Here is a 288,358-nt window from a genome sequence, read left to right on the forward strand (position 1 = left end):
ATAACCAAACGCAGATACATGCAGCAGTATCATTTAATCAATTACATTACCCACTTTTATGATACACTTGTGAATTATGTTCTTTTTGCATGTATAATTAGAAGGCAGAACAGATGGTGAAAGCTTAGTTTAAAGGCCTTAGATAAAGTTTTAAAATAACCATTGCTGCCAAGTGTAACAGGATATATTTTTCTTTAAGCTATGATTTTGCCATGGTCCAATACACTAGACGGTAATGAGACTGTAAAAACATTACTCTCCAGGGTCTTACTCTACCAGAGTTCATGGTAATGGAATGTGAACGTGGAGTGGAAGATTGGGGGTGGCCCTAAGGTACATTACCATTGCTCATTTAAGTGTACTCTAAGGAATGATGACTGATTGTTGAGACATCATTCCTTACTTACATGTAATACTTGCACTTAATATGTGAGAATTAATGCTTTAGGCATGTTCCAAGCTCATATATGGACACTTATCAGCAATGTAGTGGTTTTTCATTAACAGCCCAGAAGCTTCATAGGTTATAATGAAGCAGGATCTTTCCAGCTGGTAACCTTTACTATCCCTCTTACAAAACCCACCTAGTGATCAAAGTCTAACAGATATCTTTGTGCTGTACCCCCAACATGCTTCTCACAGTGTTTCTCATTTCATAGTAATGCTGAAATTACAGATGTACCAGGTGTTCTTGGAAAATAATATGCTTTTTATAAAGGTTTTTAATAATAACAATCATTAAGTAGAAGGAAACAGAGAGAGTTGACATGTAGATATCTTCTGATACATTTTTAGCCCACGGGTGCATTACATTACTGTTGCAGTCCGGCTCTGGATTGACTTTTTGGAGCAGACTTCCTGATTATTCCTACTCACAGGGAGTGCAGGGGATGCACTCCAAAAAGATGGCAAATAAATCCTACCTGTTAATGCATGTTCAGTCTGAGGGAGCCAAGCAGGCATAGGAGTAATTTTCAAGTATATAAAGTATGTAAGAAAAGAAACAAAAAACAACTGGAAGGCACTTGCGGACTCCAACTGAAAACAATAGTTTACCATACTGAGACATTTCCCTGTGTTAAAATACAATCTACTTCATTCTTAAAGCCAGAAGCCATGATATTTCCTGTGACAACTAGAATGCCAAATAGCTCATAATAATTTAAATTTAACTACTGCTTATCATAAACACACAGTTTGTATATGTATGTAATTCTCTCACCACAATAGCACAGTTTCCACAAAATATCTCGGTAAACAGGAACTGATGTTCTAAAGTAACTGCTGTTCTGCTTCTGCCCCAGCTGAAAATTATATACTGTATTATTTATGTTACATTTTTAGCTTTAAAAGGTGTACAAACAAAAAGTAATCAACCTGCCATCTTTCACATTTAAAATATCCAACACTTTATTAGTACCATGATCTTCTGAAAAAAATAATAAAAATTTAAAAAAAAAAAAACAGGGAGGTAGCCAGCACTTGTGACTTTCCTGTTTGCTGTTGGTATGATACCAAGGAACAGAAACTGCTGCCACTTCTTTTTAATAAAAAAAAAACCTTTACAGACCTCAGAGAATAAACTTTTATGCATAAAATAAATAATACAGCATTTTCAAGTGCAGAATGTAACTAATATGAAAGCTACAGAAACTCCTCCTCCATAACTAGAGGCAAATTGCTTAAGGCTTATCAATTCCTTTGATCCCATTACAACTGCTGCATTTGTCTCTGCAATGGAGGGTTCTTAGGAGTCCTAGATCTTTGACTTTGCAATGTGACATTTTTATCTTGAAACAGATTGAGAAAATAGAAGACCTTTTGTGATCACATCGGAGAAGACATTGCAATCTGCACCATACCTAAATCTCATCCTGCACTGGTAAAGAACTCCTACACTAGCCTGCCTGTTGAAGCATTGCAAAATAGACAGGTTGACTGCGTGGTGATTTGAGATCTGGAGATTCACAGCCATTGCTTTTGACTCTTTATAAGCCTAACTTCACACTTTTATTTGTATTTAGCTTTATAGCAACTTGACCTCTTCAGGCCTTATTTATTAAAGCCTTATTTTAAAAACTTTCATTTCTCCAGTTCTTCTATGTCCATTTCCCACTGTTGCCAAACATAGACAGCCCTTCATCTTGGCCTGTCAACTGTCAGCACCTCCACTCTCTCCCCAGAAGGAGCAACTTTTTATGAATTCTATTATAGCTTCACTGCTCACATCCCCGTTGCTCCTTGAATTTGACTCCCTTGTCTGTTTTCTCATACTTTCCTCCTTCATTTTAAGGATTGTCAAACAAAATTTCTGACAAACTCCACAGATTCCCAGTGATCAAGTTGTATTTGGCACCTCCACAGCATCACCAACACCTACGATTCAACACACACTTATGCATTTCCTGCCAAGTGTAAAAACCTGTCTAAGAAGGTCTCAGGTTTAGAGAGTTCAACTTACATTAAGTAGGATTAAAAAAAACCCAGGCCATATAGCTACACTTTTATTTTGTTTCCTCAGGATGAAGTGTTGCCTTAATAATTTATAGACTTTACTGCTGATAATGTTTTTATACCTTTTAAATTTTTGTCAAATGTGCTGAGTGCCATTTTGCTTTAATTTACTGTTAGGACAATCACTCAATAAAAAGTCTCCTATATTTTATAAGCTTCCAATTAGTTGTCTTTTGTACCCAAAGGCTGTATTTCCTTTATGTATACCTACAATTATTTCAGAATTATGTAACTGAGCAAACATAAACATTTCAAGGTATTTCCAAATCTTTATGCATTTCTTTGTGTTCTTTCAGTTTACACTGTACCATGGGACTCTAATGAAGAGCTTTAAAGTATTGGTTTTTTCCTACACTGCCTTTATTAGTCTCATCAGCTGTAGTTTGGAGAGCAGTGGTCAGTTTTTGATCTTAGGCTGTTCTGAAATTTTAAATTTCTTACAAAGCATAAAGCTTAGCTCTGATGTCTCTCAGAGCATTCCTTTCTTGGCCCAGTACTGCTTCTAATCTTTATGCTGGCACTTAGAGGACAAAGTCTTTGGTAGTATTTGCATGTCCCTGCATGGATGCTGATATTCCACTTATCTTTCTTTAACACCTTCTATCCTGAGACATTTTCATCGTTCTTAGACCATTTGTCTGATCTCCACTACCAGACGCGTTGTAATATTTTCCATCTAAATTCAACCAAAAAAATGAAAGCAGGTTATTTTTACTGGCAAAGGTTGTTAAGCTGTTATTTTTCTCTTTAGTACATAAGCAATCCTCTATCTAACATTCAGTCCAAATGTGAAAAGAAGAGAGCTGCCAGTCTGGTTATTAATATTTAAAGCTTAGGTCCATTCGGTTAACTGATCTTTATTTCTGCTGTGATAGACCGCTCTTTTATTATCTTGATATTGATATCTTGGGCTGTGCTTTTATTTCTTGCAGCAAGATAGCTGTGAACCTGTCCATATTTCGAAATCTACCTTTTTTGACAAATTGGAACTCATTAAAAAGGATTGTTGCCTGTGTCTTCTCTGGAACATTTTAAACTACAGTTGAGTTAATCTCTGGTTGTACAGAGGAGACCTGAAAAAATACCTCCACCCCAATTTTTAAAAACAGGATATAGAATAGACCACAAGTCCTTAGAGAGTTTGACAGAAGCAAAACTTAAAGCTAGGTCTACTAAGACGAAACATATGGCTCACTTATGTCACGTGTAATGGGTTAAAATAAGACACTCTTGGATAGGTAGTACAGCTGGAGAAACCATATGCAGCCATTCAGTCCCTGCATTGATCCCTTTTAGTGCTTTGAATATCAATACACAGGATATTTTTCTTGCAATCTTTCACGAAGAGCTGCTACATCTACCCTTTTTAGTGCTTATTTTTGCAAAGGTTTTTCACTTTGCATTGGGTCATTCAGTTCTGTTGCAGACGACTAAACGTGTTAACATGAATAAAAAGATTTGTGAGGGTTGTGTCAGTTACCATTCTTATGGATAAAAAGCTCTCTGATAATGGATACACGGAGTGAAGGGTACCACAGGTGTTAGCAGTACCACAAAGAACAGGAGACTGATAAGTTTGATCCAAACGAGTTAAAATGTGTTTTGTCTGCAGCATTCTTCCATTGTTATCCGTGGCCTGAAAATGGATGAGAACATGCTGGAAAACTGAAGAAAAGGAACAATGGCATACAAGGACAGCACAGAGTAAAAAGTCAAAGAGATATTCTAAAGCAATGTAGAGACCAACAAGGAATGTTCTTGCAGAGAAGAATTACAGAAGCCCAAATCTTCTTGAGCAAGGGTTCTCTTTACTTTGGATTACTCCACAATGGAGGAACATCAGTGTTGTGGTAACCACAGGAGGGCTTATACTCCCTTGCAAATAAACACTGCATTTTAAGATGCTTAAACAAGCAGAACCTGCAAGCTATCACTAGCACAAATGTTATTTTGACTTGTTTAACAATAGATTATGATCATTTTCTTCTCACAATGTGAAGAAAAAAGGTTTAAACTGAAGTAGAAATCCTGACATTTTGAACAAGTTTTCTGACTTTTTAGATATATGGTCAAACATGCATTTCTGCATACCTAATACTTCATTAAATACGTGAAAACCTCTTTGAGCTTTCCATGGTCTGACAAGGAATGAAAGGCAAGTTGTCAAGGAAGTTCCTGCAGTACAGTACATTACATATGGATGCATTTCCCAGTGCCATTCCCAGACTTCTACTTTTGCCTCAGCACTCAGCTGTGGATGAAAAGAAAATTGCTTTGTCTAATTGCTTAAAATTTATTGAGAAAATGAATGTGAAAACAGGATACTCTAAATAAGGGAAAAAAATCCCATTAGAGCTTGATTTTATAAGTTTAGATTTGATCTTATAAGGGCTATCAATGGCACTTAGAACTCAAAAACTAGTGCCTCTTTTCCGTTTTTATATCAGTGCAGCACATTAAAAATTAAAAATACCATCAACACAAGATTATAACTATATTTTTAAAGATGCAAAATTCTTCTTTATCATTCATACATGTGAGTATACATTTTTCATGCTCATGATTTTCATCCTACAAGCCAGAAAATACAGCCAATTCCAACAAAGTCACAAATTGCAATGTCATCACCATCATGAAAATTCAAGCACAGAAACCTCTACTGTAGAGAAGTTTATTCATCTATGCTCATGCTGGCTTAAAGCATCTCATAACTGTTGATGATGATTGCAGCAGCCTGTCAGTGACTGGCTTCAGCAAAAGCCATCTGGATGGGACATGGCACAATAATTTCCTCCACCACCTCAAAACATACTTGCAGCTGAGCTTTTCCTCTTTTCAAGATAAGAAAGTAGTTGAATGCTTCTAACATAATAGATTGTCAAAGTCCAATTTATTTATTCCATACAGTATCTGAACATATTGCATACCACATAAGCTCCACAGTTTACATTTACCAGCAGATGTTTTTCTTTCTGGAGCAGATGGTATATTGAGTGTACTGTGATATAATTCACATTTGCATTATCAGTCATGAATGCTAATGCATTCCATAAACTGAGTTTTGTGTTTTGATAAGATATTTTTAATAACCATGGCATCTCTGTATAAATCAATTTTTGATAAGACAATAAAAAGACAAATTTCTCAGTGGCACAAAAAGATAAGATTTTTATTATTCAAAGGTAAAATTTAGAAAAACAAAAAACAAAAAAAAAAACCAAAAAACCAAATCAAAACAAAACAAAACAAGAATAACAAGAAAGGGTCCAGAAAGGTAACAATTTTTTATTACCTGTTTTTTATTATTTTCTGATCTGTGCATACTTATTCTGGGTTTGGTTGTTAAATATTAAACTTCAAAGTTAAATAATTCTTACTTTTGCAAGAATTCCAAATTTTTAAGCTGTAAGTTAATATTGAGTAATACATTCTTATGAACAAAACTAGATAAACTTACTTTATGAAATCATCACAGGCATTAATAAAGTGAAATAGCTGTAATTTGAAGAACAGGTTGCCAGATAATATCAGTAACTTCAGTATTCTTGGGCATGATGATGGTCTTGCTAAATTTTTTTAAAAAAATCCAAATTATTTTGGATTTTATTCTCAACTTACATTATTTTCCCCATTATTTTCTCTAATGTCACTAACAAGTATCTGGTATGCCCTGCCAAGTAACTTCCTAAAAGGAATAGAACAGATAAAATGTGCAGGTCCCAACAGTATCCTCTTTTACAGCATCCAAAGTATATTTTCACATAAATGAATTCTCTATTTGTTTACTTTCTGACTATGATTACAGATTTATCTTGATTCAAATAAACATTCTATTGTCAGATTAGTTTTTTCTCCCATGAGTTTCATCCCACACAGACATTGCAGGAACAAAGTAGTTCTTTCACTGGCATAAACAAGCCCAGCTTCCTTTAAGGGCAGGAGTTCTCATCAGTTTAAAATCAGCCCAATGTGGCTAAAATGGGTCTCCTGATTCAGAAGCCCAAAGTCTGGTTTGCACTGGGTGAGAGTAAACACCTCCTCATAAATGTAAATTAATAATTGATGAATACTGTGCTGCTGTTGGGTGACTTAATATTCCTTCTTGCAGTTTGCTTGGTTTTGCACAGAAATGCCTAAAATGTTTAATTGAACCCTTAGGGGCTAAGAAAGTGTTGTCCAAATTATGAAAAAACACCCAGATCAAAGAAAGGACATAGCAGTGAAAAGACCTCTGGTTGGATGAGGCATTGCAATTCCTAATAATGCTTTCTTAATTAGCTTTGTATGAGGATCAAAAGCTAAAATGCGACCTGTCCATTTTACAACCAGAAATCCATACAACAGCAAGAAAATTAATCACATATACAAAAAGCTAAGAATTTTAGGCTTAAAATTCTGTTCCCTTAGAGAGCCCTGTGGCATACTGTGATTGATATATCAGCATAATTTGAGATTGTTGTCTCTGTCTGCTTCTAGATGAATTATTTGCAGTAAAATTCAACTAGCTCTCAACATCATATGGCTGTTTCTGTGATCTTTTTGAAGAGCTAAAAAGGGAAAATGAACAGTTGTCCTGTTGCAATAACAGTAACTGTCAATCCACTTTGCTTCTTTTAAAAGGAATTGCTGAGATTACAGATTCTGCAAACTGGATACTTCTGACGATACTGTTCCCTGTTCCCAACCACAAGAAATCATTACCCCTAATAATGTTTTTTCACAACTAGACCATTGAGAGAGATGTTTCTCATACTATAAGTCATTTGTTTTTCTTGAACTCTACTCATTTAATGTAATATACCTCAGCTCTCAGGCAAGCCTCCATTATTGTTTTACAAGTACTATGACCTTATCTTAAACCTGTAACTCATAAGAGTTCATCACTATTCATTTTAGTTATTCTTTCCCATTTGTCTGTGGTTAATTTGTTCTACCTTGGGCATAAAAGTTTGTTTTTCAGGGATTTTTAAGGTGGGATTTTTAAGGTGGGATTTTTAAAGTGGGATTTTTTCCCCACCTTATCTGGCAGGAAAAGTATTTGTGTCTAGGGGGATTTAATACAACTGACTGAGTTTCTTCTTATGGACTGGAATAATTGTAATACTGAGTTCATCACTGATGGCTCTGATAATCTTCATATCTGTTCATCCCTCCCTTACATTAGAAAAATGTTTATTCTCTGCTCAGCTCTTCTTTTTATAAGCTTACAGTTCTTGATTTGCTGGTAATTTTGTATGATCATTAAACTTCAGTTCAAATGTTTCTTGGAGGTTCTTTTTTTTTGTCTTTTGAAAGCTTTAATGTATAGTCATTTGTCACCTAGTGTAGATTGTCTTAGCAACCATCTGTCACTAAATTTCAAAGTGGAGTGGCCCACCCATCTACAGTTTCTTTCTCACTTGGATGTTTATGAAAATCTTTCCTTGTATACACTCGTGTACCAGTGGGGCTTGCAGCACATTTTAAAAATACATAGTTCATTAGGCCCCTTTATTTGCATCTGATAGACATTTCCTTAAAGCTGTTCAGTGTCCAATTTCCTGGTCATTTGTGGTCAAAGGGAACCTCTGGGTCCTTCAGGTGAGTGAAAAAAAGGGATCATGATCCTTTTCAACAGGGAGGAGGAGAGCACTTGTTCTGTGGTTTACAGTGGAGCCCTTCAGATATGTGTCCCTGTCCCCTCATGAAATCAAATCTGAGGGTAAGGGATGAGATTAATGGGAGAAAAACACCCATATTCCTTCTGTGATTGTGATACAGTGTCTGAAAGGACACTGATATTTATGGTATTTGCCTTCTTTTTTAGTGTTGGTATTGTGAAGGGTTCAAATTAAATCATCAATCACTTGTCAAGAGCCCTGCAACAGCTACAGCCCTGCAACCAGTCTGTCAGGGTTTCCAAAACAACCACTTCCCACTCATAAAACGCCAACACAAAATACACATTCTAGCAGTCTTTAACAAATTCAAAAGCATACTGTAAAAGGACAAAAGGCAGAGAATTATGTCTCTGATATCTTAGTTTAGTTTCAAACACAGAAACCCAATTTGTATAACACAACACAGTTTAAAGTAGAACCAAAGGATTTCAGGATCACCGGAAGCAGTAGATCCCAGCTATCCTTCCAACACATTTTTATCTTTCGCTTGTCAGTGGAGTGCAAAGGCAAAATTTCCCCACCATTACATGTTGAAGTGTGGAATTTATAAAGTACACTTACGGAAACCACAGGCCCAAGTGGTCTTTCAACCCATCCTTAGGTTACTAAAAATGGAGCACTTTCAGACTTGTATCATCAGCAACACTTTCCAACTGCAGAAACACTCCTACCTAGTCACACAATTACATAACCTCCTTGAGCTCCATTTTTGAAGTTAGATCTACCCAGCTGTGAAGAAAATTCCAAAAAATTTCTCTTTCAGTGGTCAGAAAAATACAAAGATCGTTATTTTATTTTCAAAGTGTTGGGATATGATTTTTTATTATTGGCCTTTTTTCCCCCTATGTGTTGCAACCACAAGTTTCTAGAATATAATCTGCACATCCCCAGCAGAGAAATCATCAGGTTTTTTTAAATGGATATCTTTCTTGCTATTTTCTATTATATCTTAATGCATAGCTTCCTTGAGGGGAAAAGACACTGAAGCTGACAGAAGACTTAGAATAATTTGGACCTAGAATGTGTATATATAGCACCAAACACGTGGAATTATGCTACTCCCACTAGAAAGGCTTTATTTATTTAGTAGAAATGCATCTGAGTTGCTTTCATATAAATATTGTTCCCTTAAAACCTCGTAATGGTGGGAAAGGGTCTGGGGAGGTTTGCCATTTCCAAAAATCCCTTTGAATGAGCATGCTGATTTTGGCAAGAATGAAACACAAAAGGAGGTATACAAGGAATTATACCGTTTAGTATTACTTTTTGCTGAACAGACATGAAGGAACTGGAATCAAATGTCTGCAACCATTAAAAAAAGTAGCTCCATTTTCAGTAAGCGTGTTTATGTACTAAAACACAGAAAACTGGGAGACTTTGTACTTACCCAACACATGTTCTCTGTCCTTCTCTCCCCATGAACACTCACCACATGCAGAGAGGATTGATTCTCATCAGCCAAGTGATTTCCCTGAAGCGCCTGGGCTTCTGGGATGTGTAGTCCAGCATCACTCCCCACCCCACATGTGGAGTTTCTGTATCACCAGTAGTACTTGAGAATTGTATTTGTTTGGAGGCACCCAGTGAAAAATAGTGTTAGATTTTGTGTGTTGCCTATAATACACATTTATTGAAGGAGGCATTAAATAGCTTTCTAAGTACTCTGAATGGGTTTTAACAGCACCCATGGGGAAAAGCCTTTTCTGGTTATTGTTTGACATTGTGCAAGGTGACACCTTTGGTTGGCTTTAGCAGAGGGCCTTAGCTCAGGGTGACACAACATACATTTCCACAGTATTCCACATAATAGCTTCTGCTATCAAGGATGTCCAATAGTACACCTAAGGAGCCTCTTCAGCTAAAACAAATTACACTTGATGCATCCTGATTAAAGTAAAAGGCACTTTATGCATCTGCACAGCAAGGCTAAAAGACTGCTTGGCCTTCCACTTAAGCACTTCCAGAGCTCCCTGTCTTCATTTGCTTATGGGACTTCAATTAATCTGTTAGGGCCAGGACCTGGTTATTTTAATTGCAGTTGCCAAAGAAAACTGTATAATAGAAAGTAATAGCTGTTCAAAAAGTGAAAGAATATATTTCATACCAAGGAATAAGATGGTCTCACCTGAGAAAGCTAAACAATTCTGCCCATTAACTGTAGGAAGGTCATGTCATTTGGGGGTTATAACATTTGCAAATCTTTGGGTTTGGGTTTTTTTAACATTCTGGAGTTATTTAGGCAAAGTAGCAGCAGTTCTCAGGTTTTCAGTTATCTGCAGAAAGTCCATATGGCTTCAGTTGTATGATTATTTAGGTTGCCCAGATTTGCAATTTTGTAGAGCTGTGTAGATAGTATTAACTTTTCCTTCAGTACATTCGTCCTTTAAACATTAACTACATTACAACCCACCAAACCAAATACATCTCATTGCCTTTGCCTGAAGAGACTATTTGACAAATCATCTATTACTTCAAACCATGAAAAAAAACCAAAACCAGTGCTTTCTTCTACTTTTCCCTTTTTTTCCCAGAGATAGAATTACATACTAATTCTCAGAGAGTTAGTATGTAGATGCTTATTAAACCAGTGATCCTTCTCTACTCACTACTTGCCAAATTGCCTTGGTGTGGAAGCAGGGGAGGAGGGACAGACATTTTTAAAAACAGCCTCCAGGGACTTTACAACTGAATTAGTTTGACATGATTTGTCTCTGATGAACAAGTTACCAATAACGTATCAGTTTATTTTCCTCTAGGTGCATTGAAAATACAGTCTATTAATCATTCTACCAATTTAGGAGCTATTAAGTGCACTGATCTGAGATTCTCTCTTCCCTTCCTCCTGTTAAAAAGGTTGGTCTGTTCTTGTTACAAGTGTTTGCCCTTTCCAGGCCCTGAGGCCTCACCTGTCCTTCATGAGTTCAGAAGCTTCATTACCATGGACCCCAGCAGCTCCATCACACTGGAGGCACTTTTCACTAGCACATGGATCCAGAAATGCTCAGCTGATAAAGGCTTTATTTTCTTTCACCTGCTCCATCCAGCTCTCCTATATGACTTTTATCTTTTCTAGTCATAGTCTCAGCTGAGTGGTTTGTCCGGTGCTGTCAGGGATGATCCTGCACATGGTACCTGTGATAGTGACTGGGGCAGCTGTTTCTCCAGTGAGGGTGTGCACAAGGGAAGCCATCTTCTACGTGGTCAAACCATCCTGGTCATCTAAGCTGTTCTTCTCTTTGACACAACCCCTCATTTATCAGGTCCATATTTTTTTATAATAGTTGATTCAGTGAACAATCTGTAAGATGTATTCTAAATAAAATTCAGAAAAATTGAGGGAAATAAAAGAATAAAGTGGTATGCTGATTTCTTCTAGTCTTGGAGGAGCTGACAACTTGTGTTGGTATCTTTTCCCTCACAGGGGGCATAATTATAAGTGATGGATAGGCACCCAAGATGTGAGTTAGTTTTGTGGAATTCAGAATGTTTGGTATTTTCTGTGTGTCTTCAAGTTTTCAGAAACAGCACAACTGGAATGTGTAATTTCTGATAAATGTTCGCCAAGTAGAAAGAATATTCAGACAAAGTATCATAGCTTTTGTTTTCTTCCATTAGGACTGAAAAATGTCACTGCTACTTAAGTGTCAGCATCCTGATGCAAAACACAGAGAAGGTACTTCATACATCAGCACAATAAAGCAGGAAGCAGTGCCAGTGCTTTAGAGTTAGAGCAGTTTAGGAAGTAGCATTGTATTTTCAGCTCAGTTAGCAAAACTGCACTTAAATAGGGGGGGGTTTATTGACACAGGCAAGAAGCAAATTCCTGCCATTAAGACATTTTTCTACATCCCTGACTGAGGTTTTGGAATAGTTTACAATGCAGTCCTTTAAAAGTCTGTATCCCAGCTGAAAGCAATGAGTAACAAATGAACCATACTTTTTACTAATAGAAATACTGAATATGGGAAGCTTTTACTGTCAGTAATAACTGTTGTGCATTGCCATTCTTTCCTTATCATGTCAAGAGGTGTAGTCAGCCTCAACAGAAGAAAAAATTTTTAGGGATTTTTAAGGAAGAAAATCATTTCACCAGTCCTGGTGTTCTTAATCACCTTTATTCTCAAATGATGAATGATCACTAAATAGCTTCATTTCCTGAAGCACTGAATACCCCTGTTTACTAAAGGATAAAGGTATTACAAATTCTTCATTGTCATTATGGTCACAAGAGCTACCTGGACATTTTCTGAAACCAAAATATCTCATAGGGCTTTTATCAGAACACCCCTCACATCCTAGATGAATTTCTGACTAAAGAGAGGAAATACCACTCTATAGCAGCCAGTAGGCCAATAGCTCAAATAAAATCCCATTCCAAGGCATTCACACTTACTAATAAATAAATTTCCATCTATCTAAATTGAGAACAGATAATTAAAATCTTTTGTCTTGGAGCAGTTACCAGCCTGACAGTTAAAGCTATTGTTTTCATGCAGGTTATGATTCAAGTTCCTGATCGTGGACCATTACTCCACATAACCTGAATCGTCTTTAATCCAAATCAGTACTTTAAATTTATAGTACTTTTCTACACAATTGAAGATTGTTCCTTTGGAATCCCTTCCTGTGAAATGTTTCTTAACTCTCACTCAATTATCGACATGTTTATAGTTTTTGTAGAATGGTGCCCTACCTGGGAAAATATTACAACTGAAGCCTCAAGTTGCTGAGACTGCAAAGTAGTTACTGCTTAGGTCATTAAGTCTTATATACAGAGCAATTTTATACACGGATTCAGCAGAATATGTTAGAAATTCAGTTTAAAACCAGCATACATTTCAGTAATGTTTTGACTCAGCTCAAATGTTTTGAATTATTTATGCATTGTTGTAGCTAACTATTTTAAAAAACAAGTATTGTTCGTACTAATGTTAAATTCCTCTCATAAGCAAAAATCTCACCAGTTCCAAGTTTTCCCTCCAAAACAAGCACTGTCTTATCACTCCCACATAGAAACTTAAAAACCAGAAAAGACTGGAAAAGATTATGAAAAACATAAACTCCTATCTTCTAGGAACATTAGCGTATGAAAATGGCTACTAATACTTATTTGATTTTTTTTTTGGTGTCATAGAAACCCTTATTATATATGTATATAAAACTAAACCAGACTGCAAGGTGGGCAGAAAAGACCATTGCAGTCAACTGATGAAGGTACAGTGGTAAAGAATTTTAAGCATTCCTTTCCCATGGTTCGACATAATCCAAGCCAAGATGTGCAAAGATTTCTTCCTCACTTCCCGCTTTGAGAAAGATCCTCTGTGAAAAAAAAAATTTAAAAGAAAGTCAATAAGGGTGTTAGAAAGAAATTTCAATTGATGTTTTTTACTGTTGAAAAGGAGCTAATTTCTGACAGTTCTACCCATTGTATCCTCTATAGAATACACTGTCTTCATCAGTGTGCCTACCCTGAAATGTAAAAGCAAGTTAAAAAAGAATTTTAATGCTGCTTGATGTTTTCACTTTTAATGACCAGCTTACAATTTTGTTTTGATTTAGTTTTTCAAGACCCTCAAATCCAACTTATATTTCCCTTCCATGAGGGACTTCCTTCATAAAATCATAAATGTTTTAAAATTAATATACTAATGTTCTCTATAAGTGCATTCAAACTGATTTGATGGTGACACTAATTGTGCATAGCCAAGCATTAAAATCATCAAATAAAACCCAAGGGTTTTTTTTCTTTACACACATTCCTTCTGAATGTTTTACAGAAAAAAAGCAATTTTGTTTTTTCATACCTGCACTTCTGAAAATACAGGAGATTATTCATATACAGGAACATTCACAAGCCTACCCCCCGTATGATGGTTGATATAATAAAGTACATAGCCTTATGCATTCCTTTCATCACTAAAGTACAATAACAATTAAAAAACTGCCAAGGTGGGTGAATATTAAAACAGCAAAAACCTCATAATTTAGAGTTTGGAAGCAAGAAAGAATAGTTAATATTTCAGCAGTTCCTGAATCATTTGAAGTCTGTGTTCAACTCTGAATAATCAAACTCAATGTGTTGTGAAAACTTCAGGGTTGAGTTTCTAGATTTACTCCCTGTTGTGAAAGAGGAGATGCTATCTAGAGAACCAACCAATAAATTCCTTTGAGTAAGAGAATCTCTCTGCCACGACGTTTGGGAACATGTGTGCCTGCAGCTCTGCTCCCTCAGCCACCAAGCAGTGCCTCCAGGAGGGCTGTGCTGACCAGCACCCCCATGGGAATGGGTCAGGAAAAGGAGTCCATAATTAGATCAGAGTAAACCCATGATATGGTTGAACAACTTCTGGCACCAGACATTCACAACTGGGAACTGAGTGATTGAAGATATCTCTGCAATAGCAAAGACTGCTTGTAAATCATAGAAAAATAATATCCTCTTTTTCCTAGGAAGTTCAAATGTCAGATTCGGGAATAAAGGGAACCTACAAATAACACTAAACAGCAGAAATACTGATTTTTTTCCCATAGATAGAAGAAGAAAAAATGGTAGAAAATATAAATTGAACAGAATAAAAGAAAAAAAAGACATCAACAACTGCCCATTGAATAAAAATACTAAGGATATTTTGTTCCTCAAGTGTCTCCTGGGATGACAGGATTTTAGGGATTTTTTTGTTGTTTCTCTTTTTTTGGTTTTTTTGGTTTTTTGTTTTCTTTTAGTATTACTAAGAAGAAGAGGGCAATCCATACACTACTGCAAAAAAAGCAGTGTATTCCTACACTACTGCAAAAAAAAAAAAAAAAAAAAAAAAAAAAAAAAAGAATATAAGTAAAACAAGTAAAAAAACCTTACACTTGTAGACAGATGTTACAGACACGCTTTAATAGAAGCCCTTCATATCTCTGGGACCCCAAATTGCATTCCATTTCTTTTGTTCTGTCACTTTATGTTTTCCTGCAAGCTAAACTCATTTCATTTGCTTGACAGGGAAAATTTCTAATACAAAGTATTTGATGCTGAATACCATTCTCAGTAGCTACAAGCAATGTTTCTAAATGAATCCCTGGCTGATATCTGCCACCTGCTTTAGCAATATAAGTGTTATTAATGTTAATCATAACCTATGATTTTCCTTCTGTGTCAATCTATGCAGAGCTTATATAGTGGTGCAAATTTAATTATTGCACTCACTACCATTCTTTCTTGCTTTTTTCTTTTTGCTCAAGAGAAGTAATGAACTGCTAGTCTAGTCATGATTTTATTTCATCTTCTTACTAATATTCTGCAGATCAAAAACATGTCCTTCAACATCAATCAAATTTACAAAAAACAATGGTCTGGAGCTTCTGGTACACTTATCTTTTATCCCATGTAATCAATTCTGTCATTTCAATGGATGTAAATATTATGTTTGTGGTTGTAAACGTGACCATTAACTACACCTAATATAGAACAATTGCCATCCAAATGTTTTCTTATATGAATTGCTACCTCTTATTTTTCATTTTGGCATTAATGATCAATAATACATTTGATGAAAGAGAAGGCGGGAGTGAAGGCACAGAGCTAGCACAGCTTCATGATATCCTAACTATCATGGCTAAAGTTCATGTATGTTGTACTTCTACTGTCACTTGGTTTCATATCACATTTTAATACAGTGAATCCAGCAAAATGAAACCATTACTTAATAAAGCAGAATTCTAGTTTTAGTTAAATAAATCAGCATTAGCCAAGAGCATAGCCTTCTTGAAAGGCACACATTTAATTGTATTCCAAGCAGACTGATATCCTACTGTTTATTACCAAATTGCTTGGCAATAACAGTGTGTTGCCCAATACCAAAATAAATAATCTCTTACACTTGAGTAATGCTATTAATAAATCTTAGCCTGTCACTACAGCATTTCATTACTATTTCATCCATCTCAAGATGAACTTAGAAAATTAGTTTGAGGTGCCCAAAAATAGAAATCACTACCACATCTTATCATTGATGAACTGGGATTTGATGGTTCTGAACTAGCAGAATCTGCTGCAGAGTGAAGAGCTCCAGGTTTGTATGTACATGTGAAATGCACTATTCTGAAGATGAGACACGTGGTGAAAATCTAACTAATTTCCTTTTTTAAATCCTTCTAATCCTTGGTATTAGCTGAAGAACAAGAATTAAGTATGAATGTTCCTAATTGATTACTGCCATAATTCTGCTTTATAAACTATTTGAACATTTGTTCTTGAATAAGTCACAGCCAAATTGTGTCCTTAAAGATCAAGTAATTTTCTTCCATATCCCATTTTCCCTACTCTTTTCAGAGCCTTGACTTTAATATGCTTTACAGCTGTAATTCAGAAAGAATGCAGTCCTACTCTGGCAGATTTCACTATCTTTTTGAAAATTATAACATTGTGTATGAGGCACATACCTTCCTTTTGTAAAAGACCCTGAAGGACCATAAACAGTAAGGTCTGTCTGAACTCCTGACATACTATTGCATGAAATAAATTGGGGAGGGGAGGAAGGGCATGGAGATTATTGCCAACAGTATCTTGTTAACAATTTACAAAATACTCTTTGATACAACTTTGCTTCTAGACAAGCGCCTGGAATGGCATGAACATACACATTTATTCTAACCTTTTCTTTGTGTCCAGGATTATGTTGCATGCTTTAAAATGGCAAAATCTTAAACAAGATATTTAGGGATTTTAAATTTAATTTTTGTCTTCCATCACTGATTTTCTTATTGTTTAATGTGACACATATTCACATCAGTTTAATTACCTTAATATTTCCTTTTCTTTTAAAAATTATTGAAGTGGAGATATAATGACAATATGATCATACCTAGCTTTGTAGTTCCACCAGTACACTGAATGATAAATACCAAGCAGTCTTAACCCCCGTCACTTTACATCTCAAATTATCACAGTGGCCGTAAGCAAGACAATGATAAATGAACAACAGAAAAGAAGAGGACAGACTGTCATTTGCAAACTTGGAACTTAATTGTTCATTGTGCTTGGACAGAGTCCATTCTGAAAAAAATGATTTATGGGTAAAGTCAGTTGTAGATGAATGATGATAGCAACAGGACTTGCTTAATCAGCCATGGTTGAAGACACCACAATGCACCTTAAATTTCTTACACATGGATTTGTCACTTTAGTGACATCTTCACAAGTCATCTCTAATGTCAAGTCAGTTGAAGAGTTTTAATTAAAGATATTTGAGACAAATGAAAAGATGATGCTTCTTACATTCCTTGCAACAGCTTCTTTAGATATGAAAGGTCATTGCATTCCGTGAAGCAGTGCACTATAGTGACAGACCCACAGCTGATAGAATGCACCTCAATGGGTTATCAGACTAAAAGTACAAACGTATTAAATTGGTCACCCTCCCGTTTTCTCTGATCCCATTTACATAAACAGCATTTATATCCTTGAAAAAATAATTAACAGAAGGTGCTCACAGAAAGAATTGTGAAGGCAGACACATAAGTAATTCATCCTATCTTCCACATGATTGGTAGTGGGAAAGTTCTGTGTGTTTACCTGACCTGAGTGTTACCCCACCTGTTCTCTGCCCCTGGGCCAGTTCTCCAGCTCAGGTGTTGATGCACCACCAAGGCCCATGGGTCACACCAGCACTGCAGAAACGTTAGGAAGTTGTGTTTACTAAATCAGCCATTTGAAATGTATACCTGACAGTATGGCTATACACTTCGTTATTTCGTGACTTTTGGATCATTTTGACTTAAACTCCTGCATACCAAGCTGAAAATATTCAGCTTGTATGGTAGTCTGAGCACTGCATCAAGGAAGTCTGTACAATCACATATCCACAAAGCAATCCACTGAAGTATTTTTGTTTCAGTATTTCCTGCAATTCTTAGACTGGCTGTCTTCTATACTCAGTGGTCCTATTTTATTGAGTTCAGTACAAGGTTCTGACAATAAATGGATAGAGCACTAAATTAATTCTCATCTGTGAAAATGTTAAAATAACCATATACTGAAATAAAACCAACAAGTTAGAATAGGTGCAAACAACCAACACTTTCACGGGAGAATTTCTGTGAATGCTATAGCAGCAACTGTTAAATATTTTTAAACAAGTAGCTGTAGTACATACAATTTTTTCTTGGTACATGAATATTAAGTGTAATATGCGACAATAGCCCCAAGCAACTTCTTCTAATCCACAAAATACTGAGGAGAAAAGAGATAAGATGACATTTGGAAGGTTGAAGTAGTCATATTTTCATTTGTTGTATGATCGGAATTGCAAGAAAATTTCGGGACTTGCTCTAATTATTCTTTAAAAACAGAAATGAGGCCTGCCTGAAAGGTAAGAAAAGAAAGAAAAAAGAAAGAAAGAAAGAAAGAAAGAAAGAAAGAAAGAAAGAAAGAAAGAAAGAAAGAAAGAAAGAAAGAAAGAACAGACTAGAAAGAAAGAACAGACTAGAAAGCAAAAAAATATGCTGTTCCATCAGCTGTTCTAATTTTCCAATGCTAAAAATATGTAGGCACCCACTTGATGCTTTATACCTGTATAATTGCATTTGCTTGCTATTTTTGAGAGTCGAAGATGCCTGTGACTGACAGTACACAAATCCAGTGAGAAGAAAAGGAAGGTCTCAGTGCAAAATAAAAGGCATCCCAAAGGCTTTTCCATTTGACTACAGAGAGCTGCATGGATTTTTGGTGAACCTTAGCAAACAAGCTCTAGGAAACCATAAAGTTCAATGCTGTTTTCCACTGGGAAGCCTGAGCTGTTTCACGAGCCTGAATACCTCCATTAGCTCACAATAAAAAGTAAACTTGAAAACACAGAGGTCATAAAAAAGTAATCCCCTAGCAAAGGAAGCACAATTTTCGAACAAAAACTTGAGTTCCAAAGCCAACCATTGAATGTGCTGAATGCAGATGTCTAAGAATCCTTGGATTTGACAAGTACAAGGACCACTGTCAAAGCAACTGAGTCAGGAAAGCCCATGAGAAGACAAGACAAACAGGCAGAGCATATGTTTGCTTTAGCTTCACTCCCACGTCTGCTCCCAGAAAGGTCAATCAGAGAGAGGTAATCAAATTAAACAGACTGATTGATGAAACATTATCCAAATTCACTCCATGGCACAACTAATTGGACATTATATTTATTGACAATTAAGTTACTGCGAGTCCCAGAATAAACACTTTGAGTTGTATTTATGCTTGATCCCTATCAAATTCAATTAGGTTTATCCTGGAATCATAAATATGTAGATGCTACTAGAATTTTATAAAAATAAGTTTTAAAATTAAAAAAAAAAATGCAGGACAGAAGGACAGAAAGGAGAATGTAGAAACAGGGTAGAAAAAGACTAAACCCAAACCTGGATGGATGAGTTATTGAATGATTGACTTGACATTACTTCCTCATGGGCCTCCTGTGCTAACAGTTCCTACCATATTGAAGCATCCTGAACATGCTGATGAGCTTCTGCAGTTCAGCACCTCCATATGAAGAACGAGTCCAACACATAACAAGACAGGGAGGTAAAACTGAAGAAAGTAGGGAAGAGAAAAATTCAGTGGAATTTGAGTTCAGATGTTTCTGAATTGATTTTTTTCAGATTCATGCAAACTCAGACTTAAATATCTAATATAAGACTCAGAATATTTTACTCAAGCCAAAATTTACAGAACCAAACAAATTTACTCAACCACCAGCCAGTGAAAAAGCAAACAAGGACCCCTAGAATAGAGCAATAGTCCAGAAAAACTTATTAGTGTCTTAGTTAAGACTTATAGCAGGTTCAAGAAAAAGCTTAACCTGTTTTTGTCTCATCTGAATGGATATGTGGGTTAGTGGGTTGCTGAGAGGAAGGTGCAGGCAGTGCCTGGAAAGTGACAGCAAAAGGAGCCACTGCAAGGAAGGGAGAAAAAGGATGTTGCACACTTTGCGTGTTTCAGTTACTCCCTGTTCAGAAGTTGTTTATTTGCAAAAAGATATTCCCACCTTCCTCATTATCAAAAAGCAATCAGTTTCTGGAGTGAATTTTTGTGGACTGAATTTGTTGATAAACGGTACAGATAGAAGCTCTAAAAGGTATGAGCCACAAAGTCTGAGGAAGCTTATCAGAAAATGCATAAAAACTCTTCATAACAATAGCTAGGAACTGATTTCAAGGAAAATAAGCATTTTGCTGACATAATTATCGTGTTGTTTTGTCTATATTTGAGTTAACTAACCTAAAGACAAGCACCACTACTTGGTTTGTATTGATTTAATTGATTATTGTAAGGCATAATAATACAAGAAATGTGAGTGAAAGCTGGACCCTCCCAAGCACATTTCTTTAAAATCCTCCCTAAATACCTAGCTCCATGCTATTTTCTAGCCTTACCATGTGGAACTTGAGTCACTGAGCATCACCTTAAGCAGGAGAGTGGGCTGTGTTTTCTATGCTGTATGTCAAAAAGGAACACATAAGGTAACAGAGAGAGATTTTTACTAAAATTACTAAAATGAGCCCAGAGGCACCATAAACATTTAAAAATTATTGACATCAGTATCAGAATTTAGTGACATCAATGTTAAGCCACAGGGACTATGATTCCATTTCTTTTTAACAGATGAAGGTGCATCTCCTTGATCTATCCATAACCAGGCGCAGCCCATGCCCAAGGATATCCCTCTGTCATTCACATCTCTCATGTTGTTCCAGGCAGCCTTACCTTCAGCATCACAACCAGCTCCATCCTCTCTCTGAAGGAAAGGGGGATCAGCATCTCTCTCCCATCCCCTGCCATGACCAGGGTGAAAGCAGGCTCTGCAGGCACTGAGCACGAGCTAGCATTTTTCTCTTCCTTCTCTGTGTTACTGTTAACTTTACAAGAATGAATGTTGTACGTCTTGGGTGGAAAACATAAAACTGCTCTGAGTTTCAGCATAACAAATAGCTTTGCAATTTTACACCACTTACAGACCCAGAATTTTGTAAAGCAACTATAGAGAAAGCTCTATGGAAGATCCATAAACTCCTGCAGTGCACTGACTGATAGGAGTGCCTTCAATCGACAGTGAAATATGGGAATACAACGCAACACTGATGTGTAAAATAGTGGCTACTTCTCTGAAATCTCCAGCTGATCATCAGGTAGACAAGGTGCTAACAATTTTTACTGTGTTCAGTAACCTTCACAGCAAGAAAATTATTTTATGGAGAGGGTGAGGAGGAAACAGAAGAAGAAAAAAAGGCTAAGTAAAGCAATTTCCATATAAAAATGCATACAATCCTGTCATTATGCAAGAGCTTTCAAATAATTTTACGATGATTGTCTTGCATAGTACAAACACTGCCAGAAAGTACCATGGAAAAATGTAACTTCTTCATGGCCCTGATAGCCATACTGCTCTTCAGCCTGAGAGGGACAGCAGCTCATTCCACCAGTACTCTGACAGACAACATTCTCAACGTGAAACATTGCTTGATGAAAAAAACATTACAGAATTAAGGAACTGTGTAGTAAACCTAACCCCCAACAAGTAATTACCCATCAGAATTTAGCTTCATTATGGTCAACAAACATTGTTTATACTTTGTGGATAGTTATAACATCTGACAATCTGTTTTCTAGTACTTTCCTAAACAACATGACTAGCAACTTTCAGGTGTTTTTCCTTCTGTGCTTTTCCCAGTGCTTTTCATTTGTTTTCTTTTCTTTTAAGAGGTTTGTTTTTAAGACTGGCTATTGGTGATTTTGCTTTGCTTGTAATTAGACATCTTACTAAATAATTAAGCTATGTTTATGAATGAGACTATCAACAGCACAAACAAATTTATAATTACGGAACATAAATTCTGAAGTACTAATTGTGCTAGAAATGTGAACTATGGCAACAAATTCAATAATAATATCCCACAACATTTGCAGATATTGTGCATTTTTCATTTGACAGTATCATAACAGTTTTCATTAGCAATAATACGAAGTTTCTCTGACAATATATTATATCCATATATAATTTTAATGTTTAACTGGTATTTTCTGCAGTAATATTCACATCAGCATGCCCGCCTTAAAATAAAAACTAATCTGTTCCTAAGCCAGCTACAAATAAGATGATAAATCAGAGAGAAAAAAAATTACTTTTTGAAATGACAGTATAACAAACCATGATTGAAAAAGCAGTATTGCAAGCATTACCCATTGACTTGATACCCTCAGGCAAAATCATGTGTAATGGTACTGATGCAAAATAACGCAGTGGAATTTATTCTGATAATTCCGGGCATGAATAATTTTTGAATGTAATAGAAGCCATAATCATAAATTCTCATTTCATTTTACCACTGGACATGTCTTGTGCTTTTAATCAGAAATACCAGACTGGAATGTTTCTCTTAAATTCATCTCTGGCTCTTGTTACAGGTTTATTGATATTAAATTCTGAACAGTAACAAGTAAATTAATCAAGTAAAATAGAATAATCAGGCTAATATTAGAATATTCTAGGCACTTAACCAACCATATCATAACACAGTGTAACAAAATATTTTCATGTTTTCTACAGGCAATCAACTTACTCCAAGCAGTTTTGATGGGGAAAGAAAAAAAAACAGTGCTGAAGTACTGACAGTTTGAAAAATAAAATATTAAAAAACATTATCTATTGACTTAAGAGAACTTGCTAAAATTTAGTTTGTAAACAAGAACATGTTGTACATAAAATGGAACTACTGTCTGTTAAAAATGACAGATCTGTGGTAACTTTGTTGCAAAACACTACATTTTTATGCATCCAATCTCCCATTAGAATTTTAAAAATTAAAAACATTCCACAATACATTGCCATCCAGACTCAAATGTTTTCAGTTTGGGGCACACAAAGCGAAATGAAACTTGGAACTCCCTATCTGATAACACAGGCAAAATTTTTAACATATTAAGTAGCACACTGCTGTAAACAAAAGCAGATCAAAAATTTATTGTCCCCGCAGCTCTCTGACAACTTCAGTACTACCACAAAGTCCTTAAAAATAGTCTCAGGGATTATTTCCTTTTTCACTTTAGCTATACTCACATTTCACTCTAAGTCTGTGCTATTTACAGCAGCTTTGTCAAATACTGTTGGTTTTTTTATATTTTACCTTATAAAGCTTTGTAAGAGTGAATGAAATGAGAAAAATGCAGAATCCTGGATTTTATGAAACTCAGTTGTGAGTAATTCATATGGGATTACTATAAACAAACCACTTCAGAAGAACTTTATTGGGATTGCAAAATCGAAGACCTGCAATTTAAGAAATCCCAGAATGTGGTGGATTGAATTTTGACCTTAATTCAATTTTCCTATGTTTATGCATAGACACTTCATTTCTTCAAAGAAATGCTGCTTACTTCAAATCCTGTAAGATACTTAGGCTTTGTTCACTAGGCAGGAAATGTACTGTGCTACAGGGCTAACAAATATTTGCTGACAGCGCTGACACAATCTTGAGCTGCAGACCAATGTGGGATCAATCAGTCTTAGGAAACTGAGCTTTTATAATCTGTATCTGTTCTAGCTCCCTGTCTTTGCTGCTCCCCCATGCTAAGTTGATGTCTGATCTCAGATTTCTGATGTAACTCTAGGCTCCTCTCACACCATATCCAGAGTTAAGTAAGATTTGCATGGTTTACTTTGTTACTTGGGGCAGCGGAACATTTACCTACTTCTTGTTGCCAGCTTAGAGCATTAGCCTGATGAATTTAATTTATTTTTCAGTCCATCAAACTTCCACTTAGATCTCTTCCCTGTCATTCTATTTTTGTACCCCTTTTCAGTTGTCTCTTCAGCAAACCTAGATTCGTTTCCACAATGGAGCTGCTAATTAAATCTACCCTTTCCATTCCCCATTGCTTTTTCCAGCCACTCTGCATTTACTTATCAAATCTGTACATCCACCATCCCCTTCTGACTCCCACTTCTATGCCCTTTTCCTCTCTGGTCCTCAGCTGCTTCCTTTTCCAGTTTCCTCTCTACCTAGCTTCTTCTCAAATTAACTACTTCTTCCTTTTGTCAGAAAATATGAGACTCGGTAACTCCCCATTCGATAACTTATCCCAGCATACTGACTGAATAATTGCATATTTTTGGTTCTGTACTGCCCTAGAAATTAAAAGGAGTAAAAAGGTATAGTCAAAATATTCAGGATCTGCACCTACTTATACATTTTGAGAGATATCTTTTAATTAGCAATACAGGTTTCACTGAACTGCTCCGAAAACACACCGAGCATAAGAAATGACAATTACGTACTTTTATCTTTGTGTTAGATGTACAGCTTGGTATTGCAAAGAGATTAAGTGTAGCTAAAAATATTTATTAATTACATGCAAACTTTGTAAAAATGGCCAATCATATGCTGTATGAGAAAAATTTAAAATGCCAAGAGAACACTGAGGAGAAGCACAGTTTGTAAGAAAATCCATCATCATTTTTAACTTAGCAGGAGATAAGAAAAGTAGATTATTTTATTTCTTAATTTTTAAAAATAAACCAGGTGCAAAAAGAAAAAATCGCCCAAATCACATATGCAATTTCCACTTTCCTGAGAGAGAATGAGACATAAATGAAAGTATGTGCATCTGTTTACAGTGACTCAGTGTTTAATTTTAGTAATCTTAGAATCATGGAATCGATTATGTTGGAAAAGACCTCTGAGACCATCAAGTCCAGTCTATGACCCAATACCACCTTGTCAACCAGACCAAGGCACTGAGTGCCGCATCCAGTCTTTCCTAAAACACCTCCAGGGATGGTGACTCCATCACATGCAGCTCCTTCCAAAGCCCAATCACCCTTTCTGTGAAGAAATGCTTCCTGATGTCCAATCTAAACCACCTCTGATGTAGCTTGAGACTGTGTCCTCTTGTCCTGTCACTCTAACCTGGGAGAAGAGGCCAAGCCCCACATGGCTACAACTTCCTTTCAGGTAGTTGTAGAGAACACGGTGAAAATCAATATTATAAATTCTGGATCTTTATGTTTGCTGTAGCTTTAATCCAATCATTGTTGCAGATGTCTAAAGCAAACTCCGCAGCTGCAGCATGTTTAATTCATCAAGATGTTCTCAAGACTGATTATATCACCATTATAACTTTATAATTTTAGAGCAGCATCTGCCAAAATAAGACTATAACTTTCAATTTTTACAGAATCATAAAAAATGTCTCTAACTGTGCAAGTAAACTTCTGCAAGCATCTCTTTCAATGAATGGTAGCGTAGATTTTCTCAGATAATACCAAAAAACTGAGTTAGAGACTAACTACTGAATACACATTTAAACACTGTGAATATTACACAACTTTATGTAATAAAATGAGGTTATAAAATCATAGACAGCTCTTTCTGGTTATACAGGTTTTTTAGAAATAATGTGCTGGGCAGGGAAACGAAAGTACACCTGCTTGAAAAACAAAGTTGGCTTTTTATTAGGAGACATATTTGCTAAGTCCTGGCAGGGCAGCTAACCGCCCAGCCACCTGCAACCAGTCTGGCTTCAGAGCAGGTTCTGTCCTCTGAGCCAAGCCACCACAGGAACATATGAACATGACTTTTTGCACCAGCATGGCCACTGTCAGGTAAGTCATGTTTCAAAATAAAAGTCACAACACAGATGCAGACTCAGCCAGAGAAAATTTTGAATATTATGAGGGAGGCTAGAAGCTCAAGGATGTTGCCAGGCATGGCTGGATGGGCTGCCTGCTGCAGACATGGAGGCTGTCTGTGGAACAGCTACCTGGGCAAAAGATGAGCAGTAGCAGAATTCAGACACTCTGAAGCCAGCTCATCAGAGCATTACTGTCATAAAATAGTGATTTACTGGGGCTGTAATCACGACTTCATTTAGCTTTACAGATACATGCTAAGGCAGGCAGGACAAGCCCTGCCTGAAGAGTCAGTCAGGTTTCTGTAGGTTAGAATTCACTCTGCAGGTAAGTGGTGAAAGACTGTGCAATACTGATGGTGACAATTGAGTGCATGTGAGCTTCACAGTGTGAAAGGGATCCCAGGATAAATTTCCCCTTTCATGCTTACTATGGTTCCCCAAGAAAAAGTAAACTTTTTCCTTAAAGATTGTGATCACAGAGTCCTACTATATTCAGTGTAACTGTACAGCACTTAATGGCTTGCAAAGCTGGGCCCCATTATGAAATTTTCAGAGCATCTTGTGAGTTTGTTATTCCGAACAGTTATATAAACCACCTCTCTTGTTATTCAACAACTAAATAACATTGCATGCCATTCAAATTCATACAAGGTTTTTTAAATGCAAAACTGTCATCAATCATCAATCAGTCGTTTGTATGGTGTCATATTTTTTCCAATAATTCTCTAATAGAAAACATTAAGGGACCTATTTCCCATCTTAAATTTACATAGGACATAAAATTAATAACTGCTTTCTGCCTCAGTGACTCTTCAAAATAACACTGAGCTCATGATCCTTCTCTTACAAAAAAACCCAACCTACAATGTCAGTAGAACATTCTACTAACAGCAAAAAACATTCATATGCTAATATTGCTAATAATTCAATTAATCTATTATATCTTAAGAACTCCATCTATTCTTTCACCTTAAAAATCAATGCTGATTATTTACATCACTTAATTTTCCTGTCATGAACTGCATAAAATTATAATTGGACTTGAAAGGGATTCCTTGGAATATTGTGAAAATATATGGGTTTATAGAAGTTATAAATTAGAATTTACAAGACAAAATTAATCCTCTGATCTCACACCTGGTTTGAGAATTTCCACTGGTGAGTGGTATGTAAAATGGAGGAGAGAGACACTTTCGACACGGCCACAATCCAGCCATGAAACTGTTCCACATGCCATCCTTAGAAATCTCCTGACATGAAACAGGAATAGAGAAAAATACCTGCAGCATCCAGCCACCTCATCCCACCACTCGTTCAGCCCAACTCTCCCATCCTCCCTTCCATACCCAAAAGATAACAATTTGAGGAAATGTATCACTCAGAATTTCTAGCATGGAACAGTTGAAGTTAGTTTCTGTTTTGTGCAGGGCTGGTTCTGAGTAGCTGCTAAACAGCAAACAGCATCAAGAAAAGTAAATATACTCTGAATGAAAGGAAAGAGCAGTAGGGAACCCCACTGCAGCTGAAACTGTGTGACATACAGTGAGGAAGCTTTGAACCTCATTCTTTACTGTAACTCCAAGGAATAGTTTCGAAATAGTTACCAAAAGGTAAAAAGAAACAAAAAGATTTTTATTTTCCTATAGATTCTGAAGTATTTGGAAATAGTCCTAATTTTTAATAATTCAGATTTAATTATATCTGAATTATTAAGATAATTCAGATAAGGAAGTTTAGTTAGGAAGCAATAGTGAAAAATGTTGATAAATTCTCCATTTTAAAAAGTCATATTCATTCACAATGTAGGTAGGGCTGGGTTTTACACAGAACAGTAGATCTTTCAGAAGCTTTCTGTAGTTAAGTTTGGGATATCCTCACAGCAAGCTGTACTGAGAGAGATGATGTATGGATTTGGCTGGCTGAAAATCACTAGAATGCAACTTCCCAGGATTCCCAGAGAAGAGAGAGTTCTAGGGAACAGTATTCCTACGTAACACGTGTATAGTCGCGCAAAAACAATATCACATTGTCTTTTGAACAGATCTAATCAGCAAAACACTACTGAATTTGACTTAATTGGAATTTTCCTACTCACTTATCCTGGGTGTTCCATAAAAATGATGTAATTACCAAAATATTGTCCTGAAAAAAGTCCCAATCCAATAGAACCTAGCTTACCAGGCAATTTTAAAAAATCTAAGCCTATTTGAGCTCCTGCCATCTTGCACATCTTCTCATTAATCTGCCTGACAAGCTACTGGGAGCCTGAGTTCAAATAAGTCATTTTAAGTACTCCAGAGCCAGGGTCCCCAGGGTTCATTGGCTCCATGGGCCTGGAGCAGCCAGCCAAGAAAACCCCTCAGAGCTTGCAGCCCCAAGAGCTGTCTGAGCTTTGGAGATTTGGAACAGTCTGATCCATGGATTTTTTCCAAAGCTGAGAATCAGAAATTCCTTTAGGAGAAACTGCCAACATTTTGACTTCCCCTCTAGGAGACCAGGCAAATTTTGAATAATCAAAATTCTCCGCTAAACCTTTGTTCTCTCTTCTAGTTGTAGAGGAAGACAAAATAGTGGCTGATAAAAATTCTTCATTATGCTGAAATTTTTATTGTGGGTTAAGGGATAATTTCCTCCTAATCCAATACAGTGGAGTGTCAAAACAAGTGTCGATGTCCTGGTTTACAGACTAAGGACCGTGTTTTTTCTAAGGAAGAGCCTACTGTTCAGCTGACCTGACTTATGCTTCACAAAGAAAAATGAATTTTTTAAAAAATTTTTCTTTGCAAAACTATTTCTATTTTTTTAGAGAGCATATTGTTTATTCATGAACAGGGAAAGTTTTACAACGAGAATTTTATTCGCCCATTCATAAAAATTTCATGTCATTTGTAGCAGCAATAATACCATAAGACATGTGGAATGTACAACTTCTCTTTCTTCCTTGTGACTGGCTGATCAATGGAGTCCATTCTGTAAGAGTGGGGATGGATCATGGTAAGGTTTGACCTCCTGCTAGTGTAAATCACAGGAATTACATACCTCAGGTTGGTATATACAAATGCTGATTTCCATACCTTTAGTACACAGTTCTACAGACACACAGATTTGGTCATACACTCACCTTTTTATGTAAAAGAGGCTGACAGATAATTGGTGGCAAATTTTCATTTGTTTTGGTCACAATTTTCCTATGAAAGGAAGATCTACAAAATGCCCTTCTTATTACAGAACTGAAAAAATCATTAGTTTGATAACTGCACACTGTCTTCCAAAACCAGCAAATATATGAAAAAGATTCACACACAAAAAAAAAAAAAAAAAAAAAAAAAAAAAAAAAAAAAAAAAAAAAAAAAAAAATTAAGGCTGAGGAATAATTTCACAGTGTAACTTTGTAACAAGTCCCTGGAGAAAATTTCTCTTCCTTTTGTTCCCGTCTGCAAAGCTATGTAATTGATTCCTAACTGCTGTGTTAATGCTCCCAATTCCTGGCAGAATCCCTTTGGAAATACATTAAAGTAAGCAGGACTCTCTCCTGCTGCAACCCTTTGAACGCTGGAATTTGGGATTCTGTGACATGCATCACATTTCAAGCAGTGGGCCACAGTGCAAGCATCTGTGCCAAAGGGCTGATAAATATTAATAAAGAACAATAAAGCATACTGAATTATATATTGAAATAAAGAGCAAATCAGAAAATTGTTTTCTTTTATAATGAATGACATTCTCTTGCAAGTACAGTTACATTCCACCAAATAGAAATTAAATAAAAGCAAATAATATTTGCTATACCATGGTTTATTAACTTCTTATAATGGCTTGAATAATTTTAAATGACAACAGGCAAGTGTTTTTTAATGAAAGGACTTGATCTTCTGCAGGATCAAGAAATAGTTTGACTCTTCCTGATCTTCCTATCTCTTTTGTGGTACACACACACAGACTAATAGAAGAAAAAGGACGAAGCAGGAAAGATTTTGTCCAGCTCCCAAATTCTACCCCAGTCAATACCCCAGTGACTGCTAGAGTTGTGCATGAAGGTTTGCCTGCCTGGACAGAGCCAGTGACATAAAATAACCTCTCTTCAACAGTCAAGGAGAGAAATATGGGAAAGATGTGTTTCAGTTGTCACATACGGTGCCTCATTAACCTTAATTAAGGTTTTGTTCAGGGATCTTGAGCAGCTTGCACAAGGGATATCTGCTCCCTGATTTTTTTTAGCTTTCAGAAAGGAAGATTTCTTTCACAAAGAGAAATATACTTATGAAATACAAATGTTCATGTTCCAATCCAATTTTATGAAACAGTACAGATAAAATACCCATGTTTTTATTGTTCCCAACGAGTCAAATAACTTTAAGAGAAAAGCACTGGGATTACAATAAAGTAGATTCTCTGCTCTGTGAGAGAATGTATGGTAAAAGAATAGAGATAGTGCTGCAGGCAATCTTGCCCCGATAAGGTAAGACATGTGAACAGCATTAAAGGAAAAGGAGCAGGGAATGCTGATTTGTATTGACAAATCACAAAAGAGTAAAAGGGCACACAGGTGTTATGCATAAGGGGAAAAGGGTATAAAAGGCTCTACTGGGGAATTATAAAGTGCTGGTGCTTGAAAATACTCTTGGTGTCAGTTGTGTGTCCTCCATCCCTGTTTTTCATAGTTTAATGTGAAAAATAACCGACAAACCAACCCTAAATATTTTACAATTTGGGCATATGTTCCCTTGTGTAAAATTACAAATTATTTTTATCACGTATTTTAAGCTTACAACTCTAATGACCCTAAAATGAATTAACCTTGTCAGCCACACAATTTACTGCAAATTTCTCCTCTTCCACTATGGGCCATCACATTTCACAGGCAGACACCATTGCTGTATTCTCCATATTTCTGATCTTATTACACACTGGGTGGCAGTATTGAAGGCTTTTGTTCAAACTGTCATTTGTGGGAGTAACTTCATACAAAATTGTAAAGTTAAAAATAATTTTTAAATAGATTTGAATTTAACACATTAGATTATAAGTATTAGTATACTTGCTAGAGAGTCATCTCCCTGCTTCTTGTTAGAACAAGAATAAACTTGAAAAAAGAGCAGTGCTGCCTGGTCTGAAATTTTTCATATTCCATATCTGCCTTAGAAATTTCTTTGTGGAAAAAGTCAGCTAATGTAATTTGGCTATTTCTGAGACTGCAGCAGAAACAAGAATAGTATTCTGCTGTGTCAACATATTAACACAACTTTTTGTGTTTGAAATCTGCAGTGCATCTGTGGTTTACAGCAAAAAACAGAATTTGGAAGCAAACTAGCTGGGTTTGGGATTAAATGATAAACGGAAGACCTAGATATTGGGGGCCAAGGGAAGAGATGACAGATAGACATTTGAAAGCAAAGTCTCTCCCTGAAAGAGACAGCTGACCCACTAATGTGCATCATTTGATATACAGAAATTGTAGATTAAGGATTTCATGGTCAAGACAGTTGAAATTTTCCCTAAAGATTTGGTCTGGGTGTTTTGGGCTTCATCTAGTTTGGTTTTTGGTTCGCTGGTTTTTCTTCTTTGCCTTTGTCAAGGACTCCTGCCTTATGATAAGGAATAAGGAAAGTTTTCTGAGTTTTGCTTCTCAGCCTTGTCTTCAGGTTCATTTCTTCAGTTTTGGGCAGTACGAGGAATTGAGGAAACGTAAGTTGAGACTCAGACACGTAGAAGGTCTGGAGATTAGGTTACAGTTACAGCTGATGGTTTGGGGAACCACAACATGGGTATGTGCACACGTTTGTTCGTATTTTTCAAATTTCCAAGGCAGATACTCAACAGAAGAAACTTAAGGCCAGACACTATAAATGCAGGGCCCTGGAAATAAGTGGATGTTTAAGATCTTAAATCTTTCTCTGCCTCAGTTCTTTACTTGAAAATTTGGGATGAAAAGAGCATCTCTCTTCCCAGAGGACGCTGTGAAGATAAACTCATTATTTATCTGCAAATCATCCTGGCTAATCCAGTCAAAAACACATGGAAAGCTCACAATTTTTTCCCCAGAAAGATTTTAATGGTATATTGGTTTTAAAATCTAAATATAACCAAGAAAAAATAATACTGATTGATGTTGTTTATGAAAGAGCAGTGACCATTTTGCATCCCTGAAAGCCCCAGGGCTCTGAGTAAAAGCAGCAGATATAATGATACATACTCATACACCAAACAGGCAAATTTTTCTGCATACAAAAAAATGACACTGGCATTCCTCAAATTCTTTGGTTTTCCCTAGTGCCATTTTCTGTTACATCCAAGAAGCTATTGAGCAGAGTACATATTAGCATGCAGATAATCACACCAACCACATTATGCTGCGGAAAAGAGTTCTTATTTTGAATACTTTCAAAATACAAATGACAGGCAGAAATACACTGACATCATCCCTGAGTTTGTGAAGAAACATCCTCTAGACACATAATAGCATATTTATCTACTATTGACTTCATGTTTTCTTCTGAAGCATCTAGTATTGACAATTTCTGGAGACAGGATATCCGACTAAATGGATAATTAGCCCAATAATTTCCCTAGGTTTCCATGTGAACTGAGGATGCTATAGCAGCATCTGGACCTGATGAGCACATATGGAGTGAGCTGAAGTGGAGTGATGACTTAGATCACTCCTGCATCTTAGAAAGAAGCAATGAGACAATACTGCATTTAAGTAGGGGTGCTGAAAGCAGTCACAAATCTATTAGGAACATGTAGGAAAGATTAATGTGAAGTCTTGACGTGGTACTTTTGCCTTTCCCTGTAATGACATCAATAAGCAACTTCAGTATTGATTTTTGCTTATTATTTAAATGGCCTAATGCAAATACAAAGACATAAAGCCAGATAAATGCAGAGATCAGTATAACTTCAGCCAAGAGCCTTTATACCAGAAATTATACCAATTACTCCCCAGGCTGCCAAGCCTGACTAAACAGAATTCCACACAGACTTCTGAATGCAGGGCTTTAAAAGCAGGATGATCCCTAATCCCTACTTAGTGTCATACCCAGCAAAAACTCCCTCAAGCCTTCTAACTGAGCCTGTACCACTCAATACCCCCTCTTCATTTGCAATGTCAGACCAATACGAGTTGAAAGAGTGCCAGGGACACAGAAATGATCTTTCCTTCTGAAATGGGACAGTGAAGTACCTTTTTCAAATACTCACAGATGGGTTGTTCCCACTTTTGTGAAGGCTGCACAGTTCCTATCAAACACAAATGTCTAATTCATGCTTCTTGTTACATTTCAGGAATTACCTCATAATTGCCCCCCCCTCAAAAAATTCCAGACTTACTTGTTCAGATTTAATCAGGCTGTTCCAGTGAAACGAAATCATGTGAAGGTGGAACTGTTTTACCACTAAATGGATAATCAAGCATATTCTACATAGTTGAATATAAAAAACTAATAGTAAATGCACACTTGGAAATAAAAACACATTGGCTTTTTTTTCTGTGAATAGACAGTACCTTTCTCCTGTCATATAATCCATGGTTATCCAATATCATCTTCCTTTCATGTGTAGCATACCTCCGTAAATCACGTCCAAATTGCTGTCAAAGATGCAGCAAATATCAAACATATGCACAAATATCAAACATATGCACAAATTAAAATTGTTATCCTTTGCACCTTCTAACACCAAACCAAATAATAAACTAAGGAGTAAAAATTACCTCTATTAAAGGAATATAGTCTGATAAAATCAGTCATCTGAAAGGAAATGTTTTGATAGGGAATCATCCATCGTTTCAGTTGGTTACTCTGAGAGTATTTGGGCACTGTATAAGAAAGTAAACCTGTGATGGGCTCCCACAGTCTGCAGGTGAATTAGCTCAACAGGGAGTAGGAGCTCAGTGAGGCAGAGAAAAATGAAGTCATTGCCTGCTCATCCAAAGGGCCTCACACTGTGTGTTTTTAGTGTAGGCACCTATCTACAGAGTTGAGAGGAGGGCTTTTAAGTTGCCAAACACTTCCAGGATAAGAAAGGATGCCAAAGTCTGCAGAACTTAATCCAAAGACCAAATAAATACATTTTGTTATCTCAAAAAAGTGACTGAAGTAACTCATAAACTCAGCAGGAGAACACATCAATTTCAACATTTTTCCTGGTCTAAGCCATCCTGCTTCCAATTAACCTGAGTAGAACAGAGTGGCAAGGCACCAGTATTGCTTACAACACATCAAAAAGATAATTCAGAGCAGGCACAAGAGCTCTCCATTGTACCATGTAAACACTCCCTAAAAAATTAACATCAGAAGGCAAGCATGTAGAAAAGATTGAAAAATAATTCTGTCTGGAGAGAGATTAATCATTTGAGTTTCAAATTTGCATTAGGTAGAATTTTTTGTTTTGAAAATAGTGTACTATTTTATATTAAGCCAGCTAACTAGTGTCTATTGTGAAAGTAGCTATCATTTCAAGTTTTCTTATTAAAACATAAATCCAAATATATTTTATTCTAGTTCAAAACTAGTGTCTAATTTTAAAATATTTCAATTTTTTTTACAATTGAAAGAAATTAATTAAAACGTAAGTGAAACAAAACATTTGATCTAATCCAAAAAGAAAGATGTCAAATCGTTTTCAATTTCCTACAAAACAAATTAAGTTCCAATTCAGAACATCTCTTCCTCAAATGTTTAATTTCCTGTAAAATTATGAGACGCTTTCCAAATCATCTCTCAGTACTCAGTAACCATTTAAATTGCTTGTTAACAGTATCATGATGTAGAAAGAACACAACTGACCAAAAACCTAGCTCTCCATTTCATGAACCTAAACTGTAAGCTTCAAGGAAAATAGGTCTTAACTCTCCTAGAGAGACATCCGTAAATGTTAGTGATGAATTCATCAGCTCCAACCCATGATCAGGGGTGGATGACAGCATGAAATGTGATGTGTGGACATCAGGAACATTTTTTTTTTTAACCCATGAACTCTGAATAGTCCTACAACAACAAAAACGTGCTTGCAACGCTAAGAAAGTATACTGTTGTGGTTACTTACCCTGGAGCCTGTCCAGCCCAACAGAGCATAAGCGTATTGCTCAAAGGGAATGATGACCAGATCCACACGGATTGCCTTCCAGTCTTTGACTTCTGCCACTTCCAATTTTTTTGACATATTGCAAGTGCTGTTGTCTACTCTCGGCTGATATAATTTTAAAATTGCAAAACACTTCTGAAAATGATCCATGGCATCAACATTTCTGCTTGGCAGCTGTTCCTTTACAAATGTTGATTCAATGATATCACAATAAAGGAGTAAGTCCTAAAGAGAAGATATTGTTCACATTGAATTGCTGAACTGGTTTTACTGTCATTCCAGAGTTTCTAGAGAGTTGTCTTTAAAATGCATGTGAAATTTAATTTCAGTCAACAAGGAACTGTGCCAGGCCAAATCTGGGCAAAAGAGAGACTGCTTCAGATTCTGGAAAAATATTTGAGGAAAATCTGCACTGGTAGATGTCTGACAGTAGTGAGGTCCTGTCCTATCCTAAAAAGATAGTATTTGCAATTCTTCCCCCCCCCTCCCTTTCTCCTAAACCTTTCTAGTTAATGTCAACTTTCTAAGTAAGGATTGTGTATTCCCGTGTGGCAGACATCCAGAAAAAACGTTTACTGCAATGCACAGTCTTGCTGACAGATTTCAAAGTGGAAGATTACATTTGGACTGTATCTGCTGGATGAGATTTCCTTATGACAAGGTCTGGAGTCTCCAGAGAGATGGAAGATCCCTGCCCGTATCTTTTGCTCAAGGAGAATGCAGATTTCCTTAGGTCCTTGGATCACTTTTTTGTTTCTGCATTGAAATCACTCCAATGTTTACACATTCTCCTTCCTCTGGACTAGGGGCTTTTTAAAGTTGCGATGTTGAACTTAGAACATTTAGAAGTGGTTTTATTTGATGGCTGTCAGTTGTCAGCTACAATGGTGTTGTAGTTTAGGAATGGTATTCTCCCATTTAGTAGCCCAGCTAAAACCACTCCTCTTGCCTCCCCCTACACTCCCAACTGAAAACACAAAAGGCAAAGATCGTGGGCTGAGATAAGAACAATTTCCTGGAAACAGCAATGAGGTAAGAAAACAAACAGCAACACAGCAATATTCATAATAAAAGGTATAAGACAAAGAAACTATTTACATGTAAAATACAGACCATCTCAAATACCGCACTTTCTCCCATTGGAAGGAACATCCTTCTTCTAGGAAGAGAGAAAGTCCCTTTCCCCCATCCCTGGCAATGATAGAAAGCAGCATTGAATGACATTGGGGTCTGGCCACACCCCTTCCCTCTGATCTGGGCCAAAACCAGGACAAAAGGTCTCCAGATAAGACCCTTTAATGTCCCAGGCAACAGTGAACTGCTTTTTGGAAGAATATCTCAGTGTTAAAAACCTGATTTTGATTATTCTTTGATTTAGTGCAGGTGTGGTAACTTTACATGACAATATCTTAAATGCCTTAGAAAATACAGTAATAAAATTACATTTATTACTTAGAGCTATAATTCTGGCCCAAATAAAAAGCATAACAAAAACACTTAATAAGATATAATTTCCATGAAGGGACACTGATATGTATTATTACATTTTTAGCCTCCAGCTTTTTGTTGATGTTAGTTCCAAATTAACAATCCCATTTTTTTTTACTGGAAATCAGTTGCAGGGGTTTTTTTATGGGCCAATGAGCCAGCCTTTTTAATGATAACTATTTTATTTGAATTGGCATTCTTTCACTTGTTTGGAATTTTCCCTGATTATGAAGATTTATTAAAAACTGATATGAGAAAACTCCTTATGTAGCTTCTTCTCTTGGTTTACTAGTTTCCAAGATTTGAAAATGCTTAAATTTAGCATGTGCTCTGTAACATCTATCTTTAAAACAGAAATTTTTTCTTAATTTTACCCCAATGTCACAAGGCACTGATGCTTGCTCTTTCCAAATATATACTCAAAACAGCTGTTGAATGTTAATGCATAACTGCTTGTTTTCCTGCTCTGTTTTGATGAAACTATTCTCCCTTATGGTTAATTTTGTTGTTTTTAATGTTGATAAAATAATAATAATATCATTTATCATTGACTATTACTTGATGACTTCACACTTTGATTAAGCACCAATATTCTTCCCATTTTCTATAAAAATCTGTTAGGTACTTAAAAGTGCTTTCTCATCTTTTGCTTCATTTTTCTTTTTGCTCTTTGAGATTTGGGACACTACAAATTATACACCAGAAGTTGGGGTATCACCATCAAATAGGAGCCAAAGCCTAGGTCATACACATTGGGATAGTGTTTCCAATCAACCTAGTATAATTAGACAGTGGACATCACCATCACCCCGTTAAGTAAGGGTGAAATGGCACTTAGGTACATTTGGAAAGAGCATTGCCTGGAGGAGCAGTCAGCTATGAGGATTGTGTGAAGTTCCGGCCACTGCTAGCTGCAGAGCTGCAGCTTTCTCATTACTCTCTGTCAGGGAATCTGCAGTTCTTTGCACATTTCAGATTGATCCATACACCATAAAGTGCTGTAGGTCTTGTTTATAAAATCAAGCTTTAAAGTGTGGGCATTTTAATTTCTCAAATTTACAACACCATCAAAATTAAATGTATTTTTTAGGACAGTTTTGTTAAAACCCTCAACAATTTTCCATTTTTAGAACGACTGCACACTTTTACTTAAATATGCTGAGTGCTGGCACAACAATAGCATTGATATTAGAGTAAATCCATGCTCAAACTGAGGAAATGTATGACTTTTCAGAAAAATATTCAATCAATTACTGAAAAATCAATCAAATATGGTCAGTAGCATTCTCAGTCATTTTTAATTAAATGGAAGCCTATTCCATATTTTGTGCTACATGCTGTCATTATTCATAATTGTTGCTAGATGGATTAATTTTGTTAAAGCTAAGTAGGATCATTTTATGTCATCTGAAAATGTAACCCAATATGTTTTTCAGAAATGTATATGTTGTCACTCTAAATTTCCTTCTGAGACAGTTTAATAAAGTGAAACTGGATTTCTTTTTTTTTTTTTTTTCACTGAAATTCCTGTATCTAATGCAAAATAGGATGTAGCATGTAAATTTGGAAAAATCTCAACCTGGATGAGACAGATGGAAATCTATAAAGTGAAGGAACTGAAGGAACTGATGCCTGGGAGAAGTCAGGCCTTTTAGAATAAGAAGTCATTAGAAAATGGCATCAAAAGTTTGATCAGCAATGTGTAACTCAGCAGCTGCTGCATAATCATGCAGCTGCCTTGGTCCCTTTTTCATCTTGAAGTTCCCTGTGTTTTTGAACAATCTGTTTCTGAGCATGTCTGGAGCAACCTGGCCTTGACAGCAGTGGACAGATCAGCACTGGAATCCATGAATGAAGGTATTCACCTCTCTGTGCCATAAACATTTGCACTGCTGAGCAAGATACAGACGGGGACTTACATTTATCTACTCACCCACTTACAGCTATACAATACACCCCAGAAAGATCAGACATCATAAATGCCACTATTGCCTGAATCTTCACTGATAACATAGCAGGAAATGGAACACTTCTGCCCACTTTATACAATAACCTCACAAGCAAGATAATCAGATTCAGCCCTATACTCTCTCTAAAGAAATTTTAGCCAAGATCTCTCATGTTCAGGGTTCTAACTACCTTGCAATAGTCTATTTTAGGTAAGAATTTCCTCATCTGAGACAGAGAGAAACAAAAAAAGCTTATAATTGTGAAGAAAGCTGGAAATATGCATTCACAAAGAAGCTCTGCATCCTTTCGCACCCTTTCATCTGAAACAAAAGGTTCTTTCCTCTGGCTCCTTAATCATTTCTATGTCTTGTCTTAGAAACAGGTTTTGTTGCTGGCAAAATCCAGCTGTCACTTAATAATGAATGTGTGGCTTTCCTGTGAACTCTGTTTCCAAAAATCTGTTTCCAGCAAAAGAAGAAATATTACTTGCTCTTCACCATCCTCTTTAATGGGACATCAAGCTTTCCCCTTCCTGACCACCTCATCAAGAGGGAATACTAGAGTTTAAATCAGGCCAGTTATATATTAAAATAGGTAAGGACAGGCAGGTGTCTTCATTACTCATTTTCCTAAAGCCAAAAGAAAAATGCAACGTTATACTTATGCAAATACAAAGGGGAAAACTGAAGAGCACAGGAGTGCCTGTAGTAACCGTATCTCTTCCATTGTTGAAAGCATGTATATAACAGGTACAGTGCTAAATATAGCTATACAGGTTTTCAGCAAAAAAATGAAAGCATTTTTTCACAGTACGTGAATGAAGCTACATCGCCACAGATGGCTCAGCCTGTTTGCCCACAGACTTTCAAGCTCTAACCACAGAAGTAATTTCTTACTTTCTTTATGAGGCTTTTTGGAGCCATTAAGACCATAACCTGTGAACTGCATCGCAGCATTTCCATTTTGCCACTCTACTTTGAAGACTTTGTGTTCTCTGTTCCTCAGCCTGTTTATTGCTGGTGATGCTGCATCAAAGAGCATGATGGTGCTGATTTAGCCACTTCATTTTCAGCAGCTTTCAAGAGAAGGATCTTGAAACACTAAACTTTTCAGATAAGAAAAAGGCTCTTTAAACTATTTAAAGCTGTGGTCCATAATTTAGAAGTTAAACATTGTGGAATCCTTCACTCAGAGCTGCCAAAAGGAAGTCAACATCATGACCTCCGTGATGTACATCGATTAATTTGGGCTTAGAAGCAGTATCACAAAAGTGGCAAGCTGTGAAGCAGACTACTGCAAAAAGTTTAAAAGTGCTTTATTTGGGTTTTTTTTCTGTCCTCCCCTCTTCCTTAGAAGTCAAAGATAATAAAAAGGCAAGAGGTGTATAAATCCTCTCTTTTTTGCATTTTGATTTTGCTGGCAGCTTGTTTTTCAGCAGCGTCAGTAAAAGCCTGTATATTGCAAAAGCCACAGTAGAGAGGTCGTGTAACTAGTAGTATAAACCATGAAAAATCTGTAGGACAAACAGAACACAGGAAATAATTTTCCATGGCTTTAAACTATACCCAGCTTCTTTGCGTTTGGTTCCTATCGCCATTGTGCTTCTGACATGTCCTTCATGCTGGAATTTCTAGAGAAATCCTAATCTTTTTATCAAACCCTTGGCCACCCTTGACCTCCCATACTCTATCCGTGCGCCTCTCTGCCAAATAGCCCCCTTAACAAGAAAACCAGTAAGAACAATTAATTTTCAATTTCTTTCCTCTCAATTCCTTTTAATGAAAGCAGCTCAAAGTGAACTGGAAAACTTTAGTACTTGTCAGACTTCTCAGATCACAGCCATTTTTCTCAGTAATGTAAGTGGAAAAGGTTTGAAAGGCTGCACTCAGGGCAGGTTCTGGCCTTGGTCTGTTCTCACTTTTCCCTTCTGCTCTATTACAATAAACATGATTTTGGGAGGACCCATATCTGGTTTCCTGAAGATTCAAGTGTGTGTGAGAAGGGAAAACAACACCTTCTAGGAAGAAAGGCAACTTTTCTCATAGTAAAGGGAATATAATAACCTTGAAAGGACCTACACATTAATAATAAAATTATAAAAATAGAGTATTTCCTCAGCACTCATTAATTGTCATGGCTTCATTGCTTTTGAGTAGTCTAAATAGTACCTGCTATCAATCTACTCCAACACACACAGCTTCCACAGAGACATGAGAAAATCTAAAAAATTAATAATAGTCTATTAACACTTCAAAGACCAAAAATCAACTGGAAGATTAATTCAGCTAACGTTGTATTTTACCAGGAAAGAAACAAATTTGAGGCCCTTCCATTAAAGCCAGCTGAAAGATTTTACCACCTTGAAACAGATAACTTCATTCAGTCACACAGGCTTTTGTGTGAATCTTTCATGTGTTAACCCATTATACGTTAATTAAAGTACACAGCTAAAGAATCAATTCAAAAGCATTCTCTGCAGCCTATCTGCACTGAGAGCTGACTTGACTTAGCAGTGAGGCACTTGATGATTCACTTCAGGGTGCTGGCCTTTTACTTGTTGAAGTGTACCCCATTTCTTTGAACAGTGTTGGTAGTAAATGTTGAAAAATATCTCACCTGGCTAGGAAGGTAGAAGAAAAACAAAAGTTTATTTTTCCCAACTATATTTTTCTGACCCAGGAATATTTTAGCTACCTGCACCTGTTATAACTGAGACACTTCCAACTTTAAAGCTGCTGCAAACTGAAGAGCTGAATAGAAAAAACAAAACAAACAAAAATAAATCCATCTCTTAGATGAGCAATTCCTCTTTGAAATGACACAATCATCTAGCAGTTTAGGTTGGAAGGGACCTTGAAGATGTGTGCATTCTTTCAAACACAGACATCATGGGAAACTGTCAATTTTTCAGTATTTCAATGGAAGCTGAGGAAATGGCTAATTAAAGGAGTGAAAGGAAGTCAGAATTCCAGAGTTTTGGTGCCTAAGCTTTCAGATTTGTTCACCTCACACCATGAGGTCACCCAAATCCACTACACTTAAAGCTGGATCTCCCTGGAGCAGCTTCCCCTGAGAAAACCTACTCCCACCTCAAGGAAAAATTAAACAAAGAGACAGATTTTTTGAAGTATAAGAACAATTTTCTCTGATACTCAAAACTCTACCTAGCTTGATTTCTCATCTCTGGCTAGCTGCATATTCTTAGGGCAAGATATTACAGAATGCATGTGCACTCCTGCTATAACCTTCAACTTTAACATTTGGAGCTAGAGGATGCACCTAGATCATCATGGTTAATAACCAAATAGAGCCATACCCTCCTCCAAAATGTTGCAGTTAGCTGTAAAAAGGAGTATGACATTCTTTAAGAGGTATATAGGCTTAACTCAGTGGAGTTAGAACATATCTCTTTTGGCCAAGTGCTCTTTAGTTCATACCTGCTTTTTCCATAAGTCTACAACTTTATGCAAAAGTTCATCATCTTCTCTTGGTCCTGGATTGGTGATCAAAAAATCTATGTCATGTCCAATATTCTTACCCCTAGAAGGAATAAATAACAAGGACTTTAAAAGAGTTAAGTTCCTGTTGTATTTATCTCTGTTTTCAAAGCAAGTATTTTTGATGCATGAAAAAAAAGTTTGCAGAGTAAAGTGATGGCAATTTTGCTTAAAACATAACCAAAATGGAATCTTTTATTTCTATTATGGGCTCTATTGGTGTTCTTTATAAAATAATAATTACAACTTTTGATGTATATTCTCTCTTTTTTTTTTTAACTGGATACTACAGATCCATTTGCAGATGTTAAATCTCTCACTTTCTTCCCTTTAAGTCCTAGAAAAGATTTTAACCATCTTCAGATTTTAAAAAAGAGCATAATCAAAATACCATGTTACATATTATGAATCCAGTGCAGTAACAGCAGATAAACTTGCCAGTCAAACTACCACAGATTTAAATATTCTTTGCTTTTGATGGACATTTGTATGTACAAAACTGTGATTATGAACATTTTTATTGTTTTTTTTAGCAGCAGATATAAATCCTTTTACTGTTTTGCATTTCTTTTAAATATAACAATGCTTTTTACAGAGATCAAGATTGATTTTTTTTTTTGAGGACAGCTCATCCTTAATGTCACTAAAGCTTGTTCATTACATGCACTAAGGATTTCATAATTAAATTCATGCACACAAAATTTAATTGTCGATGTTCTTAATGAAAAATTGTGTCATAACCTCTTGTTTTTCTCTATTTAAGTCTAAGCATTCAGCTTGCTTTTCATCTACTTTCCAAAGGTGTTAAAATTAAATCTGATTAAGACATAGCTCTCATTGGAAAACAGGCAAAAGCATGTTACTGGAATGTTTCCCTTCAGAATTATAAAATGTTTGAGAACACATAAAAATTTATCTCACAGTGCAATTCATCTGAGTATTGCAGAACCAATACAAGGTTCTAATTTTACTCTCAGCACTGCTACAGGAACTGCATACACATTTATTGAGTGCAATCAGTACAGCCTAAGGAGAAATGAGCAGAGAAGATATTTCTGCAATGAGAGTAATTCTCCTTTATGGAGTTGGTGGAATAAGCACCCAAAATCTGGAGTAGTGACACTTATGTGTAGCACATTTCCAAATGTTTTCCATGTGTTTATGGGAAACGTCTGCTTTTGCTGATGTTTACAAGGGTACATGATGTTATGTCTCAGGAGGGTTTCAGTCAACATTGTGTCAAGTATTCAGAGAACTTGTGAACTGCTATTCAAGCAATGAAAATAAAACTGTGTGACCCAAAAATCTTCCTTTTTTATTTCATTAAATAACTTATTCTCTTAAAATAATGCCTAAAACTGAACCGGGTTTGTTAAACTTGGAAATTTGTTGGAACAGAACTGATAAGCAGACTTGTCAACTGCCATTTGTGTGACAGGAAGTCATTTAACTGGTGGGTAGTTGAACAGCGTTAGCACAAAGTTGTAAGGAGATGAAAGTCTGGGGTTTGCATTTGACAAGCAGTCTAACTCACTATAATGCAACTATTGTGCCATGTCTGCAGCAAAGTCAAAATTGCTTAAACAGGTGGAAATGATTTCAAAAGAAGTTTCAAACAAAGCATCAGTCTAGGCTTAGAAACTGAACAGCAATTCAAACTCAAAAAGTTAGAAAATACTTAGTATTCCATGTAACACTGAGTTATTTTGTAGGATGCCATTCATTATCTCTAAAATTACAATGATAATGCAGAGCACTTACATAGCAGTTTTTACTAACATCTCAAAATATTTTTTCAAAGGGAAGGAATTTACTATTCCTATCTTAGAGACACAGAATGGCCTAAGAATATTTGCTAAAAATTATTTTTTTAAAGAAATAAAAGGAAGAAATTGAAAGCTGATGGAATTGGGAGCTGACTCCCAATGCTTTCTCAACATGTACATGTTTTAGGCTAACAACATCTACAAAATCCTGCATCAATCATGCCATAAAATCATAGTAAATCCAAGGTGCTTCATTGGCTGTCTATTTCCCAAGACAGAGAGTATTCATGGAAATGTTCTCAAAAGTTGTTTTTTTTGTTTTGTTTTTGAGAAATTAGAGATTAAATCTTTGCTGCACTGGAGCCGTAAGACAGCCAGCACCTTAAAGAATAGAAATTGCAGCTTACCCTTTGTTCTAATAATTTGTTCAAGCCTGAAGAGAAAAAAAAGACAGTGCACTCTTAAATATGTTCAATTCTTGGCTGACTAAACTTGTATAAAGCTGGTAAATGTTTCTTTTTAGAGACAATTAACTACCTTTAAGGTTGTTGGAATTATCTTTTTTGCTGTTATTAGATTCCAAGTCATCAAATATAGCTATCATTAGGACTAAAACTTAAAGATATGAATGTTTGGCAAAGGATAATCATATTGTCTTAATATACAATGGCAACACCTGCATGGTTAGACATTTAATACTTGTATGTGTGCAGAATATTTTGAGATCCTGGAATAGTACATAATGACTAAGCCACATCAATAGCAATTCTGATAAAATCATTTTAGCTGAGGAAAGATGACTGACATTTCACTACTACTCACAAAAATTCACTTCCAAACTGTTGGATGAGAAAAATGACTTCTGACTTTAAAACCTTAAACATTATACTAGATCTGTCTTTGGGTTACTTAGGCTATTTGGGAATGGGTTCCCATGATGTTTTGCTTAACAGACTGTTTTCCTGGCTTCAGAGATTTGCACTTTATTCAGAGTGAGATTATAAGAGTTTTTGCAAATCCTTCTCCATCTCTTACGTCACTTCTGTGTGAAAACAGTTCTCCAGTTAAGCGAATTACCTCAGATTTGTCCTTGTCAGCTAATGACAAACAATTTGCCTGACTTTGGAATAAAAATGGAAAGGCAACTAGGAATTTTGGAACAGGAATCCAAGTTAGTGCCATGCTTTTCAGAGCAGAGTCTAAAATACTGTTTCTTCACAGTTGCCATATAGTGTAATTCAATTGATTCTCAAAACCATGTTAGGAAGGGCACTTCAACACTCTCTTTGTGAAAGATGTCAATATTCAGAAGTAGTAAAACATTTTCAATACCTTCTCTGAGAAACTATCAGAAATGGTATCCCCCTGGTTCTGGAGTGTCAGAACCTGGAGACAAGCTGGAGAACTGCTATTTGTGTCTCTCAAAAAACACAGACGGAAAATTTCCAAATAATTTTTTCCTGTTTGTTGTTGCTTTGGGGATTTTTGATTTTGTTGTCGGGTTGGTTTTTTTGGGGTTTTTTGTGTTGTAACAGTCACAGCATAGCCATGACTACCTTAACTAAGCAAATACTATCTATTCCTAAAACAGAGAAAATTCTTGTTGGCATTATAGAATTAAAAATGTTGAATGGTTTCCCATGTGAGTTAAATCCTTCCGTATTTACACGAGCATTCTGAACTTTACACATGAGATCACTGCCACAGATAATCAGAAACAATCATTTGCATGAAGTCAAGCATATATATTTAAGAACCTGGTTGACTGACAATTAACAGGTGCTTGTTTCCAATGTCTGATCAACTATAATAAATCCTAAAGAAGCATAAATTTTGTGGGCTTCATGGAATTCAGCAAATGAATTGCATATAATTAATTACATTATATATCTTTAAATAATACACTCATTCATTTGTAAAATATATTTATTTGCAAAAAATAAAGCACAGTGAATGGGGTGCAAATAATGGTGAACATAAACAGATTTGGCATAGGCATTTCAAGCTTCTTTCTATGTGACTGAACTTTTTATTCCTGTCAAAACTGTGGAAAAATAATAATTGTGGAGGAAGACATGAAGTCTCAAATACTGGGTGCTGGCTAATGTTCCAAGATAATCTGTTTGATGAAACTGGATTGTTACTAAAACAGTATATTTAGGATAATATTCAGATGCTAATCAACATTTTAGCCATGACATTTGCAGCCTATATACTGAAAAAAAAACCCCAAAGTCCCATAATATGTTATGGAGAGTGATTCCTATCAGGAAATACAGTGAAAAAAATCAGTCATCAAGAATTGCTGACAGGAATGCAGCCAATATTCACCATAAAACTGGAAAGAATTTTTAACTTATCTCTTTCCTGAGCATTTTATTGTATAGTTGTGTTTTGATAGAGAAAGCTAGGAAAAACAGTAAAAGTGATCTCAGACTGGTACTATGCGGAGTGGACCTCAGACAGCATGTGGAGAATCTGGACAGAATATCAGACAGAATACTCTCCCTTCCTTCCAGAGAGCTCAGAATAAAAGCAATCCAGCTGAAATTCATTTGTAAAGCAAGCTGGATCCTAGCTAAGATGCTGGAAGTTGATATAAAATATTGACAAGGCCTTTATTTGTTGAAAGAAATACTGGAATTCATTTTATGTTAAATTAAGCATCATCTTCTCTGCATTCTTCTTTTGGGAAATGGAAGGAGGACAGCTTCTAGACACACATCTCCAAGTGATTTGAAAATATGTAAGGACATTTGAAGATTTTCTTGAATATAGATGAGTAATATGCATAAACATCTAAGAAGAACAAATGCAATTGCTGAAGTGATGATTGTGTGGCAATGGAAAAGGAATTAAATGTTGCAGAAGGTTACACACAGCTGAAGAAATGAAAATACTGTGATATAGCACAATGATCCTTTGTTTGAGCGGTGAAGGGAACACTTGAATAAGTAGCAGAATAAGTTATTTTAGAAACAACAAACAAATAATTTATAAGTACCATACAATGCATGTTCCTGAGCAGAAACCCTAGTAGTCTTAGTGTACATGAACAGTAAAACATGTATTTACAGCTCTAATGGAACATGCACACGTATGTACACATAGTGCAAATATTTCTTTCTGTCTGTTCTGATATCAAAGCCATATTTTTACTCTGGGGAGATATCTTCGGTGCTGGGTCTCATGTTAGTCCCACTGTAACACAGGGTAGAATTATTGTTTGACATCACTTGAGTTTGACTAAATAGAAGTGGCACAGGAATTCTATCTAATAACTGCAGTCCTGATTAAGTTGCTTCTACAACCTATCTCAAATCAACATGTGCCTGTCAGGAAAAGGAACTTACATTTATATTCCAAATCCCAGGTAGTCTGCATGTCTGTGGATTTGCTTATTAAGCAGTCTTTGCTGAGATGTCAAACAGGGGATAGACAATTTCTTAAAGCCAGATATTAAAATAATTCTGAGTTACTGTCAGTCAAACTATGAAGAACTACATATTTTCTTTGTATAAACCCCTTATAAAGAGAAAAAACATTCCTTAAGCTTGAAGTACTGGAGTGTGACAGTGCTACAACTATTACATAGAAAGTAACATCCTGGCTGTTTGACAGAAGAAAAATTCTACCAATTACAAAGTAGTTACAGAACAATTCTTGGTTCTGATACTACAGATTTTCAAAACCTTATTACATAGTGTCCCATCTTCAGATATACATTACTAGAGTTTTAATAAAATAAAAAGCATCGGTCTACAAAGTAGACCAATAAGTACAATTCCCTGCATATATTGCCTAAAGAGAATTTACTGAATTCAGAATTTAATCACAAGTTTATTATTCCAGTACATTTTTCCTGCAATCTTTTTGAGATCTGAATGTGGACCCAGAGTAAATGGCTTTATTGACTCTGAAGGAAATTAACCTTTGCTACTTAGACAATTAGTACACCTACAGGAAATAAGCGGAGTTAGGTTAGTGCAAGGGTTTCTGAAACACTGATTTCATGTTGAAGGAGATTTTTAAATGGAAGAAATTATTCTGTTTGCAACATGGTTGTTTCACTTGCAACAGGAACTAGGTAACAGTTAAAAGAAGTTACAAAGTTATTTTGTTTGTGACAGAAAGTGTCTTCCAAATTACAATAAAATGCTGTAACATTTATTTCAAGTTATTTCCTCAGAAACTCTCAAGTATATAATTCTGACAAATAGAGGTTCTGACAAATTCTGACGAGAGAGTATTAACAACCTAAGCAGCAGCCCATTGCTAGCATAAAAGACCAGCTAAGCCCTGTGCACCACACGTAAACTGTTCGCCAAATCATTCCCAGCTTTAGCTCAGGAGTTTTCCTTAGTATTCAGGTCAGCTCCACATTTCCAAAACAACATTTAGATTCAACTGTGTCAATGCCATGGTGGCTCACATACATATAGAGTAGGTAGCAAGAAAATAAATGTTCACTGAAGTGCAAAAGCAGCTCAACCAAAGTTAACAATCCAAAAACACTGACACAGAGAAAGCAGAGACAGCAGAATAGAAAATGTAAGTCTTGGCAAGCCTGACTCACATTGTGCAGTGACTACTTTGTCAGCTGAGGTAGAGGGGAAGAGGGAGCATTCAGTCAGAATAAACCAGGGGCTCTCAAACCTGCCAAACTCTAGCACCAGCTTCATTTGTTCTCTTGGTATTTGAGCTCCACCTTAAACATGACACAGACGTAAGATCAGTGAGGATGCCTAAAGCAAGATGCCATTTTATAGTTCATCAAATTAGACAGAAGGCTCATCTATACTATTTATCACATGAAGCCATATTATGCTTCTCTATGTTTGGAGTTTTAAGAGTCACGGATTACTCCAACTCCGGAATTAAAACCCTGGAAAGCCGTCCAGTGCAGGACAAGGTAGTAAATAGGAAGATAAAGCTACAGAGATTACCAGGTTACTTTGTTCAAAAACTAATAACGAGTACTAGATGAAAATTTTGAGCATGGTTATTAAAAAATACTAACCGACGTGATTTGTCCCCATCTATACACTGGAAGTATCTATGGCAGTGGATTTTTATACCCCCTGATTCAGTGAATGCCAACACAGTCAGAACCTGCTTTTTAGAAATAAAGCAGCATGCCTGAAGTAATGAGGAAAACAATAAAGCAAGTCTGATCAGGGATCTGTAAATGATAGGTATGGGTTGGGGTCCTTCAGATAATTTCTGCTCTCCTGGTTGTTACATGAATTAGATCCTAATTGCTTTTGAAGGCAGTTTGACACTAGAGGCTCCCTGTCAGTGTCAAAATTAATTCTCATTTCTTTCTAATTCTACATAGGTGGTAAGGTACAAAAAACGACCTCTGGAGATGAAAAGTGCCAGTGTGGGAAGATACTTGTGCTAACATTTTATATCTGGACTCTGAGTTCAAGGCCCAGCCTTTCAGTCCCCCTACTGCACTTGGTTTGCAGCAGCTGATAAAAACTTTGAGCTGAATATTTCCATAATTCTAAATCCAAACTGACTGAGAGTCTTTATTCTATATCAAAGGAAATTCTGGAATTCCTGCACCTTGAGGGCTAATTCTTCCCTGATTGTGCATTACAGTGCTCTTCTGGGGTATAGTTTATCTGTAAGATGATTTAATAGGACGCTGAATAATGTCTAAAATAGCAATAATCTAATTAATTCAACTGAAATAAATTCTGCCACTAGCAAAGACAATTAAAATTAAAACTGAAATAATGATATATTTAACTAAAAAGATACCATACAGTTATGAGAACTACCCTGATTCATTTTGAGGGAATTTGTGGGTAAAAAAAATTGCTGTCATAGCTTTGTCTGCAGAATTACTTTTCTCACTAATTTAAGAATAGAATTATTTAGATTACACTGTCTCTGAAACAAAAATGTAGTGGAAACTGAGAACCGTTCCCCTGGTGAACTATAAATCAGGCTTCTACAAAGGTTTGAATTGCCAAAGGTAGCAGAGAGCAGCTTCTTCATGCAGACAAGTAATTCAACATAAACCCAGCTGTACTATGTAAGTATTTGGCAAATATTCACAGGTATCTTCTCTGGAGAAAGTGCTTGAGGGTGGACACTTCATTAAAATGCTATTTTTCTTGCCCAGTGTAACAGTAATTCTAATTCACTGGAGGCAGAACCCATTTTCCATGGCTGTGGAACATATTTATTTTATTTTTGAAGCTAATCCAACTCTGCAATGAAGCAGGACTGGGAAAAATCCTTTTCCTTTAGGATCAGAAACCTTACTAGACAGCTTAGGGGAATACAGCTTTAATATAGGATATACAAAACAAGCAATTTTGGTTTCTCATTTATTCAGCAGGATATCACTGCTATTGTGCATCAGTAGCTTCTGTTCAAGAAATCTTTTAGGGAAAGACCAGACAATGCAGAGAAAGAATTAGTTAAAAGATCTATTTGTATCAAGTCGGGAGAAAGGAGGATTATCTGCTGCAGCAGAAGGGACCATGTTACCGGTTATTTCTACAAGTTTTGTTCTGAGGGTAAAAATCACTGAAGTGAAGAGAAGCAATGAAAAATCTGTGCAACAGCACCTAAATTTACTTGAAACATAATTTCACCCGCAGTGATTACATTGCCCCAAAAAAAGGTAGTAATGCATGGCACTCACCTTATCTCATCAAATACACGTTCAAAGACCAAAGTATGTCATGCTATGCCTGACTGTATCTTTTATTACCCAGAAGAAGACTAGACGTATCACAGAGTACAAGACACTCAGGTACTCCTCTTCATGTCTTGCTGATAAGTTTTGCTTTAACAGATATTTGATTTAATGCAATAAAAGGAATAGGTCAGAAAACAGTTATTCAACTGAGGAACTTATATGACTAGTGTAGCCAAACTTAGAGCTATTCACTGATCTTAGAAATCTCTCTTAGATTATTTGTATTTAAATAATTTATGTATTTAAATTATTTAATGTTAAACATATTCTGTGCAAACCCCTGAAAATACTTCTCTACTCTGTGAAAACAATTATTGGTGAATGGTGTGTTTATACATTGCCTTCCATGTACCTTTAGCCAAACAGTTATTTCAAGCCATATTTGGTTTAAAATAAGACTGTGTAAGGATTCCCTTATACACTAGTATCTAAGAAAACCATGGTCATGGAACAACATGAAGATCTGAATGGAAGTCAAAATTCGAAAAACTGATTAAAAAATTGATCACAAGCAAAAATATTAAAAGCAAAGTGACTCATCTATTTCTGTATGCATTATCTTGAGGAGGACCACCTGTTATTCACATGCTGAAGCTACTCCTCTCCAACCTTAGCTTCACATTTGTTAAAAATAGAAAAGCAATTTCTGTTTTCAAAATAGTTGCAAAATTGTATTTCAACCAAATTTACTGTACACCATTAAAATAGTTCATAAAGCTGCCTTCCACCAGCCTGGTTTCTACTAAGACCAAAAAAATAGTATTACGGCCAATGTAAGAATTTAGTCACCCACTTGTTATTTAGAAAGTTTGGCTCTCTCTAGGGACTGTAATTGTTGCATAGCCTGGATGGGGCTGTTGTCCTCTGGCTTTCATGGAAAGAGTCAGGTTGGAAGGGACTCCAGTGGGTCCATCTTTCCAACCTCCCTGCTGGAGCAGGGTCACCTCTGAGCACTTTGCACAGAATTGCATCCAGATGGTTCTTGAACATCTCCTGTGAGGGAGACTCCGCAGCCTCTGGGCAGTCTGTTCCAGTGCACAGTCACTCACAAAAGAAGTTCTTCCTCTACGGGAAGAACGTCTTTGTGTTTCTTCCATGACATTGATGCCTGAACATGGCTGCCACCAATTATACCCTGATGCTGAGTATTTATCACTTTTGGCTTGCACACAAGATGGCTTTTTGTTGCTAACAGCTTTAGCCTCTCTGAATCCTCTACTTGGAATAAATTCACTATTCCACAAGAAAAACAAAACTATGCTTATGCTTTGAATCACTGCAAGTGCTGTCTCAATTTCATATAAATAGCACAACTGTACCTGGAAGCTGTCCATGTAATTTCAAGCTTTAAAGCTTATGAAATGTACCATACCAAACTGTCACAGTTTTATTTAGAGTCATGAAATACATTGCTGAAGTTTTGCTTTTGCTGTCTTGGCAAATCCTTTAAATTACGCTTAATTTCAATCAAGCATTTCAAATGACATCATAGAAACTTCCTGCATAAATAGATTTTGCCCAGTGCCAATCAATGACAAAATAAAACCACTTCAACACCGCTTGAAAAAGACATCCAGTCCAATAAGTATTGTTGTAGATTTGGGATCTCATATATTCAGCTGAAATGTGAGTTATGCAGATGAATTTAGTCTTAAAACATCTATCTACTTTTGCATATGTGAACCCTTCTGTCAGCACATTCTGGGGAAAAAAGCGTTCTCACTCTTAAGTAACAGCCTGTTAGACAGTGGTACAACACCCTTAGTTACTAGCTGTTTTACAGATTTAAATTATTCTGAAACCTGCAGGAAAAAAGAACATATTCCAATATGTAGTAAGTACTGAGAAATCAAACTTGACTGGAGAGAAGATACGTTTTTATTATTTATAAGTGGAGGCATCTCAGACTAGACCTGCTCAGACATCTTGAAGTACCTAGTCTCTTTTGGCCTCATTACAATCCTTAAAGACAACTTTAGAATTATGCAAACTGTCAGAAAAGGAAATTCAACTTCCTCCAATTTTGAAGAATACAACTAGGAGATCATGATCATCTAGATCTAACTGATGCTAGATATTTTGGTGAATTATCAGAGAGTCTGATTATCAAATTATTTACTGAAATAAGTTTTAAAAAGTCTGCATTATTAATTATGAAAAGTGTATATTAAAAAAATGCTTTCATTAAACTAGTTGTCACCCCTTAATTTTTGCAAACAGTAAAAAAATTATTTTGCAACTAGGGTGGTTTCCACTTACTAGTTTAGATATTTTTTTTTTTGTCCAAGACAAAATTGCTTGGTTCAGAATTATATTTCTATTTCACTCACTCAGAATCTCATAAATATATATAAGCTTATATTTAAAATACAGTAGTTTATTTTAAAGAGGGTAAAAGTTAATTTTCTATACTGATACTTTAACAAAATTAATAATCAGCTTTATAGAAACAATTTTTGCTGTCCTGAAGCTTTCTGGCAGTAGATCGAAAACATGAATTCAAACCCCATCCATTTTAATTCTCCCTAGCTAATTCTCTTGAGCATTTCAAAAGCCTTATTCCTTTAACATATCCCTTTATCACAGAAACTTTCCTCAAACAGTTCTTTTTCGTGCATGTTACTTTGGCATTTCCAGAAATCAAAATGTTCTCTTTAAACAATTTAAAAGACAATATTAATGTTCATGTGAGGAACAAAACATGCCTTTTCAGAATGCCTGAATGATATTAAATGTTCAGCCTGGGTTTCACTTACTTGGCAGTGATGGGACAAACCACAGAATCAACCTACCATGAAAATAAAGGTTTCTATTTGCTTCCTGCTCAGCTGTACTGGAAGTTATATAAACATGACAGTTTTTCTATTAAAATTCCTTGAACTGAGAAATAGATTGCTAGCATCCACATCAGGGGGGAAAAAAAGACAAGCAGAAATAAGACATGTCTCAGAAATTCTAACATGAAATAGGATTAACACTTCTGTTTGAGCTGATGGTATAATGGCCAAGGAGTGTAGGTAATTGTTCAAGTATTTGGGTTAGTGGCAAAGACATGAGAAGCCAAATTTTGAATTCCCGCATTTTGGGGCAATATGTGTAATTCTAGTTTAGCTGTGATTACATTAGGGTATTTTATCAATCTCTTCCATCAAAGGGGATATAATACAATTTAAACATTTGTGTAATTGCCAGCAGACAGCTGCAGCATGGTGAGTTTGAGTCTAGCCTTTCTACCAAATTTTACTCAAGTACTTCTGAAAAAAATATGCACAGTTTAAACTTCAAGCACATGTACAATCTGGTTAGATTTAAGAAAATTGCTCACTCACTCAAATTTTAAGAGTGAACTGTGAAATTTTTCCAGGGTTGAGCTGACATAGAGATTTTCAATAACTGCACTTGCAGTAGTAGTTACTCCTACGGTAGGTAGGGAATTTTACAGAAGCATAATGCAGAGAAAATGAGATTGTTCCCTTTCAGTAACTAATTTGAATTGTGTAATCTACTAATTTTGTCAAAGGGAAGAGAACTTTACCCCTAATTTATGGGATACACTTAGAACACTAGACTTTTGCAGAGGAAGAAACTGAAATGAAAAACTTGTCTGCTTGGTTTACATCAGTGGTTTGCCAAGATAGCTGTGTGGTGTGAATGTACACTGTTTGCCAGCAGTTCCCTGAAGCTGAAATAGTTACACCCTTTGGGCCAAAATAGGTTATTCCATTTGAGAAAATCATTTAAACTCTACTATCAAGGGAACACTGCATCTGCACAGAGAAAGGCTGCCAATATATTCTACAAGTATAGGCATACCAGAAAAGCCTTTTAAAGTGTGGACAAGCCTGTCATTAAATCTAACTTCTAGCTTGAGTAAATCCCTCCATTGTGAAATCTTGTTACCCTCCTTTATAAAATTCCCTTGCTCTGCTTCAAGATGTGATTCTCCATCAGCTAAGGAGATCATGAAGTTGACTTAGTTGGTTTAATTCTAGATTGAAAACTTCTCTGATTATTACTAACCAACTTCCTTAATTCCCAAACCATGGCAAGAAAATATCCTGTAGGAGAATGCAGCTTCTTCGAGTACTCTCTGTGCCCTTCTTCTTGATCCAGATATTGTAAAGCTCTAGCCACGTATTTTCAGAGTCTTTCAAAGTCGTATCAGTCATGTCATTTTTCTTGTATTCTTGTTCTGACTTCTTTCTGAAAACAATCCTGACTTTTTCAACTTGCACTGTTTTGTGACCTCAGGTAATGAGACCTTTCAAGGGTCTCTTCAATATAGGTACATGTTTTAATATTCAGGTGAAATGTGAAGGTGCATTCCCTGGGTCACCATTTCTTGCCAGTCCAATTTCTCAAACAATCAGTTGAAAGCGACCCCCTATTTTGCCATGATTCAGCTGAAATCAATGTCCAACCTCCCACTGACCTTTCAGTGAGAACAGACAGTTGGGTTGTTCACATTTTATTTCTAAGGTAAGAATGGTGAAGGTAACATCTACATTGCCTCTGTGGGTGTAGTACCATTTATTGTAGTGATACAAATGCAGACCGTAACAGTATCGAAACATTTCATAAACAGCAATGAAATAAGGATATTATATCCAATATATAACATCCCCATCGGATATCATATCCAATGACAATATTGTCATTAAGGTAAACAAATTAGGTGCAACTGGATTTTAACCACTGCAACAGGACCAAATAATCAGGTGTGTTTCTTGTGTTTATCCACTAGACCTGTGTCTAGGTGTAAGATACGTCAAGATTAAAGGAAAATACTCAGTAATCTTTGATCAATAGCACAAGATAAAGCATGTAAGGTTATTACTTTATGAACTAGCATGAGTTTATGTGAATGTATACAAGAAGAAGCAATCCACAAGGCCTTAATGGGTTTGGGTTTTTGCTCTCCAAGAGAGCCCCGAGAGGTATGAAAGAGCAGATATCATAGCAGATGATTATAACTAAGTCTATTACACAAGATTTTGCTGCTACTTAATGCTGATTTTCCATTATTCAAAAAAATTGCCTGAAACATTTACACCGACCTCTCCCACAGTACAGCAACAATCCATAATATATTCTGCCACTTCCAAACTGAAAGCAACTAAAAGGACTATTTCTATGTCTTTCAATTCATGCCTTTCATACATGATTTATTGTAAACCTTTTTTTGTTTTTTCCTTGTTATCTGACATGTAGAAAATATCCTTTCTGACTCATATTGCAACAACAAAAAAATTTAACCAGCAGCTACCTCCTTGTTATCATGCCACCACACCACTAGCAACATCAAGTCACACTTAATTAAAATGTTGTGGCTATTCTTGCTCACAGGAATCTACAAAATGTATCCCCTAGTTGCAAGGTCACCAATGTTTGCAGCTTTTCTCATGATTATCTGACAGGAAAAAATCATTCTTAACTTGTGCTGTCAACCATCTCTACAGCAACTAACCAGTCTACAATAAACTTTGACTCCTGTTAAAGAGCCTATCAACAATAAGTAAACTTTGCTGTAAATGTCCTGTTTTCAAGCCAGGTATCTGGGAATAAAACCATGGGAAGAATGACAAAATACAATATGTAGTAAAATTAAAACTGATTTTTGATGTCTTGACTCTAAATACCAGGCATTTGATCCTGCAGTCACTGAACCACCTGGCATCTGAACCTACAAAACCTCTTTTGTACATGGTGAACCACAGAACACTATTGTTTGTCACAGTAACTTTCCACTAAGAGAATGCAAAATTTTCAGAACAACTTCATCTCCGACACAGATGCCCTGAGACACTTATGAGTAAAGCATACTAATAGTAAGAAATATACTCAAAAACACTGAGGCATCAGAAACTTCTCAGAGAAAACAGCACACATCCAAGAAAGACTGCACACAAGACAAAATGTATAAAATCATTTCTATTTCTGTCCTGAATCACTTAGGCACAGGCACTGCAGTTCATAAGTAGGAGATGTTTAAGCACCATTGTCTGAAACAAACCAAGAAATAGACACTTGCTTCCTGGTGCACCAAATGTGCCTAACAGAAAGCTGGCTAAGCATTATCAGCGCTATTCTGTCTGTCTTAGCACATTAATTAAGCCTCTTACTCATAGCCAAGCCCTATCCTTGGCCTATTAATGCTGCCTTACAGTTGACTTTACTGCTGGGAACTTAGTCTAATACTGCTGCCAGACTTTTGTTTCAATTACCCTTTATGCAGAGTTCTGATTTGATTTTCCTCTAGAAAGAATGTCACTCTCTTCTGTATGTCTCTTAGTGTTACAAAGACAATTGTTCTGTCTCTCTTCATTCCGTTCCCACCTTGAGTGGCCTCAATTTTCTAAGACACCCTCTTAGCAGGTGAACCCCAATGAAACTATGTTGTAGATAACATGTAAGGAAAAGAGCTATCTATCAAACCAGACACCTCCAGCTCATCAAAGTCATGTATAGCTTTGATTTGACCTCTTGTGTTTTATGTTTCTCTTTTATCTTACTACTTTATTTGAAATCTCCTCTGTCTTTTTTAAATCTTACTACTTCATCTTTCCTCTGAGTATATTCCACTATCTTAATAATCCTCCTTGTACCTAATGCTCTGTAACTTTTACAAGATTTTTACTTACCAGTTTTATGTAGTGTCAGGAATATATTTTAATTTTCAGCTATTTATTTGTGAGACAACTTGAAAGATACTTAGTGCTCATCCATATATGGAAAATACTTTTTAAGTAGTATATTTTAAATATTATACTTGAAAATACTTCTTGGCCTAAGTATTAAAATTGATTCATTTAAATTCACTGGCTGAGCAATTCAGAAATCAATGCATGGTATTAGCTGAATTCATATCCAATGTCTGTAAGAGACTCTCGAATTATTGTAACTCTTCAGAGCAGTACTTCAAAATATGATGCCTCCCCATAATATCCATGTAAAAGGCAAAAAATGCAAACATTTTAAAAAACCCTCACTAATGACTTGAAACATTTGCTTTTCCTACAAATTCTGAGTGATAATTATAGTTGGTTGTTTTTTCTCTCTCTAATCATTCAATCTATTATTCACAGTAAGGATTTAGTAGAGCTGGACAAGAAAATGAGAAAAAGCAAAAGGATTTAGGTGCTCAGTTAAAAATAAATGAGACAGAAAAGTTTTAATACAAGTTGTCAATTCCATTTGTTGTCTAAAACCTCAATCAAAATACTTCAGTGATCTTGCAAAGACATTGTGACGCTTCACAGAGGTTTCTGTGCCTCTGACTACCTCTTCCAGATGCATATACCCTTGTCTTTAGATGAAATGACACCACATCAGTATTAAATTTCTGTAACTGAGGCTAAACACAAAAGAGAAATTCTGACTAGAAAATTCATTTTGCTAAAATAATAATTTTTTAACAAGTGAATAACAGCCCATACCAGGAAAATAATTATATTTCTGTACAGTTGTTAATTGAGAATTGAAAATCTTCCCAGAAAACAAATACTCATAAGTATTTTGATAGATATGTTACAAGTAACCCTAAACAAAAATGTATGATTTACCCCATTCAGGGATTTAGTTTCTGGGCAGAGAGCTGTTCTATAACACTGTTCATATGTTTTGGCCTACAATACCTTTTCCCAAACAGCAATATACAAGTTCTCCCATCCCCTAGAACTAAACCAATAAAAAACCAAACCAAATGTCACTGAAAGGACATTAAGATAAAATTCCAAATAGAATTAAGCAGATCTTCACAGAATTTATACTTTCTTATGCATTACAAAGCATATAAGAAAATTCAAAACTTAGTGGAAATTACTTATTCATATTCTCCCTTTATCATATTCCCTATGTAATATGCCCAATATCCGTATCATGAGAAAGAACAAGTCAGGTAAACAGCTTGAGCCCTCTCCTATGCACTTCAAATTCATTGCAGCACATACAACATGACTCTTCTACAGAATGGTTCTGCCATGGTTGCCATCATTGATCTTGCATGAGTTTTTATCGTAAAGAATTGTTTGTCCTTCTTTCTAAAGAGTTAGAAAATTGACCTCTTCCAGTCTATGACTAGGGCATGTTAATGTTAGGTACCAATTATTTGTACTGCTTCTTTTTTAGTCATAAGAGTTTTTATTTCCCCATGACATATCATACTAATCTATTCCCGAACTACCAGAACATTCAAAGAGCAACAGTTCAACCCTAATGCAGGAAGCAGGTTTTCCAGCTTATTAAATTATACTGATAAATCAATTTCAGTACATGCTCTGTATCATGCAACCCACCTCCCTGCCTCAGCCCCAGATTATGTGTTATAATAATACCTGGGGCTGTCAGACTTGATGTGACTTTTTCTTTTAATGATGTGGTCAGCTATTCAGACTGTCTCAGCACCAGTGCCTGTGTCCTGTGCAAAAGTCCCTTTCTGAATTTACTTAATACATGTCTTATGCTCATTGAAAATTATATACTTGTATATTGGAAAAATTGTGTTTGAGGAAAGGCGAAGCATTTTCCCTTCCAAAACACCAGAGGAGTATTTTTAAGATAAGTCATACCAGAACTCAGTAATTTACATGTTTAATTTCCATAATGCAAATAGTAACCACCACTGCATATGCTAATTGTTCTAAAATGATGAATAAATACTTTTCAGTTAACCTAGCACAATAAAACCCACAACAATTTTTATTGCTAACCTTTTTAAAATGGGAATGGTCAGTGGGATATGCATTATTAAGTACATTTCATTGACATAGTACGACCATGAATAATTGTATCATACCCCTTTTATAACTTTTCAAAACACTCACTTTGGCAAAACTTGTCCAGAAAATTGTGTAAATAACGCAAAATCTGGTTTTACATTTTTGGAATTCTAATGGTATATTAGCTTAAGGAGTGGCATTGCAGAAGCCACTGCAGTTTGGAGCTGGGAGTACTGTAATTCATACTGACAGCTGTCACTGCTCCTTTCCACTTAGGTGGGTCTAATGAGCCAGCCGTCAGGAGAGATTGGTGTTTGTTTCAGAGCTGGGACTTCACATCAGGAGAAGGCAAGTTAGCTGCTAGTTATAACCTGACACTCGCACAAGCCACCAAAATGGCAAAACTGAGCTCAGTGCTGAAATCTGCTGCAGATAATGACAGCACCATTCTCTTGGATTACGCTGAGCAAAGCCACTGAAAAGGATACATGCTCATCCAGATCACTCAGCCCAGCTTTCCACATCTCAGATGGCCCAGATGGCTTTTGTTGAATCCCACGCTGAGCAGGAAACCCAGAAGCCCCTTTCCCCATGCCTGCCCTCCTACACAGGGAAGGCTTATCACAGTGAGTCGTCTCTGTTACATGGTGAAGGTTTTGAGACACTGTCACCCAAAAATGAGAACAAACATCAAACAGAATTATGGAAACATCAAAGATGCTTTTGAACAAACTATGGTAGATTTCTAACAATTTCTGTAACTCCTTGTGTAAGAAAAAGGCGCACTGTGTTGTAAACACTAAATCCATGAAAAGATTAAATTAAAACATTTTGCATTAGTACAGAATGACCTAATTTAAAAAACATTGGACATCTACCATTTAGGTGTTAGATTATTTGTAGGATGTCAGAATCTATTTCTGAGGGGAATGTGCATTGTTAACTGACTATTCTCCACACCATTTCATAAAATGCTTTTAATGTGTGACTTCTTGTCAAATAATTTTCATCACTTCTCAGTCATGCATCTTTCTTAAAGTCTTAAATAGATCTTTTTGAGTTCCTCTTCCTTAATTTCCATTCACTGACAAAACAAAGATGTGAATTTTTTGTCTCATCTCGACAAATTATCACTAGCATTGCACAAAAAATAGGTTCTTCTTTTGACATTGCATCTCTATAAATGGATTAAATGAGCTGTGAATATCAGCATTTAACCAATAAAAAGCGATCTTTATTTATTTAGAATGTATCAGATCTGCTTCATCTAAAAGTCTAATTGAAAAGGCTATTCAGGTCAGCTCTGATATTAGAAGACAACTGAATCACATTTAATGCTGCTTAAAGGATGTGAATGGGCTGAAAGAAAAATTAAACCATGGCCATTAAAATTTAATTTGACTTAGTGAAGCCATTAACATTTTGGTTTTATGCAGTGGCAAGCATTCTAAAAATATTTCCATATAATTTAAAAACTTAGAAGTGCCAAATGGCTGACCCTTACATAGCAAAAATGATTGAAAGTGACCTTACAGGGCAAATCAGGAAAAAAAAAGCAAAAGGAGAAAAATTGTTCAAATACCATTATTAGCTGTCATTCTGTTCTTCCTTCAGATATAAACTGTCTTCTATTCTAGTAATTGCTCATTTTGTTTTTCATTTAACATTCAATTCATTTGGATATCAAAAGAACATAACATGAAGATGTGGAAAGAAATAATCTATTTTTAAGACAATGCCCCATCCTACTTCTAGTAGTGCACCTCCAATATGCTGCTTTGTCACCACAGGTTTGCCTTTGTAGTTTGAAAATGCCACTCCAATATTCCTTATACACTGTAATGACAAAATCTGTTAAAAGCACAAAGCATCCAGCAATGCAGTAACTTTAAAAACTTTCATCAGTTGCAAATTTAAATTTTGTCTCAATTAAAATGGTAACAAAGCTGATCATATATCATAACTAAAATTTCAGGCTGACTGCCAGACAAAGAAACCCCTAGTTTTGGTTTTCAGTCTCATTTTTTCCAATTAAGTTTTTAAAAAAAGAAACTGCCAATACGAGAGACTTGGTTTAACAGTCCCAAAATAATACAATCTGAGATTTCATATCTTGCTTTGCAACATTATGTGTATTGCTCTGGCCTGCTTATTAGTAGTCGCCATCAGACTTGATAGGAAACAGAAAACGCTAAACAGCATAAAGGCTCTTACAAATGCATTCCAGAAGGTATAGGGTGATCATGGGAACTGTAAGACTAAGGCAGGAAGTTTTCTGGCTCTACATACAGAGTGTAAAACTTCTGGCTTTGCAGAAATCAGCCGCCTCCATCTCCAGCTCCGCGCTGGACCCATCACTTCAACTAGTTTCAGAGATAAGACAGGTACATAGCTAAACAGCATCCTTCTAATGAGGTAAAAAGTCTGTAGGAAAGGGTGAAGTACTGTAGGGCATGTAAAGAACTTTGAATCAACAAGTTTTTGAAAGACTTTCAAAGTATATGCTGTGCTGAGTACTCAATTTTATTAAGTTTCGTGGGTTCTTACAAAGTTCTTTTTGTCTGTGACTCTCAAATACCTTATTCATCAGTTTCTACTTCATGATTCATTGTGGCTAATAATAGATTAAATGACTGGAAAAATAATCAAAGCTCTAATGACAAGAGGAAGTATCTGAATTACTCCAATAGATTATCTTTTAAATTGGCTTGACTAGCCATTAATTTGATTTTCTCCTTTTCCAACTTAATTTTTAATGGATTACAGAAAATTAAAAGCAGAAACTTGTGATGATCCCTGATCTTTCACTGTTGCAGTGCTTGTAACTCCTGCCAGAGTATATTTTTACATGCAGCATATCAATACTTCGAGTTCAAACATCTCCAGTCTTAGGGAGTTTGAGAAAGCAAAGCTGTTTTACTAAGCTTTAAAACCAGCCAGATCAGATTAGAACATCTCCAGGTTAAAACTCTCGTCCAAAGTAGGCTACAGTTCATCAGAGAAAAGGCTGTGCTTGTGAATGATAGCCAAGCAGTCTCTCCAGTCTGTTACTGGAATAATTGTTAGATTATTCCAGGATCTGCTTAAATTTGAGTGTGAGCAAACTACCATATCAGCTTGAATGTTCAGCAAGCAGCTTGCCTCACAGCTCATTTATAGCAGATTTCTCCCTGGAAAATATTAAATGCCAGCATATAAAAAAAATTACTTCTTTTAACAGCAGTAGAAAAAAAGTGAACAGAAATTACAGTATTTGGACTTGAGTACCTGGATACAGTTTCTATCTTCCCTTACCAGAGTTTGTGTTTCAGAGTTAAAAAAAAAAGGTGAGGAAATAACTGTATCTAAGAACAGTGTAAATGCAAATGTAAACTGTAACAACACAGTGTAAGTAGAATAAGCAATCACTGCTTAGGAGTTTGCCTAAAAACTTAATGCAAGAATCTTGAAAAAAATTAATTCTTTTAGTTTAGCAAGTAAGTCCAGCACTATTTTAATCCTAGATCTGAGGAGAAAGTAATTTGTATAATAGGACTTCAAATACATTGATTCTGAGAACTTGAAAAAAATTTGACATTATGTCAGGTATTCTAACCTCATTGCAGAGCATCTACAGCTTCCAAAAGAACACTCTTATTAGGAATATCTATTATCAAAAGAGCTTTTTATGAGGAGCAGAATTTGTGATCAGATATTCTATGATTTTTCGAGAAGTTCAGCCAGAAACCCCACAACAAGCTTGATTAAATAAACCACAAAGTCTTGTACATATTCCAAATCTTGGAAAGCATAATATTCTTCAGACATTCAATCTCACAGTCTCTCCTTTATGAGCATGTGCCAACACAGTTAAATAAATGTGATTCCACATGTCATATAGAAGTCTTATTTCTGAAACAAAAGTGCCACCATAACCTTGGTTATTTATCACTGCATGAACCTGTAAAATAATCTCTCAAAGTGTTTCTTTGTCTCAGCTATTTCATCTTATCTCCAAGATTGAAAGAAGAGATATCTTTAAATTATTTTCCTGGTACAGAACAGAAAGACCAGAATCCTGTTCCGTGTCATTACTTTATGCATTCCTTTGCCTTGTAGGAAATGTCACTGCACACAGAAAAGAATTTTTTGCATTGTAATATACAAAAGTATGGCAGTGGTGCCTGACAAATACAGTCATCCTGTCCTTTTCTTTCTTCATTGCTTTTCTATTAATAGTTCTTATCTACAAATGTTACAGAGTATCAAATCCTCATTTCTAAAAGATAATATAAAATTCAAGCAAGGAGATAGTGATCTACAATCAGGTTCATGTCAGGACAGAAATAACAGTAAGAGAGACTGGGAAGAAACTTTCCTGAAGACTGAGACAACATGGAAAAATTAACCTCCCACAAAGATCAAAAAAAAGACAAGCTACACTAATTACTCTTCATGATGCAATGCGCAAGACACTTGAACAACTTCTTAAGAACTGCAGTATGAAAAATTACCTCCTTAGTCTACTTAACTTTCTTTCACTCTCATATCAGTTTTAGGTGCATGAGAGTCACAGAAACATATATTTCCAGTCCTACAAGAATAAGTATCTTTGAAAGATAGTTTTATATTTAAAGTTTAGTCAAAGTTTTACAACGTAACAAGAGCTTGAGCTGACTATAGTTTTTTGGTTTAAGAGCATAACATGTAGAGCAAGAATGACATAATGGGGGACTGAGAATAGAGCAAGGAAAGCAGAACGCGTGAAGACTATTCCCAGGCTCAGTACTGTGTTGTGTGGCAGTAAGAAAGCTCTCAAGTGCTGAAAGAATGAATTGTTCTGAACAGCTTTGGGTTTGGTTTCGCAGAGCAAGACCAAAAGTATTTGTAACAAAAATCACTCAGGAAAGGAATTCTGAGATCATCCCATCTACACAGATGTTAGTATGTATTAGATTTGGTCAGTGCTTTATAGTCATTTGAGTAGCTGTTTACTCCAAGTATACTTATAACGCTACAAACTCTGCCTCAGCACATTTCAAACGCACATGGCTAAGATCTCCTTAAACCATCCCCCCCAAAAAAACAAACCAAGACTGCCTTAAGCCTATTGTATCTTTCCTTCAATCATGGCCTTGCAATAGTCTCAGCCTTGGAAATTCAGATCCAGTAAAACTAATCTACAGCAACAAAACACAGGAAGCTAGGACTGTCATAAAATTCTCTCCTGTTTGAAAAAAACCAAACCAACAAGCAAACCCACAAAAAAATGTTGAAAACAGACTCTGATATTTACCCATGAAGCTTCTTTGATTTTTCCAAGACACAAACATTTTTTTTAATGCACCTGCATAAAACAGTCAAGTGACCTCATTTTTTTTCACTTACCTCCTGAAACCACCAGTTATGGTAACTGAAGCATCTGGTAGAAATGTACACACTGTATTCTTGACAATCAAGGTTACTGCGTCTGCTTCTGCCTTGGACACACAGCTAACAAGGTCCTCATAGTAGAGAAACCCTGGAAATCAAAGGGAAAACGTGCTGATCACTCCACAGAAATACTAAAATCTACACAGCATTATTCAAGGCCCAAATCACAGGTGGTATGGGTAAAAGGGATCCCAGGCCAGAGACAGCCTCTTTCTTCCCTCATCTTTGTCCTTAGAGTTTATATATATTTTTGTCATAATTTGTAACGTAATTTGCCAACACAGCAGTCACAATAATTGCTGCACTTTCTTAGGACCTGGATGCTTATAAATTACTCTGACTTCCCTACCCTACAGCATTTTTGGATGCACTGTTTCAAAAGGCAGTCTTTGCCAAAATAATGGTGTTCTGCACAAGTCCGGATTTCAGAAGTACGTGAAATATCCCAGATATCTTATTTCTGTTCTCAGAGCTTGCTTCAGAAGAAGCCAGCATGGAAGCTTACTTCACATTTGAATATGAAATGTAAAAGAAAAAGGGACAAAGGAGCATGAATATAAGAAAGCTGATCCAAGGGATTCTGAGGTGATGTAAAGCACATGAATTTAACGAAAAATAAAGGTACATTATTTTAAGGTCATATTATAGAATATGTTTTCCTTAATGTAACTAATTTCTTTGTTTAAATTAATTCATTTATTTAGGGAAACAGTGCATGCACACAAAATCTGTGGGGAAGTAATGTTATTCATGTGACCATGTTTACACTTTAAAGCTAAGATGTGCTAGGATTATACAAAAAATGTATAAGCACTTTATTGCAAGTCTAGATTTATCAGTAAAGTAGGGCTGAATTGAGGGAGGCAGATCTCCTCTGAAAAGTAGTCCTGGACTTCCCAAATTTGGTAATTTTTTCACAACCTGTGCAGTAATGAACCATTAATAGTTTTGTGAATAAGAGATTTCAAGCAATTTAAAAATATGCCTATTCCTATGTTTTGAATGACACAATTTTTAATTAGGAGCGCAGCTGGTCCAAATACTTTCACCTAATAATTCAGTGTTCACAAGACTGCAGCAAGAGAACAGAATTATACACGAGCTTTGCCTTCCCCTGTGATTCTGTTATCAAGTTTTTAGAGCACTGAGATACAAGTTTTTGTGACACTTTCACCCTACCTGCCTTCTGCATTTTTGACAGCTTCAGGGTCTTGTCAGCTTTTACCTCTTCCACAGTTCGCAAACCCAGTCTATACCATTTCTCAGAAGTCTTCACTCCCACTCCAAAGACTGAAGTAAATTGCTAAGGTCAGTAGAAAAACATTTCAGAGTTGTTTTCTAAAGAAGCAGTGAATTAGTAATAAGTAGGTAACAAAAAGGTTTCACAAGGAAAGCAATGGGCAGAATTAATCCTACATTGAAGATAAATAGTGTGACATAAACATACAAATTCAGCTTCCCTTCTTTGCATGACTACATTGAACAGAGAACTGGTTTTGTACTTGGACAGTTCTCATTTGCGTGAAATCTAAACAAAAATACAGTACTAGTCCCAGCACCTTAGTGTAATTTACTAAAATGTACACTTTTAACTGATGTTAGAAACATGGGTGGTAATCTTTATTTTTTTCTCCATTTCTTTATAGAAATGCAAACAGCAACATTAGGTAGATCTGATTCCCTGACACTGACCTGATAGAATAAGTAAGAGGTGTCACAAGATTATGTTCACAGTTTGACTGACATCACAGCTTTGTGCTACAGGCACTACAAGCTCTCAAAATAAAAAAAAAAAAAAAAAATAAAAAAGAAAAAAAAAAAACGAAAAACAAACAAAAGAAAAGAAAACAACCAAAATCCCAAACAAACAAACACAAAAAACCCCCAAAACTCCACACACACGTCCCTAAACAAACAAAAAACTGACACACAAAAAAACAACCTAAAACATCCCAAGATCTACCAGTCCAGCAGAAATTTTTGTGTGGTCATATTCCATCTATTACAAAGTGATGTTGTTCACTAACCTATTACCCATCAAAGGATGTAAAGCAAAAATGTCACAGTTGTAAGCATTATTCTATGGATCGATATCTCAGATGAACACTGATATGAAAGCAAGAAGCAAAACTTTCATGCTTGCCTAAAAGCAAGTTCTTTATGTTCAGTTTGTCAATACTGTAGCTCTCCACACTTTCTTTGCACTTGTTTGGAATTCAATGAGTAGCTGTGTAAGACACAAATAACTGCTCTTTTCCATTGAATCTACAACCTCTGAATTCCAAGCTTGCTAGATTTATTTTGTGTTTTTTGAAGATATTAATTCCTTGGAAATAATTAAGATAAAAAAAAGAGAAAAATTAAAATAATGGATAATATAAAATAGGAATTGCCCAACATTTTGTATATAATGGGTGAAATTTCCTATTCCTTGTCTGAATCATGGGTGCTTCTAAAAGGATACGATTTTTTAAATACTTAGATTGCTATCTTTTGATGTTTTTGCTAGTGCTGAAATATTTTCAAAAGGGTCTATTACAGGGTTCAGATGATTCTAGGAGGCTTAATTAACACTGAGACAGAGAACTAAAGTAAAATGATTCTATGCACCCAAAGTTTTAAGGGAAGAAACCAAAAGTGGGGGGTTTTTTTGTTTCCACACTAAGATCCATTGTTATTTAGCATTTTATAGAAACTACAGATGCTGCCAGCAGTGCAGCACAAGTAACAGGGAGCCAATTTCTTCAGTTGTGTGTGGGGGTACTGCTTCTTTTCAGCTGGTGAAATGAATTATACAAACTCACACTGCAACACCCACTTCTGTAAGGAGGACAACTGACCCTGTCAATGCATGTCCCTACATCTGAAATATTGACTCTAATTTAACTCAGTCATTTGATAAGCATGATCTTTTAAGCCATGATAAGTGAAGCAGCAGGCACCAGGACTATGCTGAACAGTAAAATCTAGGAATTCACGATATGAAATTCTTCTTAGAATCTCATTAAAAAATTGGTGCCAGTTACAACTAATTTCAACAAAATGTTGAGATGTATTCTCAGCTAAGAAGAGAGCCACCTAAGTAAGTTGGTTGTACTTTTGCATGTGGAACAAGGTATAAAGCATATTTGAGATAATTTGTCTCCTGATGGGTTTTATTCTAATCTCCAAGAGATTTTCTTAAACCCCGAAGTGTAAGATTTAATAGCTCGTACTTAATCATGCTGTAATGCAATCATGCATTAATAATCAAGTCTGCTTCTCGAATCCTGCTATACATGTGAGTCTACACCTCTTTTTGAATGGTGCTAGAGATGGCATCAACAACTGTCTCTGACCATCCTTCCACATGTATTGCAGGTCAGAGAATGGGAGAACCTTTGGATAGCTGAAAAGTGAGTGATGCCAGGGAGAATGAAACAGTTCCATTTGTCTTACTCTGTTTTAATTTTTCTGAAGACAAAGGATATTTATAAAGATCAAAAACACAGATAAAATTGAAAAAAATGTTTGCTCATCTTACATGTTTCCAATGTAGAATTCAATAAATGCGCGGGTAATGGGAACTGCAGTATTTATGTGGTTTAGATTCCCTGCAACAATGAAGTTGTGTGACTAAGACTCTACAATCTGCCTAAAGAAGAAACAACTCCAGACCTCCTGCCTCACGCCAAAGAGAATTACAACAGATCTGAGTCATCTTCTTCACATGATATTTTCTTAATTCCAGAATAAAATGAAGTAGTGTTAAAATGATAAATAGCTGAGGCAGAAATAAACCAAACATCATATTAAACTTACACCAAAGAGTAAGTTGCATTACATTACTTAAGAGCAGCATGTATGCATCACATTAATTAAAATAGAAAGGTATTTCACAGTATTCCTTATCGCTGTTTCTCAATTTCCCTTTCTTTTTATTCAAGACCTTTGTATTTCTTTGTATTTGACATTGTTTGTCCCCTCAAAATAAAATTGATGGCTTTGTCCAAGTTCTACAAAGGGGAAGAAAATTTTAAACAACAGCAAGAAAACTCAAAGGATTTACCTTAAATGCCTTGTATCGCTCATCATTTAACACTTCTTTAACTCTAGAACTCTCTCCTTCTTCAATAATCTCCTAAACAAAAAAAATACTACTTATAAAGAAATAAATTTAAAAATCAATTGTAAGAACTTACCACAATTATAAGATCTAGAGAAATAATCTAAAATCAAGTTTTATCAATCTTTAGCAATCAATAAAGAGAACCTCCAGCAAGCATATTCTTTTATTCCCTCAGGATCAAATTCAGCAACCCTTTTAAAGACAGAAAATTACTGAAGGATGAAGGAGAAACTGGAACCACAGAATAAATTTCACAGTACTTACTTACTCACAAATTTACTCAAGGATGAAGTAGAAACTGGGACCATGGAATATATTTCACAGTACTTATTTACTCATAAAGGCACACCCAGAAACCAGTTATTTATCATAAACTATCAATGACTTGTCCTGAAAATTAGATTTCATTATTTGGTTGAGTTTCCTAGTCTCAAAAATAAGACTGTTGCAAGAACAAATACATCTTTTCTGGAGTGTACGATTCTTTTAGTGTTTCTGATAAAAATTAAACAAAACTAACAAATGAAGTCACCAATATAAGCCCAACAATCCATCCTATTTCCTGTGGGACCATGACTGCAATCCCGGCCCTCCACAATAGAACGTACTAAAAGCATTTCAGAGGCTGCATTCTTAACTGGGGGAATGGGGCAAATGAGGAGCCAGAGCAAAGCACAACACTCAGCAATGACCCCTCCAAACAGCTGAGACCCTGATCAGCTGCCTGCTGGAATAGCATCACTCAGAGATGTGGGTCCTGAAAAGGCTAAGAAGTAAATAAAAATGCAGGGAATATTCCAAGATCATCCATCCAATGTAGAGTTCATCCATCACCTGGATAAAAGGCTCTGCTATAACTATATATAACTTGCTATAACATTGCAAGGTAAGATTTAACATTAAAGTACTAAAATATTTACCACTTCCACAAAAAGTAGTATTTCTAAAAAAGCATTCAGGTGAGTAAAGTGGTATTGCCAAGGGCAGAAGACACATGAACAAGACTCTTAACAGTTAACCTGTTGCACCTGAATCAGAGCAAGCCCTTAGAAATTACATGCGAAGCAGATACTGCTTTATTTATTTCCTTGTATTTATTCACTTGTTACCCTCATTCCTAAGAGTGGGTGTTCCGTGACAGAGCCTTGTGTTACAACAAAAGGTTTCCAATAATCACTCCATCCTTAGAAGCATGGATAACACATTGTTATCACTGGAAATGCAGAAGGTTGTGTATCATAGATACCAGTGCTCCTCTCTGCGATCTGTAAAATAATCAATTGGCAGATAATTCAGAAGTACATTACCTCAATGATATCTCTGACTTGGTCTCCCACACAGGGCAACCCTTGTATATCTTTCATTCTGGTTACTGAGAATGGAAGAGATTTCAGCAAAGAAGCTGCCCTTAAAAATTCCAGGCAGAGTATTTCATTTTCTTTGAACTCGTAATTTTCAGCCATTACCTCAAAGGCATCCTGGGACAGGGGGAGGTAGAGAAAAAAAAGAGTTAAAGCTTAATAAAAGCTTAAAATATTCAGTATGCTCCTTAGAAAGGTTACATTGTATGCTTATTCAATAATTACTTCTTTACACTAGGGTGAAAAGATAGAGTTCATTAAAAAAGTGGACTAAATTTCTAGCAACTTGAAGTTTTCCAGGTATCATAAAAACGGTATTTTAGAGACAAATGTAAGAAAATGTTTTGATCTGTAGCAGAGCTTGAAAACCTTTGGAGAGATTTGCCTTCTGTATTCTGTGCAGATCCTATAAATCAGTCTCAAGTAGAGCCATAATTTTTAGAATTATGTGCCCAACCATAAGTAATCCATTAGATCAGCATGTAACATCTGCATTTTCAGACACAACCAAATAGGAATCTGTGGAAATATTGGAAACCTTCATCTTTTTGAACTTCTGGCCATGCTTCTACTTGGGGATTTAGGGAACAAACTCTCATTTTCCTCATTTTTCAGATGTATAGCTTTGCAAATAGAAAAACATTTTCTTTATGGTTCTTTAACTATCCATGGTTTGGTTTATTTAACATTGCACTCAGAAAATACTTGAAGAGTGTCCATATTGTTGACTTTTTCCTAAATTATCCATATCAGGTCCATTTTCCTCCCAGAATATATATAAATATATATATATATATTAATAGCAGCAAATTTTAGAAATTAAATGCAGGGAACAGACCACACAGTAGTGTAGAGGAATTCTGTTGCTGTTTGCCACTGCAGAATATCAGTTTTGAGAGAGAACCTATGCTGCAAAATAATTTTGTGAGTAGCCTAAGGAATTATGAAATTTTTTAGCTAAATTAGTAGCTGGAAAAACAAGTTCTGAGTAAAATCTTGCACAAAAGTCAAAAAATTTCAAGAATGCAAAATTAAGTGATCTTTTCAGAAATGCTCAACAGTGGGCCATTACTAGAAGAGGTTTCAACTGTTCAGAATATTTACCTCCCAGAGAAGTGGCTGTCAGTGTACATCTGCCCTCAATTACCACTTCCCAAAGCTGTAGGGGAGTGTCTGCTCAAAAAAGTTTTTGGAATAGATATGAGTAAAATCAAGAGACAACAAAAGGCTTACCAGAGCAATGACTGCAGTACAAAGTAGGAAGGAAAAAGATTAGGCGTCATTTTCCTGCACACACTGTTCATGTTTAGTTTCATATTTCATTTCATTTCTAATGAATATACAGGAATATATATGAGTTTATATAGTTTATATGGTTTAAAGACAAATATTTTTAGATTTTCCTTTATGTGCTTTATATTGAAAGATAAAGGCCAGTAAAAACCAGCAGGCCTTGTACATCTTAAATGCTACGTTTGTAATATCTCCAGGTGAATCTGTCCCAAGCCCACTAACTGACATGACAGAAAATCCAGTGAAATCAACTCTGTATTACATCTATGGAATAGAAAACAGCATCTATCACCCTGCATTGAATGAATAGAGCCTCATTTAAACAACGAGATTTTACTTGAGCTACCATCTTTTAGAGCACTAAAACAGAACAATTCCTTAAAATTGCACATACCTTCCACAATGAATGTAGATTATTTACTTATTAAATTTCATTGTTGGGTCAGCTCTACAAAAATAGACCGCCTGACATGGTGTGTTTATATAATAAACATTATAGTCTCATTGAAACAAAATGAAGGCTTTACTCTAAATCTTCAAGAAAACATTATCTTTGCTCACCCTATGATTTGCAACACATTCCTCTTAACAAAACAACATTATGAGGTCTTAATTGTTTTGGCAGTATTTCCTTAGAAGGAAATAGGTACTGTAGTCAACAAAACCACTTTATTTCCCCTTTTTTTTCCAGCACTAATATGTTAAAGTGTATAAAAATTGCTAATATTTGCTTTATTCTATTTCACCAGTATAACTTCACTCCTTACTCTCCCTAAGAATCAAACACCTGTTGTCTGTCTCACTCTAAGAATCCTTCCCTTAGCTGCATATTTATTTACCAGCTACCCTCATTAGTAAGGGCTGTGAATTTCCATTTTCATAACACTTCATGAAAGCGCTCATGAGAAGGACAGCTGTTTTGCAACATGCCTGATCTGGAAGTTTCAACTATCATTTACATTCAACTAGCCTTTGGGTATAAGGAATCAAAAAGAGGAGAGAGAATGCTCCTTTGGGGAAAGAAAAAAACAAAACCAAAACACCGATCTATTAGAAAAATAATGCAGAAACCTTACCATCCTAACATCAGTCTCTAAATCTTTTGCAGTAGCTAATTGTTGGATTTATTCGACTGCATATTTTTTTCATATTTAAGATCTTTATTTAGTTGACTGATTATATTGCGTGTAATTACACTTTTTGGTGAAAGACAGGCACATTAGAGTTTCTATTTAGAATGAAAACTAATACAGAAAAAGGTGAAACTACCAGTTTGAGGTCACAAGCAACATGGATTCATCCCAATTTTTATATGGAAGACACAGCACAGACAGTACTGCAAAGCAAATGGGGAAATGTATTTTACGAGTGGGATAACAGGAGTCAGAGGTTTCCTCTGCTGTGGGGTTTTCTGGATGTTCTCCCAAGTTCTAACACTTTTCATTCTTTATCGGCTCCAAAGATTCTTTCTTGCTATGGAATAGCATATGCTAATTGTTGCTTCAAGTGAGATTTACAGTTCTACTCACAAATGAAGGATTACTTTTGATTTCTTTTTCTTTCTTCATAATTTGTACTCATAAATACTCAAGAAAGCCGTGTTTGGCAAGAAATTTCTTACTCCAGTTAATACTAAAAACATTAATCAGGGTCAGAGCTAAAAAGCTATATTTATATTCTATGTTATATTCTTTTTTAAATACTCTGTACTGATAAACATAGCCAGAAAAGTGGTCCCCAAAAGCAGCTCCTCAGCAGCATGTGTTAATAATGGCTGAGACTGGCAAAGCCATCTTCTTCATTAGAGTGCTCAAAAAGTCCTGGGATGCTTTTTCTCACTCCCAAAATGCAGCCTCCCACATGCACATCTGATAAGTGTTCTAGACTGAATAGTCAGCCATTGTGAGAATTGTCTGCATGTACCAGCACCAGCCCTGCTGTGGGGAGGTGTCAGTCCCTTCCCACTGGCAGGAGGGCAGGTCTCAGAAAAGCTGTGTCACCATCACTATTGAAAATTACAATCACATGAAGCATTTTACTCAGAGGCTGTTGATAGTCAATGAGAAAATATAATTAAAGCATTTTTATGACTCTAGTTTGCATTTTTCAGTGTTTTCCTGCCTCTGTGAAGCTCATTAAGGTGTTTAAAATCAACAATTAAAGAGTATGGAATATTCATTATTCTCAGTGAAAAAAAAAAACCACATTGCCTGCAAATGCTTCAACTAATTACAGACCTGTCTTTTAACATAAAACTACTTTTAACATTCTTTTTGATAAAAAATTTCTTTTTCTAAAAAAAAGAACAGCAACTGGACTTGCTGTCTATTAAATAGTATAGTTCGTATTGAGTAATATTCTAGAGGAGAAAAGCATATAAAGCTAATATTATTTAAGAAAAATCTACAATCTAACAGATGTCTGGTGAAATCTATTATGGTGATACAAAAAGGAAAGTTATTGACCATTTATTCTAAACTATTATGTGTCTTACATGAAGCACCTCACCTTCACCTTATCAATCAGATCAATATTCTGATTACCTGTTTAAAAAGAAACTAAATTTCCAGAGATTGCCAGTACACGGGAATTTCATTATCTTCAGAGTACTCTGCAGGGTCTGCTCTAATTAAATATGGAAAAGAGCCGGGCTACGTTTCAGTTCTTCAGTTACTGAAAATTTTACTTCCTCTCCAAAATTGTGGAATGTTTGTTGGTGAGACTTGGACTATGGAAAAATCTGGGATTTAAATGCATTTCCAGGTTCCAGTGGGTCAGATCCAAAAAAACACTAAGATCTTGCTGAATTGTGTTAAAAATTAGAGAGGTGACAGATGTAGAGAGGAATTCTGAATCACATTTAATATCTGGTATTTAAGAACTAATAAGACAAAATATCATTTTCAACACAAAGTTACCAGTAATCACCTTACATATGCAAAAAATGCAGACTAAAATACTATAAATGCTTAAAATCACTCACGTGAAACCAACAAAAAGTGCAAGATTCTCAACTGATATATGAGAATGATTCTCAGAAAAAAAATAATAATCAGTAAGACCGCGCTAGTCTCTGTCTGCTGAACATCTGACCCAATAACATTCAGCATGATTATCAGAGTACATGTCATGCAGAAAAGCAAAACAAATTAATGGTCCCATAGGCTATTTCATACTATCCTGCTCATTTCAACAACAGTGTCAGAGCAGGTCCATTGCTACTTGCAAAACAGTCTTTAATAAACTCAGTTTAAGACTCTGCGAGAACAGAAATCACAAATATTACAGCAAAGAATATATTTTAAATCTAATCTGTTTTGTAAAGAATTTATTAAAGCTTCATGAAAGGTACTTGGCTTGCCGCCATGCCTACACTCACAACTTTGCTGCGAGACCTTGGAAAGCTGCTTCACACCTCCCTGCCATTGTTTCTCTTGGCATCTTCCACTCACTCTCTATTAGGACTGTGAACACTCCAGGGCTTGAATGATTTCACAATGTGCATGATCTCAGGGTCCCTGCAGAAACACTATTGCTAGAAATAAATGCTAGTTCCAGTTGCTCCTCATATCAATGAACACTAACAAGTTCATTTCTTGAAACAGAGTGGAATTCATGAGAAGTTTTTGTATTATTCCAGATTATGTAAAAGAAAACAATACAGATGTGAAAAAAGATCTGCTGACACAGCACAGAAATGCAGTTAGAGTGTTAATCACGTAACAATGGCCTACATAATACACACACTGTGTAATAAGAAATATAAAATACAAAATGTATTTTACATATATTAATATGGTCAAAGAAAGCAACATATACTTGATGTATATTATAGTAATATATGTATATTATATGTATATTATATGTAATATATGTATATATTATTATATCATGCAAATTTAAACTGCTGAAAAGTAAAGATGGATTTATACTCTGTATTTTAGGAAGCACTTTCCCATTTGTCTTAAAAATCTGAATACACGTTTACTCCTTAGACCAAACAATCAATTAATTTTGAATAGGTATATACTTTGCACATATTCACATTATAATTCAGAGGTACAGACTGCAGAATTTTTACTGAAGCAAGCTATGTCAGCGGGACACTACATGTTATTAAGGGTATCCATTCAGTTAGTGGTTTTCTACTACACAGCTCCCAAGTTCATTATAAAAATAAAATTGAGGATCTTCTGAGGTATGTTTTAAAATGAAATAATAATAATAACTGTTTAAGCCACTGGCATAACTGATGCATTTTTCTGTAGATGCAAAAGAAGAAATATTTCTTTTTTATTTTTCTCTAACATAGTGGAAAGGAAACCAGGCATCTTTCCCATGCTAAACATCCACATCCTCATTACCATGAGTAACAGCCAAAGCAAAGCAACATCCAGTAGCATTAGCAATAAGCCTCAGAATCACAGAACCATTTGCCTCTGACTTAATTAGTTTCTTCTGTAAGAATTAAATTGTATTTTCCTCACACAATAATGTCTTTCTGGACTTTATTGCAGTCTGATATTAGTATTCAAATCCAACAACCCCTCCCAGGCACAGCAGAATGACTCCTTTTATTTTAACACAAGAAAACACAATGCAGCCTGCAAGTATATATTTTCAGTGGGAGAGGGAAGATAGCTCCAAATAAGCCAGAGAACAATATTGTAATATTATATTCCATAATAGCGTTAATATTTAAGACAAACATAAGGAAAACTTGCTAAGCTACAGACTCTCCTCAAAGGATCTGCTCTTTTGTTTTGCAGCTTTACCCATCTGGGCAGCCACAGCTCAGCTGTGAGCAGGGTGATGGGTCCAGGTGCACTCCTGGCCAGCCAGGCCAGCAAAGGCTGAGTCAGGGCTCTCAGGCTGCACACCCCGATGCTGTGGGACACAGGGCGCTGGGACATAAACCCTGCACAAAGACTGAGTCTGGAGCAGTTGCATTTCTACTCCATGAACTGAAACGTGATTCCACTGTCTACTCCTTGGCATCTGACATTCTTACTGTATTCTTCACACAACAAGCCTTACTACACAGCACCTCATAAATTATTTGACTGGGATTTGTCCCATACTGAATGCAACAATGAAACCTTGGCATCTGCAATTTTTGTCAACTCTTCTGTAGCTTCTTCCATGTGCAAAACCGGTTTGTCGTAACTTTCTGTAAGCTATTTTCTGGCTATTAAAACAGACAGGAAACATGAGATACTTGAATATAGAAATTGCACCTAGTATATTAAACCACCATCTTTTCCTTATGAACTCTCATCAAATATCTCTGCTATTTTTTTTTTAATAAGTAGTCTTTCATGATGAAATATACAGAGAACAGGACTCAGGATTAAAAAGGATCACTAATTATCAATTTCTTCAGAAATCAAGTCGTCAAAAGTCCCTCTCCCAAGAAACCAGGATGTACAAATCCTGCTGTACCCACATTGTTGCCCATTCGTGACTGTTCCAATGTAATCACTACGCTTTCTCAAACACAACTACTGCTTATTTGAAAGGAGAACTGGACACAACATATCAGGGCAAAGTCCATAGAAGGAGAAATCCAAGAGTTTGTCGAAGAATGCATTGGGAAATAATAGCTTTGTACCCCTGTTATGGGCATGATCAGAAAACAAGCTTACCAAAGAAAACCTGTAAGAAAAGGGAACAAGCCTGACTCACAGAATAAGGCTGTTATAACAAAAGGCCACCATCCACACATAACCCAAGATGGTTTGGACCCAATTTTCAGGATGCATGGTATTGACCCAGGGAAAATCAGTCATTTAATGGTTGGCTGCCCACAGCATGCACAAGTGGATTATACCAATGCCTCAGTGCATTTGCTAAGGGCTTGCACTGAAAAATCTGTTGGAATGCTTTTATTTCAGAATGTGAATTACAGGATTAACACAAGGCCAACAAAACAACAGCAAATCTAAAAATCAGGCTCCTGTGACATTAGGCAGACTGACTGGCAGTTCTCCAAGGCATGGGCCACTTCTGGCAGTCCATAAACACCCAACCCTTCAGCGGTTGTTGCCAGATTTGGCTGTGAGGAATAGGAGCAACAGCCCTAAGGAGTTCCATTACAACTGTCGAGATGCTGATACTAGACAGACTCATGTAATATAAACTTGCCCAGTTCCACCACCAGAAACAAAACACAGTATGAACTCGGAGAAGTTACTCTGAAAATATGTTGAAGATGAAAAGCTGACACCTTTGCCACCACAAAGCCCAATGTCTACCCAGACTCAGAATGTTTGATATATAGGGTAACAGAAGGGAATCTCAGTCCTCCCATCATCAAACTGGCCCACTTCTAATGTGTTCAGATAAACTCACCAAACGCAGGCTCTACTTTGACATTAAGACTGCTGCATTGATAAACCTGGAAGTGTCTCTGTGAAACACAGGTATAACAGAAACTGCTCAGTGAATGCGGTCTAAATGCTAATGAAAATCAAATCAACAACACTGTGCCTTCTGGGAGCAACCATTTTACTTTGCCACAATCCATCACATTCCTTTTAATTTTTTGCCTTTAGAATGTCTGATAAAATGTTGTAACATAAAAAATTCATCAAGGTGCTAGGTCCCACAATCTACTGTTTTCAGGAAGTGTAGAACTAAGACACTTACTTGCTATTTCTCCAGTAAGTTTGGTATTTTACATGTTTCAGTCATACTATGTTTGGTCTGCCATTTTCCCCTACAGCAGCTTGTATTTGATATTTATAAGCGGTGAAAAAGAGAGGCTGCTTTCAAGAGGTTAAATGGTTACAATCACAGCCTTGTTTTTCTAGCAGGTGTGGAAATACAGCCATTTCAAAAGAAGCAGTTTTGGGAATGTTGGAAAGGACCTCAGGAGGTCTCTGGTCCAGTCTCAGGCTCAAAACAGGGTCAAAACTCAATTCCCATCACATTGTTCAAAAAGGGACTTTTTGTAAATAAGCAAACAGTTTAACCTACTTGACTACCATAAATAGTAACATACATTTGATGTATTTGCTGATTACTTCAAAGCATAACTACAAGCCAGATTTTAGGTTGTTTAATTTTTAACTGTGCATTCCCAGATCAAGACATTCTTGAGTTGCTCGTAGGTTTGTCTTTAGTTCTGAATTCCCAGGGGTTTTAATATTTACCTTATAAAGGGTTTATATTCGCAAATAACTGGCATCTGTTGCTATTCTTTTTATATGGATCTTACAAATAGTATTTTCTTGAAATATTTTTATGTGTTTACAGGAACACACGAAGTAGAATCATAAAAATTGTAAATAATAACAAAATAAATAATAAAAGCTTGAGAAAAATGAGGAGGTGTTTGATGTTATAGTTAAAAAATATGCATGTAACTATGCCAGATATATTTAGACTGCACTACATTAGAGTCTCTGAGAATTGTTTCCTTTTGAATAGCAGTCACTGAGTATTTAGAGCCAGCCAGGAGGAGCCATTAAGCACAATAACTCCAGAGGAATTTAGACCAGAGGACTCAGACCCTCCATACCCTCTGAAATGTGCAATTTTAACTAGTATACATGGCAGTCTCCAAGATTTCTATTTTAACTAGACAATTCAAAAGAGGTTTTGTGATGTTAATTAACATGCAGTCTGCTCAGTTGTGAAAATCTGGAGTTTAGAACCACACTTTGAAGAAGTGAACACTTGAACAAACCAAAAGGCAGCACAGCAACTGTGAAGAACCTTGGACTCACCTAAACCAAACTTTTGTTTATCATACTTCCAGCTTGTCGAATAAGACTGTGATGAAAGGTTAAAAGATTTTTTGGAATGTTATTCTATCATTTGTTTTAAAAATTAATGTGTTTACAAGCTATTAATGTATTTAAAGATCCACTGTGTTAAGCTTTCAGCAATACTTAGAGGATGCAATTAAGCTTGCACTCAATTTTAATTTAGGTATGGCAGATTTATAACTTTTTAAATTGTTATTATGCTGCCTGTTTACTCATGAATTTGCTGAGGGTGCCACAGAAAATACTGAGGAAAGTATTATAGTAATTATTCTAATTATACTAGTTTTTATTTTATGGATAGGATAAATATTACCGTGAATTTCTTGTTGTAGTTATTTAAAGTTGTCTTCCTCTGGCATGAATACTGAGATACTTTTGTTGCAGTAAATGCTGGCATTTCCAATTCAGGTGTATTCAGAGGAGATTGGCATTGCTCCTAACAAGGGTAAAAAAAAAGAAGAGTTAGTGACACACATGGCAAATAGCTTAAAAATGTAAAAAAGTACATTTTATGAGCCCAAAATACAAACCTTTGAAGAGCAGGCAAGAAAATAATAATGCTCCTGTCATTCTCCTATGAAAAACAGTTGATTTCATATTGGCTGGACTGACAGTACATTGTATCTGGTGATTACTGGGATTTTTGATTTTCTGCAGTAAATTCTTGCAGGGAGTTTACAATGGCACTGCCGTTAAAAAAAAGAAAGCCTTTCTAAATGCTGTGTGTCTCTACTGCTCTCACTATTGTAGTAACAAGATACTAAGCTGAAAAACTACAAAGCTTTAAGAGCAGATAAACTCTAAAACACAGAGTTTTCACAGAAAACAATAGATTATTCAATACAAGATTAGGAATATTAGGCCAAAGAGAAATGTTCAACTGACTTTTTAACAGTCTTTAGCTAAATTCAGTAGTGGAGGAAAAATTTTTGTTTGAATTAGAAATAGAGTTTCCTCCCCTCTTGCAGGTAAAGTGATAGAATTTTAAAGAATTTAATTAATTCAGCTAAATGTTCAATAGTGGAGCCATTTTAGAGTGAAGGAAACATTTATAAACAGCTACAGAAGAGTAATCACCATCCTTTTTTCACCCAACAGCCAGCTGGTGATGTGGTTTCTCCCTTAGTCAATTCCCATAGATGCTGATCCAATCCAGGCATCACTTTTTCACATTCACCAAAGCCAGGGAAAGGAGACAGATGCCAAGACTTGAATGGGCATTTCCTAATCTCCAGGCTCCCTCTGTGCTCATTCACTTCTCACCTAATTTTGTCCCAGGCAAAATAGACCAAGGCCAAACAGGTCTGTAGGCAAGCCATCCCTGAAACATGAGAATTCTCTTGAAAGGCAGGATTCAGAGTCATATTCTCATTGACAAAAGAGAGTTCTGAGCACAAGTCCTCAACATGGGAATGTCCTGACTAGGAAGCACCTAGAAAAAGGCAATCTCACGCCGGCTTTCTGCTGCTTTATATATTCAGTCCTTCAATTCCTTTACTTTCTCCAATGTGACAAATCTGAAATACTTCAGGAACATGAAGTACCTATCGCAGTTCTCTGTATTTTTTGCTCTCGGTCCTTTTGCTTGAAAACTTCCAGCAGATGTGTCAAAAACCTGTTGCACTGCACTATCCAAAAGCCACCAGGAAAGGGTTCAATAATAACAATAAAAAATACCATGAAGATACATAAAAGAAATTTTCACACCAATAATGGAATGATGAGCCCTTTTCCCCCAGTATCCAATCACACAGACAAAAGGCTGGCAAACAATAAGCATGTGTGTATCTTCATAACCACACCCCGTTACAATTTCATGCTAAATTGCCTTTATATTTGATACAAAGAAGTTAAATAACGGTATTCACACACAGAGAAAAGGTATTTGCTTGCACAACTGAAAGAGCAGTGAATTATAGGGTGGTTTTCATAGCATACCCTGAAAGGAAGAAAGCTATTTTATGTGTAAGACCAGTCTTGGGAGTAACCAAAATGGGTTTCAGTCAGGACAACAACACAACTCATCCACTTCTGCACACATTCATTAATTGTATTTTAAAATTGATTTTAAATCATATAAACTATGATTGATTAGTGCTAATATGCTGCTTGAAATGATAGTGCCAGCTGCAAAGACTGTGAACAAACAATGTTACTGAATAGAATTTTTAATAAGCTGTTACCTTCACTAAGACACAGAACACAAAGAGCAAAAGCCCTACATGCAGTATTAGCTGGTACTGTGGAGGAGGGCAAAACTAAAGCAGAAAATCTCTGCATTTAAGAGTGTGGTAGACTGGACATAAACATCATATTCCTGCCTTGGCAGAGATATTTGAGCATTTTTCTTAATCAGTAAGAGTTATGCATGTTCTCAACTGGACTTGATTATAGATAAAAACAGAAGACATTTTAGATAGAAATTAACAGCAAAAACATCTGACAAACAATAATTACTACAGTCTGATTTGCAGGGAATACTATGTTGCCTACATGTGAACTATAGAAATTATCTATCTGAGGCAAATTGACACTGCTTTTTGCTGGGAAAACCAGAGAGGAAAAAATCGTTCGTACAGATTACAGGACAAACCTAAACTTCCATCAATAGTAATTACAGTGTAGAACAAGGAATCCTGGAAACTCATTATATCAAAAAATAATTTCTAGTACTGGGAAGAAACAACTACAGATAAAAGTGGAAAAGTATAAGCAATTTTTTTTTTCATAACTCTACCTTAAAATGAAATTGAAACGCACTGCACTGGGGCAACCACTGAAAAATATCCAAATGTGTAGGCTACTTAATCACTAGAGCTAGTAAGAGTTTCAACCCACATCCAGGCTGCAGTGGACGTCACTTGCTACTCTTTCACAGTGACATTTTCCACATGGCATAAGCAGGAGAAGCAGCCTTTACCACTAGCAGCTATTTGTAAAGCTGACAGACTTACAGACTGGGTTGCAGAATTAATCTTGTGGGGGACTACTTTGCTCTTTGTCAAATTACTTTTTAACACACCAAGTGTAATGATATAGGGAAATAACAGGGAGAAAATGAAGCAGCAGTGAATGAAGTGCACTGAGACAACCAGCCAGGAGCTCTGTAAAGCCCAGGCAGCGTTGACCAAATAATAAAGTCCTCTGATATCCAGCATTCTCTGAAGAGAAGGCAGGCAGCTGATAAGTTTCATTTTTATTTCCTGAGAAACTCTGACTGTCAGTATGAAGGATTTCTTCCATTACATACAGCCTCTCTCTTTCACAACGAAACAGAGAGAGATGCTTTCCTGACACATGAGGAGACAAAGGATCAAAAGATGACACTTTCTTTCCCTAATGTGGAGAAAAGTCCTTTGTTCAAATAAATAAATCTCTTTTCCTTTCTAGGGAAAAAAAAATAAAAACAACAACCAAAAAAAAAAAAACTAATTAGCTAACAACTTCTAGGTTCTGACTGAGGAAAAGGCAGAAGCCATGCAGTCACAGCACAGTTCTTAATGCTGCTGAGTGTGCAGCAACCCTTACAGAACTCTTCCTCTCTCCTTATCCCTCTGAAAGTCTCCCCTCTGCTTCTTTCTCTTCCATAACCCAGGAAACATCAGGACTTTCTAGCACGTGGGGATGCCCTTGTGTAACTATTCATGTCCATGCCCTGCTATTGTCAAGGATACCCATCTGCTTGTGGTAGGAAAGTTGTCTCTGGACAAGGGCTGACCTTTGCCGCAGAAGGACTTTGCTTCCCTTTTAAAGTAAATATTTGGCTATCTACCATATTTCCAAAGCTGATTGAACTAAATGATGGCTTCTAACCCTAGAAGTCAACTGTGACTGAATGAATCAATAATAATTCTGTCCATCTTAAATCTGGTCAACCAACCTTTTCTCTATAAATCACTAACATCAGAGCATCGCTTGGATCATTCACTACCACAGAAAGATGTACATTAATGACAATTGTAATTAGGATGTTAGCTAATGATCTGTAACTTTGACTTTATTTCCCTTGTTTTGCTTGGAGAAGGGCATTTCTTTTTACTAATGCAGTAAAACAAATGTCCTGAATGATGAATAACCTTCCAAACAGGCTAGTGTAGGATTTGAAAGATGAAATCTTACTACTATTGATATTAATGGGAATTTGACCACAAAACTACATGGGGAGAAGATTTCACCCAAAACATTCCCTCACTGCAATTCATTCCTTTTACTTCAAAACCTTCATGATCTAGCTTGAGTTCAAGGTTTGTTAATTCACTTTCATTTCACATTTTACAAGTCTGACATAACGAACCAAATTTGTCTTCAGTGAAATTCCAATTAAATTACATTATGTATGAGTTCGGTCTAGTACTTAAAAAGAAAATTAACCTTTACTTCAATCTTTCCTCATTTCTCAAGGCAGAAAAAAGAATTAGCATGGTGACACTGCAACAATAAAATTATTTTTAAATTTGCTACACTCTTAGAATTCTTGTTTTCTCCTTGTTTTCTTTACAAAATGTTTATTACTTTAGAGCAACTATACAATTAAGATTGGTCTTAACTATAAGCCTTAAAAATAACAGTATAGCTGTCACTGGCTTCCTTATTGTACTCTATATTTATTAGCATGAAATCTTTATGTTTCAATAAAAACAGAAGCTTTTACTTGCAGAGCCAGTCTCAAAGTATAATAGTGAGCTCCTGACAGTGCTGATATCTTTTTCAAAAGTTTATGCTCCACCAGTATTCCAAAAGGAGTTTTATATAAAACCAAGGTAGTTGCCTTCTCATTGACTTAAAAAAAAAAAAATTTGGAGGGATTTTGGAGAAAGACAAAGGTGTTTCTTGCCTGGAAACAAAAAAATTTATGACAACATATTTTCTGAGCTATCTGAATCTATAGGTCTCCTCATACTGCTAAAATTAAAAATGTGCATGAAAGGTAATTTGATTTACTTTAAATGCTGATGTGAAACTCTCAGGGATGTTCACAAGATTTTGTTCATGGTTTTGATGCATTACTTGTTTAGAGAACTTCTTTGCATTCCCTGTATTTATGTTTTTATGGCCTGTAACATAAAATAAAGCAGTAGTTACAAGGCTTCCTTTTGGTTCTTTTTTCTTTTTGTATTAATTTCTTTGGTCTATTCTCCCTCCAGCAAATTCACTGAAAAATGTTATAAGTTTATTGCAAAAATATATCCTTGGAAGGATTTAAAATACAAACACACATTCTGTCACAGAATCATGCTGAGTCTGAGAGCGACAGCTCCATCTGGTGTATTCACTCCCCCCTCCCCCCAACCCAAACTGTTATTAAACAGTAATTCTTGTATGTAAAAAAACTGGAAAATATTTTCTGGCAATGAAAATGCAATATGACTGGAAAAAAATAAACAGGAGCTACAGTTTTCCTTGGGAAAGGATGGTATTTATGAATCATCCTTCATAATCTAAATACCAAAATGAAGAAACAGCAAAGAGCGCAATGTTCCTGTTAAATATTCAGGCATTCTATGCCTCAGAGGAGGGCACATGCTGCACATCCTGCCGTGGTCCCAGTGTGGTCACAGTTCACACAGAGCCTAATCCCAACCCTCAGGAGTCAGCAGGAATCCCTCTCTTTACTTCAGAGAGCTTTAGATCAGACTTGTAGCTCTCTTGACATATAAATTAAATTCTTTGCTGGTGCACATGAAACCCATCACTGTGAGACTCAGGCAGCGCAGAGCGAGGGAACAGCTTCATCCAGCTGCAGTGCTGGGCCCATTTCACAGCTCAGTGGCACAATCTGGGCACAGCGCGCCTGGCAGCCCCACCAAACCCGCAGCACTCACAGTGTGTGCCGAGGCACCGAGTACCCCTGCTTCTCACTGTGCTCCAATCGGAAAAATCAGCAGATAATTTGTCAGATACAGATCACAGGAACACATCACCATTCATTGCTTCAAGGTCAAACACCATGCATCAAATTATCACGCTGCCATTTACAATATCCTCTCACTTACAGCTTCCACTGAGAGATAACAGAATATAATAAAACTTTTTTTTTCCTCTTAGTACAATTTTAATTGACGGTGCCAAGTCTGTAAACACATGTCCACAGACTACATCATTCTTCTCTTCACAGCTCGTTCGAGGGCCCAGCTGTTACCTGATCACCCAGCAACAGCAAAAGTTGTAATATTTTTGCATTGTTTTGAGGAGGCCAAGTATTCCATCAACAGCCCATTGAAATACACTGTTCTCACTGGGATATTTACCATGATAGTCATGCATTTGAGCAAATACCACAAGTACCAGAGCTGCAACAAGTGCCTCATTGATGGCTAATGCAGAGGAGCTGGGGCTGTTCTTAAGGCTCTAGGAAGACCTAACAGGAGCCTTCTAGAATTAAAGGGGCTACAAGAGAGCTGGAGAGAGACTTGTTACAAGGGCACAGTGGTAGGACAAGGTGTAATGGCTTTACACCAGCAGAGAATAAATCTGAATTAAATTTCTAGAAGAAATTCTTTACTGTGAGAGTGTTGAGGCACAGGAACAGGTGGTCCAGAGGAGCTGTGGCTGCCCCATCCCTGGAAGTGCTCAAGGCCAGACAGAATGGAACTTTGAGCAACCTGATCTAGTGGAAGGTATCCCTGCCCATGGCAAGGCACTGGAAGCTGGATGATCTCTAAGGTTCCTTCCAGCCCAAACCATTCTGTGACTCTGTATTACCAGTCTGCAACCTGTGATGATGCAGTAACTCAGCATTACCAGACACTCATAAAGAAGGCATGGAAGGTGTTTTTAATCTATTAAAACCCCTTGAAGTACTCATATGAATTTCACAGAAAAAAAATAAAATTCAAAAATAATAACACAATACAATTATATACATTTTAGGTTAAAAAATAAATAAAATCACAGCCATTCATTTTGAATATCATTGTATTCACAGTACAGGATCTATCTTACCATGAGACGGTACTTCATTTCTGATTCAACTGGTCTTCCAGCTTCCATGCAGGCTGTAAACCAGGAGATGTCCAGTAGTTCAAACCTAGAGCTGTCACCCACAGCCTGTCCTTTCAGCCAGTCCAGCACCTCCAGGTAAGAGTTGTTCTCAGCCACAATATGAGTGACAGAATCACTGTCAAGAAGTACACAAAAAGTTTCTTTTTCTTTTTTTTTTCCACTGAATCCAACTGTACACAGACACAGAGCTGTTATTTCTGTATTTACTTACATCCACTTCCTGAAAATTGTAGTGTATATTGTATGCTAGGATGTGGGAAGCACTTATGTTTTCATATCACCATATATTTATTCTGGTCACTGACTCTGCCTTGAGTGAAGACTATAGTCTGACAGCTCCTGTAAGTGCAGTATTTTCTTTCTTGAAGCATCCTTTACCTTCCACAGACGTTAACCTAATACACGTTCTTTGCAATTCTGAAAATATTTAGCTTATGCAAGCAGTAGCATAATTAAAAGGCTGCTCGACAATACCTGACAGTCTCTTCCCAGTATACCTCATCAATGAGTGAAAGCTTTGTAACATTAAAAAGTCAGTTAACAATAATTATTTAAAACTTTACAGCTACTAATATCTTTCTGGATGCTTAAGTTTTCTGTACTTATATGAAGACATTCATTATATATGGCATTGCCAAATGTTCATGAATTAAATCTTATAAATTACGTGTTCCATCTAAACACCATTTTCTTTCTGCTAAGCCAGTATAACAAAATTGATGGTTCAGTGATTACAAAACTTACAGCTTGAATTGTTAATCAGTGCATTATATGGTATACATTACCTAAAAATACAATAGCACAAAAGTTATTGCAGTAAATTTCAATTGTTGTACTTGAACAACATTGGAAAGGATCACCTGATTAAAAGGTGATCCTTTCAAAGATTAAAAAGACGCTTCTGTATTTGTCACAGGAAATAATGGATAGAGACAAAGTTACAGTTCATGAAGAGATTAGGTGCATACTCGGGATGATCTGTAAGTTTCTATCTGGCCAGTTGATATTTCTCAGCAAGTTTAGAAAAATACAGACTTAATAGGAAATTTTGAATGATTCCGAGTGTTCCTGCTCCCTACACATCCCACGAGGATGCTGTCACAAAAAACATGAGAGAAAGGAGAAAATTCTTCCTTTCCATCAACTTGTAGGACTTAAGTATCTAGAAAATATATTCCAACATTAATATCCATCAGACAACATATCCCTAAACTCCTTGTGGGAAAGGCAGACAGACAGTGTCACTATCCGACACTATTTTTACATAAGGAAAGCTAGAGTTCAAACATAAATTGTCTTGATGGCAGCCACATCCATTTGGAAGTCTCTGGGACTTTCTGCTGGCCCATGGTGGTGACAGCCTTCTGCACATACAGTAAATTTCCAATGGACCTGACAGATTGCTCTGCAACCTCTGTAACACCTGGAGAAGTTGGGCCATCAGCCTGTCGAAGCAGAGAGGACACCGCTGGTGGAGATTCTGGTTAGCAAGGACTTCAAAACATCATGTGTGCTGTTAAAGGCAGACTGCACAACCTTTCAAAGCAAATTACCTTCCAGAAAACTAAGAAAATCCCTTGGCCTGTCTCTGTGATCCTTATTTAAGTGAGTAATCACCAATTTCATTAAGTCATGAAATCACAATGACAAATATTGAAATCAATTCATAGAAAACTGTTATCAAATAACTCTCCAATGCAATAAAGAGACTGTATTTTAGAACTATAAGAAAGGTACTGAAAGGGCTGTACTTCAGAAATGTGTCATGCTATAGCACAATTTTTTTTCTCTCCATATAGTGGGACTTGTAGAGCAGAGTCCATTGAAAAAGAACAAATCCCAATTTATTTTTTTGTAAAATACTACAAACACAGATTAAGTGACTCTCCATGAAGTACTGTTGCGTTTATTATTATTTAACCCTGCTAGGTCTCACTTTAATTAAACTGTCACATCTTTATACTTGAGTTAAAAAAAAAAAAAAAAACAAAACAGTTAGAGACATAGAACTTCTGCTTCCTGCGGTTTATTTCACTTCATGAATATAAAATATTCATATGTTATGTATTTGTACCAAGCTGCAGAGCTGGGAACTTTGCCATAACTATGCTCACAGCGGCGGTTTAGCTGCTGTGCTCCTGTTTCCTCTCGTACCTGTACAGCTGTGCTATTTTCTTGGCACAGAACATAACAAATTTAGCATTTCCTCTGGCATTTTCAAAAGCAAAAATTAACAGTTAAATAGTTCTGTTTTATCCAGTAGCAGCTAAGCTGAAATTAAACATAACACCTGCCTCATACAACTTACAGAAAGTCTGAAATACTGGCAATAAATGCCTGTGTGTCAAAGCAGCCCATATAAAGCATTGACACAACTGTCTACAGATTATTAATGTAAGATGCAGATCAGCACTCAGAATTTCTTTTTTCACCAGGAATTTTACTAGTTTTGCATCAGATGCTAATTGCCTACTTCTGTTCAATACCTGCTTGAATCTTGCTTTACAAATTATCTCACCCTCCCTTCTTCCTCAGACTCTCAAAGTTTATGGGATTGAAAAAAGTCTGTGGAAATGAACTTTTATAGGGAGGATCCAGTTGTATACTTTCTTTGTACAGATTCAAAGAAATTATCAATACTTGGCTTTCCAGAGAACCTATATAATGATGCAGCTTTTGAAAACTGCATAATGACACAACCAGTATTTATGTAAAGCACTGTTTGGAGGAAGGTTTCCTCCAGAATGAGTTGGTTCACTGAAACCGGACAAATCTGAATCTGGACTATGTTTTCACCCTCAAATGCCACATCTGTGGTATTTTATTCCTAAGATTTTTCTCCACTATTCTTCCAGATTGTACCAAAGCATAAGCCATAACTTTGAGACTCAAATCAGAGTAAAAAAGTTAAATACCATAATACAGAGATGATGCAAATACCCCCCTCAACCCATCACAATTTCCATTCCTGCATATTTAACTGTTGTTCATTTTTGAAACTGGCCATTAAATTCAGATTATCTTAACCTGACTTTAAAGGGGAAATAAACAATGACTGATTCAAATGAGCTAAAGACACAATTTATATGCAGACACATGATAATTGACAGATTTAAGATAAATTAGAAATGCGTATTTTAAAAGTGAGAAATTAGAAATTTTGCTAAGTTTTGTGCTTTCCCTGCTCCCTGTCCAGAAGGCAATAGAAATAAACCACATACTAGGAGCATCCACTGAACTCCTGAAACACATCTATAATGGAAAGAGCCAAGTATATCCACCAAAAACAAAGGCAAAAGCTTCAATCACAGTCACTTGCATGACTGTATTTATTGAATTAGAATGCTTCAAACAGCATTACTACATGTTATTTAAAGCACATAAACATTTTCCTACCTTAGCTCATTTTCTACTCTGAAACCTTTTCTTCTTCCCAGTTCCATCAAAAACATCCTCCTGGTCATCCCCATCTTCCTCTGCATAATAAAAATGACAAAGTTACTGAACTTTATTTCATAACTGCAGGAAAGTTTTGGGGAGTACAACAACCCTTTCTGTCTCTTCCTCTGGGAAATCAGAGCTGGAGCTTTGAACCTATCCATGATGCAAGGTAAAAGTGCTTTCCCTTGGGTAAAATAGAGGTAACATGCTTTCTGCCAGGCAACAACTGTATTTAATGTCACCACCCATTGAAGTCATTTTCTTGTTTCCCCTCTGAAACCAAAAGCAGGTGCTACACAAGCAGAAACACCACTCACTCTCTACCAGCTGGGCCTTCTTCAACAGAAATACTCCAGACAGGTGCAAAAATGCTTTCATTTTGTAAAACAGTCATTGCCTACAAAGACTATCCAGATAATATCGATCAGCCAAATCATCTCAAAATTTCAACCAGGTCTTCAGCTGGTTGAATGGCTCCGTTCCACCTTTTTGCTTTTAAGCACCCAGTGACCTCCAAACAGATACAGAGGGGATTATGGAGGCCATTTACCTTCCTCATCTAGAGAAGGGGGTACTGCTCATTGCAGAACTACACCAAATTTTTTTGCCAGTGTCATGTTGGATCCAGCACTGTACCTCCCTGAATTTCCATTAGAGCAAGGTGAGCACAAAGAACCAGATTTACATCATCTGCATGTACTCCAGCACAAACCTACTTGAGTGGTAAATAATCCCTATTTCCATGCCAAGATGGATTTTAATTTTTAACATACTAGAGAATTTGGATTTTACCAGTCCTTCACAACACATCAGAAATGTTACATGTTACAATTCTCATTGCTCATGTTCAGGAGGGGAAGCAAGGTGGAAAAATCCCTAAGTCAGATCTATCAATTCTATTTTCAGGTATTTTATCACAGATGGATATACAAACTGAGTTTCAGGAAAATGAGTCAAAATCTGTTTCATGCAATTACAGCCCTGAGTTTAAAATTAAACTGTAAAAGTATTGCTGACATTTTCTGAGCCCTATAGCTCTTCCTGCTTCAACTGTATTATTGCAGATATAAAAAAAAAAAAAAACTTTCCATTGGAATAGAAACTAACCATCAAAAATTAATATAGAGCTTTCAGCTCTGGGGTCTTCCTGAGGCCATGAAAAAAAATATATACATAGTGCAGTATATGAATTAGACTGGATTCATTTCTTCCCTTGCCTAGGGACAACCCAGAAGCCAAAATATCTATTCCTCTTTTGGATTTATAACATTAAAATTGTCAAAAAATAATTCCAAGGTTATTTTGAAATTATATGAGATATTTTCGAAGGAACTGGAAAATGGACAAGCTGGCTTTAGGAGGCTTAAGAAAAAGAATAGCAGCAAGGAAGCAAAAAAAAAAAAAAATTAGGAACAGATCTGGCATTAAGGCTGAGCAATCTATTTTGGTTGTTCCGTGTCTTTTTTCCAGACTACTAATGAACCACTGAACACTGGTCACTTCCTGTTTATAGCTTTCCTAGGCTTGGTAAAACACTTTATCTCAATCCCTACAAGGAATAATGTATTGGAGAACATATTCTTTACATATGTTAAACAAAGTTTTATTTTATGTTATAATTAATTCAGTGCTCTAAAACATGTAAATATAATTTTCCCCAGTGCAACATCAATATGCTCGGTGCCAGTAAAATCCTTCTGGCATGAATAACAAGTTATTATTCCTTAGTGTTACTGTTGTAACTCTTAAACCAGATTTTGAGGGTACTGAGGTGCCAAAAAGCTGCAAAAAGAGACCTAGTAGGATTCTCAAAATATCTAAGCAAGCTAGGCACTTTGATTTCCTTTGGAAATCAATTTCTGGCTTTGAACCTAATGCAAAGAAATTTTCTCTAATAAACACAGTATAATATGAAAAATTCTCTGCAAATGATGCAATTTTATTAATTGCATTAAATTGCATTTCCATATCCCAGCTGAGTGAATTACTTAGTCTCTTACAGTATTATATCATAATATTTTTGACAGTACCACAGCAAGTAGAACATGCATTAGAGAGAAAGCAAATACCAAAGAGAAAAAGCGTGTCTCTTATTCACGACAAAGGAAAAGTATGTTGTTATCTGAGTCATGACACTACATATGATTCGTGGCCTAAAACCACAGAAAATCGCAGAAATTTTCCATCTCATTACAGTCTCATGGAGTATTTCACATTCCTTGAGGGAAATCTGAACGAACTTCTATGTTCTTGCTATGGATCACTTTTGCACACTATCAAAGGCAAAGATTAAGGATTCAATACAAATACTGATGGCCATTTAAGTAAACATTTTTCATCACTTGTGATGTGGGTGCCAACAACAGCATCCCAAACTCCTCTGAGGCACAGAGTACTGATCAGCTTCAAAGGGAGGTTCTTTGAGAGGAAAAGTGCTGCAAAGTACAGCTCCTCTGAATTTCAGTATCCACACATGCTTTCACTGCACGTTCTTGATTACTGTCAGTCTTTCAGTGCCCTGCTGTCATGTGAACTGCATGCAAATATTTCATAAAATAGTACTTGTCCATTCATGTAGCTTTCATGAGGAGAATTGTGAAATTTGCTTTTAATACCTAGTTACGATCTGCTAACCTTCAGAGAAAGCATCTCTCAAATACCAACAATAAAAATCAGAGAAATGATTGGGCACTTTCTCATTTCACATAGGCTTAACAGCATCTCAAGCAGTATTGTTTCACAATTATTAATTTTCCTTAGCTTTTTCATTTAGTAATTTTTCTTCAGTAATTCAGTATTTTCTAATGAACCAATCCATGGAATTTTTTTAATGCTTCTCACATTTGTTTTTGCTAGAAATTCCCATTACTATTCTTCTGTTTGAATTCTTTCTTGGCTGCTAAGCATTACCTTTGTCATTTAAAGCTGTTCTACCAATCTCCCAGTGCCCAAAAATCATACAGAAGGTGTTTTTCCTGGTTTAAAAATGAATTCTCCCACATCCCTTTTTATAGTCTCAAACTGCAGTTGAGGAGATTAAGGTCATTAGGAAGAATTTCTTCACAGAAAGAGGGATTAGGCATAAGAATGAGTGCACAGGAAGGTGGTGGAGTCACCACCCCTGGAGGTGTTTAAGCAAAGACTGGATGTGGCACTTGGTGTCGTGTCTGGTTGACAAGGTGGCGTTCAGTCAAAGGTAGGACTCGATGTCAGAGGTATTTTCCAGGCTAATTGATTCTGTGATGTTTTTATTCTTTGAACCACTAGAATATTTTTAGAGGGCAGTTCTCAGGTATAGGTGCTTGAATTATTCCCACCAAAGATGATAAACTCCATAAGAAGCCATATGACCAAGAATTTCAAAAAACTTTTTAAATTGTGGCATGCTTTGAATGTGCTCGCTTGGCTCTATGATGCTATTTGGCATATAAAGTAAAGTAGACTTAGAAAGGACACAAAATTTTGTAGCCATTGTCATCAAATGTACAATACTTCTGATATATATGGTCAAAAGAGCTGGTTATCTTTAGGGGTCTTTTTTGTTGTTGTTTTTTTGTTGGTTTTTTTTTTTTGCTACCTAATTAACAACGAAAATCTGAATATAAAGAATGTATTTGGCAACATCTCTCAAATCATACCAAGAGCTAACAGCTTGTTTAATTTACTGCATACACAGGTATCCTAGAAAGGTGGGATTTTTTCTGAGCCCTTTCTGAAGAAACTAGGGAAGAACAATATTATAATTCTGAATAATTAAATAGAGCAATAGGGTTCTCCCTTACTGCTTAGAGAAAAAGTAATTGGTGACAAATCCTAGCAGGAGCTGTTTCCCACTCACATCAATATGCCTATATTCCCTGGAAACTATTATTTTCACTCATCCTTCAGTCTCTCTGTTCAGTAACAAGGTTTACAATTGTTCTCTTTAGTAAATCTGCGCATGGTAGTTGCTTCTCCTTCTTGTGATTATTATTGGACTACTCTTTGATTTTTGTGCTGGTACATCAATGGTTTTCTTTATACTTTAGTCTCATGAGAGCCTTGTGAACCTTCAGCAACAAGCAGAGACATATCTGCATAATCCAATCAATATACATGGCCAGACATCTCCTTTGACAGTTGCGCATCTTCTCCAAGCATAGTTTACAAAGGTAAATCTGCCTGAATTTTGAGTAGCATTTATTTAGCTGGCCCCGTTTATCACACTGCTAGTATTAAAGACATTTCCATTAACTAAGAAATACCAAGCAACCTTCCAGAGATGAGGAGCTACACGAAGGGGGTTGCACAGTCTAAATTTAGGCAGCTGTAAATAATATTTATCTCAACAATGACTCAATAAAGTTTCTGTGCACATTTCAGAAACTTCTTATATAGCCATATAATAAGAGAAATAAACACTGTTAAATTATAATAAAATTATAACACTGTTATAATAACAATTCTTATCATTCTTTATCTCTAAAGAATATTTATATCCTCTTTTGTTCCTCCAGTAGGACACTGCAAATGAAACATCTAAATTGTTCATTTATCTTCCTTTAATGAGTTGTTATAATAATTACTAGGTGGTAGAATTTATGCACCTTGCAGTGACACTGCAGTGTTTCCAGACTTATGTTACAGAACACACAAACAGCAGTATGTGTAAGATTTATGCCTTCTAAAGGTAGTAAAGCATGATGCATTTACTAAAGATAGATGTACCTAAGCCAAAATAATGAAAACTGGGAAAATGCTATTGCCACAATTCACAGAAATCTTTCAACTATATGTTCAATTTTGAGTAGTGCAGGAAAGTTCCCACACCATCAAGCTGAGCACATAATCTGACCAAGTAATATAAAAGAGAGAAGAAAGTAAGAATAAGTGCCATAGATAATGTTGTTGCAAAGGGAAGAAAAACTTATGAATAATATTATACAAAATGCCCCCTTCTTAAGAGTTTATACAAGTAAAACCAAGATAAATTTTATCTCAGTTTTTGGCTATTGAGCAAAAGCAACAGGTAACACCTAACAGCATGGTGAGGCCTGACAGAGCTCTTTCAGCACACTTCACTGACATAAGCTGTAGGAAAAAGTCAGAGCCAGCACCAGAGAAGTTGAAGGAATTGCTGATGAGGATTAGACACAACTTCTTTTTATCTTCAGAGAGAAAACAAAACAGATGTTCATCCAAGTGATGTGTTGTGAATTTTGCAGGTGAAGGAAAAATCAATTAGAAGCCTTTTTTTTTAATCGTAGAAATTTGAACTGAAGGAGGCTGAAAAGCAGAGTGGAATGGAGCAGAATTGTCACCTTTTTAATTTATTGAGGCGCAGTGTTCCACTAATGCAGAACTAATTACAGCAGAAGTAACCTAGCTGGGTAATTAATTCATAGCAGAAAATTTTAGCATCAGGCAGCAAGATTTTTTTAACACAAAACAGCCCTTGACACAGTTTCCACAAAAAGCACACTTTCCATTTCTTACTGACTTCACCTAATAATTTGGCAGCTGCCTGGGGTATCACGAAATACTTACACTGTTTTTATTTTGCAGTGTGGATATGATGGCTCTGCCTTTAACTACAATGAAGGTTAATTTATTTCTATCTGCATAAAAAAAGTATTTCTCCAAGCTCTGAGCAATTCTTTTTCCAGGCTGTCTCAAAGTTTGCTTCCATTGTTTCACCTTGCAGAAAACTCAGCATTACTAAGTCAATTCAAAGTTGCAATTGCCCCTAGGAACAGTGCCCCAGTGTAGCACTGCATGTTTACTTAGCAGTGAACTTATGTTGGTTGATCTTTATTAAAAAAAGCACTGTCTGTAGAACATTTTTGAAAAGGCAGCCCTCAGATTCATATTTCCAACTCCTTGATTGATAAGTGCAAGTCTCGTGCCATTATTTTATGATGCAGATCTGCTTATTAGAAAATTCCATCACAAGCTTTGACACATTTTTATACTTTTCAAAGGCACATAGTAAAATTGCACCTAACTGAGGTAGTTACCTTATGAGCTTCACCTTCCTGTGTTCTCTACTGCAGAGAGGATTCAGTTTTAAGAAATGGAAGTTAATTTTCTTCTATGTAAAACGTCAGTCTCAACATACTATTACATAACTGTTAATGAAGCTGGTAAATCAGTATTTAAGCAGCAAATCAAAAGAACACACCATAATAAAGAATTTCACCAGAAGATTTCAATATCTTTCTTCCCATAAGACTTCCTATATCCTTCTGCTTTTCTGTTCCTGTGCTAAACTAACTATTATTGTGTATTATGAAGCAGGAAGGATAAAAAGCAGTTAAATATATTTGAAAATGCTGCTGTTAAAATTCACTCAAAAATTTACTAAAAATACATGCTATTTTTAGTCACTTTCCACTTTGTGATGTTATTAAGGACACAATTCAGTATCATAGTTTTCTTTTGCTGTTGGCAGATCATTATGAAGTGTACAATGTACTAGAATTCAAAATATCATCCATATGAACATGAAAAACGAAATAGGGGCTAAGTTTGTCTGTGCAACTGTGTTATTTTACAAAGACATGAAATCAGGACAAGTTAGGGGAAAGAAGGGCCTAAAACCTGAGACTGTGCTGTGGTTTTGGACAGCAGGTATCAGTAGATCCCAAAATTATTATATAGCCAAGAAATAATATTTTGACAAGTACATGCATGTTTTCAAAAAAAACCCTATTTTGTTTTTCAGCTCATTTCCTGATAGTCTGTGCTGCTCTTCTGCAAGCTTGAATCAAAGACCAGAGAAGTCACACCAACCTACCACTCAAGGTTTCACTTTCCAAAGCAAACAAGTAAAATCGGAGAATTTGGAGATATCGTCCTGTATATATTTAGGCCAAACCACTCAGTTACTTACATGAGGCACTGAGGAAAATAGTGCTTTTGCGCTCTTATGGCCTTACCCACCAGACTGTGCTCTACCGACTCATCACAGAGAACACCTGAATATCTCAACATAACATGCCCAGCTACTGTACAATAAGCTTCAAAGAGCAAGGAAGCCATAACAGCATACTCAGACTACGGCTTTGGCAGCTGTGAGTGAATGTATATCAAAATCATGTCAAGAAGTCTGTGGAGGAAGAAACTTGACGCTACTGTGCTACTAAAATAATGATATAAGATGTAGCCATGCTTTTTAATGCATGGGAAAGTAATCCCAGATGTCTCTTCTGAGTAATGAAATTTTATGTGAACAAAAGGGGACATGATATAGAAACTGTAAACACAAGTTTAATCAAAGAATTGAAGGGGGGGGGGCTGTATGCATGTAAGTATCACAATCACTGAACCATGCAGTTAACATTGATAAAACTATATTTTGCTAACAGTATGGGTTTGTATCTACACAAAATCTGATCATTCCATTATCTTGTGTAGACATCTAATAAAGTACAAAATGTGCCATATTGCACAACCTGCAGAGGAAAAAATCCATGTATATTTTCATACTTCAGTAAATCCAGAAGATTCTTTGTCACAAGTAATTATATGTACAGTATATCTTTCCTTTTATACAGACTCAATGGCTTCCTGGCTCCTTATTTCCCTTGTATACGGGTTATGTGAGTTTAAACGTCTTCCTGATCCTTTCCTACACATTGTACAAGTGTTAAAAACAAGGAGGGAGGGTGGGATGGGGACACACGTGTGACAAGGGATAGAGAGGGCACACAATTGTGGGCAATTATGCTCAGCTTAGATGGCTGGAAAATAAAAAAGGTTCAGATCAACTTTTCAAGGCTGTTTCTGTTCTGGCTGTAAACAGCATGGGGAAAGGAACCCAATATAAACATTTCTTGATGAATAATGGCACAGGGAGGTTAAAGAAACCACCTAAACAAGAGTGGATGTAAGAGTGAATATTTCTGAGAGGGAATAAACTCACATTTGAGGGAGAAGATATTAGAGGAAGTGATATCCTTCACTTTTAGCAACCATTTAGACATACGCTCACTGGTAAAAATCATGAGACAACAGAACACAAACCTGGCAGCCTCTGTGGTGTGATAGGAAGCCATCACACATGCTCCCTCTGCTTCACAGCAAACCACAGCAGGATCACCTCATGTCCCCTCCACAGCTGCACTACCCACAAGCAGGTTACAGCACAAAAACCAGGGTAAACGAGCAGCAGTACAACACAAAAGGGTAAAGACCAGGGGTGGAAATTAAGGAAAACTCTTTCAAACTGCTAAGCAGGAAAGAAGTAACAATTAGCAACAGTTCTTCAGACCAGTTCTACTTTATGTACTTGCATTCATAATGTGCTCTCAAAGCTATTTTACACAGCTTGGCACAGTAATACAGCACATTCATTGAGTACAATCATTAGGAAAATAATGAAAAAGTAAACTGGTAAATAAAACTACTAAATACACAGTACACAACAGATGGAGTTACAATTTGTTACTACCTCATCACTCACAGTACTCTACATTTAACATCTAAACTACAATTCAGCCTCTCTCCAAAATGTCTGAGCCAGAAGTCAACTGCTGCACCTGACTCTGTAAACCATCCAGGAAACTTTGCAAAACCTTGCCCATGCAAAGCCTGAGCAAACTGAGGTTAGAAGGTCCAGATGAGAAGGCATTTCATAAACAGTAGAGCCAATCACTTCATGAATTACTTTTAGGAAAGGCTGTAGAGCCTCCTCTATTATCTCCAGAGCAAGCAGGAAAGATTTTAGCAATACATCAAAATACATCTCTCAGGTTCTTTTCTTGTTGAGACTATCTTTTCCTTACAGCAATGACTGCAGGTCTGTCCTGTCACTGTATTTCCCAAGAAACCACATTTAATTGACATCTATTTAAATGGATACATTAAAATTACTCAATCTCTTTGAGATTGCTTCGGTACTGAACAGTTATAACAGTTACTTTGCACCCTAATTCATGCTGAATATGCCTGAAAAGTAGTCAGCATCATTCCCCCCCCCCCCCCATTTCAAAATAGGCACATATGTAAGCTTAAGCAGCATACTTGGCGCTCTTTATTTTCATCATTTTCATAGGCTTTTTATTTTCATAAGTGACTAGAAGGTCCAACCTCATCCACCTTCCATTTAGATCACTGCTTTTTATTCTTTTTCAGCTGTGTGACAAAGGATATCCATATTAGCAATTAGGTTAGGATAATCATTAGGTTCAAAGGAAACAAAGCTCATTTGTCTGTCTTTTAGACTAAGCCTAGAAATGAGAAAATTGATTGAGCGCAGATGTGAGCAAGGGTCTGAAAAATGTGCTTGGATTTTGGCTAAAAGGAACCATTTTTGAACACTAATGAACAAGATAAATCTTTAGAGCTCCAAGTTCACTAGTGCTAAGCACTGAATTGAATAGCATCCCATGGCCTAAAAGTACTACAGGGCCAGCAATTTCAGGCATATGGACAATGTTACAGCAGCAGGGGTCAGAATTGCTGGGATTATATATCCACATTACCCAATGGGTTTATGATCAGTTAATTCCTGGTCAAGTAAAGAAAACTTCCTGCTCATATAAGCGTGTTAGGTTTGGGGAGGCAACAGCTGTGTTTGGGCTGACAGTGTCCAACAGACTGGAGTCAGACCTGATTCAGAAGAAGCCGCCTGACTTGGTTTTGTGGTCATACAAGAAGTAATTTCTCTCTGCGGGACTCCCAGCCAAGCTTTTGCACCTCTTTTCTATTTATTCCTCTCTCTCCTCTTTATCCTGTAAAGTGATCATACAAGGACCCTTATTAAATATAGTTCTTGGGTAAATTAATGAATTCATTGAATTCATTTTTGATATTGAATATATTCATATTGAATGCAGAGAAACACACAGAGTAGGAGTGTGAGCAAGTAAAGAAAGTTTGGTTCATTTGCTGAACAATTGTTGAAAGAAATACGTGTTTGATTGGAAAAGGCAGGACACTGACCACAAAATGAAACCAAAATGTTTCTCTTTTATTAAAAGTGCTCATTCAACCAAAAATGAAACTCCTGGTATCAATTATCCAAAAAATAACCCATATTCAGCTTGGGCTGAAAAATGTGTTTCACTTGATGTGAAGCCAGGCAACATAAAGCAATTTCAAGATACTTATTGTCCAAATTTCTTACTTTATTTTTTAAATTTAGGGCTATTTTTATTTTAAAATATCATTTTTGAATGAGAAGTAAAAAAGAAAAAAAAGTCACCTTATTCTGCTGGTGACATTTACTGGTTTATCTAAGTCCTGTAAACACTGAGTCCTACATAAGCATAAGCAAAATTAATCCCAGAGCAATTAGTTTAATATCTTATGTGTTGGATCTCTGGCTTTTGTTAGATTTTGGTAACGGCACTGAACAGTGTTTGGAGTTGACTATGGTTTGGGGTTTTTTGAACACATGCTCTTGTTCCAATAAGTTGCAGGAAGTCCTTTAACTATGATCTTGGCTTTTAATAGTCATATTTTGACACGTTAGGACAAGCCTTAATGAGATAGACTTAGGTATATTTAGACTCATACGATGCAACACGCAGCTACCTTGATATATTCAAGCTCTCACCAGAAATACATGGCAAATGTGATCCATTCACCTTCATCAATTTCTGTGCAGGTGCATTGGTGGCAAATTTTCAAACACCGGGAACTCTTTATCAAAACTGAATACTTTTATGAAGTATATTCTTTAGCTCAATCACAGTCACAGGGTATAAAACAGGAGGGTTTTCCCATCAAGCAATTATTGTTATGCAAAAGGTCACACTGTATAATGACTGTTAGTAATTTGCAACCTTAACATCTATGAATTTACAAATCTATTCGAAGACTTCATGAAAAAGAAGACAAAGATGAGTGCTGTGATTTTCTGCACTGAGTAGAAATCATTTCATTTTCATTACTCTTTTAAGGCCAGATTCTGGATTATTTCTGCTTCAGCTAGTATGACTGAAACTTGAATAGATTGCAAGGAAAAACTTGTGTTTCAATAAGAGACTCATCTAAGGTTTTCAGAAGCCTAAATAAGTAAACAAGTGTTCAGTAGGATCTAGGGAAGAGTGGTGCCCTTTACAACTGGTGCAGAAGAAATGTGCTTTTAACTTGCATACTGGTGCATTCACACATACACACTTTTCACTTCTATGAATGTTAAAACATTTTGTCTGTGTTGGGTAGGTCAAATGCTCAAAGCTGAAAACATTTATCATACAGTTGGTACAGCTTTATTGGAGACAGTAGTCATATATCAACAAATATTCAGGACAGTGACTTTTCCTGAGGGATTCAGGGAGTGAGGGAGTACATTAACCAGAGGCACATTTTCCTGCTATCCAACTGCTTGTTGCTATACCATCCAGGAGAGCACATTGTACCATAATATTTTGCATGATGGCTGAATATGATACATGCGTTTTTAAGACATGGTGAGTCCAGTCTCACTGCACATATAACCCTTTTGACCCCTCACATAAACTTTGGTTCTATCCATAAAGGTTTAACTTCTTTCTTCATGTGATTTGTTCTAAATATAAATTCTTCTAACCTAATCTCATAAATTTAATTGCAACTTGTAAGTGGATAATACTGTCCATAAAATAGAAATTAATCATTTTTTAAAGCCAGATTCCAGTGTTATATCTAGCAATATTTTATCCAGTATTACTGGAACAGTAAACTGAAAAGGAGAAAGAATTGTTCAGTGAACAATTTAGATTAATTGCTTCAACACAAAGGGATGATAGTTACATGAGGACAATTCTGTGCTAAGAACTGCTCAGATAAAATTTTTATTCTTGTGATCGCTGTTTTTGCTAGGGAAGGGAAGGAACATCAAATATTCAAATAGTTCATCTCAGAAAGGAGTGGTAACTACTGCTCCAGACTGAGAGCACATTCCTTTTTTCTTCTAAACACAAACTTATTTCAAGAAAAAAGTGATCCTTTCAAAAAATGAAACTATTATCTCTGGCCCACTAAGACAAACTTCAGTATTTTTGGCCATTTTCATTTTCAGAGATGGTTTGACAGAGACAAAGGTATTGTTTCCAAGTATGTTGACACACTTCTTGAACTTAGCTTACTAAAGCATAAAAGCATACATGAAATGTCTGTGTTCAATTTCACCTATTCCCAAATGTCTAGCTCAGAAATCACTGTTTAATCAATCCAAAAGTGGAGAGAAAATCCATTAGGCTTACAATCAATGACTGTAGATCATCTTCAAATAAAGTCTTCACTAAAGAGCTCATTTCAAACTGAGCAAACATTAAGTCCCGAAGTCATATAATCAGCAAACATCTATTCACCAGAAAGTGTATCAAAGTTATGGGACTTGGGATATCATAACACAGCTTCTATTTACAGTGATGTATGCTCATGGGGAATATCAGTCCTGGCAGACAAAAAGGAAAGTGAAACTTCAACACTTTTTTCCTTTTCATATGCTGGTCACAATAAAAATTAATTTGAAAATTTTTTTTAGAGTTAGTACAATATTTGGCAATATTTTGCTTTTTCAGTGAGAGGCTGTTGCACACTAGTACAGCACAAAATTCTCAATTTGTTGTGTTTTCACTGCTGACAAATAGGGGAACATTAGGAATTCTGTCCAACTTCAATAATTACGACTTGCTTAAATTGTGTAAATAGCATTTAATAAAAGCATGGAGATTCCCAAATAAGAGGCAAATTATAGCATTTTCGTTCCAAAGCATGGCTTTACTCTACTGCCTTGCACACAAAAATTGCCAGGATAAACTAATAGTCAACTGTCATGTTAAGCCCCCTTGATACCAAGTGTCAGTTATCAAAAAAAAATAAAATATCCTGTATCTTGTCATTAATCTGCACTGGGTTTTATCCACAAATCTCAAAACAAGCCAATGAGCTGCCAACCCTGACAGCTGCAAATGTCTCCTGCATGAATGTGCACTGTGGGCTAGATTCCTATCTCAGTTACAGCAGTAACAATAAAAGGTCCTTTCGTAAACAACACCAACATGAAAGAAATACATCAATTATCTATGGTAAAATCACAGAACACGCATGAATGTGGGGAAGAAAATGAAACAGTAATTTTGTATGTATAAATATTCCAAATTTAACTCTTAATAAATTAACCATCTAGTCATAAAAATGAAGAAACAATTCCAAGCAAAAAAACCCCAAAACTAAACCCTCCATCTTCAAAAACTATTTATACTGGTTCTGCGTCAGTAAGACATTTGCTATTTGATTTTATGCAAACATGGAGTGAAAATTATTTTGAGTCTAAAGAACTGCCAAACTCTTCTTTTAGGATATTACTTTTCACTGTCAACAGGACAACAGGAGATCAGCCGCCTAGCATTAGAGCTCCTTCTTTCTCTGTTCCTGAACTCTAAGGATTCAATGCAGCTGAATACTCCCCCTCATGGGCTGCTACAACATGACATTATAGTGCTTTCTATTTCTCTTAACTAAATGCGACCACCTCCTACATGCACTGTATATATAGCAAAAGAGTTAAGACAGGTCTAGAGTATTACAACCCAGTGAAACAAAACAGTTTCTATATGACTGTGATAGATTTTTGCAACTGTGGATTGTCATTCATTCTTTTGCTGTGAAAGATGTTTTTGATCATCATTATTAAATTTCAGAATAAATATAGAGAATAAATATATAGGAAGAGAACTGATTAAATCAGGATTTGCCTACTAGTGTTTTGTTCCTACTGGAATTTACCCTGGACAATAAATATATCTAAACATTGTTGTTAGGAGACTTGCCACTGCAGTGACTTATTTGAAATCATGTTTGTTAATCCTGTAAGAACCAAATGTAGAACGCTGAAATGAAATCTAATTAAAATGGTATTCACTGTATTTTCCTGAAGAAGTGGGAAAAAGCTGTACAGTGTGTGTATGTGGCACTGGCACCTATTCTCCGTGTATATTTGGGGAGAATATCTTTCACCTCCAAGTTCAGTACTTGTTCTTCAAATCAAGCAGTTTATTTCAACATGGATTTGCAACTTCATTGTGCTGATCTCTTAGAAGAAAACTTTACTAGTTAGACCTTATATAAGACCTGCTGCCCTAGATAAAAATCTATCCAACTTAAAATGCCTTTCACCATTCAGGAAATCTTTCCTGGTTTTTGTTTTCACCTTATTAGTGACTGAAAACACACAGGGTCTCTCACCTGCTGTAACTGACTGCAATAATTTATTCCTCAGTCCAGTTTGTGTTAGTACACCTTCCCTGTTCTACTATGTCCTCATCATGCTTAAAGAGGGGAAAGTGTGTTGGTATTTTTAATCTGAAATGTCATTCAAAGAGTAAAATGCATAGTTACCATCAATCCTCTTCACTTCTTTTTAACACCAACTCATCTTCTCAAAATGTGCTGAAAAACATTCATTAACAGTGATATAATTTCACCTCCTTTGTGCTGTGTCAGTCCAGCAAATTCTCTGCTCTCTTGCAAAGTCTTCAGAATTCAGCTGGTAACTTCAAACAACAGCAAGCACTAACTTCCCTCAGAAGATCCTGAAACATTAAGCAAAGCACATTAAGGATTAAGATCCTCCCTGGAAATAAACAGCCCTTCATTTGATTCAAGTTCTTCTCCCTGAACTTTAACTGTGTGGTCCTGGGGTCATTCTAATAAAACAGTTCACTAAAAGGCATCCTTTCAGAAAGTGCTTTTATCCTTGCTTATTCCATTTATAAAAATGAATGGCTTTATCTGCAATGGATTTGCAATTTAGATATCTAAACAAAATAATCAGATTAATAATTTTCTGCAGCATATTCTGTGGGAGTTAATGCAAAAAAAAATTGTCTAGAATATTTAGTAGAACACTCAAAGTGCACAAACAATACAAAGGATAAAATCAACTAGTGAAATTGGCAAAACCTACTAAAATCCCCTCACAAAAAATCAAGCTTCAATAGTGAAACTCTATATAACATTTGACAAGTGGTTCCCAGTATTATTTTCATCTCCTCTGTGAACAAATGGAGTGGTGTCATCTCCATTCAAGAAGTTTACTTGATTTTTCTTTTCAAATTTTCCAAATAATGTTAAATCCAAAAACCAAAGCTCCTCTATCAGGCAAAAATTTTACAACTAAGTCTTAAAGGAGGTGATACCTTCTGAAACAGGGAAAGTTGTTCAACATTTCTCCCGAATTCTACTATTATGAAGCTATCAAATAGCACTGAAATTTTATGCAAAATGCTGAATTTCAACTGTGCTCTTTCTGAAACTGATTTTATTTGAACAGAATCTCCTTTTGTAAGGCAGGTGTTCTGGGACTCTTCTATATGCAGTTACACAAAATACTTTTGAGGTCTTAAAACTGGAGCTCATAGTGGGAAATAACTGTAATTTATTTTCTTAATAGTTATAGGCAGTATAAGTAAGGATGTTTTTGTTAGAGAATTAAACACCATAAATATGAAAGCTCTGTCTTTCAGGCAGAGTGAACAGACACAGAAAGCTGCTTTTCCACAACAGAATCACCTCGTTTATGAGGAGTTTGTAATCTTTCAAGAAGGGGAGAAAGACCCCACTCCCACAGGGAGTTTGCAATCTAAAAGCAGACAAATTAACAGAAACTCAGGGGGAAAAAATAGGAGGCAGGAAGGCAATCCTTATGAATTAATATATTGGCTCACATCGAACAGAGGGGTCTGGTCTTTTTTCCAGTCTGATTTGTATCAGTAGCAAGGCGAAAGCCAGTCTTTCAGAGACACAGCCAAAGTTGGTCACCATATCCCTCCTAGAATATTCCTCACCTTCTTAAAGATTCTTAACCACACTTATGCAGGAGAGGTGTTTCAGCCTATTTAGTTTGACAAGCAAGTATCTGGGCTCTCAGGTTTCCTGGGATACAGATAAAAAATCTGAAGTAGACTGATCTAAGAAAACTCTCACAAAAAATACTGCATTCTTTCTGGCCTTTCTCTCCTGCTGTTCTGCTCTTACAGAAAGTATTGACTCACAGGGGTTTGCATGCTGTGAGAAACAGCAAGAGTTAAGAGAGCTGAGTGCAATTCAACTGTTATGAGAATAAAAAGGAAAATGAAAATAATTATTTATAGTATCATGAAGTTCCTGAGTTCAGTCCATCCAGAGCAGAACCTCAGTTCATAAGACACTTAAATCTTTCAATACCTCAATTCAAGCTTCCCTTTGGATCTATGAAGTCTTGATAGATAAAATTATGGGGGAAAAAAAGATGAGTATGATCCTCAGTAAAAAAAAAAGAAATTATTTAATGAGTCAGTGATTGTGAGTCTTTCCAGGTGCAATCTGAAGATTACTTGATAGTTATAGTCCCTTATATGTTATTGAGCTTACTTTAACACCAGAAAGAAAGACACGACTGAAGCTGATGACACTCCGCAAACTGTCAATAGAAATCCAAAAGCTGGACTGGCCAGTGAAGCAACACTGATGGCATCATGTCAGTGATGCAACAGGGACACTGGGTCAGAGTGCCTGCAGCACACACTGTGACAGAATGTTAACTCTAAACAATAAAATGATTTCTGTGCCTGAAATCCCAACTAAAGGTCGGCCATCCTAGTCAACAGGAAAGAGTGGAGATGAATACAGTTAAAAGCAATTTTACTAGGACATTAAATAACTTCTAATCTGTTATAAGCTATGGGCCATTTCAATTTATTTTGCTGATACAGGTGTATCAGGGCCAGTGTATGTTCCCATAGCTTTTGCACTCATTTGTGCCAGCCACATATACAGGACAGCATATGAAGCATTATGAACTGGGGCACAGGTGAAAAAGAGGAGAGAATTGCCAGGGAATTCAATTGTCTGCTGTAGTCTGCCAGCAATGGAGAAATGCAAAATTGCAAGCAGAAATAATAGATCATGCTCTGGACAGTGGAAAAGAGGTGACAAATGAGGCATGGGATGTTATGCAGAACATGTACGTTCCAGAGGATGAAAGTCATCACTGCATCATCTGATTTGTAACTTCTGGCCTCAGTGGATAACCATATCACAGTCAAATCTCATTGCTTTGAAGGTCAGTGGTAAGGTTTTTATCAGCCTGACATTTATTGTCAGCTTTTTTTTCTTAAAGTTCTCATTTCATTTTAATAACAAAGGAACAAGGACATGAAGGTTATGCATAAAAAGCTCCCACTGACTTTTCATAAAATACTTGAATCTAAACAGACTTCAATTTATCAAGAATGCAGGTAACATTACCAAGTCTTTATTCACATCATACTTCCAATCAACTTTTGAAAACAGGCATGGAATTCTAAGGTAGGACTGCTTTTGAGGTGTTCAAAAACTTAAGCATAAGAAAAACATTATACTAGAGTGCAAATTTTTGTAGTGATTTCTTCTCTTTCTCACTTCCTATAGTAGATGGTTCACTTCTCTAGAAGTGAAGTTAATATTCACCAGTTCTAGTGAAGAGAATATTTCTAGAGAAATGAAGCCTTCATCCCTGTGGGAAACTGGAAGCTTCAATTTCTACTACTATTGTCATGCAAACACAGATTTGCCCAATGCAGTGCAAGGAAAAACAAAAGTAAGGGAAAAGTCTGCTAAAAACCATAATTAAGACATTTACTATCCACCCAAATATTAGCTTATCCCCCTTTATACTATCTGATAAAACAGCAGTGTTAAATACATCAACATTAGGTAAATAATTTACACTGTAAACTGAAGTGGGAATTTTATAATAAAAACTCTTCTTGCAAATGCAGTTTAGCCAGTGATTTTTTATTCCCCACATTGCTTCAAAGTATATTCATCATTTGAGATATATCATTCCCATGACAATGGGATCACAAGGAATCATGGTATAACAATGCTAGACCAAACAGACAGAATGTCAGCAGTGTCAAACTAGCAAATATATCATTTAACCAGAGATCAAAAGAGAAAATCTGAAGGTCAGAAATGCAATATTTATAATGCTGTCAGTAGATGGATGCATATAAAACACCTCATATCCAGACCCCTCAAAAGCTTATCAGAGGAAACAACACACAAGAGAAATGCTACTGGAGTATCCTCCATAAGTTTCCAATATGAATGAATACTGAGGCAAACATTTCCTAGTACATTCCCCAGGAACGGCAAAAAAGTCTTGAGATACACTTTAATGGTACCAACACAAGCAGCAGTCAGCTACTACCCTCATTCCCACTGATTCCACCTGGTACAACAAAATCCCCCCCAGCGTATTTCCAATAGGCAACACATATTTCCTTGGAAAGAAACCAACGTGATTAGGATGGCTGGCTTTAGAAAAGAGAAGAGAATAAACAGAATAACTTTGTATTGTCGCTGATTCTACAAGGCACTTCGGCACGGTGCAAAGAAAATACCCATGAGAGAATTCACAGTTTTTCTCGAGTATCTCTGTGACAATGGAACTGGAGATGCTAAAGGTATGAGAGGAAGGTTGACAAAAGTTCACAAGAAAAATGAAAAGAGAATTGACATAAGCACACCAAACTCTGGCTTTATTTAGCATATAACAGTAAAAAGACTCCTCTACATTTGGTATAGGAAACAATCAATCACTGAGTGTTTTTCCTTTCCCATCTCTCCTGTAATCATGAAAGCATTTTAACTAGAGATGATTTCACTTAACATCATGGTGATAGATGTTCAGCAACGTTACCATTACTTAAATGATATACAAAACCAAGCTAATAAAATGATCTAGAATAAAAGGTTATGAAATTACTGAGTTTAAGTTTTGTGAGTCAAATGAGAAAAATTCAAAAGTAGTTTGTCATTTTGTTCTTGAGAGCTTTTTCATTTACAATTTATTAACATAAACATAGTATCTCTTGAAATATCTTTTTGATATCTCTCCAAATGCAGTCAGAATTTTAAAAAAAAAATAGGTCTCTCAGCTTTCAAGGTCCTTCTTATTGAGATTTTACCATATTCTCTGTTGACTGTCAAATAAACTCTGCTCATTAGATTATATCTATGTCAGCAGGCTGAGGACAGAAGACATGTAAAAGCCCTATTTATGAATCCAAAAACCTTGAGAAACACTCTCTATTTATACAACTTGTCTCCTTTCTCCTTTTCTTTACTCTTTGTACCCTTCCACCTCTAAAACCCTCTCCCCCTTTGTCAATCTCTTCAATTTCTCTATCGTCTATCTATTTCTCAATACATCTCTAAGCTCTCATTTCTCATTGGAATTCCTCCTTTTGTCTGCCTTTATTTAACAGGCTCAGAACTTCATTTTCCCAACTTCATTTGCAGGGATCTGCTGATTTGAAATGGAGAGGAGGTCTGCTTATTTCTGGTCCAAACAATATCTGGATGCTGGCCAGCTCTCCCTGACGCTCCACCCTCTCCCTCTTGAATAGTGAATAGCATGCTTCCCTGAACCCTTTGGTCCTCCCAAAACAATCACTTCTTGCTCCTTTCCTTCCTTCCTTCCACATGCTGTCTTTGTGACAATAAGCAATAAATACCTTGCCCAAACAACCTTAAACTGCAGATTCTGTTCTCAGGCTCTCCCTCCTCTCTATAACATTTAGCCAGTTCCCCTCAGCCTCCTTCTGTCCTACAGAAACGTCCTGGGTTCACAGTGTCCTGTTCCCCACATCCAGTTATTTATCCTGTCCAGTTTTATCTCAGTTCTTCTAAATAAGTGGGAGAATGGAAGTTCTGATCTTTGAGAATTCACCTGGTACAAGTTTTTGAAGGAAATCTGCATGTCAGAATCACAGACACATTACTATGCAGTACCATAACATACCATGGCACTGTATTGTACAATATACATTGCTGAGATCTTCCACTGGAAAATACCATGCAGTGATGCCCACTGAGAGCTGAAGTATTACTTTGACATTTTTCCATTTATTTCGTATCAAGTGTCATGGGTATGGTAAAATACTTTCTGCATATATCAATGCTCAAGCCTCAAAAAAATCAATAGTGGTTAAACAAGAATTCATTATACTAACAAAATCCATCAGAGAATAATAAAAAAAATTAAAACAAGCATCACCCACAGCATTTCAAATTTAAGTTGCCTAGGAATTTTACTTAAATAAGACAAAACACTGTAATGATACTGATTTTCTGGTTTTAAATTTACTCACTAGGTTTTAGTGAATAAAATTTTGCCAGATGGAAATCTGTTCATACACATTTTTCCATATTTTATCAGAAGAGTCAACACAGATGAATTTCAAAGGAAAGGTTTTATAAAGAAACTATATAAAGTTGAAGTTCAAATTATACAAGTCAGCATATGAATCTAGAGGAACAGACAGCAAGTTTTACCAATGTGTTCAAAAGAATAATAATCAAAAAAGTGGCTCCGCTAAACAGCAAAGAATACTGAGCACTTGCAAAGGATATCACAACCAAGCACTACAGCATCAATTCCAGCCTTCAAAAAAATCAAAGAGAATTTCTAATGAACAATGTCACTTTTGTAGCAGGTTGTGGTTTTATTACTGTTATGTTTTATAGTACTAGTTTAAAACATGAATTTTTGAAAAGATAAAGAAAATTAGGTGCAAAATCCAGGCTACAAACAAATACCTATGAGAATAAGTACATTTTTAATGCATGGTTCGTTGTGTCAAAGCTCTGTAGAATAACAGCTGAATCTATTCCTAGATCCAAAGAGAAGGTCAAACTAACAATGAAAAGCCATATCAGAAGATTTCAGAAGGTTGAATAACAACACAAAGAGCAATAGTCCTTGAGACAATGGGGTTTATGTCATGTATCCCTCCTCTGTGACAAAACATGCAAACAGGATCCCTCAGCATTCAGCAATAATTAAAAATCAGTTGAAATTACATGCCCCAGAAACGGATTGAAGAATAACTGAAATAAAGAAAAAAGGGCAGCAAATTGTATATAGTGGAAGTGATTTAAAGGTTTCAAATCAGTTCACAGCCTTGGTGTAGCAATGGTACTAACAATTCTCAGCAAATTCTGGGGGTCTGGGGTTTGTTTTCATTTTTTTTTTCCATTTGAGTCTTCTTTGGCTCTCAGTCTTTTGTGATCCCAAGAAATGCCACATACCAAATCTAGAGCAACAGACGCAGAAAAAACCCACATGCCCATTTCATAATATGAAGATTTTCATAACTTTTGGACAAACATGGATATATTATGTCCTGTGATTCTCCCTGCTACAACACTGAATGCTCTCACAGAAACAAAGATGGAGGAAAACACTGTGACAGAAAATAAGGAGATTGGCAAAGATCCATGAAGTTCTTAGGCAGGTGCAACTCTCTTTGGCTTCTGAAGAACTCCTTAATGAACTTACCAAAATCATTAAAAAAAAAATCTACTTCAGTCACAAAGGAAAATCAAGACTCTGAAACAGCATTTTCATACCTCATATATCTATAGGGCAAATATTTCCCCTTGAACATCATGGGGGAAGGAGAGCAAACTAGAGAAGAGCCTGCCCAACTGCAATTCTCACTAATATACAATGTAAATATTGGGCCTCAACATACCTATAAATTGTTTTTGCAGTAAAAACTCACTTTTCAGGAACTGTGTCAAACCAGTCTCATTTCCTTCCTCATTATGATAGCTACCTAGATAAGGAGCACGAAGCCCATATTACACGGATGCTTTTAATAAGGCCCCACATAAAAATCATCACATACAAACTAGAGAAACACTGTTTGTTGTAAGAGATTATTTGACTCTCATTGAGAACATATCCTGTGAATCACTTCCAAACTCAGAGTATTTCAAGTAGAGTTCCACAGCAGTTTGTCCGGGTCTTAACCGTATTTAGGATTTTGTTGATAATATGGGTCCTGCATAACAAGCATACTCCTAAAGGCTAGCAGGATATTACTGAGCCAGAGGTGGTTTCCATGGGATAAACAGCATACTGGGGCCTCTTTAGACACCTCATTTTTCAGTAAGATACAGTCAAATTGAAGAGTGTGCTGAAAGGGAAAAGACTTAACAAGAGTTTCCCAAACTGCTACTTATGAACAAATGCTCATGAAACTGTGTTTTCTCCTTCAGTAACAGCAGGATGTCCTAGTCAAGCCCATCTGGTGCTTAGGCAGCAATTATCCTTACAAACATCTCCTTTTGCTCCCTCCAGCAGCAGAGTACAAAATTTATTCTAGATCTTCTTCCTGCTGTTCACTTAAGGACATGGTGAATCTGATGCATCCCCAAGAATTCAGTTTAAAAAATGGATTACTGAACTAATTTCCAAGACTGACCCAATTTCCTCTAGTTGTGTTTGATCCTGCCTCTCTGCTGAAGCCCTGCCAAGATCTCTCCAGGTCCCTTTCAGACTCAGTGATTTCTGTTGATCCTGTTGCTATTTTTATTTCCTGTTAAATGAGAAAAAGAAAAAAAAGACCACACCAATTAGCAAGACTTTTATCAAACTTCTAGACAGATAGCTGTAAGCAAGACTTCATTTTCCAACATTCCTCATAGACTTATTTAGATGATAAGTAGATTCTAGCTTTTTGCTTTAAGAATGTTTTTCTCCCACCCACCATGAATGCCAAGCCTGTCAATCACACTAACAACAACAAAATACATATGGGACAGTTTAAGGAGGAAGAGCAGACATGAGAAACTGCTCCTTTAACTTATTTGGAATCAACTCCAACATATGTTCCTGGGAGAAAAAAAAGAGTATGTGGTAAGTCATGTTACTTTCATTATTTTTGTGTAAAATGGGGAAAAAAAACAAACAGGGACAGTGGTGCATATTTTCTGTACAGTAATATTTCATTGACCTATTTTGCTCAAGTATATTTTCCCGGGGTAGTATTCTAATGTTACATCCAGTAACACAAGTTGCTTGCAGCTGCTACGGGGTTTTGCAAAGACGAACTTGACTTCAAAAGTTTTGAGATAAGTTTAACAGATTTAGTGTTTATGTTCATGAACATATAGAGAGTATTTAGTAAGAAATGCCAGTGGTATGATCGAGGAAACAGTTTTTAGACTGCTTTCTGTAGCCTGCAAAAACTTGTTGTTTATGTTGCTTGTACATTACAGATTTGAAGAAATGAGTTTTGCCAATATATAGTGTAAAGATGTGTTAATTCTGCTTGATATACAGGTTCAGTATGGGAATGAATTTCTCTTTAGAGGACAAAACACCCGGTGTATAAAATGGACACCTTTAGATTCCTCTGAAATTTGGTAGTTCTCAAGTGCTAGATGTCCTTTTTCATTAGGGCTTTAAAAAAAAAAAATTCCTAATATATAGAATCAGATTTCTACCTTTTTTCTGAGGAGTGAAATTGTAAACAGCACAGACTAAAAGTGTTAATGTCTCCAGCAAGGCACAAGTTTTTAAAATAGCAGATTACTCTCTGCACAGGTACCTAAATACATTTTTAAGCCTGCCAAGGTTCACAGCAGATCAGGAGGCTCCAGGGTATTTTCAAGTAGCAAGCGAGCCTGACCTGCCCTAGGCTAGTGCTGTTTCACATTCGAGTATCTACAATCTGCTTCAGAATTTTATGTAAGCACCTGAAAGTTTGGAAAGAAACCATTTCTGTGGCCTGTCTTTATCTGGGGAAGTCTGGAAGCAGTATTCGGCTCAAGAACTCGCCCCACCACGGCCCTCACAGCCAACATGTGTTCAAGTGCACATATTTATTTGGGTTTATCACACCACAGAAGGTAATACATTACAGAGAGGAACCAGAAGTATGAGAGTAGTAAGTAGAAACAGTTCTCAAATTCGGGGTTCTCCAGCCAATAATGCTTGAGATAATCCCCTTGAGGGTAACAGAAAGCAAGTGAAAGCACATGACAATATTCTCCATTTCTGTCACACACACCTAAGGACAGAAACCTACAGCATCAGTGGAGCCAAGGGCAACATCAGCAACAAGGGATGAGATGCAGGATCCCAGATGAGCCTCTGCACGTCCCTGGTCCCCTTTATTTTCCCCCTCTTGTCTAAACTAAACTCTTGACTAAAACACAAATGGAAAAATAATTCTTACAGTCCCTTTGGTTGAACCACCTGTGCTGCAGCCCCTTTGGGAACACAAAACTGAGCACCACCTTCCCAAGCAGATCTGCCTCGTTCAGTGGAGAGAGGTGGACTGCACAAACACCGGCCTTTTAAGGGTACTGTTCTAAGAGCCTGGAACACAAATTAAAGCAATGTCAACACAGAAGAGCTGGCCACAATTTAGTGTTGAGGGAAGCCGAGAAAGCGGGTAGGAGAAGGAGGATGCGGGGGCACAGCAAGGCGGGGCAGCCGGCAGGGCAGCGCGCAGCTCACCCTGCAGCCACCAGGCAGCGCAGGAAGGTGACAGCAGAGGACAGCTGGCAGCCAGGGGCAGTTCCTTGCACCTCAGTACCTCAGAAAACGCTCCCGGTCTGATAGGCAATGAGAGCAGAAGGAGCAGGTACAGCTGGCAGCAGGCACTAAACTGCAAAATTCTTAAAGCACTGTTTTTAATTTGCCTTTGAGGTGTTCTGAACTAGGAATGCTTACACCTACTCAGTAAGCAAATAGCCTGTACCACATAAATATCTGCACTTCATGTTATTCCTGTTTCACACCTGATGCCATCTGTTATTTTGGTGTTTCCTGTAAGAAGCCATTAAACCTGTAACTCACACATCTCCTACCCAGCTGCTTCCAACCTTCACAATACAGGAAGATTCTACAACTGACAAAATCACTCCTGCACTCAAACCAGGCAAGCAAAATTTCTTAAGGAATACATGCAGCTCTCTCTTCGGGTCCTGCATACAGTGGAAAGAGTATTTCTGCCTCCTGTCATCCAGGAAGATGGTGCCCTGTTGGAAATGCTCACGGCCAACATTATGAAACGTTGAACACTACAAAACCCTATGAAATTCAACATATTTTTTTCATAATATGCCAGCCTAACACCTCAAAGGTTTTTCTGAGCAGGCCAAATTTAAGATGCAAGAGCTTCAATCTTATTTCCAAAATTCTGGGAGTTGAGTTTTGCCAGATTCAGTGTTTTGGCAAGTCAGAAAACAGCAAAAAGGTATTCACTGGCAACAGCTGACCCGTCAGTCACTCTAACAGTAAAAATACATGCAGGAAAATTTTAAGGATAGCAGACGAGACACTTCAACATCTTCAGTAATGACAGGTGCATATGTTGGTATAACAACCAGTTTCCTTCTACTGGAGTCACTCACAGAAGAACATTGGTACTTCCTAAATCACCCTTTACAGGCGGTCACTTTAAGTGAGCAAACAGGAAAAAAGTTGCAAAAAGGACTTCCTCCTCGGATTTCTACATCAGTAAAAAACAGCAAAGCAAGAGTTCGGTATTACTCATGCAGATCAAGTCTTTCCCCCTGGACAGAAGCATGACCACAAAACTGCCATCTCAAGAGGAGTTTGAGAGCTGGACAGCTTCTCAAGTTGCAGATCTCTTAAGACAGGTACTGAATCTTTATGTAAGTCTTTAGAGAGTTCACTCTATATTCAGCTAGCAGAAACACTGGATTTATCCTTGAAAACCAGATATCTTACCCTATATTGAGCACAAATATTTAAAAGTTCTAAAAATAGTTTAGTCATCACTTAATAAAATAACTTGAGGTTTTTGGTAGTCTCCTGTTTTCTATAGAAATCTAATTCATGGTAGAAGCTAAGATCTCCAACATTACAAACCATACAAAAAATGCTTTCTCACAGGAATATTTCTTATAAGAGAAGAGGTATGTCGTGCCCGAATTTATTTCCTGCTCGGAAGAAATAATCAAATAATCATTTCAGAGAAGGATGTCTAGTTTTATATTTGAATATAGCTTCTAAATTTATAGCATGTCAATAAGAACCTACCGTTCATCTTTTCTTCTCAACGCATATATACACACAGTAGTTGCTAGATGTTGTTTAAATTTAATGTACTTGAGCTTTGGGGAGGGTTGAGGCATTACTTTGTTGGCTTGTGTATTTCTTTGTTTTACAAGGTCCTTTCTATGATATCTAAAATGACCTGAATTGCACAAAGTATTCCAAGCTAATTTTCAGACATCTTTCACTATCTTACTAATCTCCTCTCATATATGAAATATATCCTCCATGATACAGCCTTTTTTTATTACATTTTTCCTTATACCTTAATCAATACTGTGGCTCAGGTTTAAGAGTTCTACCAGTAACTTCTAAAGTCCATTCCTGCAATTGGATGTATAATCTCATTTTATATCCCTTTTGCTTGTTTTTATGCAAGTTACTCTATATAATTTTGTATATAAGACTTTTTTTGTGTGTGTGTTTTTCCCTAATTCTAACTGTAAGGGCACTAATCTTTTCCAGTACCTTCCTCACACCAACAGTGGCAATTTATGCTCATTAAGGTTTCTCATCCTTTTCAACTGAAGGAACATCCAATCTTTCTCAAGGAAAATAATAATGCTATAAAGTCTTCCCACAGGAGTCCATTTGTAGCCACATTTAGCCACATGTAGCCATACACAAAAAGTAGGCCACAGTATAAAATGATCATTCTGTATTATTATTTTTTTTTTCATTTTGCCTGTATATAAATACATATGCTTATTCATATACAATCAAAAAAATAAAAAGACAACAAAGCCACAAACAGTTTAACAGTGGAGTTGCAGCACAGGTGGACCACTGGTCCCACACTGAGCAAGCTAACCTCTACCATGGAATTAATTCCTGCCATAAAGGTAATGGATCAGCTAAGCTGTGAACTTAGTACTGTGAACAGCTACTCAGAGGATTAATTAGCTCAAAGCTTTTCAGCTTAAAGGAAATCAGGCTAATTTATAGAAGTGAGAATGCTTTCAAAGTACCCTGCAATTCTATGCAGAATACAAGACAGAAAATTAATAACAATTGTTCAACAACTCAGAGGCTTCCAGGGAGACTACAGCCCCACCAAAACTACTGGCTTCATACTTGTTAGCAGTGAGTCCTCCAACTTTGTAAAAAGCTGTTAATGCCTATGCTTACACTCACAACGCTGATAAAAGCAGCCAAACAAACCAGTTACTACGGTATAACTACATTAAGTACTTGGCCATCCTGTGTATCAAACACTGGCCCAGCCACTTGCCTGTGGGCTCTGTGGACAGAGCTGTCAGCTCCCACTGCCAGCACTGCAGAGAGCCTCAGCACCAGCTACTCCATCATTTCCAGAGTCAGACCACATGCTGGGGGCCTAACACTGGCCATACATGTGCATGAACCCTTAAAAAAGGCTTTTAAGGATAAGAAACAAGCACCAAAATATGCCAGAACTAGGATTACCTGCATAGCCTGAATTTCCCAACTTTCACATATACATCATGAGAGCCTGTAACAGGTTCTTCACAAGCTACCTTTTCCATTCACAAAACCTGCCAATGCAGAGAAACCAGCCTGTTTCTGCATTATTCTATGCCTTACAGAAATCATAAGGTGCACAAGGCCAGGGCTGGCTGAAAGCCAGAGAACAAATACATAGTACTGTTGATTTAATTCTGCCTTAAAATATCAGGCCCTGCTACTGCCCCAGAACAACACTTTTACCTGAAGATATGCAATTACCCAGAAAAAAAAGACATTTCCCAAGTGTTTGACTTGCAGCAGTGGGAGGCAAGAGCTACAACCACAGTGGCATCTCTGCTCGGAAGGTAAAAATGGTAAAATATTTGCTATGCAGATATACATTTATATCTCTTAGATCTAAACAGTTATAGTTAGGTATCAAAACCCCCTGGATACTGTGTTGTTTTATTTCTCATACACCTCAACTCCCCTTAGAAATTAAGTTTTCATGTCAGAGTGGTCTCACAAAAAGCAGTTATTAGTGTTTCTGAAGCAATAAAGGACAATAAAGAGTGCTGTAGAACAGTACAGATTTTAAAAGAAATCATTTTGGGTTCAGAGGAGGTTTTGAGTAGTATGCAGTACAGGTACACAACATCGACAAGCAGTGAGCACTGAACAGAAAACAATACACCTATCTTCAGGAAAGTAATATCAGCTTCCATGTTCTGTGACTGAGGCTGGGCTTTCTAGAAGAGGTATACTCATGTTGGTGCTACAATATATATGTAAAATGGGTATGCACATATGTACCATGCAATTTTAGTTTTTTCTTAAATTTAAAGTTCTTAATGATATAGATTTTTTTGTGTCATAAATACAAAAGTTCTTAACTAGCCATTCTGCAAAGTGTTTCCGGCCTCATGAAAGACATTTTGTATAAAATCAATACCTTAACTACTAAATAAGAATTAACCACACAGATTTTGCATTTTCCCTCATAAATAAGTGCGGTTAGTAATGGAGACTTGTTAGCCAGTGCCTCACTGTCACCTTGTATCTATGCTGCAATTGCAACAACACTGAAATATTCCATGTTGTGCTCCGAGTTTATCTACCTAGCCTCCATTTGCCATATAGTCTGGTCCCTCTACTAGTACTGATCTTCATGTACTTGTAAGAAAAGTTAACCCAAACTCAAGAAAGTTAAATGTTCCATGGTCATCACTAAACACCAGCAGCAAGACACCCACTTGCCTGATGCATCAACCATGGAAAAAGAACAAGTTTTCCCTTACGTGAAAACTTGGTTAATAGCATAAGGCAAAGCTCAAAAGCAGCTCATCAACCCCATGACTGGAGATAGAGGTAGAAACTAGAAATAGACGGGCAAAAACCAAGAGAAGCAGAGAGTGCATAGCCTTGATTCTTTGCCCCTCCACCAACACCAGTGCAACTGATGGAAAATTAACACAATCCAGCCACTGGTCCAACAACCACACCAACTCGCTCCTTTGAATTGTGGTCTATTCTGTATTGCAAACAAGCAGGACCTTCCCAATGATAGTAGAAAAAAAATTATAAACCGAGGCATATCATCTAAGAGGCAAAAAATATATGAATACATGTCTGAATAGGACATTTTCATATCAAAAAGTAGATAAAATACACATTGACTGTTTAAGCATAATCAGTTTTAAGTGGTCTAGAAATATGGAATTATCTTAGGAAAGCCACATAACTATGTCTATGAGAAGAACTTATTGCACTAATATTTCTCTGTTAGCACCTGATTTAGTCACTCTTGATACAGACATTTACATCTAAGCATTACAAATACTAAAACTCATTTGGAGAGCGGTACATCCCTAAAGAAAAGATTTCTGAATTTTTTGGCCACTTTCCATGCATAATAGTTAATTTCTTTTAAAAGCCACACCAAGCCATCTAACACACAATAAGATTTTTAGGACATCTTCAGCCCTGATCTATTCTTTTCCACTTTTTAGTAGAAAATCTGATGTGTCTGGGTTTTTTTCCAAATTCCAATTCAGTAGTTAGTTCTATTTCAAGATGTAATATTTCTGGTTTCATTTTAATTTATAATCAACATCAACTTTGTTAAAAAACATGATTACCACAACTACATTACAGAAAAAAAATCCTGTTTCTGAACCTGAATTCTTTACAGCAATGCCTATGATCATGGTAAGTGCAAGGCACAACCCAAATATCTGGTGCTGAAGCTGAGCAGCCACCAGAGCAATCGGAGCTTGGTAAACAGCCACGTGGGATGATGACATGGCTACTGATGAACTTTTGCCTCAGGATACCTTTTAACCAGTTTCTAATTCTGGCTTCTTATCCTGTAGCAATCCACAGTATTTCTGTTGGGCTCCTTGGTACATTTATATGACATTTGCTGCTTTATAATTTCTTCTTGTCTACTCCATTCAAAATTTCATTAGCCCTTATCCCCTGTAATCTTTCTTCCTAAGAAAGAGGTAATACTGTGTTTTATCTCTTATGCGAAAGTCACTGCCTAAGCATTAGAGTTACTCAAATTCTTTTTTTTATAATTATCCCTGTCAAGTAGTATAACAATTTCCACAAACCCTGAGTACTTCAGCATGGAAATATTCACTAGTTTGTTTACAAATGAATGCAAGTTTTATACTGTTGTAATAATCTTGCTTTTTTTCTCACCTCAGTTTGGAATGCCTGAATCTGCTGTGGTTGTAGAAAAACTGTGCATGAATGGATCTCACTTCTTGGTAAGCAAATATTCCATAAGGGCTCTTACTCAGGTGTATTTCAGCATGGGGATTGTACTCCTTACAGTGGCAGGAAATAACCTGAAATTTCCCTTTTTTATACACACTTCATCAATTGCTTTGATTTTGCATTTTAGTGGGTTGATTTACACCTCTGACTCCAGGAATCCCCCTATACAAAAGAAATCCCAGCCAGCCTTCCCCTGCTCCAGAGAAAGGGCAGATATAATCAGCCATCAGCATATAGGTGTGGCAGGGGACATCTCATGAAATAAGAGGTGGCTGTGGGATTTGTTAACAATACATATTTTTTACAGACATCATTTATGTAAAAGCTTTTTTATAAAACTTGCATGGTTAAGAACGTTTACCAGCACAGAATTGTACATGAATTTTATAGGAAAAGTTTAGAGAAACAACACCTGAAAAATCTGATGATGTCCTTTCCTGACCTCTGTAGAATTTTTTGCATGAATGTGTTTAATTGAGTGCAGGATTAATAATTAGGAGAGAGGACTAAAATAACTCCTTGAACTGCAGCAAATCCTCTATCAATAATTCCATTTGTGTAGCTATTGAAGGAAAAGTTCCTTAAAATCTATTTTAAAGGTGAAATTATTGTTATGGTGCATTTATACACTGCAGAGATATTATGTTTTCTTGGCAATTCATTGCTCAACAGAACTGTTTCCTGGGTGTATCGGGAGTTATACCTGCTGTTTATGCTAGCAAGAGCTTCAGTGCTGCCACATGATTCATGAGACTGCAGGTACAGCATGGCCACAGAGTAAAACTGGGTTTCGCCAACAATTCATACTAATGTAGTAGGGCTGACAAAGCCGTCAAATACACACTGATTGTGTTCATCCATCATAAATTGGATCACTAAAGGAGCTGTAGCCTCCATCACGGGATGAGAGGCAGTGAAGTTAAAGCTAAGGGTGGATGTGGTGGCTTCCTGTGGCTCTGCAAGTAAAGCTGTACAGCAGCAGTGGACTGAGAAGTATTTTCAGATGTTAGTGGTAACCTATTCAAAACACAAGTGAAAAAACCAAGGAGAACAATGGATGACCTTTGGTGACAGTCTGCAATACAAAAGTAGTATGATTAAAAATGAAAGCATTTGCTAGTACGTTCTCCAAACTATGTAGTGTCCTCAAAATACCTTTAAAGATTATTTTGCACTGCCGAAAACATGGCATTATACATGCGATACAATGAGCAACATACATTTTGTATGTCATTATAGAAAAAATGACACAGGTCTCACACACTGGTAGAAACTTTCCCACAAATTTTATATATTCTTTAATTGAATTGTTCAGTAGCATTGTCAACATGATTAATCTGCATGCTTGAAACAGAATTATGACAATGCTAAAAAAAATTCAAACACTTACATTTAGCTATCATTAATAGCCTTATTTGAGTAATTGTAAGATGGTGTTCTCCTATGTATAAGCTAGCACATATATTAACTTAAAAGTAATTAAATCAACAACCAGTTTTTTTATTCCAAGCTTGCACTATGCCAGAAATTAAATGTTCCTTATCTGCTACAAGGTGTGTTTTAGAAAGCACAGCCTTAGCAGAGCTACCTTAGCAATATACAACAGAGTAACCAGATGTCAGACATTTCCACTCAGAAAATAAGAGTTTCTTTCTACATGACTCATAGCTTGATTCCCTAACTGGATCTACTGTTCTGTGTAGAGATGTTCAGAATTCAAAAATCCCCCAAGTCCTGAAGCTGTTATGTGCCTGTTAACTGTCTTCCGCAAGAACCTGAGGGTTTGCACTTGAGTTTATCCTTCAGTTATAAGATGCGTATGATTTCCTTCTACTGTCTGCAAAGTCTAAACACAAGCTCAATATCACCTTTAGATATTGAGCTTAGAATCACAAGAGAAAAGCTGGCCATCAATCACTACACAGCAGTGAACCAAGAAAAAAACTAAGCCCAAAACCCTTGAAACAAAACACTTGAACAAGCCTGATGACACCTACTAAATAGAAGTGACAGGTTTACCTTTGCATAATAGTTTTTAAAAAGCAAACGCAAGTTTGCTGCTGCGTGTGCAGAGACCCTGTGCACACATGTAGATTTCACAATACATGTGCAACCTTTCCGTGTGTCTAGCAAAGGTTAGATGAATATTTAGATACAGATCTGGTTTTGCTGTGAGATCTGTTAGGAATCACTGGAGAAGTGAAAATTCCTTCTAGCCTGGCAGATAAAGAAAGCAACACTGTGGTATCTGACCGGAGAACACAGTCAGCTTCCCCCACTGCACATTCAGAGTGACCCAAGTTACTGTTTTACCTTTGCACGGGCAAAGGTAAAGAAAAATTCTCTTCCATCCCAGCTGCAGAAGGCACATCTGGGTGCCGGTGCAGGCAGGGAGGGCAGCCCAAGGGGAGCCACCCCAACACCTACCTGTCCCATCCTTCACAATTCCCAGACAAGCCCTTCCTCACAGTGTGCCTCCTCCAGCCTGCCCCAAACCCCTGCTACAGCACTGACACCTTAAACACACACAGTACAGGTGTTCTGTGCCAGTGAGATGTGTCAAAATCCAGAGGGAGTGCGAGCCCACTTCTAGGCAGCACTGGAGAGCAGCTTTCCTGGAAAGAAAAGATCTGCAGCCAGCACACTGCACTTTTATCAGAGATATAAACACCAATCCACCACCAGATGTGCCTTTGTTTCCTGGTTTTCCAGTGAGGACACTCACACCCTTTTAATTTTTCCAAGGAGGAATGTTGTCAAATGTTGGGGAAATGCCACAGAAGGTAATTATCCTAAAGCCTGCCACTGAACCAACATGAAACGACTTAGGTAGCTGGCCTGCACAAAATCCTTCATGTCAAATGCAAACTGCATTTATTTGAAAGTGAACCAAACATTTACCAATACTAAGGTCTTTTTGAAGTTTAAAGGGTTCAGAGTCACGGAGGCATTATGGCCACAAAATCTGTGGTAAGTTGGTCATAACACCTTAAATCAATTTGACTGCCTTCAGAATAGAAATAATCAACATTTATATGGTCACTTCTTTGCCTTTGGGTGGCTAAAAAACAATCATTTTTATGGTAATACCATATTCTGTTTTATAAACATACTGAGCATCCAACTGAACTTTTATAGGAAACTAAATTACATGCATTTCAAAAAAATTTAGAAGTAATAGCTCTTCCTTTACACTTCTGTAGAATGTAGAAACACAAAAGGGTGGTATATTAGATCTGAAGTGTACCGTGCAGTTTCATTTTTCATCAATAGTACCAGACTAGTGATAGTTACTCACTATTCAGGTCACATCTGAGTGATGCTAATCTAGTCCTAATGTGCAAATCAGCATTAAGCCACAGCTGCATTGCTCAGCTCTCCTTATATTCTCTCTTGCTTTTTAATGTCTCAACTTGCTACACTGTACTCCTGCTTTTCAGTTCCCTCTAAGTGTAGGTTGCTTGTTTGATTTTTTTTTAATTCTGTTTTGAATTCTCAGTGGCAGTTTGAAAAAGATACAAAAAACAGTGAAGTTTTACTTGAACTTCAGAACTGAAAATCGGAGACTTTCTTATTGGATTTGTATATAGAAATTTACTAAAAGAAATCTAAACAGAGCAAAAATGGTCAGACATGCATTCTAAACCACTTTCATGTATTTCTCCTCTTTCTTGCTCTTCCAAAGTGTGTTTTGAATTGCATGGCTGGAATAGGAATGCCCTGGAGAAAACCAGAGCCATTTTATTCACAAATCCTCTACTGGGGATTTTTGAATAATATTTAGAAAATGGAACCTGTGTCTTCCTGTGGGAGATTCCTGATTCCCTGCCAGCGCAAAACACTGCCAGAGCTTGTCAGGTTCAACTCACCGAGCCTGTCCTTTGACATCCATTTCTGTCAGCATTGCTACCGAGAAAAAGCAGCTCTTGTCCAGAGAAAGCAACCCTCGTCTCACTTGGGTGCTCCCTCCTGTCCCTGAAATGCAGAAGCAGCAGACAGGAAAGGACAGGAACCACATCTGCTTTCAATAGTGACCACAGCAACCAAATACATCACACCTCGAGCTCCTCAGCTGCTATTTGAAATCTAGAGAGTCCCATTCTCCCCAGTTTCAGCTAAAAGAGTATTTCCCAATTATGGGAGTGATATTTTCACAGCATGGGAAATGGGAATAGGTGGAAAGACATTAAAATTGGTTTAAGTGGCTTGGATATCCGCTTGGAAAAAAGATAACCATCATGAGGTTCTATTCAGATTGATCTGACATCCACCCCTGTATAATCAGTTTTACAAATAAAATTCAAATCATGAATGCTTTGAGTTTCCAGAGAGGCGGGAAAATTCTAAAATTCTTTTTTAGATCCTATATAAACAAAAGAAATTAGACACTTACTAAGTACATTCTCATAAGCTAATTCTTCTGGGAAAGAGCCAAAAGAGTCTTGCAGTGTTTTCTCTGGGTGTCAGGTAAGCACAGAAAGCTTAGGTAAGGTCAGAGAAACTAGATCCCAGTAGCTGGTACTGTTGAGTCCCACCCTTAGGCTGGCTATTAGCCCCTTAATGCCACAAGTGCCTATCTAGGGTTTAATAATATACTGTGTAGCTCAGAAAGCCATACAGCAAGCTTTCTGCAATGACACAAAATTTTAATATTTAGGTTTTGGCATACCCAATTGTTTTAGAAGTAGAAGTGATGTAGGCATTGTTTGTCCTGCCTTTGGCAAGCACACAAGGTTACCATGGCAAAAAAAAAAAAAAGGATTGCTCACCACAAAAAACTGATGTTACAAAAATACACACCTTCAGCTACAAAACTAAACTGGGCCATGTAACTGTATTAATTTAGTTGCATTTTTACACAATTTTTATTTCTCTGACATTGCTTTCTCCTATTTATCTACCATCTGCCACCCTCCCCATCACCTTCCCCAGTGACTGAGCCCCTCTTCACCCACTCCCTTTTAAACCTCCTTGCCTTCAGTGCCTTCCAACACCTAGTGCTTTGTTTCTGCTCCTCTCCTTCCCTTTGCTCCTTAATTAGGTTCTATTGGTCGTGGATTGAAATTTCTCCTACTGACATTCTTCATGGATTTACACTCCTTCAGGCTTTCCTCATTTCCATTCTTCACAGATGTAAAGGTTTCACTTCAGAGGCAGCAGAAGTGGCTTAGATATCCAAAGCATTTTTTCAGAAAGACCTTAATTTCCAGGTATTTCTACGGACTGTGCCCACTTTCTCAATGAAGAGTGGATCGTAGTAGGCACCTGAAGAGCTTGGACTCTTTTGTACAAAGACAAGTGATCTTAGCACCTATCCCTTTAGCAAGTACTTTACAGACTTTGAAAACACTGTTAAAATAAAGCTGTTTAAAATGAAAGTTTTCAGGGCAGGAAGAGACTGAAAATAGTTTCTTCTCCAGGGAGATAGATGCAAAGCATTAAGAGGCAGAAAACGTCACCAAGAGTAGAGCAGTGCAAGCTTTGCCCCCGAGCAGTTCTTGCGGGGATGCAGTGGGGGCTGAGCAGAGGGACAGGTAGGAACGGCTCCCTGGGTGGCCCTGAACATCAGCAGCTGCCAAATCCAGAGGGCTTTGGTTGCCTTTCTTACTGTTTCTAACCAAATAGGAAACCGTTTCTGAAAGCAAAATCAGTTACTTAGAGTCATTTCAAGAAGAAGAAAATGGTAAGAACATGTCTTAGAAAGGAGACGAACGTTGTTTAACTTACCACGTAACTAGAAGCAAAGAGTTACCTTAAAGAGACCTGGGCGAAAAGAAAGATGCTTTACAGCTAAGCACCTCTGCTGCTTATCAATCCTCTTCAATCAGGTCCTAAGGTACAAGGGTACTACGCATTCATGCATCATCGAAGCATAAGGCAAATGTAAAGTTAAAGCAATATTTGCATATTTTTCCTTCTTCTCAAAAAAAAAAAAAGCAAAGGAAATATGAAGCTGGATTACTGAACATAGACAAAATGTCTGAAATCTAGAGCACTGTGAAGATACACATCATTCTTGGCACACAAGAACACAAGTGATTTTAGCTATCAAGTTATTAGTTAAGCACATATGAATATTAGCAAATAAAACACTCAAAAGAAGTTATTAGACTGAGATACAAAGTCAAACATCATTAACACTGGATTCCCATGATTGTTAGTCTAGAAACTGAATTTTATGCAAGCTTTTTGAGTTATTTTCCTGCCAAGTATTTTCAAAGATCGCAAAAGCAATTTAATAAAACTGTCCAATGTCATAACCTAGCAATGGAGTCCTGCAGTAAAAAATCCTGAGCCCGTGCAAAAGTATATATTGCAGGAGCAGCCCCTTATTTTTTTTCTGTGACAGAAGAGCATTTCTAGTCATATTCCAAATGCTGCTGCCAGAAATTATTTGAAAATAATTTTTTTTTGTTTTATGCAATAATTGCAAAGGATGCAAAGTGCTTGTCTGCTTTCCAGTCTTTAGGCTCCAGCACACAACAATTCAATCAAATTTTAAATGTCATGATAGTCATAATTACATTAAATATGGATTAAAGGAATATCTTTTGACACAGAATTCTTTGTTCTTAAAGTTTGCTGATACTTTTAAATGTTAAGTTCTGTGTACCTTTCAAGTTCAGGGAACATGAAAAAGAATGTGAGAAGTTGTGGAAATTAAGCCACTGTGTCATAGGTTCTAACATGGACTTTGTAAGCCCTTCATTGAAAAATGGGGGAACTCCACAGAGCCTTGGGCTTTGTAATTTTTAATTTCCTCCTGTTTCTGTTTTGTTCAAGTATCCTAGCTATAAAAGTGCACCAAGTCTTTTGAGAATCTGTGATTAGAACAATCTTCATTTTGGTTACTTTTGTACTCTTTCCCTCATGAAAGATCAGGAGATTTTACAGTGCGTATAAGTTGCTTCACAATACCAATGTCCAAAATCATTAGTAACATTTAAACATTGAGCCAGAAACTATGATCACTTCCCCATTGTTAAATACCAGCTGCTAACCAGATTTCTGCTTTCAGAAATCTTCCAGCATGCCTAATCAGAATTTAGTCCTTCTGTTTTCACATTATCTGTTTCCAATACAAAGCCATAAAATCCTCATTCTCCACTCTTTACTTCATCCTTAAAGGAGTAGATGAAGAGGGGCACCGAGGTGCTCTACACCTGAGAGATATTTCCAAAGGCTTCTGGGAAAATACACTTTTCTGCAGTAAAGACTAAAGCCAGCTGCATATTAGCAGTTCTCATGAGAAAGTATGAACAAGGTTAAAAATTGATGTTGTAGAGGAGTTTTTCCTAGAAAGGGACAACTATTAGGGCTCTGTTGGTTTGGAAAGGTGAATACAAATGCAATTCCATGGAAAAAAAGAATATCCTGTGAGAACCAGATAATATAGCAGGGAGAAAGGACTCCTTGGGAATAGGCTGGGGAGAGTCTGGAATTTTAAGTTCTCTGTTTCTACTGAGTTCAGAAAGGGAGGGATTCATCAGCCTTCTATGTAAAAACAGGATTGTATTAAGCACAGCTGACTTTAGTCTAAGTTTCTGTTGCAAACAGACAGAACCTGGAAAGGCCTGGTTATGTTATAAATAATATTAACATTTTATTTGAGGCAGTGGATGATGTTAGTGCCAAAATGAGATAAATTTCCAAGGAGATACATTTCAAGCTGCCATTCTTAATCAAAGAACTAAACTGGAGTCCTAAGTGCAGAAATGAAAGATGCCTAGAAATTATTGAAAAAAAATTAAAGAAACTTCCATTTCAAAAATAAAGGCAGAGAAAGGAATACCCTTTTGTTGAAATCTGTCTGGACACTGCGACTAGAAACTACTTATTGTAAAGTGACATGAATGAAAGCAAAACAAGTACACTGTTACACTGTTACCCCCACAGGACATCCACAGGGGTGTCAGGTGATGATGATTATGCCAGGACACTTCCGCTGGTAGATTTTCACTTTGAAACACTTGTAGCCTAAGATTTAGATATAACCCACAATAACCTGAGCACATTTTGCTAATGCTGACTGAGCTATGATGGCTGTACTAAAAAGCTCAAGGCACCTAAAATGAAAGTGCATGAAGTCTTCAGTGCAAAGTTATAGAAACTAGAAGCATTGAGGAAGTTACCAAATGTCAGGGAGTTTCCTTTAGTAAAATGCAGCCATCCTGGGGTTTTTTTACAGGATGAAAACCGCTCTGAATAAGCATGATGCTAAGGGAAAGGGGAAAAAAGCAAACACAACAGGAACACCAAGCCCATAGATTGCTACTAATGTAGTGAATGCTAAATCTCAGTATAATATTGTCTTTAATTTAAAATGATCAGCAGATGGCTAGCATGACCTGTCAGCTATTGGCATACTGCTAAGAGTAAAAGCTTCCAGCCATTCCTAGAATGGCTCAAAAGACACGATTAAATATTCATCAATCTTTCCATATCTAAAAACTCATGGAATTTGCCCACATTAAAAATAAAACCAAAACACACACAAATGCGATTGCAGAGATCTTTCATGAGTTTTCCCCGTGCCAACTTCGTGCATAAATGCAGACCTTACCATTAGGGAACCTGGCTTGAAGTTTGGTTTGGACCGCTGGGAAACCACATCACACACTGGTGCTCAGGAAGAGGCATGTTGGAAAGAATTTAGAACTCCCAGAGGTCCTACAAAACAACTGCTTAGAAGAATAAGAATTTCAATCATTTCACGTATTTTAGGCCCCTGGAATACTGAAGAATAAATTCTATCCTAAATTCACAGTGGTGTGCCAAATGCAGAAAAACAGCTTCTATTTGTCAGATATTTGATTTCCTCTAGGCACTCTTACCTGTAGCATTTGACTTCACATTAATAAGCAGATAGGCACAAAAATCCTATGTAAGGTGTCTTAAATTGTTCATTAATATTCTTTCAACCTGCTATAGATTTTTATTTTGTTTCTTTGCTTTTCTATTTATTTCTTCCAATGTTCCTGTGTACCTGGGCTTTTTCACTTAACAGTTTAACTATTTTATCCCTGGCTACTTGAATGCAATTTACACTTTTAAAAGGTGTATTTATCTGCATCCATTGCAACAGAGTCCTTGAAAAGCATAAGACTGAGAATTATTAAAACTTTACAAATGCCCAGGGGTTGATTTCTCATGGTATGACCCCGTTAGAGTAAAAACTTGATTTTCTATCAAACTTACTAAAATGTCCCATTAGACATCTAGAACATCTAATCAGCATAATATGAGTAGGCAGGGTGCTTAACCATCTGAATGAAGGATGAGGTACAAATGAATTGAACAAGTCATACCATTTTTTGGTTAAAAAAAAATACAGGCATTAGACTACAAACATATGTTATCTATTTATAGCTGATGACCTATTATACTCTCTTAGAACTACTCAAGGCAAATGCTAACATTTGCCCTTGACCCCTAGCTTCCTGTGAAAGGGAAAATGCAACACTTTATTTGTGTTTTAGATGGTCTGGCGTCCTGTAGTATATAAAAAGCAGATTAGAGAAATGTCTGTTTGCACCAGCATCACACTCTAAGTGAAAGAGACTCTTCACTGGAACAAACAAACCAACCAGCCTCAAAACCTCACTCTTTTACCTGAATGTTTTTGATTCAGGTGATTTAAGAGTATCTGAAGTGCATCTGTACAAACACAGCGCCAGATTTTGAAGAGGCAATTGGAAAAAAGGGCAAATAAATTCTGTAATAGTATCATCCCCAAAGCCTAGGGTTTATTTGGTCATACATACACTTACCAAACAGAAAGTTCTCTACTGACAAAATTCCAGTGTTTTTTAGAACTGTACCATGCATTATTTATGGTGTTATCATTTCTTCCTTTTCCCTGTCCAATTAAGTATTCTTGAACTTGACAGTGTAGAGCTGCATTTTCTGTTGGGTCTTGAAGGACTTTTGTGACTGTGCTCATGAATAAATTCAGAAATATATAAAACTGAGGAACTCAACAATTAGGTCATAGGAGGTTTTTTATGTTTTTCTATGTTTTTCATCACAACACAAACCAATACTTTAGTTCTAAATGTGAGAAATATCCATTTGGTCAGCACAGATAAAACTGGTATAATTTAATATTGGCAGACAATAGCTGAATTTCCACAACATAACATGAAGTATGGCTGAAACATAGAAACACCAAGAGTTTCTATGATTTTACTTTTGTTGAGCTTCAGCTTGAAGTAACCGAGATTGGTGAATTTCAATCAGCTAAAGCCAAATAGAGCCACTTTTGTCATGTTAAACAGCACCCAGATCCACTGACACTATGCAAAACCTGGTTATCAGTCAGGTCAACAACCCTTCCAACATCCACCGTGTGATCCTGTGCACCTCACACACATCTGAACGAGCTGCGGATTCCCTCTCTCACACATGGATAATAATGGGAAGCCATAGTCATTTTACAAATATATTAGGGTGGGAAATGCCAGGGTCTCTTGGCAGGTAATGCAATATATAATTTGTTTTTCCTTATTTAAGTATTCTAGAAGTATTCTATCTGGTCATACTATGCAGGTATGTTATTTGGCTGGGTAGTTACAGTCACACATAAAAAGCAGTAGAAAATACTAAGTAAAAATAAAATTTACTTTTATTGCTTAATGTTTGATTTTTCTGGACTAAAGATACAACAATTCTGTTCAGGTTTATGTAGGAGGTACACACCACTATGGGTTACGTCATTAATTTATGAGGACAGGTTTCTAAATCGATTTTGTTTTCTAAGTCTGCATGTTTGAAGTTTCAAACCTGTGCTTCCCTTCCCTCCAAGAAAAATGAGTGAATGTAAAATACAGATTTAGCAACAGCACCCATAACTGACATACCAAAATTCAAATGTTCTCTTTGTATTCTTTTCCTGTTTTACAAGTGTATATGCCCAATTGTAAGAATGGCTGTTATATAATAGGAATGTCTATTATTGCCTCTTGATTTTCACAAATCGTCAAATCATTTAGAGAGCAGCATATGTTTTTTTTATATTAGTGCTCAATGTTCACACTATTCCTAGTTTGCTTCTGCGTGTAAACAACACTACATGACAGTCACTCTGCACTATAAAATTTTTAAATCCTTGATTAACCTTTTAAATATAAAAATGGAAATATTCACTCTAAGCTAAATTTCAGTATTAGTCAATGGTTTGAGGGTGAGAAAGGGAGAGACAAAATTAACCAACAGTGACTTTTTCCTAAAAAGAACCTACTCCCACACACAAGGAAACTGGGGTTAGGAGGGTAATTTAAAGTTAACATGTTGGTCACCTTCATCCCAGCATAAATATCACTGGCTTCCAGATACCATTACAATGACAGGCTAATATTAGAACTGTTCAAAAATATGTGAATTGTTTTCCTGGAACGAGCCTATTTTCGAAGCCATGTGAATCTTCAGAAATTACTAGGATGTGAAAGGACATTTGCATGTACAGTTTTGACCTCTTCTCTTGCTCTTTGCCTGTTAATATATCTCAGCTGGTTTGTCTTTTAACATTCCAAAACTTCCAGTAGCTTTCAAAGCTCAATTTTTCTCAAAGAAAACATGCTGCTTTTCCTTTCTCCCCCCACCCTGAAGTCTGCACAAGCTTGGTAACAGATTTAAAGACATACTGCTCCTAAATGGTGCAATGTCAGCATACTGAAACTCAAGCATTGTTTTATGAACTGCCAGGAAAGGAAAGTGTCTGTACGTCAGTGGAAAATTGGAAATTTTTTTGGTAAGCATTTAATCTTGGCTGTCAACAACATGTTGGGTCATTGACTTATAAAGCCTTGAAACAAAAATATTTATTTTTAGACACTTTGAATATATATTCAGGTATTTATTTCACTTCAAGAGCCATGCTTGCTAACTCCTGTAATTTAAATTTCAAAAATTGGTAGAAAAAGTTTTTTTCTAAAGGAGATTCATGTGTATTTATATAAGAGTCATTCCAATGACATTTGGCATCATTTCTATAACCCACACTAATCGCCTTGCTCACAATTAACTTGGTCACTTCAAGAACGGGCCGAAAGGAAGTCTGTTTCACAGGCATCCCTGAACACTATCTAATGCTATAAAATCAATGCCAAATGTACTAAGAGCAAGTTTATAAAATTCTAAAGATTATAAAATCTGAATACTTGGGAGGTTTGAGAACTTTAGATGTAGGCAGATTTCCCTGGCTACGGTGAAGTGTCAAAGAGAAAAAGATCAAAAAATAACCATTTATGAAGATTCATCAGGCTGAAAGATGCACATGCTGGGTACCCCAGGACCTTGATTAACTATGTAGATCCAGCAAGAAATCCAAATAAATAAATGTTTGTGTGTAAAGAATAAGCAGGAATACAGAAGTATAAAAAACAAATACTGTATCACTTACATGCTGATAGTGAGTAGAGCAATATATATATGCACAGGAACACCACAAGTTTAACCTACTATGTTGAGTCCTGTATCCAAAACTAGGTCTCCTTTTTCCTATCAAAATAATCTAAAAGTCTAACATCTATTAGATAGATATACATCACTTGACAGACAAGTCATTATACTGTTAAATTTCCATGTAAGAATAAAGGAAGTGAAAAACTTTCAAAGCACCTTTTCCTTTGCTTCTTTCTAACTGACACTAACTGTTCAGGTCTTGACAGCTAAAGTAAAAGGAAATCAAACCTCTCAAAAATAAGTTACTCTCTACCTTGATAGCTATCCCCACAACATCTATCATCAAGAAGCATCATTAACACCAGACGCCAGACTTGTTGCAATGACACAAGACATTGTTGATTGCATTAAACCAGAAAATACTTTAATTAAACCATTTAAGCACACTAACAAATGTACTAACCTCCCAGAAAGACAGGATATTGGGGTATGGGGGAGAGAATGCTGTGTCTACAGGCTATCTTTCAAATTTTCAAATTGAGAAAAATAAAGCACATGTTTAAATCAAATATCCTTAACCACTTTATAGCCGAGTACTCACTGAGAAAGTTTGTAAAGCTCTTTGTGTCACTGGCACACATTGAGTAATACTGTACTAGCCTTTGGCTTTGCCCCTTCAAGACATGACTCTCAAAACTTGGGGCTGTCGTGGCCATAAACCAGTAAGCAGCGCCCTGGGAGAGGTGACTACTCTGTGCTTTACCTGTCCCCTCCCCACCTTAGAAGTCTTCATCGACAGTCACTGCTGTGACCCAACACAGATTTTGTTCACACTTTGAATGAAAAAGTGGGGCAGAAATAGTTTCTTCTGTTTGAGTCAGAGCCACAAGTTGCATGGACTATTGGCAGACAGTCTTTTCAACACATAACAGTTGTGAAGGCTGAGTTCCTGCAACAGCTTAGACCTGGCATGTGTGCTTCACTGTAACAGGTCTTAATTGTGCTCAATCTCGATGCTTCTGCTCCTTACCTAAATTATCACTATTTGTGATATCACTATTTTGTTTTCTCCTGTTTGCAATGAGTGCCAACCAGCACCTTAAGGTCTACCTTTTCACAAAGTTATTTTAGCCATTAAAATGCAGCAGTCATGATCTTGCTGTTGGAGCCAGTGATTGCTCACTATTAATAACATTGCTTGCTGTGGCTGAGGTAATGTGAATCAAGCTAACCAAGGGCTCGTTTGCAAGATGCCTACAGATATAGATACGTGACATACTCATGACTATGTGAATTAAAGAGTATCTGTACAGGATAGCTATAACCATGGAGATTATTAAAATCCAAACAGTGGAACTAAAGCACTACCTCAAAACCCTAAACCAGCATCAAAGGAGGTACAGCAAATCTATTCCACTATCCAGGGAGTACTTTCAAAGTCAAGTAGCTCAGTCCATTTCTGTGGGGGCATTTGAAATTGTTTCTTTGGAGTAGAAGCTTGAGGAGCTTATGAGGTGGTTTATTTCCAAAGAGAAGACAGCCAGCCATCAAAGTGTTTAGGGTAGACAGGCTTGTACTAAGCCACATTTGGTTTCCTTTTTCAGTAAGAGTATTTATTCTTATAATTAAGATTTACTACTTCTAGTTCCCTTGATGAAATGTAATGTGCTTACAATTATGCAAATGTTCTTTCTTAATCTTTCAAGAATATATAGGGTTTGCTTTTAAGACTGCTGTTACAGCTTAACTGTTGCTGACAGCTTCTGCCATAGCATTTGCTCTGAGAAGTAATATGATTCTCAGATTCCCTCTTTTCAGCTTTTTCGGTCTCAGCTGTTTTCCGGCACTTCTTGTTCTAATTGTTTTTGTCTAGATGCAGGAAAGCAGAAGGCAGCTGCTTCTGCAGACAGTGTCAGCAGGGAGCACTTCTGCACAGTTCCCAGGCCCCTGGCCAGCAGGGGAGAGCTGAAATTCCAATGTCACCCACTTTCTGGGATTCTCTAAAATTGACCCCACTGCTCCCGACAGCCTGACACACCTGGGAAGCACCTGTATTTAGTTAGTTGGCTTGTAATAACAGCGGCCATTAACTAAGATTATGACTTAACTTTCCCTAAGAAAGGAGAGTCCTTGCCAGTCTCAACTACCAGCGACCTGGGAACTGACTCCTGATGTGCTATTTCCTGTTGTCATTTTCAGCGTCCCTCATGAGGGCAGGATGGAAACCGTCAGTACCCAGAAAACTGAGTTTTGTATTTCAGTGCAATGCACAGAGCATCTTGCACCAACTCAGCCTCAGCCATTGTTTGCAGACATTACACACTCTTCCCATTAACTCAATATTCAAATACTGAAAACATCACCACCACAACCATTTTAGTTCTTGCCTCCTCCCATTCCCTTATTAAGCAAATCAGATGAACTGAAGGGGCTTTTTGATACCTGCAGAGATGTCGGCTTAGTTAAGGAAATACCAAATAGCAAAACCAGATTGTTTCAATAGGAAAGATGAGCTAGAAAGAAGTAGCACAATCACCCAGCCAAAGAATAGTCTTTGTTTTCACAGCATAAGCTAGGCACAGAAGGGCACCACTTGACCGAAATCACCTGCATGCAGTTACTGGAACAGGACTCAGGTAGCTGGAAGCAGCAGCTGGCCTCAGACCTGGTTCAACCCTGACAAAGGCAAGATTATTAACAGAAGCTGACAGTGTCAATTCTGCTATATGTCACCACTGAACTGGGTCAACAGCATATTGCACTGACACTTTGGGCTGAGTCCTGAGGAAAAATCAGTTCTTAAAGCACTAGGTCTGCCTCTAGCAGAGCTCCTCGGTACTGAGGACATTTCTGCAGCATGTCCTGTTCTCAGAGAGGTGACTGGCATTTTGACTACAGACTAGAAATATTTTCCAGATCTTAATTCTTAGATGTGGTCAAAAATGGAACTTTTGACACTTCAATTTTTCCCTTTGCTCTGATTCAGAAGGAATGGTTGCAAACTTCCCATAAAAGTAAAAATAAAGTGCTTTGGAACCACTAAGACAGCAATGCTTACATGCCTCATTTGGGAATTTTACATTATATTAAAAAAACATGAAAATTAATTGATTCAACTATACCATTTTTTTAATAGAGTCTTAATCATCAACGAAGTAAAATAAGCCCTGAAAAACAACTTGTTTTAATTGATGAAGCATTCTTAGAGATAAATGGTTCTGCTAGAAGAATTTCAGCTGGTCCTTTTGAATTCTCTTTTCTCACAAAAAGAAATCAGACCTCCTAATCTTGCAGCCTACATCAGCAGAGGCTCTGCTGCTTTTTTGCTGAGGCTAAATTTCTGGTGGTCACAGTTATTTCTGTATGTGGTAACTTCCTTCCTCTTTCAAACGTTAAACTCAATTTGCTTAAGCATATATTGGTGCATTACTACAAAGACATGGGAAGTGCTTTTATTTTCTGTGTTCCAGTAAATGTTCTTTCAATAAGGACATGCAAATACAGACAGAGCTTGGCCCACAGAACATTACACTGCCAGTGAGGAAGACAGTATAATTTTTGGAATAGCCTTGGAAACCTCTCACCTCTCCATCAGGTCAGCCTAAGACTAATGAGGACATCATGTTCTAGGACAAATAACACGACCTTTCCCATTGTATGCACTATATAAACAGATTTATATTGCAAATCAAACCTTGCTGTCTTAGAACAAGGCTGTTTCTGAAACCAGCTTTCAAGGAGAAGACCATTCATTCCACATTAGATTGAATAAAACAGGTTCAAAAAGTCTTGGACTGTCAGGTACGAGCAAACAGCTCCTGGGGTATACAATAGGTTGGAAACCCTAGATCATAAACAAATAAATCATAGGTGAACCCTCTCTTAGCACATATAAGAATAAACGGTCAACTAGTCTAATGTTGCACTGAGCTCTTAATGGTGAGATGGTACTATTGCAATAGGCAGTTTCCTCAGAACAATGCAAACCACAGGGGTTGACTGAGCTACTATTGGAAAAACATCTTTCAGTCAGGAAAAAACAGGTTTCTAGCATCTCAACAGCTAAAAAAATGTTGTAGGTGAGGCAGTAGAGAATCCTCAAAACCATACTGCTCAATGCATATCAAACTTGATCAAATATTTCCAAAACCCCTTGGTTTTAATTTGAAGTGTTAGAGCAGCAATACTACAGACAGATCTCCATCGGTGTAATAAAGTAATTCCAGCTGCCCTAAAGAATGTACTCTACTATTTCTTCCAGCAAGGGAAACATCTAGATCTCAAACTCCCATTACCTGTTGAACACAGCTCTTAGTTACCCAATATTAGATGGGCAGTTTTTTGACTGAAAGCATGCCTGAGGACAAAGTAACAGCAGCATTCCATGATGGATGACAAATCCACAGCAGTCCTGTTAACAATAAGCACGTCCTGAATATATTCCCTTGCTACCACCACTGCCAGCAACACAACTCCATTTGTACTGTGCAAGGTTTGATATAAACCAAACACAGAGACAGCTGCTCTGAAATCTTAGCGATCTCATGTATATTCACCATTCTGGTGCTACTAGCATGACTTATTCTTATGCTTCCACAACTTTGGAAATGCATCAGTGTCCAAGAGGTAAGAAGAAGCCCCAGGGAGTGCATACAAAGTCAGAGGGACTCTGCGCACAGAAATCGGCCTCATGTGATTGCTACTGCTCCCACTCAGACCCAAAAGGTCAAAAGCTTATTAGAACTGTTAAGCACCTGTACTGGATTACCAGGCTCAGGACAGACAAGATTGCATCTCCCAGCTCTGGCTGGCACAACTGTTAACAGCTAATCTCGTCCTTAGAGAGCAGCTCTGCAGCAAACAGGATTGCTGCTCAGCTCTGCTTTCCCACTAAAGCACCAGGCTGGCCTATCTGAAATGACAGCTGCTGTTTCTTATACCACTCCTATAACTGTGACTCAAGTCTCATTGCAGAATGTCAACATTTGTGTTCAACAAATATGATTCACCATGTTTTGAAAGTAACAGAAATGGAATGACAGAGGCAGCATATGATTCACCACAGCCTTGAAACTGCACAGAGCTATGTTGAATTAGAATTATGCTACCAACATTTTTTATCTCTGAAATATTTGCAACAGTTATTATGAATTGAGAAGTCTGTAAAATAAACACAACCAGAAACTGACCAATATAGTTTGACAATACTTGCCACAAACTACTAACCCAGAAAAAATAATCTATCATTTTCCCCCCACAATTTTAAGTTCACTTTCACTGAAGCACTCTTGCTTTCCTTCTTCCTTCAGATTTGCCTTTGTCTTCACCCAGTCTTCTATTGCTGACCTCTTTCATTTTATTATCTGGAAGACAGATTTGAATGATGCTTTTATATTTTCCATGTTCATTTTAAATTGCACCCTTTGACTGTAGGTATGATGCCCCTAAGCCATGTTTTTTAAAATAATTTTTAAAATAATTGATACTTCATTTTTGCATATCTTTGCTTGTTATCAGTAATTTATACATTATGTATATAATGGCACAGGAGGCAAAGATAAATTAAAGTCCCATTGGGGCAGGCATCATGCAGAGTTTTAGCAAGAGATTTTTTTCTTCAAAGACACTAAAAACATAAGCTACACAAAAGAGAAAAATATTTTTAAATGCCCTTTGAACAAAAATGTGAATTAGAAATTAATATATTAACCATGATTCAGCAAATGAAAGTGGGAATTGTTTAAGCACATGCCTATATGCTTTATCAATTCAGAGCCCACACATCTTGCCTGAATTCATGTGCGATCTCATTTTTGGCCGTAAAGTCCTGCTTCCTCTCCCAGAGGAGTTTACACTCGTGAGTAATGCCACACCTGAGAAACACATCACAGCTGAGGCCAGACTTCTCCTGTTCATTCATAACAGGTCTAAGATTGGTGGCTGCTAAACAGTTTCCCAATTGACCCTGAAGTTCTGTAACTCTTATCCTCCCCTTTTTTTAACCCTCATGCCTCTTACAACCTTTTCTCCTCTAATGAAACTGTTCATGAGTTCTCTGGTATGGGGCCATACATTGAGGAAGATGACCCACAACTCGGCATTATATAAGTGAGATGTTACTAAAAGAAGCAAGAGGTAGTTTGAAATGCTCTGTAACACCCAGCTAAAGTACAGAGAACTGCAGTTTTAGTATGTAATATAGTTACAATCTGTTAATGTGCTCTGTTAATGTGCTCTGCAAACTGGTCTCACTGAAAAGCCACTTAGCACACAAAGTGCTATTGCTACCACTAGATGTCAGTTTTACACACTTAAAAATGGCCAATTCCCTTAAAAAGAGTAATTCTCCATTCACAATAGTAACAGCACTCTACTATGTCACTCTTTCTGAACTGACCTTTAATTTTAAGTATCTCACTTTTTATTTACATTCTCTCTACTTCTCCCCCAGCCCCTTGGGGCATAGTTCTTTATTAAAGAAAAAAAAAATCCACTATGCATTTAGTCCATGATTTACTCAGTCTGAAACACCGGCAGTTTTTGCCAGATATCACTGACAAAAGTCTGCATCTCAGGTAGTGTCTCTAGATGCCAGCACTGAAATCTTACTTTTATTCCCCAGAGATATTTTTATATTCCATAAGGATACTTTTACTAAGAAATGACATTCCTTTCTTTTACTAAGAAATATCAAAGTAATTACAGACAGGCTTCCATGCCAGTTAAGAGGTATCATTAAAATGGCTTACTACAATTTTATGATTTTTCAGATTTTTACTTACATTGACTCCCTAAATGCAGATAGTTTTTATTTATACTTCAAATCTCTGTAGCTCAAAAGTCCAAAACGTAGCTGTATATTCCTCCTATAAGCCCTCCTACAGGGGCTTTATACAGGTGGGGTTTTTTAGAGCAATTTTCATTAACTAGTCTTAACATAAACTTGGTCACACTGAATACAGAACTTCTGTATTATGCATTTACTTTATCACAACATAATGGAATTGCTTTTTGTGAAGTAAATCTGTCTTTACTCCCTCCCCCAAAGAAAAATCATTGAAGAAAATTAGGAAGAACTCAAATTCATTATACATTATTACATTCAAATATATATGTACATGCACAAAAAGCATCAAACATCTCCAAAGCTGTCCATGCTCATAACTGGCAAGGTTACAGAATGCAGCTCTGAATTTTCATAAGGTAATGACAAGACTGTCACCTTACATGAAGTTTTACTGCCCAGATATTGACAGTTTATCTAGCAATGAGCTATGTTCGTTAATGATAACGTCATAGGAATCCCCTTGCCCTCATTCACATCAAAATCTGACATTTTCCAGCTCCTACTGATCCTTCATAGCTCTCTTGGATTGCTCAAGGTATTCTTTGGACCTGCAGCCTTAACCATCTCATCCAAGGGCTTGCCTACCAGAAACGGCTGGAAAGTAAGGAAGGGGAAAGATATACTTCAATGAACATCAAAACAGAGCTGAAAACACTGTATCATGCTTTCAACTCTATCAACAACCTTCTCCAAAGACATCCAAAAACATTTTTAGGCAACAATTCCACTGAAACCATCCCTCTCCCTCCGCACAACCTCAACAACCGTAAAAGTGTGGCAAAAAAACTCCAAGGCGAACACGGAATCCAAAACACATCAAGTCCCATGACTGCTGACAGCAGTGTTCATGACTTTGGAGCCTTCCTTGGAGAAGTGCTGTGCCTGGGGCAGATGAGGGTGTCCTACATGCTACATATTGTGTTGCAACGTTTTGCCCCATTCCCTTTGCCTTCCTACCATTCACTCACTATCCCTTACCCACCTACCAGGCATCCCCAGGAGTGCAGAATGCCCTAAATCCAACCCAGCCAAGGCATGTGAGCCACCCACACCCACACTGCTCCCTTGCAAGCACATGCACAGAAGCAGAGTACCTCAGATATGCCCGATCACTCTGCATGTACTGCGCAGCTCATGGGCACGAGCCAGCCCGAAGTTCTCCAGATGAAAATTCACAAAACCCACTCGTGCACCCCCGGCTCCAGACTGTACCTTCTCTTTGCTTTTGATGCAAGGTGTCTCCTTTGTCAGCAGCCATGGTGACAAGCAGCTACAGCAGAAGAAGCTCAGGTCCAAGACATGCTTCTGCGAGTAAAGGAGCAGAAGACACACCTCAAACACTTGCACTGCTACAGCTTTTCTCTCACTGCTGGATGCTACCTGCAGAACAAACCTGGTTGGCTTGATCTGCAAGCCAGGAATTTTGGTTACTCTGAGCTACTGAGCTAAGTGAGATACTGAGAAAGTTGATGTTGGGTGAATGAAGCAGCCAGTAGAAATGAGGAGATCAACAGCAGGCTAGAAGAGAACTGATTTTCTTACATGCTTTCTAAATTGTGCTCTAACATAAAAACCAAATCAAACAAAACAAAACAAACACACACACCAACCCCCCCCCCCAAAAAAAAAAAAAACACTAAACAACAATCTGTCCCTTTTTTCCTCATTGTATATTTGGCAACTCAAATCCCTCCAAGAAAGAAACTACTTTAACTTCTTCTTTATCACACATATTAATTTGCCACTTTTTCCATTCACGCCAATATGAATCACAAACAATGTATATCATAAGCAACAACAGAAGGAGTGCTTAATTAAAACCTGGAAGCATTAGTCATCTTCCTACAGAAGCTACCATGTAATTTCAAACGTGTTGAGTTTGTTTGCAAGATATTTTTGTACTCTTTCCTAGGACCAAAATTCTGCTGCTAAAGAGCAGCAGCAGTTCTTCGTTTCAATCAATAGTGCATTCTACTGAAGAAGAAGGGGAAAACAAACAAGAAAAGCTTTCAGCTGGACCCATAGGTATCAATCATTCCAAATCTCAGTGAGACACATAGCTTGACCCCCTCACTGAAGATTGTCCCAGGGGAGGAGAAATAGGTTACAACTCTCTCAATAAAACAGTAAAACATTCCCCAGTAAAGGAATTGCTTAGATCCATAGCTTCCTTCTCTACCAAGCTCCACTGCAAATTTAAAAAGTGCCCGATCTGACCAAAAACACAGCACTTGCCTGTGTGGAAAGGCAGCTGTGCTTAGGCAGCACACTCCAGCAAACAGCATCTTGGAAGGACTGGAAGCTACACAAGATATTTCTCTGAAATCGCCAAGCCGTTATACCCCCGGCAATCTTTATACACACGTAAGGATTTAAACACTCTATTTTGCAAAGAAAAGGGAGCGAACAAGAATCAAACCCTTGCAACAAAATGCATAGCTGCCTCCTCCTCTTCTTACTTAAAAAGTGCAAGAGGAGGTGAGGAAATCGCCCTGCTCCTGCTGGCCATTGACATGCAGAGGCAATTTGGTGAGTCACCACTAAAACTGATGAAGCCAAAGGAGCCCAGATGGGCCTGTGTGCCAATCACACAGCTCAATACAGTTTTAAATTTCCTCAGGAATTTGGTGATTTCTAGATCTGATGGATCACCTGGTAATTACCATACCCACTACATGTAGATATGCAGCTGCTTTTTGTTACAGTAAAATTATAGGCTAAGTATTAAATGTAGGGGCTTCTCTACTGTCTGAAATGGCATATTTTCACAACAAATACGTAAAAAAAAAAAAAGCAGATATTCACTGGAATTTAAATATAGACCGAAGAAATATGTTTTCTCTGAGAATGTATATGTTCTCCACTTGATCTTCTCTCATACACTTATTAGTGTCTCCATTTGTATGCCTGATACAAACCCATCTATCATGCTGATGAGATGGTGAGAGAAAAGGCAAAAGAGTTTGTTTTGGGGCTGTTGGCTGGGACAATATTCAGAAAAAAACAGATAGATCTGGGCAAACATCAGTCATACTACAGAGAACTCAATATCACTGAGTTCACTGGAAAGTATCTATTTCAGAGATTTCACATCCACTACAGGCATGCCTAGGAAGTGTCAGGAAATACACAAATTAATTTGCTCTTCCCAACAAAAAAATAGATGAAGGGTTAGAATTGCATCTACTAAATGGACAGTATTTTCAGCCTGACCTATCCTCTGCTCAAATCTATGCTGAAAAAGGGGGAAATCTAGAATTAGAAGGTTTCTGGACTGAAAGCATGTGATCCCACACTTGGTCTTAGTACAATACAGAGACTTCACCGGAAATTTTGCACTAAAGAAAAACCCATAGATAAAAAAAAAGGTTTTATTTAGACTAACTTAAAACTCTGACTTGAGAAGTTTGCCTGCAAGCTGCACACTAGTTTGAACATCAAAAGTACTTCATTAACTCCTTGTTCACATTGAGATGAAAGCTATATAGAGCTACACAAACTATTGAAATCATTTGGTGAAACTCTTTCCCGTACCTGCATTAGCTTGTTCAGCACTAGAATGGGCATTTTATGTGCCAAGGTAGCACACTACAAATTGTATTTCTTTTTCATCACCAGCTTTTCATGGGTTGAGAAGTCATGCAGAGCTTTAGAACAAGAACAGCCCAAACATGAGGTTAATAATATCCCAGCCATTGATAAAGTATCTTCCACTTAGCCATTGTTATACTAATCTGCTGATTTGAGTGAAAAAAAAATGCAAAGAAATTCTGTGGTGAAGAGACCATATTAAATGGCTTGCTTATCACTTCTTGAATAATTCATTAACCAGCCTAATTTAATCTGCTACATGCCCGGTAAATTCCAGTTTAGCAATGTAGTGTGTGCTACCAGCTTTCTAGAAGTGTTACAACAGGCCAATAACAAAAAGTTAAGCATTAACCAGGAGACAAGCAGGTAGCTACAAAACTAAAAACTGTTTTTTCAGGTCTTTCCTTCATTCACTTTTTTAAAATATCATGTATTTCACTTCTTCAATTGCTCTTGATTAAAATGATCTTCATTTAAACTATAAAACCTGTTTTCTCTCTTTTCAGAATGCATCAGATTATGAGCTGAGCAGATTCAAAGCAATGCACCAGCCGTAAGTGTCTCATTATTTTCCATTTCCCCACTGAATGACAATTACACTTCTACTCTGACAGTTGCTCTGTTAATAAATCAGGGGAAATGAGAATTGAAACCTCCTGCTCACGAGAACTTTAACATTAATTGACGGGGGTGGGACTTTCTCAGGATTAGGATTCTGGAATGTTTACAAGAGCTGTGGCTCAGATCAGCTGACAGGAAAATCTCTTCTGCACCAGAAGCTGAACAGAAAGGGACAACCATACCATTAGTAAAAATACAAGTTCAACTGATTCCAGAACATCAAAGGCTCTTTTCTTGTATTGTATTTGAGGTCAAATTTTCAGAATTGGTTCATCTGCTACTTAGGGATTAATTTAAGTGATCAGTTTAACAAAATGCTATGTTGAAAGTAATTTAAATAGAATTTAAATACAGTACCGAATAAGCAAATATAGATACAACAGTTGAGAAATACCTTCATATAATTGTGACAAATCAAGTTCATTTCAAAGGATATCCTTAATGTTCAAATGTATTATTTCTCTTGTAGTACTATACAGAAATAATATTAGAGAATTTTCTCTATGAGCCAATGCCAATGAAACTAAGAAGACTTCAGTTTAATATAGTGTGTTGCTGTTCTTCACCTAATGGTTGTTACTATTCCATGTAGCTTTCCCGTCCTCAACTAGCTGGGAAAACATCTGTTTACAAATTGTTTTCCATTTTATGAACTCCATTCCATTGGTAAGAAACTGGATAAACTTGAAGGTATTTTTACCCAATAAATTCCTATTCCTATTGATAGGAATTTGTTGAGAGTGTAGGTAAATATTCTTCTGGGTTTAATTTAATAATTAACTAGATGAGCAAAAAAAAAATCAAAGTACTTTCTTGCAAAACACTTTAGTCTAACAGGACAGAATTTTGAGAAAAAATGTAGAGAGAATTAGTATAAATCAACCAAGGATACATTTTCTGTTTCTGACATACATGAATCTAATCTATGACAGTACTGGGGCAAACAAATACGTTGAACTGAGGCCAAGAGTTGCACTTCTACTGATGTGAGCATTCAAGCTTTGAATCCTCAAATTATTGGAATAACAAAAGTGTTTTGCCATATGAATTCTGTTGTCCAAAGCAATAAAATACCTTAAATTCACAGTGTGGATGTCATATCCTTAGTACCAACTTCCAGTCTAAAATCTGTTACTCTTACCTGGTATTACTTGCTATTGCAAAAGCTGCATGAGTTTCTAGCACTACCAATTTAACTGGAAACTGGTGTCTACATTGATCCACCTAAGACAGATCAACTGGCCTGTTCACATATGTTCATACAGCAGGCAATTCCCAAAGGACCAAAACACTAAGCATAGATAAGCAAAAAATTAATATTTGCCAGACAAAGTGAAATCCTGTGTTTCCTCTTGGAATGATTGTGGCTTCAGGACTCTGCCTTTATTAAAGTTTCTTCATGAGGCTTCTTTAGGCTGGAGTTAAATTCTCTGACCACCAGTAAAAGCTCTTTGCCTTTCCCATTCTAGTTCAACACTTGACATTCCTTTTTCCCCCAAGATTTTGAGTCTACAAGGCTGTAAGTGCCCTTTGAGTTAAAACACATAGTTGTTCCCTATTCTGCAAGGACATCTCCTGACAGGGGTACCAGAACCAATCTGCAGCCATGCTTGGATGTGCTTCCCTGCCCTCTGCACCAAACACCTCCACTAACTTAATGCAAGGCTCTTTTTCCTCTAGCCAGTACCATGCTTGTTCTCCAAGGGGGAAAAAAATATCTGGGCAAAAAAGACAAAATGGTTTATCTGGAAAGAGTTTGTCACAGTAATTCTGTTTTGATACTGTAGAGGTTCAAGGCAGATTTGGGAGGATACCCTTAAGTAAACTTTTTTTGCACTACACTTCTCATGAAGTCTCTTACTGTATTCTGTTGGGTTTACTGTGTCTATGCTGGCTTTGACAGCCTAATGACAGCCCCATATAAACTAGTTCCTACCTACACTTAAAGCCACAGGTCTACCCAGATTGTTTCTGTGCAACTACTGGATATTAAGGTGAAATTACCAAGGTGCAGTCTCTACTAGTGTCTTGCCCTACCCCTGAAATGCAATAATAAAAGATTTTCTTCCCCACTTGCTAAACGATATCAGAAGAGAGGTGCTGCTTTAAAACACAGGACTGCAGAGTACTGAGTCACTAGTCCAAACCCTCTCTGGAGCTGCCAGGGTTGTGCAACAAACTGCTCTCACAGGTTTACTTGTTTTCAGCAATTGCAACAGCATGTTGAAATCTCAAACTTTGCTTAAAGCCTTTCCTCCTGCACAAGCACCATTGTATTTTTCACTCCACACAGCAGACTCGGTTGATAAACTCTCATCCTGAAAGTCAGAGATCACCCAAAACACTGAACTAGTTCACTCTCAAGAATGCCAGTACAACTGCACTTTGCAAATACTTCCCATGAGAGCAGTTTTGAACATCTCACCCATTACAGTCACGGGCTCATTTAGTCAGTGCTAACATTTATGCCAGGGAGAACACAATATAGAACATCATGCTACATTCAGGAGCAATTTTTAAGAGAGTGCAGGTGCCATAATCAACATCATACCACAGATATATGAGACTACAGGAGATAGATATATGAGACTATATATAGATAGAGATAGATATATGAGACAGATATATGAGACTACTAAGGCCTTTCCAAACATGCTGTCTTGCTGTGCCAATAAGATTGGCATTTATAACTGTATCCAGCAAAACCCGGCATATAGGCTATAACCCAATTACAAACATCCAAAACTTGGAAGCATATCTCAAGAAAGAAATGTAATTACAGCTTCATCACCTCCGTGTATATATTCCAAGACTTACAGCATCAGATGTTGATGCAGAAGTTTTTCCATAATGCTTTCAACTTACCCAAGTTTTATTTTCCAAGGACCTTGAAATTAAAAGGCTGCCTTTATAGCTAATGTGATTAGAAATTCATCCCAGATCAAACTCAGATAAAATTTTACTTTCAGTTCAGAAGCTCTGGGAACTACTTTACAAAATCAGGACTGAAATCTTTCATCACAAAATCAGTCCTTTCTATCACATGCAAATTCAGAAGCCTGTTCTGGCTGTGACAGATTGCCAGGTAAACGGGAAATCCTCACCTGCAAATCAGGTCTGAGGTGTCAAGTCTTGAGTTTATCATTTGTATATAGCAACACACAGTTATGAAAGATCCTGGGTAATAAGTGAGCTGAGTTGCAGAACACATAATTACAAGTTCTGTTTAATTATGCTATAGGCAGCATTTTCTCTCCTTTGCTTGAAATAAACATCTATCAGTTTTCACCTCTGTGAAAAATCTCAGTACTTTATTCCACCGGAAATTTATAATATATGCAGAAAAATTAGCTATTCTTAAATCAAGCAAGTATTCTGCAATTAAGAGTGATTTCTCGATTAGTTTCTAACATCTTTTTTATTTGATTTGGTCATTATTTTTAAGAACTCCAAACTGAAATTTTCCATCCTTGCCTTCCAAGAACAGGCAATATCTTTTCCTGAACCATATTAATAAATTCCTAGTTGTAAGAGCTGTTTCATACCAGGAAAGCACCTTTGTAATGCTGAGGTGTTCCACTTGAGGTGTCCGAACTTTCATAGTTCAAACTGCAAGAACTAGAAATGTTATACATTAACACCATTTTTGTTCTCCTCTCTCCACTCACACTTTTGCTTTTATTTCTTAATTAGGAAGGTAAACAATTTAATGTGGAAAATTCACTTTTCAGCTTTTACACAGACATCAACATTTATATACACTTAACCAAAGACAATTCCTAACAAAAATACCAATAAAATTAATGACATTTCTATGACAGCTAGGCTGCTTCCTTAAAAAAATACACAGACAAGACTTTTTGCTGGCTCTTTAGGCAAGACCCAGCAGTACAGAAATCTTGTTTTGTTCTGACAATCTGCATTCAGACTTTCCCCACTCCACTGAAAGCTTTGAGCTGAAAAACAAAGGAAGTAGATGACTTCTATTCCAATACTCAGTAAGCAGGAATGATTTTCCCCTATCCTTGGGATATACCATAATGTTTTCCTATTACTCTATGTCCTTTAAATACCACTGCTGACTCAGGCTGAATGTTATACGTCTAAACACATAGATTTGGTTCCTTGCTTTCCTTAGGGTTTGTTGTACCTGAAATGCCACTAAAAAACTTCCACTTATTTCCAGAACTGCAAAAAGCCAGGGCTGGAAATTCAGAAAATACCTCTTGATACAGCGATGCCTCCCAATAAAAAATTACATCTAAAAGAGACCAGAACAGGTTTCCAGTACATGAATCTAGTGTCACAGAAACAAACTATAGGACACTATAGACATTCCAAAGGAAAAAAAAAAAAGTATCTGAATTTTACCTCAACTCCCATTTTTATGCATTATCAAGTCATTTTTAGCGTAGAAAGTTTATGAGAAAAGTCTACTCAGATATCAAATACTTACAGAGGCACCCATTGCCTGAAGATTAGAATGAATTCTGGATATTCTCCTGTTCACAGGAGGATCTAGGAAATTTTTTTTCAGCAAAGCAATGCCATCCTGCCCTCTTTTAGAGCAGCAGAAAACATTGCACTTCTGCAGCAGAAAGGAGGCAACAGACACTTGTATTGCAGCAGTGCCTCTTCCATCCTGCCATGAGCAATGGAGACCTTTGCAATGACACCAGTTACTCAGGGGTGAGGACAGGATCCCTTACAACTAAAGAGGGTAAAGATGCAGCTAGAAACTACATTTGGCAGAGCTTATAGAGAGAAAACAGATATCAATATACAAGAATCATTGGAATTCACTGGAGAATGTAATTCAGTCTTTGAAAAAGATTCTAGACATAGTAGCAAAACTCTTCTCTCAAAAGTTTAAAATATTAAAAAAATGCACAAAATATGTAACTTTGTATTCTCTGATCAAGTCCTGACATGCAGGTATTTGCTGGGGTCTTCCTACTTTTCAAAGAGCAGAGGAGGCAGTTCAGATGTCACTGTGCTACATTACTGCAGGTGTGGTTAAAATGGGAACTAAATTGGCCGTGTTTAATTTCTGTGGTTCTGTGTACTGTATTCCTGCCCCTGGGCTGAGCAGAAACAATATATAACAAAAGGTTTTCTTTATGCACATAACACTGATGGATTGAATTATCACTACTGTAATTTTGAGGAAGGGCTCAGGGTTAAGATATATTGTCAGTGTTGGAGGGATTTTTTCCATTTCCTTGAAAATTGCATCAGGAAACTCAAGTGAAATAAATTAATTTTGTCCCTTCTTATTGAAAATAATCCCATTCTTAAACAGTTTAAATACTGGTTGATATTATCTGGAGGTCACCAAAGAAGTATGAAGATGTTAGAGAAAAACCCAAATCATCTTCCCAACACCCTTGATGCCACGATGGAAAACAGTTTCAAGCTGTCTGAATATCTTCTTGGCACATTTTGTCCTCTTTATCCCAGTTAGGAAAGCACAGAGGCACAAATGTCGCAGCTTCAGCTGGATTATGTACACATATATATACATAAAACATATAAATTAGTACAAGCCTAGAAGTGTCTCCAGAGTCTCCTCTTCTTCAGCCCCATGATTTTCCATTACACGTTAACATTAATGCTCATTAATGTTCAGGACAATTTATAAATTAGAAAATTATAGAATTAGTGAACCTTGCCCAAGCACTTTTCATGCTACCCTACCATGCTCAGCCATCTATGGAATGTCATTTGAGGGGGTGAGGATAACAGTTAAAAGTGTTCCTTTAATATTGAAACTATGCTGATTTTTAGGGACCTTCAGCAAGATAGATCAGGGAGACTTTTTAATAACAAACAGGGAGACAGACTAGAGAACTATCAGCCCTCTATGGAGAGCGAGAGTGGATCAGCCTCTGAGAACAAAACCTGTGCTGGTCCATTTGGAGGGACTGTAACATTCAGCTTCATCTTACTAAGTTTTTTTGAAAGTAGAGATCTTTCCCTTTGTTAGTATTCTAGGCCAGCCTAAATAGCAATGAAGTATCAGTCAAGTAGCAACTCAGTTTGGGTACCAAAAATCAAAGAAATGGGTGATCTGTTTGGGACGCATGCAAATGACCTTCTTAGGTTTCTACACAAAGCCAGTAGCAAAGACCAGAAAAGGAAGCTGTTGCCCAAATCAGAAACCACTTCTTCATCAATATCATATTTCTGGACAGGATCCCTTTCCTCCACCCTGTCAGTTGATGTGCTTTCCTTTTCTCTATTACATGTCTGTCTTGTAGTTTCAATTCACTGGTCTTTCTTCCCTTTTAGAGAATCATATTTGTTAGTCAGAAAGTGCTGCACCTGGGACTCAAAACCAGAAGAATATAACTTCGGGCTCATCCAAGCAATGGAGTGTGAAGGGCTATTAATTTATAATCTCATTTTAGCAGAATTCCACATGTGCCCCAGCTCAAGTACACACTGGGCAGAAAATAGAAGAGATGTCTGGGCTCATTTTGCTCCAAGTGCCCAAACTGGAGTCCTCTCAGTTTTTGGAAGAAATACAATATTTAATTTACAGCGTGTTAACAACATACATTTATGCTCTCTGCAGGAGGGACATTTCATTCTTCTTGCTTTAGACTAGCTTCTCTGAAAATGAGTGAAAACACAACCTAATTTTTCTTTTGTATGAGCGTGTGGAGATCTTCATTCATTAGTCCATATGTTTATGCTGTGATGTCAAGTGGCCTGTGCACTATTTCTAAGATAGTGGAGGAAAGTATTAAACAAAATCGTGTAAACTTTATTCAGTCCATAAATCAGAAAATTACAGCTTGAGGTGATACTAAACAATGAAAACTGCACTACTTAAAAATGGGGTCATCAAGACAAGCAAAGTAGAGAAGTTACCGGACGAGCTGCAAGGAGAAGTTAAGGGACCATAGCAGGAGGGTCAGATGCAGCTGCAAGCCAGACAGTTGGGGCTGCAGCAACCAGACACTTGAAACAGCTTCAGAGGAGACTGCTCAGTGCAGCTGGGCTGGAAAAGATGAAGTGCGCTTGGTAGGAATGCCAAAACAGCCCCTTGTGCAACAGAATTCAAGACCTGAAACCCAACTGTCTGAAACCCATAGAATTAGCAACTTTGCCAAAAATACACATTTCAAAGATTTACCCCCCAAAAAAGCAGAAATTGTGTTCAGCATGCAAATAAATACCTGTTTACTAGCACCTTCCTTATATAGTCCCTTTAAAGAGCAAGCAATGGGAGGAATGTAGGATTACCTGAGTAACACCACAGACACTGACTTGGCAGCACTTGTGCATAACTGCATGCAGATGCATTGACACTCATCAACATGACTCAGGGCATCAGAGAGCCTCTCTGGATTGATCACCTGTAACCGCCTAAATACAGACAGTATCATAACGTACATATTTATCAAATTATGAGTCACGAGCATCTTCATGCTGGCCTTCTCATTTTCAGTGCTTCAGAGCACCTGCATGCTTGCAGTGGGTGCAGGGTAGGGACTGAGGAGTTACCATGAAGCACAGGAGCTGCTCAACTGCCAGAAGCAGGAACCCTGCTCTGATGGATGCTGCACATGACCAGAAATATCTTGTTTCAAGGTGTAGCTCTGCTATATCTTGTTCCAGAGACTGCTCAATTGTCACCAGCTCCAGCACCATGCTCCCCCCACACAGAGCATAAATACACTTTGACTTCATAGTCTTGATGTTTGTTTGCAATTCTTAGAAATAAAATTCAGATGTGCTCTGAATTCTTGAAGAGGGGAACTGTGTTCAGGCCAGACTATGTCTAGTCTTTTGCCACACTAACAGCAGCTTTCCTGCAGAATGCTAGAGTTTAGGACTACTCAGACCACAACTTGCAGGTTATTTTATCAAGCTCCTGGAGGAACGAGGGATTAAAGAACATTCTCATTAGTAGGGAGGCAAGTCAGTCTCCCTGTCCAAAACTGTTTTGATCTGGACTGAGACTGCTGCTAAAAATTAGAATGGAACAGTATTACCTAAACTGTATTTAAAAATATTTTATTTTATTCTTCCAAAAGCCATGCCTCATTTTTCAAATCCTGACAATCTCCTTCTGTTTCTAATAGCCAAGTATTTTGGGAAGAAAAACAAAAGGAGATTTTATATATTTTAGAGTTCTTATACTGGCTCTTCTGTTTTCCATTCTCTACTACCTACCTGCCATTGCACATTTTAGATACTCTCCAATGATATCCTTGACAGAGCATTAGGGCTCAGTTTCTTCTTCTCAATTCTGGCACTGAGTTTGACAGACACCTGCTACCACAGTTCTGTCATTTCTCCTATTTAGTTCCTCACTGCACAGTTTCATGGCTTTTTATTATTTCACCAAGCTCTCACAATATAGGCTATAAGCTAAAAGTATGTTACCATTTCAGTTAACATCCCTTACCATGCATTTCATAAGTGTAATATATCCTTTCCTAAATCACTGATGAGGCTGATGTAATTAATTATCTTTATCAGTATATTAGTTCCTCATTTCATTCCTCTGGTTCAGGGAATAATCTGAAGAAATAACAAGAATATTAGACCTATGCATATTGTTGCTTTAATTAATATATACTACAGTTCAAGAACACAGAAGTGAAAGAATTCTTTGTTTTGCTCAGAATGCCAACATGAATTGCCAGCTATACTCCTTTTATATTAGTGGTTCAAATATTGTTCACATATAGCCCAAAAATAGAATCAAATACACTCTGAAAAAGAGTTCCAAAGTCAATAATTTATTATTATTATTTTTTTATTTTTAAAGAAATAGAACTCTGATTCACATGTACAGTCTAAGAGGTATTCTCTGCTAGATTGTCCCTTTCCAGGGAATTATTCAAAATTAGAGATAAATCAACTAATTTCAACAATTTCAGCTTTTAACCAAAAGCAGTACTAATTATGTATCATATACCTCCAGTCATTGGTATTTTATTGGGTTTTCCCTTAAAAACAAAAAAGGCAGGTAAGTAAACACTGCAAAATAACAAACGTAGCTAATTTCTGATCACAGACCTTACAGATGATGACTTTCCAGCAACACTTTTCTACCATCATCAAGATGAATACAGCTTCAGATCCTCTATTAGTCATGATGAATAATGGGAATAAATTCATCAGGATTAAAGACGTAAATGCATCCGAACCAGCCTAAGACAAAACCAACATGTCTGTACACATCTATACCTGTCATGTACCTTGCAGAGTCCACAGGATGGAGCACCCGTTTCTGGGAAAGCACCACTTTCGCGACAGATTTGAGGTGTTGTTCATTCACAACCAATGGCCCAAGAACATTTTGAAACACAGCTCCAGCAGACACCCAGGCTTAGGCTTAGAACTCATTCTACACCAAACTCATAATGTCCTTCCTCTATAACGGCAATTCTTTCTACTCTGACATTCTTGTGTATCAGCTTGCTTAAAGTAAAGCACTTCTGGGCCAGCTCAGAGGTCTGTGTCAGGTGACATTTGTGACAGAAGCCTGCACCCTCAAGGAAGGAAAGAACGAGCAAATGGGTACGGGCGGGTGCTTCCATACCCGTGTGTGAGCAGCACGTCACTGCTGGGCTGCTGTAACAACACCCCACTGACCACCTGCAACAAATGAAATTACACGGTGCACTTCAACTCAGGTAGTATCAGTTCCACCGGGCATGAGAATAATAATAGAAATCTATAATTTCTTTAGAAGCCTCATGATACTCTGAGTAGTTTTTTCATAAGAGGAGCAATTCTCCTGTGAACAGAATGATGAAAGTTAACCGACCTCAACGAGAGGTTAAGCTTGAAAGAAATCACAATGTTTAAGGAAAAGATACCTTAAAACCAATAACTTCTCCCTGGAAGACTCTACTGTATCAGTATTGTCTTCCTATTCGCTAGCTAATATGAACATTTTATAGCAAATGCTATACAAATAACATACACCTTGTGAGTAGTTTCAAACTACAAACAGTGCATAGCAAACTAGTCTGCACTCACCGGTCTGTTTATAAACATAATCCTGACTCAACATCATTATGACAAAACAGGACTGTTTCAAATGCATGACATAACCCCAGACAGATAGTTAAAATACAGAGAAGGGTGTTAAATATCTGTGGTGCAGATGCTGGTAAAGTTCACCAATAACCAGAAATCAAAGATCTTGTACAGCTATCACCCATGTATAATCTTTCTAACCTAACAGTCAGAAACTTTCTTCAAACACAAAATATTTTGGGTTGTAATTTCTTCAAAGAAGTGACCTTCTTGTTCTCTATTAGAACACTGTATAAAAAGGGAAAGATTTTTTATAAATAATACAATGGAGTACAATGAATATTCAAATCTACATATACATGTTTTTTTACGTGTAGATTTCTGTCACATATTCTTCTTTCATTTCTGACTTTTGTATTTTCCCTTTGTATTTTAAATCTGAAGGGAAGTTATTCTTCAGTGTTTGATAGTGAACATAGACTTTTTCTCCCAATACTCTCTGAGAGTGGAAAGATGCAGGATCATACAACCACAAACTTGTAAAGCAACTCTTTTAAATTATGTACTACAGCAATAAATGCTTCACATTAGTATCTATAAAAATAATAACCCTCTCTGATATAGTGTTGGACTCCAATTCATCTGCTACAGTTTTGTGGTCTTAATGCAATTAAAGTTATCAACTGTGTAAACATATCCTTAGCAACAACCCACAAGATTTGCAACTGTAGCAACAGAAAAATTTCATGGCTGTAGTTACAACTCTAATGGAATACTCTCTTCTGTGGAGAAAAAATGTTTAGAGTATTTATCTTTGTATTTATCTTTGGTCATAAAATGTTCTCTTGCTATTATTTCAAATAGTATTTTGATATTCATTAATATAATAATTTCTTTCTTTAGAAAGTCTTCCATGTCCCTCATCATTTTACTCAGGATTTTTGTTTTTTGGGTTTGGATTTTTGTTAAGTTTTTTGGAGGTTTTTTTTTGGAAGGTAGTATTTCAAATCCACTACTTATTTGTGTGAAAAAGACTTTTGAAACGTTTTCTGTTCAGTGGCATCTCTGGTCCCAGAACACAGTGTCAGGCAATTCCGGTTATCCAGGAAACAGGAGAGAGCAGTCTTAAGCAGATGGAAACACATGAAAATAGAAAAGACTACAGAGAAAATGATTTTTCCTGTCCTTAAGCAGGAATAGGAAAATGTTCAGACAGCATAATTATGGCCAGTGAAGAGCAGATTACCAAACGGTGCCAGAGAATACACCCACCAGCCCTTTCCCTCTGGCTGCATGTATTACAGGCCAGTGCAGGTTTAAAAATTTAGTTTTTCAGCATTTTCCAGATACTGAAAGCATCATGGTATGTGTAACAGCACAATACAAAAATAACCTTATTTCAAGACATTCATTTTGAAATTTTAAAAATTTGTGCAGCCTTTTGTCTGCGTGAGCAATTTCACCAGCAGGGACTCAAACATATTTCGACCATTCACCATCCATGCCTGAATGCTCATAGGCAGCTGCTGAAAGGAAGGACACAAAGCACCGCTTCTCCCTGATCCTTCCCTGTCCTGTCTCATTCTCAGTGCCAGGCCCCAATACCCCAAGTTGCTCCCACGAAGGCCTCCTGGGTACCCCTCAGGGTAAATCCACACCCCAAACAGGAGGGTGGTGGAAAAGCAGACTTGCCCAGTTTAATCCGACTGCAGCAAGGGGTGAGGAGGGAGAGCAGGGTGTACAAGTTCTGCAGAAAAGTCAGAAACAAGGGTGGCTTTCCAGGCTGCAAAGAACCCTGTGTCCCTACACCCTTCCTTCCGTGGTAAGCCTCAGAGAGAGATTAAGCTGCCCACTTAGGGCTATGTCCATTGCAGTCACTCCTGACTGCTGGAAGGGGATCAGGTCTGCAGCACAAGCAGAGATGTTCCCAAGAGTCACTGTGGGTATCAGTTGACTTCAGCACAGGTCGCTACCTCTGAGACAATCTGCTCTCAAATGCTTTGAGTTTGCCATTAAATAATTAGTGTGTCTGTAGGAGCAAATTTAGTGTTTCTGTATGCACATGAAACAGATGACAGTAAAACTGAAAAGCAGAAGTGCAGCTTTTTGCAGAGTCCCCAGAGAAAGAAAACATATCCTCAGCAGGTGCAAAAATGTGTTTGCTCAGAAAACTCTTCATGAGAAAATCCTCCTAAATTTACTGTTCTCACATCTTTCCCTCCAGTACGTGGCTACATGTATGACCTGTTTCCTTCAGTGAGCCTAATGACAAACCCAAATCCCATTCAATAAAATTTAGAGTTGCATTTTCAAATGCATCTCCCATTACTCATACTGTAAGACCAGCTTTGAGTATGCCATTTGGTATCCAAAATGAAAACAGATTAAAGTTTTAAGATTTCTAGGGCAGTAGATAGGAGTCTTCCAAAATCAACACTCTGGCACTGAGCCATTTGATCCACAGTGAGAAGACCAAAACTTCTGAAAATCAGTACTATGTAAAAACACCTGGGACAAAAATCTACCCTCTTCTCATCTGCTATGACACAACTACAGACCACATGTAACTTTCCCTGTACAAGAAGTGCTGCCTAGCTTAAAATGGCATATAAGCATCCTGGGAAAGGAAGTAAATCCATTGAAATAGATTAGTTGGAAAAATACAGAGATGTACTATATTAAATAAAAAGCAGAACTGTTTCACTTCTTTGTAACAATCAGTAAGTAGAAAATACAGAGAATATCATGAGAAATCATGTTCCATAAACTCATGCTTTCCAAATACCAGTTATGGGCCACTGAATACTAAGTTACGTAGGCAGTGTGTCATCCAAAATAGAATTTGAGGGGCAAAAAACCTGTGTCCAAACTGACATAGTTTTAAACAATAGAGTTTGAATGCATTTCTGGCCTGGTATAAAGTACCACAAATTTGCATTCAAATCCGTATGATCAAGCACAAAACCCTCAGAGGCAGCATGTGACAGTCTACTGCTAATTTTCTGTTTCCCCTCTGCTCTTCACCACCACAGCCCATTGCTGGCACATCTTCCTATGGATATTCTGAAAGCAGAAGAGATCAAATACATACAAAATACTATCAAACAGCACATTCTGTTAGGGGAAAAAAATGGAGCTTCGAACACTACTACAGATTCCAGTTCAGATTCACATGGTCTGTACTTGGGCTGTCTTCCAATGCAGATGTAGATGGTACCAGTTTGGGCTATTTTCACTCCACAGCCGTGAAAAAGAGAACTGTGGCAATCATTTCCTAACTTTCATGTGAACTCAGACTGATCAAGCCAAATTCCTGTTCCTGACCAGTTATATTTACATTCACATTACAGTGCTTCTATGGCTGGAGCTCTCTCCTTAGCGCTAATCCAGTAGCTCAGAGCTCAAGCAGTAAATGTGTCTTTTAAATAGAGCCCTTCATGTTTGAATACCTACTGTCTTTGAAGCAATTATCAATCTGAGATTAAAGACAGCCTGTAGATAAGGACAGAGAGAAGTACCTCTGAGCTAGGTGAAACACTATGACCTCAAGACAGTAAAATCAGACAGATATTTTGAAGTGAGTTATCAATCAATTTATGTGTTGCTCAGGAGAACTTAAAGTGCTGCTCTATTGCCAGGATTTCCTAAAGGAAAAGCTCAGAAAGCAGTCTTCTAAAGAGTATATTTCGCAGTATCCTGTGATTCTCCACATTCCCCAAATGCAGGGAAGTCAAAAAACCCACTTGGCAAGACAGTGTTGTGCATAAAATTAATTCTCCATTAATTCTTTCCCATAAAGAACAGTTGCATCCTTCACTCCTGAGTACTTCTAAGAAAAAAATTTGGCCCAATTACCTCTAATAATGTTGGAGAGAAAACTTTGCTAATAGAGAAGGGGTTAAAAATGGGTTTCCTAACATGACTGAGGGAAAAAGTCTTATATGGTCATGTCATGAATAAAAATGAAGCCTGGTAATCAAACTTCTTCAGATTTCTTGGCAGTTTTAGATACATTGAAGGCACTGGACTGTATCTATGAGCATTAATGGAATCTGTAAAAAGTAGCTTCCAAGTAGCTTCCTCTTGAATAGTCATGCATAGATTGGGATCCTTTGATGCAGCACTGTCTCCTCAAAGCATCAAAAATAAACATTACAGAGATTTACTGTAAAACATTTTAATCTATTTGCAGTTCTTTTCATTCAGCTTCTCATTGCTAAATGTTTATGCTATATGATAGAGTTTAAAATTCTCTGCTTTTATTTCAACTCTGTGAAACCCTAGAGGTTCAGAAAGGGCAACTGAGAGCCAAGGCTGTACCTGTACCCTGGCTTGGACTTTTCCTGGAGCTTGATTGCCCATCTCTCTTGTGTGCCAGAGCTCCTGCCTGGGACACATTCCTAGGGTTTCTTGCCAGTGCAGAGGAAGCTAAGGGTAAATGCTGCTGCACCACTGAGCCTCAGCCCACCTGCAGTCAGGATGTGACTTCAGGCATTAACCTAGATCAGGAACTCAAACTGTAAGCCATCCTGCCAAGGGGTTTTACTAGCAAACCCTGCATACCTGCATTAGGTAATAGTGCCAGGAACTCACCCCCTATCCTTTGCAGCCATGTAAAGGAAAATAAAGTTAGTGCCTATCTACATAATCACAAAAGTGGCAGCCTGTGTGGATGCAGGTTCCCAAAACATTAGATAATAAAATACAATTTAAGTAAAAAGCTTCAATGATGTTGCTCCAGAGAACCAGTATTATTGGAACACCTCTGCAAAACATGTCATCCAAGACTTCAAGGCGCATTTTTCTGGGACACCATTATGCCCCACACCGTGTCCCTCAGCTGGGCAGGCTGGCCCAGGCTTCCAGGCCATGTCTCAGCAGGCAGCAGCACAATCCCCACTGGCCCCAGATGAGCCAGGGAGCAAGGAGGTGGCACAGCCATCCCTCAGAACAAAACCCCATCTACCTAAATCAGCCCTTGTGGCTGGGGAGGAAACCATCACTATGGTCAAGATGCCACCCACGTGGTAAAAAAAAATCCCAGTTCCTCTTTGGCCAAATGTTTCAAGTGAGCATATTATGTCAAACAGGGACAGTTGCTGGGGCTACAACTACAGAAATAGCATGACATTATGTTCGCTGTGTGGCTCAAACCTACCACCGCCTCCAGGCTCTCCCAGGGCTCCTGAAGAGGAAGGCAGGGTGTTTCCTGCAGTGGGGGTCAGCCCCCACCTCCAGCCTGGGCCCCCAGAGACACCATTTTGGTGATAAGTAAGGCAGGAAGGATGGAGAAACTCCTGCTCCTTGCCCTGTCCCTGGTGCAGGTCTGCAGGGCCACCCTGCCGGCTGGACACTGTGGGGTGTCCCTGTCCATACGGGCTGGACAAGTGCACTTGGACCACAGATGGGACCAGTCCCAGCATGGGCCAGGAGTTCAGACTCTGCAAACACCGGCTGGGCAAAAAGGAGAGGCCCAGGGCGGTTAGGAGGGGCTTGGCCAAGTCCTTCTTTATTTAAGGTTTTTCTCTAATGGTTTTCCTACGTTGTTACACCCAAACTACCTTCTCAGCACTGGAGCAGATGGCCAGATAGGCTGACTTGGAGGCAGACCAGAAAGAGCTAAGCAGGTGCCACAAAAATCTCATGAACAAGTCTTGTGTAAGGAAGATTTTTTTAGGAGTAACTTCTTGGCAGCAGTACCAGTCCAAGAAGTCACACGCCCTATTCGGCTCACCCGGTGCTGCACACTCACAAACATCTGCGCACCAAATCAAACCAAAGAACTGATGCAGTTAAAAACCCCTCTTTTAGTGATTTTTGCCAGATTGTTTGTAGTGGACTCCTTCCCCAGCCCATGTCACTGCACAGCTACACAAACACGGGGGCCTGCAGATGACCGGGTTGAGAAATCCTGTGTGAGTCAAACTGTCACCGAGCCCTGAGCGCACGGGACTCGGGGACTGCCCTGAGCATGACACATCGGCAGCCGCTCCTTCCCGGGGCCAGGGCGGTGACAGCACTGCAAGGACAGGCGAGACATCCTCTGCACTGGGCACTGCAGAGTTTTAAACCCGTAGTTTTGGTTGAGTCAGGAAGAAACAAGGCAAAACCAGCACGGTGTTGCAGATGTCAGGTCCCAAAGAACCCAAAGGAAAACAGCCCGGGATTTCTGTGACAGCCAGGCAAGAGGCAGTTGTTGTGTAAGGGAAACCACTGCAGGAGCCTACTGAGCAAATCTCTCATTCTGGTGTGTGTTCAGATAAGTGGGAAGATTATATATGCAAAAGGAAAAGTGACACAGCAATTTATTGTTGTGATTTACTGTTGTTGAAGTCATATCTACTTCTTCACATTATTAGTGTGAATTTCAACCAATTCAAAATTAATTTAATTTTCAAAATAACATTTAGGGACTAAAATTGCAAAGTTGACTGATCCACAACCAGATACAATGCAATGTGGAATTCCAGTTTTGTGTATTACATGACATTCAACATTATATTACTCCTTAAAGCCCACAAACTTTATAAGATATGCCAAAACCAGCAATTTGTACACTATCGGCCCTAGAAAATACGGTATTCAAACATCAAATGATTCCTATGCTGAAAGCCCACAGACAAAAAACACCAGCCTGCCAAGATTACAACGATATTGCTATCAAAGACAAAAATCTCATGGCAGGCTATTTCCCCAGAGTCACCTGCACTAACCAGGAAAGTCTGTTTTGCTCCTTCGGTTTCACAAGAAAAAAAACTTCAGTCAGTACAATCTGGGGAGAAGAATTCCATGTGAAAACCTAGCCAAGTGGCAATGTGAATCTCACCAAGAAATACCTTTGTGTACCCAAAACATATTGTACTTATCAAAACACATTAGTATGATGCAGATATACACTTTTTAAAAAAATAACTACTAGGTTTCTTCCCCAGAACAGCCTTAGGTTATAAACTAAGCTGCAGAGAGGCCAAAGATACAAAAGGGGAGCAACAAGTCATCCTTCAGAGGTGCAGAATTCAAATGAATCAGCCCTTCAGGATAAAGGCTGGATGTGAACAACTGTCTACATTGCCCCTCAGAAGCAACTGGCTGCCTCCAAAGTTCATCTTTGTAGAGGAAAATAAGGTTGAGGCTGAGACTGAGCAAAATGTCCCGGGCTCAGAGATATCAGAGCCATAAAACACAGCTGCCTGCATCTTGGGTGGGAACAGCTTTGCTGTGTCTCTGGAAGGATCAGGTGGTTTTCTCCTGCCTCACTTTAAAACTAGGGTAAGAAACTTTTTTTTCTTTACAGTTACTGTCCAAAGAATGGGGATAAGATGAAGTTTTTCTCTCGCTTTTACTGGGGAACCTCGGAGAGGTTCCCGCGCAGCATTGTTCCCACCTGGCACAAATTCACCAGGAGCGGGGAGGAGCAGGGGAATCAGGCCGCCTGCATCTCCCCCCGCAGCCGGCGAGGTCACCAGGGCTGGGCAGGTGACAGCGAGCGGGTCCCGGTCCCGCTCCGATCCCGCAGCTCAGCCCCCCGAGGCGGCGCGGCCCCGGCGGGCGGGGCGGTCGGCGCGGCCCCGCTGCCCGGGCTCCTCCTCGGCGCCGGTCCGCGGCCACCTGTGCGCGGCCCGGGCGGGGCGGGGCCGGGCCGAGCCCCGGGTCCCTCCTCCGCCGGTGCCTGCGGGCGGGCGGGACGGGGAGAGGCTCCGGCAGCGCGGCACGGCCGCGGCGGCGCCCGGCGGAGGGAGAGCCCGGCCCGGGGAAGCGGCGGCGCCGGCAGGTGCCGGGCCGAGGGCGGCGCGGCGCTCACGGCATGGACAAGCTCAACAGGCTGGCGGTGCCGGCCGGGGAGAAGTTCAGGTAGGGCCGGTCCGCTCCCGCCGTCCTGCGGGAACGCGCGGCGGCGGTGGGACGAGCCGCTTCCCGCGGCGGGTGCGGGGGGAATGGGAGGCGCCGAGGCGCGAGGAAGTTGGAGGGAGTTTCAGAGTCAAACGGAGTTTTACCCGGTTTTACCCCAGGCCGGGGCGCTGCAGGGAAGTGCGGGAGGTAAACACGGGTCTGGAGTGGATAACACAGATTTTAAAGCAAAATGTCTGTCGGCTTCACCTGCAGCGCAGAGAATTATTTTCAAAGCGTCTGTCTTCGAAGCTGTAAGGAAATCGTGACTCACTGTGATGTATGAGTCTTATGCAAATTAGAAAAAAATGAATTGCTTAATGCTTTAATGTGTTATGAAGATGGCTTTTGCAGTTAAACTCTGTAATATTTCCTAATCTTCGAAAGAACTGGTGGAATAGAGGGAACTGGAAAACAGGAAATGTTCCTAAGTGAAGGAGAACAATGTTAAATACAGGGTTGGAGAGGGAAAAAGCAGAAGCTGGCCATTACTGTGGTATTTTTAGCGTGTCTCGGTTCGTGTGCTGGTACAGTTGGCACCTCGAAGCTCTTTCATCATGACTTTTTGTATTTCTGAATAGTTAAAAGAAGTTCTGTTTCAGCTTAAAGTAGCGTTGAATTCTTTTCCTCCTGTGAAAGAAATAAGAATGAAATACTGAAATATATTTTTTCCTAGAATAAGTCATATTGAACACTCCATACTAACTTATAAACCCTTCTTAGGTCTCTCTCCCTCTCCCCAGAAACCTTCGTACAAACCGGAATAATCCCTTGTAAAGCTAATTTTGATGGAATGCAGTTTATTGATATCTACTCTTTCCATACCGTTGAAATATTGTTTGGGGGGGCGTGTACTTGCAGAGCTGCAGTGACACTTATGCTCCCTAGCCAGGCACACCTAATGAAAGCCAAGCAGGCTGCATCCTAAGCCCAGGCAAAAACTCTGTGGAAGGCTCAGTGGATAGGGGGAAGAACACAGGGAATTTCCTCATTTTCTGCAATTTACCACCTTACGCAGTCTAAACTGGTTTAAACGGTGTCAGGGCTCAGTGTTGGTCTAAACTAGCTATCTTTAAATAACAAGTTGGAAAGCTTGATTCCATCCATTTCTGGTGCATAAAAAAAGTACACACCCTCTCCTGTCATACAATTGTAGTTAGGATTCATCTTCTGCACTTTTGCAAACAATTAAAGCAGGATTACCTTCAAGTATCTAAAGTGGGTCTTTATGTGAGGGTGATAACAAACCGCAACTTTTTGGTGAACTGATTCCAGAGCCCTAAAACCTGAAAGCCAGCACCACACCTGTGCTGCATCTTCACGTAGATGACACTCTCCATCTCGTCTGAGGTTTTAATATTGTTGTAAAATAGGGAAGAGAAAGAGGTAGCTCTGCTTTCCTGTATTAACCTCAAGTATTACAAGTTACTTTTTCTCTCTCCTCATGGCCAATTCAGCCTATTTGTGCAGGGAATATAGGAGTTTCTCTGGTGTGTGAGCATTCTCACCACACGCAGTAGACATGCGTGCTTCGACTTGAGCATGTTGAAATACTCCTTAGAAACTTGGATATGGGCTACGAAATCTTACTATGGTATCAGAATTTTAAAACCTCATGGTTTAAGGCAGAACTTTCCATGAGTAGATATCCATAGGATAAGTTTAAGAGAGATGTGTAAATACAGGAAGAGATTAGCATAACACAGTGGGAGTCTTTTCCTCCCTCTCTGAAACACCTGGATACCCCCCCAGTGAACTGTTGACAGTGCAGTTGACTTCCTAATACCACATCTGTCTTCATGGAATACACATATGTGGTTCAGGGTTTGTACTGAATGTTACATGATCTAAATGGTTATGTCAAAAACATGCTTTTCTTCATACGCTATGATGCAATGCCAAGAAATGTTCCTGCCAAACATAGTTTCAATTTATGTGATTATAGTTTGCATTTTTAAAGACAGCTTTCTTAAAATTTCTGCTTTGTAGCAGCAAAAGTTAAAAAAGCACTACTGTTGAGTCAGTGTCTGAGAGAGGATCTTTTGATTTCTTTGAGTGTAGACCTGAAAAACTAGATATTATGTGGTTTTGCTAAGCTCAACTATTCTCCATGAGTATAGTTGAGCCTAACAGACCTAGCTTTTTGTTGTATTAGCAAATCTTACATCAGATCTGAATTCTTAACATGTTCCATTTGTTAAGTTTATTGCAACAATAAGAACTATAAATGTTCTTATATGTTGTGGTATGTACATTGTTTGCAGTTAAGCTACTCAATTAACTCCAGTAACAGTTGGACAGGAATGCTGGAACTACATGGAATTCTGGTATTAATTTCTAGATAGTGTTTCTTAGAAGGCATGCACAGTAGTATACAAATACTCCCTCAGAGTACATTGTGTGTTCTAAATGCTTCCTTATAGTCAGGAAAAATTAATTCAAAGGCTAGATTATCTATTGTGAGAGAAACTAATCTGTGGTGCATACAAGTAATTTGGTACTTCGAATTGTTTCCCAAAGAGTGGAGTGAATACGTGAGCAATAGCCATGATGCCATGGCAAACTCTAGTGTGCCTGCATTTCAGATTGAACTTCAGGGAAAAAATTATTCTGCAAACATACAGAAATAGATGCACTCATGATCAGGGACAGTGGGCTGCATCAGTAAGGGGAAGTTAGCAGCTCAAAACAAAAATCTGCACTAACCTTGCAGATTCTTTTGTGGTTTAACTTCTCTAGACTATAAGCCTGTGATTCTTGGTATTTAAATAATTTCTAGCTACTATATGTGACTGTGTCACAGCATCTCTTCAGACTTGCTGCATTTTTTTATTATGACCACAAACCTTAATGATGGCCCTGTGCCTGTAATTGTGTAGCACAAAGTCTTTTTGAAGGCATCATCACCCCTGCGGGGATGGGCAAACCATGGCACAAACCAAAGTGTGCCACATGCTTTCACTTGCCTAAGGTCATGCAGCCAGCAAGTTCCAGATTGCAAACAGCCTTTTCTGAGAGCAGAGCTTCTTGTTAATTTCATATGGCTTCATTAATTTGCAGCAGTCAGTCTCTGACCCCAGCAAAAAAAAAAAAAAAAAAAAAAAAAAAAAATCCTTTTCTCCAAGCATAATGCCCATTTAAAAGGAAGTGGAAATAAACTGGCTTTCTTCGGACTGAATAAGTGTGTCTGGGGTTTTTTTCAGGATTTATTAGTCCCCCTTGTTAAAGAAGGGTTTAAGTCCTAATTCTGTGAAAATCAAGAGGATTTTTTTTCCTTAAGGCCTGAACGTCTGTTGTCTATCCAGCTTGGAGGTGTTCATAGTCTTCACTAATTTTCTACTGATAACTTGGCTGTAACTGCTAAGTTACAGCCTTTTCTTTAACAGAGGATCTTCTGACTGTGCTTTCTTGAGAGTGTATAGCAGAAATTGAATTCATTTAAGAAATTCATTTTGAAATTATATTTAGCTGTAAACTGACATCTCCTATGTATAGGATGCTTTACCCTAGGGAGCATTTAATCTCCAACATTTTTGGAGAAAATGTCTGGGGAATATCTGAGTATTAGTTTTGTGCTGTAAGAAAATATTATAGTAGTTCTACTAATTCATCTTAGTGGGAACAAACAGACTTAGAAACTTAATGTGTTTTTTTCAAGGCTAATTTTAACTTAGTTTATTGCCTCAATGAACTTGAACAGGACAAAAGAACAAAAATAAACTCAAGCAAGAAATAAACTGGAGTTTCAAAGTAACCTAGAGAATGTTCCCCAAGACAGAATTAGGAATCAAACCTCACATCCAACTTCAGCATCTCAACCTGTTATTAGTTTCATAGAGTCCAGAGGACAGGCTATGCAAATGATAGAATAATTCAGTGGATTGGGTTGAAAGGCACTATGCTGTTCCCATCCCTCTGCCATGGGCAGGGAAACCTTCCGCTAGATCAGGTTGCTCAAAGCCCCATCCAGCCCGGCCTTGAACGCTTTCAGGGATGGGACAGCCACAAGTTCTTGAGACAACTTGTTCCAGTGCCTCACCACTTTCACGGTGAAGAATTTCTTCCTAATATCCAAACTGCTCTCAGTTCAATGCCACTCCCCCCTGTCCTGTTGCTACAAACCCTTGTGATCACCTCCTCTCCAGCTTTCTTGTGGCCCCCTTCAGTTACTAAAAGGCTGCAATAAGATCACCCCAGAGCTTTGCCTTTTCCAAGCTGAACAATCCCAGTTCTCTCAGCCTCACTTCTGCTCTTCTACCTGCTCTGGTGTTATCCTTTTTCTAGCAAAAGTCTCATCTGCCCTAAAGCCATAACAACTGTGAAGGTCTTCTGGTCTTTGCCACCCATTGCCACCCACAGCCACCTTCTGTCTCAGCTTCCAGTGTCTCCTGACCACTTTCCACTGCACGGTATCACTCTGTGGTGACAGCAGCTTTTGTGGCACACCCCTGTTTTAGCCCACCAAAATGTAGGCTGTGGACGTAAGGTCACATGAAATCACAATTCAGTGATTTGCAGTCTTCAAAGCTGAGTTTCACAGGCACAGGGAAAGGAGATCACCGGCTACATTTGCCATGCTGATGAGAACAAACAAGTTTTTTTCTGTAGGATTGTTAGGTCCTGTTTGCCATACAAAGCACAGGATTTTGATTAAAAGATAAAGTTTTATAGTCTCTATTTCCTCTAGTTTTCCACCAGCTTAAATAGTTCATGAATCTCTCTCTCATCTCTGGACTTTGGAACGAAATGAGATAGGAAATACAAACTTCTCCAAATACCACTGCAAAAAATCCATTCTTTCACTCAGTGTGACTTCTCCAGTCAAATCCTTTTGCTTCTCTCTCTGACCTTGCTTCAGCACAGCATAGCCTCCATCCCATCTATATTTGTCCTCCTTTATTCCCTTTTCTCTGCACAACCAGTTAATTCTACCAATCCCTTTAAATCTTCTTTTCTTCTTTCCAGCTATGTCATCCTACCTGGACCAATCCCCAGGCTAAAAACCAACCAATCAAAACAACCAAACCTGAAACACACTAATTTTTACAAGACACGACAAAAACCCAAACAAACAAAAAACCAAACCCCACCCCAATAACAACCATCCACAAAGTGAAGGGAGGAAAAAAACCCAAACTGAACCACCACACAGGATTTTTCTCACACAGAATTTCTTGCCTATAATGCTGTTTATAGAAAAGTATGTTTAAGTGTGGCTGTGATCTATGCGTGTTTTAAACAAAAATATGGCAATGTGGACAAAATGATGCAGTGTAATCTTGAAAATATCAAGAGATGCCCTGCTTTAATCTCTGCACGTGGACAGCAGTGTAAGGGTGTCATCTGTTCACAAGATCAGCTGTGCTTATACAGTACCTATGGCTTTATTCTACTTGTGGTGGCAAAATTTTGAAGTCATTGGCACGGCTTATTCTACCACTGCTTCATATGCACACTGTTCCAAAGAAAATAAGGCCTTGTAGTGACACTGTAGTTCTGCCAAAGTAACTGTCCAGAGTAGGAGCATTTGTCAGCCATTGCAATCACAAATGGCACCATCCTTGGCCTGCAACTGTCAGTTATTCAGCAAAAGTGAGTAATTTAGATTTGATCTAATGACATAGGTTTTTGAGGGTTTTTTGGTAAAATAAAAAATTATCAAGAGCCAAGCAAATAACCAAGTAAATTCATTTTCATGGCCAACACTCCAGCAAACGTGGCACAACTATTTTTTTGCCATTAGTTACCCTATACAGGTGTGTAGACTGCTAGATATTAAATCATAATATGATCTTGCAGGTACCCAGTGATATGTTGATTCCAGAACAAAACAGTGTTATGTTTTCTAGAGTCATTCAAAACCTACGTACTGCACAGGACATTAAAATGTGATAGATACTTTGCTTTTGGAAGGCAAATATGACAATCATAAATCATGGCAAAAAAGACCCACTGGAAAACCATATTAGTTTATATGCTCAGCAGACAAGAGAATTGAAAAATTGATGGAAAACAGTGGCTAAAAGGGACAGTGTTTGCTCATTTGGCTCTAGGACATCATCTTAGATTTTTGGTAAACTGTAAGAGAATGTAACGTAAATATGTTTGGTTTGTGCTAGCCATAATAAATTAGTGAGCAGTAGCAGAAGTTGAAAATTCTGTTAGCATCTTTATCCTAATTGGTTCATACATATATTTTGAACAGTTTCTTTTCCAGGCATAAGCAAAGCCAGATGTGCAATGCTACAAGTTTATGACCTCAACATAAATTACTACACAGTAAATACATTAGAAAGAATTGAAATGATGAATCCTGAAGAAATAATATGAAAAATATGAGTATATGTTTTTCAAGCTTAATTCAAGGGGAAACTGGGTGAAGTTAGCTATTAATACAAGAGGCTATACCATGCGGCTAAATGTTTCCCTCCTATCTTAAAATATGGATGCTGTAGCATCTCTGTAAGAAGCACAGAGGCAACAAAGTGCTACTGAAGCTGTAGCTACATTGCAGTTGAATTTGGCATAAGCCTGAGCTGCTGCCAAAGGAGCAGGTCCCTTTCTCCCACCCTCCCAATGCCCCTGCTCACCCTGCCCCTCTCTGCCCTCTCACTGGCACCAGGGTTCCAGTGACCATGTGACAGAGCTGGATCTGATCCTGCTGGTATCTAAATTGGCAAAAGAAAAAAGGAGTGTCCCAGCTGGAAATCCCGTGATTCATCATAGCTGGGGAAGCACCAGGGCGGAGAAGAGCAGAATTTCCCCTTTCGGTGGCAGCCTGTGTGGGCTCCATTACACCGATACAGGAACCAGCTAGGGAATTTCTCCAGAGTTTTAACAAAATTTGATTAGCTTCAGAACAAAACAAGCAAAACTGATTCATGAGTAGCCTCCGTTAGGTCCCTGTCAGTGCCACCCCACATCTATGATGGGTATAATGCTTCTGTAGCTTGAGCAAGAACACTTTCAGCACAAGTCCAGCAGTGTTTTTCAATGGTAATATTCTGCGTCCATACCAGATCCTGTCTTTATTCATTTCCCTACAATGCCTTTCTGCTTCCGCTTCTTATTGAAATATAAAAGCCACTTAATTCTTTTAAATTTCTGCCCTTGTTCTTCTTCAGTGACCAGGCTGTAGGGTACTAATCCTTTAGGGAACTACAGCATTCACTTAATTTTAACTGGAATTGTATTTTAGAGTAGACTGATGTGTTGAGCTTCCTTCTGCTGCTTGAAAACCTTCCAGAAAAGTGGAGTAAATCTTGGGAGTGTGGCTTCTTTGTGTGTTTTTTTGTTTGTTTGTTTTATAATGCATTAACTTATATCCAGAGAGGTGGTGCAAAAAAGAGATCAATAAACCAAAAAAAGAGGCTCAAAACAGAGCAGGTCAGTTACAGAACATAAAACATACTTTGCCTTTTTATGTCAAGAAGTGACATGTAATATTCATTTACATATAATATCTAAATATTTTCTGTATTCCTTACAGTGTCACTGTTATAGTTGGGATAAAAAGGAGAGCAATCTTCATAAGAGGGAAGAGGTGTCCAAATCGTTGAGTTTTTGGTCGTTTGTTCGTTTCCAGGCAAATTCACATGCTTAGCATTGGAAACCTAGAATGGGTTCTTTCAATATGCAGAACTCCCAATGACCCCAAGGTACTTACACTCTTTACTTTCACACTAGGCATGATTTCTGTCAAGAATGTATTATCCCTTTACAAGCTGCATTTTTTATTTACTCAGTGAATATTAGAACTTACCAGTACAAGGAGGATTGATAGCTTTTTTGTAAAGATTACGTAGAGGACAAATGAAGATGAAAAATATAATCAATATTTAGCCTTTCTGAGCTTCTGTGTGTACCATAAAAACACGCACCTGCTCTAACCATGGGGTTTGCCTTTAGGCAAAATAATGGATGATTCTAAAGGGAGCAGAATAGGATGTTTCTGAGACTAAAAAATCAACACTCTTGTCAAAATGAATATAAACTATTGTCATTTCCCCTTGCAAATCTCCCAAACATGGATGAAAACAATTCCTTGTTCCTTTTAGACAGGTAGCTGTAATTGACTTCTCCCGATAAGCAAACCTCTTTGAACTTTTCTTCACAGCTTTGAGATAGCTTGAGAGATAAAGATCAAAGGCTCAGTGCCTCGAATGGATGGTTAGGTGCCACAGGTTACCACCTCCAGCTCCAAACTTCCTCTTCTCCCACCCATTGTCTTTGAGGCATAAACTGATAAGTAATATGAAAATACATCTAAGGAAGACACCCAGTTCACCAGAATCCATGTTCTTCCACAAAGACCATGGCAGGAGCATTGCTTTCATGGAAGTCTGCCATACGAAAGGTTCTAGTTTGTTAATGCAGTTTGAGAAGATATTTCAACATAAGAGCTTCATGCTTTTCAAAATTTCAAGTGGTACTTTTACAAAGCTCCTTTTGGGTAAGGAGAACCTGCTTACCAAAAGGAGACTCGTCCCCAAAAGGAAGGACTCTTCCCCTTTGTCCAGAAACAATAACTTTCTTTCTTAATTTGGTCACCTGCATATCAGTTTATAAAACTGAAGGATAATAGAAACACAAAACAAAGACCAGCTGGGGAGAAGGTGGTGGAATAATTGTGCTGTGAGAAGTCATAAAGGAGGGGTCTGGGCATACTGTTCTTTCTTTAATTTCATATTTTAATGTGGGGATTTTTTAATTAACAGAGGTAGCTGTAATAATTTTTAGTTTTCTGCTCTTTGCATTTTGGCTTTTATCTTCTAATTACTTAGCTTTTATTCTCCAGATTTTATTATGCACTTTCTTGCTTTATGTTTTGTGGTTCTTTCCTGTAAAACTTTATAACTGAGGCAAGCAGGTATTTTTGGAGTTTTTTTTGTTTTAAGTCTAAATTTACACTTACTAAATCCCATTCTAGGTTTCTAATGCCAAATATTTAAGTTCGCCTGAAAAAGAATTCAACAAACAAACAAAAACTCTGAAAAACAACAAATTTTTGTTTTACTGTGATCTGCCTTTCTTAAGCCGAAAGTGAGTGCTACACCTACCCGCAGTCTTCTTTTAAGTGAATGGACATAGTAATCTTCAGAAAATGTGACTTTCTAGGCACAGAACTACAGGTTGTCCTGTCAGTGAGAAACGGATGTTTTCAAAAAAGGCATAAGAGCTTCAATTGACATTGTTTTTGTCTGATTTACAGTGTGTTTATTTTTAAAATTGTTTTTACTATTAAAACCGATTCAAGTTAAAGACCTAACTGATGTGAGGAGGAGGAGAGGGAACATACAGGTCCCTTAATGTGTCAATATTGCTTGCTTGTAAAGCTGCCCTAGCAAACTGTCAATATATCGTTCAAAATTCTGCTCTTCTTTAACTGAAGGAACTGGTTTGTGACTATTGGTGGGGATTTTTGAATAGGCAAAACAGGTAATTTAGACAGTCCTGTAAAGACCAGAAATGTAAGAAGGTATAATTTTCATCCCCCGGGTAAACAGAAATAGGAATGCTTGTAATATAGAGAATTTCCTGTAAATAATTTAAAATTAGTTTTTGTTTTGCTACAGCTCCTCACTGATGCTGCAGTCAGCCCTGTTTCCAAAAACATTAGCAAGACCCCTCTCAGCTACAGGTGCTGACAGCCAGACACCCTGAAGCAATTGTGTCCCTCTGCCCAGTCCAGAGACCCTGCAAAATACTCTTGCAACGGGCTGTCGCTGCCCAGGTGACACAGGCACAGATAAAACAGTGGCAGCCAGCTGCAGTGAAGGGGCAAAAACTGGGTTTGCTGCGCACCAGTGGGTGAACTGGTGCACACGGGAGATCCCTCCCTGTTTGCAGGAGCAGGGACGGGTCATGACCGCTGGGGCGCCAGTCATGCTGACTGCTCTGAGCCTTAATACACTAACCTGCGGAATACGTATTGGTAAATGTCTTCACAGATTTATAATACCCATAAATACAATTTCTCAAAAACTAGTCTAAATGGTGGGAGAATTCCATATTATACGAATCTGTCTGAAATTAAGACAGACTTCTCTTTCTCAAGTCTAGGGACTCTCTACCTCATCTCACATCTGAGATGAAAACTTGTTACACACTTTATTCTTCATTTTTCTCTTTAAAAACTATTTTACCTTTGGAAAGCTTTTGTAGGATAGCGTGTATGCAAAAGAGCCAAAGGCTTCCAGGTGATGCTCGAAGGTGGGGATGTGTCACAGGACAGGTCTACCCATCGTCCTCACTTCATCTCACATTCCTCCTAAGCTGAGCTGTGACCAGATCAAAGAGGGGGTGCGTTTGTTTCATTTTGTTTTATCTCCAGGCAGCTCTGCTAGTCCTTGACTGCAGCAAGGTATTTTGTCACACAGCAAATCCTTCTTTCAGGATGTGTGGTATTTACAGTGCTATTTACAGCTTCCCACCTTCCTTCGCGTGTGTATCACAGCTAGTGACCCCTTTGGCAATAGATCTGATAATTCTGAATCACTGGAGTTTTTAGCTACAAAAATAGCGACAAAAGGGTTAAAAACTGTTTTGGTTAAGGTTTCTGTCTTTTTTTGTTATTCCTTCCAACATGTAGAATTTCTATTATATTTGTAAAAAAGCCTAAAACTTTTTAGGAAAAGCTACAGTCAAGACTTCCAAACTTACTATCTACAGAACTTTGAAAATCTCTTGTGTGCCATGAGATCCTGAGCAAAGGGTCCCATCCAGTCTATACAAGTTACAATTAAAATGGATCTCAAAATATCTATTGCTGAAATGTGTTTTCAAAAATTAGCAGCAGCACAGACTGCACCTTTGTCTGCAAACCTAATTTTGCATAAAAAGATCCCAAGCAGGTTTAACGAAGAGTTGGAGCTTGTAGTTAAAGAAGGAACTTTAAGTTTTACCTCTTGATTATCTTTAATTATATGCAATGCAAAGTAAGACAAGCATTACTCATTATTTTTATTTACAGTGCTAGCTGATGGAGGTCCTTGAGTGTTTCTAGTATCTGCTCATCCCAAGAGAACACTAGAGAACAAACATTAGTCGGTAATGAGGTCCTGACTCAGACGTGTCGGGAAGAGGTTGTAGTTATGACACAAGGGCTGCCTGTACTGGGCCATGGGAGCCCCCATTTCCTGGGCACTCTCAGGACTGCTGCTCTGGTAAGGTCCTCTCACAACAGACCCCTTTAAGTGGAGTATAATCAAGTATTTGAGAGCCATTCAACTAGTATTTCAGTGCTAGTCAGATATGTAGATTCAGTCAAAACTTTAGGTGTATAAGCGCCCTTCTGTGCTTCACTTTCCTCATCGCTCTGGAATGGCCTTTGGGCTTGGGATGGAGTGCCTTAAGATTTGGAGAATCCTCTTGCCGAAGAGTTTTCTTTCTGCCTCTCATCTTTTCTTGTGTCTCTCTAAGATCATGGATCAACAGACAGCTCTAAACCTTTTCAGTTGTTGCCTTTTATATGGCCTGGCACATGAAGAAATTTCAGCCTCCAGCTAACTGGGCAGACTGGTTTTTGCAGCTCATTCAACTCTGTGGGTCAAAGGGGATTCCACTTGAACTGGAGATCAGCTGTGCTTGATGACTTCCTACACTTCCCACTTAGTGCACTTAACTGCTTAGTGTCACAGGCTTCGGACAAGTTAAATTCTCCAGAGGCAGCAAACAAGTATTTTAACAACTCCTAAAAGAGCTACGTAACTTTAAAAACTGAAAAAGTTCACACTAATGCATATTAGGTACACTCTAATTTATCAAGGCTGTCATTGGAAATCTAAATGCCTCCAGAAAAAGAATAAGGAATAAGAAACACAGATTTTTAAGAACTTTGACTATGCAAAAAATGGGAATGTTTTCTTATCAGTCGATCTGCATGGAAAAAATATCATAATAGCACAGGTGCATGTGATTTCCTAATTTTAATGCACTATTTTTAATAGAAATATGTAATAAAATTATATTTTAAACTATAGCCTTATTGAAGACTCATGGAATATCCATGATGCTCTAATCGATTCACCTAAATATGATCAAGTGAAAAGCAAATTAATTCAGGTGCTTGTACTTACCAGTTTTGTGTTGGATCTTATTTGCATGAGTGTGTGAAGATTTTTTAGCAAATAAATGGCAATATAGAACAAAACCAGTAATGTGAAAAAAGTCCACCTTTTTTCAAAATAAAGTAATAATTTTGCTAATGTAAAGATATTAGTGTCAGTGATGTGTAATAAGCAATTTTCAGATAGAAATCTACAATTAGATTTTTGTTGGTGAGTCCTATCTCTGATAAACAACAAAAGAAATGTAACTGGTGCTGACATCCATCCCTTATTGAAGTCTGGCAAGCCTTTTGGAAAGAAACACGAACACTTGCAACCATTCTCCTCAAACTAGAACAAAACCATTTAGACCTCCTCTCATTCTTTTCATTCCTCATTACTTTTCATTTATAGACACTGCCAGGTGCCAGCTGAGGCACAACACTGAAACAGCAAACTGCAGATGATTGCTATTTCTGATGTTTCAAGCAGAACCAGAATCTGTTAAGAAAAAAACCCTAACAAATACAACAGAGAAGCAAAAGTTCTTCTGCGCTTTTCACCTCAGATTTAATGTATCTGGTTAGTTTAGATAATAATCCAAGCTACTCTTATAGGTGTAGTACATTTTTACTGGAAATTCTGGAGCATTTTGCTGTACACCTGTTTCTCATAACTATAAGGAATTCATTTCTTTATATTAGCAGGTAACACTGTATCCTTTTGCTGTAAATTAATAGTTTGAGTTTTCAGCAAGAGTTAAAGATGTACTTGTGAATTATTCATCCATTATTCTCATTATATTTAAGTGTCCCATCTATGGTCAGAAATCAGAGGGCATCACCATTATAGCTTTGCAGTGTTGTAAAGTCAGTTCTAGATAAAATGTTAACATTTAAATACTCTAAGCTATCAATTTAGGTAAGGATTTCTTTTTTCCTGGGGCACTTACTCTTAAATTGATTGTTTATACCATACTTAATTGTATTTAGAAGAGGGATAACAGAAATAATGCTAAAGAGCTCTTAAAAAGGAGGGAAAACTTCATGCACAAATGATTTAACAATTAAACTACTTATTGAAGCTATATTGAGCATATTTTTCTTAATTTATGTTCATGACTGTTCAACCACTTGGTAATTTAATGCTGGCTTTGTTTAATATCCTACAGGAAGCTTCAAAAGATGGTGCATGACATCAAGAAAAATGAAAGTGGGATAATAAACAAGTTCAAAAAGTAAGTTTGCAATGCCAATCCCTGGTTTTATCAATGTGGGGAGTTTGGATTACAAGCACAGTGGTGTGTAGTACATTAGTGACGGGACCATGTCATTCCAGAGGGATGTACTTCAGTGCATGGGAAGAGCTTCAGTTCAGACTGCAACCTGCAGAATTGTCATCAGTATTAAGACTATCATAAAGGAGTTGCAGAACTGGAGTCCAATGATAGGTTGTGTTTGTAGCCTTGAAATAACAGTATTTGAGTGAAGAGCCTTTTTTTTTTGAATGTTGACTGGGAATGGTCATTGTTTATTGTTTGCATGTATGCCTTTCTCCTTAGGCAACTGTTTAGGCTTCCTGCTGCAATTAAGTTGAATTTGAGCTCCACCTTGAACCAACTGGTCAGACATCATACTTAAAATTCCCATAAAAATGCGAAATCCTCTTGTGTTTTAGTCTCATAAAACAAATTCCAGCATTACCTAGCACCCTTATTCTACTAAGATGTGCTGAACAACATGAAGATTGTGTCATGTGCGTGAAAGTATCATAAAATATTCATATGTATTTATACATAGAAAGAAATTCCAGTAATTTTGCATCCTTGTCAAGTGAATACACTATTCACTGTTTCCAGCCAAACATCTATTTAAAGCAATTAGCTATTTAGCACACTTTTCTTAATGCAACAGCTCATTTGCATTGAAGTTCCATTTGGATGTGATTTTCTCATTCAGATGTGTTTCTTTACATGGGTCATTGGCAACAAAAGTATTAAGTACTTTTAGAAGTTAATTACAACACCCTAGCTGCAGTGTTTCCAGAACAACCATAGTAAATTCTAGAAATACAGCTAGCTCTTGTACATAAAAGACACATGGAAACATTGTTTTAAATTGTTTTTAAAGGGAGACTGCGATGGCTCAGTTCAAGGGAAGCAGCTAATTCTCAGTATATACGAAGCCATCAGTCAGCTATTGGCAGCAGCAGTAGGGCCCTGCCTGGTTTGGCTGTGCAAGAGCTCTGGAAAGCCAAGCTGGCCCAGCTCTTGCCCCTGCTGCCAGCCCAGGCAGGGCTGGGGTTTGTGGGGCAGCTGCTGGAGCTGCCAAAGGAGGGGGATGCACTCCCAGGAGCAGCAGGACTGCCCAGCTCTCCTGTTCCCCAGGCAGGAGGAGTAATCTTGGCCTCCAAGCCCTCCTTTGTGCTCTCATTTTCACAGCTGTGTTTCTGCCCACAGACCTTGAGCAGGCTCTGATGGTAAAACACCTGATATATCACGTAGATTTTTGTGATAATATTTTTTTCCTTTACTTATGCTCTTTCCCTCGAAGATTGCTGCAGTTCACAGTTAATCACAGTCACTTGCTATACTTACTTATTTTCATGCGAGCACAAAAGGAGATTTTCCCATAAAATGGCCCTTTTTCAGCTACTTGGAGTTTTAAGTTAATTTGTGTTTCTGATTTTAACACAGTGACCACTGTGTTCACCACCCAGCTAGAAAAAACTGATTTTAATCTGGGACCTGCTCACAGGGAAGAGCTGCTAGGCTGTCTGAGGCTTTTGGTGGGGTTTTGGAAGGGAGGGGGTTAAAGAGGGTTTCTTATAGTTGTTGCTTTTTAATAAAGGGTGGCTTCCTTCTTCACAATAGTTGTTTAACTATAATTAAAAATGTTCCAGTGGACTCAGTTCAAAAGCCTCAGAAAGGAAAGATGACAAAAACAACAGAAGCATCTAAGGTTTATCATTTGAGGCTACAAAGTGTCTCCCATAGTTGCCTGAACATGAATTCTGTTGTTGATCTGATTTGTGTGCCCTTCCTGGAGAGTAAGAGGGGAAGAACAGAAAAGGGAGAAGTAGCATAAACCAAATGTAGCAGAAGCTGGGAAGGCCATCATTAAGTGTCAAAGGTTGCTGCAATAGCAGTGCAATTCTTTGGTTCACTCAAGATAAAATATAAATAAAAGAGCAGACTCATAAAAATCAAAGTATGACTGCAGCACAAAGCTCACATCAGCACTCTCAGTTATAAGAACAGAAACTGAGGTATAAAAACATAATAACCTTTCTGATGTTACTGTGATTCATCTGAGTCATAATATTCCTTTTTGCAGTTATGAAGATCAGAAATTTAGTTTTTAAAAACTGGAGAATTTCTAAGATTTGCACATGACTTCAGAATTCAAGTCTTGAACCCAGCACATAAAAGCATGAGTTGACAGCACTGATAAGGATATGTACAAGAGGTGCTAAGCTTTACAGAATTAGAGCTGGCCGTGTTCCTCACTCTGCAATCTTTGGGGGCTTTTTGTTTGATTGTAGGTTCTTTCTCTAAAACATGGTTATCCAGTTGATCACTACTTCCATTTCAGTTAAAGGATTATTTTATTAAAAGTCAAGGTTCTAAACATGACTGAAGCAGGGAAAGTTTTGTTTAAAAGGGGCTTTGTGTAGCATAGATTCATCCATGTGCTGGGAAAGAAAATCAAAATCAAACCTATTATAAGTAGAAATAATTTTAGAGAATTCGAATAGTGCACTTTCTTATCTGAAGCCTAAAGTTATCACCCAGATGTATGCTGTGAGCCTCTGGTACACAAATTGAAAGAATTATCAAATATTTGTGAAATACATTAGACTTATTAGCAGTATTTGTTAAAACACTTCTGAAATCTGGATTGGCTCTTGATTATGCAGAAATGTAAAAGGTCTTGCATCAAGAATTTTGCTCTCCAGTCTAGTTCATCTGTGGGGTGCAGGTGGGGAGGAATTCATCTACTATCCATGCATGTCTTAAAGGTCTGTGGAAAGCAGGCTGAACAGTCCTGGTAATAGGAAAGAAATAGACAGGTTGTTTTTTCATTGCTTAAAAGTTCCTGTTTGTTCCCCATTCCAACTCAACGTTTTCTGGCAGTAAAAATATTGGCCACTGCAGGGTAGCTGTCACCTGCTTGCCCTTAATCACATGCAAAACTGTTTACAGCCCTGGGTCCCAGCTGCTGTGCAGATCACAGTGTCAAGGAGGATTACGTACTCAGGTGTAGAAGCAATGAGTGTAGCCAGCATTGTATAAACAATGAGAGCTGGGGACATTTTTTTCATTATCACATCCTTGGTAATACAGAACAGGGAAGCAGAGAAATCATAGGTTTCATGATGTAGGATGATTGCCTATGCTTGAAACATGCTGTAAAGACATAGCACTCACCTGTATATCATAAGCTTTAAGCCTCTAGGCTTTGTTCAGTGGAATCCTGGCTCCACTGAAGTTGATGTTAAAAGTCACGCTGTATGTACAGCAGTCAGGACTTCACCAAAAGTTTTGGCACATGCTGACCTACTGTGTTGAATAAGAAACAAGAAGTTCCATTTATTCACCTTGTCGTAATACCACATCTCTCACAAAGCCATCAGAAGCCATGACTTCTCCTCATGTTTCTGACTGCACACTATCCAAATATGTCCATGTCTTGAACATTTGCCATGTGACCTAAAAAATGGAATGAAGATGCTTTACCCAGCTTTTTACTTGGGTACGTCTTTGCTTCAGATTTGCGTGGTCCATTTTTCTACACCATTTATAATTTAGGCAGTAACTTTAGGCAGAAAAATAGTTGTTGTGTCACTAAATGTCTCTTCAACCTGCATAGCTTCAACTAAAAGACATTCGTGATCATGATCCCTTGGGAGAGGGAAAAAGGGTATTTTATGAACCAAACAGTGAGAGAAAGTACCAAAATCAAGCTGTACCACACTTAGAAAAAGAAATCAGGAAAAAGTATGATACCTAATTTTAACTGTTATGCTGAAGAAACATGAAAATTACTGTGTAGCTGAATAGAATGTTTTGAGTGTCAGGACTTTTATTACTATAACTGCCATAGCACATTGTAAGAACATGTGTGAAAAAGTAGTAACAACACTTTCAAACACTTTCAGTTTAATTTTATCTTGTACAGTTGCTGCATAATTCCAAATCTGTAACAAACTATTCCACTAGGTCACGAGTACACAATTCAGGAAAAGTTTATCTGTTAGCATCGCTCCTTTTGGACTGCTGAAAATGTTTCTGGCAAAGTTAAATTAATTTATTGTGTAATCACAAGTGTGATGATCTAGTGCATGTAAAGCTAATACTTACTATAAATACTCATCCCAGAAAAGATATCAGTATAATTTTTGTAAAAACTATTATGTTAAAATGGTTCCCAAGAAGGAAGTGGACTTTGTCCACAGACTTAACAATACAAAAAAGCAAAAGACTTTTGAAAACCAAGAGTTTTCAGCCATATCTTAAATGCTGGCAGAGTGAGCAGAAACACTAGTAGGGAAATACACCTGTGGGAAAATTTAAGTGCTACCTGTAAAGGATTACTAATATGTATGTTTGGTTATTTTTCTGGGTGTAGCCTGTAAAATAGAGCAAAACACCCAGACCCCTGCTGCAGTTTATTTTAAAATCCTGCACTTAATGCAGGAAAACAAATGTGTGCTACAAATTCAAAGTAATTAATATTTGCAGTTCCTACAGGACCATATATGCTAGAAAAGTTAAGTACATGACTAAATGTTTTGTTGGATCAAGCTCAGCATATTATAGAGGCAAATCCTGGAATACATTGCTTTAAAATGGAATAATCTATTCTCTTAAAACATGTTCTGAATTTCTGTACCCTGCATTCTATTTCTGTGTGAGAGGCATCTATAACCCATTATTTGGAATGTCTCAAGCGCTACCTGGTTATTTGTTGAAGCTCCAACATATGTACTAGGATTAAATATATTTAAATATGCGTGCTCAGTTGGATGGCATTTGATTCTTCCAGTCCCTTCTCATTAACTTTAGGGAACAGGACAGAGTCAATTGCCATTCTGCAAGGATCTGTGTGGACAATGAGGTCAGAGTCTGTAGTAGCTGGGTAACCACACCTCGGTATAGGATTGTGTCTTTTGAGCTTGTGGTTTGCACATTGGGTAGAGTTCTGGCTGCTGTAAAGTGAAGCTCCAGCTGACTTCAGAAGAGCCTGGATTCCAGTTCTGGCACTCAGAAATTCATACCAGTACTGTGAAAACTGCTTTTTAAGTGGATTTGAATTTTAGAATAAATAACATGTTTGGAAAGATTCTAGCAAATATAGATGTGGCCGTGAACTGTTTCAGATCTGTGACGGAAACATTATTTCTTTTCTTCTGTTGATATTCAGGTTCCAAAATGAACAAGTGGCCTTAATTTGCAAAACTGGGAAAGATACTTGGGATCGGTATGCTATTCCATAGCTGCACCATAGCATGATAGGCTGCTTAGACACAGACCTCTGTTCTGTACCTCGTGTGCTTTCGTTATAACATATTTACATTTTCTGCCAGGGTCACTGCCGGGATTTACAGGGCCTGGTACCAAGTGTGGAAGATTTCTGCTTAGCAGCTTAGAAATGTGTGATATTGCTTAAGCCCTGTACTTTATACCATGACACAGACAGCCTCTTACTGTTGCTTTAGTTCCACTATTTTCCAAGTCTCCACCATTTCAGAACAACTCATGGCAGGCTGTTGCAAAATACATAAGAGATCTTAGTCTCCCCTTCCTAAGATGTGAGATGAGCCCTGGCAGTGGCCCTGGATTTCCTTTCTAACATGGCTGTGCTAACCTGGACAGAAAACCAGAGCAGGGCTGTTGAGAATGCTTTTTAATTTACTGTTTGTACACTAAGTTACATTAGGCTTCAGGAAGTTAAAACCTCTGAGGAGGTGTCCATCGTTAGTGTTGTTAGTCATGAACAAAGCAGGTTAGCATTGCAAAAATAATCTTCCTGGTTTGGTTTTCGCTTGGTTTGGGGGTTTGGGCTTTTTTGAGTTTTAGCAATGCCCGAACCATTTGTTCATTGATTCATGCATGTGCATGGGGTGTTTTTGGTGACTATCTGAACAGCAGAATTCCATTAATTCAACTCAGAAGTAGCCAGAGCATTTCTCAAAACAGACAGGAAAATTTGTATGTTGATGTGGTAGTGCCAGCAGGCCACCACCCTGAGTAAAAGTGGTACCTGAACAATGATACCGAGGCAGCAAGCTCAGGACCTCTAAATATTGAGTGTCAAATGCTTGTGGTAAAGCAACATTTGTTAACACTATTGCTCAGAGATCCCAAAACCCCATTTTAAATTCTTTGGAGATTTGGGTTTTTTAAATTATTTGCTTATTTTTGCAAATGAATTTGTAGGACCTAACTGAAGAATGAGTGAAGTCATTGGTTTAGTGGATCAAGCTTCAGGTGCATAATGAGATCTCATCGGTACTACAAGGAAGCTGTCAGACAATGTTCAAAAGTCACTTTAAAGAATAATTTTAGTGTCATTAATTATCTTAATGTTTTATCTGGCTACTAAAAACAAAGGGTTGTCATTTTTTCCCTCTGGAGAAGCATCAGTCTGGCCTGTGATGTCACACATGCACTGTTCATCTTGACTTTAAACCCAAATTCTTCTCTTTCATTACAGGGTAATGAACTAATTAAACTGACTGTAATTCAATGTCTTCTTTGGACAGCTACAAGTTAGTAAGGAGGAGTATACATGAATACACATATATATACACACACACATATATGTGTGTTTACACATACGTGTATTTCTGCTTGCTAGATATATATACATGCACATACATATGAATCTACCTGAATAGCCAAAAAGATCCTTTCAGTATTTCTACAAATTCTCTTTGATTCACTTGGTATGTGATGCCATTGTAACAGTTTCTACCAAAAATGCAACACAACATCATAAAATAATAAAAAGTAGAATCTTTCACTGTGAGACCTGGTATACATTTAAATATTAATCATCAAATAGAGTGCATGCAAAATTATAATTCTAAAAATAAAAATGGAGAGTGCTATGCCACTTTCTTATTCCATAAGCTTAATAAAGCCTCTGTGAACCTGAACAGATTTTCATCTTCCAATTGATCATCATTTATCTCTGCCCCCTATCTTATCTCTTTCTGGAAATGAAGAAGATGGGGGGTGAGCAAGGAAGCTGTCCTTTCAACATACGTTCTTAGTGAAAAAAATATATTAAAATCTCAGATTCTATTTTATTATTTTATCAGTTTCTAGCTTTTCAAAGCATTCTTCTACAGCTATTTGCTAAGCATCTGTGATGGTAATCTGTATTTCTTTAGCTGCAGGTATCTTTTGTTATCAGCTTTTTAATGTGTCTGGCTAATGCTCCCTTCTAGTGAAGGTTACTTTTGAGATCATAAATGTAATAATTCTAATTTGCAGGCTTAAAAAAAAGCCACCGCCAAGTCTACCACAAAGGGATTATGCTTCAGGTAAGGCTATATTAATGTAAATTAAATTGTATGTCTGTGTTAATTTGCTATCTATATGCCTAACAGTATTTCAGTTATACATTGCCTCATAATTTGTTTTTAATTAAAGAACAGAATATCATTATCAACAACTCTGAAGGTAGTTCACACCTCTGAAATGAAAGGCAAGAAAACGATTATGAATTGTGCCAGCATGAAGAGTAGCAAGTAACCGCTCTTTCAAAATCAGTCTTAATTAGAGTTCTGTATCTAGGCTGCTGTAAAAATGGAGGAGAGTTTGCATCCAGTCCCTTCTTACAGAAACTGTGAAAGTAAATATGGAGGAAGTTGAACAAATGCATCATCACCGATTTAAAATCTTAACACTATTAATGTAATGATGGCGTCATGTATTATGTTAAAGACCTCTACTTGCCTGTCATACAGCACTGCCCAGAAACTAGTTCCTGGCTCTTTTTACACGTCAACAGCCATCTTGTTAAGATCAGAATAGAAGAAAGCAGGACAGAGTTTGGAAGTAATCTGGTAACTGTTCCCTGTTTAACATAAACACTTGTAATTAGTGTGCTGTCTTGGCACTTTAACCAACAAGAAGGTGCAGGGTCCAGAGTTCCAGGTCAGGGAGAGTTCCATTATCTAGAAATTGTCATCTCTACTTAAAAATGAGATGCATTAGCAGGACATTGTGGGTAAAGTGCATGCTCTGCTGTTCCGACCATGTGCAGTTTGTTATTTTCTAATGTTTTTCCAACAGTTCTGAAATAATTTGTCAAAAATAAGCAAGAAGGCATTTAATTTACTATTCTGTCCAAACCAGATGTGATGCTCACAACTGTTTGGAAATTTTGCTCACTCTTTTTTAACTGAGTATGATGAGTACAGATTGAAAAACAAATCTAAGATAAACGTTTATATTCACTATTACCTCTCCTTAAATAACTCTAATATTTGGTTTAGAACACGCAGACAATGAAGAGGAACAATGGTCAGATGATTTTGTAAGTACATATTTTGGGCTAGTAGGAGGTTACTGTGGCAACAAGTTAGCACAAGAAATAATAATAAAAGATTCCTTTTCAATCATCTACTTGTGGTTGAACTAAATAATATTGAAATTTATGTTATTTTTTACATCAGTTTAATTCACAAGTAGGCACTGAGTTTTAGCTGCCTCAGGTTTTTTTGCATTCAACTTAGAAGCACTTTCAGCAGCACAGTCAATGGTAGCCATGAACGCTAAGGTTTTTGGATAAGAAAGCACACGGCATCAATTTGAGAGACTCCGTAAACTGAACAATAATTTCAGAAATTAGTAAGAGGTTTTATTTGGGGCAGGAAGGGTGGGAGGCGTGAGGAGAGGAAAGCCACTCCTCACTAAAAATGAAAACTTCTGCAAAGATTTTAGAAAACATTAGAATGAAGCAATTGGTGGCTGTCAGTTATGTAAAGTAATGGTGCAACTGTCAGCCTGAAGTGACCAGTTTCCTTCTGGAGTCAGATCTTGAGTACCCTTTGTAACAGGAGAGGGAGAGGAAGTGACAAACACACATCAAAGTCACAGCTGGATCTAGAAAGGAACTGTCCTGAGAAGGAAAACAAGCTGTGGATCCATAACTTGAAGACTGAGCTCTTGGAGGTGAAAGGATTCCTTGAAGATAGCAAGAAGACAGGGAGCTCCAGGGAGGAGTAGAAGGGGAGGAGGCAGGAGTGCCTCTTTGCAAGAGGGAGCACTGAAAGGGAATAGGATGTGTCCATTCAAGGGTACGTTGTTGTAATTTTGTTATCATACTCGTGCAAGGATATTTGTGTTATAGATTGCTATGAGATGAGAAATGGGAAGTTCTGTCTTTCTAGGACAGTGATTATGAAAATCCAGATGATCACTCTGACTCTGAGATGTACGTGGTCCCCAGTGAAGAGAATCCTGATGACAGCTATGAGCCACCTCCAAGTGAGAAAGAGAAAAAGAAGATTCCCTCTGCATTCCCTATTTCTAGGGGTGAATATGCAGGTATTTATGGAATAGTTAACTATGTCACCTTGATAACTGCTTTTTGACCCATACCAGAAAAGAGGCCTCAAATGCACTAATCTGTCCTTTCCTCAAGGGTTTGCTTTTAATTCTGATACTCAGATCTTAAGCATTCAGGGGTATGATTTTTTTTTATTACAGCATGAAACAGGTTAGTACTGCCAGTAGTAATGTTAATAATTTTAATATAATGTGTCCTAGAGACTTTGATAGACATCTACTAATGACGAAATTCAAGCAAAGGTATGGGAGATACTATTAACTTGGGGCTCCAAATTAATCAGCATATATTTATCCAGGAATTCCTATTAAAGATGAGGCACATTAGCCTAGACAGGTGCCTTACTTATCTTTTCTGTTTCTCCAATCATTATTCCCTAAGCAGTAAAACAGTAGCCCAAATATTCACTCCTTGTTGTCCTTCAAAATTGGTACTAAGGATGATAAATATCCTGAAAAACAGGACAGGATTGAGATTTTGTTTACATCAGTCCAGTATAAAGGGATTTTTTCTTCCTTATTTGATTCTTTTCAACCATGGATAGGTTGCATCAAAGTGGATGAAAGTTAGCTTCAGTTAGATGAAGGTTTGAGACATGGAGAAAAGAAATGTGATGTCTGCTTTCATTTTTGTATGATACCAGGCTGTTACTGGTTGTAGAATATTCATCAAAGTGTTAAAATACCACATATGTACTCAGAGAGTACTCAGCCCTTCACCTTTGTGTTCTTTGGAAAGGGAAGGACTTGTTAAAATGACACCCCAGAGAACCTGGCATAATTCATGTTGCAGTCCCACCCAGTGTTGTTTTTCTCATATATCTTATATGAGAAACAAGACCACCCAGCCACCACCTTTTCCCCAAGGAGTCAATCAGTTGTTCATACAACAGTCAGTGTCTCAGCACGCTCTGCAGCCTGATACAGAGGGCTAGGCTGCTACCCTGAGCAATGAAATAGGACTTGTTTACACACAAGTCTCAACATCAGGTCCAGCTATGCTGAGATCTGCTGCTTGACCTATGCTGCAGCCACAGCAAAGACTTCTGCACAAGGAGTAGGAGAAAGTGCAGAGACTAATGTGTATTTTTTACTGAAATTGTTGTTTTCTACCAAATTAAAAGACAATCGCACCAGTCACCAGCAGCTTCCTCCCATCAACAAACCTCTCCCAAGTACACCCAGTCCAGCCATGTCCAGACCAAAGAAGCCATGTGTGCCATCCATGCCATTGCCATCTCCAGCTGCAAAACCAAAACTGCCACCAAAGCCCAAGGAGTGCAATGATGATGAGGTAAAGTTTACAGGTATACTTGTTTTAACTGTGTAAATGTCATAGCAATGCCATGGTCTGGTCTCTTTCTTAGCCTCTATAGTACAAATCATTTCTACATCACTAACAGTGACCTGCAAGTACCATACTGATTCCTAGGGGATATATGCCTGCTCCGAGTACCAAGGAGGCTATTTAGACCATGGAATAGCTCCTGATCATCCATAACAAGCTGCAAGCAACAGGGAGAGAGTAACCTCAAAGCTGCTTCAGGACCAGAGGGAAGGGAGGGCTTCCACGCTCCAGTGGAATAATTTTATTATTCATTATTATTTGTTATAATAATTTCCCTTCTACATAGGATGATAAATGTCTGGAATAGGAGTCACTGTGAAAGGGCAACTGTTGTAAACTGCTGCCAGGGCTTCAATCCCAACAGTTTGTTGACATGATGACACGATGGAGGTTAGCTGACAGATTTTTGTCCTGCCTTTCTCATAGGATAACTACATTGTGCCAGTGGACAATGATGATAACTATATTGAACCCACAGAAAGCAGCATGTCACTACCTACAAGATGTGAGTTTTAGTCATTTAAGCTCATAATTATTGCTTGATTAGGAATAACAGTGAAAAAAAATGGGTCAAATTCATGTCTGTTTCTAGGGTTGAAAGAGTGGAGATGCAGCTATTAAAGAGATCACAGCCTGCAAAAAGGGCAGTTGGCTAATTTGGCTTATGACAAGGCCAAGGAAAATGATTTTTGACTTTATTGGAAGACATATTTAATTTCTCCTTCTCTCAGTTATTTCAAGGTCCAGCCCTAGTACAACTAGGAGGCTTTTCATGACATACGATCTGCCTTCTCATCCAAGGGAGCACTAGCATTAAAGTTCTCTGCTGAAGTGTTTCAGGAGAAGAACAAGCACTTTTAGATATTTAGTAGATAAAAACAGACTTTGATTTTATTTTTTTTAATCTCACTATATATATAAGTATATTTAGCCAGAGAATGAAACTACTACAGCCCAAAGGTGAACAGTAAACAGAGAAGAGTATGTAGTTCTGCTCTCTAACATTACTGACAGTATCAAACCTCTTCAGAAAGGCTGGAATACTGAATAGTATTTCTCTTTTCAAATGAGAGCTGCTTTGTGACTGAGTTGATTCATTCAAGGTCACACAAAAGGTTGTCATTTGGCCCTACTTAGTATTCATTCTTATTGCATAAATTTTACATTGTTAGTTTGTTAACAGATGTGGGTATATATATAAATACATGTCTATATATACACACATGCACAAATATATCTGTACATTAATAAAATATGTTTTTAGCACCTGTGAACAGATTTATGAAGACAACAAAGCCAGCCCCCCCTATTTCTCCAAAGCCTTCTCTTACTTCTAATATGCAAGGTATGTGTAGCTTGCGTCGCTGTTAGAATAAAAAAATATAAGACTGTGGAATATTAAATTATGCCTAGTGTATTCACACCACTAACCCTATGACATACTAAAGTAAAAGAAAAATATGTTCCCCTTTAGCTTTTCTGTATTGTAGTGGTTGCTTTGTCTAGTTTGAATAGTAAATCCATTTTAAGCATAAATAAAACTAGAACAAGTTATTTGCCCCAAATTCATTTATTTTTAGTCTTTTGCTCTAGTGGAGGAACACAAATGGATTAATACAGCAAAAATGATTATAGGACTCAGTATGTCAGTAATTCCATTTCACTATGAGAATCAAGACCCAATACTTCTAGACCATTAGACTTAGCCATATAGAAATTCCGTACAGGCTGGTGTCTTGCATGGCCTTTTATAACAGTGTTCCCATTGAGATTCTGTAAAGAGCAGTTTATTTGGAAAAAGAAACAAAAGCAGAAGCAAATAAAATGAGTCCTATTTGCTTTCGTAAGTTCAGATATTCTTGTTTAATCTCTCTCTGTGAACTTAGAGTTGTTTTGCATCCTCACTATCTCATTAATTGCTTGGATATAACCTTTCCAGACATGACACAATTCTTTAAAAAGCTTTGCATATTCATTAGCAATGTGTTTAGCTTTAAAGTCACGAACTACAAGTCGCTAACTAACATTTCTTATTAATTACTTAAGATTTCGTGAGTTATTTTCCAGACATTTTAAAATGCCCTTTTCAACCTCAGCCTTTCTGTAAATCAGTGTCGAGCAACAACCAGCTCCTGACAGATGTTACTAAAAAATAAAACATCTCCCCCTGGTGGGAGCTGAGACGTGGATGCAGTAAAGTGATGAAACCTGACGTGAAATTTACTGAAATAGGATTCAGTTTTCATTGAAGAAACTGGGCATAGATAAAGATGCTGGTGGTTTTTTTCTTTTAAGATCTATAAACTAAAATATACTTGTGGGTCAGAACTCAGGGAGGGATGCTGGCCATGCAAATGAGCCAGCTTGTATTTATGACTGACCTGATTTCTTCCTCCCTGAGTCAAGGAAAAGCTAAATGCTAGTACAGGGGTGATAACGCGTTTTTTCCAGACTGACCCAGGTTTGCATAACACAAGCATTCATCTTGCTTGTAGGGAGGAGAAAAGAGAAGAAAAACAAAACAATGAAAAGGTTTTGCAGTGGGACGGTGACTGTATCCCAGAATCCCTGTGACTTCACCTCAATTTCCCACTAGAAGACTGGGGGGAGTTGCTGCTCGGGGGTTTTGGTGGCACATTCAAATTCTGAGCAGATTCTCCAAGTTATTTTTTCAGAGTCAGAAGTATGACTGATACAAATTCAGATCAACTTTTATGGTAACATGCAGTATGTTTTTGCTACACTGAAGAATGTTTTTTATTTCTTCCCTGTCCTGTAGAAGTCTACGAGGTTCCTGAAGAAGAGGTGAGACCCTTCTGAACTATGACTCCCATTGGCCTCAGGCAGGGTACAAATGTGATTGTGAGAAAAGACTATCAGTCTTTCAAAAGGGAAAACTGGGAACAAATCTCTCCCAACACTTAAAGCTTTCTGACAGTCCCTTTTCAGAAAAGCTGGCAAACCATTTCAAAAGAGTAAGGGGAAAGTTTCCCAGTCCCCTGTGATAGTGATCCAATCTGTGAAGCAGTAGCCTCAGGGAATGTTAGAAGCAGAACTGCAGCAGACCGAGCAATGACAGTTCTGACACAGTAATTTTTTTCCCATTTGCTGGTACTGGCATAACATATGGCCAAAGCAGATTTACTGATGTTGAGTTCTTGCCTCTCCCATCCTAATGTAGATTACCAGACAGAGCTCTAGTAGAAATCTGTATCATGAGGCAAAAATAATGTCATGATGTGGTAACATAAATAGGATCATACAAATTTATTTTATGGAATCCAAATGTAACCAAAAAACTTCAGTGCGTTTTCTCTTACAGGAAAAACCATCACCACCACCAGTAACCAGGTAACCCATTGCTGTGAATGTTTGTCCATTATTTAAAACTGTCAGGAAATATATTTTCTCATCTAGATATTACGTGTCTGATAATTCTTTCTCTAGAAGAAATACAGTAACAGAAATAAGAAATACATACAGTAAATATCTCTTCAGTTTATCATCTACACAAAGATTATCAACCATTTCTATGTTAATTTCATTAACCCAAATGTAATACATATTAAAAAGAAGTACTCTTAATACTTTTTAGAATTTTGAGGAGGTAGAAGAGAAAAAAAAGAGATTTTCTTTGTATTCACTGTTAAATGTAATTTTCCTTTCTTAATTCGTGTTTCCTTACTAGGTTCACCAAGCCACTCATGTTTATGCCTGCTCAGAATACGGAGCACTCCCACATGCACACCGTGACCAGAGAGTCACCTAAGCAGGAGACTTCCAGGTAAGTTAACAGCAGCTTAGATCAATAGGAAATATTAGCAGGGTAAAAATTTCCTTCTCTCTAATGTGTAACCTTCAGACAATAGACAATTGTCAGGACACTCAAATAGCTCAGGATGCTGGGACAAGGTGAGAACCTTCACAAGCTCTCATTGCTTTGTGAACTTCTGTGTTCAAGCCACTTTGCCAAATGGATAGGATTTTCTGAATTATCCCTTTAGGGATCCAGTACAGGGATAAAATATCTCTGCAAGCCAGTTTAAGGTCCTATTATCCATCTCTGCACCCTTGCAAATTAGATGTTTTTGCAGTTGTACAAGACTGCTTGTAAAGAAACTGGGCTCAGTAAATCCATGATTTATATCCCTAGTCTCTGGAGGAAAAGGGAAAAATGATACTTGAGTGTGCGGCCTACTTCACTCCTGTGTCCCCAGAAGCATTGAAAACTGCTTCGTAACCCCTGCCTCCTCTCTGGGTCATTATTTTACAAAATATGTTATGTGCCCCCAGAAGGAGGCATCTACAATACTCTGAGTGAGGGTGTTTGGTTAGGTCTTGTGCACAGCCACTGGGACCCGAGGTCTAGGACAGAAGCTCTTCTAGAGTAGTTCCACACCAAGGGCACAGCATCATCACCGTCTGTGCAGAGCTGAAATCAAGTCCACTTACTGCAGGCCTCCTTCCCTCCAGATCTTAAAAAGCTTATCTAAGCCAATTAAATAAATCAATCCTGTCCAGCATAACTTACTGTGTATATTTTTCAGAAATATTTTGCCTCTCCCCAGAAGTCGTCTTCATCCAAAAACAGTGAGTAATTAATGGGCCACTCTAAAAGAACATGTTAAATTTAGTCCTATGGTTTATATATAAATAGATGGGTTATCTATTTATTATCTGGATTAGATAACAGAAACAGATGACCAGATGTCAGATTCATCTAATATTGTGATAGTTGCTATTACTCTTTTGGACGAAAGAGCACTGGACATCTGTATTGATCCAAGAAAAAGTTCAGATGTTTTAACGGATGTATGTCTCAGTCCACAAAAAGAGTTTCTTGTACTGAAAAATACCAGTTGTACTTCAGGAACCTTACTTTAAGTAGCAAAGGATGATTTTTCCCAGTCTGAAGCACTTTTCCTTGCGTCTCATTCCTCTCAACTGGTGAGGTGATTGATGCTTTCTGAAAATGGAAGCCTTCTAAAATGTCAGACTGGGTAGTCTGAGTAACCAGTATCATTAGAAAATGCAGTCCTTGAAGGCCTAATTACAAGCCTTGGGTCCTAAGGCTCTGTTTCAGCCAGTCCTCTTCTCCTTCTGCTCTTATCCCAGTCTGTCCCTTCCACTCTGCTGGTTTTTTTTGAAGCAAACTCTTTGAAAACTTGTCCAGCTGCAGAAATGAGCAAAAGCAAATCATAGAGGATTCCTTTTCAGCCAGATTAGCTCCAAAAACTGATCTGCACCATAGCTCTATTCACAGCTATGCCAGCTTGAGAGGGTCTGCATGAAGAGCCAACTATCAAGAACAGAGCAGTATAACTGTGTCAGCATCTGTGCCAAAAGCCACATGCTCAGACCCTGTCCCAGCCCTGTGCTCAGAATTGTCCCTAAGAAACAATCAGTCTACCAATAAGTATATAGAGAAATTAGACACTTAAAACTAGGAATTTGAGGTAACATAATAGGATTAGATGTTATGATAACACAGTGCAGGTGGTATATGAGCACCTTATAGTCTTACTTCAGTCTTTAAATTTCTTGTGTACCAAGCAGTTTGTGCATACAACAGCATCAGCATTTTAGTTTCCCTTCCACTTCGTCACAAAATTCTTTGCATTTAGATCTGTATCCTGTGGGACTCTGAACAATTCCTAAACAGTGCCAAATTTGGGATTTCTCTTTTATGAAATAGTTTGATTTCTCAGCTTTTCTTACAAGTACAAGATAAGAAAAAAAAGTTGTGTCTGAAGGGAGAATGTTGGACCAAGATTCCACTATCTGATCAGCACTGAGAATAGTCCTGCTTCAGAACAGACTCGAGTGCCATATTGCAGCTGAAACCTCTCCATTAGTGCCTTTTCAGAGCTTACGTCTGAGATGGATATCATCCTAGCTTTGCAGAGAGTGAAAAGAGATTATCCTTTAGCTGGAGCCACTCACTGAGTGAGTTACAGCTCCAAGATGGAGCTCCCAGACAAACACTCAACTGTACCGCAGGTGTATTCAGCTCCTGGGTGCTTGCAGTTCACCAGTTTGTCACAAGAGTCAGCCTAGGAAAGAGTTACCCGGTGCACTCCGAATTTTGGGGTCTTTGCATGTCTTGTAAGTGGCGGCCTTTACAATTTTAAACAAACAAATGGTAATGAGCATGATGTTTGTTTGTCCAGTGCTCTTTCCATCCTGTTGTTCCTTTCCATCCCTGGCTACAGCACATTGACAAAGCCCAAACAATAAGTGAAACGTCTGTTAACTGCTCCCATTCAGTCTGCTGTCAGCACTAACCAGCACTGATCATGTGCACACAACTGTAACCCTTGCTCCTCTCAAAGGCCAGAGCTGACTGGGAGAAAAAATTTTGCCATGTCTCATTTCCGCAACTGCTGGGTGATGGATTACACCTCTCCAGCCAGAGAATGGAGGCATTTGTCACTAACATTAGTGAAAAGCCATTAGCTGGGAAGATGAAGACAGACAAATTAATAACTGGTGCCTCTTTGAAAGACACTTATCAGATGGGAGCCTTGATTCCCTAAAAGTCAAGAAATGGGAGCCAAAATTAAGTGTCTCCAGAAGAAGCCAGGAAATTAGGTGGATTGCTTCAATTCTAGCATGGTGACAAGAGAGTCTACTAAGTTTCCTCTGTTCAGTGGAAGATGTGGTTTTAGTATATTCAAATCTGCTGCAAAATGTTCTGTCTTCCAGGTCAGGAATTAAACCTGAACCAAAAGGTCTCACTACAAAACTATGGCCAGATTTTCTCAATACTTACTACAAGCAATCTCAAGATTATTAGAAAGTTCAAAATTCGATCATTGCTTAAAATTTTTCAAATGACATCATGGAAGTATTCTAGATACTATATACCTTCTGTACAAATTTCTTTAAAAATTACTACAGGTACCAAAACCATATTGATTATTCATGCAGTTCTCATTTAATAATTAAAGAATCGGGCTGAGAAAGACATCCAAGATCAAGTTCCAACTGTTAATCCAGCACCACCATGTTCACCACTAAACCATGTCTCTAAGTGCCACATCCACATGGCTTTTGAACACTTCCAAGGATGGTGATTCCACCTCTTCCATGTCTGACCACACTTTCAGTGAATTTCTTTTTTCTAATATCTAATCTAAACCTTACCTGGTGCATCATAAGGCCGTTTCCTCTTCTCCTGTCATTTGTTACCTGGGAGAAAAGACTGGTACCCTCCTTTCAGGTACTTGTAGAGAACAATAAGCCCCACCTGAGCCTCCTTTTCTCCAGGCTAAACACCCCCAGCTCCCTCAGCCACTCCACATAAGATTTGTGCTTCAGTCCCTTCACCAGCCTTCTTGCCCTTCTCTGCTCCATCACCTCCATGTCCTTCTAGTAGTGAAGGACATAAAACTGAACACAGTAATTTCTTTTTTTATTCCTTCATATCAAATCTAACCTATTTTTCCATTACAGGACCATGAGGCAAACAATAATGATGAAAGTAAGTATTCAGATAAAAACACAGCAATATGAGAGGGACTAATGCGCCACCAGTTACCGTAGTACAGAACACAGTGTAGTGTGCCAGTGTAAATTTTATCTGTACCATCAGCAATAAGCAAGAAGTGTTACTGAGCTGTTCTCTTGTATAATCAGACTGTAAACATGTTAACAAAAAAACTGAAGCAATGGATATTTTTACCTTTATTACATTAACACTAAAATGGCAATGAGGAAAATCCACTGTTCAGATACAGCTCACGTTGCATACTAAATATGTTGCTTGCGCCTCTAGGTCAGAGGTTCAATAACACACAAGAATCCAGATTTCCCACTGGAGCAGCTCCATCTCCCTTACCAAGGGGCCTGTGAGTAAAAAATGATAAAAATACTTCTTTGATGGAGATGGGTTTAATAGACATATTAGGAGCTACCTTCTATCCTTGTCTACAGCAATTAGAATTCAGGAATAATATTTATTCCTGTTTGTGAAAGTTATCCTGAGTTGGTTATTTTGTTATTTCTGGAGGAATGCTGTTTGTATGCCAAGTGGCCTGGCCCTTCACTGCCTGCTGCTGATGGCAGATGCTGGCTGCCTTGTCTGATTTAGTCCCATACTGCAGCACTAGCACGTGCAGCCTAGAAGTGCAGAAAGCTGTCACTAAGTTTTCCTGCCCCACCCAAGTCATTTTAAGTGTTGGACAGAGTTGTAGCTTCCTTGAGTTAGGTACCTTTACTGAGTGCCCACATTGTATCTGATTCCCTTATTCCTTTTTCATTCTAGTTTATTTCAAACTGCCACAAGTGTCCAGTGAATTCCATTTTAGACAGAAATACCCCAAGAACCAATTAAACTGATGCTTAGTTGCTAAATGAATCCATGTATGTGCTAATAAGTAACCATATTCTCATTCTTTCCCCTCCACACTTCAGCAAGAAAACTTCTCTTGCAGTAATTTCACCAGTAAGTTGACTTGTAATTGCATAATCAACCAAAAATTTTATTAGATTTTTAATCTATTGTAAAACTTAATTTTATCATGGGTTTGGGTACAAGATAAATGCAAAACATATTAGGGGAAAGAGTTATAAAGACAGGAATTATTTGGGTGCTATTACATGAATGAAGATCAATGATCTTTCTGCTTAAGCAGAAAAAATTTTGATCAAAGCAACATTTGAGTTCAGTGCTCTAGGATGTAACAATAAACACAGTGCATGAACTTAAAAAATGAGAAATAAATGGGAACACACACAATTCAGAAGTATTCTCAGAATGTACAGGGCTGCCTATGGGGAACATGAGTTCACTGCAAGTGATAGCTCAAAAAATATGTAGGATTTTACCAGAATTTGTCTGAGGTTTTTCAGTAAGTATTTCATAATTTCAAAAATATCCCAAAACTTCTTGTGGCAGAAAGTAAGAGGACTGGTTGAAATTTTCAAAGAGATTAATTTGAAAAATGTTTCAAAACTGGCAGTTTATTATCATTGTTTCAAAATGAAAACAAAAAAAAAGTAAACTGGAAGATTGGTTCCAGTTTTACTGTGAGCTAAACGAACAGTTTAACTTTCAGTAAACAGAAATGTGTTCAGATATTTGTGTGCATAGCTCAATAAGGGTGAAAATCAATTTTTGATTTGCAACTATTTGGGTATTTGGGATAGACTTTTCATTTTGGGGCCTGAGATAAGAATGAACCGTCTAGATTTTACTTTTTCTCTATTTATACCCACAAACTGGGATTCTTTCCAAATCTCCTTTGCAAAATCCCAAACTTCAAGGTCATACAACTAGAGGCTCTTCACAGAATGGCTATGTTGCTGCCTCCTAATTCTTCCAGGATGTTGTCAATTCTAAGCTATTTCACAAAAAGTATAAATTATAAACATTTGCTGTACAAGAAATGTGCCAGTTAATAACTTGGTTGTCCTTCTCTTTTACTGCAGAAACCATGTTTACCTTCCAGAGAAACTCTAAGTGCAAATGAAGGTAAATTATAGCTACTACTGTGAAAAAGTTGACATTTATCTGGATTTTTTTTTTACTAAAAACATGAAACAAACAACACCATATTCAACTTACTGTAGGTTTTCGAGGGGTGTTTGGTTTTAGCGATTACAAACTGGATCTGGGCAGCCTTAGTTGCACTGAAAATCATTGTTCCCTAAAAGCAGTCACAGGAAAACTGCTGAGGTTACTGGCGGGGTGATGTAGGACCAGCAGTGTGCCCGTGTAGCCCTGCAAGTGGAGAAGGGGGAAGGGAGGGACGGGTTCTGAACCAGCCAGAACCATCTCTCCTGGCACAGGCAGGAAATCCATCCTGTCCTGTCTGTGTGAGGCGGCGGCTCCTCCAGGCAAGGCTCAGCGGGAGCTGCTGCCTCACTCCAGGCTGGGATGCTCAGGCCGGCCCAGCCCCAGCACCCTCCTCTTGTGTCACAGAATCTCACTGAGCCCTGCAGACATCCATAGCACAGATATTTGCCTAGAATTAGTTTAAAAAAACAAAAACGAAAACAAAAAAAGGCAGCGCGATGACAGGCAGCCATGTAAGGAAAAAAAAAACCCAAATTCATAGTAAAAGAAACCCTCCTTCACCTATTAGAACTCCCTAATCTGGGATAAAATATTTCTGAAGAAATCTTGACTGTACCATTTGTTTTCCCAAACTACAGAAAAACCCACGGCAGCAGAACGGCGGCGCAATTCCAACCAGGAACTTCCACTTCCCCCCCTTCCAAGTGGTGTCCAAAAGTAAGATCCCTTTCCATCCTTTTTTTGAATATTTCAATGCACCAGCTGTGAGAGGCTCAAAGGGGAGCACTCTTTTCACTGGAGCCTTCTTGTTGCTTTTTCAGAGCTGAGATTCCTGAAGCCTCACAGTAGCAAAAAATATAAAACACAGCAAATGAACACACACAGATACCATAACCATCACCAAAAAGCATGAGGGGTATAATCTGTAATAGGTGATAGAGATTTAAAACATATGTTTAAGTTCCTACTAGTGGCATATAATTTGTTTTAAATACCTGTATCAGACCCATGTTCCTCAATGAACAAATGGGTGAGATGGAACACATTCTACCACTGCATACTTCAAACACTAAATTTTCATATTATCAGGGCTGGGTACCTCCCCTCAGACTTTTCTGTAATCTCTTGACATTTATTTCAGGCCTCTGCTCCAAAAGTCCTCAATTCTGCCAAGTAAGTATAATTCAGTTTTTGATTTAAAATGTGACTAACTTATAATTTTAAATTAAGCTTTGAATTTAATTTATTTCAAAATACCTTGCATATTAATTAATTTGGAATTAATGTATCTGTAATGCATACAAAGAGGAGGTCAAGTATCGAGGATCTTAGCTCAGCTAGTAAAATAAAGGGAGTATCTCAGGATTATTGATGGAAAATGGGTGCTTCATTTACATTTATGAACACTGGAAATTTCTACCAAATGCAGTTCGGGTCATTTCCCATCATAATAAAGATTCCATCAATCTTCCTTGTCACAGAAGAATCCTAAATATGACATTTCTGGGCTGCTCCAGGTTTCTGTTGCCTAGAAGACAGACAGATTATTATTGCTATTCTTTTTCTACAGAAGGAAAAAAGAAGGTACTTTTATAATAGCAAATGCTAAAGCTCTTCTTGAAGTAGTGCTTTCCGAGATGGGCTTTTTTTAGTTCACAGCTAAAAACAAATTAGGTAATATGTAACTAAACCCTCCTTGTACAGAAGTGTAAATTAGATTTAACATTTTTCTAGTTGTTAGCAGACACTTGTCTGACCTTCCTGTAAGCCCCTTACTGTACATACTCAGTCTGAACATACCTTTCGCACTCTAAACAGATGGTGAGAATGGCACATAGAAATCTACATTTGCTGTAGCTTAAACTTGCGTGCTATTACTAGTGTATCTCTTTCCTGGAAACATTTGCTTGATGCCGGGTGCAATTATATCTCCGGTGCTGAGGAAGCATAATATGGTTCACATTAATGCTCTTGACTGATGCACTCAAATTTGTCTGCTCCTGTCACACAGCTGATGTGCTTCAACTTGAAGCATAAATTCTTACTATTCCTGGAACTGTAACTATTCTTCAAGACCATCTGGTGCTAAATGATGCTCTGATTAGTAAACTTTCTTTAGCATAATCTTATTCCGTGCCAGGTCCAATAGCAACTTTATAATATATACCACTGGTTGCATAATCACTACTGTCCCTTCAGCATAAGCTGCCATCTCTTCTTTGTCCCCACACAAGCCTAGAGCTAACTTCCATCTTCATCATTAAAAGTACTTATTTCCCGTATGGCACAGTGTCAAATGCTTCTCTGAAGTCCAGATTAAGTACAGTGCCACATTCCCTCTTTGTAGAACTGTTATTTTATGAAAGAGCTGTAACATTTTATCTACTTGGCTAAGATTCAGATTTTCTCTTGTTAGTTGCACTTTTACTTCCGAAACCTGATGTTATTTCCTTCAAATTCTCTCCTAGGGCCTTGTGTTCTGTGGAATCAGACAAAAAGCCATGTAGATGCTCAAGTCACTTTTTCCACTTTAGGTATATCAATTGTGTTTGGTATTCTTTAATCATTTGATACCATCCTGACTTGAAAATTACATAAAGGAACTGTTACCACTCCTGAATGTCATGTGCCAGTTTTTAAAATTGCCCAGGTAAAGATTATCTGGGCCCATCAGTTCAATTGTACTGAAGTTATTTAAGCTCTGCTTCCAATATGATTATGGGAATTTCCATTTCTGTACCAGAACTACTATTTCTTTAGTACTAGATTATCTTTAAAATCAATAAAATTCTTATTGCATAAAGCCCCATCTCTCTTTACTTTTTTACACACAGCCAAGGTGTCTTTCATTATTTATTTTAATAACCTTTTGTCAAGTCTAATTCACTAATCTGACTGACTTCTGGCAGTTCTTGCTTCATTCATATAATCTACTTTCAGCTGTGGCTTTAACAGCCGGTCAGTGAAAATTTTACAGGAAAACCAAAATCCATAATATTGCATAGCCTTCTTCAGGTGATTATTAATTCATTGAGAGCTGGAACTGCTCCCTAAAATGTCTCCCTTCCACTTGGGATGCAGCTTCTAGGCAGTTGCATCTTTACTTCAAAAGAAATTCTAAATATACTTCACACATTGAGTCTTTGAGCTCTTCAGTGCAATTGAATTTTTTAATTCTGGCCACTGTATGGTCTTTCTGTAACATTCTTATTGCTTTCTAAACCGAGATCTAAATGAGAATTTTGTTAGTGAAGATTTGACAATGCAGTCTGCAGAGCACCCTATCCAGAAAGGGTAGCATTTGTTTTCCCCAGTAAGTAAAATAGACAGGAAAAAAAGCCTCCCATAATAACAAAATAAGTATCACTCAACTTTCTACAATGATCTTCTCTAGTATATTGATTTGCATCCAGCTGTGTTCACAAGTACCTATAGCAGACACCTACACTCTTGGGCCAAATTCTGTTTTACCGGAAAGCAATTATCCACACTTACTTCTATCATGTCATTATTATGCAACACTACACAAACATTTCACTTCTGATTTCTTAAACTCTGAAATCTGTATTTCAGCCCTAGTAACTATTTTCAACTATGCTTTGTTATTCCAATTAAGCATAATAATGTTTTCTATTAATTCTGCTTCTCCACTTAGCTGCCTGAACTTCTTGCACATGCATACAAACAATTCAAGTAGTCTAAATTAGTGAAAATTACCTCTGAAATAAATTAATTTTCCTGACTCGCTCACCTGTAAGACTGCTTCTCACACTGGACTGAGAATTACTTGCATCGTGTTCTTGCATTTTCTTTTGTTCTATTGTTTCTATTGTTACATTCATTCACTTTGACAGTGGAAGATATTTTTTTCCTGTATTCTGAGTCTAGTTCTGGCTAATAACCAAATCATCATCCAAACTGGTTTTCCCTTCACAAGCAAGGCTACCCTTTGGGCAGGCAAGTGTCCCAGCACTTATATAGGCCCCATCCATTTCCAGTAGAAAGCTTTCCTGAGGGTCAAGCATTTCCAGATCTTCCAAACAAATCCTTGTAACAAATCAATTTCTTACATCATAACAAACATACTTTGAAAACTTATACGTGTTGTTCTTTTTTTCTAGAAGTGCCAGAAGCTGCAAACCGTTCTTTGGGTGCTTCCCCTCCCAGCAGCACTTCATCTATTTCAAGTTCTGCAGACCAGGTATAAATTCATACTACAAAAATCTCCTTATCCTTTATTTTAAAATAGTATTTCCACCCCTACCCCCTTTCAAAAGAAAATGGCACGCCTTTTGTGGAAGGCTTCTGTGCCCCCTTTTGCAATGAGGCTTTTCTGTAGCACAAATAATCTGAATATTGGCTTTGATTAAAATATGCTCAGAACACGTAGCATAGGAGAGAAGGTTTAACAAACTGTAGAAAAGCATGTAAATAGTATTATATTAAATCTTGGCACTCTGCCGATCACAAAAAGCTTTCATTTCATATCTTCCTGACTCTCCAGTTCATACTTTCAATATCATTGAAACAATGAAATCTGTGGTGAGGTACTGAAGTCTAGTCTTTGATATAGATTGCTATAAAGAGTTTTTAATTGCCTCCTTTTTTCTTACTTAGAGCTGTACAAATTGTGTTCAGGGGAAAAAAAATTGCAGTAATCAAATACAGTGATGCTGTGATGCCTCCCCTACGTGTTTTAGTTTCTCCCAAGTCCAACTCCCTTCTGTTCCTTTAAACAGATCTCTTCTCATTAGAGTTAATGCTGTCAGTTTTATGGCAAATTCTTTTTTTTATGTGTTTTGTTGCAACATTAAGCTTTGAATGATCTAAGCAAATGCAAGGTAATTTTCATTTCAGTGCTATTCCCCTTACTCTCATCTTGCATGAAGGGAGGCTACAAAATTCAAAAAGCCATTCTTATAAGCCTAGTAGACACAGACAAGGTAAAAATAGTTCTGTTGAGTGTAAAACAAAGGCTCTACCATGCAGAGCCAGTAACAGTAAGTGTTCTAAAGTCTGATATGACAAAGATAATACAACAGTGAAGAACACAAAGGATTTGAAGTTCTGGAAAAATGTTAACTGTGTGTCACACTAAATATTTGTTATAAAAATTACTTTCAAATAAGCAGTCCAGAAGACTCTACATAAACAGCCTGTAGCAATTACATTTGCAATTTTTATGTAACAGCCATGGGCAGAAATAGAACTTAATAAAAGATCCATTAAAAAAAAAAATTAGCTGTTAGTGTTATTTTCCCAGCAATTATATACAGTGGTATCATTTGCTGTAGCATCCTGCACAATACAGGTGCTCACAGATGTCATTCATTCCCATGACATTCACTCTTTGCTTGGTTCCCATCCAAACATTGGCAGCAGCTGTCTGCTTCTACATTATAGGCCACAGACAGTGGTAGAAGAAAGGTCTGGGGGCCATTGATTCCTTCTTTTGTTGAACAAAATTTTGTTCACTGGACTCATTCTCTACATGGGCAAGTACCTTTCATATTTGCAAATCCTCTCACCCTTTCTTTTTCCAATGAATAGTGTGACTAAAAAAATACATGGAAAATTTTTGAAGGTAAAATTATATGTTATGGCCTGAGCCAGTCTAAAAATTTAGTGCAGTGCCCCAAAATTGAGGCTCTGCTCTCCTCACTGTCAGTTCCCCTCCCAGCCTCTCTGGTGTTCCTTTCTGATCCTGCAGTGGGTTGAGCCAAGTCATTAAACTGACAGAAAACCAGCTTGGCAGTCAAACACAAAAAAAGGTGAACACAAAAAAGGAAAGTTGGTTTGTGGGGGTTTTTTTCTGCAGGCTGAATAAAGTGAATTATCTCACCATGGGATCAGATGAACAACAAAATGAGCACAAAGGAGAAGCCAAGACATTCCCTTTCTGGCAGCAATAAGTCAGCTAGACCAGCTCAGTTATAATGTGCTACCTTTAATCTGTTTTCTGCAGAGGTGACAAAGCTTGTGTGAAAATTATTTTATCATTAAGCTTGTTACTGTAATGCAAAACTTATCCAACCTTCATGCTGTCCAGGTGGAGACAATCATGCTTGTGTTCACAAATAGCATTAGGCAGATGGGAAACTTCATTCCTAGAGCTTAGACACCAACCAAACCCAAACACCTCACACCCACAACTGAGCAGCATTTAAATTGTTAATGGTCTGTTTATTCCTCAACATTTATTCCTCTTTAAATTCTACTGGAATAGCTTCTGTCTTTAAAACTATCCTACAGTTGAACCTGACTGCTTTCCTCAGGGCATCTCTCTTTTATCATTTATCAGTCTTCTATCACAAATCTGTTAGCACTGTTTTGACACTCCAATTTTTCTTTGCCCCACCTCTATCCAACTAAAACTGTGAACTCCTGGCAAAGACTTTTCTAAACTCTGTGTTTTCTGCATTTTAGTTCTTCATAGCTGTCATTATTTGGCAGTAACTCCCCTACAGGCCATATTCTTTATTATTATCATTATTATTTTACAGGTGAAACACTGTTCCTCTCTTTTTAGGATGCTGGTGTTCACAGTAAAGCATGGTATGCCGCTACTTGTGATAGGAAAATGGCAGAAGATGCATTGTACCGATCAAACAAGGTAGGTCACTTTTAAAGAATGTCTATCTTATCATAAAAAAACCCCAAAACTTCAAATAAATAAAAAAAAATTTAAAAGACAACCAGAAGTATTCAGAGAGCATCAGCTGCTTTCTGAACTCAAAGACCAAAGCACTGCAGAGAAAGCTATTACAGACTAGTGAGCTGAGGAAGATCTTAAAGCTCATGCAAAGCCCAGTGGCTTTTAAGTGTCTCCACCACTGTCCAATGGCTCATGTGAAAACAGCTATTTGGAAAGGCTGGTGTTGCTATGCATTTTGAAATAGAAACACTGTGCATTTAAGTATTTGGAGAATTTGCGTTCTCTCAGCTGTTCTTTGTACAAAATCTGGTGCCACAGGAGGGAAGAGGAGCAGTAGAGCTGCATCCTCAGCAGCACGTAGGTTTCCACTCTTGCCTAAGCCCACAGAGCAGGATAAAGGGGCAGAGCATGGGGGCTATCACCAGGTGAAGGCTACTGTGAGTTAGTGAGCACAGGGTTACATTGTCGGGAGTGCAGGTGCTTGGCTGTGCTGAGTGCTTTGACAGCTCTGGAGAAGTGGTATCTCCACCTCTCCCTGCTTTCTTGCCTACCTGCTGCCACTGACAGGAACTATTCCCTTACAGTCTGTGGACCCCAACAGGTGGCTGCCACTGTGTATTTATTACTTCATTTTCTCTCTGGCTGAGAGAAAGAACAGGCAGCAGCATAGGTGACTCTTAAATGACACCTTTGTAAGCTACTGTTAGCAGGAATACATGCCACTTCTCATCTACTGCTATTCTGTTCTTCTAATGGGAGAGAAAGGTTCAATGCTAATATAAATCAAAGGACTAAGCCAAAACCAAACTAAATTGTTGGAAAGAAATGAGGCAAATACACTGACTGCTTTTCTCTCTTTAGGATGGATCTTTTCTAATAAGGAAGAGTTCTGGACAGGACTCACGGCAACCATATACACTGGTTGTGTTTTACAACAGAAGAGTGTACAACATTCCTATACGATTTATTGAATCAACAAGACAATATGCACTGGGCAGAGAAAAAAGTGGTGAAGAGGTGAGATGATGTGGGGATATTTTTCCTTACAGTTTTCAATTAAATACTTTTAATAAGCAAGGACTATGTGTTGCACTATTACCAAAAAAATTCTTCATGTATGAAGATAAAAATATACTCTTTATAATGACTGATCTGTCAAGCTAGAGAAACCAGTGTTATAACACTCCTGTACACTGTAACTAAAACCACAGATCAAATTTAAAACATACTCATAGAGCTGTTTAAATAAAGTTAACAGGATAAAAGCTGCAGCTGCTAGATAAATTTTCTATTTATGGTCCTCCATATACCTTCTATCTAAGACTCTAGTTATGTTTCTTGGAAAATTGCAAAGAATAGCCATGCTCAAAAAAACAGCCCCCCGCCCCCCAACACTGTCAAAAATGAGAATGATATTACTGTTAATACCATTTTCACATAAAGAAAATATTGAACTTTAGCTCTGGAGTGAAAAGATCACTCATTATCTACTCTGCCACAGAGATAATTACTCTGATAACAAAACAGAAACTCAGAACAGAAAAACAGTTTATCACAGCAGAAAGTAGGCTTTTCAGCAATGTGAAAGGAGGCTTGACATAGCCTAATTATCTGCCTCCCAGGCACCAGTTTTGAGATTAGAGAAAATATAATAGCCTGGAGCTCACCTGGTCTTCAACAAAGGGTGAAAAATGACCTCAGGATAAATAGATGGTCCAAAGTCTTGACCCAAGTTCAAGAGGAAAAGCAACAAACCTATCAGATTCTGGATACTAATTTACAGTGGCAAACACTAAAACTGCGTAACTAGAACAGTTCTCATAGATGGCTGCCTGTACCTGTTACTCCTGGACATAGCCTTCCCTCTGAGGTGGCTGAACCATATCTGTCACAGCTTCTGAGCAGCCAGTCTGCAGCCAAGTACATATTAAGTTAAAATGAAATGTCACTTCGCTATGGCCCACAGCAAACTCAGTGGTTCAGTTTGTGCAGGTGGCAATCACAAATGGAAAGAAGGAGACAGCTGGTGCCTGTAATGTCTTCTGTTGTCTACATCTAATATGTTTATGACTAAAATCAGAACTAAGAGAAGGATCAGTGCTTTCACTAAAAGGCAAAGCATCTAACTTGGTAACAAGTAGTTTAACGCTCTTCAATTACATGAGAAGCAAAGATAAAAAGACGCAGTCAATATTCCTGTCAATATTATAGCTTTAAAGGAAGTCAGCACTAATTATTTTTTGTTTTCTTTATCCAGCGCTTTGACAGTGTTGCTGAAATAGTAGAGAATCATCAGCGCACCTCCCTGGTTCTAATTGACAGCCAAAACAACACAAAAGACTCAACAAAACTGAAACATATTGTAAGAGTTTCTTAATCAAACTGCTAAAATGAAGACCTCTTTAATATTCAACATACCAAGACATGGACAAGGTATTAAAAAAAGAAAATCCAAAATTATGGGAAACGCTCTTCAAGAGCACCTACAGACTAGTAAGAAATGCATTTCAGAGAGTTGAACCCCACGTCACTTTTATCAGGAAAGTGTTGACATTTAACACAAGAAGCCAAAGCAGATACGCTGTCATCGGTGACAACATGGGTATCCAAAGTCACAAGAAGAACTGCATACCACAGCCTGGTCCTCTGACTGCTATTTGAAGATCGATTTCTGGAAGGCCATTCTAGTTTTAAAAATGAGAATACCCACAGTGATCTACTCTTTCAGTTTGTCTACCACATATCACTGCTTTCTTTGTGAAGTGCACAACCCCAGAACTAAGAGCAACTTGACCTAATGTATCACTGTGCACAAGTTGAAAATAGGACTGTACTTTGTGATTAGTGGCAATAAATTCACCTGAATGTTTTAGATTTACGGAGATGTGTTGTACTTTCCCTCAGCTTCACTCTGTTTCACTGATATTTTTATTTTCAAATGTACAAATAAAATTTAAAAATACTGTAAACTCAGTAGTGTATGGAGACTTTGCTGGACTGCATTTCTTGGCACCCTTCCAGCAAGAAAGCATCAATTTACTCGCATTGATGTTTTAATGTATATATTTGTATGTGCTCCTCCACAATTTGTTATGAACAGTATCACTTTTTACAGCTTTATCTCATATATATACACACATACACACAATTTGGCTTAATGACTCTCAAACCTTTTCTCTTCAAATTGCCTATTGTTGGTGACCCAGGTGCCCTGCATCGTTGCTAAACTAATTACTTGCTCAGTTCTTGCTGAATTACTGTTAATGGAGACACACAAAGAAAAAAACTCCATTTTTAAAATGTGATAGCCTGTTCTATCACAGCGGTTTACTTATTGTATAACTGTGAACAAAGTAAACTTCCACACATGTTCAAGAGATGAAAACAGATTTGATGAACATATAAACTGCATCAGTGAAAAACTTTTAGGAACAATTGTTAACTAGTTCTAGCTGTGTTTGGTTTCACCACACCTGAAGACTCATCCACCTTAAAGCTATTTTCCAAAACTGACACTTGATACACTCCTGGTTTGTTTTTTGTTCCAAATTAGGCAGTGTTTTCTAGGATTATATTCAAGGCATTAAAGGCAAGACTGAGTCACGACCTGCAAAGTCTCAGCAAGGTCACTTAGGGCCATAGCACAGCTGTATTCTGCAACTACTTCCTTGTGCTTTTGTTGTAGAAGTAATGCACCTGTCTCCTAGAAAGAACTGCATGCCAATATGATGCTCAGCACATGGCTATCTACATACCTTGAGGCATCTCAGCTTCTTCCCTCCGCAACACAATACTTACCCAATTGTAGTGTGATGAGACACTGCAAGTAAGAAATGACGTATACAGACTTCACACAAGCCTACCTCTCACAGATCATTCACAGTACTACATAAGGGCTATGTTTAGCATATTGCTCAGTTTTTATCAGTTTTACATTAATATGCTTAATACTACTGAAATTTTTAGAAAATTAAGATTGCCAAGTTGAGGTGTCAAAATTAACACAAAAGATAGTATGTCTGCAAGCTTAATTTACTCCTATCTATGTACTATTATATTTAGCACCTTTAAGCGTCACTTTAGAAGCTATTTCAAGCAATACTCACAATGGATGTACACTGTGAAAAAGCAGCCACTGAGTATTTAAATTCCTGTGCATTCATGTAGTCCCTGCCTTTCGCTTATGTACTGCACAGTATTTAAACTTGGGTACTAACAGTCTGTCTGCTAACCTTTCTGTGTTGCTCCACAAAATCTCTAGGTTCTTCAAACATTCTTTCCGAGTTAAATGTGCAGTATGTCCATAATTCTAGACCTGGGGGAAAAAATAGTGTGAACAAGGGAAATTCAAGTGTATATCTTTCATACAAGAGACTAGGTATCACTTTTTTAAGGTAATTAGCACTGAGCACTTTAAAGCACTGCTGCTCCTGCCCCTCAGCTCTAAGTGCTTAGCAGTACATTTGTGGCTGACCTACAAATACCAGATATGCTCTAGATGAACAGGCCAGTTACCTTCACCCTCCAACCTTACTTTATTTTTTATCCATGTTTATGTGATGGATAGGGCATAGATAATACATTATTATAGGGCTACCTTACAGTTTTGACAAGGCAGGGAGCTGATAGGCAACACAATGTTCCACAAAATAATCCAGTCAGCCTGAAATAAGAACTTCTTAAGCACAAAGTAAGACTCCATGGGGGGACAAATCCCCCCTTCCCAAACCCACCAGTATGCCATCACCTACTTTACTACCCTTAGTGTTTTGTACAGGAACAAACGAAGCAGACCGGTTACTTTGCTTTCCATACCCAAGCTAGGTCTGCTCTAGCTTGGCAGGACTATGGTGCAGACATATTTTGAAATGTGGTTTTAGCCAGAGAAGGTTTAAGCAAGTTTTGGGTATATGATTGTACCAAGTTACCATTTCCTACATTCTGGACATAAATTGGTGCTCAGGATGAAGCCTGCTGTGTTAAAAATCCCAGTGCTGTGGGCTGAAAATGTAGGAAATGGTGACTTGGTGTGGCTGTTGCAGTGCTAGCAGTCATCTTAATGCCACCACATGTATGCACCAGGTAACAGGTATATCAAGTCTGACCTGACAGACACGGCAACACACCTCTCCCCTCATCTTTCTTTGATACTGTGATACTGTTAGCTAATTTCCTTTCCATATAACTATCATTCACTGAATTGCTAAAACAAAACAACAACAACAACAAACCACTACATACACACAAAAAATCCCTAAACCTAGAACTAAAAATGAACTAGTTCTTTTGTATGAGAACTCAGGGCAAAGTGTCATATTTAATAATGTACAAACAAGAAATGTTTTCTGCCTACCCAACACAGAGAATACGAGTACTGCATATCATTCCTGACAATGTTGCTCCATGAAAGGAGTAAGAACTTGCATTCTCAAAAATCCAAGTGTTCAGACACACAAGTTACAAAACTACATTCTTCCTTCAATCAAAAGCACCAGCAGCAAACAGATTATTAGGAAGTGTTGTTTTAAAAAAAAAAAAAAAGTCTCACATAACAACAGCTCTGTAACAATTTTTTGTTGAAACACTGGAATTACTGAGGAAGGGCACCATGGATTACTGATGAATACACATCTTGTCAAGAATACATAATGGGATAGATTTTAGGCCTCTTCAAGGTTGAACACAGATACTAGTGCAAACAGTTGATGACCTTGTGCTTGCACCTGTCTTTGTATGTCCCAAAACAATATAATCAATTCAAGGTTTATCTTGCTGTGTGCAATGTTACAAGCTCTTTTAAAATGTCGTGGTTGCAAAGTCAAGCACTCAAAATCAAGATACTTCAAGCTACCTGTGCAACCTTGTCACATCAGCTATATTCATTACAATACAAGCATTAAATACACAATCATTGAATATTTTTCCATATGTATTTATGTTTCACTTGGTTCATGCAATACTTCAGGGATAAATTGCAGCTGTGTAATGAAAAACTGTGGTTTGTAGGATATTTGTAAGATACCTTTCCCCATTTACTGAAGATGCTGAGAAATGCCCCGTTAAAGTAGCTGAACATTTCACTGAAGAACTGAGCATATTTTCCCTGCATCTTCTACTGCACTTTCTACTGTGACACAGGTCAAATCACTTCAACCAAATTTTCTCCTGATGGTAATTTATTGTGATGTTGATTTCAGTGAAGTCCCACCTGAGATTTTCTGAAACCTGATCTGCAGAAATGCTGAACTCTAAGGATCTCAAGCAACGCACTATGGAAAAGGAAGGTCGTAAGAATAAAATTATATACTTAGAACAGTACTTGAGCAACCCGCACTAAATAATACGAGGACCTAATTAAGGGTGGGGAAACAATACATTTTATCACTACCCAGGAGGGAGCAATAATTCTCTGCACTGAATGAGATGGCTGTCCACATAAGAAGTGACACATGCCAATTAATTAAGATCATATAAAGCAACCCTGTTTCAACATTTCCTAGCTTTACAATGTTTTCACAGTACCATTTAAGGTCAATTCATACGAAAACAAACAAGTTAGAAAAAAATTCCAGTGACAGTTGTCACTCTCATGATTCATCAATACAGAGAAAACCCCCTAATGCTACAGAATTTCCAGAACTGTTAATAAAAACTGGTCATCCTAGCTGAAATTGCACCAAATAGGTTTAGAAACAAATTTCACATACATTTTTTCCACAGAAGGCAAAGACAATGTCCAAAATTCATGGGTTCAATTTCACAGCTTACAGAAGAGCAACCTGAGGCAGGATCCTTCTAGTCAAAAAAGCTTAACATGTTTTTGTCCTTTCCTAATCCTGTTTCTTTCCAACCTGCTTCCTCACCACTACACTGGTCTTCTTCAAAGTTCCTAGCCAAAATAACATCAGAGCTCAAGCCCACTGTGCAGCACAAAATGATCCAGGTTAGATACACAACACATACCAACTGTATATTAATTCACCCAAACTACACTGATCTTTGAGGTCAGATCTTCAGTTGACTTCCATACATAACTCAGCAGCTGCAAGGCTAGTGTGCATCTTCCTGTCAACACACATGTCAAGAAAGAAAAATGTATCTAATCACTGAAGCAATTGTTTTTAAGTAATTTTAACACTTTTTAAAACATAAGTTGAATTCATGTTAGTGGTGACATGCCTGTGACATCCATGACTTCTTACTGTTTCATTGGTAGCAAGCAATCTGCTTTTAATCAATTTTCATTTAAGGAACCAGTAAAAGGAAACTACCTGGATTGCATACAATCTAACCCCCCCCCCCGAGATTTAAATGCCTCAGTCCTCTCCAAGCCTTACTGTTCAATTTTGACAGTTTTTGCATCAATACTTTGGGAAGCTGGCTTACACCTTCATACTTGGGCAAAAGGTGCCAGCCATATGGTAAGAGCAGTAAGACTGAAACTTCTAGCCTACAGAGGTTCATTAAGAACCTGGAGGACAAAAACAACAAATTACATCCTCAAGATATAATTACTGTGGATAATAAGGACCTTCATCTGTACACCCTCAGTCACTATGGTTAAGAGGTCTTTTGTTTACGTGCCGTCATATAAAGACGAAAAACTGTAAAGCATAGTCTCTCTTCATTATCCTTAAAAATGAAAGTAGAAAGCAAGCAGGCTCCTAAGAACATTACCCCACTGGCTGGTAAAATAAGGGAAGAATAACTCGAACCTTGGTTTTGCCGAACCCCTGGTGCCCCAAAAGGCAGTGTATCTCAATAAACAATAGTGGAAAACATTAAGTCATTATGGGGACAAATTACATCCACCTGAAATAAAGCTATGATGCAATTATAAGCCTAAAATGGTGCTCTGCACCTCCCCATATCCTGACCTTCCTACACGGTTTGTTTTTGGCAGACGTAGCAAGACAGAAATATTTTCTATAAATGCTCAAAGTCATATGCTGTAAACACAAGTTATAGCAAATTTAATATTGACAAAATCAATACAGATTAGGAATGTTCACCATTCTTAAACACCATATACATTATGAATATATATACTGTATATTCTCAATCATTTTCATTCTGACGCACCGTATCAACACAATCATAATTTGTTTTATTAATTTATATGAAAAATACTTCACTAAGAAAGTAGACAAACTGCACAGAAATAGTACAAGTGTCATGTGCATAGCAATATAGCTTAAAGCATTCACATATGGCTTTTTTTAAAATGAAACTGTTGGGGGAATGGCCCTATATGGACCCATGGTTACACAGTCGACATAATGTAAACTGCTTCACATCTTTGAGGCACTTGCTAATAATAGTGTTCAATCCCTGAAAAACAAAATCAAGAGCTAATAAGTGAAAAAAACAAAAATCCCAGGATAACAGTTGTGTGTACTCGAAAAGATTTTAGAAATTGGTTTTAGTAGTGCATGCACAGAACTGAAAAACTGGGGGAAGGGGTGTAATTTCTGTGCAAGAATTATACCAAGTAACTGAAAAGTATAAAAATATTTACATGTTTAGGGATTTTAAGTATGTACAGAACAAAAGCCCTGAAGACTCATTCTACAGAATAAAAATATAGCACATAATAGCAGTAATAAAAATAATATATTTTTTAAATATATTTTTTGTATTTGCAGTTAGTTACAAGTTATTTAAATCACAAAGTTCTTTAATCTTTCTCAAATCGGATGGCAATAGGGAACACACTCTTTCTTTTAAAACACAAGCACTTTGCATCCTTTTTCAACCTCAGGTACAATACTGACATACAAAACAGAATGACTTGTGTATCCTAATCCAACTGATTTTCTTTTTTTGAAACTTTAATGAATAATATTGATTTACTTCACTGGTCATCGTTCCATTAACAAATTCCAATCTCGAGTAGCCTCCATCAGATGCCTCTGTCCATGCCCTACCCAATTATCCTGATTGTCAAATATTCTACCACAAAACCAGCAGCTAAACTTAGCTTTCAAGGTATTATTAGAGGTAGTTTTCACAATCTGGTAATTGTTTTTGCTAGTCTTTTTCAGTGTCAATTTTAAGACAAATCTTTCTTTTACAGGGTTAATGGGTTTTATTGTCCTGTATCTTTTTTGAGAAAAATCATCAGTAGTTACATCCGCAGGATTGCAGAAGTCTTGCTGCAGAAGAGCTTCAACAGTTCTTTTTGACAATAAAACCTTAAGAACATGTCCCTTAAATTTAGCAATACTTTTCATTAAATTTACAACTTCTGGAACATCTGCATCAGGATGATTAAGCACAACAACTGGTTGATTTCTCCGGGGGCATTTTACAAGCTGGTTAGAATTAAAAGGGAGTAACTTCAAAGTCCTCACAGTTTTTTTTGATGCCCTTGATTTGTAAGGGCTACCTGATTCATTAACAATTTCAGCTGGATTCTTTTCCTTACACTTTCTGTGCAACACTGCTTTCTTTCTAGGAGGTTCTGGGCAACTAGTCTTCCTTTTACGTTTGAAATTCTTCTTTCTTTGCCCACCCAGAGTTCCTGAACTTTTAGACCTAGCTTGTTTTAAACTAGGTTTTACTTTTGCAGTTCTGTTTTGGGTGCTCCATGTGGACTTCTGACAACCAGCGTTATTCCTCTTGTTAGCAGTTATTACTTGTGTACTCTCAATAGAACATTTTTGCAACTGCGTCCCTGCAGATCTAGCAGAATAAACAGGTTCTACAGGAGGAACACAACATGCTGGATTAGAGCTCGCCAAAGAGGCATTTGCTGGCATTAACCCACCTGTTAAGTTTAAGGCATCATTAAAACTAAGATTAGTTTGTTTCTGTGCTAGTGCAGGAGTAAGGAACTGCAAGTTATCCACCTGTAGTGAGGGCACCGAGTTGCTTACTGACTGAGTGTTATCAGACAGTGTATCTGAAGTAGGAGTCTTAATTTTCAGCAAAAGCTGTTGTTGCATGGCTCCAGTTTTCTTTGGTTGACAATTTTGATGAGCATTATCCTGAAAAAGAATTGGTTTATGAACTACAGGCTTGTTTGGTGTCATACATTTCAGAAAAACTTCCTGCTGTCCATCAGGCGAAAGTGCATGAACATGTTGTTCCTGTTTAATTTCCTGCTGTTTTACTGACTCCAAAGAACCAAAGACAGCATCCTGGTGCTCTGGTAACGCCTTCACAGAAGAAGTTGCTTTCACAGACGACTCTGACGAGTTTGTCATTACAAGAGGTGCTTTGAATGGCATACCATTCAACGAGTCATTTACTGTACTACATACTTCCCCATTACAGGAACTTCTTATATTTCTAAAACTGCCATTTTCACCCCTCACTTCTGAAGCTGATATGGTTATTTTCCCAAATTCTCTGGATGCAATTCCCCCTGAAACCTGAGAACTATCATTAGGGGCATTTGCAACTGTTCCAACTGCCCCACTAAAAGTCAAAATCATTCCAGGTCCTTTATTTGAAACAAAAGATGCAGGTACACCTTTAGTAACATGCCCACCTGATGAACTGGTTGATGGAAGAGATTTTCCAGAAACCATCTGTTGTCTAGACTGGTTAGAAAGGTGGAAAGGAACAAAAAATCGTGACGGAAGGGACTGAACAAAAAGGGTTTTCTTCTGTTCCTGAGGAACAGGCAAAACTGGTGAAAAGCTGCTAGGATTCTGAGACGCAGACAGTACTTTATCTTTTACTAACTGCTGTGTAAACTCATCTGTAGGAGGTTTTAGCAAAGTACCAACACCCGGAGTTCTGGATAATTTGTCCACATCCTGTGAATCAAGTGATGTTTTGGGTGTCAGTCTTTCTCTCCCACAACACGTACCTTCATTTGTGCTACATCTTGTGTTCAACTCTCTCGTACAGAAAGGGAAGGGTACATTAGAAGGAGGCCTCTGAAAACCACACGTCGTTGCAGAGCTTTTTAAACGTACGCAGGCCGCATTCCTGGTCTCAGGACCAGAAAGCAGTTTATCAGAACAAAGTTTGACACAGTTACTCGTCTTGCTGTGGAACTCTTGCTGAGAAGTTGTTTTTACTTTTAACACATCTTGCAGTAACTGGTTTATCTCAGGCGATAAATAATTAGCTGCCTGTTCACTTTGCAATGAGAAAACAGATGTGATTTTAGGCATTAAGAAAGAGTTAACACAATCAGAGGCATTTTCCTGGTATTTCTCAGCTACGTTCTGAAAGCCTTGCTCTGTGTTAGTGTCCAAATACTGTTGGCCATTATGCTTGTCCTCTGTAAAACACTCGCTGTCAACACCACATTTAAATTGGCTTTTAAAAGACACAGAATTATTCTTAGTGTTTATGTGTTCGTAAGTTTTATTAATATTTGATTGGGCTGACACAACTTTCTCTGCTTCTAAACCTTTCATGGATTCTGAATGTGAAGATGCAGGTTCATTTCTACTGTTTCGAAAAGAACCTCTTTCGCTATATTCTTTGTATCTGTCATCTGCTGATGTCCAAATGCTACATGGATTAGCCAAAGAGTCCATTTTGGAATAGTTGTGAAAAGACAACAACCCTTCATTAGATGAATCCACTGAGGTTGAACAACAGAGATTATCAGTTCCACTACTACTATTCAGGCCACCATTTTGCATTTTCAGTTCAGGAAAGAAGGGCATTTTCATAGGGTCATAATGAAGGGTATTTGTAATAGTGGGCGGTAATACCTGAGGATGACTTGAAGGACGAAAGCTTCCCCATGAGATACTAGTTTGAGTTCCAATTTTTGTTACCTCTTCATGCAGAGGTACAGTTGAGTCCAGCTTCATTGGCAAATAATTTGGACCTTTTCCTACAGCTATGTTAGAAGGTGCTACAGTTTCAGAAACACTCCTACCATACAATATGGAATGATTCTGTTTTTTCACTTTTGTTTTTCCTGAATGAGGAGCAGGACAAGAAAATGGAGGGGAGGTTAATGGATGAACACAACTGTTCTTTAAGGTTGACTGATCAGTTACATGTGGTATAGCACCTGAAGACAAGCCAAAGGAATCCGCAGTCTGTAGCAAAGGAGTTGCAGAACCTTCTTTAACAGGATCAACCTTCTGACCCAACAAATATTCACTTTGCTTACTTGTAGGTAGTAATTTTATAACAATATGTTGTTTTCCATCTACCATTTTAAAGCCCACAAATTTAGCACTGTAATTTGCTGGAACAGATATTTTATTATTTTTAACTATCAATACTGTTGGCCCATGAACAGCATTTTTCAATAATCCCAGGCCGTAACTTGTTCCATCATCTGCCTTATTGTATTGTGCAGTAGTAGCAGAGAGAGTCCCACCCATGAAATGACACTTTTCTGTGTATTTAATTTGATCTCTCTCTTCATTGATTTCCACATCTCTCATACACTGGTTCAGCTCCTCAGCATTTGTCTGAACTTTATTCACACTTCTTAGCACCTGTGTATTTTCTTCTCCGGCCCTGTCACTTCCACTGCTTATCTTCTTCCATCTCCAGAGTGTTTTTTTTGATGCTCCCATTTTATACCTTCTTAATACAAGCTTCAGTCCTGCTGGAGTCTTTACTATTCTTTTTTCATATTTATCTTTTTCCAGTTTTTCTTTTGTAATTAAGTGGTCTCTGTGTAAAGCTATGATGTGTTTTAAAACATAATCTTTCCGTGATGTGCTGTAACTGCAGTAAGGACAACCAAAAGAAAACATACTCGTATGAACAAGAAGATGATTTTGGAGCTCCTCCTCTGTCAAGTTTTCTTGATGGCATTTTCCACATTTATAGGGAATCTCTTTATGTTTGTGAATGTGCTGAACAAACGTACCCACATCATGTGTAGAAAATCCACATTTTTCACACCGAAAGTATCCATTTACACAATGCTTTGATATGAAGTGTTTTGTCAAAGCCAACAAAGTGTACACCTGTTCATCATTACAGAGCTCACATTTTACTAAAGTGCTACGATGGATGCGTCTGTGCTGTTTAAATGACTGGAAGTCATTAGCTGAGAAGCTGCACATCTCACAAGGATACAACGGCAACTCGCCATAGTGTAACAGCTGAAAATGTTTCTGCAGGTCATTTGGGCTGTATCTAATGTTATCCTTGCACTTCGTACAAGTGAAATTCAGTATCTTTGCTGCAGTTTTCAACCCTTCTTCAAATTGCACTTCTGGTTTAATTTGCAAGTGGCTTCCTTCTGAACAACTGAGATTGCTTCCGCTTATTTTCACTAGACTTAAAGACTTCCTTGCAGTTTGATGCTTACACTGAAAGAGTTTTCTAAACCTATCAACTTCATGTTTCATTAATACTTCATTTGGAATGTTCACCTTGGGCAATTCAATTTTCACATTTTTCAGTCCATAAGTGAGATTGACATCTAAAATTGCAGGTTGAATCATCACACTTAAAGGATCACTCACCAGTTCTTTTTTCAAAGTAATGTCTGTAGAAAAATTCTTCATAGCATTGTGTTTTAAGAAACTGATTTGCTTTTCGTCACAAAAAAAGTGTTCCTGTTCAGATGACATGATTTTAGGTTTTACTTTTCTTTACGTGAATTCTTGAGATTTAGTCTTACTTCTGGCAGCAAATGAGACAATTGTGCCAAGTTATTCTCAAAGCTCTACAACTTCCCCATTTCATTCTCCTGAAATTAAAAAAAAAAAACAACAAAGCAAATAAATACTTTTAAAACTAATGCAATTAGAACACCTATTACAACACACTAACAAATATATGCCAATCTTGGAAATTGTTAATTTTTGTAATATCACTTGAGGGGTTAATAAAAAAGGATGAGGCAAAAAAAAAGCTATAACACTGTAACCTTTATTTGTTTGTGTTGGGGGTGTTTGTTGGTTTGTTGTTTGAAGGTTTTTTCAAAAAAAAACAAACTTGAAAAATATGTTTTAAAGAACAACATCTACTGAAAGATACAGGTCATCAAATTTTGGGCTTCTCCCACCCCGTAAGCATAAAGAAATCCAAAGACCTACTTTTTTAAAATGAAGCCTGGGTTAATTACTCATTTGGGATTTCAAGCAAATAAAAACACTCCTATGTGAGATGGGTCACTAACTGAACATAACTGAAGTACTACAAACAAGTCAAAATCTATAGAATTTGGTATTTTTATTACTGAAGTGTGCTACTCTATTGGTAACTATTGTGCTTAAAAAGTAAAACAAAGTAAGATCAGAATCTGACAAAGTATCTACTTCAGTAATGGAGACATGACCTCTACCAACAGCAAAAACTGATCCCAATGACCTACAATGAATTTTTCACATGCCCACCTTTAGTACCCCACAAGTCTGAATCAGTCAACCAATAAAAGTTCTCAGGTTTCTCATTGCATGTTCCTGGGTACATGTTAATATTTTCAGTGCACGACTGACAACAGTACCCCTCTATGGATTAAAAGGCTCAAACAGTTATGGTCAGCATCACTGTCTTCCTCCATATTTCACGTCACTGTTTCCGTAACAGGCTGCATCAACAATTTATAGCAGCTCAAGTCCATGCTTGAACAACTCTCCTGCACAGAATGTCTACACAGAATCGGCAGAATTGGAACAGCAGCAAAATAAATTTAAATTCTGAAAAGCAACACTAGAAAGAAAGAACTGTTTCTTCACTAGTCTAACATTTTTTTCTAAAAAGTTTTTCCACAGTACGAGTCACAAAGTCACTTTCTTCTTTCCTAACAAAAGTTACTAAATTGTTAGCAATTCTCTCTCCCCTACTCTCATGCTTGCCCTGAAGCAACACAGACTTGGAACTCATTAGATCACTTATTTATTCACATTCAAACTGAAAGAATGATCACATCCTCTCCCTCACTGTGATTAAGTGTAAGGGTTGCTTCTAGATCTCCAAGCCATCATAAGCATTAGCCCCTAAGGTCTTTCCCACAGTCCTGGGAGAAGGAAGTATCTAGCATTAGATATGCAAATACTTGACAAAGAAAATGGAGACTGAAAAATTTTGAAGCCCATGTTCTTGTATCATGTAGCAAAAAACCAAAACACTTTTCTTTTTTTAAAGCACATGCTTTAAGGCATTCCTTTGGAGAAGATACTAGCACTTCTGCACAATCCTTGAAAACAATCATCACAACAGACTTTGACACTATACACCGACTCTAATATCAAATCAATTCATTGTGTTCTCCAGACATGAGACCTGCAAGACTTCAACTATACATCAAAAAAAAAAAAAAAAAAAAAAAAAAAAAAAAAAAAAAAAAAAAAAAAAACCCCACCCCAAAACAACAAACCACAGAGACATACACTACCTCCTCAGAATCTCTCCAAATGGAAACACTATGGGTACAGGATTTTTATTTTTCTTTTAACTCAATGACACATTCCCCCAACTTCCACATAAAAGATTAATATGTGGGAGATTACCCTACTTCGAGCCTTGAGAAGAGAACAACTCCTGTGCATTTACATTCAATTCCACCAAAAGAGCCTTGAGAAGAGAACAACTCCTGTGCATTTACATTCCATTTCCACCAAAAGAGTACTGCATTAAAATGCATTCTCCTGCCAATGGTATATCGCTTATCTGAACAGAAGCAAGCTGAACTTCCCCATAAAGAATAAGTAACCAAAAATGATTTGGATTTGTTTGCTTGAACAACTTTTTTAATACACAGGTGCAACACACAGATTACAGGTTGCATGATGCAATACATCATCCTGATGGTAGCTGCCCATCCTTCAGATTAAAAGGTTATACTGCCAGACACTGAAACCTCAAGTACATTTACAATTAAAACTATAGAAACCAGAAGTGGATAAAGTACTGCAGAGAACAAGGCTCAGGCTTTCAATACCAAGCCAACATGGTCCTCAAATGGGAAACACTTACACTTGGCAAAGAGTCCCGATCTTAGATCTCCTTGAAATAATCAACCTAATAACTTAAAACTTGAATATGTTATTTTTGGGTAGCATGCAACCATCAACAAGCTCCTGCAGCATGACAAATAAAAATATTTACTTGAAATAACCATTAAAAAAAGGACTTTTTTATCCCAGGGATCTTTAAATGCACATTTTCAAAGAAATCTGACTTACACGTTAAGAAAATACTTGACTTCAATTCTTCAACAGCTGGGGTTTTTTCCACACACACAGAAGAGGTAAGTATGCAAGACTCAGAAAAGGCCACAGTCAGGAGAAATACTAAAAAAGTTCTGGAAACAAAAGGAAAAGTATTTTAAATGGTGTAAATACAAGCATAACTGAAAGAATAAGCTGAAAAGAACAAATTCCTCACACATTTATATTACGGGGATTTTTAATACATTGAAGACAAAAATAGTTTTCTCCCAAACTCTTCTCCCAAAGAACATCAAAGGCGATACCAATACTGTATATATACACAATATAACAATGCCTATTTTACCTTAGCTTTGCCACTCCATCTCAGGCACTCATAGCTGGGAAGCACAAACACATGATGACTTAAAAACAGCATAGAAAGAAGTGACTGCTATCTCTGTCCATCAAATTTTAACTTGAAATCAAAAGGCACTTATCTTTTCGCAAGCAAAAATTTTAAAGGCAAAGACTTTATTATAAATTTCTATAAAGGGCAAAAGCCTGGGAAGGAGGGAAAATATTAAATTTACAGTATCTGAAACAAGTAAGTAGATTTAAATGCATAATGAGTACAAACACTGAAGATACATAAGCATGTGCCACTCAGTCAAAATATACCCACAGCACTAAGAACAGGTGGAAGTAACCACTTCAGGCTCTCAGCCATAATATTCTTCCCCAAAAATGCTGCAATATGTCCATATTTTGTTTAAAGAAAGTATAGAGAGAAAGTCTTAGCTATATAATTTGATCTAGTGAGAGACAGGAGTTAGGACACTGCTAAATGAGATAACTTTTACAGTTTTCCCATTTCGAACTACATTCAAACTGGGTATTCCAGCAGGCAGTATCTTCAAGATTTCTGAAAAAAATGAGACTTATTTAAATTTTGTTAAATAAATAAATAAAATTATACCGAAGTATATGCCTTGTCCAGACCCATTCTATGTGCCTGCAAATTTAGAGTGGTGCCTTAATCTCTCCCAAGACCGGGACACATGCAGGAACATACAAAACTAGATCTTAAGAAACCCACAGAGCTGGAGCAGTCAGATACAACCTGACCAGCACAACGGTAGTCCAGGAAAAAAAAAAAAAAAATTTTTTTTAAATCACCGAAGCCTTCTCAGAGCTCACACACACAGACTGTCCGTGCCACAGGACGAACCTGCCATTTACCCACACAGTAGCTGAACGCGGCGGCGGCACACGGCCAGCGCCAGCCCACCTGCGGGCGGACACTGCCTCCGCCCGCCCGGGGCTGCCGGGGGAGCGGCGGTGCCACGGCCGCGGCTGGCCGGGAGCCGGCCAGGGGCCGCGGCGGCCGGTCAACGCCGGGACAAAGCGCGGGGCGGCCGACGAGGCGATGGCAGCTCGGGAGCTCCGTCCGACCGCGGGCACAGCAGCGGGCGCCGGCGACACCGGGGTAGGGGCGAGCGAGGCGCGTCCGTCGCCGGCTCCTCCTCGGGAGCCCCGCGGCAGCGCCGCCCCCGCCCGCCTGGGGCGCCCGCACGGCTCCGAGCCGCTGGCGGCTCTCGGCGCGCAGCCCGGCGGAGGGATACGGTCCCCGGCCGCCCGGCTGCGGCACACGAGGCCAGTCCTGCCCGGTCCTGCCCGGTCCCGCCGCCCCGGGCGCGCCCCGCGGTCCCGCCTGCCCCCGGCCCCGGCCGCCCCGCGAGCCCCCCGCGGCCGGCGGGCGCGAACTATGTAATGTCTCACCTCACCACGGGGCACCGACCCGCCCCGTCACGGCCGCTCGTGCCCCTTGCCCGCTCAGCTCCGCTGCGAGCGGCGCCGGACCGTCTCTCCCGCACCGCGCGGGACCTCCCCGCTCCCCGCCCGACGCTTCCCGCGGAGTTACCTCGGGAACCGCCACCGCCGGCGAGGCGCTGCCGGCCGCCATCACAGTTTCCATCCGGGGACTGCCGGGTGCGAGCCCGGCCCAGGGGCGGCCGCGGCGGAGGGATACGCGTTCACCTGAGGGATGGGCGGACGGCGGCCGCCGAGGCCCAAGGGGAGAGGGGGCGGGGCGGTTCCGGCAGGTCCGGCCGCCTTGGCCTCGTCCCCCTTCTCCCGTTCCGCTTCCTCCGCCTTGGGCACATGGCCCGGCCGCTCCCACCGTCCTTCCTTGAGTGGCTGTGCGCTGCCCTGTAGCCAAGGGCATGCTTGGGCCGGTGGCCGCCAATGGCAGGGGCAAGGAGAGCTGCTGCCCCTCACAAAACACTCATAATAAGCAAGGGCCGGCCCGGAATGTTTGTGCCGCGCTCTAGACATGGGTTCGCTGACCTGCAGAGACACAACAGTAAGCACAAAATATAAAGGGCTGCCTGTAGCAGGTGTCAGCAGTTCAATCATCCAGGACAATTTAAGTGCGTTAGATCGATTAATTTGTTTTAACATGCTCAAAATAACATAAAAATCAGAGCTGATAACCGCTGCAAAGTGCTTGTCTTGTTAGAGACACAGTATCATTTCTGCTTAGGAGGGGCATCAACAGAGCTTGCCGATCGGAGCAGGCTCTTCGCGTTTGTGCCAAGTTCTAATGCACGTGGAAGACGCCCAGAGTGAGGTCAGCGAAGAGTATGAAGGCATGTGAGAAGTAGGAAATTGACCTGCAGCATGGCCAGAAAAGGGTGAATGCCCATGACAGAAATAGACTGTAAAGATGAATTGTGAATGAAGAGATCATTGGAAAGGAAATCCTTCCCCCACTTAGGAAACAGCGATCAAAAATCAAAAGCAAGGAGGAGAAAGCTCGAGCTTTTTTCTTTGGGAAACCTGTCTAATGAACAATTTACCCAAGCAATTCAGCTAACTTTTTCTCCACAAATCTTGTGATATATTACTAGTTGCAACAAAGTTTAATAAGTGCAATATTTACTCATGATTAATATGAGAACAGGGAGGAGTGTTGATATCCTAGAGTGTGCACGCGTATACTAAGGCTGCATTAAACATGAACATATTTTTAATTTCTTTCTTCTTTCGATTGGCATCACTTATTTCCCTTGTGTCCTAGACTGTAAAAGAAAATTAATAGAAGCCATTTTGGGGTGGGTTCCTTGGCCCTAAAAAATATCTTCAAGGAAAGAATTATGTAGTTGATGGTTCTACTACACCCAAATCAACCAATCTGTGCCAATAGCAAGCAGAAAAAAAGTATTATTCTGGTTTCTAATCAATTACATTTTTCTAAGTAGAAAGGGGGAATTTTACATATCCATAGTGTTTTAGAGGACCTGAAAACTTAATTATAACTGGAGAAAAAGAAAGAAAAACAGCATAGTTCTGACTGAAACCCTAAAGTCAGAAAAGATAACAGAAAAGAATGATTCATGAAAATCATTAGTCTAACGAGCAGCTACAATGTCAAATTGGTGTTAGAATGCCAGTATTCCTAAAGTGAAATTAAAATATACATCATATTGTCAACTATTAATACAAATTAATTTACATGTAAGATGGGGGGAAAAATTATCTGTATTTTATTACCTTGTAATTCAAATTTAAAACACATATGAGTGCCAAGCAGAAGGAAAAAAAATCACCATGTGGGATAACACCAATAGGGGACAAGAAATGAATAAGAAAGGCTTATGCCTAATTTTTCATATCCATTGAGATTCTTCATTGCTCAAGGAATCAAAAAAGATTACATGAAAACACACCATTTAATAAAATTCTACTGGGATTAGGATCTGTGTAGGAATATATGGGGGGAAAAAAGGTGGCAATCCAATGAAAAATTACAGCAATGGGCAACCCCATTGTCCAGGAATACCAGGAACCCCTTTTGTAAACTACCACATAAGAGGCTGCCTTACGACTGAAAAGAGGAAGAAAGAAGACCAAAAAAATGCCTTTTTACCAAGCTCAGAGCAGAAACTAAACTGAAAGCCATCAAGGAAATCGAGGGAAGACGAAAATCTTACCAAGAGCTACAGAAATTATCCTGATGGTGGAAGTTGAACCTCATGTGGCATGAACTGTGACATGAGATCCATGTAATATTCTAGTCCTTCACTCTTTTTCAGAAACTAAATTGAATTTGGTCCACTTTTCTTTAGGACACCCTGTGAAAATGATGTTCAACTGCAAGACAGTCTGTGTTCTGTAAAACACTATATCCCGTAACAGTTTTTACTTTTCACCCCAAAAAAAATTGCTCTGACATCTGCAGTCAGTTTTGGGTTTGGTGGGGTTTGGGTTTCTTGATTTGGGTTTTTTGTTTGTCTGTTTGTTTGGTTGTTGTTGTTGTTTTTTGTTTGGTTTTTTTGTTGGTGTGGGGGGGTTTGGGTTTTGGGGGGTTTTGTTTGTTTGTTTGTTTGTGTTTTTGTTTGGTTTTTTGTTTTGTTTTGGTTTTTGGTTTTTGGTTTTTTTCCTGAGCATTGGCTATTGTGTCCAAAAAATATGTAAGCTATGTAGTATTTTGGAAACTTTAAGGGTGTTTGTACTGTCCCAGTGTGCATTACATCACATTCCTCTGTGCATCTGAACTAGAAACAATGGCAGGGCTTCCCACTATGTCTCATTAGCATTAGTCTGATATAAATTGGTAGGGCAATTATGTCCAAATAAGTAGCCTTTATAATGTGATTTTTATTATTGTTGCTATTAGTTCTAGATTTGTGATGTTTTAAAATTGAAAATTTAATGCTTTCCTCTAGTATATAGACAGTACTACATCCCTGATTTTCTTTAGATATTCACCTTATTTATGGGTAGCAGGATGGTTTGGAGCAATTTATTTCATAATCTGCTGGACTATCAGAAATCATTTCTATCAGAAATTATTTCACACCAAATAATTTGGACTGGTGGATATATTTCCTCAGAAACACTGAGGGAAAAAAAACCCAAAACTGTGTTTTCAAAAGCATATGCTAAGGCAAACACCAACTATGAATAACCAAATGATTCTATGAACTAATTTTCTAAGGAAAACCACTTCTTCTTTAAGTGAAGTTGCTCATGCATTTGCCTGAAATCACTGAATTCAGTCACAAATGGGAAAGAGCTTCCTCCTCAGTTAGAAATAGTAAAGTGTTGCTGCTAGCATGTTCCATATTTGAGTTACAAAGAAATGGAAATACCTGGCTTAAGGTGAAAACATTTTTTCTGTTAGATTTTCACTTTTGAGATTATTCAGTGTTGGTATGTGTGATAGCTAAATTTCAAACAGGTTTTGATCTATGGCAATTTTTATCTTGATTCTGTCACAGTTTTTCTTCAATCTAATATGAATTTAAACTAGTAAAGTTTACAAAATCTATACAAGAAATCTAATATTCATGTATTCTATGCTTTTTTCCAGTGTTTCTGTGACTTTGCTCTGTAAGGACCTAAGAGTTAATAGTAAATAGCTCTTTCATTCAACTCATAAATCCTGTAAAAAAATTGGTGTCCCATATGCTTTCCTCTACTTTTTCACTTAAAACATCATTTTTAAGTAAAAAAATAACATCTCAAACATAATTATGCAGTTATCTCATTCTATATTGCACTAAAACTCCTAGCTGTGATCATACTGGCTTTGCCACTGTTCATTTTTTTCAACAATCTTTTCTACTGACACTTTTGAGACAATTTGACAGTCTTTCACACATATTTCACTAAGAAGTGTTGGAATGCGGAAACCTCCACAAGTCTGTTCTTACAGATGCAAATTCATTTGGTTTTTTTCTCCAGTGGTTTGAAATTCTGAGTGCTCATCTATTGGCTGTACAGGTTTTCTGGAAGAGTTCCTGTTTCTGATAGTTTCCTTATGATGTGGACTAAATCATTCCATAATTATAGCAGATAAAGTTCGGAATCACTTCGTGGCTTTTAGTGACAGTAAATAAAACTTAATCTCATGCATTTTTCTATGTCAGCATTTAATAAATATATTAAATATATACTTTATAAAATATAATTCATTGATATTTCTTTACTGGTTTGTATGTAGTGAGATTATAAACTATAGTCTTACATACTGCTTGGCAGCTAGAGCTGTGACTCAGTGTCTCCAGAACAGCTGCAATGATTATCCGTTTCTGCAGAAGACAGCAAGTTCTGAATATGTCCATGAAACGTGTATTAAAAAAAAATGCCTGTCTTCATGGTTCAACTGGGTGGGCAATATCACAGGTAGCAGAGGCTGGAAATTCGTGGAGGAAGGAATCTGAGGCTAAACATACTCAGATACAGGAGAATAATGCTTAGGAATCAACAGGTCTTACTTAGCCTTTGCAGACTACCCAAGGACAGTCTTTGAATGATAAGCAAGAAAGAATTAAGAATCTATTTCTTTTTAAGAACATCAGGTTCACAGCAGTTAGAAAAGATCTATTGTGATAGTAACAATAAGTCTGAGTCAAGTAATCTTACTGCTAGGTGGTTGTTTCAAATTCTTGCAAATGACTGTAAACAGAAACTGTGATCTTAGGGGTAAACAGCACAGTACAAATGGAAGGTTCAAAGAAAATACATCCATTCTTTTCTGTTCCGTGCCACTTCACTCTTGAAAGGTGCTAACTTGACTTTCTGTATTAAACATTTTACTGGTGTATTCTTACATAAATGCCTTTTGGTGGGGCCTTTGAGTTCATTCTTCAAGTCTTTTATTTTATACTGATCTGCTTACAGAAGTCTCCAAACTGTGCTTGTCACTTAAATAAATAATACATTGGCTAGGCAGAGCTCATTTCTTCCACAAAGTACAGTGTACTTCAAACAATGCTCATATGAATAAGCTGTAGGCCTGTAAGAGAAGCTCCATATTTCTAAGATGAAACATCAGTACACAGTGAAAGTAAGAAAATTGCCTTTTAAAGCAGTTCCTAATACACTACATTATTGGTTTTGACGAAGAAGTATTCAGCAATGTATTGTTGCCTATATATCACTGTCAGTGACATATGTCACTGTAATTTTGACTCTGTATTTCTCATCATAGATAGACTACTTTTGTTTAGGGCAAAACAGCAGAAAAACATAATGTTAAGTCTTCCTTTTCTAGACATCTTATAAACATAACAGCCTTAATGACAGCTAAAGGTGTCATTATTAATATGAGAATATCTATGAACTCTTTTCATATCTTCACCTGTGCATCTAAAGCAATATTGCAACAATGAAGGAAGTCAACAATTTAGTTTCCTTTGCGGCTTTCATGGTACAAATCAGTCTTGGAGCTATCTGAACCATAATTGTTAAAACCTCAGGAATAGTAGTTTGAACAAAAACAATTACAGGATTCAATCTAATGAGAATTTAAATTCATTTATCTTTCTACAGGCAGAAGGGCGAAATAGAACCATGCCAAAATTTGATGACAGTAAGTTTCTCAAGCCAGTTTGGGAAATAGTGGCATTTGCCATCATCTTCTACAGCTCTGTTGGAATCTGCTTTTGGGCAAATGATGCTCTCCTAAACAGACCTTGTACAGCAGTTCCCTCTGTTAATTATTTTAAGACAGCCACCAGATGGACACATCCAGTTAAGAGGCCCTGTTATAATGAATATCTTTATATATCTTTATATCTTTATATCTATACATATAGATAGATAGATAGATAGATAGATAGATAGATAGATAGATAGATATAGATATAGATATACATATATGTATATACTCTTATTCTCAGCATAGCTTTTTCAAGTACAATTTCTGATCACTTGCATACAAAGGATGTGTTGTACAAGTGAGAAAATATTCTTAGGAAGTTTTTGAATCTTTGGAAACTTGTGGAGAAAGCATCTCTCTGCCTTTCACAGTATGTGAAATGGGTAAGAGACTTTTTTATTGTTGTAATTTGCAAAGGGGGAAGTGTTGCCAAACATCAAAAGGAGGAAGCACTCTTAGAAATGTGTAAACAATTCTTTTTTTAAGTTTATCACTGTATTTATGGTTCTACTACATGTAAATCAATTACTAATAGTCTGCTAAAAGATGTGATTCACCTTCATCAGTAGCTTGAACTAGAATTTCTACAGATCTTATTTCTTGATTAGACTATCACTGTCTAATCACTGTCACTGTACTTGAAAAATGTTTTAATCTCATGAAAACTGAAGTTTGCATGGTTAAGTGAAGATCCTGCTTGGCTCATTATAATTTTAATCTCAATGTTTGCAAGTGTCTTCAGCATGATGAGCAGTCCATGCTGAAACAAGTTTGGGCAAGCTAATTTAAAGCAGAAACTGGAGCTGGGAAAGAAAGAGGCAAGATTTAGGAATCAAGATTGAACAGATGAAGGGCAGATTAGGATCTAGCAGTAGCACTCAGTAGGAGGAACTAGGACAAGATCTAGAAAGGAGGAAATTGGGTCAGGATTTTAGGCAGGAAGTAACACTCAAGAGTAGGATTCTAGAGCACAGTTACAACTAAAAGGTGTTAAACTTCCCAGTATATCTGGCGCTATTTCACATACACCAAGACAGGCTACACCAGACTCTCAGAGGTGAGGCCATTATCCTTTGGAAAACTAGTTATGGCCAGATGACTAATAAAGAGACGCCTGAGCTGACTGTGGGAGATATCTTGACTTCACAATTTTCAGTGACAGCTGAGCAAGCAGGATGTCTAGAGTGACACAAGCATTTTCCTCATCGTTAGATAGTCATGACCCCAACACTTTTTATCAGTCAAGTAACGTGAGCAGTATCATGATTGCCCAGATGAAACGGGAGTGACTGGCAAACCAAGGAAAGTTTGAATCAAAGCAAACTGCAATAATGCATTAACATTATTCTGCTATTACGTTAACGCACATAAATGCTAAGAAAGCGAGATTAACTTCAAGCCTTTCTCAAAATGGGGAAGATTTTACTCTTGGCAGCAAACAAACTAGAAACCACACACCATTGCACATACTGTCCTGATGCAACATTGCAAAATACATCCGGGATACTGGGCTGGTGTTCTTTAGCAAGGCAAGTACTCATTTCTCTTTTGGAAGGTACAGATAGACAGAAATATCTAAACCAACAAGTTGTTCTATGCTATAACATAAGACATGACATTATATATTTTATAACACTGTAACTTCTGTCCATTTTTGCATTTCTAATATTTTATCTGTCAGTAGAGCCCTCTCATGAGTTTTTACCATCCAGATGCACATGTCCACACCCACACACTTCAGGTCAAGCTGTTTAACCTCTCTGCTTCAGTGTATCCATCAGTTGGAGTGAAGGTCTGCACTCCTAAAGAGTTAGTTATTATAAGATTAATTCATTTTGCTCAACAGACAAATGGCTTTGTACATTCTTTGATATCAGTTAGGGAATTCTTGAATCTCAAGAACTAGGTGACATTTCTCATGCAACATATTTTTCTCAGGAGTATTGACAGGATTTTCTGCATTTTAACCAGAGATACACACATACACTTCACACTAAATTAAAATGGGAGAAGTAAATAACATTCAGGCATGAATGTTCGCTTCCTGTTGAATTCTGTGGATATTGCAGAAGTATCTCCATGCATAATAGGACAGGACTTGTTTATCCTCTGCTGCTTGAACAATAACTTCCATACCAGTCACTGCTGACAACCTCTCCTAATACAATACATACCAACACTGAATATAATGGGAAACTAAATTCCTTTCTTTTCCTCACATCCCTTTGTATTTTTTTGTACCTTTGTTATATCACCACGTTGAATTTTATCTGGATCTTCTAGAAAATGCTTTGAAAACATCTCATCATGGTATCGAGTTAGATATTGGCAGAAACCTTTACCAGTTTATCCAATTTTGATCTGTTTCATTGGTTCCCTACAAGGTTTCAAACTGATTTTAAATTATTATTCTTAGACTAAAATCTAGCAATCTGTTGGTTTTAAATAGTTTTCAATTCTTAAATTTTGTGTTATCTTGCATCTTGAATCTTAGGCTAGCAGATCTTCTGCTGCACTCCAGGTCTGACAAAAGCCGCAGAACAAGAGAATTTCTCTGCATAGTCCCACAACAATGTAATTGCATTTAATCATATGTAATTGCACTGCAAATAAGTCCCACTTTCATATTCATTCATCTTTGGTACTTTTGTTGAGATTACTAATATCAAGTAGTAACTTTTGAAGAGTGGAGATAGAGATCGAACTCCCTTTATGTAAGAGTCCAGGCCATATAGTATTGGACCAAATTTGAAGTAGTAACCTACCAGGGATAATCCTTCATATACCATCCTCAACCCCTTGATAAGCTGCATATTCTTTTTGTACCTATTTCAAAAGGTGTATTGGAGACTGCAGGTGTCAGGTTGCCTTTTAATTGTGCACTGTGGCTTTGGATTTCACTGCCTAATGGCAGGAGATCAGTTACACTGTCATGATGTAGTTTAGCAACAGGCTAAAAATAAAGCCATTTTTGTTTTTCTGGCACCTTAATCCATTTGTCAGCTATTATTTTAGTTCTGTGCCCCACAGGGCTTTCCAAGCAGTTCTCCAGACTTGTAACATTGTGCCATTCCTAGTTACAGGACCAGGCAGACTGCTTCTGTGAACATGTTCTTTGGTTTGTAATGAAGTGTCTTTGTGTTGGACAAACTAAGACTTTAATTAAAACCAGCTGGCACTATAAACTGCTTCATGCTCCATATTACTGACCATGGGTTTCAGTTAGAGAAAATCAGGGAATTTCTTCATCCTACCTAGAAACTCTGGTTGCTGATTTTCCTCTTAGCGTACTCCATCCCACACAAGAGATGAGTAAATCAGCTGCATTGTGACAGTTTTGTATCCAAAATGCTGCAGTCTTTGCATCTGAGAGAGTTTTACAAAAGGACAAATAAACCACATGACAACCACCTTGTTACTGTTTCTGCATTTCCAGTCAGCCAATTTTCTAGAGTTACAATAAAGATAAATAAATTCAGAGTCCAAAAATTTGTAAGTCAGCAAATATTGTGCTCTCAATTGTGTAAGTGCTGACAGTTGATAAGAGAGAGTGGCCGGATGTCCACAGTTTTGAAACGTAAGAGATCAAGAAGACAAGTACAGCACAACCATTACAATAATACCTCCCAGAAGCAAAATCCAGTCCTAATTGTTTTCCGTTTCAGTTATGAGCTTGCTTTGCTAATGCTATTTCATTATTTTCCTTCTCATCAGCTCTATTCCCCAAATAAAGTGAGTTTGCCTACAACATTTTGTTGGTGAAACTACAAAGATGAACCTGTTCAGTGTTTGCAGAAAGAGACTACAGTGATTAATTAGGCAAAAGATTAGGAGCAAGGCAAATCTGGATCCTAATCCCAGCTGAGCCATTTATGGTGTAACCTTGGGGAAGTTACTTGACCTTCATGTTTCTCAGCAAACTCTGCTGGAAATTGGATACCAGCTGGACCTCAGAGAGTACCAGACATGTCTGCTGAACTCCTCCCAATTAGCATTGTTAGAATAATGGTGAGAAGGCTTGCATTATTATTGTGCAGTACTATGCACATAAATACAGCCAAGGATTAATGACTTTCTTTCCCTTTCCTGGCAGGGATAAACTAATATTAAGAGGTGGCCTATGAACTACATGTCCTGGCCAATTGTTGGCTGTATCATACATTAAAATAATTGTGATCATGAGGCAATTATGCTTTAAAAGAATTCCAGTTCTTCCCTTTGAACCAGCATTCTCCTGCACATCCAGAAAGGACATTTATCAGATTAACTGATTAGAAGGATTAGATTTATAGGCCCAGACTCAGCTGCATCCATGACTGTAATAAATGATCAGCCAATTTTATCAATAAAGAGATTTATTGCAAACTTGCGATATAAAAGGCCGAGAAAGCCACAAGCAAAATACAGTGTCGAGCCCGGGATCGGCACTGGGTGAACTTTAGATTCGATCTCTACCGTACTGAATCCCCCTCAGTTCACAAATTCTGCCTTTGCAGGGTCCGTTTTTATACAGTTTTTCAGCTCAACAGTGGGTTGCCTTACTCTTTTTGTCCCTCTTGTTTTCGTGCATATTCATGTAGCCTCTTTTCCTTGCTGGCTGCTGAACAGCTTTCCAGGAAGGGATGAGGACTTGATTTCATTTATGGGAACCAGGTATTGGAATGCACGCCCTTAATGATGCAGGTAAGATACATATTGGATGTTGATCATGGGTATCACTGGGTCGTTGTCAGATCCATCTTAGGAGGAGACCCATCTCCTCTGGGTGCCATGCATCTTTCTGTTGCAAATGAGTTGCTTCCCCTGTTCCAGGCAGGGGCGGCACAATTCCTGGACATCTTTTATTTCTTAAACATGAATGACTTTATACCATATATCACAAAACCACGAATTAATTCCATAACATATATCACAATGATGAACTATGTGCAGTCCTTTAATACGAGATCAATTCTACGCAACTGGAAAAGACAGGTCCAAGAGCTCATAATCCCTTTGGTGAACTACCATTTTGGCCACCTTTACCCTAAACACACCTGCCAATGATCCTATGCCAGTGACTTTATATCATCAAGGAAATTCCTCTTCCAGGTGTATCCTAAAGTCCTTTCATGCAACTAGGTTATTTTCCTGAAGTAAGCCTAAATTTTCTTCTGTCAATCTTTGTTCAATTATTAAATTTAGAAAAAAAAGAAAAGAAAGGAAAAAAAAAAGGAAAAAGAAAGCAAAAATAAAGGGAATGATGAAGAGAGGCTCAGTCACTTTGGCAATAAAATGGTAAGAGTCCCACATAATCCTCAGGGGCTCAATATGGGGTCCAGTATTGTGTAATCGCCTCATCAAAGGCTTTGATGATGGGGCAGAGTGCCCCAAACTCTCAGGAAGTTTGCCAGCCATACTTGGGAAGAGTGGTTAATACACCAGTTGGTTGTGCTGCCATTCAGAGATACCTGGACAGGCTGGAGAAATGGCAGACAGGATTCTCAAAGACTTCAGCATAACAAAGTCGTTGGACTAGATGATCTCCAGGGCTCCCTTCCAACCTCACCAATTCAGTGATTTTGTGAGTCTGGACAAAGCTAAAAAAAAATATCAAGGATAATCCTGTTGCCTTCCTGATCAATAGTCCTGCAAGGACTTACAATCCCCAAGTTTATGCAATATCTATTTTTACATATGCTCAGTGGGAGTTTAGTAGAGATTAATAGCTAAAATTTAAAAGATAGTTATTCCTGAGCAGAATTAAACTTCCCTGCAGCTACAGATGAAAATAGTTGTGCGTACTCTTTTCACTTCTTTGTCAAAGGATGTTACAAAATTTCACTCCATGGATAGCAAAAAGCCTTCTAATTTTGTTCATAATGAATTATAACATTTCCCTCCTACACTGAAAATAGTATTTGACATCTTGTTTAACTTTGTAAAATGAGGGTTAAATGAAAATAAAGATTGTATGAATTCTTTGGAGAAGTAGGTATCAAGCTAGAAGCAGGTTCAGGACCAAAGGTGAGTTGAGAAAGATGCAAAAGAAGAGGAAGAACAATCAAAATCCCTCTCAATTTTTTTAGGAGCTACTGGTGGCAGAGACAAACTGAGACTGGTGATTGTTGAGGAATGCAGAAGGGGAACCACAAGCCACGGGTACAAAAGAGCTTTGTGTGATGAGGCATTGTGGCTGACAAATTACTTAGGCAAAGGTACTGAGATAAGAAATCTACATTGAGGAATGTGTGAAACAGACTAAACTTACTGATTAAGAGCCCGAGGATGGAGAGACAGCTGGAATGGGTATTTGTGAACAAACAGTTTAAAAAATAACAGAACTAGGACTTTTATTTCATTTTATTTCATCCATCTCAACAAAAATGTGTTTATTAGAAGAGATTTTTATTTTAAAAGTGGGAGTTTAAACAGTAGTTGGTAGTAGCAACAGTTGGACCAGTCCTGCTCTTAAGTGCTAATTGGATGCTGGATTGCTGACATAGGTATGATCAGATTAGTTCCTTGGATGGAACAGCAGAAATGCTTGGTCAGGATATTATACTTGTGACAGTTAATGTGTTATTTTGTCCTACTCTCAGCTTATTTATATTCCTTGAAGTGAAAACAGCAGCTAAACTGCCACTGAATCTCCTTATTTAGCCTCACTGTGCATATGCAGCTCTTGCTCCAGTTTCAGAGAGCAACTCGCTATGGATTTGAATAGGGCTGTGTAGTGAGGGACGCTGTCTGTCAGCCAGGAAACACAAATTGGATAGGACAGGATTACTGCAATAGTAAGAAGAGCTTTGCACAGCGGATGCAGCTGCTTGGCATGCTGGAGAACATGGTTTTATGTCTGCCTTTTCTAGAAGTCCCCTGGCATCCTGACTAGGCCACTGAAGCACCATGTTACCTCTGGAATTTCAGTGCCTCCTTTTCTGAATAAAAGCTACTTATAATCCCAGTGAGCAGAAGTACACAGCAGTTGAATCTGCCACCTGCGCCAGAGGAGAACACTGTCAATATGCACAGTAAAATATCGTGTTGGATTCTCTGAAGGGTTACCTTCCAATTTTCTTAAATCAGACACCCAACATGAATTCCAATTTAATTCTCCTCATGACCTAGATCCACTTCTATATGAGGAAGACAACACATACCTTAAAGAGATACAGTGAAGATGACTATTAATGAAGACACCCATGAAAAAGTTCAAACTTATCTTTTCAAAAGTCTAACTAAACTGCAGTGAATAGAGGCAGGAATCCTGCAGGAAACAATGCAAGTCTGTTTGGGATGTGTGGTCTGTCCTGCCCCAGGCCACAGTGATCAGGTGTGGGGCTGCTCAACGGGGACCCTGCCACAGCCCTGTCTGCTTTATTTTATAACCCTTCCCCACACAGACCTTAAATAAACAACCTTGTTTTACTCTTTCCTTACTGGCTCTCATTTTGCTGACTACATCCTTACTTGAGAGCTTCAGTCTCATTCTGCTCATCCCTGCCGCTGTCCTTGAAAATTTACACCCACAGGGAGTTCCCCTCCCCCGCCTTCACATCTTTTGTCTTGTAGTCTCTGTTGTCACTCTGTTGCTGTTTTAGCCTTGGGTTGGCTCACTCCTTTCTCCATTCCCCATTTCCAGCAGTTTCTCACTCCCAGCCCGTGTTGCCAGTGTGGAGCGGGGCAGCTCCAGCCCCAAGTCCTGCTGTTGCCAGCACCAGAGCGACCCTCGAGCAGTCTGCACACACCGAGCTCCTCCGCAGCGCTGCCGTGAAGCTTTGGCTTTGTGGCACACACCAGATGTCCCTCGCCACCAGGTGAGGGGGAACACACTCCTCCTCTCACCGGCTGGTGACACGAGGTCTGGTCCCTTTGCATCGCGTGCTCTACAGGCAGGTCTATGTTGACCATCAAATCATGGACTGTCCCTCCCGGTGACACACTCCTGGGGTGTGACACACACCACTGCCATGGTATCTTTCTAAGTGGTCCACTCCACCTTCCTAATGCACTCAATCAATCATGCTATATAATACACAGTAAAAATTCTCATAAATCAAACTGACTTAGTAAGTGTTTATGCTTCAGAAGTGTAACTCTTGGACAGATCCAAGCCAGTTTGGTGCCTTTCCCACCTAGCACCCACTTACTGTGTTATAATTGGGGCAAAGGAGCCCATGTGTTACTCCTTGGGGATGTGTTCACAGACGCTTTTACGACTTATTATGAAAATTGGATGCTGTCCCCTGATATTAAATCAACTCTCAAACCTGAAAAACAGACTTTTTAATTGCAACTAACATTATCTTCTTATTCTGGTTACTTTGTCATCCAGACACCCAAGCCTCTGGAGTTTCTCAACCAGACTATAGTTAACTTCTTCCATTTTTACCCCCAATACAATGAATTCACTTTCAAGTTTTGACTACTGCTTTCAGTGTAATTGTTAAAGTGAAAGAGAGAGAGAGAGAGAGAGAGAGAGAGAGAGAGAGAGAGAGAGAGAAGAAAAAAAGTTGATCCAGGCACCTAAGTAAAGTTGGGGGTCTGCAAGCAGCAGATGGAGAACAAGTACAGACCACTAGAAACAATGTGAACACAGGATCAGCAGGGAAGTAAATGTAGCTTCCTCTACGGAAAATACATTGGCATTGACTTCATTAGCGTTAAGAGAAAAGGCAAACTTTAGGCTGTGGAGTTCTTTCTCATTTCCCTTGAAAGTTTGCTAATACAGATTTAAGGCATTTCATAACTATATAATTTAAATAAATGACAAACAAATGGAAAATTTAATGTACTATAGCTCTTCAAAGCCCCTTCTCAAGCAAGTATCTATACAGTATCCAGCATAATGACATCCTTGTCTGTGACTGGGCATAGCTTCCCATGGCACCTCTGTTACAAATAGCAAAAACCAAAATAGAAAAATGACCTGTGAATATGTCCAAAATCTAAATTTAAAAGGTAGGGTGAGATTTTACAGTGCAAACAAGTGTCTCAGGAATGTAGTTAGATCTCCTCTTGCAAAAGTTGAAGTGTTTGATCTATCCCCTGCTCCCTCTGGGGTTACTGTCCATGCAGCTGAATGTCCACTGGCAATCATTTGTGTCAATGCAATTTGACACTTCAAATCTGGGGGGTGAAATCCTCCAAGGAAGAAGTATTAACCATGGATTAACAGCTGTGAAAGAAGGTATGTCTATGCATGAAGCCTGAATATTAATTATTTCCAGACTGTGACCCATTTATTTTACTGGAAATAAAGCATTTACATATAGATTTTAGCACCACGGTCACTGGGCCTAGTTTTAACTCCCAGTCTACTTTTGTAGACTGGACAAAAATGAACACGAAGTTATGGTAACCTCCTCTAAATTCTCTGGGTTTAGTGAAAAGGAAAACCTGCAAATCATCATGTAATCTAATATCAGGCAGAGATTTACTTTATAGGATAATAAACATATAAACAAACAGACAAAAAAAAAAAAAAAAAAAAGCTACCAGAAGCACTTGAATGTACAGGACAAAGAAATGAACCATTAAAAAAAAGAGAGAGCAAGATAAGGCAAAACCCTTCATTCATTAAGGACTCCCTAATCCCACAAAGAGGTCTGTGAATCCAGAGGAGAGCAGCAGAACCATTAAAGGTGGAAGATCAATATAAAATAGGCAGTTCTTGTGAGCAGTGACTTCAGCATTTAGAAGTTCAGAGATCGCTGGGGGGAAATTAACCTCTATGCAGTGTTCTGTAACAAGGAAATTTTTTAAAAAAAATTATTCTGGGTACGCTGCCTGAAAAATTACAAGACTGTAACATTAAATATGAAAACAAATAAAATTCAAAGCAATCAGAAATGGCTACATGTTTTTCCTTCACAGCAGCAATGAGGAATCACATCTTGTGAGCATGTAACTGACATAGAACAATTCTGCAGATGCTTCCAAGAGTGTAGAAGCTGATTCATACAAGTAAAAGCTTGCATGAGTTGTGTGTTCAGCAATGTAGGTAACAAATTCAGTGCATGATAATGAAGGCTTCCAACCTGTTGGGCAGTAGAACAGGTTATTTTGGCATCCCTAACACCCATTTCATTTTGATATGCTGCCAAGAATGGATTTACAACAGCTCTCTGAAACTGCTGGTTGTGATACCCACATTGCTGCCACCCAAATGAGGGTAATGTCCTTTTGTTTAAAAATAGCTGAAATAATTGAGAACCACCAGCCCCAGAAGAGGTTCAGGGAAAATGGCAGTAATTCTGTCTGGGGTTTTCCAAGGGTCTGATAAAGGTGGGACAGGTGAAAAACTGGTTTATGTGGCAGGATTAATAAAGAGATTAAAAACAGAGAAATACCCAAGAAACACTGCAAGAGAATAGCAAAGCCATCACAGGCTGTCCCTGGAATTTTTCTGCTACTTTCCTTTTGCATAATCTTCAGAAAAGAGACAGCAAAATAGCATGGTTGCTATGAAACTGCTTCCTGCTGTTTGGTTACTCTCTATCTACAGGATGCAAGAACAGGATGGCAGAAAAAAAACCCCAAAACCCAGCCACCTTCATCACCACTGTCTTCTCCTGAGAGTGACAACCTGCAACAGCCTGACTATAAGGGTAGCTGTAGGATGGTGAAAAGGTAGCATGGTGAAAGGGTGAGGCTGTTTTCAAGAAAGAAACAGTTGAGCTGTTCTTGTAATTTAGCAGGGAGAAAGCTATAGATGCTTGCAAAAAGAAGTCCCTTGAGCATTATAATCTGAAAAAAATAAAGAGTCGATTATTTCATGGAAAGAATTAACCAATTTCAAAGTTTCCATGGAAAACAGAACTCATTCCATGATGACATTGATTGCTGGAAAGCAGCAGAAACCCGCCAGCCATGCAGAAAAGACAAGTTACATCACCCTCTGTTGGAAGCAGCAAGACAGACTGGGAGGGTGGCCTATATTATGTGGAACGATTTCTCCAGAAAAAGGAAAGTCAAAAAAGAGCTTTGGTCAGCCGACTCTCTCCTGCAACTACAGCCATTGCCTTACTTCATGCAATGGTCCCCTCTCTTCCTCTTTACCTCTTTCCACTGGAGAAGAGGTGAGAAGTGTCTGACCAAGCCTCAGGCAGACACAGCTCATTCACCTGAAAGAACTCCCAAAAGAGGGTTTTCCCAGGGATGTGACCCAAATCCTGTCACCCATATGTGAAAACATATGAACTTCACTGTCAACGCCCACAGATGTTGGAGCACCTGTTGGTCTTTGTTGCTCTCACAACAAAATCTATGGCTGGGAAGTCTCCTGAATTTTGCAGTCGGCTTGTTTCTGGTAATTTATTTTGCAACCACCAAGTGGTAACTTGGTCCTTGCAGTCAGCTGCTCACTTGCTACTTTAGGCTATTGCTCCACAAACTTAAACATCCGGTGATGTCTAAGTGTGAATAAAAACACACCAGAAGGTCACCTTCCCTCCAGTCTTTTGATTCTCCTTTGGAAGCAGAGCAGAAGCACACACAGCAGAGCAGGGCTGAAGAGTGAGTGCAGCAATGCCCAGGATGTTACACCAACTCAAGGTTTAGCGGTGCTCAGAGCTCCACAAAGCATTAGGCAATCAGTACTCTGAAAGCCTGCCTAAGTAGACAGCCGAAAATAAGTATTATTATTCTCATTGCAGTGGTGGCAAATGGAGCCTCAGAGAGATTACACGATCTCCCCATGGTCAGATAAGTGATATCTTACAAAGCTAACTTATAAATCCAAAACATCAAGTTACCAGTCTAACATCTTAATAACCCAGTCACTCTTCTTCAGTTTTTTTCAAATTTGTCACTGAAGCTGGTGTAGAACTGTAGAAGTTTTCTCCCATTTTTTCCAGTGTCCCTCAGTCTTTTCCAGTCAGATGCGGAGATCGGCATCCCACTACCCTGCGGGCTCACGGCTGTTGAGGAATACATTCGGTGCAGGTAGCTGGGTGATGCAGGTAGAGCGCCGGTGATGAGAGCCCGAGACAAGAGGCCGTGAACTGCCGCCCTTTGCATAATAAAGGGCCCGAGGACCTGTGGCGCCGGCCAGGGGACCGGACACTCAGACACAGCAGGAGCTGGTGGCCCCAGACTTCCACTCGCATAGATTTTAGGAGCATAAAAACTCCAGAGTTTCCTTTGTTCAGGGTCCCTCCTCGAAGGCTCAGTCTGGAGCTGTTATTCTGTTGTTGAGCCAAGATTAAATTCTTTTAAGGATTCAGACGCCTGAGGCTCTGCTGTGGGAAGCCTGCGGTCGAGCCTGGGGTCGAGCCAGTAAGGAAACTTGGTCTGGCTGTGAGTGTGGCGAGTGTAGAGTCAAGCGGAGCTCGGGAGAGCTCACTGGAGCTTCCCTCGGCCCCAGCTCAGACTGGGACTGCCAGAGCGGCTCCTGACGGTCGGACGGGAAAGTTTCCTTAGCACATAAATATTTCAGCGTAAACCTAAAGAGAGATGATTAGTCCAGACTTTCCACATGAAGAGCAAGCAGACGTTTTAACTCCACGAATATCAGTAAATTCAACACCAAGTCATCTTAGGTAGAACTAAGAACAACAATGTCAATAGTCAAGATGGAGCAACATAATTTTAAAAATGTGCATTGTGTGATCATCCAACCAGAACCCAGAGCTGAAGAGGAAGGACTCTGCCAACTGGAAATTTCATTCTACTTGTTCTTTTAACTGGCTACAGTGTTTTCTGTGTATCTATATAACTACGTTTGTGTACCTAAAGCTCCCCATTTATGGAGGTTTAAGATCAAAAAGCTGAAAATGTAGTCAAAGCATTTCACTGTAAGTAGTTATCAAAAGAAAGTAAATCAAAGATCATGGAGACACATTTGGCAAAGAGTACGAGGAAACCGCTCAGAATTTTGCTTGAAAGAGTCATGCTGAAGAGCAAGTTCAGACTAGTTTGGAGAAACAGTAACAAGGAAATCATGTTCACCTTGTTCTATTCTGAATCAGAGGCCAGTGAGTGATTTCTCTTTTTATGTGGAAGTGCTGTTTTCTACCCTAACTAATTTTAGCAGAAATTTCACAGCACAAATGCTTAAATGCAGAGACAAAAAAGCTACAAGCACGTCCAGGTATGAGGTAACGCACCATATTATGAGTGCTGATCCTGCCCTGACGGTGGTGGCAGAAGTCAGACTGGAGAGAAACAGCGGTTTAAAGTTGTTTGAACTTCAAATACAAATGACAGAAAGCAATAACTGCCTACATGAAGCATGAGTGCAATCATCTGCCTACGCTGGCCTCTCTCTCACAGGGAGGAAGAAGAAGGGACCGAGGAGGAGACATTCGAACCCTGTCGGGAGGGATTTCTCATTGCCCTGAACATTACACGTTGCCAGTGTCATTCCTGTAAACACTTTGCTTCCCGCGCTTCCTCTCTTCAGGACTTCGTTGTTATCGTTCTGGAGAAGCCTGGGGCGCTTTGTCCTGAGGCGGAGCAGGTCCGGGAGCGAAGGGAAAGGAAAGGAGCAGCCGCGCTGCCGCCCGCGTGTGGCAGAGCCCATCTCCGGTCCTGGGCGTCCCTCTAGAGGTGAAACAGCAGCCTTGTCCCCAAATCTGCTTTTCCACAGACAGCCCTGCCGGGCTGGCAAGCAGGGATAGGAGTGTGAGCTCTGAGAAGGTATCCGAGCAGGTCTCACTGAACTGCTACAAACTACCCGGTTGTAGCCGGCGTCGAGTGGCACCGCCATAACCCTGCCCAGGGGCTGAGCACGGGCTCTGCTGCTGCGCCCGGCCCGCGGCTCCTTAAACCCCGAGGCCGAAGATTTCAATGAACTAAGTAAGAATTACTATGCTCGATGGGCTATTTCTTTTTCCGTGCATTCATCCCTTTCCCCTACAGCATTCCTGTCTCAATAAAGGGAAAATAAAATCACTTAAAGGAGGACTGTTATGTGAATAAGCAAAATTACATTAACAGTGTTCGTTGGCTTTTTTAATATAATCTAACCTATTTAATTACAGTCAGAAAAAATATCCAAGTATTTCTAATGAAAAAATGTATATATACATGTGTGTACATATATCTAAAAATAAATATATATGGAATATTAGATCTTTTGCTTCTTTCTTACACGGATTACATATTGATCACAACAAGAGAAGAGATAGCAACAAAAGCTCTTTGTCTGATTTCTCTGCTGCCAATTGACAGCATTACACAGTCTGGCTGCCCCGTTTCACACACACACACACACAAATACATTTGCCTCTGCTCTGCAGCCACACAGTCAGTGGAGCTCTAAGCCACCAGCTTGTCACTTACTGTTACCAATGAACTGTGCAGTTCAAATCAGCAAGGCACCCAAGGGAGTTGCAAAGGATTTTCTCATTGCATTTCAGGGGAACTGAGATGGATCCTTGGTGGAGAGTACAGAAAAAACTGTACACATACAAACCTGGAAGCCACAGCTGACACAAGCCTGAGACCAGTGCCTTGCACTGTGCCTACCTAGGCTGTGGCAATCTATCTGGGAGTGCAGCTACTCAGTCACAGGCTGCATTTCTCCAAACCTGAGTCTTTGATATCAGCATTAGTTTCTCACCACAGCCCTTCACTAGATCCCAACCAATCTAAGCCTTGTGGGAGACTTTCAAGAAATACGTTCAGGAGCCAGACATCCATACCAGCCTTTTTCAAATCAATACGTGATTATCTAGAAAAATCAAACATTTGGGCATAGGCACCTACTAGACAAATTCTTAAAAAGCCACAAAATTCTCCAGTGCCCTTTAGCTGAAGTGACTAATCCCAATGGCACACACAAGGTATCCACAAATATAAGGACAGTTCTGTACCTAGAATGACAGGAAATTCAAGAATCTACTAATTCACTTATATATGAAGATGATCCTGAAACCAAGACACTCCCATGAACTTTCAGAGTTGAAATTACTTTCAGCTTGTGAACACTTAATCATTTCTGTTTCTTTTACAATAGCACTGTGTATATTGTAGCCCTGTTTCAAGTGAGGTACTTCAAAATACTTTGCACATAAACAAACCTGACAGGCTTCCTCGCAGCATCCCCCTGGCTAAGTTCTTGTCCACAGCACATAGAAGCCACCTGGTTTTTCTTTTACACCGAGACAAGCAGTTTTAAATCACACTGCATCACCAAGAGCCTGAAAATGACCAGTAATCTGTTATAGCTTCATATCAGTAACTAAACCGAGTCTTGGAATATAAATCCCTAAGAAGCCTACAAAAAATTGTGGGTCTACATCAAATTACTGTGAAGTAAAAGCTGCCTTGTTTTGCACCCCTCTCCTTATTCTCATTACAAAAGTCATTCACTGCTGAGTGACTTTGATTTCTGCATGCACCACCTTCATTAATGGAAACTAATACATGTACGTATTAATTTACCCAGCTACTTTTGCTAACATTCAATGCCTTTTCTTTTTAATATGTGAATGGGGCTAATTCTAGACCTACAACTCAAAAGGCTCTGCTACTAGGAACAAACCTGCAGCAATGGATAGAGAGAGTTAAGAAGAGGGCTTGAGTTCCATTTGATGTTTTTAATAAATTGTTTCCTTCTCTTGTTTAAACCAGGACATTGTGTGAATACTACTGAAAGAACAGCATCATTAGATACTATTGGAGAATTAGAAAGCGAGTGGCAGTGTTGTATTTGACAGCTCCATAAACAGAAACATTACATTATCAGGAAAAGGGCCACAGGCAGTTCAGCAAATTTCAGCCCAGTGCCTTCATCATTCTCAAGCAGGGTTTCATGAGTAGAAGTCACAGCAGTTCTCACAGGTGACCTTGTCTGTGCTCTTTCTAAATACCCATCCTCAGAGCAGCCCCAATATTCTCTGAAATCCATTTGATTCATATTGCAAAAAGCCTGCTGGCAGTTACTGACAGTGTCTGGGAACATACTGAGGATGGAGGATGGAAGATGTACTAAAGCGACAAGCCACACTAACACAAATAGCATCCTTAGCGTTTCCAAGTAACTGCTCTTTCTCTGTCAGGTGGGACACCCTTAGTGTCAATTGGCAATTGATGTTGTCTCTAAACCTTTTAAATGGCATGCACACAAAATTATTCAATCCTCTGTTTCTAAAAGATTTATTTTCCTCAATTATATCATTAATATCCCAGGTTAATAGACTCTGTGAGAGAAAGAGCTACACTCAGATTACAGTTATTCACACAACTGGGAATAGGAATGGTATCAGAACTGTTTCTGCTTCATGTGGCACTGAAAGTAATAAATTATTTAGTAAGGACTGTACCGATCTGACAACTTAAGAAAAAAAAATTCTCAATATCAAAACCTCAACTGACTTCAGTGGGAACAGAACCGAACTGTTGCAGTAATTAGAATCAGTTTTTAAAATCTGGATTATGGGTAGCCCTCAATTAAACCTTGGTGATGATATGCTTATGACATGTTTAAATTATGCTAATGCAGCCTTTGAATGTTTTATCAGTTCCACTGAGCAACCTGGCTGTTTCCCAGCTGGTTGGAAGCAGGTCAAAGTCAGGCAATGCTTCCAGGGCAGGCTCCTGCCAGACATGAGTAATCACCCTGGAATCTTATTCCTGAGAACTCTTTCTAAGTGATGTGAAAAATAGCCCATGTTAAACTGCATTTTCCAAATTGACTTTTTTTCTCCATAGCAGGCTCTTAGTTAAGTAGTTCAGGTGTTCAAAGGGAAACTCTGGTTGTAATTGTACCTTTTATTCCTGTTTCAGAAAGTAGCCAAAACCAGGAAGGCAAGACAAATGCTGTGTTCCTCTATAATGCTGCTCAGCTCATTCAGCTGCACCTCCTGATACAGTTAAATAAAAGTGATGATTCCATGATGCTATAATCTTGATACATTTATATAGATTTGTGTTGCAAATAATCAAAATTTTAAAATGGTTGAAAACAGATGCATGCACTGCATCTGTTTTCAACTTCTACATCCATATATCCACTTTTCCTACTTTGTGGAGATTTTTCTGATCACATATTGCTGGCTTGCTCCCTCATTTTCTCTACCTAAAGTATGTCTAAGTGAAATGTACATTACCATTATTAAATTTTACATCATGACCTCAGTAGTTTCGTGAGAAACACAAAATCCCAGTCAAAGGGAATGAGGACAGTGAAATAATGTTTCTCCTGTTGTGAGGGGGATGTTGTAGCTATCCTGAAGAGCTCTATCAATTCACTTTGTATTCTGCAGCCTCAAGAGTATTTCTCTGCTTGCCCTCATTTAACTGCAGACCATTCATCAGTCAAAAATGTATATTTTGGCTTTGGAAAGTACTCAAAAACCACTAGAGAAAGGCCATGAAATCATGCTCAGTATGACCTAATCTGAACTCAGAAGCAAAAAAATTCTTTTATTACTTCTCCTGTGTTTTTTCTTTGAATTCAGTTAATCTGTATAAAAGATCCACACAGTTGATCAATAAGGATGTAATTTTCTCTCTTTAAAATAATTTCAGTTTTCAACCTCCTCTGTTGTTTGTAAAAAAAAAATAAAAAAGAAACAAAATCTAAGCCTTCATTGTCTTTTTGCTTCCAGTAACTACATTAATAGTTGCTCTATCTCATGTACTCTGCCACTTCATGCTACTAGTTTTATTTCAGTTGAGCATTTAGGTGAGCATGATTTGAGGTATTATTTGCATCCTGTGATTGTATGGCACTAGTGTCACTTTGGGCCACAGCTAACTAACAGTTTTTACAGAACAAGGAAGTGAAACTCCAATACCCAGGATGCAAATGTTCTGATCCATAGCTAAGACCAGGCTTCCACAGGCACTACAACAGACCTGTGGCTGTTGGATCAGACAGCAGCAGAAATTTAAACAACAGAAGGATCTACACTGATCACATTTAGATGTGATAGAAATAGCAAGAATATAAATTACAGAGCTTACACTGGCTTTATATTCTTACATGAGCTTTCAGGGGCTGTCAGAGGACAGGTAAAATATAAGTGTCACACTAAGGGACAACTGTTGACATAAACAGCACAAAAATAACCCAATATATGTTTTAAACAAAGCTGAACTATCAGAGAAACTTAATGCCAGATGAAAGTTTTGGGTTTCTGCAGCAGCGCATTTTTAAACTACTTCTACAAATCCAAAAGTTGAACTTAATATTGTGTTAAACCCTTATCCAAATTGCTTCTAGCATCTGTGACTCCATGTCTGCAGCATTACACCTCTGATTTTCCTAAGTAATGTGGGTGGGTTTTTAAATTTCACTTCTAGTTTATCACCATGGAAGTGCTCATCTGAAACCTTAAAAAAACATCATCAGGCAGTAAAACCTAAAGGTTGGAAAAGTCATTCTAATCTGACATGCTTTTTTTCCTCCACATTTAGCTCCTGTGATCTAACAGACATGCTGATCTAGCAATGAATACCTGAAGCTGTGTGAACTGCCAACTTTTCCATGGTGACCCCAACCAAGCACAATATCAGTGTCTGAGCACTGCTTTGAACATCAACCTCTAAGGATTTACCAGTTCATGATCAATCCTATTGAAGAGTTGTTTCTGCTCTTCTCCAACTCCATCTCACCATACGCCCCCATCCCAATCATCTCCAGTCACATATTCACACCAACATGAGGTGCATTTCCCTTCACCGTCAGAGCTCTTGCTCCCCAACAACATCATGGAGACACAAAAAGCCAGTTTAGAGCTGTAATCACACTAATGCATGCTCAGGATAACTTTAAACGGCACTGTTTATGTCCATAAAACCTTTAAAGGAAGATCAGAACCCAGTTTAATTCAATTCTGATGGGTATTTACGGAAAACAACAGTGAACCAGCAATAATACCACTTGGCTTTTACAGCTAAGTAACACGGTAAATTACAGACTGCAGATGTAGTTTCTAATGGCAAACTCCAAAGAATTCTACGGACATTTTCAAGCGAAGAGTAATTTACAAATTACTCTCAAAAACAAACATCCACAAAACAAACACCCAGCAGTATCAATCAGCTTATTTCTTATAAGCAAAACCCACTCTAATCACAGTCACATACTAGGCAAAGTAATGATTCAAACATGAAGATTGACTTTTACCATCTGTTTTGAAATTGCTGGACCACCACAACGAAAAAACACAAGCTGGCATTTCACAAGACCGAGGCCATTAGTGAGAAGAGAAACATGAAGTGCTAGTTTGTTTTCTTGCCAAAGAGAACCTTGTACAAATTTAAGATATGGTAGTGTATGAGTGTTTCACAGATATTGTTTATTTACCATATTGATGTCTCTAATTTCAGACTGAGATTTATATCACTTTTTCATATGCAGTGTTTTGCATTCAAAATGCTAAGCAAACATGACTCCATTTTGCAAGCCGCACAAAGAGATGGTTCTTACACATTGTCCTTCGAAGTAATTTTGAATGGGACAGGAAAAAATGAATATATGGGTTCCTTTGAAATTGTGCACATGACCACAGCAATGTGCAAAGCAACTAAACAGAGCCCACAGATGCATACTGACTCTTGACAGCACTTTTCCCCCAACTGTGAGGTTGATTAAAGCACAAAATGAGCAATGTTTTGCCAGTTCCTCCCATCTCTTACACAGCACTTGTGGAGATAGGTTCTGCTTAAGAGGAGAAGAGCAATCTTAATACTGCCTGTTTTTGTCAGAAAACCAGTCAGTGCTGACTAATTTCAACAGAAAAACATCTTCTACTGTACCCTGCCTCCCACAGGTTGTTAACTACTTGTTAAAGGCATCGTTTTTCTGCATGTGTTCATCAAACACATGTCCCAGAGTCTAATTCAAAATGGGGGTCACAATTTCAGATGGTGCCACTGGCAAAAAGCTGTGAAACCCAACATTCTAGGTTCATTTTACCCTTCCATCCAGAGATCTTTACAAATGGATTGATCATTTAACATACTTGTCAAACCAGTTACCACAGTGCTTTTAGCAATATCCAAATGGAAGTATGTTTCTGCCTTTTTAATAATGCAGTGGGTGTAATGAGTCACAGTGCAATGAGTGAAAATAAAGAGTACTGACTCATGTCTATTAAAACATGTCTTGACTAGATGTAAGTAGGTGACTACACACTAAATAGCATGAGGATATTAGGAAGCAGAAGTGAAGGTCTGCTTGTCAACAAACCTCAAGAAAGGTACATCCAGACTATCAAGATATGATATTGTTAATCAGCTCCTTCGACTCGTGACCATGCACCTGACAGTAAAATGTGTCCCAAACATATAAAAATCTCAAATTCTTTCAGCACAGTAAGATGCTAACATTACATTAGGAGCCCCTGGGCTCTGGCTGTCAGAAGCAGAATTGGCCACATGCATTGGACACTGATGTAGAACGAGACCTCAGATCTCATTGTCATCTATGACCATGTTGGGAATCGCTATTCCTACTTACTGCAGCCCCAAACTACAGGCTCATCCCTAACAACACTACTGATTAAGGTGCAGTACTTCTGAATAATGGAGCACAACACTTTCAACACAGGTAAACCCCGTGAGATTTGGCAGGATTTACCCCAGCCCCAAATCTGCTGAAATTTATCATTCTTCATATTTGGCCGGGTTTTTTTTTGTTTTGTGGACACAGAGTAAACCATGCTGTGACCCTGGCAAACATCCTGGAGGGAGCACAACATAGACCAGCTAGCACTAGAGGGAAGCTGAAGGTTCCTACAGCAGCAAGATGAACAAGAGTCAACAGTGTGCTCTGGCACTGAAGAAGGCTGACAGCATTTGGTTTGTGTTAACAGAGCCATGGCAAAAGAAGTTATTTTTACCATTTACTTATCACTTGTTGAACCGTATCTAGAATACTGCATCCAGTTTTGGGACACCCTCCTCCCCCCAGTACGACAAAAACATTGACTAACTGGAGCAAATCCATCAGAGGGTCACCAAAATGGTTAAAGACTGGAGCACTTGCCCTTTGAAGAGAAGCTGGGTGATCTGGGCTTGTTCAGCCCAGAGAAGATACAGCTCCAGAACGACTTTGGAGTAGCCTTCCCTAACCTAAAAATAAGTGCTGCGCTCTTCACATCTCCACCCTACCTCTGTGCATGTAAATCCCAACAGATGAAACTAGTTTACCAAGTCCTCTGAACAAACGACAATAATTTTGTTTACTTTCACTAGCAGCAATTGGCTGTTCATTAGGAAGAAACTGGAAGTGTGAAGTTTTCCACTTGTGCTGCTACTGAAATGGAACCCCACTAGTTAAGTACTTGAACAAGAAGCACCTCAGAGATAAGTGCCTGCTGTCCCACATTTGCAGGCAATTCTCCTCTTGGGCCACCCCTAGCAGACAAAAGCTTTTTAAAAAAGCATTAACTTTGTGGTGCTCTGCCCGGGCTGGCTCCTAATTTGGCAGCCCTAGATATTATATAAAAAAAAAAATTATTCTGTGATGGACCTTAAGTTTGAAATGAAAAAGAATAGGCCAGTTTGCCCTACTTAAATTCTGTGGATATAAGTAAATCAAGACATTTGACAGGAACAACTGGGTATTCCTAACAGCTCTCCCTCCACCTCTGAGGTAACTGCAAGACAAATAACCTTTACTAAATTCCAGTCAAATGAGCTGAAGACCTCCAAGCAGGAAGTACATTTGCTTGAAATGCAAAATTCCTCCCATCTTTTTAGGTACTGACAACCATGAGTGCAACTTACAGAAGAGAACAACCCCCCAGTACAACTTATATCCACCAACACCCTTCCACTAATGAATGTTTCCTTCATCCAACACATTATCAAAAACATATACATTTATCCTAATGCCAAATAAAACATTCATGGGTGCACATTTTTACAATAGCTTTCCAGAAGATGGGAGAATACTTAAAGCCAAATTGTTCACTAAAATGCTTCCTGAAAAGCATGTATTGCTCAGGCCTGAGCATTCTCAGATGTTTCCTATGTTAATAGCCATATTAACAACTAAAGTCAACAGTTCCAAAGGATATTTACCAGCTCAGATCAAATCTATTATTCACATTTCAGTAGCTATTCTGGGAATTCAAATCCCTAGACAACTTAGAAAATCCTACCCACAGAGTACCTTTAGCATTCAATACAAGATTTACAAATACAACCCCAGAGTATTTTCTGTAGGAGACTTCTTTCATTAATCCTTCTGAAGTGTTAAGACTTTTTACCAACATGGCACATTTCATCTACCACCATGCTGCAAAAGAGCTCTGTGAGCAATTACAGCCCTGTCTTCAGGCTGATTCATTCCCTTTAATTAAATGCCCTTGAAATATTACTGCTATGAATGTCATCAGATGCAGCCTTTGTTTGAAAATAAGATCAAGAAGGACAGAACAAAAGCAGAGCTAACTTTCTCAGCCTCAAGAAACTCAGGAACTAAGTTTGGATTTTTTTTAATTTTTTTTTTTAAATAATTCTCAGTTCTACAAAACTCAAATTCCCCTACATTTTAATTCCAAAAACTAAGCCCTTCAAAAATGCCTTTTAAGGAATTACCATGTCTTTATTCAGATGAGAATGACTGAGGAGCAACAAACAAAAGCAAGAACCAATAAACAAAACCCACAATTAACATAGCAATTGAGCCATTATTTAAATGCTTCCTTCAGTGCTATGTCACCCCAGAACTTAGCTTCCATCCCAGGTGCTGATTGTGTGTTGATTCATCTCATTCTGCCAGTCAAGATAAATCCAAACTTCGAAGAGATGTATCTTATGACAAGAGGCACAGAAGTAGAACAGTGTCAGTCTTCAGAAAATTGTTCTTTGTGGCTGATGTACCATTAAAACTAAGAACAGTACACGAGAACCAGATCCTTTTATACTGGGAGGGGTAAATGGGTTCTAATGTGGTTTGCAGGATCAGAGCATTTGCTGTACTTGGCAATTACTTCCAAGTTCTTAATTTGTATTTTAAAATTCACATTTCTTTTTTCACAGGCCAAGAAGAACCATCAGAAGAAAACTAGGGGAAGAAAAAGCAGCTTAAACACATAAATACATGCATCGACTCCTGAGATACAGATCTAACCTCCCAGTAACTACAAAGAGAAGACAGCTCACCCACCATGTCTGAAACCGTGTTAGGACTATAACCTGTGAATTACAGGTCCATAAATTGTAAGACTTCTGTAGCATCCTCTTCAGAAGATTCCACAAAAATGTTACAGCAATTTTAGTCCAGATTTCACAGGTTACATTCTAGCCTATTTTGGATGTAGTTCAGGGTAATAATTTTTCTTGGTGAGTTCCAAGAATAACGGTATTTCTTGCTATTTGGCACCTTTTCAAAGCACAGACAGCAGCTCTCACAGCCAATTTCATTCCCCCCCTGAGACACACATATTTGCTTAGATGATCCAGGGTCATTTACAGAAAGAGGATACCAATTTCAAAATGGTTCCATAGCATTTAATTCTGCTGTTTTCTCAGGTTCTAAATACTACACATACTTCATGCTTTCAGTTTCTTGCTAAGAAAATGTAACTACTGCCACTGAAAGTCATGTTTAATATCCTCTCTTTATCCTAAGGACTGACTGAGTTGGTTTTTGTTCTATCCTGACTTACATAGAGGGGACTAAGGCAGGAATACTTAAAGCACTGTGCAGAGCCTTGACCATTAAAAACAGATGAAATCTGGACTGGCTAAAAAAGCTCCACTGGTTAGTACACTTAGGATTGATTATAAGGCATGCAGAGAAGATGTATTAACCTATTCTCATTACTGTTGTGCTACTCCTATTCCCATTCAAATCTCAAAACTGTGATCTTGCAAACTCTGAACTCTGCAAAAAATCAGCCTCAGTTCAGCACTCCAAGACTGTTCTCAAATCTTCCAGCTGGGGTTAAGGCATAAACTGAGGTCACAGAATACCAGGTTGGTAGGGGAGCTCCAGCATCATCTCATCCAAACCTTCTTGGCAAAAGCAAGATGTCCTAACACCCTATCCCACCGAATCTTAAAAGTGTCCAACAGTTCGGGAATCCACCACTTCCCCGAGGAGATTATTCCAAAGGCTGATTGTTAACAGCTGATAGGATGTGAGCTTCCTGCAGATAGCAAGGCTGTACTTAAGTGCTCTGGCTTTTTCAATAGGATGATCTTCTGAAAGTCTCCAAGATTAGAAAAACGCATGCCAGGAGCAATCCTGGCCTTGGGCAGAATGATGAAGCTTTTTCCAAACCTATGTTTTCACTGCAAGAAAAGCAGACAGATATAATTGTTCACAAGACCAACAACTCATTTAGCATAGATTGTAAAGGGAACAAGAATCTGAATTAGGGAGTTCCACAGCTCACTCCACTTCGAAGTGGCAAGTAACAGAGACCTAATTGTTTTTCTCAATTCTAAATAAATTAAATAGTTCTCAGAGTACATAGCCTTATAAGAATGGTGTTTCCCATCCAAGTCAATCAAGCATATCTTAGAAACAAGCCAGCAAGCACCAGGTTTTTTTCCCCTGCTTAACAGTTCAGCACCAGACTAATCCACACAGTGTTTAAAAGCTCTACGGGGAGGCAGCACTGCTAATAGCAGTAAGAGCAGGGACATCACTTCCCCGTTTGGGCCCATTGTAACAGGTTTTAGCATGTTGGTGTTTATTAGCCTTCTCTTCATGCAGGCAACACATTTTTGAAGGCAATAAAGACATTATAAAAGACAGAGTCTCCATTTGGAATCTGGTTTTGAGACTTATCCTTGAAACATATAGTATGGTATTACCTTTCTTCAGAGACGATTTAAAAACTATATATATGCAAATGTAAAAATTAGCTTGAGCATACATTTGCCTATAAAATAATGTAGAGAAATGAGACAAAAAGCCATCGGACCAGGAAAATACTGATTTGTCAACAGTCTATAGATCTCAGAGAGCTAATCTAAATAGTTAAAATATTTTTGCAATTATGCACCAAAAAACCCTTTTCTTGTTGTTTTTTTTTTCTTCAGAAAACTATGCAGCATTTTATAACAACATCTGTCATAAATGGAAACTGTCCAAAAATGTGTCCTCAAAAACAAAACTTTCCACCTATGAGCACACTTCCTCAGATGAAAGGGACCACTGTAGTCTATAGGATTACCCATTAGACACACAGGAAGAGGCCTTTACAGTTCCCACTACAGAGTCATTAAACTGGTTATGTCAAAAAGTTGGTTTCTATTTTCTTAATTAAAAGGGAAAAAAAATCATGTCTGAGCAAAGGCAGAAACAAAAAATTAAATACACTCCCTCAACAAAAATTGCACTCAAAGCATTTCTTCTCTATCACCTTGCATCACCTGTTGTACCAGGTTTTATATTCTCATTGACTAGTTGTTTCAGTACTTATAAATACAAATACGTAAAGGACTATGAAGCACTAAGTTTTGTTTCCTAAGGTATCTCTAGCGGGGATTTGATTACCGGGGAGCAGAAAGCACCAAGGAAAAGGCTCTGTGAAGGCAGAGCAGGTGCAGAGCACCTCCTGCTAAACCAGGGGCACGAGTGATAGCGCCCAGTCACCGGCTGCCAGCACACGCAGCCCTTCGCTCAGGTGAGCGGCACCGGCAATTGAAAGGGAGGATGCACGCTCCTGCAAACCTTCTCCCGGGATTCAACCAGCAGGGAACCAAATCAATCTAATATTGCAGCCTCAAAGCTCGGAGGAGGCGTGTGCGTCCCGCACTGCTAACGGGACAATGCGCCTGCAGGGCAAGAGCTGAGCCACCGCCACGTGCTGAAACCTCACAGCTGAGCCCAACGGGGAAAGAACCGGGCGAAACGAGGGACGGAGAAATTTAAAAAAAAAAAATTAAAAATACAAAAGGTGCTATCTTTGGGGCTCACGGGGCCCCAAAGACCGCTGTGCTCCGGCCGGGTGAGCCCCAGCGCCCCGGTTCTCCCGAGCCCCCGGCTAAGAGAGCCCGGCCGGGCCGGGCCGCCCCGCCCGCACGTCCCCCGAGCCCAGCGCCCCCCGCCTCCGGCCCGCGCCCGCCGCGCGCTGATTGGCGGCCGGCTCGCACTGTAAAGGGGCTGGCGATTGGCGGCCGTGGGGCCCGGGCTGTAAGGTGGCCGGCGATTGGCGAGCGGGGGGGCGCGTGCGGGTACTGCCCGGCTTTGTACACGCGCGGCCCTTTAACAATGGGCGCGGCGCGCGGCGCCGCGTGATGGCGGCGGAGCCCCGGGGCCGCCGCGCCGCGCTCGGGTGTCCCGGGCCGCGCCCCGCCGCCTCCCCCGCGGCCGCCGCCACCTCCGCGACCCTCTCGCCCGGCCGTGCCCCGCGGTGGGAGGGGGCGGCGTAACGAGCCGCACTTGTGCCCCGCATGGCGGCCAGCTGGGCTGGGGGGCCGGGGGCGCCCCGCGGCAGCTGATCGCGGTTAACCGGGGGCGAGCCAGAAAGGGGCGAGGGTGGCGCTGCCTGTCCCGCCCTCAGCGAGTGCCGCTTCCTCCCCGGTGCCCGGGCCCGGGCGCCGCGCCGCCCCGCCGATGGAGCTGGAGGCGCAGTGGTGGACAGGACAGCTGGCGGCCGATATCCACCAAGCGCTTCGATACAAGGTAGCCAGGGGGAGCCGGGCTGGGGGCGGCCCCGGCGCCTTTGTGAGGCTCCGGCCGTCGGAGCCGCCGCGGGGGCAGCGGGCGGAGAGCGCGTGTGGGGCGGCCCCGCTCGGCCGCCGGGGCTCGGCCGAGTTGGCTTTTGTAAGCTCGAAACTCGCCGTGTCTTCCTTCCGTGGGCTCTGGGGCTGTCTCTCCGTGGCCGTGACAGCTGATCCGAGCGGCCGGACTGTGCTCCCGCTGCTCTCTGGACAGGGGAAGGGTTCACGGTGCACCCGGTGCTGCTCTTGAGACGTTGGCGCGGGTCCAGGTTTAAACTCGGCAGAAAGCATTGTAGTGTTATTGGAACAAAAAAACCCGACCAACCAAACAAAAACCCAATGAAAGAAACGCGGGGTGCATTAAGAAGAGTAGGGGGTTTAGGCAATCGCTTAGAAGTTGCTTCGACTGTCTCAGAGTTGTTCTTCGGGACTATTTTCATAAAGGACATCTTAACACCCGGGTTGAAAATCAGTTTACAGTGAGTGAACCTACTAAAAAACGTGCTTTTGTTGCCTGATGATACTCGATGAGAGAATTACTTTTCCCGGAGTCGTGACTACTTTACTCTTTTCCGGTGATGGAGGGAAATAAGAAAAGAACAGGATCATTTATTTGCTACCTAAGTTATCTTTACTAAAGCTAAATTACTCCTGTGGAAGGTGAATTATAAAGCTTAATAGGCGGGAAGTTTGTTTGTGGGCTTTTGTTTCACTTCAATAGCATGTTTCAAAACTTTGAATTTACATTAGAACTTTGAAAATTCTCTGTGACTCCATTCCAACTTGATGTCATTAAGTGAAATGGATCAAGTTAATTTTCGCTGGAAATGTAATTGTACTCAAAATCCTACTTGAACACAGCGTGTGAGTGCACAGTCGATCTCATAACTTTATTCATAATAAGAGGACAGCACTGCTGTTCTGCTGCGTACAAGAAGAGGTATGACTACTAGGCAGGAGCCTGGAGGGTTGGGGGTTTTTTCTACCGGTCTAAATTTTGTATTCAAAATAGATTATAGCACAGATTTTCTCAAATGTGGTGTTTCTAGGACCTTTGTTTAGAGGGGTACTCCCCCCAAATCTGAGGCCGAGTGATCTTAACTAACTGCCTTAGAGCACACTGTAATCAGTGTCAGTGTGACACCAATCAGACTGGGTCAGTGTTTTAACATAGACACCAGGTCAATGTTGGTTCACACACACCCTATTCCTCTTCCTAAGGTTCAGCTGGCTGTTAGTGGTCTTTTCCTGAAGGCATTAGCAGAAGATTTGGCAACTCTAGAACATGCAAACAACTAAGTACAAAGTCTGGTTGCTCAGATTGAGCTGTAGCAAGAGAGGAGTTAAACTATTGAACTTTGAATTGAAGCAGCTGAGGAATACTTGCATGCCCTTGCTGTACAGCCTTTGCAGCAGAGGTAATTCAACAGACTGGGTAAAAGCTGAAGTCACTCTGCCCAAATGAAAGATGTTAAATTTTAAGTTGTTAATGTTGTGCAGAAACAAAGTATTTTTTAGTTGTTCTGCAATACAACAAATAGATTTTGTTCACTGAAAAGGGATTCTGAAATGATGGGAACAGAAGGAAGAAGGGAAAAATCCTTTGAAACTTCTGTTGCAAATATTTAAATATCAGCTGTCTCTGATACCACTTCAAACTAAATTATGGTTTTAATAAAATTACCTGCTGCTGTCCATCCAGGAGCTGAAGCTGCCCTCTTACAAAGGCCAGTCTCCCCAGTTACATCTGAGAAGATACTTTGCAGACCTGATTGCCATTGTGAGCAACAGGTTCAGACTCTGTCCTGCTGCACGACATCTGGCTGTGTATCTGCTGGACCTCTTCATGGACCGCTATGACATATCCACACAGCAACTGCATGTGGTTGCTCTTTCCTGTTTACTTTTAGCAAGTAAGTATGTGGCACCAAACTTCAACTAGAGTAATAGATTCTCCTGCCAAATGCAAGGCGTGTCCTGGTGGGGGAAACAAAGTGGTTATAAATGATGAGCAGTGCATATCGGTTTGGCCTAATTGGTAGAGCATTTCTTTAGGCTTGTTTTGATTTCTGTTGGCACCTGATGAAACCGAGGGTGGGGAAAAAAAAACCCTGTGATTAAAAACTAATGTTTATATTTGTAAGCAAATTATTCTAATATGAACTTTAAGACCTGTGTCAACTTTAAGACCTCTGTCGTAGGAACAGATAGACCATCTTTCTAGGGGTATATTAAAATAGGTATGTCCTGTGCTGGAAATGAGAAATTTGCATATCTGTGATAAAGAAATAAACAAAATAAACCATGTGTAGACTGCACTGCATTCTGCTGATGATGCTGTATAGTTCTAGAATACTCCAGATTTTTGTAAATGGCAATGGTATTAAAGCAAGCTAAAGCTAACATAAATCCTGTATTGTCATGTATAAAATACAGGTAAAATACATTGGTGAATACACAGTACTCTGAAGACAGAATTAATTACAAACACTCATGAACAATGCTGCTTATATTGCTTATAGGTTCTTGTGGCGTGTATCCATCTTTCAACATTTGTGGACCCCTTTTCAATATCCTGGAAAAAATATGGGTGCCATTTGCTGGGAAGCCTGCTGGCACTTGTTCTTAAACCAATAGATTCAGATACTGGTCCTAGCAGCAGAAGTATCTGTTGGTTCAGTTTCTGCTCATCTGTTTCTCTGAATCTATTCTCATTTTCCCCAAAAAGGAGTCTAGGCCCTCTTTGCTACAAAACTGGAGTGGAGTGGTGTTGGGACAGTTTTCATCTTTTCACTGCATCCCGTGTCCACCAATACAGCTGTTCAGCAGAGCAGTTAAACCAGAAAAGGGTTATTTCAGATTCTGAGGGTAGACTTTGACTAGGTGCCACCAGCCAGTAATCTTCTCTTGGCAAAGGATGTCGTGCTGAGTATGAAAACGTTGCCTCAGAAACCACTGTAATCCATTTAGGAAAATGGATTGGCTTTGAGCTAATGCTGGATTTTCAAATTGAATTCATGCTCTGAAGAGAATTTTTCATTTGTTTGTTTTAAATAAACCTCTGCCATAGTTCATAGCAAGCTGCAAGTAGAGATATCAAAGTCTGGAGTACTTGCTCTTCTGAGAAGCAGTGTATGGGTTGGTTCAGAGAGAAGCAAAATGCTGTTTTATGAACTTTTGCCCTGTGTGGCTTAAACAAGGAGTTTAATCAGTGGTGTAGTAAGTAATGACACTGATATATCTGATAAGATTAAGAAAGTAATAAGAAAAATTATTATGTGACTCCTGAAGTTTTTATTTCTGTAATTACTGGAGTATGGGAAACAAAAACTAACAGACCGGCTCTGGTATTGGATTAAGTCCTATATAAGTACCTCCACCACTGAAAAAAGTAAACGTTCACGTATGTTCAGTCCTGCAAAACTCAAAAGAATGTGCATTTACAACCTATCATGTAGTACTGAATAGAGAGTGTAAGATGGAAAGAATTTGCAATGAAATTGAAATAGCACAACCATATGGCAAACTGTATGGAAATGTGACACTTGTTTCTCTTATTAATGGGTTTCCTACATACACAATGTTGCTTTAGGCTAAAAACATACAGACCTGACAAGTTAAAAGTCCAAGGAAGGTTGCAACAGTGTATGTGGCAGAGGGGGTTTTCAGATGCAAGTTACTGAAAATCCACTCCTTTGCCAGGTCTCAAATATAAAACTGCACCTACCATAGCAGGCATTAAAAGCAGCCAGGTTGGCTGGACTCTAGCTATGCTCTAATGAGTTCTAGATGCAAAAGGGGTGTGCGAGGGCGGGAGGATGATTAAAGCCAAATGCTCTTGTGGTGTGTTTGCCAAGTCACATCAAAGTGGTATTTCATTGATGATGGGGAGATGTTATATACTAATTTGGTGACAAAAACTTGCATATGCAGTGTCAGTGATGTCCTAAGATTCTGCTTATCGTGGCTGGCTTCTGTGTGTCGGCATGGGAAAACCAACAGGAAACATGGCACTGCACAACATCTGACACAGTGTTTGACATTATCTGCTGAAATTTAGCCCATTTTAGTACATACCTCTTTCTGTCTCTAATGCCATAGTCCATTTGAGCTTTGCATCTACAGGAAAGTCTCAAGCTTGTTTGACATAGTAGAATTGAAATATGACCAACAAGACATTAGCTATAATCCATTTTATAGTTAATTTGTGCTGAACCTTTTTTTTTTCCCTCCTCTTTCTGTTCACCTGAAGGTAAATTTGAAGAAAAGGAAGACAGTGTTCCCAAACTTGAACAGTTGAACAGCTTGGGTTGTATGACTAATATGAATTTGGTACTAACAAAACAGAATTTGCTTCATATGGAGTTGTTGTTGCTAGAAACATTTCAGTGGAATTTGTGCCTCCCAACTGCTGCTCATTTCATCGACTATTATCTATCTATTGCTGTCCATGAGACTGATCTTCATGATGGCTGGCCAATGGTTTGCTTAGAGAAGACTAAGTTATATATGGCAAAATATGCTGATTACTTTCTGGAAGTATCATTGCAAGGTGAGTTCCAGATTTCAAGTAATGACTTCTTTGTTGTCTCGACAGACAATGTCAAACTTAAACAAATTTTTTTCTCATTCCTTTTTTCTAGATCACGAATTTTTAAATTATGCCCCTTCTTTAGTTGCTACTGCATGTGTAGCTTCTTCAAGGATTATCTTGCGCCTCTCACCCACATGGCCTACGCGGCTGCATCACTTGACTGCCTACTCCTGGGACTTCCTGGTGCCATGTATTGAGCGACTCTTAATGTGAGTTAACACCACTGGCTTTTTTTGAGCCCATTTCTGCATCTGTTATGCTTAATTGCTGCCAACAGTGCAATTACATTTCTTTATAAATTTCTGTTCCTCTGTTCTGAAAATACTTACGTATTAGGAACACATAAGTTTGGTAGATACGTATTGTTAGACAATAACTGTTTGGCTCTTTCCAAAAGGGAAGTCTTTATCGGATCTAATATCTTTCCTGATCTTTCAACAAATAAACTTCTGCCTTACATTACCACTGAAAATCTGGGATGCTTTGAGCATCTTCAGTAGCTTGTTCCCAATCTCTCTAGTCTGCTCCGAGAGCAGATAGTGAAGAGTACCAAAGGCATAGGAGCTTTTATGGAGAAGACTGTATGCCTTGGAAGTTCAAGGCATGCTCCAAAGAGATGATGAATCAACTGTGCAGACCGTTTGAGTGGCCAGCTTTATGGGAGGAAATGACCAGGAGTTTGTATCTATTTTTGCTGTATCCATTTTTGCATTACAGCTGACACGAGATAAAAATGCCAGATTGCCAAGTGAACCTTCCTGGGAAGGCATGTTACACAATCTGCTTTCCCTCTACAGAAATTTGCTCTTAGCCAAGTCTAATACAGTTGTGATCAGTAGAAGCACAGCTGTATCTGGAAGAGCCACATCAGCCTTAGAAATGTGACATTATCGCCCTTGATGGCCTCTGTTGGCTTCACTCATATGTATAATGAAAGGAGTAGTACCTAAAGCATGCAAGTGCAGTTGCAGAAATGTTTTCAGTACTGCTCTGGAACAGAGGGGGAGCACCATCAAAAAGAAATGAAATGTGTAGGTGGTATCTGCTTAAGCTCAGCGTAGAATTGAGAAAGAGAGTGTGTCTAGAGACATTTCAGAGTTATAAATCAAAGGGAATTCAGATGAGCCATACTGGATAGTCTAGAAAAAAGGTGAGAGGAAGGAAAAAAAAAAAGTGTTTTTGCTCTCCAGACCAGAATCCAATATGAATATGCATACAATCTTTAAGTACTGTCATGTAGATATTACAAACCTTTCTGGCTGTCTTTAGAAACCTTATGCTCTGTTTCATTTAAATGAGGTAGAAGCAGCAAGTTCAGGTTCTGATAATTTGGCAATTTATTGGGCTACTAAAATACAGTAGCAAACTTTATTGCACTGTAATTCTAGATCCTGCTCTATTACATGTGTTGTACTTGGCTTTTATTTGTATTTTTTATTGCTATACAATGAAGTGAAATGCTGAAAAGAAAGACTGTACCCTAACCAAATTTTGAAACCTTAGGTGATTGTAAATGATAGCTAAACTATTTTTTTTAAGCTTTGGAAGCTGTCAGATATTTGCACCACATTTTAGAGTGCTCTTAAATGTTAACTCAAAAGAGTTTAAATGATATTAATATCTATTTTGATGCATTTTGTCTTTAATTTTGTTTTAGTGCACATGATAACGACGTGAAGGAAGCAAACAAGCAGAAAGGACAACAGACTCAGTCTGCCCAACATGCTGTGTTTCAGCCCCCAGCCCCAAGTGCCCAGCAGGCCAATGCTCAGCAGCACGTACCGCAGTATCTGCAGGCTCATCAGTCTTCGTTACAGTACCACCACCCAGCATCACAGCAGCAAAGCTGCCAGCAGATCTTATCATCCACTTCCACAGCCTCTTACTCGCTCCAGACTTGCCCTGCTGCCTTACACACCAGTGCTCAGGCTCGAGGCCACATCCCGAGCGGCGCTGCCATGTCACTGGCTGTGCCACTGGAAGTGAAGCCATGCATAACTGTCTCCTACAACCGGACGTATCAAGTGAATGGACGATATTCCTGTATTACTCCCTGCTTTGAGAGGTGATAAGTACAAAATAGCTTTGTGCTCATTTGTTGGGGGTGGAGAGTTGTGTGGAAAATGGTTTCGTTTTTTTGTTAAACCTCAAAGAAGTTTGAGGGCAAAAAGTTAAATAAAAAAGGTGTCTTCCCAGAAAAAAAAAGCAACTGGATTAGCAACTGGTACCACAGCTCAAATAACAGCCTGCAAGAAGTTAGCACGCAGACCATCCTCCGAAAAAGAATCTGTATGCTTGGGGATAAAACGTTCTTGCTCTGACACTTAAAATATTCTGCTTCTAATGTGTGTCTATGAAATACTACTCAAAAGAAAAACAGCTGTGGACTAACTACAGACTTACCTTTTAATGAAGGAGATATGCAGTATTATTTTGAAGACGTTTATGTCATCCCACCGTACAGTATTAACACTTGCTTTATACTGAAACAAGAATCCACTGAATGCCAGACTTCTACAGGTACATGGAGATCACAGGAAGAAACAAATCTCATGTGGCTAACTCCATATTCTTGCCCCTTTTTCACCACTTGTGTTGGTTATGTGCTTTAGGCTAACACACGTGAATTAACTGGTATTTTGACTAGCTCTTTAAGTTTTGTACCTTACAGGACAAGACAGTATATTTTTGCCTCTTTTATCCTCCCTGTCTTTTTTGTGTTTAAAGTAACTCTTTCATACTAACTCAGGGACTTTTCTACTCATTACTCGGTGCTGCTGGTTTGTACACTAATTGGGTATAACTCGGGGAAGGAAGGCAGAGAGGGAAGAGACTATAGCAAGTGGAGTGGCTTTTCTTCAGGGCATCTATGCAGAGTACCAAAGGGATATGTTAGTGTTCACAGAATGTAGATGTGAACTAGTACCCAGCAGTGTGATAACTGAAGAAAAGAGAAAGTTTCAACTGAACTTCTACTGTACCAGAACTACTACAGTGGCTGTGATTCCTCTGTGTATACACACACAAACACATGAATATTATTAACCAACAGAAAGCATCCTCCAGTTGTACTGACAGTATCATCCCTACAGAAAAAGTACAGTTAAATGCTGACAAAAAATCCAGTTCTGTCAGGTTTATAGTGGAGGGAAATTCTCAGGTAATAAAGGGGCAACTTTTTCTTCTACTATTTGGGAGTTCCAGAAGAAGATATAGAGATTTGCTCTTCCAAGTGGGTGAATCAAAAATATTTTGCAGAGTGAACCGCTTCATCACAAGTAAGGTGCTAATTATATAACTTTATGGGATTACACTATCTCCTGTGGAGTGGATAGTCTGAGGGTAGAAAGCTTCATCATCCACCTCTTGGATGAAAATTATGGTAGAGATATTAACAGAGATGGTTTTTGGGGTCCTTTGTGTGTTTGTTGGGGGATTTTTGGGGGTGTTTTGTTTTTTAAATACAAGAAGATATCAGACTTTCTCCTGTGGAAGAATGTGGGAGGAAGTGGTAGGAATGATGGGATTCTTACTACTTTAAAATATCTTTACAGTATATGCGCTTAAGGCTTTTTTTTGGTCAGTTCATTTGTTCTTTTACCATCTTCTCCCCTGTCCTAGTGGCAGCACTTAAAATCATGTACCATCAAATGACAATTATTGTGAATCTTACAGAAACTGTTTTAAAAGCAGGGGCAATTAAATTACATTATCAATACAAAGATGAAGGCTTTATCACCATAATGTTCAGAATGGAGGGAGGACAGCTGTGTTCATTCTTTCTGGGGCTAAATTGTAACATGCTACAAAAACCTATTTATTGTTGAGGAAGAAATCCTGTTTCTCTTGTTTTGTCTTTTAAATCCCAATTTTTGTTGTGGGCTTTTGTAGCATAGATGTGCAACTCAAGAAGAATAGGAGGGTGAATGGAAAAGATGACCTTCTCCCTTTTATCTTAGAGAATCAACTTTGAAATAGACATAGTGTGGTCAATTCCTTATTAAAATGCAAGTTGGTTTTGGTTTTTTTCCTCTCCTCTCTTCATCTCTTAATGAATATTTCCCCATGTCTGAGAATAGTGTTAAGTAGAAACTTCCCACCTCATAAGATGCCATGCTTTTTACTCAGCACTGTTACCCATTTTAGAGGGAAATGGACTTCTTTCTGCTGATTTTGTTTCGTTGCAATGCTGTATCCAAGTCCTCAGTGCTCTAACTACCTCTGATGCTATGAATGTACAGTCTTGTAATAGACCATGACTTGAAATAACAGCAGATGCCTGTAGCAATTTTTTTCTGTAAAATCTTTAAATCAGCTAACTTGTCATCTTTTTTTGTGACACAGCAGTATAGGCTCTTCTTTTTGGGGGTATTAGTAAATTTATCCCATAGGCATTTGATATATAAAAATTTAACTAATACTTAACACTGGAATTATAATGGGTGGGGGGCTTATTCAGTTAGTTAATACCATGGATTTACATTTAATAGGGTATTTTTTATTTGACTATTTTAAGACATTAGGTCAATTGTAAAAAGATCCACTACATGCTGTTTGTTTTTAATTTATTACTTAGTCTGAGTTTTTTTCTGACACTACAGCTGCATCATGACTACAGAGAAAATGTACACTGAACAGTTTCAATCTATATTATTTAAAAGGGCTTTATCAGTGTACATGAAAAATACACTGTTCTTACTATTAGAACCAAAATGTGTTTTTTATGGCATAAATAAGAATGGTGCTTCTAAATGCAAAATGTCCAAAACAATGGAATCTTTGTGAGTGCTATGCATTCAACTTATTTTTTAAAATAAAACTAGTTTTGAGTAAGAAGGCTCCAGTGTGTCTTATGCTTTGTATTATGTTTTTTTTTTTAATATATAAACTTCTTGCCCTGAAGCTGTAAGGACTTCTCTCCCTCCCCCCTTGTTTTCTGTGACATATAGTAAGCTTCAGGAACACTCAGACTTCACAATTGAAAAAAAAAAAAAAGAGGAAGGAAATCATGCAGGAAGGGGCTTTAAAACAAATTGCAGCCACAGCATATGCTAAATATTGTACAGTTCAACAATGACTCTAGTACACAGCTGTAACGAAGAAATGAAGAACAAAAGAACTTGAGTAGTTCAAGAGCCAGTGGGTGAATTCATTTTGCTCTCATACAAAAAAGTAACCATTAATACTGGCAGTCTCAGATTTCTAATACTAGAAATTATTTAGGAGATGTAGGAATAGCCTCTTGTCAAGAGCTACCAGCACTTGTGTTATTTACAATAGCTGTGAAGGCTCAGTTATGCTGCATGCAGTATGGAATCACATGATGCATCCTAGCACAAATATTTTTGATTGTTTTGAATTTCTGATAACTGCTGCTTACTAGAAGAAGTTCTATTTATTCCTAACAGTGTGCACATTTCATATTTGTAGCAAGGCTGTGATTATGGCCTGAGTCACAAAAATTAATAAGCTTGCTTAAAATTTAATCTGTCTGAAGTTAGAAAATGGAATTATGAGGCCTCTTAGCTTTCACCCATCCATTTAGGAATAAACCACTGATACTGAAAACTTTTTTGGAGGACCTAGGGCCAGAGGGGGAGAGCAAGCTGCACTCCATCCCTGTAAAGAACAAGGGCAATGCTTTAATATAATGATAGCATGCACATTACATGGGATACTTTGATCTGGAAAGTTTTGTCTTCACTCTTAAGGCTGCAGAAGTCAAGTCTGTCTAGACTGTGGCCTTGAAATCTCAAGTTTTTATTTTTTTTCCACTGTCGTTACAAAATAGGAACTACCCCTGACATTTATGAGTCTCCTAACAACTACAAGGACTGCCAAATACTTTTCAACACTTCAATAGAAGTCTCCGCTTCAGATTTGAAATTGCAAGTCTGAAGCTATTTTTGTTTGTACATAACAAGAAAAGCCTTATCTCTGCTTCCCATGACCCAGGTTCATTATTTACTTTGTATGTGAAGATATTTATGGTCTTCCAGCATTGCAAATTTAGCTTAAAGTATAAATTTTAAAGTCAACATTTTAGTGACTGACACTTCACCAGAAATAAAAACTGTTTGCAACTGTAATACTGTGGTTAACATGTATACAAGCCAGAAAGTAATGTAGCATCTTCCTTTAATAATTTATTAACTCCACATTCTGAACGTTCACAGGAACAAAAGTCTTGTGAGTAGATAAGGCCTTATCTGAGCGAGTGCAAGTGCCCAGTTTGTTGTCCTGTATTAAAAGGTTGTTAACAGCAATTTTCAAAACACCAAGTAAAGCAGCAATAACAAAATACACACCATTATTTTTAGTCTCCCTCTCAGTGATATTTTAGAAATTAGGGCAAATTGTGTACAATTGTGAAGCTTACATTAGACTATTTGCTCTTTCCCAGAATTAAATGTAATGTAACAAATTTCTATAACTTAATACGAGGCATGCATTCTGACAAAGGAAAGCATTTACTACTGAACATTGAAAAAAAAAACACCCAAACCAAACAATGTGTAACTGAAAAATTTTCTCCTTAAAGACCTTTCTCTATGCACCTTCAGGTATCTAAGTATCTTTATCACATTTAAGAAAACAAAGAATATATGTAAAGCATCACTTAAAAACTTTTAGAAAATTAAAATATAAAATTGAATAGAAGTAATTGAAAATTACTGTATGCACAGTTACACTGTGGACATTTTGAAACTCGAGCTCACCGGACTGGGTACTTTAACACTTGCCCACCCTTCAGTTTGACCTACAGATGTATTAATGAGACTCCCTGCAGAAGAGAAGGACAGATTGTCAATCTGCCTGTTGTTAACACAATGTCATGAGAGATTGTGCCAAATGCTGTTCTGCTTTACCCTCTCCAACCACTATCAACTTTGTTACTTAGAGAAGAGTTCTCTATTTGTTAAAGAACACTAACAGCAGCAAGGTTTGCTAAGTGCTGTTGTATGCTTGGATGGACGGATTTTGCAGGAGGATGGATGACACACCAGACAGCACCACTGCAGATTTCCAGAGGTGGAGAAATTCTTCAGAAATACCACAGGGCCTGAGTTTCCAGGGAAAGTGCCTATATTTTGGAGAGCAGTTCTATGCCTCTGACCTTGCATCCCATCTCAGTGCTCATATCTTATCTTAGCTCCTGTTTGCTGTGGTGCAATAAGGACAATCTCCAAGGACTTGGATATTCTGTTCCCTTTTAGCTGAGATTATGAATACCTCGAAGACTTATCTGCACTGACAGATGAAGGAGTGGGCATGTGGCCACGCATCCAAAAGACTGCTGAACGACAAATGTGAAAACTGGATAAGGCCCTACTGGGAAACAGGTTCTCTAACTAGCAGAAAAGACCCCTTTAGACTTCTATAGCTGGGGATAGGTTATGTGCTCTAAAGGGATCCTCCCACAACACAGAGGTAGTTGTACTATCTCCTGGGAATTTCTTGTTAAAAACCCTAAGACTTGAAAGAACCAGCTGCTAAAAAGGTAGCAAGCATGCAGCACTACACCTACAAGAGACCATCAAGAATTTTTTTCACTTCCTCGATCAACCAGACTGTGAGAACACCAAACTAGCTTGGAAGCACTTCCACTGCCACTTTCTCTTGGAAAAAATAGACTGTTTTGTTTGTTTTCATAACCCGTCCCTGTTTATACATTCCTGTTTATACTTGATGTTAGTACATGCCTTTTTTTTATTTTTTTTTAACAGGAAACCATCCTATCTCCACATTCTTAACTTCTCCCCATTCACAAAGCAGTCAGTATTCCAGAGAGGATAAAACAGTATCAAACTGTTTCTAACATATCACCTTGCAATACAGCCTCATTAAGAGATTCCAAAAGAATTTTTCTAGAGTTAGTACAAATGCCATTTCCCCTCCTTACATCGACACAAAGTGGATAACAGAAATAATGTGTGCTTCCATTAGAAAAGAAAGTAAACATGCTATTTAGCCTCCTTACATACTTACAGTAATATAAAACATTTAAACCAGTACTTTTTTCTGCAACCTTTTGCATGTTGTTCTCTGTCCTTTGGTAAAAAGGTGCAGGGCAACTCTGAATAAATCTAAGTCTTTCATATGTCAAAAGAATAGTTACAGCAAAAATCACAGCTGTCTCAAATACTACTGTATGTTGAAAAAACAGGATTAAAGACATCAACTGCCATAAGTATTTCATTTTACCTCACTTACAATTGCAGTGACTGCAGTGACATTGAAAAAACGGTATGGTTTAAAAGAAGATTCTAAGACCAAACAGCAGAAGAATGCAAAATAATAAGATGGAAAAAAAATGGTGTTCTTACTCATCTCACCATTATTTAAAAAAAAAAAAAAAAAAAAAAAAAAAAAAAAAAAAAAAGGCAAGGAACATTAAGTAGAACTGAAAGGCTATATATTTAAATCAAAATTAACTAGAACAAATTATCACAGCTTTCAGTGAGGGCAAGAGCTTAGCGGGATTTTCAACAGATTAAACCCTTACATAGCTAATGAAATCATTCAGGATTAAAGCCAAATACTAATGGAGGTAAGGAAGAAATATCTCTTAATGCAAATTAGTCAATAGGGTCTATGATGGGATTTCTGGCACCTTCCACTCAGTGAATCTGATTAAATGCAGAAAGCAGAGGACTCTCCTAGGCTTGATACAGTTACTTTTCAGTACAATTTTGTGGTATAATAGATGTGTATATTCAGTTCAGCTGAGCACTGCACATGCTGTATGCTTTCCTAGGAACAGAAGTAAAGATGTGCAAACATTTATTGAATTAAAGACTTACTTCTAAAACAGACATTCCCCAAAGTACAAAATTCTTTAAAAAACATCTTCAGGAATAATGATAAAAATTACATTTTACTGGTTCAGCTTCCACAGCCACTACTAGCAAGTTGTCAATTACAGTATTGTCAGTCAAAGAGTGGGACTTGATGATCCTTGTGGGTCCCTTCCAACTCAGAATGTTTGGTGAATCTGTGAAATTCACAACTTCAGCTCTTTTTACTGGATGCTAAAATAACTTATTTATGTTGGGACCAACATTTAATAGCTCTTGTGGCACATTTGGCACTTTTAACACAGTTCACTACTAAAACTCTTTTTCCTCCATTGTTGAACCAGAAGTTACTATTTATTCCATTTGGAAATTGTGCTTCATGTTTCTTTTAAAAATACATGCCCTTTGAATAGCTATTTCTTTTAGTATCCTATAAACTAGAACAGACAAATTACTTTGATTTGTAACTTCAAAGCCTGACTGCAGAGGAAAATTATGTAGGTAAATAATATTATGTGCTCCAAGGCATTAGGAAATCATTCAAGGTGTATCCAAGTAAAACTTGTGGTATAGTCACATGAAATCCACTGTGATTAATGTATTTTTGCTCATAGGTTTGTACTATATAAAATCATTTTAATACAGTGTAAGAGATGGTGTTTAAGGTATTAAATTAATTTGATTCATAGTATATCACTTGAAATAAAAGGAAATTTTAATTATTTTTATATTCCTCAAAGGATTCTACTTGCTAAGTTCTGTAAAAGGACACCAACGCTTTAAGAACAGTAGTGGACTTTTCGCAGGAGGACATGTCCTGTGACAAATTATCTTGGGAAACCCTCTTCTAGTCTCAGAGAAGTAGAATAGAAATCTTGGAATAATGCACTTAAACATTTACAATCAAAGGAACTTGTAAAATTAAGTGGACTTGGCAGACTTTACCAACTTACGTGATTCTACGGTTCTATTCTATCATGTTAAGACATCTAGGATTCTGTAATTCACTTTCCATGGCCCTATTCAAATTGAAAAAGTTGATAGTTATTTTAAAATTATTTCAATAAGAGGACCTAAAACAGCCTATTAAACATTTTATTGCAAACAGCCATATTCTGAATACCTCTTAACTCAATTTTTTCTTCCAAACTTCCTACTGTATATATCCTCAAGATAGTAATCAGCTATGGCTGAACACAGGGTCTGGAGCTTGAATAGAATAGAATCTAAATATTGTGACTGAACTTTCTATTCTTCTTGGAATTCTTTGTGTTGCTCAGACAAACTTGATTTCAATTTCTCCTTGAGGCCTCCATGCTCTCCTCACCATGAGGGAAACTTGCCAGCACCTTTCATTGCAGTCACAAATCAGACAAAGAAGTGCTTCCTCAAAAACAGCCTTGGGAAAAGTCTTTTTTGGAATCATGCTACAAAACTAGGGAGCTGTCTTCATATCAGCTCCAAGACATATAGAGACACCAAGAGTTCTCACAAACAATAACACCCATTGGAGCTGTTGGTATGATACGTACTATTGGACACTGTAGAATGTCATCACTCTGAAAACCTTATCACCTTATTTTTACAACAACAAAAGCTCCTACAGAGTTTTGCAAATACCACACAAATATTTTATATTTAATTTTTCATGACTTTCAGTTGCTCCAGAGGAGCTGAGAAGAGAATGATAACTGATCCAAGCCAATTCTTTCTCATATGAGTGAATGTGAAACCTAAACACATCCTATCAAAAGCAAAGATGCTATAACTGTGAACACAAGGCCAAAACTATTTGTTGGCAAACTGAACAAGAAACAACAGTGCCACTGGTATAGATATCAGAACTGGTTTCTCATATGCTAGCTTGAATCTAGCCAGTTTCCTTAACTCAAGATGGAGCATAGAGTTGATACAGTCATATAATTTCCAAATCTCCCAGAAGTCAGACATGATTTTCATATATTATTGTACTTTGAAGTAAGCACTGCTGGATCCAAAATGATGCTGTGCACATCAAAGACTCAAGAGTCCTAAGCGCAGAGTTCACCTTTTCAAACTGATACAAAAATGACATCTAGCAAAAAATACCCACAGAAGAGCAAAAAAACTATTCCAAATTATAGTTGCAGTATCCTAGAACAACTTCAGTATCAGTTGAAGGGTTCTCAGTGTTGTGAGCACTTTCTCATTTCACCGCTTCTCAAATTTCCCTTCTCATGGAAAGAGAAGCTGTCTGCTTCACATCAAAGCATGTGGAAAATTCCCTCTGATGACAGATTTGAACTATCTGGAGAACAGTAACACAGCATTATAGGAAACAGTAACACAGCATTATAGGAAAAGGTTGTCATAAGTGAAAACATGGAAATAGTAGTCTTGTAAAGGGGTCTCGAGCATAGCACAGAGAAAGATGGAAACCTTAAAATATTATAAAGGCAGAGATGTCAGGTTCCGGTTCCACAGGTAAAGCTACAATACTAGTGTTTTTCTGCCACCTACTGATACCTTCCAACTCCCTTTTTACCTGGCAGTTTACTCATAAGATATTCGATAGAAGAATGGGTGATTTAGCTGCTTCTGACATCTGCACATGCAATTATACATTTCTGTGGAATTACTAGAATTTTTTATCTACACCTCTCCAAATAAGTGTGTGATGAATAGCCCTGCCACTGACAGGGCAGCACTCATGTGGACACATATGTTTACAGGAAAGGTATAAAATAATTTTATAATATCCATAAAGATAACAACTGCATAGTTAGTCAGGAAGGGATTTTTTTCAAGGTCACCATGCTACAAAGGGTTTGAGAATTGAAAAGTAGGTACCTCAAACTATCAGTCTATGTGTCAGTTGCGTATATCAACCATCACAGTTTTTTTTCCATTTATGTTCTCTGTATGACCTGGGAACCTACACCATTTTTTATGGCCTCATCTGCAACTATCAAGAAAAGCATAAATATTAACAGGAAACTATAAAAAATTTCCATAAAAATGGACCTCAAAAACTAATAACTCCCAGAATATACCAATTCTCTGCATGAGAGAGTTTAAAACCCATTAATTTCATAGCTAATCTTGCCATAAAGACGGAACACTATGAAAATATTTATTGCCAAAAAAATTTCCCTACTTTATTAGTTTAATGAATGGGAAAGCTTCAGAAAGAGTTGTAAGAACCATTTACAAGAAAACCTGCATTCTAGAGACAGAGTGAAGAAAGTCAATTTAACCCCCTAAACACCAACAGCCTATCAGCCTCTGCGCAAGAAAAAACATATCTAGTAGGGGATCCTGACCTAGCAGATATGGGCACATCACAAAAGAGTCCAGGAAGTTGACTTTTGATAAATTTAAACTGGAAGTACATGACAGAAATAAAGCATTGTGATATCTAAGTATTAGGACAACTCTTCTAGGGGTGTGATAGATATTTCCTCATGATACCCAATTTTCGAAACAACTTACTGAAAGAGGAGCTATAAGACTTTTTAAGACAGGATGCCAGGTTCCTTTGGAAATTTCTAAATGTACCTGAAGAGTTCACACTTTAGAGTACCCAGAATTTTTCCCAAACAAGAAACATTTAAAAGGAATAATGTCCATACTGCTGTAGTGCCACTGCCTCTGCTGACTCTTGCTGGGCCTCAGAACTCCATCTCATGATAAATTGTGACAGCTCAGTGTGAGGGTTCACAAAGTTTCATAGAATAAACAATCTCATTGATCAAGAATGTGAAGTATTGCAGTCTACAAAAATCAGCGTGCTAGATGCAGTATCTAATCAAAATGTTGGTTTTTAAAGTTTTTACCCAGAGCTTCACTTTCCAAACACTTAAATTGAGATAAAAATTGTTAATTTTGTTCAAAGGACCATATAATCTAGATATGTATCCAATACCTATAAGTAAAATTTGTATCCAATACCTATAATAAAAATATTTTTGGATTTTTATCACATAATTTGTACAATTAACTAATACATCTAATATACTTCTAATTAAATTAATCCAAATGTGGTGAAAGTATAGATAGATCTAACATAGATAGTATAGAAAGCATAGATAGATCTGACATTTACATTGATAATGAACAGAATTCTCTGTTACATAAACATGTAAAAGAACAGGAAAGATGGATTCAGAAAATACAAAAAAAAAGTCAGAGATTGAATGTAACACAACTTACCAAATATAAGTTTAAAACAAAGACTGTATCTGAAACACCAAATTCCTGAAATACTGTATGTTGTATCTCCCTATAAACAGAAGTTTTACTACTGCAACAGCTGGAAGCATTTACACTTTTTAATATCTTCTTCAGCAACAGAGTTAAATTCTTCTTGCAGCTGTTCAAAAGTATTTTGGAACAGTTTGCTCCCCGGATCCTGCATACTGTGAAAGAATGTAAGGGCAAGGCTTGAGGCTTTTACAAATTGCCTCAATTTCAAAATAACTTTTTTCTTAATTAACCTTTACAGACTTTACACAAATTTCTTCAAGACTTCTGATATATCTTTCTGACTAGTACCAGTAGCATAAGCATATGCTAGTACACAGCTTATCTGAGCCAGAATTATTTATCAGATCTAATTGCAATGTCTTTTAGTTGTAAACAAACTCATACCTTTTTTACTGACGTGAATTTTTGAAAAGTAGAAAAATTTGTTTACTTTTACTTTAAATTGTATGCAAATATTTTTGCATTACAAAAATATTTTTGTAATGCAAAAAATTATAATATTTGTAATGCAAATATTATGCATTACAAAAAATTTTACAATGTCCTTTTCTAAGAAGTAGTATTGCAAATTAAAGATGTCTCTTACAAAACAATTTCTTTTTTTCTTTTCATTGGATTATCAGATATTATTGATAATAACCCGTTAGTCACAAGATGCATCTGACATGTGGAGCACAAGCAGGGGAGCTGCACAGGACACACTTAAATCCAGCACAGCCCTCACACACCAGAACTGCAGCCTGAGCTCTGCAGGGTTAATCCGAGCTCATGCAATAAACCCACTGCATTCAGAACATCCCGGAGTTACTGAACCTGCACAGGACATCTGTGTGTCCTGGAGAGGACAGGACCTCCATCCCAGGCACAGGGGTGACCTCTGTGCAACTGCAGCAGAAGATACAGCTTCCTCCACTCGGCTATTCTGGTGCGAGACCTAATCTCAGCCAACAGTTCTGCTCTGGGGTTTTAAATAACTGTGATAACTACTTCAGTTTGTTCCCATGCTTTTATCTATTAAACTTTTTAAAAACATAACGAGCCTTAACTTGGTCCCTATTATTTCTAATCTTGAAGCCAAAGAACTTGCATGAAAAATATTAAGGGCATCTACATTTACCCTGATACAGTAGGGACAGTATGTATTTTCTTCTAAAAAAACATGTAAAGATGGACTATCAAAATCTGCTACACATTATCATAATCAATTCCATCACATATGAATACCCTCATACATGAATACTGAGGATATCTGGGATCAAGCTCATTGCTTTAGACCATTTGGTAAGTTTATCTGTGACTGAGCCATCAAATTCTATTAGCTATTTCTGCACTGATATTTCTTGGCACATTAAAAAAAAGCCATCTAGCATTAATTGCAGGACATTTAAAGGACCAAATGTTTATTGCAATAGAAATCTCTTATAATGTAGGCAATTTTTAGAACACATTTCAAATTCTGACAGATTAATCAGATTACCTGGTTTAACATCATAGCTATTTAAAAAATCGACTAGGAAGCACTAAGAAACCTTAAACCAACTTACAAACAGTTCCCACAGATCTGAACATGAAATTCTAACAGACTAGAATGCTGATAAAACTTAAAAATATACAATTCATTACCACCTGCATCAAGCAGAATTTATCAGCTGTGAAACAGGTGCTACAGAAAAACACTTCCTTCATCAGGTGCCCGTGATAAAGCATGCATGAGTTTGCCTGACATCAAAGCATGTAGTTTCTTTTTTGTCTAGAAAGAAAGGTACATCTAAATTAAAATTTGTTAACAGAATAGAAAAAGCCAGTCAATAAGATTGTATGTGGATATATATATTTAACATATTTGAAAAGTCATCCTCTCTGCCCCTCCAAATAAAGTGAAACTTCCACTTGATTCTAATGGACCATAGAAACTATGGCTTTCAAACAAAATGCACACTTTGCTACCTCATAGCCATAGCAACTCACCTGAATTTTAACATCTGAATGGCTGATGAGCTTGTATTTCCCTGTAGGAGGATGCTTTCTTGAATTTAGAGTTAATGGAGGAGAAAAAATGAATTCTCTAAAACCTTCAGAAAACATGCTTCACAAACAAGTACTTGACAAAACAGTCAGAGGACAACATTGACAGCCTGTCAGATCAGAGTTCAAAGAGGACTCTCTTTTGTGAGGAAATATCATATTCCTGGGTGTCTCCTTTCAGGATAAGGACATGGTTCAGAACCCAGCCCAGATTTTATCTGTTTTGGGTTTATTTTGAGCTGTCACTTACTGTAGCTGTAACAGAACTTACTACAGAAAGGGTACAGTCAGGGACTTGGGCACTTTTAGTACAAAGCATGCTACTTTTACTTCAAATCATTTTACAAACAGTAAAAAAAAGTAAACTGGCCCACCTTGACTGGTGTAATTTTAAAACCACCTGAACACTTCACAACCTTCCCTGTGGCTGCCCCAGTAACACTACATCAGTTAATTCCAGCCATTTCAGTACAAAAGAGCAGAAAAATGTACCTATAAAAGTAGCAGCCACTTTTATTCAGGGATTAGTCATTTGACATCTAAATTATTTTCAAAATTACTATGAAGAACAGTTATATTTTGTAGACATACCCCCCATTTTTTAAGTAGCAATGGCTTTTTAATGGCTACAAATGCAAATTTTCATAACTGAGTCATGAAGAGATCTGCACCATTATGTATGAGTACCTCCATCCAGCAGTAGATTTTTCTCAGCAATTATTTTAGATCATTTTCAGATAAGTAGGAAGGAAAATACTCAAATTTCAGACCATCAAAAATAATGAGCTGTGGATTTCCCAATCCTGGAAGTGCTCAAGACCAGGTTGGATGGGGCTCTGAATAACCTGTTGTAATGGAAGCTGTCCCTATCCATGGCAGGGGCTTTGGAACCACATGATCTTTAAGGTCCCTTCAAATCCAAACCATTCTAGGACTCTATGATTATACGACTTACTACTGATTTACAAAAAGTGCTTCTGTGTGATAATAATGTATCCATCTGGTGACAGTTATATTAAGGTCTAATTTTTATCCAAATTTTCATACATTTAACGTATGATTACTGATATTCTACATGATAATTCTTCCTGAAGTATTATCTGATACTAACACATTAGTAGTATTAAAAGATATTTAATTAAATTTATCAACTAGGTTTGTAATTTAAGTGATTTTTAAAGTAAGTTTTATAACAGCTGAACTAATCATATTCTGTCAGTCATTTATACAGTCTCTTATGTTTTCAATTCTTGAGGGTTGATGTCAACCCTCCTACAAACAATAGTATTTCTCTGAACCTTATTACATCAGGACAATGCAAAGCAGAGATATTCACAGTGTGAGTAAATTAGACAACTGTATTTTAGGATCAAGATCAATTTGGTACCCAAATGCTAAATATCTGATGAATATCCGATATTTTGACAAATAGCACTTTAGAAACTAACTAAGGAAGATACTGATGTGCTGAAGCCACGCTTATGATTTTAAAATATTTTTATAAAATACTTGTCCAGTTTATTTGTGTTCCAACATGTGATTTGCAATCCAGAAGAGCGAGAGAAGAAACAAGAAGAAGAGATGTAGTCAGGAAACAGAAACAAATCACCACAAGATGAATGAAGAATGTCTGAGCAGAGGGAAAGAAAGTCAATGGGAAATTGCAGAAGACTGAATTTAGTACTGGTCACAGCTTTCAGGTAGGATACCTGGCAGGTAGATGTGCCTGACCTGACCTGACCTGACCTGGGTAAAAAAAGCACAGTTGCTGTAGCAGGCACTGTCATCCTGGACTTACTCCAAAAGCAGGGGGATTGTGAAGAGAGGTTGTGAACATACACTTAAAGTTAAATGAGGTCACAGGCAGCTCCAGCAGGACCAGGACATCAGGTTGTCCTGGTAAGTTCCACAAACTTCCTCCAACTACTAACAAAATACAAGTGAGCAACAATTTGTATACTTTTTTTCCTCTCATAATATGTTTAATAATATACCTAAATACATATATAAGTTTCCTTACTGATCTCAGTAGAATAAATACTTACATGTCCTGAGGAAGACTTGTTCTACCAGATGCTCCATTCAGAGTGGTACCATTAAGTATAGAGCAAGGTACAGAACTGTCACTCTAAATGCACATCATGTATGCCAGACCAGATTTTCCAGTTAATAGCAGTGCCATTTGTCTTATGACACAGCGTAAACAGCAGAGAAGCTGCAAAAAAAAAAAAAAAAAAAAAAAAAAAAAAAAAAAAAAAAAAAAAAGTCATGGGTCAGGTTATAGGTCTGTCTAGGCACTATTCAATCTCCAATAAAGACAATAAAATGCATCTGCAGAGCAAGTGAATGATACTTTCTTTAAGTACTCTTTCAACATTAGGTATCTTTCAACATTAGGTAGTCTGTATTTTGCATAGTGCTGTACCAACATTGTTCAAGTAGGTGCAAAGTTGAGGCTGAGGTGAGGGGGATGGCTGAGACAGCAGCACAGCTTGCTCATTTAGGGGAGTGAAAGTATTTACAGAGGTTTGGGAGCATGCCTCCTCAGCAGTAAGATCTCACACATCATCTGGAGTTATAGTACTACTGCTGCTGAGAGAATGAGAAAACTAAATTCAGAAACCTCTACCTTAAACTATGGGAAATGCCACCAAGTTCAATGGAACTATTCAATATAAGCATGTAAAAACTAAATTAGTACAATCCTAACAGACTTGTTTTGCTGCACAATAGCAGGAAATATGTAAATAAGTATTTTTATTGTACTACCTTCCTGCAGGCTCTGATTTACAAGTCTTTCTATTTGTTGCCTACCAACATCCTCAGTGTCTCCAGCAAGATACGGAAAACAAACCAGGACAAGCTTCCAGTGGGGCATAAACCCCATTTAATTTTTTTCCCCCACATGCTAACTGCTTGCTCAACTGCTGTCATGTTTTCATAGGCGAGTGCAGGCTTTAAGGAGCGGCAAAGCCCGGCGTTTGTGCCGTGTGAGGCTGAACGCGGGGTGTTCTAAGGAGCCCCAAGGCCCCGCGTTTGTGCCGTGTGAGGGTGAACGCGGGGTGTTCTAAGGAGCCCCAAGGCCCCGCGTTTGTGCCGTGTGAGGGTGAACGCGGGGTGTTCTAAGGAGCCCCAAGGCCCGGAGTTTGTGCCGTGTGAGGCTGAACGCGGGGTGTTCTAAGGAGCCCCAAGGCCCCGCGTTTGTGCCGTGTGAGGCTGAACGCGGGGTGTTCTAAGGAGCCCCAAGGCCCGGAGTTTGTGCCGTGTGAGGGTGAACGCGGGGTGCTCTAAGGAGCCCCAAGGCCCGGAGTTTGTGCCGTGTGAGGCTGAACGCGGGGTGTTCTAAGGAGCCCCAAGGCCCGGAGTTTGTGCCGTGTGAGGCTGAACGCGGGGTGTTCTAAGGAGCCCCAAGGCCCCGCGTTTGTGCCGTGTGAGGGTGAACGCGGGGTGTTCTAAGGAGCCCCAAGGCCCCGCGTTTGTGCCGTGTGAGGCTGAACGCGGGGTGTTCTAAGGAGCCCCAAGGCCCCGCGTTTGTGCCGTGTGAGGCTGAACGCGGGGTGTTCTGAGGAGCCCCAAGGCCCCGCGTTTGCGCCGTGTGAGGCTGAACGCGGGGTGTTCTAAGGAGCCCCAAGGCCCGGAGTTTGTGCCGTGTGAGGCTGAACGCGGGGTGTTCTAAGGAGCCCCAAGGCCCCGCGTTTGTGCCGTGTGAGGCTGAACGCGGGGTGTTCTAAGGAGCCCCAAGGCCCGGAGTTTGTGCCGTGTGAGGGTGAACGCGGGGTGCTCTAAGGAGCCCCAAGGCCCGGAGTTTGTGCCGTGTGAGGCTGAACGCGGGGTGTTCTAAGGAGCCCCAAGGCCCGGAGTTTGTGCCGTGTGAGGCTGAACGCGGGGTGTTCTAAGGAGCCCCAAGGCCCCGCGTTTGTGCCGTGTGAGGGTGAACGCGGGGTGTTCTAAGGAGCCCCAAGGCCCCGCGTTTGTGCCGTGTGAGGCTGAACGCGGGGTGTTCTAAGAAGCCCCAAGGCCCGGCGTTTGCGCCGCCCGAGGCCGAACGCCGCCGCTCATCTCCCCACGGCCGGGGCCGCTCCCAGCGCGGAGCCCGCGGCACCGGCGCCCCCTGGCGGTGCCGGGCAGGGCTGCGCCCCGGAGCGCCCAGGTCGGACTCGCGCTCACACAATGGAAACGAAAAGAATGACTCTTTTAATCTACATTGCTTCTGGCTATTATTGCGTTCTTTCAAAAGTCAGAGTCACGTGAAGGCTTCGGTGAAGTGCTGTAAAGAACCTACCACATTCAATATTTAACACTTATTGGATCAAAATCATTGGGTAGTGTCTCACTGTGCTGCTGAACAGAGAAAACAGATGTTTTTCAGAGAGCTGTTTTAACTTTTTTTCTGAAAGTCAAGGTCACCTTTCCAAGATGGTTGGTTTACAGCACAGCTCACCCGTGATTACTTCGTCTTCCTTCAATCTATGAATATAATCAATCTGCCTACAGGCATCCCTCGAAAATGCCTAAATATTTATTTGTAAAAAGTCCAAGCCAAATCATTTGATGCAAGTTTCCCCTTTTCAAAAAGGACTCTGCTCTCAGCTGTGGTAATGCAAATCCACACATTCAGAAAGAAGAGCTATTACTGATCTACACCAGCATTGTTATTAACAAAATGTTGTCTTCTGTCCTTTTCAATTTCTACTGACATCCCAAAGTCTCAGTTTAAAATGAACTTCAATGAATGATTCAATTAAAAATATAAGTGCTGATGTTTAGTAATTATGCAGTAAATATAAAAGTGAAATAATACTAAAAGAAATATGCAAAAATGAAGAGGTATGACCTATCAGTTTGTACTGAGCAGCAAGAGTACTCATCCACTATGGACTGCATCACAAGCAGTATATGAAAAGCAGATTTTTAAGTTCTATAAATGAAGCACCTCAAAACTGCTGCCCCAAAGCACCTGGTGAAGGACAAGACTGACCGAAGTCTTTGAGAAAAAAGATACCACAGAGCAAAGAAAAACATAGTCAAAAAATATATGCTTAGAATACTTAATGTACTTGCTCCGCGAGCCATGTTAAGTGATACCGTATCAAGTATGAATAAATACCCATTAACAAGCAAATTATGACGACCAACATTACAACAGCTGTTTCACAGTAAATGACGGTTTAACTTTTCAGAATGTGCTTTTAGTGCTGACAACCACCCTGGCTGCCACGCACCGACACCAACTCAGAGCAGTGTGCAGCGAATGATAAACTTCAAGAACTTTACAAACAAAAATTAATTGGCTTAAGCAAGAGAGATGATTAGCTGGTGTTTAAATGTACAACACTGGCACATCCTTGACTAGCAGAGCCCATTTCGAAGCATCCCGCCGTAGAATAGCTCGGCACCCGCACCCCCAAAGATGCGGCGCGCCCAGGGATGCGGCGCTCCGAGGACCCGCCCGGCCCCGCCCCGCGCACGCGCGGAGCCGCCGCCGCCCCTCGCCCCATTGGCCGCGCTCCCCGGGCCGCGCTCCCCGCCCCGCCCCGCCCCGCCCGCCGCCGCCGCCGCGCAGGCGCAGTCGCGGCCCTTTCGGGAAGGTTCTGTGTCGCACCAGCCTTTCCTTCCTCCGCCAGGGAAATCCTGTCCGGGTACGGGCCGCCCGCAGCCCCGCTCCTCCCCGCCCCGCCCCGCCGCCGCACGGGCTCTTCCCTGTCACCGTCTGCAGCCCGCGCCCTTCCCCTCACAGCCCGCCCGCCTCCCTCGACAGCCGCCTGCCCGCCCCCCGCAGCCGGGCCGCGACCTTCCCCCGCCCCGGTCTCTGTTCGTCCCTACCCCGAGCTCAGCCGCTGTCGAGGCATGGGCCGGCCCCACAGCCGCTGCTGCCCCGGGGACACGCGGCTGTGAGGGGCAGCCTCATCGGCGTCATCCGTGGAGCGGGGGCATGGGGGCCGCTCCCCTCCACCCCCCGCCCGGGCCCCCCCGAGGTCGGCGGGCGCCCGGCGTCAGCGGGATCGGACCCGTCTAGGTTAGGGGGGAGCAGGTGGTGGTCCGTCCGTTGCTGAGGTGCCGGCCTCGCCTCTTGCAGCTGCCCGGAGGTTCTCGTTGAAACGGGTTCTAACTGGGAGCGCAAGGGCGGAGCAGACGGCTCCGAGCCGCGGGAGTGGGACAGAAAGGACTGCCAGGAAGATCTTCGTGCCTGCAGCGCTGCTGCCAGAATTAGAGAGAAACCTGCCGCCTCTCCTCTCTCTTGTGATCACCTGGAGAGGAGAGGTGAGTTGTCTTTCCCTCTTGTCGTGCTGTAGCAGTGGAGGAATAGGCTAGCTTGCAAGGTGCAGAACTTGCTCAGGACGGCTTGAAGCCCCAGCTGCCTGCTTGGTTTATTTGAGACTCAGCCCTGTGCAAAGGCCCACTGATGGAGGAAGAGATTAGCACCGTGTTAACCGCGCGGTTCTCTCTCCTTTGCTGCAGTGCCCACTTTCACCGCTGCCTCCTGCTCTGCCTGCTCCCGTTTTCAGCATGGTAAAGAAGAATACTATCCCTGATGGGTAAGTATCTCTCACACTAAGCAAGAGGCAGGAGCGGGCATCCCACAGAGAGGGGCACTGACTGCCCCAGGCGCTTTCTTGCCTCAAGCATCTTCACCACCTACAGACAGGTAAGGTAGGTATCTTCTCCAAGACAGGAACAGCCCAGCCATTCAACCCCCAGGTGAGTATAATGCTCCAACCTGTCTGTGAACACTTCTCCTTCATCGGCCGCACACAGTTCCTTCTTCCTAATCTTTTTACCCCCAAGTGTATGTTTACTGGGAAAATGGGAGAGAAGTCCATACTCCTGACTGCTCACATGTTTGCTGCTAGGAATGGCAGAAGAGTTCATAAGTTGGGAGCAGGTGGTTGCATGCGTAAGATCAAGGAATATTTTTGTGAATTCAAATCCAGAAACATCCTGTGTTTCTGTTTCTAACAAGAGGACGACAGAAATGTTTTATCACCAAAAATAATCCCATGTTAACCCAAATGCACCATACAGGCTTTCTCATGACTTGATTGGGAGTGCATATGTGGACCACAGAATGATGCCATTTAAAACAGATACAGTTCTATTCTTCAGCTCTAATAGAGCACGAAAAGAGAAGTCCAAGTTAACAGTTTTAACCCATGTGTTCTTGATAACAACAAGACAAACTTTTTGGATAGGAGGGTATGCTGAGATAAAAAGGCACACTGTAATGGGGCAATAACTTGCAGTTTATACATTATTTGAGGAAAGAATTACATTGTGCTGGTTTCAGGAGGAGTGTGAAGTAGGTTTATTAAGAGCTTTCTTAGGAGGAGCAATAAGATACAAAAAACACATGTTCCTGTAATATTTGTTGGTCTAAAAGCAGTAAATAGAAACAAAAAATGAACAGAATTTAAAAAATTAAGAAGCTGAAGTTTTTTTCCATGGCTGACAAACTCAGAGATTAAAATAAGAAAAAACTTCAAGAAAAGCTGTTTAAGCATGTCTTTCTCTGAAAATTTTTGATGAAATCTCTGCTACAGGTTGGATAAAAGTGAACTAAAGTGGGTTAGTTTTTTAAGCAGTGATTCAGAAATCTGAAAACAATTAATTGTCTTTGTTTTATTCATCTTTGGAAATTGCTGCTAAAACTTTCAGGATCAGGTGCTCATTTCTCCATTCTTATCCCCCCCTTGCATTTGAACTAGAGAAGCTTTCAGGTTACATGGATTTCTTAAGTATGGAAGAATCTGTGGACTGCCCTTTCGACTTCTACAATTGGAAACTAATACCTTTCAGGGAGAGAAACAGCTACTGTCAAGTATTTGGTTATAAAGTTAGTATTACCTTTTGACAAAGTGCCTGATACTGAAGTGCTTTCAGCTTCTCCAGATAGTTTTTATACTGCTAAGAAATGAAGCTAGACATCCACAGTAACAGGGGTTTGGCAGTAAAGAAGTTGAAGGCCCTGTCAGCCCCTCAGTCTCCTGCAGCAGGATATGGATGTCACGCTTGTGCTAGCACAGCATGTTGTTCCTCACTGTCAGTGATTCAGTAAGCCAGGAAGACGTGGAAGTGAACCCTGAAAGGGACTTGAGGAAACTAACTTGAGTCTAGGTGATCCTGCATATGCAGTTTACTGGCCCCAGAAATAATGTTGGCAAAAGTGAGATTGGGGTACCCTGGTGCATAAGGACAAGTCCAGATGGTGCAGACTGTGGAAGTACAACCTCAATCATCACGTTGTAATAGCAGTACTCTAATAGTAACTCTTTTGGTTTAATGGTACTGCAAGAGATAAGGAAAGTGACACTCCATAGTGCCATCTTTTGTCTTCCTGTTAGTGCCTCAATTCTTAACACTTAATCCAAATTTCGTTATGCTAATTGAAGCGATACAATAAATTGGAGGTTTCATTTAAGGTAGTAGGTAGGAATATGGTGAAGAAGTGGTGAACTTCTTTTTAGGACAAGGGGTAATGACTCTAAAGTTGAAGAGGTTTACATCAGATGTAAGGAAGAAATTTTTCACTGTAAGGATGGTGATGCACAGGAATGGGTTGCCAAGAGAAGTTCTGGGTGTCCTTTCCTGTGAGGGTTTTCAGGGCTGGTTAGATGGGTTTTTGAGCAGCCTGATCTAGTGGAAGGTGTCCCTGCCTGTGGCAGAAGAGTTGGAACTAGATAATGTTTAAGGCCTATTCCAACCCAAGCCATTCTATGATAAAGAAAAGTACTACTTCTTTTTACCAGTAATGTCTTGGAGTGGAGCTGTGGTGTAGTGTGTTCCTTGCAGTCTCAAACCTACAAAGTAGTGCTGGTGAAGTAATTTTGTAGCAAAATGAGACGTCAGTGTAAAAGAGGGGTTCAAGTGACTTCTTGCACTGCAGTTTCCACATGGAGTCATGTTCTGGTTCTTCACAGTGTCTGGAATGTTTTTATCCTTCAGCAGTTGTACACTATGATGTTTTAGTGGGGAACCAGACAGTCCAAGCTGCATAACAAGTCATAAAATACTATGATGTTTTTACAGATTTATACTCTCTTGTACTTCAGCATCCAAAATCCTGCTGTGGGTATAATTACATAAACTCCAATTCAGTTCTGAAGAACATCTGCAGAAATGTCACCTTCTGGCGTGTTTCCCTTGAATAGTATAAAAAATACTGAATGAGATCTTTTTGTTAGAAGGGCAAAGCTGAATTATTTTTGCCTATGCACTGTAAACATGCTTCTTTAAGTGAATTTTTCCTGTCCAGACTTAAAGCATCAGCATTTTCATTTAGACAGAAATATTAAATACAGTGGCATAATGGATTGTGCGCGTTCAACAGTGAGTAGGAGAGAAGGGTGATATTTTATTTGTAAAAGTATTTCCTATCATCAATTTTGAATCTGGTGTCTATAGAGGTATGAAAGTCACTTGGAAAATCAGTGTGCAGGTGTATCATGCAGTGTCAGTAGCCGAAAAAAGGGAAAAGAGGTTCCAGGTGGTATTTTCTAAATTATCTTGCTAGAGGTGACAGTATTTCAGTAGTTGTTAAAGTAAGATTTACTTTAACATAGTAAGATTTACTATGAATCAGTTCTAAACCAGAAAATATTACTGGAAATTAAAGCTTCCATATGACCTTAACAATGTTAATATTAAAATAAATTACAAAAAAAAATTTTTTTCCACATCTGGCTCTATTAAAACTTTAAAACTAAAGCAGTTAAAATATGCAGCTGGATGTAATCCATAATCATTTTCTTCATGTCCAGCTTGTTTTTCATTCAAGCCTCTGTTAGCTCTTAGTCACTGGTGCAGGGATGATGATGGTGCCAAGTCTTGTGATAACGCCTCTGAGTCCTGCCTTTTTCCTTCCACTCCTGTCCAGGCCGGATACAGATCACGTGTCACGAGTCTCATTCGTACTTGCTAAAATGCTGAGTTAAGTCTTTCCTCCTGTAATTCCTGTTTATGTGACTACCTGCAGCTCGTCTTTGATCGTTTCTGCCTTTATCTCTACTTTTGCTATAAGAGTTTGACTTTCTTTAGTCCAGGCCACTTTTAATTCCCAACCATGTTCCTTTGTTGATGTTGATGAAAAGTGCCTTCTGCTCATTTTCTACCGTAGACTTGTCAGCAGCTTTTGAATTTCTTGCTGATTGTGCAGATTTTTTTTTTTCTGGGAGGATTTAAATGGCTTTAAATACAAGAGAATAAAACTCCAAGTTTATTAAGGTCTGACAACAAACTGGGTAATCCTGGGGTATTGTTCTGTAAATCCCCTAATATGAAAAAAGTTCAGAATTTTTACAAAGCCTTTTTACATTGTTAATTAAAGAAAATAAGATTTTAAAGCCCTTTTTTGATACTTTCTTTTTGACTTTCTAAACATTTCCATCTATGATAATCATGGTGTATTTCCACTCATGAATTTCCAAGAGAAAGCAGGTTAAAACACCACTGAATTTCCGATCTTAATTGATTCATGTATAATTTATATCTCTTAAATAGAGGTAAATGGAACATAGTCTCAGATTTTTGTTTTCATATTTTACAGCAAGCATAAAACTTCCAGACTCCAGAGTTTACAAACTTGAAGGTTCACTTAGGAAGACTTATCCTGCAAAAAAATGAGATTTTAGTAAAAGATTTTATTTGAAACAGCTCTTAGTGATCTCATCTCTAGCTTGCCCTTACACTTTCTCACCTTGTATCTGTCTTCTACAGACCAGCTGTTTGCAACAGCCTTCCTAATGATGAGTTGTTATTGCTTCATTTGTTGTCCATTAAACTCAGCACCTATATGTCTGCAGTGTGAGCCTTGATCTGTTCTTGGTCTCATGATGAAGATTACAGAGAGAAGTTGGTGCTAAAGACATGGCTGTAGGAGATTGTTACACGATTGCTTAGTATCAGATACACTTTGGTCACCCTGCTTTGTGTTTCCTTTGCCACTTCCAAGCATCTCTGAATGGTGATGTTGTTATTTATATACTAGGACAAACAAAATTATAGATATTTCATTGAGAATTTTTCCAGCCAGCTTCTAGTTTTTTTATGGTCTGATACAGGAATTGGGAACAAAGCAAAGTACTCAGTGGTTAGAATATTTTAAAATTAAGTATTCAGTTTATTTTATTAAATAGTGTAGTTGAATGAACATCAGAAAGGAATCTAGAAGCTGTTGGATGCTCCCTTCACAGGGAGAGATTAATTTAAGCATTAATTCAGAAAATTGCAAGGGAATGGACACCAGTGGTAAAGAATCTAGTGGAAATGTTTTGTATTTTAATAGTTGAGGTATTAGCCAAAAATGCAAAAAGCCTGTGTGGATTTTAAGTCATCCAGCTGTACCTTGTTAGGTTATGGAGATAATTTGCACTTGCAGAAGAAGAAAAAATAATAGTTCTAAATTTAGTAAGTTACCTCTTTGAAGGTAAAATTGATCTGATCATTAACTTGTTTTCCTCTTCAGAGAATGCTTTTCATCCTTTTTTGAAAATTGAAATCTCTTAAATATTATATATTGAGAGCTTTTTCAATACAATGTGGAACTTGTGCATATCAGTTCTTTGTGGTTTTGGAATTACAAGTGTTTTGAGTGTTGTAACAAGTCTTCCTGTTGGTGATTTGTGGTAGGTTTTGGTGTGATGGGATATCCTCTGTGTTTTTCAGAATGGTGAGAGAAAGTTCAATCAACAGTGTTTCTTTGAAAAAGAAACATACTACAACGGAAACATTTTTGGAAAATATACATAATTTGTATTGTTAATGAAAGTAAACTTTGCATTTGATTGTCAATTAAATGATTGATGTCTGCATGTAGCAACTTTTTTTAAGGTGTTTGATTCAGTCAGGTGAAAAATGTCCACCAACTACAACAATACATTTTAACCTGTTGAACCTCACACATCTGCTTTGCTTTATATTGGTGGTACTTGTTGGTAAATGTTATCTTGCCATTTTGAGGAGAGGAATTTCTTGGAAGTTGTAGAAGAAGAAAGAAAGGAAAAGGACTCTTTTCAAATGTTCTAGTGATACTTTAAAACTGCTTCTTGGAGTAATTGCAGTTTTGGGGACCTAATTGTACTGTATGATAACAGCAGTTTTTATGTGCTCTGCTCTGTGAGTATCTTCCGTTGAATGATGCAACTTGAAAATATTTGAAAATTAATATTTCTTTCCTTACAGATGGCGGAGTTTGACACCAGTTGGACAGCCTATACCAGGAACGAGATTTATTGCATTCAAAGTACCTTTAAAAGGGGTATGTATAAAAGGAACTGCAAACTGGCTGTATTTTATAAACTGCAAAAGTAACGAAGAATAGCATGATTATACGTGCAAATTTCAAGGAAGTTTTTTTTTAAATAATTTATTCAGATTTAGGCCTTTCGGCCATCTGGCTTTTTAAAATAGTATTTGTTCTCATTTTTCTTTATATCTGATATTATTCTTTTTATTTATCTTTTAAAAATAATCAAGCTTATAAATCAATCAGTGTAATTAATTTGTTCACTATTATGTGGCCTAAATTCATAATCTCATTTAATATATTTTCATAGCTGTTTTAAGAAAATCATATGGAAGAGCTTATGATAAAAGTAACAATCTAGGCAATGTAAGCTAAAGTATAATATTATGGAAATTAAGCACTCACTGAAGGATACCAGCCACTGCAGAACTTTTAAAATTATAGATCCAGATTGGCAATTTCATAAGCAAAAAGCTTCAGTGACCTGGTGGAATGTATTATAGCTAAAAAAGAGGTCTTCATAGAGTTCTTCTATTTTACTAATTAATAAATGAAAAAGTACTTTTATTAGTATTTCCTTTAGAGTCTTACTAACATGACGTGCCATCCTAAGCTCTTAAACACACTCTTAAACAAGCTATTAAATCTTTAAATTCTTTGATTCTAAAATATGTGGAGGTTGTCTAGTTGACACTGTTCAGCTCCTTAGTGCCTATGCCTTTTTGGAGGCAAAAGGCAAATTAGTGTTAATTTAAACAGAAGGACAAATAGGACAAGTGCTGCATAAATTAACTTTTACAAGTCCTCGCTTTAGATACAGAGGAAATAAAGCTTCTAGGCACTTCTAAAGAAATTACAGTGGCCTGACATAATTGTAGCAGCTAAAGGAAAATGTGTCTAAGCTTTTGTCTACAGATTGCTCTCTAGTATTCATACACAAAAATTTTGATTCTTTGGGTATATTACTACCCATTATGTTTTCAGTCACTATTCAGTTCAGTTTTATTAGGAAGTGAAATGCAGGATTTACTTCCTGCAGCTGCTTTTACAGCTTTAGGGTGATGGTTTGGTTCCTTGGATACCAAGGATCTCATACTTCATGTACTCCAAGATGTGGATGGATTCTACAAGCAGTCATATGATTTTCCACCAAGACTGCCAGTCAACAAACCAAGCTGTGAATATAAATTCCAGTAGAGTTACATTGGCTTCTTTGCTCTTGTCCCAAGAACCACTCCACATCAGCATGTTACTCATTTCCTGTCCTACTGATCTCACTGGGGTGTAGATCTGTGTTGTGGGAAAGCTGTCTTGGCCAGACATAAAGTCTGGTACCCAAGGATGCAAAATCTGTAACATTTCTGTCCCTTCAGTTTGTTCAGTTGCAACTGTGAAAGACAGAGAAATGACAAGTCTGCCAGAGACCATATGCTTGAAGGTCATGGAATTTGTGGCAGAATAAACATCAAATGTGTGACTGGCTAGACTGTGATGTTTTTGCAGAGGTGGTCAGTAAATCTGTCTGAAAATGCTGAAAACCTGATTGGATTTAGTTTGTCGGAAGTCCTGTTATTTATTAAATTGGTGGAACAGACCTCTTTAATATGAAGCTTCTTTGCTATGTGTTAGGAAATTGATGATTGGTGATTTCACCCAAAGGAAGGCAACATATTCTCAGTATTTGAAGATACAAGGTTGTTGTCTCAGAAGATGTGCTGTTAGTCATGTGTTTACTAAAAAGATCATGGCTTTACTTGGAAGAATTTTCTGTCCTTCCTTTCAGATCACCATTATAATGCTATCAGTAACATTGTAGGGTAGTAAGAATAGGGCAAGTTCTTTCCCATGCGATTAGGAGGATTTTTAGAATTGGTTCAGATTTCTCACATTCTCAAAGCCCTATTAAACACCTAACCTACTGAATACTCAGCAGGAGTTTTTCAGAAAATTTCAGCAAGCCTTTCAAAACATAGTGTTTCATAACACATTTAACTGTCTACTCAATCAATATGTTTGGAGATAACTTATTTTTGTAAATTACATTCCTCCTCAGTTTGTGTCATGTCATATAATAAAAATTCTTTAATGTTCTACCATAGACCTTTTGCAGATTCACCTTTGTCACCTCAAAGTTGTTAAATTCAGTTTCAGATTCTACTGAGTCACTGCTGAGTAGCAGTGACATAATTGACTCATATTAATTTTGTTTGAACTTCTACAACCTCCACTTTTTTCAGCAGCGCTGTGATGTCTGAAATACATAGGACTGAATACTTTATTACACCCTTTCTACCCTCCTCCTTTCAGCTCAAGCTTCTTAATCACATACCAGCTTTGATCTGACTGCCCTGCTGTTTATTCTTTACTTCAGTTTCCTCTCTCTCTTTCCAGACTCAAGACAAGTGCTTGCTAGTGTTTTACATTAGAATCTGTACAGTCAAAACAAGGAATGGTTAGTTACCCTATAGCATCCCTGGTTCTAAGAAGTGTGTGGTCTGTGGCTGCCTTCCTTTCCAGTAGTTCTGAGTCCAGTCTGCTTGAATTTCTTGTTGATGAAGGAACTGATAGGTTATTGAGGCTGCTGCTTTTTTTGCCACTGCCTTTATTGGTTCTGGCTGAGCCTGTGTCAAAAGGACAAGTGAGACAATGTACAAGTTCACTGTTCAGAGAAAATCCAGTCTTGAGTATATGAGGCATTTTCATACCTAAAGTGAAGAACACATTTCAAAAAACACAGCTACAATAGGGTGAGTAAACATTTTTCTCACTGTTTGTCAAATGAAATTAATTATTCATTATCCACCAACACACAGCTTTCTTAGTCACGATATTTAGTCTTATTTAATATTTCCAAGTGCTAAATGGTGTGTAAGTACACTCTGACAAGAGATGAAGCAGGGATAAAAATGTCTGCACAACATCTGTGGGAAGAAAGGTAAACCTTTAGAAATGAACTCTGGTATCACAATTTCTTATGTTTTAGGTGAAATGCACTTTTAGTTTTGAGTTATGGTACAGGACAAAATTTGCTTAGGGGGAGTAGATTGTAGTGTTTTGCTTTTTAGTGTGTTTAGTTACATAAAAATCAATATATACATGCTGCATTTTTCAGAATTTTTGTGTCTATCAAATTAGAGGTAGTTTTAATAATGTTTGTTAACATTGTACAAGCAGAAATGCTCACATTGTCTTGCATTTTCATCTAAAAAGGAATACATAAATTTTCACTTTCTTTTTGGTTCCTCTTACCTGTATCATACATGGATGTGGTTCTGATAATTAAACACTCTCTTAAATACTGATGTTTCCTACTACTGATTAAAACAGCTGAGTATTACGAATGTCTTGTTAGAACATGAAAAGAAAACAGTTCTTTTCCATTTTCTTTCTAGGCGATTAACCAGAGGCTTACCCCAACCCAGAAATTTACACCAAAAGACTTAATTGCTGCAATGAAAGCCCTAAATGTGGAGCTTGGATTAATTATTGATTTAACATATACCACACGATACTATGAAGTTAAGGTAACAAAAGCCTAATAAAAATGTAAAATAGTTACTGCAACTTTTGTTTTAAAGTGTTTACACATTTGCTTACCTTGAATTGGAATAGACAAGCCATCTAGACCAATTTTATGTATGTCTCCAATAGAAAATATTTTTTCTGTCACAGAGGAGATCGCTCATTCTCCCAGCTAGTTGCATTTGTGGCTTATTAGTATCATGGTAACTCAGTAATGGAGGAAGACTTCAGTGGCAGGCACTGCACAGAAAGTGCAGAAGAGTTATACCCTTTGTCCTGAAGATATTCTCATTTATTCCTAGGTGGTTCTTTTTACTGATCCCCTTTTACTGAGTGGAATCCACTAAGAAGGTGTACATTTTTAAACTACTTTATCAATTTAAAAGTTTTTACCTGTATGGTTCATCAATTGTGATTAATCAGCCTCCTGTTGAACGGAGAACAAATGATAGCGTTGTAACAGAATGCAAATCTTTGAATGCACATGGCCTCTAGGCACTAAGGGAGTGAATTTATGAGTATGTACATGACTGTGGGTAGGAAGGACAAATACTGCTAATAATTGTAAAATGGGTTAGAATGGAATGCCAAGAATCTGCTCCCTTAGTTAATGTGCAGCCTTATTAGCAGGGATAAATAAATCTTATGTAAGAACTGTTCCTTGTCTGAGATGGTCTTTAGTATAGAAATGTTACTGGTAGTTCCTGAGAGTGTATCTCTGTACAATTGTGTCAAGAGTGTTTTCAGTTTCTGTTCAGGATTTGAGCAACTGGTTTACATTGTCATTATTTTAGATATTGCTTAAGGTTTCTGATTATTGCAAGCCTAAAGTAATTACCATTGCTTTTTTCTTTTGTTGTTAGGATTTACCTAAAAGTGTGCAGTATAAGAAACTTTATACTGTTGGACTTGAAGTCCCCGATAATGCTACTATTCTACAGTTCAAAAAGTGGGTCAGAAAATTCCTTTGGGAAAATGCAGGAAATGGTAAATATCAGCATCCTATGCTGTAAAAAGAAAAACTCACCAATATTTTATTTCAGTCCTAACTGTGTCACTTACTAATTTCAATATTCAATAAAATTTATGACACCAGGGATCTCAGGCTTTCTACAGCACTTTCCACTTTATTATCATAATAAGATCCATTATGCAAACCACTATGTATCTTTTTTTTCAATCTAAACTTTTTTTTTTTTTGTCAAAAATGACTGGTAACTTCAGTGCCCTTCCTAATAGTGTTACACTTGTGTTACATGTCAAAGCAACTGCAGCAAGGCCTTCCTCTGTCTGACCCAAATTATTTCCCATCAGTTGAGTGTTGTAGCTGCCAGCCCTTGATGGATGTTTTAAATAGCACTGGGTCTCTGATGGCACTGGGCACTGATATGTGTGAGCAGCTTCAGTCCATTTAGTCTGATATAGTGGGTTTTTTTACTTATGAGCCCATTATTGCCTTCAGATCTGAACAGTTCTTGAAAATCTGATTACAGACCCAGTGTCAGTGTTTTGACAGTGTGGCTGTGCTGCTGTTGCAGTGTCTATGCAACAGGACAGTTCTTGCTGAGACTGGATAAGGTGCTTTTTGTGAAAGTAAATTACTCTGTATTTTGCCACAGTGTGTTTGTAGCTTTAAATTTCTCACTTCTTTTGGTAGTGATTCTGTGTAGGCAAATTTCACCTGTTTGTTTATCCAGTAATGGTGGACCATTCTTTTAGGCCTTTTCATGATATTTGCTGTGGCTCCTTTGGCATTCTCTTTGAGAAAGTGGAGATACTAACTGATATTAACTGCCCAAGTGCATTCAGTTTTTACTGCAGAGCATAACCAGGGTCTTGCTGTGGGTGATAAACTGTTTTGTGAAAAAGTTCTGACCTAAATTTCAGGTATGAGAGCCTG

At 38.1% G+C, this 288,358-nt stretch overlaps 5 protein-coding genes and 1 non-coding gene across 15 annotated transcripts in view; 3 read left to right on the plus strand and 3 right to left on the minus strand.

The window, feature by feature from the left end:
* Positions 1-12,270: 12,270 nt before the first annotated feature.
* Positions 12,271-141,197, minus strand: DNTT (DNA nucleotidylexotransferase). 3 transcript variants are annotated; one of them, XM_066191162.1, is made up of 14 exons: positions 140,955-141,197; positions 139,932-140,024; positions 103,839-103,946; positions 89,395-89,474; positions 85,939-86,113; positions 79,310-79,432; positions 69,878-70,048; positions 68,511-68,582; positions 65,642-65,765; positions 64,418-64,550; positions 41,787-41,889; positions 34,873-35,136; positions 33,332-33,415; positions 12,271-13,493 (listed from the first exon to the last, which is right to left on the minus strand). In XM_066191162.1, the coding sequence occupies exons 4-14, from the start codon at positions 89,466-89,468 to the stop codon at positions 13,407-13,409; spliced, it is 1,410 nt and encodes a 469-aa protein (XP_066047259.1). In that variant the 5' UTR covers positions 89,469-89,474; positions 103,839-103,946; positions 139,932-140,024; positions 140,955-141,197; the 3' UTR covers positions 12,271-13,406. The 3 variants fall into 3 exon arrangements, with proteins under 3 accessions (XP_066047259.1, XP_066047260.1, XP_066047258.1); XM_066191163.1 differs by lacking the exons at positions 103,839-103,946; positions 139,932-140,024; positions 140,955-141,197 and adding an exon at positions 89,757-89,781; XM_066191161.1 differs by lacking the exons at positions 103,839-103,946; positions 139,932-140,024; positions 140,955-141,197 and having other exon boundaries at positions 89,395-89,647.
* On the plus strand, positions 111,857-203,866 carry BLNK (B cell linker). Of its 6 annotated transcripts, none has more exons than XM_066191158.1 (26): positions 111,857-112,087; positions 119,398-119,460; positions 142,817-142,863; positions 174,042-174,107; positions 179,296-179,352; positions 181,374-181,423; positions 182,381-182,421; positions 183,278-183,434; positions 184,580-184,749; positions 185,230-185,308; positions 186,068-186,148; positions 187,583-187,608; positions 188,126-188,154; positions 188,492-188,587; positions 189,351-189,393; positions 192,259-192,286; positions 192,581-192,653; positions 193,219-193,249; positions 194,236-194,278; positions 194,962-195,040; positions 195,465-195,496; positions 196,792-196,857; positions 198,445-198,524; positions 200,853-200,936; positions 201,840-201,995; positions 203,236-203,866. In XM_066191158.1, exons 1-26 carry the CDS (start codon positions 112,058-112,060, stop codon positions 203,353-203,355), a joined length of 1,827 nt encoding a protein of 608 aa, XP_066047255.1. In that variant the 5' UTR covers positions 111,857-112,057; the 3' UTR covers positions 203,356-203,866. The 6 variants fall into 6 exon arrangements, with proteins under 6 accessions (XP_066047255.1, XP_066047253.1, XP_066047252.1 ...); XM_066191156.1 differs by lacking the exon at positions 111,857-112,087 and adding an exon at positions 114,589-114,843; XM_066191155.1 differs by lacking the exons at positions 111,857-112,087; positions 196,792-196,857 and adding exons at positions 114,591-114,843; positions 139,216-139,320.
* Positions 203,867-209,216: 5,350 nt separating this feature from the next.
* On the minus strand, positions 209,217-219,020 carry ZNF518A (zinc finger protein 518A). Its single transcript, XM_066191165.1, has 3 exons — positions 218,943-219,020; positions 217,055-217,173; positions 209,217-214,614 (listed from the first exon to the last, which is right to left on the minus strand). Exon 3 carries the CDS (start codon positions 214,493-214,495, stop codon positions 209,840-209,842), a length of 4,656 nt encoding a protein of 1,551 aa, XP_066047262.1. The 5' UTR covers positions 214,496-214,614; positions 217,055-217,173; positions 218,943-219,020; the 3' UTR covers positions 209,217-209,839.
* A 20,124-nt stretch (positions 219,021-239,144) lies between these two features.
* LOC136294291 (U7 small nuclear RNA) lies at positions 239,145-239,192 on the minus strand. Its single transcript, XR_010722354.1, has one exon. It is a non-coding gene; the product is annotated as a U7 small nuclear RNA (small nuclear RNA).
* Positions 239,193-250,637: 11,445 nt separating this feature from the next.
* CCNJ (cyclin J) lies at positions 250,638-260,466 on the plus strand. Its single transcript, XM_066191166.1, has 5 exons — positions 250,638-250,998; positions 252,739-252,949; positions 255,289-255,588; positions 255,680-255,839; positions 257,288-260,466. Exons 1-5 carry the CDS (start codon positions 250,930-250,932, stop codon positions 257,697-257,699), a joined length of 1,152 nt encoding a protein of 383 aa, XP_066047263.1. The 5' UTR covers positions 250,638-250,929; the 3' UTR covers positions 257,700-260,466.
* A 15,821-nt stretch (positions 260,467-276,287) lies between these two features.
* LOC136293956 (uncharacterized) overlaps positions 276,288-288,358 on the plus strand; it is a 21,778-nt gene continuing 9,707 nt past the window's right edge. Inside the window, exons 1-6 of one of the 3 annotated variants that reach the window (XM_066191167.1) lie at positions 276,288-276,337; positions 276,775-276,959; positions 277,158-277,234; positions 282,873-282,948; positions 286,329-286,460; positions 287,322-287,445. In XM_066191167.1, the coding sequence (XP_066047264.1) occupies positions 277,206-277,234; positions 282,873-282,948; positions 286,329-286,460; positions 287,322-287,445 (361 nt within the window). In that variant the 5' untranslated portion in view covers positions 276,288-276,337; positions 276,775-276,959; positions 277,158-277,205. Of the gene's footprint in view, positions 276,338-276,398; positions 276,960-277,157; positions 277,235-282,872; positions 282,949-286,328; positions 286,461-287,321; positions 287,446-288,358 lie in introns of those variants that run through there. The other 2 variants (XM_066191168.1, XM_066191169.1) reach the window with 2 other exon arrangements.

The sequence above is a fragment of the Chamaea fasciata genome, unplaced genomic scaffold (assembly GCF_029207755.1).
Source record: "Chamaea fasciata isolate MVZ Bird 193981 ecotype frontalis unplaced genomic scaffold, bChaFas1.0.hap1 SCAF_9, whole genome shotgun sequence".
Taxonomy (NCBI): Eukaryota; Metazoa; Chordata; class Aves; order Passeriformes; family Sylviidae; genus Chamaea; species Chamaea fasciata.

Coding starts and splice junctions, on each gene's coding strand:
- CCNJ (XM_066191166.1), top strand. CDS start 250,930: ATGGAGCTGGAGGCGCAGTGGTGGACAGGACAGCTGGCGGCCGATATC. Junction 250,999..252,738: donor ACCAAGCGCTTCGATACAAG/GTAGCCAGGGGG, acceptor CTGTCCATCCAG/GAGCTGAAGCTGCCCTCTTA. Junction 252,950..255,288: donor TTCCTGTTTACTTTTAGCAA/GTAAGTATGTGG, acceptor GTTCACCTGAAG/GTAAATTTGAAGAAAAGGAA.
- DNTT (XM_066191161.1), bottom strand. CDS start 89,600: ATGGATAGGTTCAAAGCTCCAGCTCTGATTTCCCAGAGGAAGAGACAG. Junction 70,049..79,309: donor ACTACAACAAGAAATTCACG/GTAATATTTATC, acceptor CCCCTGTCCCAG/GATGCCTTTGAGGTAATGGC. Junction 65,766..68,510: donor AGCGATACAAGGCATTTAAG/GTAAATCCTTTG, acceptor TACTGACCTTAG/CAATTTACTTCAGTCTTTGG.
- ZNF518A (XM_066191165.1), bottom strand. CDS start 214,495: ATGTCATCTGAACAGGAACACTTTTTTTGTGACGAAAAGCAAATCAGT.
- BLNK (XM_066191155.1), top strand. CDS start 114,736: ATGCAGATCAAGTCTTTCCCCCTGGACAGAAGCATGACCACAAAACTG. Junction 142,864..174,041: donor TTCAAAGCAATGCACCAGCC/GTAAGTGTCTCA, acceptor AATATCCTACAG/GAAGCTTCAAAAGATGGTGC. Junction 192,654..193,218: donor TCTCCCTTACCAAGGGGCCT/GTGAGTAAAAAA, acceptor TCCACACTTCAG/CAAGAAAACTTCTCTTGCAG.